The sequence below is a fragment of the Elaeis guineensis genome, chromosome 11, assembly GCF_000442705.2.
Source record: "Elaeis guineensis isolate ETL-2024a chromosome 11, EG11, whole genome shotgun sequence".
Classification (NCBI taxonomy): Eukaryota; Viridiplantae; Streptophyta; class Magnoliopsida; order Arecales; family Arecaceae; genus Elaeis; species Elaeis guineensis.
In genome coordinates this window covers 118,703,881-118,992,238 of record NC_026003.2, presented here as the reverse complement: position 1 = coordinate 118,992,238, position 288,358 = coordinate 118,703,881, and the positions used below count along the sequence as shown (strand labels likewise).

Sequence of the window (288,358 nt, the reverse complement as noted above, 5' to 3'; positions counted from 1 at the left end):
TAACAAATTCATCGATCTCAAATCCAATGATGCAAAATCAATGAAATAAAACCAATGATAAAATAACATATATAATGATGATCATGTACAGGGATTCTTACCTTTATCAGTGACTGATCCAAACACAGAAATCAATATTCTTCTTTGATTTATAAATTTTTCTAACAAGATATTCCACTCGATATCTTATGCAGACAATGATCTCTTCATAACCTTGATCAAACATAAAAATCACATATATAGAAATTATCGATAATTAATCCTAATACACAAATCGAGGATCTCTCTTAGGATTAATCAAAATTAGGATTTACCTAAGTATCTGGATCCTCCACTGATCCATAAGACTTCTAGAGAGAGAAAATCCATGAAGAGAGAGAAAATTCTAGAGAGAGAAAGTAGAGAGAGAAACTTTCGCATCCTTCCGATGATGCACTCATGATCGAGATCATCAGAGGTCCTATCAGGGTGACTCAATATGAATCAAGTGTTACAAATTTCGAATAGGATCAAACTTGGATCAGATCTACCGCACGAATTTCGGAGCAATCTCAAATCATCTTATTTTCATCTTCAAGTTTATTCTAGGGTTCATGATGCAATCAGAGAAGAAGAAAAGATCCTAGAGAGACAAAATCCGTAAAGAGAGAGAAAAGTCTAGAGAGAGAAAATGTAGAGAGAGAAGGTAAAGAGAGGAGAGAGAGAAAAGAGAGAGAAAGGAGAGAGAGAAAAATTCTCTCTCTTCTTCTACTTTTTATTTTATTTTATTTTTCTCTTTCTCTTTTTCCCCTTTTTTTTTCTTTTCTTTTTCTTTTTCTTTTTTCTTTTTTCTTTTTTCTTTTCTTTTCTTCTTCTTCTTCTTTTCTTCTTCTTCCCGCAGCCTCCTTTGGCTGAAACAGGGGAAGACCGTGAGGTCCCCCCCCGGTGGCTCGGGCTCCGACGGCTTGGCCGGAGATCCGACAACGGCCGACGATGGAGCAAGGAACGGCCGGCGGCAAGGTTCGGCCGGCGATGAGGTTCGACCGGTGGAAAAATTAGAAAATTTGAAAAATAAGGGACCGCCCCTTTTTTCTTGAATTTTCTCCGGTCATTGGCCGATCACTGGCGGCCATGACCTTCGAGAAACATAGGCAGAGAGGTGGGGGTCCAAACCTAGGGGTGCGGCACCATGGATAGCGGCGCTGGTGGCCGGAAAAGAGAGGGAGATGGCTCGACCGAACAGAGCAAAACAGGGTCTCCTTTTCTTCTCGATTTCTGGCAAAATCGGCCCGCCGGCAGCGAAGTTTGGGGCCAGAGGAGAAAGGGAAGAGCGAGAGAAAGAAAGGTCAGAGCCTTACCTGAGCTCCGGAGGCTTCTTTGACCTTCAATTTCCGGCGAACACGAGAAGAGGCTGCCACGGCTTCTAGGAGAAAAGGAAAGGAATCGGGCTCGAAGATCACCGGTGGAGGGTCTTGAGAGAGGGAGAGGCTTATTTATAGGGGATCCTAGAGTTCTAAAAGACCTAGAGTCCTTCTCCGATCGGGATTCATCGGAGAAAAAGACTCCCTTCGGGAGTCTCCTTCCGCCCCCCCCCCTTTTTTTTTTTATCTGGGTTATTACATTTTATCTACACCATAACATAAAAAATTATACTGGTTCAAATAATTATTTTTATAATTATTAAAAATAACATATTACTAGTGCAACTTACAAGGTTATCAAATCATTTTGTAAATTTTCTCCTATGTCGATTATCAGTATTCATATTATTCTCTCTGCATAGTATACTCTTGTGCTCACTGCAACAAGTCATGATTTTTAATTTTATATCGATATAAAAAAATTACTTAAAATATTAAACAGTATGCTAAGATAGTACTTACTCAATGAAATCTTCAATTTCTTCATAATTATTTAGAACATAGAAATGTACCTTGGATAGCTCATTCACGTCCATAAATTTATATCTCCTTCCACCAATGGATCGAACTGTCTGTTTAAATATAGACAGCGTCGGTTCATTATCATCCCATTTATGGTCTGCATTACAATCTATACGATTGAATCTTATTTTGATATTATCAAGATACATCGAGCAGAATGTGACACACTCCGTAGCTATGTATGCTTCCACTATAGATCCTTTAGGCCGTACTTTATTATGCACATACTTTTTTAGGGTACATAAGAATCTATAAATAAAAATAAATTTAAATTATAGAAATATATTTATATCTTATAATTGATATGATAAAGTACGTATAATTTCTTCACTTTTCAATAGGATATATCCATTGATAATATGCCGGTCCGGCCAAAAAAGCTTCCTTTGGAAGATGAATAATCAGGTACACTATAACATCAAAAAATAATGATGAAAATTTTTTTTCTAACTTACAAAGAATGAGCACGATATCCTTTTCAAACTTTTCAAGTAAGTTAATCTTCAATTTTCGACAACACAGTTCTCGAAAGAACACTCCCAACTCAATCAATGCAGTTTGAACATCACCATCCAAATAGTCACGCATGACTATAGAAAATAAGCGTTGCATCATTATATGGGAGTCATGACTTTTCATGCCAGAGATATTGCCATTGTTGTTGCCAACACACCGCGATACGTTTGAAGCATATGCGTCAGAAAATTTTATAATTTTGAACTATCCACAGAATTTTTTTTTTCTTCGTCAAACAGCGAATAACATATAGGTGACATAAAAAATCTATCACCTCAATGAACAAAATGTAACTTTGATCGAATTTTCATTTCTTGCAAATCAAGACGAGCTTTTGTATTATTTTTTATTTTTTTGAGATGTTCAATACTGTACCAATAATATTATCATAAATATTCTTCTCAATATGTATTACATCCAAATTATGACAAAATAGTAGCTACTTCCAATACGATAGTTTGAAAAAATGCTTTGCTTCGTCCAATTCAGCTCCGCTTCAGTATGCTTCCGCTTGCAAGTACCCAATATTTTCTCAAATTAGACGCTTCCAATGACTTCAAGTTGTTCTAAAATTTCTGCTTCACTTAACTCCTTAGGTGGCGGACGTCGATCGGACTTACCATTAAAGTATTAGTTATAACGGGTCCTCCAAGAATGATTACCAAGTAGAAACTGTCAATGATCTATGAAGCATATTTTTCACCCATGCTTTAAATATAAAGAGGATGTATTTTTGTTGTATATTGGACATGCCAGATATCCTTTGGTGTTCTATCCAGATAAGTTTTCATATATAAAAAAATCATTTATGATCCATAAAATCGAAACATGTAACTTAAAATTTTTTTGACTCACAGAATCATATGTCTGTACTTCATTTTCCAAAAGCTCCATCAGATCATCGATTAACGATCGTAGATATACATCAATTTTATTATCTGATACTTTCGGATCCAAAATCAACAGTGATATAAAAATAAATAGTTTTTTCATGCACTTTCAAAGTGACGCATTATATACAACTAGCATCACAGGCCACATACTGTAGGAAGTATTCAAATTGCCAAAGGAATTAAATCCATCTGTCGCTAGACCTAGCCGGATATTGTGTGAGTTACTCGTAAAGTGTGGATGTTTTGCATCGAAGTCTTTCCACATTATGGAGTCGATCGGATGGCTAAATATATTCTCCTTCAGAACCCACTGCTCATGATGTCATCTCATTTCTTGAGCTATCTTTGTGGATATGTACAACCTTTGGAGTCTTGAAATTAATGAAAAATACCTCAAAATCTTTTGAGATATTTTTTTTTCCTTTTCTGTTATTGATTTTGTACCTAGGCTCACTGTATTTTGGATATTCAATTGCATGTTCGTTATCTTTATAAAATAATATATAGTCATTTTTGCAGGCATGTATAGGAATATAGTCAAGTCTCAATTTTTGCATGTATATTTTTACTTCAGAATACGATTTTGAAAGTCTCTCTTCATCGGAAAGAGCTGCTTTAATCAATATCAAATTTTGGTCAAATGACTTCTGACTCCATCGATTCATGATTTCAATATAAAGTAATTTTATCAAAAACTCTAACTTAGAGAACTTTGCACAATTTGGATAGAGTGGCTCTCGTGCATCCTTTACAAGCTTTGCAAACTATTCAGAAGTCCCTTCTATCTCAAGCCAGATATTGTGTTCATGATCAGAATTACCTTTAGATGCACTAGTACTCACACGTACGTTTGAACAAACATCCTAATGTAAATCATCCAATAGTTCTCCTATACCATCATGTTCGACAGGTTCAGCAGCATCACTATCATCTTCAGTATCATCATCGTCACGCATAATTTCATTCGGATTACCCTCCTCATGTCATATTCAGTAAGTATACTTCTTATCCATACCATAACGTAGCAGATGCTCCTCAATAAGTATTATATGACGATATATCATATTGACACATCTCTTGCATTGACACTTTATCTGACTAGTACTGTCAGCCTTATACCGTGCAAACTCAATAAAATCTCAAATATCTTTTCGATATTTAGGCAAAAAAAATATCTCTAGCATTCATCTAATTTTTATTGATATCCATCTAACAACAAACATGAAAATCATTAACAACAAAAAAATTTTCAGTAGTATTCATCTGAACCAGATCTCGATCCAAATTTTAGATCGAATCCTAACCCGAATTTCGGATCAAATTCTGATCCAGATCTGGACACGAATCATTTTATACAAAATAACATGCTTTAAAGAACACAGACTGAACAGTAATACAGAAAATCTCCTTCCACCAATTTAATGAAGCAAAAATGCATGATCCTATCCATTTCAAATCATTACTAACAGATGTGGTCCTATTTTTTTTTAAAAAATAATAATCTTATTATTATTAGTCGATATTTTATTTTATTATTATGAAAATTTTGACAGCATCTCCCCATAGTTCTCCAAGTATACGATATGAATATGGTGCCTATATACCCTATCCATCATATATCCAAAGAACAGTGGACAGATAACTGCTGAGTACCACATAATAAAATAAAATATCAATTATTATTAATAATAAAATTATTATTTTTTAAAAAAATTCAAATACGAAACATCCAAGAGTCGATCTTGATCGAGATCAACTCTTGAATGAAAATCTACGGCTCAATGCAATTTAACTACCATCTTTGAACATACATTCAAAGATGGATTTCTAATTTATCAAAAAAGAGTAACTCTGTATTGAAATTTTTTCATCAAAAATTTCAGTAATTTTTTTTTAAAATAAAAATATTTTTTATATTTAATTATAATAAATAAAAATATACAAAATAGCACATAAAATAATTAAATTATAATAAGCAAAAGCAATGTGCATTGTGCTAGTGGAATAATAAAAAATTTATAAATTTTAACAGTAATACTAAAAAAATTATGCAATAAATATAAAATAAACTATAAGTAGTTGAGCATGCAAAATAATATTAATATAAAATAATAATACGAAATTCAATCTCGAAAGTTCGATAATTTTTTATTTTTTCTAAAATATTTTTATCTAAAAATAATAAATATTTTTTACCTAAAAATATTTTTTTTAATATTTTTTTCCTAAACGAGCTCCGGACTCGACCGCCCATGGGCCCCGCTCTTACGATGCCGGCGCCGTCAGCCACCCTGCACCATCCAGACTCGACCCCCGCAACCCCCGCTTCCACGATGCTACCACCGTCACCCACCCCTCGTGACCCACCCCCCACAGTGCCGCTGCCCTCTCCAACCCCCCGCGACCTGGATCCCAACTCGAATCCTGATCAGATCTCGATCTGGATCCCACTCGAATTGCGATCTCGACTCGAATCCCGACCTCGATCCAATTCGGATTGTAATCCAAATTTTATTTTTATTAATCAAATAATAAAATATTTGATTAATATATTATTTTTTTTATTTTTTCCCTCCTCATTTCTCTCTTCCCTTCCTCCCTCCCCGCCGTCACCCATGCCTCCCCGGTTGACCCCCTCCCTGGCCTTGTGTCACCTCCGACTGCCTACGGCCCCCTCCCTGCTCCCGTGTCACCCTCGACCGCCCCCCGACCCCATCCCCACCCCCTCCGGCCACCCACCCCCACCTCGACCGACTCCCTCCCCGGCCCCGTGTCGCCCCCGACCGCCCATGGCCCCCTTCCCACCCCCGTGTCACCTTCGGCCACCCCCCGATCCCATCCCCACCCCCATGTCACCCCCGACCATCCACCCCCATCCTTGCAACCCCCTCCACCAGCCGACCCCCTCCCTGACCTCATGTCGCCCTCGGCTATGCCCACGGCCCCCTCTCTGCCCCTGTGTCACCCCCGGCCGCCCCCTGACCCCATCTCTGCCCCCGTGTCGCCCCCGACCACCCACCCCCACCCTGCAACCCCCTCCGTCGGCCGACCCCCTCCCCACCCCCATGTCACCCCCGACCGCCCACGATGCCTTCCCCGACCCCGTGTCGCCCCAGGCTGCCTCCAGACACCCTCCCCACCCCCATGTCACCCCCGGCCACCCACCTCAGCAACCCCCTCCACCCCTCGAAACCTCGGCCCTCGTGTCACCCCCGACCGCCCACCCCCACCCCCACAACCCCCTTTGCCCCTCGGTGGCCCGATCAACCAAAAAAAAAAAGAGTGGGGAAGAACCCCTACCTCTGGCAGACGGCAACGGCGGTGTCGAAGAAGGGGGGAAGAGCTCACCGACGGTGGAGATGCACTCACCGACGGGAAGAGAGGGGAGACCGCTCGGAGAGGGAGAGGGGAGAGGGAGATCTCGATCAGAGAGAGGAGAAGGGAGAGGGGAGAGGGAGGGGGGAAGGAAGAGGGTTTCATACGAAGGGACATCGAGTTAATGTCCAATTAATGCAAAACTATTAGCGACGAAAATTTTCGTTGCTAATACTATTATTAGCGATGAAAAATTATTTTCATCGTTAATAATTTTTGCTAAAAAAGTTTTCTACTAAAAAAAAATTTCTCTCAAAAAATTTTGCTCAAAAATAAATTATTAGTGACGAAAAAAAATTCATCATTAACATTGTTATTAGTGATGAAAATTTAGTTTCCATCGCTAATAAATATCGCTTAAAAATAATTTTTTTTCTCTAATATTTTTTTTCAAAAAAATCAAAAAAAATATTTTTTAAAATAATTTTATCGATAATTTTTTTATCACTAATAATTTTTTTTCATTAACAAATTTTTGGTTCATAAAAATTAATTAAAATAATATTTTTAAAATATGATTATCGATAAAAAATAAATTTACATTGTAAATATATTTTTTAAAAAAAATTATAAAAAAGTTAAAATCTATTTGCAATGAATATTCATTTTACATCGCTAATAATTAAATATCTTTACAATAATAATTTTATAAAAAATTAATTTTGAATTTTTTTCATCAAAAAAATTTTCCATCCAAAAAATTTAACAAAAAAATGACATTAAAAAAATATTCATGATGAAAAATAAAATTAATTTTCTTTAGTCTAAAAAATTTTTGATCTAAAAAATTTTTCAAAATAATTTCATCAAAAAATTAATTTTTTATTAATAAAAAATTTTATATAAATAGTTATTTTATGATTTTTTTTCTTTAAAAAATTTTTTTTCTTCAAAAAAAATTACGTACATAAAAAATATAATTACGATAAAAAGTTTAATTTATATCGCTAATAATTGTTATAAAACAGCTTTTCGGCTTCCATAATAGAATGGACAGTATGGAAGATCGATTGTTTTGAGATCTTCGATCTCCAAAGAACTCGTCTTCTTCTTGGAGTCCTCATTTCGGAAGTCAGAGTATGAGAATGTTACAGTGATTCTAAGATCGTGAGAGAAATTCATCAAGATTAAAATTTGAAAGATAGGATAGAGACAGGAAGTTAGAGATCCAGAAGCTCGTATATTGTATGCATGTGAGGATCGAGCTTGAGAAATTCGTCAAAAATTATGTCAACATCAAAGCTCGTATATTGCATGCATACTAGAATGCGCTGCTTAACTATATAGTTTCTGCATGAAAGGAGGCTCCTTTCATGAAGCTTAAGGCTGACACTTCATCAAAAAGATTCATTGATATCACTAGTAACAGTGACAGCGATGAACAGATGAATTTTACGTCACAAATAAACATATAGCTTATTCCGTTCAAAAGAATCTATTCATTCTAATCCGCGAATATCAGCCACTTTCATATGATTTTTTCATACAAAAAGTTCTATCTGGATCATAACTCATATTTGTTTCTTTATCATGTAAAAAGATAAAAGATGTATGCAGCTGTTATAAAAAATAGATGCAGTTACCTTACACAAAATTAAAAATTTAAATTTTATGATTTTTTTAAATTTTTGATTTTTTTACATATTGACAATGAAAATATTTTTATCATAAATAAAAATATTTATAATGAAAATAAAATTTTCATCATAAATACTCAATTATTTATGATAAAATTTTTTTATTGTAAATAATAAGTAATTTTTAATTTTTTTAAATTATTATTTTTTTTAAATATTGATGATGAAAATATTTTCATTGTAAATAATCCAGTATTTATGATGAAAATTTTATTTTCATTGTAAAAATTTTTAATTTATGACTAAATTTTTTTGCCACAAATAATAAGTAACTTTTAATTTTTTTTAAATTATTGATTTTTTAAAATATTAACGATGAAAATATTTTATCGTAAATAGTCGAGTATTTATGATAAAATTTTTATTTTCATCATAAAAATTATTTATTTATGATAAAAATTTTTTATCATAAATAATGAGCAACTTTTGATTTTTTTTAAATTTTTATTTTTTTTAACTATTGGCGATGAAAATTTTTTCGTCATAAATAATCAAGTATTTATGATGAATTTTTTTCTTCATAAAAAGTATTTATTTACGATGAAAATTTTTAATCACAAATAATGAGTAATTTTTAATTTTTTTAATTTTTTAATTTTTTTAACTATTGATGATGAAAATATTTTCATCGTAAACAATCAAATATTTATGATGAAAATTTTTTTCATCACAAATACTCGTTTATTTAAGATGAAATATTTTCATCGTAAATAATTTATAATTTTAAAATTTTTATTTTTTTTAATATTAACGATGAAAATATTTTCGTTGGAAATGATCTTATTACTAATGAAAAAATGATTTCCGTCGTAAATACGTAAATTATTTATGATAAAAATATTTTTATCATGAATATTTAAAAATTTAAAATAATAAATGATGTATTATTTATGATGAAAAGATTCATCATAAATAATACATATTTATGACGGATTAATTTTTTCATCGCTGATAGGAAATTATTTGTGATGAAAAATTATTTTCGTCGTAAATATTTCATTATTTGCGATCAATTTTATTTTTCATCATAAATATAATTAGTGATGATGAAAATATTTACGTCGCAAATAATTCTGTCATAAAAATATTTTTTTCTTATGGTGTATGTGTATCAATAAATCATAAGACATATATTAACGCTACAATGGGTTTGCATCAATAGGTTATTACGTACGTATCAGCACAACAAAAGGTTTACATTAGAAACAACAAAGAAAGGAAATAGAAATAGAGTAATAATTCAGCTTTTTCGGCTGACTTGCTGAAGATCTTGCCCTTGACTCCTTTCCTTTTTATCTTTATCTTTGAACTAATGGATGAGACTCCTTTGATTTTGCTTATCCATCAATGGTTGTTTCATGGAAGAGAGAAAGGGGATAGATCAATTTGAAAGGAGAGATGAAAAGACAAAAAACAATCAGAGAAGATGGAACTCAGTTAGCCAGACTACATCACAAGGTATACCTGAGCTCAGAGTCCCTCTACACCACCATCTAATTAAAGGCTGTGCTGATGTTCATGTGATGAAATATATGCACCGGAACATAAGCAATACCAACTTCCTCGCCTCATCCATCTCCTCCAACCATTTGCAGTAAACTGGCTTCAGGATTGTGTCGCAATGATAGCCACCTGGGAAGCATGTACTTGTCAATGACATTAATGTAATGTAGTGTTTGCACCAGAGCATAAGCAATATAAACTCCAAGCCGCATCCATCTCACTTCCGCATACCCTCCAACCATTTTCAGCATGCTAGCCCGAAAAATAGCATATAGGAGAACACAACAAGCTTCAGGATTGTGTCCCGATGATAGCCTACTAGGAAGCATGTACTTGCTAATAGAATGTGATGACTTGCATAATACCATATACAGTTCTAACCACAGTACCTGAAATTATATTTTTGGATAGATTCTGTCACCTTTCAGTTCAGTTGACATGAGCTTCTTCACAGATCAGCCATTAAAAAGTTTACAAAGGGTTGAAATACTCATGTGACAAATCAACAGTAATTTCTATCAGATTCAAGATGTTGATGCTGTCCATGCCTCTTTTCTACTTTCTGGGCATGGCTGATTGTCCAATAAATTTTTAATACAAAATTAAAGCTATTAGATTTTTCACAGAACATGCATTCAAAAGTTTACAAAGGGTCGAACAATTAATTTGACAAATAAACAATTATTTCATCAAATTCAAAATATTGATGCTTTCAATGCACTTCTTCAGTGAGGTTGATGGTCCACCACATTTTTAATGCAAAATTAAAGCTAATCTTGTGAACCATCATGTTGATCTTCTGGAGGCAGAAAACCAATTATCAACTTTAAGTTTGTCCAACTTTTCTACTACCAAGCTCTGAATTCTGGACATTGGACATAGGCACAGCCTAGAAACATTTCAGGCATCAGAATCTCCTAAATGTCTCTGTTATTCTCATGAAACTCCTTCCTCAGAACTATATCATAACATAAAGATTTTTTTTGAGAAAATCGTCACCACATACAATTTGTTCTTCACATCCTCATTTTTCCTAGTGCAATCATCAGATTCTGAAGAGTACCAGAATCAGATCTAGAAATGCCCATTGAACACCACATAATCCAACCTCGCGCACCAAAATCCATGGGACACATTAATCGTACATATAATGAGTACATAAATATAGGTAGCAAAACAGGATACTGATCCATTAGCAACTTCTTTACGCCCCTTCTAAACAAGCACCAGGATTTCACGCCACCTAGCAGTGCACATCCACGTCCAGATGTTCCATCAGACATTAGATGAGATCAAAGTTTCTTTTTAGTTAAAGAATCAGATACCATTACCATTCATTAAGTTGTGTAAGATCTGAAGTAAATTTCAGGCCCCTACATAACCTAACTCAGATACCATCCTCTGAGCAGCTCATGACAATCTGTAATCATCACACCCCTGTATACTGCCATCTGAAGCAATAGCCACTAATCTTTTATGCGATCCTTTACTTCAACATGTCCTGAATCACGTACTCTCCTTTAAGTAGCTTAAGATAATACACAATTATTTTGCTCCTGTACATTGCCATCTGAAGTGACAACAAAGACTAGTCTTATAGATATCAAAGGCCAAACTGAGCTAACTACTTAGTATTGTTTATTCATGCTATTTTTCATAATAAAGTAGAAAATGGTGTCACAATTTTATTAAGATTTCAAATACACATTCACTCTCTTCCTTATTGTATGCGTATATACATAGGCAAAATGGGATCAAGTTTAATTCAAATAATTTGCACTTATCTATTCGTTCATCATTTTCTGAAAGTATGTTAGATGTGCTACATACAACGACCAAATAGTTTCTGCACTTTATGATATTCTTTTTTATTTTTGTAGGAGAACTACTACTTCCTTTTCCTGTATTGTTACAACAGCTGCTTCCTTTCTCTCACTTATAAATATGCTTTTGCACCCTCATGCATTTCATAATATTATTAAAGTGCCATCAACTGCATCATGGAATTCACCTCCCTTTGCCATTTTAAAGAATAGTAAGAGGAACAAGATTTTATAATCTTTAAGGGATTATGAGAACAAGTTAAACAATAGGGCAATAATGTTGACCAACTTCCAGTCATCACAGACCTGTCTAGTCATCGTACCTGGACATGTCCCAGGTTTGAAATCCATTATTTTTGGTCAAACAACAACAACCCTTATCTTTTCCAAATGTTAGCCCCTTTCCCAAAAGTCAGAGCCCTGTTTATTTCAGAGTTTGTGCAGAACAATGAGAACGAAACTGGTTTCTTCCAGGTTATTTTGCATTGTGGCCCATTTTATCCCAGGCGCAAAAGGGGTATGTGTGAAAATAAAATGCCGCCTTTTCCTATCTAATCAGGACAAACCGGGATATGATCCAATCCCCTAAAATTCAATTCAAACTTTCATTTTGACTCCAATTCTGATCACAAACTAAACATTTCACTGGATATAACCATTCCAACTCCTACTCCAATCTTTTCGGATTCGATTCTAGTGGCAAACCAAACACCCTCTAAATAATAAGCCTTCCATTTTCTCAACACTCTACAAAGTCTGCAAAGCCTGTTCATTTTCTACAGAATTTGTACTTTAGGCTTTTAAATATTCATTTAGGTACCTAAAGGTAACTCTCTCTCGACATTTTTGAAATTGGTAGAGTTTACCGACTTAATGTGGTACTTGAAATTTGGAGGCCAACATGTGCATCTAGTTGGGACATCTTGATTTTTTTTTTTGATATAACCAGATGTTCATACAATTCTGATTGTGCGCAACCCATAAGATCCGCGTACACAAGAGACCTCAATGTCGATGGGCACAAGTCACCCAATTACTAGATCCCGCCTCCAAAATACTCCGCAACATAAGCCACAGTTCAGTTCACCGCATTATTGGTCACCCGAAACACATCAGATATATACCTCAACTGAAACGGGAAGAGCAGTCCAGAGTGACTTCTTGATAATTTATTTTTCAGCAACTCATCCCAACTTATAACAAATGAAAATTTAGTAACATCCATTAGTTTACTTCATTTCCACCCTGGTCCTTATTCATATATTTAATATTTAGTCATTATTCATTTAGGCCTTGGACTTCATGGCACTTTTTTCTTTAGTTTATGTTCAGCTCCACCAAGACGGTTGCTCTCCACTTCCGTCATTACTGTTGACTTTGTTTACCAACTTGATGAAATTTGGAAGGAGATTGAAGTGGAGAATGAGATGAAAAATTTTATGGAGAATATAGATCCAGGATTCTTTCTTTTCTTTTTTTTAGTACATAAGGTCATTTATGTGTGAGACTATCATATCCTACAAAAGTTCATACATCAATATATAAACCACTATAACAATATGAGCCCAACTATATATGAGCCCATATATGAACCCAACATACAATTAAACTAAAACTTACATAACTTAGAAATTAAAAAAAATAAATATTACATTTTAACACTCCCCTTTAATGGTTGTTCTTAAATGCCCATGAGATATCTAAAGTAGATGAATTTCTCTTTAGGTAATGTCTTAATGAAAATGTCCGCCACTTGGTCTTGAATCCTCACATACTTTACTTCAACTTCTTTTTTTTCTACCACATCTCTTATAAAATAATACTTAATTTTGATGTATTTGGTGCGGCTATTATAAATAAAATTTTTTGTCATAGAGATGATAGACTTATTGTCACAAAGTAATATAGTGGCTTCTTCTTGCTTCTCACCCATATTTTTTAGTATTCTTCTCAACCAAATTATTTGTTGTGCTGTCAAGGTAGTTGAGATATATTCGGCTTTCGTGGATAACAATACCACAATATCTTACTCCTTTGATGTCCAAGATATGACATCGGATCCAAAAAAAATGCATAGCCTAATGTGCTCTTCATATCATCAATGCTTCTGACCCAATCACTATCACAAAATTCAAATAACTTCATATAGTCATTTATGCTTCTTTCATACATGATGCCATAATCTTTGGTGTTTTTGATGTATCTCAAGACTCATTTTGCCATCCCAAAGTGGATCTTGCTTGGCTTTTGCATGAATGTAGAAAATAAACTGGATACAAACATTATGTTCGGTCTTGTAGTTGTGAGATACAATAAGCTTCCAACAATGCTTCTATATAGTGATGCATTGGCTTCACCACTTTCATCTTCTACAATGAACTTCTCATTTACCACTAAAGGTGTTGCCACAACATTGTAATTTTTCATTTTGAACTTCTTGAGAATGCTTTCTACATACTTCTTTTGAGAAATAAAAATACAATTTTTTCTTGGCTTGATTTCAATTCTCAAAAAGTAATGGAGTAAACCTATATAATTTATTTCATATCTTCTCATCATATCATTTTTGAAAGTCAAAATCATATTCTCATTGTTACCGGTAATGATCAAATCATCAACATAAAGAGAGACAATGAGAATGTCATTACTTTGCTTCTTCACATAAAGTGTTGGTTCACTTGGACTTTTTTTTAAAATCTTTTCCATTGAAGTAGGTATCAATTTGAGAATACCATGCTCGGGGTGCTTGCTTCAACCTATATAATGCTTTCTTCAACTTGTACACTTTGCTTTTTTAACCTTTGATGATGAAATTTTTAGGTTGTTCTATATAAATTTCTTCCTCCAATATCTTATTCAAGAATACTAATTTTACATCAAGTTGATGTAGTTTCCAACCTTTGTGTCCCATCATAGAATAAGAGTTCTAATTGTGTCATGTCGAGTAACCGATGTAAAAATTTTTTGATAATCAATCCTGGATAGTTGAAAATACTCTTTTACTATCAATCTTGCTTTGTATCTTTGAATGGACCCATCTAGATTGTATTTTGTCTTGTAGATCCATTTCAAGCCAATGACTTCTTTATCATTTAGTTTCTCCCCTAGCTCCCAAGTTTTGCTTTTCTTAATCACATCAATTTTTTTTTGCGTTGCCTTGTTCCACACTTCTTCATGTATAGCTTTTTCATAAGTTTTAGACTCAATCATGCAAAAGTTACAAGTGGCATAAATGTCACTTAGGCTTCTCATTCTTGTGGGAGTAGAATTTGGAGATGAGTTTGAGCTTGAAGTTGATGATGGACTTACACTTAGAGAAGTTTGTAGTGAACCTTCATCTTCATTTTCTTCATTTTGGACATCATGAATTTCTTCATCAAAAGTAACAATATTTTTTTCAACTTTCTTATCCTTCCAATCCCAAGTAGCCTTTTCATTGAAAAGAATATTTCTTTTTATGATCACCTTGTTGTGCTTCAAGCTAAAAAGTCTATAGTCTTTTGATTTAGAACTATAGACAACAAAAATATATTTTTCACTTACTTCATCAAGTTTGTGCCTTTTTTTCTTTGAAACATGTGCATAACATACACATCCAAAGACTTTAAAATGCTTCACCGAAGGTTTTCTATCGGACCAAGTTGCAAATGATGTTTTATTTTGGAGAGCTTTTGTTGGATATCTATTCATTAAGTATATCATCGTGTACACCGCTTCCATCCAAAAAAAATTTGAAAGGCCTTTATCTTTGAGTATAGATCTAGGCATCTCAAAAATAGTATAGTTCTTTCTTTCGACAATTCTATTTTATTCCGATGTATAGCTAACGGTCAATTGTCTTTGCAAACCAACATCTTCACAAAACTTCTCAAATTCATTTAAGTTATATTCACCATCTTTATCACTTCTTAGCACCTTGATGTAATGCTCACTTTGTCTTTCTACAAGATTTTTGAACTTCTTAAAAATGGTGAATACCTCAGACTTATACCTCATAAAGTACACCCATGTCATTCTTGAATAGTCATCAATGAAAGTAATGAAATAGATATTACCGGCATGAGAAGGAGTTTTCATAGGTCCATATATATCGATGTGAACAAGCTCCAATGGTGCTTTGGCTCTCCATACATGCTCTTTTAGAAATAACTCTCGGTGTTGTTTTCCAAGTGCACATCCTTCACAATTTTTTTTTATCTTGTATTACCGGTAGACCATACACCATATTGTTTTGATGTAGACTTCTCATGCTTTGAAAGTTCAAGTGCTCATATCTTTTATACCATAGCCATGACTCATCATTTATCTCCATCTTCCATGCAACATTCTTTGCATAGTGCAAAATAAGAGGAAAGCATCTATTTTTCTCCATGTTGATATTTGTCATAAATTGCTTTTTCTCTCCTGTATCATATATCTTACATTGATTGTCTTCGAAGTATACCATGTGCCCATGCTCAATCAATTGTCCAACACTTAGAAGATTTTGTATCAAGTCTGGAATAAGTAAAACATCATGGATGAACTTTCTCCTTTTCTTTGTGTCAATTGTAATTGTCCCTTTGCCTCTTGCTTGGACTAGTGCATCATTTTTTATCTTAACTTGTGAGATTGAAGAACTATCAATGCCAATAAAGATAGATTTATCTTCGGTTATGTGGTTGCTACATCCACTATCAAGATACCATACATCATTTTTTTGCTCCTTCGTAGTTTGACATGCATAGAATATGTTTTAACCGCCTTCATTATCTTCGAAGAAGTGTGCTTGCTCACTTTTTGGTACCTATAATCTTTTTGAATATGACCAATTTTTTTGCAATTATAACATTAGAGTTTCCTCTTAAACCAATAATCTTTTTCAATATGAAAAGACCTTTTACATATGTTACACCTAGGTTGAGTGCTCTCATCATTTTGACTTCTTGAAAAGTTATTTCTTCTCCTTCCTCTTCCTCTCATATTTTTTTCCTCTTCTTCTATTTTGATTTCCATCTCTAGATGACTCCCCTTTGACTTGTGCATAACTAAACGGTTCTCTTTGAAGACTTTTGTCAGACACTTTGAATTTAGATTGAAAAGCACTTTCTAATGATGATTCTTTGTGTCTAAACAATCTTTACTCATAAGCTTCAAGAGATCCCATCAACTCACGAACACTTAAAGTAGAAAGATCTTTAGATTCTTCAAAAATAGTAACTACGGTATTAAACTTTGGAGGCAAACTAGCCAAAATTTTCTCACATATTCTTTGCTCGATGACGGTTTCACCATAGCTCTTCATTTGATTAACAATCTCCATGATTTTGGAGAAGTAATTCTTCAACTTTTCATTTTCTTGCATTCTTAAATTATCTAACTTTCTTCTTAGAGTTTGAAGTTTGATAGTTCTCACCTTAGTATTCCCTTGAAATATTTTTTGTAAGATGTCCCATGCCTCCTTTGATTTGATGGCTCTAATGATTCTTGAGAATATCTTGTCAGACACCGCTTGTTGGATGAAGAAGAGGGCTTTGGCATCTTTCTTTTTGTAATTCTTCATTTGCTCCCTTTATTGGTTAGTTAAAGTGGATGGCTCTTCATATCCACTTTCCATCAAATCCCAAATCTCTTGTGAAATGAAGAGGATTTTCATCTTGATGCTATAATGATCATAGTTTTCTCCATCAAAAATAGGAATAGAAAGTTGATTAATACTCATACCTATATTGCTTAAATTTGTCATGGAGATCTTCTTGAATGATACTCTCTTTCTCACTTGTTGTCTTTAAACTCAAATCTTATTGATCTTTCTTGCTTTGATACAACTTTTGCTGGCTTTGTTTATCAACTAGATGAAATTTGGGAGGAGATTGAAATGAAAAATGAGATAAAAAATTTTTAGGGAGAATATAGATTTAGAATTCTTTTTTTCTATTTTCTTAGTACATAAAGCCTCTTATGTGTGAGACTACCACATCCTACAAAAATTCATAAATCAATACATAAATCACTATGATAATATGAGATCAACTATATATGAGCATGTATATGAATCCAACATATAATTAAATCAAAATTTACGCTAACTTAGAAACTTCTTCTGCTTCCATCTTCACCATCTCCCCTTCAGCGCCATCCACCAGCGTACACTGGTCCCTTCCCTCCTCCGAGCCAATACGCGCACGCATACACACAGAAGGAGGGAGAGGGAGAGATGTTGCCGTGTCCCGTGCAATCAGTATTCCATATGATTCTATCCGGAACCAAACCAGGCTATCGATTCTTTCCCCGGGCAGCAGGTCCTCTCATTACAAAAACCGAGAAGAGGAAAGGAAATAGGGGAAATCATTAAAGTCCCAACATAAATGGTCATAATAATTCCAGAAAAATCCAACTACCAATCCAGCTCGACATGAATGAAGCAACTTGGAACCAGCCAAAATAGTTAACAGCAAACCAAACTAAAAGGTAAGCTACAGCCTACAGAGGCTGTCAAGCAAAAGAAGTCAATTCCCGAACCAACACCCTCCTTCCCCGGTGAGACCAGACCACACAATTAAAGTCTTGGACCTCACCAGAGAGAAAGGGTCACGGCTGGTGCGCTCTTGACTCCCCTGGCTCCACCACCTCTCCTCTTCTACCACTCTCTGTATCCCAACTGAAACTTCTAAGCTTCTGGTCGTGTCTCTTCTTATTACATAGACTGCTACATTCATTGTTCTCATGGAAGTTCTATTTCCTGCCCTAAGCTGGTGATCACCCAAGCCCTTCCGTGCCACACTCTAAAGACCAGAATGCCCTTCTGAAATAACTAGAATATATTTAAAGTCCACAAGCGAAGATTTGACAAAACCCACGAGTCTTAATTAATAAGAAAATATGCCAAACTGACCAGAATTGCTCCAGTTAGGGGTTTTGTCAAAGCCTCCCTTGTCCCTGAACCCCACACCGGCCCCACCCAACCAAAGAAAAAAGGAAGAAATATCACTAAAATGCTAAGCTTTTGTGATCAGCAAAAAGAACTAAAGGGCATATATTGGCAATTTAAAGCGCGGAACGGCAGGGATCAGGTGATTCGAGCCAATTTAATCCTTCTTATAACTATTGCTACAGCGAGGCGATGACGGGCTCGGCCTGGCACCGAGAGCGGTGCTGATCTGCTGCACAGCACTGCAGAGATGATTGTTGATGGCGGTGACGCTCGACAGCTGAAGCTTCGCAGACGGGACCGCGCTCGCCAGCACCTGCATGGCGACCGTAAGGAGGCATCCGGTGGCAGACCCATCGCCACCGCAGCTGGTGGCGGTGCCATCGACGTCAGTGGAAGGAGAGGGGAACGCATCGGTGACACCGGAAAAGGTGGGTGGGTCGGCGGGGGAGATGATGAAGCCGGTGGGGAGGAGGGGGATGAAGGATGAGTCCTCGCCGCTCATCGCAACTTGGACAGCATCGACATCGACGGTGGCGTACACCACAAGACTGCCGCCGGAAGGATGCGTGCTGCTTTCTTGCAGCAGGAGCTCCACGTTCTGAGATGAGTTGCTTGCAGCCTGCAATCCACGCAAATGCGTGCATACAACAATGCAGGAAGTTTAGATTAATATAATCTAAAATGAAAGTTTGACCATTAACATGAAAGGTGTACGAGTGTATGGTGTGGGCCAGAGAAAGACAGAGAGAGAACATGACAATGGCCTCGACAGCATAACAGAAGGCAGGTAAATTTATCATCGGTTTCACTTAAAAAAAAAAAAAAATTATGAGTTTATATATATTGTCGTCTCAATATACATTTTCCTTTTAACCCCAATTTCTGCAACTGTACTTTAACTTTTCTTCTCAGCACTCCGTATAATAAAATTCAGAACAAGTAACTTCAGAAACATTTCAAGAAAAAGAAGAATAAAATTGTGGCAAAAGAATATGATATTTTCATGGGCTATGAAAAGATTGTAAAGTGTTGGAACTAACATTGATGAAACTTTAATCAATTATACGCACACAAGGAATGTTAAAAACTTGAGATATCAAAGAAAAAGGGGAAAAAAAAAGAAAACGTATGGGGCATATGAAAAATGAAAAAAAAGTGAAAAACATCAAGCTTTGTTTTTTTTTTTTTTTTTTTTAATTTTTGAGGATCAATTTTTATGCTTCTTAGGAACTTGAATTTTTATGGTTGACACTTTCATTGACGATATTGTCACCCTCATTTTCTGGAATAGAGCTTAGGTAATTGTCTTAATTTATGTCCTAAGAAGCCTACTTTGTTTGCAAAATAACTAAGTTACAATGACAGTATTGTGTTGTCTGAGGAATATGCAAACTCACATTTATGCGCAGAAGAGAGACACAATTTCTTGGATGTGAGCCATTTGCAATGTGAGCCACCTCATGGAATGAGTTTCCATTGGAAAGAGCCTCAAGCTGCAATGCAAACCCATGCCTAGCTTAATACTTACAAATATAATAGTAAATGATTTAAATTGAAAGTAAACGAGGGAGATTATAATCTTATACCTGACACCTGCACCGCTCATCCGTCAAAAGTTCAAAGACTTGTTGATGTGGAAATGGAAGCCACGTTGTGGAAACTGCACTAAGAATTACTCCATTTGGTTGGCCCGGTTCTGTGTTCTTCCTAGTGGTCACCCTAATTGTGTCATCAGAAGAATCAGACAGCGCTGTCCAGGATTGGACTTCAGAGGCACTGATGCTAGCACAGAAGGTTCTTATCATTCTTTGTGACAGCTTCATCATATTCTTTCTTGCCTCCGGGGAGGGAATAACTGAGATGATCGATGACATCAATATGAGATTGGCACAATATAGTTTATCTTATAATACTAGAAGATTCACATATCAACTCATAATAAGATACATATTTAATCAAAGGTTGGGCCTTTAAGGATGAGTACCTCCAAGATCAGAGATGTTTTTTGCCATAAGGCTTGCGAGCCGCTCACATTGTCGCTGCAAGATTGAGACCCAGCGTGTTGCTCCAAATGCCATCCCACTGCTGACAAATTGATTGAAAACCTGATGCAATGGCTTATTCTCCACCTCCACATGTTCTATCCATATCACCTGCCCAATAAAGCTGAATAATTAAGCAGTGCTGCAGGAGAATCCTTCTGATATCTCTTATTCTTCATAATGTATTGCAGGAAGAAAATATCATTAGGGTTCTGTTACCAAAACAAATAGATAACATTAGGTTTGATATTCTTTGGTGGTTTTATTGTACTCTGATTTCACGTATAGCAAGCATATATAGCCAATTCTTCAGGTGAAAAGGAAAAAAAAATTAAAGGGTAAACATATGGTTCCAGCATGCTTAACTGTGGAGTTCTGATGGGATCTGGTGCATAGTGATATGTATCCTCAAAACATCATAAAAAAAATGTAACTAATACAAAATGGTGTAAAAAGGGATCAAAGATGAGGTAAACCTTGGTTCACGTTTCAGTTGTGTACAAATTTAATGGACTATAATGCTTTGAGTCGAAATTGATTTATACTGGTGGGTAGTTACTAGTTATAGGACAACTATGCTGTTCTTCCTTTTCAAACTTAAATTTTATGTGACACCACTGAGGAAATTTTGAACTGGTTTCTCTTTAAATGTTAATTAGAGAGCATTAACAACAATATATATGATTCACTTTTTTTTCCTACTTCTTCAACATCTAATAGATGTTCTCAGAAAAAAAAGGGTTATACTAGATACACCACACGTTTAATAGATGTTCTCAGAAAATTGACCCTTTCAATGCACAATATAAAAAAAGATGATTGCCAGTCCAGGTGAAAAGCTACCATACCAGTAAGTCGAACCATCTCTATTAAAAGTTAGTGGTATGACTTTGATTCCTTAAGATCAATCTAGCGCAGTCATAACCATAAATGAGAAACCCGATATTATTCTAGAGATTAAAGGCAGTCTTTGAAGTCAGCAGGTGATGTGTTTATAAACAATCGTTCTCCAGTTAATGTAACTTACATCATTCCACTCAATGAAACAAACATGGAAATACTCCCCGATGACTTTTAATATCAAAGATCATTGTTGATGATGTGTTTCCTTTGACATCAACTAAATCTAGTAATGTATACATGAACGTAACTGTGCTAGATTTAATTATTTATTTATTCTTTGTAGTGGTTAATTAGTTAGGGAAGAACACCTAGTTTCCATATAAATACTAGAAATTCACACCAAAGAGGTCGTCGAAAGAAAAATGTTCAGTAGCCAATTTATTTACAAAATAACAGAATTTATTTTTCAGACATTGCAATTGAATTTTCTTTTTCTATTAGACTAGTTTAACTATTCCTACAAATTTAAAACTTCAACAACCTGACAATAGTATATATACACTAACAAACTGCAGGCTTAGGCAACCAAAAGAAAAGCTTTTAATCATCTTTGATGCGAAGAATAATTTACTGAAAAAATTGCCTTCCCCCTTCAAAAAAATCATTATGCACTGCTGTTATGCCAGATTAAGCCAAGTCTCATATTTTATATGATCATATTGATACCTCTTAAATAGTTAGACATAACCATATCATGTTAATATCGAGATTTCATGAAAAAAAACCTGCCCGTATCCCTACATTTGCAACATTTCATGAATTTCTGCTAAGCATTGTTACATGCATTTCTACTTTATACTTGGTATAGAAATGCATCCACCAAAAGCATCGGTGTTGAATAACCACATAGTGCACGAAATAAAAGATGAGCTCCATATTGGGTTGAAATGAAGAGTTTGAATCCAACCAAGAGAAGACCTTGATATACAAGTCGGAACCTAATGTAAGTTAAAAGCTTGAATTGTTAAATTTTGAGCTCAATGATCCATACCATTCTATCAATCTCCCACTAATTATTCCTTGTGGGACTAAACCTTACATGTGATCCTAGATTCTCAACATTTTCCAACCAACGGAACTCTCCTAGAGTTCATTCCACTTCCACCCTCCATTCAAGCTTTGCCGCCAATTACTCTTGCATATATAGACGATGTGTTACTAGTCCAAGTCAAGAGTCTACACTCCAAGAGCCAAGTTTCAACCATAGTGCATTACCACTCAGCACCATAAGTCTTACCACCATAGCCCACTCTAAAGCAAAATTTCATTGTAGTCTCTTACTGCTTAAACCCAATAGTCATTTGCTATCTAAGAGCCATATTTCACTGCTTCCCTACAAGAGTCTGCTTTTTCAATAACCATTATTCTCAAGAGATCCCATGCCTTACTCTATCAAGTCCACTTGCTGCACCCACTCAGCATATTGTAACCACTACAACTTGGCTCTATCCGCTTCAATATTGTCGTTCTTCACAAGAGCCACCAATTCTTGCAACAACCAAGGATCAAGTCTAGAAAAGCTAGTTGAATGGTATTCATTTGGTTCATTCTTGCATAGGTATTTAGACCTCTCTAGTGCACTATCGACATAGGACTAAATTCATATCTGCACATGCTCTCACAAACTCCCTCCAATTTAAACACTAGCGTCCTTGTTGGACCAAGAATCCAACTTCAATCATGATCTGGTCATAAGCATCATGATTAGCTTATCGTCTAGTCCAAAATAAGGCCATTTTAAAATATCTCCTAGTAAGATTCACCATCTCGATATTAGACCCTATATATCAGTACCATGCTATTAGAATATCAGTACATGGTTCAGTGTTATACAAGATAACATATCCAGTGTTGACATGATATGAGATAGCATATCAGTATGAGATCGATACAATATGGTATGCCCCATACCCCTAATCTATATAATATAGATCATAAATTGATTCACTTCAATATATTTTATAACAACCAAAAATCACACCTAAAAAGAGTAGCTAGAAAGTGTTATTTAAGTTTATTTTTCTTATATAAGTATCTACCATGTTTCTAATATATTGTCCTCATTTAAGCCTTAGCATCCTTACTGAGGCTAAAGATTTTTGAATCCAATGACATCCAATCACATACACCATGATCAGTGCATAATGAGCGCCAAATAGGTCCGTGTTGCAATACTCCCAAATCTACAAAGGCTACAAAGGTTTTTCAAATACGTTTGGATTCTTTGGTTCCAGATAAGTGTTCAAGATTTCTCTAGTGCATAATTAATGACCAATATTAGACTAAATACATGCCTATATGGGTGAGTCCACTTACCATACCCACTCGGCATATTGGATCGTGAATCAGTGGCTTTGATGCCAGTTGTTGGGAAGAAATGAGGAATTTGAGTCTAAGAGAAGGCTTTGATGTACAAGTCAAAACCAATTCAGCCAAAAAGCTTAAGCCATTTGGTTTTGGACTCAATCACCTATATCAATCCACCAACGTCCCACTAATTATCCTATACAGGACAAAATCTCACATTATCAATCTCTACTTTCTAATATCAAAATCAAATATTTCATTGTTCATGACCACATTGACACGAGACTTTCAATTGATTATGTTCTTCACACATATTCTATATATCTCAAGCCTTAATTCTGCATAGTTTAAATAATCTTGTTTTGAGAGAATAAGTTTCTATGATCAACTATCAAAGGAAACAAGCTGGGAGGCATATATACCCGAGAGTACCCATTGGGCATATCTTGAATGACGCAGCCGGAGGGCCTTCTCCTGTACCGAGGGAAGGACGTATCAAGGCCATCATGGAATCCATCGACAGGGAAGTCAACAATCATCCATGTCCCCTCCTCTGAATTCTGTTGGCAATACCGGAAGAAGTAAGCCTCCCGTGCAGGCACCAAGGGAGAAAGGAATTGCAGCTCTGCTTGCATCTGCCCATAAGTACAAGATACAAGCACATAGAACAGATAATTAATTAGCACAGAAGGCTTTCCATTAAGTATAAATTCATGATGGCTGCAATGGCTGCTTACCAGATGAAGGGATCCATTGCCATGGGTAGAGATTCCAGGAGCTATAACCTGAACTGTTTTAGCCTTTGAAACAAGCGAAGGAAATAGTTCCATCCATTTGTTCTAAAAAACATCATGTAGCAGAGAAAATTAGACATCATATCACATGAGACTAAATATATTAAGGAAAAAAACAATTAAAAGAACACTTGTGGAGGTTTAACTCACAGCATCTAAGAAGGCATCCACCAATGTGATGCTATTCATTATAACTAATGCAGTATCCCTGGTAGCTTCAGTCCCAAAATCTCCATGGAGTTGCTTCAAATCCATAGGCCACGGAAACATCCTCGAGTGCTCTTCCAAGTCGAGGACCTCCATAGCATTGCTGCCATTTCGAACCCAGAGCGGCTCGTTGGTGTGGCACTTTCTAAGGAGTTGTTCAGCGGCAGTCATTGCTAGATCGAGCACCAATGGCTTGTCATGGTCCATGATGACTATGCCAGAGAAAGGCTGGTGGCCGTCAGAGATTGGAGGCTCGGGGATTATATCGGTGCAACTCACAATGGGGTGCTCGTTGAAATGCCCCGAGTACATGCCCATGTGGAGGTCCAGAGACGGTGGCAGGAGAGATGGAGCCGGCCCCAATGGCTGCGCTGCCCGGCTCCCATATCTTGATGTGATGCAAGATAGACGTTCCAACTGCAGTAAAAGTAAGCAAAACTTCACACTAATAATCACCCAATGCTACTACAGATGAACCATTCTATTATTAGAGCATGTTGGAAGAAACCTATTACAAGTGGTAAATTGAATTAATTAGTTTGTTCTTCTGAATCTTAAAGGCAAAAAAAAAAAAAAAAAAAAAATCAGCATTGCTTATTCTCTCTTTCTCTCTCTCTCTCTCTCTCACCGGTTTTAAGGTCAAATGGTAAGTTGGTGATAGATTAAACAAATTAATGAAGTTACAAAGAAGACATAAGTTGTGTACGTACTATAAGTGATGTTTATTAAAGTAAGAGATAAATAAAGAATTAACCCTCAGGTCAAAAACACATCAATGTCTAGAGACTAAATATCCGGTCAACTCCACCGTGCAGCTAGCCGGAGCACATGCACGAGCAAACGTAGTGCAGAACAAAATTCCAACATAGACAAAATGTCTTTTCGCACGCGTGCCAGTTGGCGCACCCCGACCACACATGCGCATGTCGTGAGGTTTGGGGTTAAGCCACACATGTTTTGGAACATCATAGGGTATTCCACACGTGGTAGCAGTGGGTGGGGGGCATACTAGGGTTTGGTATTACCTCCTCCTTGAGGCGGGCGTTCTCAATTCGGAGGTGCTGCTCGTCGAAGCACATCTCGCCGAGGATGGCCGGTCCGCCGCAGTTGGGGCAGACCACATTCCGGATCGCCGCCTGGAGCCGGAAGTTCTCGTTCTTCAGGCTCTCGTTCTCCGCCCGGAGTATCACATTGTCCTGCCGATCTTGTTGCGCCTTCGGTTTTGCACACCACCACCACAAACATATCCATCAGTGATTAAAATAATACCTTTTTTTTTTCTTTCTTTTTAAACTTCTCACGTGTGGGACGCACGAGTGCACGATTATTTTTAATATAAGAACAATAAAACGCTTGTGATAGAATAAAACTCTGCCAAGGGGTTGGTAAATTGCGTACCTTCATCTGGGTCCGGCGGTTTTGGAACCAGAATTTGACTTGGCGGGGTTTAAGGCCAAGTTCGTGGCTCAGTTTCAGCCGCTGCTTGTCGTCCGGATGCGGACATTCCTTAAATAATCTATTTTTAACGTCATTTCCAGATGTTTAAGAAAGCTTAGACATAACCACAGTACATCCTTTTCATTTTATTTAAATAAAGAAATAAAAAGCTTCTGAAATATATATGCGAGAAAGGGAAAAAAAAAAATTTCAGAGAATGAGGAAGAGAGGAGATGGATAAGGTGGTGAAAATCTCACGCTTCCATTTCTTGAATCTGGTGAGCGGTGTGACGGTGGTAGCGCTTCTTCTTCGCCGGCGGCTGCTGCTGTTCGTTATCTTGCTCCTCGCTGCAGCTCACTCCGTCTATGTGTCCGCTCCCGGAACCACTCTCCATCTCCTCTTCCTTCCTCCCTCCTCGTCCCATCACCATCCCCTCCTCCTCCTTCTGCACCACACCAAGAATTAACTACCGAGCTTACACTCCTCCCTCGCCACGCCTTACCATTTTATAAGATTATCAAAGAAAAAAAAAAGAAGGAAGAGTATATACCAACCGGGACTATAGCGGATAAGGCGTGGAAGGGCATGTTGCTCATAAAGCCGAAGCTAGGGTTTTGGATCGGCGATGAGAAGAGCGAATCGGAGGAGACGACGTTCGCTCCCATCGACGACAAAACCTGGCAATCTCCGTACATCCTTACTTTCCTCCCTCCAGATCCCAACTCCTTGCCTCCTCTTCCCCACTCTAAAATAACACTGGAAAGAAAAAAAAAAAAAAAAATTGAGATGATCCAAAATATCAATCGCTTCTTATACTATAGCGGTATTCCTCCCATGGCCGCCGCAGCATCCGAGACTCGGACTAAATCAGAGAAAAGAATATACAGAAGATCAAAGCTCGTGAAATAAGTGAAAAGAGATCAGAAAAGGAGAAGGGAGATCTGGGAGCTGCTGTCAAGAGAGAGAAGAAAATAGAAGCAGAGAAGGAAGAGAAAAAAAGGGGGGTCGGGGAAAGAGAGAGAAAGGATACAGTGAATGGAAAATAAATACCCTGTCGGTGTTTTTGGGAAAATGGGAGGGAGGGGAAGCCCTTCTTCTTATCTTCTTCTCTCCCACGGTTTTTTCTTTTTTATAATTCTTCTCTCTCACGGTTGTTGCTTGCTTTCTGTCTTCCAGACCGGCCTTTTGGTTCCTTTTTCTTTCTTCTCTCCCTGTCACACCCTTCTATATCTCCTCCTCTCAAAGGCAAAGGCTTGCCCCCCTCTCTCTCTCTCTCTCTCTCTCTCTATTTTTCTCCTTTCTCTCTCACCTTGCCATCACATTTACTACGTTATTACTAGTTTTTACGGTACGGGGTAAATGCGACTTTAACGGGCGGGGCCGGAAACCGATCACCCGGCAGAGAATCAGCGCCCAAGACGAACCGCCACGTGCCAGTAGCAGGGGACGTTTTCTCTGCTGACCACCATCACCATTCACCGCCACCAGCCGCGTCCGAAGTCAAACCCCCGCGTCCGCGTCGCTTCCAACTTTGCTGCCAAAGACTTTCTTCCCGTGGTCTATATCTAATCCACCAAATGCCACGCCGCTAGGCTCACCCGAGGCCGTTGAATAAAATTTTTATGATCGGACCGATCATAAAATAATTATATTTAAATATATTTTAAAAATATATATAAAAAAATAAATAAATGACTGCACGTACTTATGTATATATATTAAAATATTAAAAAAATAAATAAATAAATTTAAAAATATTTAATCATTTTAGATAAATATCATATAATGATTTTTTTTATGGATATTTTAATATATGTGTATGGTAGACGATGACAGTTTCATCATAATTTTTTTTATGATCGATCTAATAATAAAAAAAATTTTGAAACTACAATGCTAGAAGAGAGAAAGCCTGTTGATTGAATGGACAGGATTTGTTTGACTGGAATAAGCGCACCGATTCATAAATCGAGGGTGGAGGAAAGGGAGAGTATCGTCTAATATAAACGGGTTAATTGATTTCAAAGTCAGCTTCAGATTCCCATGTAACCGACTGGTACACGTATGTATGCATGTGTGTGTATGTGTGTGGGTGTGTGTGTGTGTGTATTTTAATGAAATGTATGGTCATAGTCTTCAGATCTATGACCGTTGAAAAATTAACTGATTAGCTGCTAAGTTTACCATCATGATCACGTAGAATAACTCTTCTTTTCTCAAACTTGGAGAAACACAATCTTGAGATGCAAAGACACTCTCCATCAAAAAGAAAAACAAAAAAAAAAGAGGCAAAATTCAAATAAAAGCAATTGAAATCAACGTCAAGCCTGGCTCAATAAACTTATTAGAACTAAACCTATTTCGATCATACAATATTAAAAGTTATGGGATGTTAGAAATGAACTTGCTTCTAGTGCAACAAAAGTTACTATATCAAAATTCAATAGTTGAATTACGTTTAAGAAACATATTTGATAGACCATTTTATAGGACAACCTCAAGGAGATAGTTTTTAATGTATCATATTGAGCTTTTTTTTTTTTTTTTGCTTGATAAAATAGTTAACCTGTCTTATAATTGTTTATCAATATTATATTTATTTGGTGTGTGAATAATGTTATTTTTTTTAACCCAATTGATGTTGTGCTGATGAGAAAATAGGATCTGTTAGTTACTTGATTAAACATATCATAAAACGGTCCATCTAGCAATGCTGTGTATTGAGATATACGCCACACTAAATAATTACGTCGTAACTGCATGTGAATGATTTTTCTTGGGTTCAAATTTTTCAATACAAAAAAATTGATAAGATTTAATTCTTTTTACCTACATAAATAGTCAAAATGTTGGAAGCAAGAAGCCTAAAGAGAATGGTAAGGACTTAAATTATAAAAATGAGCACTTTTTCTGAAGCATACTTATATCCCATATACATATTAATGTGATTGAAAATTTTGAATAAAAGAAAATGAAATATATGAAACCTAACAAAAGAGATGACCTTAATCGTCCATTTGTTCCATCTTAGGGTTGTCAAGGATTGGGGTGGCATAATTGGCCTGAAGACTAGGCCCAGAAAAATTTGGGCCAAGCTTGATCTCAGGGTCAGAAGGTAGGCCCTTTCATCAGACTTGAGCCTAAGAAGTTTAATCCAGCCTTAGGCTTAGGATTCTAAAATTCTAAGAGAAATTATTTGTACACCACGTGCGCTACAGTAAAATTGACGTGGAGTACATCATCCAATCATATAAGATCATATAGCATAATTAATAATGAGACAAATATTTAATGTCGCTCAGCTTTTTTTTTTTGTCAGATTTTTGTTGACGAAAATATCTTTTCCTTCTATAGAATAAAGAAATAATAGTATTATTAATTCATAATATCTTGTATGATTTTTTGTGAATATATATAACATTTTGAACAATATATACGACTTCATGTATCTTTATATAATACTTTATTGATTATTATGACTTTCTGATGTCTTATATAACTTCCTATGAATATATATGATATCCTGAATAATATATATGACAGAACTATGAATATATATGATATTCTGAATAATATATATAATTTTTTGATGCTTATATGACTTTCTGAATAATATATATATAATATTTTGAATAATATTTATGACTTTCTGTGAATATATATGACATCTTGAATAATATATATGACTTCTTGTATATTTATATGACATCCTGTTGATTATTATAATTAAAAGAAAGTCATATAAGATATTAAAAAGCTATAATAACCAATAGGATATCATATAAAAGTACAAGAAGTCATATATATTATTCAGAATATCATATATATGAAGCGAAAATTTAGTGCAGGGGCAAAATGGTAATTTTAAAACTTTTTCAAAATTACTATTTTACAGCGAAATTATTAATTAATACTAATTAACCCTACACTAGGATCTAAATATGATACAACAGCATGCATTTAAATTTGAAATTCAAATTTGAATCAGTAAACGTTTTACAGTACTGTGTTCAGAACACATCACCTTTTGCGGGTAGTCGATCACCGCAATCTGATCACCGTCGGAGGGCTCTGATCGTCACGTCACAGCCACACAAATATCTAGCCTCTGCGGATCGTCCACACGAAGCTTCCGTCTGATCAGTTCCTCACGAATGCTAGTTCGTGATTTCACTCTTTTGATGGCAGATGTTGATCGAACTCCTTCGATCGATGTGTGCCGACTTCTCAGACGTTTCGGATCATCTGCACAGTTGCTTGAGAGGCTGATGGATCTCTCCCTAAAATTTGGTGGACTCACGACACTCGTGGCACACCAATCTCACTTCCCGAACCCTAGGTAGAAATCCTAGGGTACACACCAAAAACCCTGCGCCCAATTTTCTCTCTTTTCTTTCTTTTTCTCTCGGAAGGTTTTGGACCTTCACCTTGCGCAGAAGCCTTCCTCACGCCCCAAAGTTTCTCTCCTAAAATTTCTACGCACGTCCCACCTTTCTCCTCTTTTTAAAACAACGTCGAACGTGTCTTATCTGCGTGAGAGGATAAAGACAAGAGGTTACACATTTGAATTCAAATCAAATTTGAATTCAAACGAAAACCAACTTATCCCTATCCTTTTGGGCGTGAGAAGAGAAGGGGTGTGGCTCTTTATGCGTGGAAAATGTTTCACGAGAAACCTTTTCTCGTGTAAGTAATGTGGCGTACAAAATGGATAAGGATGAAAGGGCTAGTGATAAGTTATCCATTCAAATTCAAACATGCTTTGAATTTGAATGGCTAACTAATTATTTTATCCATCCATATGGTGCACAAATGAGGGCGTGGGGAAGGGTTTTGCGTGAGAAAAATTTCATGAGAAGTTTCTTCTCGTGAATTCAAATGGGTGCAAGGAAGTTGGGTGTCGCAGAAAATTTAAAATAAGGTGGTTTGATTCAAATTGAGCCAACCTAGTTTAAAATAGGTTAAGCACAATTAGACCAGATTAAACCCAACATAATTAGGCTTAATTAGGCTCAATAAAATCCTAATCAAATCAGAAATTAACTAAACCTAACCCCTGATCAAATCAGGGACTAAACCACCTTAGCGATTAGGTCAACATTTAACCTAATCGGGTCAATCCAAACTGAATCCAATTCAATTGGACTTGATCCAAAAATAATTACTCAATCAAATTGAGTTAATTAGTGATTAAATCACTAATTAAACCTCTCATAAATATTGAGTTCAAATCCAATGGGCAATCAGGCATCAGAGACCATCGATATGAAACCCTGATCAAAGAGTTCAAATTTCAAATTCAAAATTTGAAATTCAAAATTTTGACCCCGGTACCCAAAATGTGTGGAACTCATGATTAGAGAATCCTAATTCTCAATCATAGAGTCTCAGATAGATAAGACTCATAATTAGCCATCAGATCAGAAAGGAACCTCTAATGTGTGTGACCCCGCAGGTTCGAACCTAAACCGGTAGCACAGGAACCAATTTCTGTACTAATCGAAGTGACCATCTAGCAATGATACCCGATGATCGGATAGGTCGAATAATCACAATCGCAACATTCAGAACCTACGTGAATATGGTTACCGTATAATTCATCCCTTTTGACCCCTGTGTTTAGGACGACTCAGGGTTAAACTGTCAACCCTGATGATATCATCCGAATCGTGCTCAACTCAATTAGTCCTGTGACTCCTCACTAGGACTACCCTGGCCAAGGTTTTGCTAAATTGAAACACAACTGTACACAGCTCCTAAACTGGAGTGGTCAATCCCATCTTGACACACGCACCGACAAGTCAAGTACTTGACTACACCCAGCAACCTTCCGTCACTGAATTAGAAATTCAGGTAGTCCAGTGCCTAAGTATAGTGAGTTGCTTGCAAGTCACCGTGGTGGTCTCAGGTCGGAGGGACATTTATACCCATATCCCATCGGAGCAAATCTTGACAGCAGAAATAGCTCCGGAGTTGGTCACGTTCAGTGCAGATGTACCATTACATCTCACCTGTATGCCATACCAGTGTCTCCACACTCTTTGGTTATGAGGACAACCAACCCATATGGCACACAACGACCTATGCTCGATAAACGTTGTCGTCCTTGGTAACAACGTATCATTTGGTCGCGAACATGTTTAAGGACTAAGCGACAAATCTTCTTTTGTCGAGTCTAAATAGTCCTAAGGACTTCACCACAACACAGGAGTTCATTAGAAGATGAAACATTTGTGATGAAAAAATACCAAAATAACTTTTATTTATTTATAATTCATGTACTAATACAAAAAGGAGCACAACCGTCAACAGGCTGACGATTGACTTTGGGACACTATTCCCAACAATATATTCATAAAAATAATATATATTATTTGAGATATCATATATATTGACAAGATATAAGATATCAAAAAGTCATATATATTATTTAGGATATCATATAAAGACACAGAAAGTTATATATATTGTTTAAAATATCATATATATTCATAAGAAGTCATATATATTATTCAAGATGTCATATATATTCACAAAAAGTCATATAAGGTATTAGGAAGCCATATATATTATTTATGATGTCATATAAAAATACAAGAAGTCATATAAAATATTTAAAAATTATATATATTATTCAAGATATTATATAAAAATACAGAAAGTCATATAAGGCATCAGAAAGTCAGAATAACCAACAGATATCATATAAAGACATGAGAAGTCATATATACTATTCAGGATGTCATATATATTTACAAAAAATTATATAAAATATCAAAAAGTAATAATAATGTTCTTTCTTTATTCTATTGAGAAAAATAATATTTTGTCAGAAAAGATCTGATCAAAAAAAAATTGAGAGATATTAAATATCTATCTTATTAATAATTATACTACGTGATCCAATATGATTGAATAATACGCTCCATGTCAATTTTGCTGCATCACACGTGGTTCATAAAGAATTACTCAAACTCTAATTAGGCATGCGTCTGGGTTTGGCCTCTCGCATCAAAATTCACAACCATGGGCTCATTGCACTTGGAATGTTTCAACAGGTGTGATGCTAGTGGTTTCGGCCCCAGAGTGGGTTGTACTTGGTATATCTCTACTAGATCGGGCTCAAGCATGACCTTGATAGTCTTGTTAGTCTCGGGCTGGCTTGGGCGGACCTCGAACCAAGTCCTATCAGGCCCAATTACACAATGCTCCAAAAGAATGGACTTCTTTGTGATTGTACACTATATTCATAAGAAGAGTAATTCTTTGTACACCTTATGTAATATAGAAAAAATTCATACGAAAATTTTCTCTTCACTTTCTCTCTCTACTTTCTCTCTCATGATTGACTTTCTCTCTCTAAAAAGGTCTATGAATCCTGTACCGAGTCATGCCTTCATCTTTTAAGGGCTCATATTGACTCTAACAAGATGATCCAAAGTTGCTTTTATATCCGTGCTGTATGTCAACCTCATTTGATCATATCAAGTATCTTTCAAATTCATTATTAATGAACTCTATTGATTGATCTTGATCTAATCTGTGCTTCACAATTTTTTGATCAAGTCACTTAAATCTGACCCTCAGATCAGAGATCCTGAATTATCCTGGTATCTGGATGGTCCGACACATCCGATTAACAGTCCTCTTTTCTTATGATTTAATCTTATTATATTCATGAAATAAAAATTGATGATGATTTAATATTTTAAATAGGATTAGCTGATTCTTCCATCGAAGTCTGAAGATCTAAGATGAATGAGGTAAGTGGATCTTACGCTTCTTATTTATTTTTAAATCTTCATGATTTTCATGCATATGATCTCTTATTGATGAAGTCATATTTTTCATAAAATAGAGATCAGTATATGTGCATGAAAAAGCATGTTTTATTATAAGCATTGATTGCATGAATGTATTTTATAAAAAGTTGCATGATTATGAAGCATGAAATTTTATTATTTTTTATCTATGTATATGTATGTTTTAAGAAAAAAATATAATGATTTTAAAAAGACTCTCAGATGGCTATGAATGAATCTCTTCGGAAAGGTCGACATCCGGAGCTAACATCCACATGAAACATGGCCCTGCTAGCGAATATAAAGTTGGCACATGAATTAAGAACTCTGTCGATTAAAAAATATGACCCTGTCACGGATATAATAGTGACCTTAGCACGAACATCTGTGAGCAATATTTTTGAAACATGACACAAATACGTGACAGAAATGATTTATGATTTATGATTGTGAAATATACATGATTTATGCATGCATGATGAGTTTATAACTTATTTTATTATACGCTCTATGAAATATTTATTTTTACAATAATTATTATTTACGAAATGATGCATTATCATAAAAAACTTATGCTTGATCCGATAAGGAAGCGTAAGTTCTACTTACTGGGCTAGTGTAGCTCATAATCCTTTTGTTTTCTTTTTGTTTGAACAGAGGAATAAGGTTAGGATCGATAAAAGAAATCCAGACTTGAAGATTTGCATAGCAAGCTTGAAAATTTGGTAGCAGAAGTTTAGTTTATTTTATAATCACTGATTTATAGTTATTTATGAATGTTGAGATTCAGGTTGGTACTTGCTTTTGGATTTAGATGCTCTGAACCAATATTGGTTCAATTATTTGATGAATAATGGAACTGAATTTTTTTATCTGTTGAATTTTAGATGATTATGATGGGTTGGCTTCGTGTTATCGTGGGCTCCATCCTTCGGTAGCATGATCGTGTTATGTCCCGGATTTGGGACGTGACATTTTATGGTATCAGAGCTTAGGTTATAATCATTGAAAATTATGATATAAATGATATAAATGATTAGGATATGATAGAATAATATCAGAGCTTAGGTTTAAGATCATTGAGATTATAAAGTGATATCAAAACTTTATGTATGATCAATAGGATGTGACCGAGTGGAGTATAATGGATAATATCAGAGCTTAAAATTATGATCATTAAGGACGTGATAGAATGATATAGAGTTTAGATTATGATCACTAGAGAATATGACTTAAGTAGTATTTGAGCTTAAGGTTATCATTATTTGGGATTGTGACTTTAGTAATATTTGAACTTGAGGCTAAGATCATGAGGAACATGATAGATATAAAAAAAAAGATTCAATAATTTGATTTCAAATCAATAGGTATTATGATGAAATTTATGTATAAGTGGCATATGATGTCTATAATAGAATTGACGAGTTATATCTTAGATTTCAATTAGCAAGGTTGACCTGAGTACGAGAAGTGTTGACCCTAAAATGAAGTGGGAGGTATTGATATGTTATATTAGGTATATTCGATGACATTGGAATGCTAAACCTATATGGATAAAGGACATGATAACTTTGCTGATTTTGATGTTAATTTCTTTGCAAAGAAAGGCTGGTTTGAAAGTTGTCTAAATAATTGTAAGGTAAATCGAAGATTAACTCAAATTAATTCTAAACATATTGGATTCTTGTGGAGTGGTGAAGCTTATGTAATAAGTTCAAACATAGAAGGTGGATGAAGATTTAATTTTGATGTGCTATGCCTAAGAGATAGTAATGACAAGGAAACTATAAATTTTACCCTAAATTTTATGTGAAATCTGAAAGTTGGATCTATCTTTGATTGATTTAATATATAAAGATATTTTTATTTTTGATAGACTTAGATAATTTGGTAAGTTGAGATCAGAGTGCGTAGCAAAAGCATGGTGGTCTGAATTGATTAAAAATATTAATCCTTTAAATCAAAAGATATTATGAAATACGTTAGTTGTAACTAAGGAAAGATTTTACTGATAATAAAAGGATGCTAGAGAAAAAAAAATATATATCTGATCAAGGAAAGACTCAAGGCAGCACAGGATAGACAGAAGAGTTGGTCAGATAGAAAAAGAAGAGAATTAAAATTTTAAGTCGGTGATCATAATTTTCTAAAAATGTCACCTACAAAAAGTGTCATGAGGTTTGGGAGACATGGCAAGCTGAGTCCACGATATATTGAACTTTTTAAAATTTTAAATTGAATAAGAGATATTGCTTACGAACTAGCTTTACCACCTGATTTATCCAAAGTGCACAATGTCTTTCATATTTCACTACTGAGAAAGTTTGTACCTGATCCAAATAATGTGATAAAGTATGAGCCATTGTAAGTTCATGAAGATTTAACCTATGAAGAATTTCTCCTTCGAATTATTGACCGAAAAGAGCAAGTTCTAAGATGGTGCATCATTTCGTATGTGAAGATTCATTGGAGTACTCATGAAGAGAGAGAGGCTACATGGGAGCTTGAAGATGATATGAAGACGAGATATCCACACTTATTTGAAAATGAAGGTATGTTAAATTTCGAGGATAAAATTTTTTTAAGGAGGATAGAATGTGATAACCCGGCCCGTTGGGCCTAAAGCCCACTGAGCCCATCTAGGAAAAAAAAAAGAGGGAGAAGAAGACTCCCGATCGGAGTCTTCTTCTTCCCCGATCCCGATCAAAATCAGAGTCCCAGGGCCATTAAAGGACCCTAGGATGAGCCCTATAAGAACCTCCTCCTTTCCTCTGAGAGGACATAACAATCACCGACGATCGTCAGAGTTCCTCTCCGATTTTTTCGATTGAAGCCGCGGTCCCTCGACTCGTGCTTGCCGCGATTTTTCGCTGGTGGGGTCATCGAAGGCTGAGGTAAGTCCTTCTTCCTCTTCTTCTCTTCTCTCTCTTCTTTTCCGTACCGGTGGGCACGTCTGCCGGTGACAGGAGTCGTCGAATTTCATCGGAGAAGAAAAGCCCTGTTCGGCCTCTCCCTTTCCCTGATTTTTAAGGCACCGACGGTCACCGCCGACCGCCGGCTCTGGCCTCTCCAAGCTCGGGAGAATCACCCCTTGCCACCAGCCACCGTCGGGCGAGGTATGGCCGTGATCGGCTGGTCAAAGACAAGGGGACCTTTAGGTCCCCTATTTCGGCCAAAGAAGGCCACAGGAAAAAGAAAAGGAAAAAAAAAAAAAAGAAAAAGAAAAGAAAAGAAAAAATATATATATATATAATAATAATAATAATAATAAAGAAAAAGAAAAGAAATATATATATATAATAATAATAAAATAATAATACACATGAGAGAAAGTTTCTCTCATCTCTCTCTTAAGTCTTTCTCTCTTTAGAATTGAACTTCCTCTCTCTAGATTTTTTCTCCATTTTCTCTCTCTAGATTTTTTCTCTATTTTCTCTCTTTAGATCTTTTATCACTTTTTATGGATTTTATCTCTCTTGGGTCACTCTCTCTCTGATTGCATCATAGATCCTAGGATAAACTTGAGATGAAAATATGATGACCTGAAATTGCTTCGAAATTCGTGCAAAATTGGATCCCGATCCGATCCTTATTCGAAATTGATAACATCAATAATGGTTAATCTATATTAAGTCATCCTGATATGATTTTTGATGATCTCAATCATGATTACCACTTTTGAAGGATACGAAGATTCTCTCTCCACTTTCTCTCTCTACTTTCTCTCTCATGATTGACTTTCTCTCTCTAAGAAGGTCTATGAATCCTGTACCGAGTCATGCCTTCATCTTTTAGGGGCTCATATTGACTCTAACAAGATGATCCAAAGTTGCTTTGATATCCATGCTGTATGTCAACCTCATTTGATCATATCAAGTATCTTTCAAATTCATTATTAATGAACTCTATTGATTGATCTTGATCTAATCTGTGCTTCACAATTTTTTGATCAAGTCACTTGAATCTGACCCTCAGATCAGAGATTCTGAATTATCCTGGTATCTGAATGGTCCGACACATCCGATCAACAGTCCTCTTTCCTTATGATTTAATCTTATTATATTCATAGAATAGAAATTGACGATGATTTGATATTTTAAATAGGATTAGCTGATTCTTCTAACGAAGTCTGAAGATCTAAGATGAATGAGGTAAGTAGATCTTACACTCCTTATTTATTTTTAAATCTTCATGATTTTCATGCATATGATCTCTTATTGATGAAGTCATATTTTTCATAAAATAGATATCAGCATATGTGATATGAAAAGGCATGTTTTATTATGAGCATTGATTGCATGAATATATTTTATAAAAAGTTGCATGATTATGAAGCATAAAATTTTATTATTTTTCATCTATGTATATGTATGTTTTAAGAAAAAGATATAATGATTTCAAAAAGACTTTCAGATGGCTATGAATGAATTCTTTCGGGAAGGTTGACATCCGGAGCTAGCATCCACACAAAACATGGCCCTGCCAGCGGGTATAAAGTTGGCACATGAATTAAGAACTCTGTCGATTAAGAAATATGGCCCTGTCACGGGTATAATAGTGACCTTAGCACGAACATCTGTGAGCAATATTTTTGAAATATGACAAAATACGTGACAGAAATGATTTATGATTCATGATTGTGAAATATAGATGATTTATGCATGCATGATGAGCTTATAACTTATTTTATTATACGCTCTATAAAATATTTATTTTTACAATAATTATTATTTGCTAAATGATGCATTATAATAGAAAATTTATGCTTGATCCGATAAGGAAGCGCAAGTTCTACTTACTGGACTAGTGTAGCTTATAATCTTTTTGTTTTCTTTTTGTTTGAATAGAGGAATAAGGTTAGGATCAGCAAAAGAAATTCAAACTTGAAGATCTACATAGCAAGCTTGAAAATTTGATAGCAGAAGTTTAGTTTATTTTATAATCACGGATTTATAGTTATTTATGAATGTTGAGATTCGGATTGATACTTACTTTTGGATTTAGATGCTCTGAACCGATATTGATTCAATTATTTGATGAATAATGGAACTGAATTTTTTATCTGTTGAATTTTAGATGATTATGATGGATTGGCTTCATATTATCGTGGGCTCCATCCCTCGGTAGTATGACCGTGTTATGTTCCGAATTTGGAGCGTGACACGTGGTGCATAAAGAATTACTCAAACTCTAATTAGGCATGAATCTGGGTTTGGCCTCTCGCATCAAAATTCACCACCATGGGCTCATTGCACTTGGAATGTTTCAACAGGTGTGATGCTAGTGGTTTCGGCCCCAGCATGGGTTGTACTTGGTATATCTTTACTAGATCGGGCTCAAGCATGACCTTGATAGTCTTGTTAGTCCCGAGCTGGCTTGGGCGGATCTCGAACCAAGTCCTATCAGGCCCATTTACACAATGCTCCAAAAGAATGGACTTCTTTGTGATTGTACCCTATATTCATAAGAAGAGTAATTCTCTGTACACCTTATGTAATGTAGAAAAAATTCACCGCCCTATCTGATTAGGCCACATAGCAATCATTTTTCAATACGTATTTAATATCTATAATTTTATTTTTTTATTTGAAATTTTGAATGACGAAAATATCTCTCTTCTTTTGAAAAAATTATGACATCATGTGGCCGTATTATAATATCCTGCAATCAAATACGACTTTCTGTTTATAATTTAGCCACAGAATGTCATAAGGAAGGGAGGAGTATTTTTGTCACTTAAAAATTTCATAAATTTTCAATGAGACGGCTGTAAGTGATTGTCTGCGATGTAACAGACCATCCAAGCTTGCCCTGCAATTACAACAACAAGAACAAAAATGCATCACCTCTATCGATCTCTCTCTAGACTCTTTAGGCGCATCTTGCACAAGCAGTCATCATAGCCTCTCCAAGCCTCCGATCGCCTCCTCGAGGCCCCCACTCCTATCCGAGATCAAGCAAGTAAGGCATGCCTCGGCCCCATGTTTGGAACGCTATCCGACATATTCTCTCGATCCGAGCGCTCTGCATGCCGAGATCCAAATCCCGTACTTCTAATTAATTAATTAGTTGTTTAATACCTAATTATACTTAATTAATATAATTTAAATAAAAAATTAACTTTTAGTGACGGCATTAGTTGTCACTAATGCCGTCACTAATACTCAAATAGAAGGCGGGCTGGCACACAGGAACTGAGGCGTGGGTTGGCACACAGAGACTGACGCACGAGGAGATGACTCAGGGATGGAAAGCCAGCTCGGGGATGCGGCTGCGAAGACGAGGGCACGGTGATGGGGCCATGGGAAGGCGGCGAGGGTCGAGGCCACGGGGTTGGGCCGATGGGGTAGGGGCCGCAAGGTCAGGGCTGCGGGTGGGGGCGATGGGGCAAGGGCCGCAGGGTCGAGCTGAAGGGGTCGGGGCAATAGGGTCGGGGCGGCGGGACGTCGGAACGCAAGGAGGGTGGAACTGCCGTGCAGGTCGAGGCTGCAAGGTTGGGCCGACGGGGCAGGGACGACAAGGTTGGGGGCCGTGAGCTAGGGGCGGCGGGGCAGGGGCTGCGGGGTCGAGGCAGCGAGGTCGAGGCCGGCGGCCGCTAGTGTGGCCAAAGCGCGGGCTCGAGACTGCAGGACGCCAGAGTGTAGGGAGAGGGGAACTATTGAGAAGGAGGCACCGAGGAGGGGGAAACCACTAGGAAGGAGGTGCCGACGAGGGTGGGAAACCATGCGGGCTCGGGGCCGCGGGATGTTGGAGCGTAAAGAGGGGAGAACCGCTGGGAAGGAGGCACCGAGAAGGGGGGAACTACTGAGAAGGAGGAGGCGCCGGTGAGGGGAGAATCGCGGGAAAAGGAGGAGATGAGGCATGGGACAGAAAAAAAATTTTCTCCTGCAAACTGGGGGGGTGTATTTTAGGGACTATTAACGATGGCAAAGTTATCCATCATTAATACCATCAGTAAAAGTATTAGCAACGGCACTTCCGTCGCTAAAGTTAAGTTGCTATTTAATACTTTTATCAAAAAAATATTTTTTATAATTTTTTAAATAATTTTTTTTTTAAATTATTAGCGATGGCAAAGCTTACCATCTCTAATACCATCGGTAAAAGTATTAGCGACGGCAATCTCTCGTCGCTAAAAATTAACCGCCATCGCTAATATTTTTATCAGAAAAAATATTTTTTTCATAATTTTTAAATGAATTTTTTTCAAAATTATCAGCGACGATAAATTTTTTTTATCTCTAATAGCCATCGATAATTAATTAATTTAATTATAATTATAATCAAAAAAATTTTAAAATTTTAAAATTATTAGCAGCAGTTTTTGCCGTCACTAATAGTAGTTTTCCGTCGCTAATGACTATTAGTAATGGTTAATCTTTTGGATCATCTTTTTAGTAGTAAAAGATTATTATTAGTGACAGCTTAATTTTTTGTCGCTAATACCGTCGTTAATATTTTAAATTCTTGTAATGCTTCTTTATGACTTCTGAAAAAAAATTATGACTTCCTGTGTACAAGAAGTCATAAGTTGACCGCAGGATGTCATAATATGCCATAAGTCGTCATAATTTTTTCAAAATATGAAGAATATTTTTGTCATTCAAAATTTTAAACAAAAAAATAGAACAGTAGATGTTAAATGTACTATTAAATAAGTTTTGAAAAATGGTGGCTACAAGTTCTAAAGTGGTTGAATAGTGTGCTCCACATCTTTTTTATTGCACCACATACAATGCACAAAGACTTTCTCTTCATAAGAATGATCGATGATGGCAAGTACATTTTTGATAAATTTCAAAATGCCAAACATTGGTTTTTGCCGATGTATGACACATGTGATTAGTTTCTTACATTACATCAAAAACCCATATTGACCTTTTCTTTTAAGCTAGCTATACTGAAAAAAAGAATCAAGCCGGCTGATAAATAATGCTATTTATAGTCGCAGGAAAAAAGTGCTGCTTATACACTACCAAAATCTACTGTGATTTATTCCTATATTATAGTTGAAGATGCCTTTTTCAGATTTGTACCTGAGTTCTTATTTAAGATATACCTACAAACTAACAAGTTGGCGGTGTTGATAATTAACCTAGATCACTTCAACTTTGCAGAGGCATTTGATGGTCTAAATGCATGGGATTATCAAGATGATCTTAGATCATTGGTGATTCTTGCCCCAAGATAATTTAATCTCTAATAATTTAAGATCACTAAACACTAGCAGTGATTATAGATCCTCACATATCTATAGATAACCTTTTTAGCATTCTATGAAAATTCTAGGCCACAGGCTATAATGCTAAAACTACTCCTTATACATTCTATAAAATATATTTATTAATAAAATAAAATATATTACAATAAGTTCATATATATTACATAAAATATGTTTATTAATCCTATAAAAATATATTAATAATTAAAATAGAATTAAAAAAATTCATATTATAAATATATATTATAATAATATGTATTTTATTATACTTTAAAATTTAATTGAATAATGATTTAATTAATAATTTGTTATAATATAATATATAGCATAAATATAATGTTTTTATTATCAATATGATATTATACTAATTTTTCATACTGGATAGAGGGGCATTTTATTCCTAAATTTCAGCCCAAGATCACTTCTCCACTGTGACCTTGGATACCAGACTTTAAAAAATTGGTTTTCCATCACTAAGTTGGGATAGTGATTTGAGAAGCAAGAGTTATTTAAAATTTTATCATGTAAGATCATCATAGTATATGATCAAATATAGTAATCTCAACACCTTTGTCCACATCATCTTTAATCTTACAATGAACACCCCATACTAAACACCCCTTACATGTATAAATCCCAAACGAAGAGCACGGTTTGGGCTGGCTCTATCTTAGATGGAAGTAGGATAGGATGGAATAGATGGTACTGGATCGTCCCTCTTAGTTTTCATTTTCTTTGGAGGTTAATTATGCTTTTGATCCTTCAAGTTAGATCAGATTTTTCTTATGTCCCTAAACTTCAAAAAGTTTATATTTGGTCCCTATTTTTCTCAATTGTTTTAACCCTCAGGTTTTAAGCACTCTCTCTCACGGAAGTCCCTGTTGGCATTAACTGATCATTCCAGTTTGTGGCCAAAATTATTTAGATAAGTAATTATGGAGCCAATCAGTGATGATATGGTATATAGATAATGATTTGACACATAGTTGATGATATATCACATGCTATAGATTTTTCTACCAGTCATCGAATGCCACATCACACCCATATCTACATAATCACTCATATAAAAATATTTATAAAATTTAAACAACCAAAAATATATTTTATGATACATGGATGATGATGCAATATATAGTGATAATGCGGTATTGATATTTTTTAATAGAAAATTCCTCAGCATATGCTAAATCAATACACATATGCCATATTATCACCCATATATCAGATCATCAAAACAAAAATTTTCATATATTATACTACATCATCACCTATATACCATTTCATTATTATAATCACTTCTCTAAACAATTTCTATCATATAATCGGCTACATAATCATTGACTAATGCCAATAGGAACTTCTGATGAAAGAGTGCTTAGAATTTAGAGAAAAGATCATATTAAAAAGCTAAGAAAGAATAGAAATCAAATTTGAGCTTTTTGAAGTTTAGAGACCTAAACTTAAAAGACAACGCATAATTCATCCTACCTTTTTTTTTTTTAACAAAGGGGACCCTACTCATAACGTTTAAAGAACGAGGCCACGAAGCAAACTGATGTATCGATTTATCTCGCTTGAGGTCGATCCCATCTAAAAAATGAACAAAATCCTGCTTACTCGGCATAATATACTAAAAACAAAAGAAACATGCCCGATTTTACCCCCCATTTCCCCGCTCAACGACCGTTGTCCTCAATGCATCTCTCTTAACTGCATTTTTTTTACCAAAAAAAAAAAAGAAAAGCAATTGTTGTCGCTATCGAAGGATCTCTCCGCCCGTGTCCTTTATTTTCTCTCCCCTCATCACTCATCTCCACCAGCCGTCACCAATCCCATCTTCATCGGACGGGTTGGAGAGCATTTAAAAATTATTTAGCGATACATTCATACAATATTGATCGATATCTCTGGATATTTAGATTTATAATGGCCAAAATAAGAAGGATCAATAATTTGAAACTATATCCTGATGCTAGAACAGTTGAATAAGTCGTGTACGCAGTCCTACCAGAACGAATCATATATGCAGTCCTGGAAGACATCTGCCTCAACGACAGTAAAAGTCAAAGTCGAAGTCGAAGCTGCGGCCCGCACACCCGAGATGAGCGACCGCGTTCACCTAGATACAAATTCTCCGCATTTTAAAGAAATAAACCAAGTTGCCCAATGTACTATACAATCAGGCCCTGATTAGCATTTCTTGCAAATAAGAGACTACTGTTTCTGCCATTCTGCCAAAAAGACTGCACCTATCATGAGAACGTTACAACCCTCGAACAACTTAGAGTTTCTGGAATATACATCAAAACCATTTAAAAATGGTACATTTCTTTCTGAATATGTACAACTTGTCAGGTAAATACTTCGGAGAGCATCTTTTTAAACACCATCTCCACTGACGAGGGATCTACGTCAAAACCAAAACTCTCTCCTCCATACTGCAGATACAGGTACTCCTTTGAAGACAGCGGAGGGGGCAGAAGTTGAGACATCCCCGTTAGATCCGAGGTCGGTGGCGAAGGTACATTCTTCTTATTCACCGAGTAGTACACATCGGCTAGAAGAAGCCAAATAAGGTCAGAATCGATGTGGGCAAGCCCCGATAACGCCTTTATAGAAGCATCACGGAGACCTGTCACACTGCTGTAAGCAACCCCAACTACAAGGCCACTAACCTTCTTGAGGACCGTTCCTAATGCTGAGGCACTCCTTTTATTTAAAGATATCTTAGCAATCATATCTAAAACTGCTGCCTGGATTTTCTGATTGGAGATCTCAGCCATTGGCTCTTCTGATGACCCAGAACTGCATCTATATGGGAGAAGTAAAGGAGTTTCATCTTTTGCTTGCATGGGTTTTCTCCGAAACGGCGAAGACATCAGCAGTTTCCAAATGATGGGTCCATCACTATGGAATCGGCGAACAAAGAAATCCCCACCAGCTATTTCAACTGCTTCACTCATTACATTTGTGCATCTCCTGATGACAGCCTGAAGACGGCAACAGATTCTGGTTGTAATAAATCTTGCAGGAAGAAGAACGGAAGAAACATCTAACAGATCAGCTGTATATATGGCATTTGAGGAACAATAAACAAGCATACGGGAGATTTCCATCATTCGCCATCAAATATTAGCTCATGCATTACAAAGAGGAAACAAAAGCTCCAATAGCACAAACATCCTGTAGAAAGAAGTGATTGTTTGATGTTTAAACATAAAAATATGGGAGCCCAAATATCTCAATTTAGTTTCACAGCTTGCCTCAATCATCAATCCTATATACCACTACGTCTAGGTTTTATCTCAATTACAATTTATTTCTTCCGTCCATGTTACAGCTTGTAATACCTGTTATCCAGTCCCATGAGAGTTGAGACACCTGAATAGCCTGTTCTTCTCCCTTCCCAAATTCTTCTCACAGAATTTTAAACAATAATTATAATTTCGAATATAGTTTTAAAAAGGGAATTTTGCAGGAAACATCCACTATTCTCATTTTCACAAGAAAGAATCACCTTTTATCTTCTCTGGAAACACAGTCCATTTTGGACTTTACCGGACCATCAGACTCCTACATACATGACAACTAATAACATTTTCCATGTGCACCACCCAGTATTGCATGCATATGTAACAATACGTTCACGTCCATTGGGTTAGATGCATGCATTCATTTGAGGGTAAGAACAGACCATTCTTTAAAAATAAATAATAAAAGCAACCTATATTGATAAAATAGCAATCAATTGTATTTTTCTGCAAAATTACCTTTTATAAGTTATCATCTATGTTTTCTAATTTCTATCTCTTATATTCTTTATATTTCTTAACAATCTTTTAATATTCTCTATTATATTCTATCTATTTCTTTACAATCTTTTAACAATTTCTAAAGGAGTCAAACTGCTGCTACCATATATGATGAACCTGTAGTTTCCAAACAATATAATATGCTATAACTGCTATCAATATCTTGCTTTAATTTCTTTGTATTTTATGATTTTAACCTTTTTCTTTTTCTTTTTTTCTGAGGGGGTTCCAAGCAAACAAAATTACTGCAACTGTATTCTAGAAATTCTTGTCCCAGCCAAAACCAAAAACATAACCAAGTTTCAAAATTTGCAAACATGATACAAATGTTTCATAAACATTTATCTTCAGTCTTGATGAAGGCAATCATGTAAATGTTTAACAGAATCTACTTCACACTATGGCAGTGGGAGTTTCAATGAATTATGACGTTGGCAACTACAAGTGGACAAGGCTGAAAAACTACATTAACAAAGTGAATTCTTAGTCAATGAACTAGAAAAAAAGGTTAATTACAGCAAAAAAAGTTCAAGGCGACAGAATAATTACTGATTGGGAGCAAGAGATATGGGAATGCTTAATGAACTGCAGAAGAGTATTTTTCACACATTGCAAAAAATGACTGGACCAAGCTCTATAGGATTTAGAGCCAAGGGCCAAACCCACAGATAGAAAGTTGATGCAAGACAGAGCAACAAAGAATTAACTAAAGAAGGGCTAAAAGTAAACATATGATAAGTCAAAAGAATTAATTCAGGTTAAAATTGTTAGGTGTTAAATAAAAGACATTATATCAGTACAAAAGCACATTATATTCCGAGTCTTCCTCAATCATGCCACCTTCCCTACGAACAAAAAAATTAATAATATCATTATTATTTACCAGTGTATTTCAAGTGTTCACTAATCATGCAATCTTCCATATAAGCAACATATCCAAAATACTCTTTATTGATTAATAGTCTGCCAATTATGTTATTATGAATTTGCGGTGTATTTTAAATGTTCCAAATCTTCCATAAGAACAACATATGACCTATTGAGATTATGATCTTCTACATGAGCGACAAATCCAAAATACTCCTTATTCATTAATAGTCTACTTCAAGAAAAGATGGGATCAAGGTGGATGATAAATCTGAAAGAACCAATTGTCTAACAGTCATATAGTGCTGAGAGAACTTTTTTAAGGAATTTAAAGAAAAGTGCAAGAACGAGCACATTCTATCCAGCTATGCAAGTGTGTAAATAACCCCAGATCTCTCAAAACAATAAAAGTGTGTACTGCTTTAGACAAACAAAACCGGACAAACTATGACACGTCAGCAAAAGATGGACGCTTATGAAATAGAAATTAAAGTGCAATGTTTTTTATTGAGCATATTCGCAACAATAAAGTACAAGAAAACTCACCACTGATATCTTATTTTTAAGGCAAAGAATGAAGTAAGGCCAGATCTTGTTCATTGCTGGAAGCAATCTGTTTTCATCAACTTCTTCATCTGCAGCATCAATAGTGTCTTGAAGGTCATTTAATAACAATAATTGCATTGCTTCTTCAATAGTTGCTTTTGTTTGTTTCTCATGCTTATAAGCTTCCTCCACTTTCGCAAGGGATATAGTAACATCCTGCAGCACCAATAATAACAATCAGTAACTCAAATACTAAAGCAACAAATTGCTAAAATCTAAATAGAGAAAAAAATGATAAAGATGTATCGTTCAAACAATGTGACATAAGGTATGAGCTTGTCAGAAAGCAATTAATAAAAATGTTTGTATTTTGCACAAGAAAAAGATGTTTCGGATTACAACAAGAGACATCATTACATTATATATAGTTCAACTATTCCATAAATTTTATCTTACAATCACTAACCCACATTACAATACAACTCTTACCACTGAGATAAGTTCATCATATTAATCTTTAGGGAAAAATTACAGTTTGATCCCTCAACTTAGCCCGAGTTCCACTCCGACCACCTTAAAAATTTTTAATTGGGTCCACCTGCATCCTCCAACACCACCTGTGGGCACCACTGCAAGCTCACTGCTATCCCCCTCAGCAAGTTCCTAATAGCCACCACTTCTCTGGCCATTGCCTATGCCTCAGCTCCTCCTCACCACTTGATACCTTGTACCACTCAATTACGTCCATTCCACCCAATCCATCTTCCTTTTCCCGAGCTTAGAGCCCTCGTCATCAACCATTGACTTTGCTTGCTAGGCCATCGAGTACCCACTGGTTGTTCAAGCAAATTTGCTTTCCATCATGTGCCATGAGATTTGAAAGCATGCCAGAGAGATGGTGGCACCGAACCTACTCTTGTTGTTGTAGTGGTCATAGTAGTTTGTTGTGATGCTCATAACATGTTTGATGAAGTTACTGGAAGAAAGCTTGATTAACATGGTTTTTGTTCAGAATGTATTTCATCGTTTTCAGTATATAAAAATTTGTCTATCATGACACCGTAATAAGATTGTTCTTTTTAACATTCCCAATTCTTTTTCCTCAATTCTATTACAATTATTATCTTGTATTTGGAGAGGTTTCATGCCTTAACTACGGTTTTTTTGCTTCTAAAATAAGCTCTAGTCTACACAAATATACCATAAATTATAGTTCATGAATCCTTGTACGATGAATTTGGTTGCTTTCACCAAGTGGGCAGGAATAAAGACCTTTCAGTAGCAACAGCTTTTGTTTTCAATTTCATCATCGTTCAATGTGCTATATCTAGGCACATACTTTTATTTGCTTTCTATTAATATTTGCCATCAATTATTGTTGCTGCAATCTTATTACATTTCTGTTCAGATGCACAGCTTTAGACCATAACCTATAGCATGTATTGTATATCATTAGTTCTAACAGACAATTTCAAACATCCCATGTCCTATTTACTTCTCAAATTCTGTTATGTTCGTAATTCAATGTACCAACCATTTTGAGTTTAATTTAGTGTTTGTACCAACCTTCCTGTCTCTCCACCAGCATTGCCAAGGGAGTGGGCATAGAGGGTGCAGCCTTGGAGGGGGTAGGCCTTGAGCTCGGAGGAGTAGATGAAAGTGTTGGGGATGACAGCGACAAAGCATCTGTGAGAGGGCAGTGTCGTGGAGGCCATGGAGGGCACGGGTGCGGATGGGGGTGATCCAAAAAATGGCAATGGGTCCAGGATAGGGGTGCAAATAGGTCGGGTCGGATTGGGTCATGAGTGATTGGGTTAGGTCAAGTCTACAACTAAAATTTTCGAACCAATGGACCATTCAAGCCGGGTTGGGATCATGTATAACCTAGCCCCAACCCCAAAAATTCAGGATTGGATTGGGTCTGGGTGAAACATAGCCAACTATATTTTAATTATCACATAACCAACTACTAATAACCACAAAAAAGATAATAAACAGTATTGCTCTCAAAATAAATTAGCATATAAAAATAATTTTAAACCCATCTTTATGTTACAGACATTGCTCATACAAGTCTTAAATCACAACCTAAAGACTAATAGAATTGGGTCCTAATGATGTACAGGGTTCGGACCAGATCAGGTTATAAAGTCGAAGATCCAAAATTTACCCAAAAATCAAATGGGTTGGATCGGATCCGAATTCAGTAAACCTAAATTTAAGCTAAAATATTAAATAGATCCAATTTTAGAATTTGATTTGAGCCCATGGGCCTTTTAAAATGGGTCAGATCAGATCTAAGCAGGTTGGATCGGGTCATGGTCAACCTGACCCATTTGCAGCCTTAGGGTAGAGTCGAGGAGGTTGACTAGGAGCACTGGAGCTTAAAGTTGAAGAAGGGGTGATTGTGGAAGCCGGCACAAAGGATGGTAGTGTGGATCACGAGGAGGTGGCAGATGGTCTAACATTGCTTGATCTGGCAGGCGGCATGTTCAAGGAGGGGTGGTTGGGATGTGGGGGTGGGCGAAGGTGGCTGAGAAAAATGGTGGTAGCAGAGGCAGCAGTGGTAAAGGTGAATGTTGCGATGGACATGGTTGGGGGAGGTTTTTTTTTTTTTTTGCTTTTTCCATTTTGGTCATGTGATTTTGGTTCTCTTGTGCCAAGGGTATTTTGGTCCTAAAAAGTCAGAAAAATATCACATGATAGACACATGACACAATTCCTATAGACCATGTTAATAGAAATGGAAGGACAACGGTGGTTCAAACGAGTAACTTGAGGGACCCAATTAAAAAAAAATTTAACTAGAGCGGGTCTAAGTGGAATTTGGGTAAAGTCAAGGTAGGGAAACTACAATTTTCTCTAATCTTTATCACTTGTCCCAAATTTTAAACAGCATCTCACACTTCTTAGACATGCATTAACAAGGAAATATTTAGAGCAAGGTATCCTGAACCAGTACCGCCGGCCGTTTCGGCCAGCCGGCGGTATGGTTTCATATCGTACCGAACCGACGACCCGAACCGGAAGAAAAAAAGAGAGAAATTGAGAGAAACAGAGAGAGAAAGAGGAAGAAAAAAAAGAGGGGAAGGAGCCAATGGGGCAGCCGGACGGCCTCCGACTGGCCGCTGTGGCCGTCGGAGGCGTGCAGTCCACGCGTGCGACGCCGCAGGCGTGAAACAGGGGCAACGCCCTTGTTTCGCAATTTTTTTTAAAAAACATGGTTTTAAGTGAAGTCGGCAAACGATTTGCCGGCTTTACGATTTTCGTTTTTTTAAAAAAAAAATTCTTAAGTCGGCAACCCAGTTGCCGACTTCATAAGTTTAAAATAAAAAAAAAAATCAAAATAGATGTCTGTTTCGAAAAAGGAGGCGGAGCCGCAGAGGGGCTCCGCCCACTCGACCGTCCTCAGACCGTCGGCGTCGGCTCACCGACCCCCGAGAGCCTCGCAACGGAGGCACCGTCTATCTAGTAGGTTCTCCGCCCCCCTCCGAGCGCTCTCTCTCTTTTTTGCTCTCTTGAAAGCCCTATCGGGCAATACGGCACTCGAAAGCCCTCCGACGGCCGCAGCCGACCTCTGGCAGCTCCCACCTCCCTCCCTCCCCTCCCTCTCTTTCTCACTTTTCGTTCTTTTTTCCTCGGTACCGCCGATGTACCGATTTTACCGACCGAATCGTGCCAGTTCCCCACCGGTCCGATACGAGATGGGGTGTACCGGCCGGTTCGGCATGGTATGGCAAACTTTGATTTAAAGTCTGTATGACTTAAGTCAACAAGCAACATTCAGTTAGCAACTCTGGAGTCTGCAATGCACAAACCAATAAACCATAATGAGGTTAATAACTGAAACACAAATGGTTGGCTGAACCCAATCCAAATTCAAGACCACTTTAGAGGTTTCAATCAGTTTTTGACAATTTTAGTCACTTCTGGACAGAACTGACAATAAAGTATATCATTCCATCTTAGCTAAATTTATTCATTTTTCAATTTTTTAGTCAGCAAGATAATTATTTCAAAGAAAATGCAAAAAAAAGCTCACTATTTCCGGTTCAATTTTCGCATATTCAAGGATTTTAGAAGGGAACAAGATTTTCTCTACATGCAAGACTTCCTCCCAACTAAAACCGAAAAATGAAGCAGGAGAAAAACATTAGGGCTGAAAATGGTTCGATCGATTCGATTTTAAGTGATTTTTTTAAAATCGAACCGACATTTTGATTTAAGAGGTTCTTAAAAGTAACTATTTGACTAAACACAATCGGTTTCTCCGGTTCAGTTTTATATCGGGTCAGTTTGTTTATGTAGCTTTTTCAAATATTTGAACGGTTTGAACGATTTTCGATTTAAGCGGGTTGGCCAATTTGATTTCTATTTTTTGTTCCTTTATTATGATGCATAATCAAGTCAAATTTGATCTAAATTGAATTGAAATAGGGCCAAATCAATATTTTAGATTCTTAATTCATATAAAGTACATAGCCCAACTTTGAATATGCATGTAATATAAGTGTATATATAAATATATGAAGCATGTAATATAGGTGTATATATAAATATATAAAATGACGGTATTTTAATTTTGGTTTATCGGTTCGGTTCGGTTTCAGTGCATCACATAAATCAATAAACCAATAACCAAACCGAAATATTTGTTTATCTATTTTATTCAACCGAACCGAACCAATTAAACCGCCAAATCGCTATATTTGGTTCGGTTCGGTTCGGATCGGACGGTTTAGACGGTTTAATCGAAATTTTTTACACCCCTAGAAAACATATCCAGTTAGAAAGGATTCCCCAGGCTCATGTCTTAAAGGTCCATAATATGATTTCTCAGCGACCACTTACCATAATATCTCATCATCCCCATCTGACCCTCTACTTATTTGCATGAAGTAACAATGAATTTGTACACACTTAAAGTAAAGAAGCAAAACCACTCTATTCTATAAGTTGATGTGCCATGCCTGTAAACTCACTCAAACCTCAACTTTCCCCAAAATGCAATGGCTTGTATCTTTTAAGACAAAAGGATAATTCACCAGCAATAGATAACACCATGTTAACCAGAATATCTATAGCTCTAGACAACAGAGTTTGCTAAACAAACGGAGGAAGCATGGCTTGATGGAACAGCTAGTCCCTTATGTTTCTCTGAATTGTGCCTATTAAAAGGTTTCCTCTTTGTTTGACCACCACTATACAACCTTGTGTCCCTATAGGCTCTGGATTACATCTGATGAGTAATCAAAAATATCAGACAAAATTAATCACAGTGCTGAACACTGCAGACACCATGAGTCAACTTGTAAATAGGATCTTAAAAATGCAAGCATACATTAATTGAATAAAAGTTTTACAGGTCATATTTTGTAGCATGGAACCTTATGCATATAGAAGCTTAGCCCCAGGTTGCAGTAATGATAGTTAAAGAAACATATACTATATACTGCAAGTGGAAAAGAATCTATTAAGAAATGAAATAAATGACACTTTATTTACACATGAGCATCGTTGGAGGCATACAAATTTCATCCAATTTTACTGTGAAGAAGATATTTTGCACCGATCAAATTTAAGTTAGCTAAAGAGAAAATCCTCGAGAAAATACCTCCACAATATCCAGTGCCACCAGACAAGCTAGCTCTTTCTGCGAAGAAAGAAGTGGGGTCGCAGCTTTTAAGCATGATCCAACAAGCGATCCAACTGTTCGTCTGTATCTTTTCATCTCATTCAGCTTATAGAGCAATTCCTCCCAGTATTCCACACCGAGACAGACATTCACCTTATCTGATTCCATCACAAGGTAAAACTAAGAAGGCACTAATAAAAAAAGCTGTAAACTTGGAACACGATGAAAGTAAGAAAGCTAAGATAAATGGCATCTTTGAAGTAGTAACGAAAAGAGAAGTGTTAAAGACTGTACAGCCAGCACTTGAAAGAAACATCATGATATTATGGCATAAAATGAACAAAATAGGTATGGGAAAATACAACAAGGTCCCAGAACCATAACACAAAAGTGAAACCACCTGATGAATGCAACTGGATGCAACTAAAAAATAGGACCATGTCAAAGAAGTAAACAGATCATGCGAAAGAAAAAACTTTAACAGTAACAATGCACAACTAGATGCAAATAAAAAGTAGGAACTTGTCAACCAAGACCATGATTAATTTATGAGAAGGAAATCTATAATGCGCCCAAGGTGAAATGGCGGTACCTTACATGCAGTACTAAATTCAGTGATGGTGACTGCAACATGAAAAACTAAATCATCAGATGTGATCTACAAGGCCTACAATATCTGTTAAAAAAATCATGTGTTTTCAATGCATCTTGGCTATGCATCAAAGGGTCCCTAACTAGCAGTTCTAATGGCACAATATGGTCTTTTCATTTTGCACTGGCTTAGTGTTTTTGCAAAGGAACCACAAGATAATATAATCTTTTAGGCATTTTACATCATGACAATGATATCCAACAGTTTAGGGATTTATTTTGCAACCCACAGTTTGAATTTGGTGGTGGGTTGAAGACATCTATTTGCACCTTGGATATATTATAAACACCCCCAAATATACACACCTTGTGAAGAGAATAATAATATAACAGCAAAGATATGAGGCTAAAGGAGAAACTATTATGATGATATAGACATGTGCACAAAAACTCAACAAGGCCTAAATACTTGTGTTGTTGCTGAGCAGATGATGAACTCGTTTAAGGACCACGAAGGACTCATCAAGCTAACATCAAGTAGACTAGATATGGAGCTTGTTTGCAAGGTTTCATTAAATAAATTAAATGTAACATATCACCACTCATCTTCAAGTTCAACTAGCCTTTTCAACATCTTTGGTTCCTGCTAATTTTATATACTGGAACTATTAGACCATACAGATGCTGTACTTATCCAATATGTTTCTATGTTGTACAACAAAATTTTCACTAGATAAGTCAGCTACTATAACATTTTATTTTAGCTGTTAAATCATGAAAAATGTTAGGCATTAACTTCAAATAACGTAGATGACCTTTATGATTACTTCCTTTTATCAATCTATGAATTATTACAATTTTTTACAATATTATTAACACATGGTTTCATGTACTGAATGAAAATTTTTAGACTTTGAAGACAATATTTTAAACCTCAACCAAACATTGCCACAAAGATATTCCAAGGAAAGCAGCCATGCAAAGTAATTCTTTCCAAAAGATCACCATGAATAATGGTTCCACTTCCCATGTATCTAGGTTAGATGCTCCTACAAATTCAGAACCTTCACGAACCAACAAACTTATATTAAAATGAACTGATCTTCACATTAAGAAAGGAATATATGAACTGATCTCATCCAGTTAACTTGGATGATTGAATACCAAAAAGAGTGCACAACTGATTTCCCTAAATAATTAACAGTTAAATATCAAGAGCATCAAAGTTAGAGACGAAGAACACATTTTTCTAATTGGATTTCCACATGCATTGGGTCAAAGGGCATGCCTATGTGCATTGGTTGGGCTATCATGAAATTTCTTTTTCCCCAAATAATAAAGCTTAACTTTGTCAAGGTTATTATTTCAACTGAAGATAATCTAAACTAGACTCCACATTATTTAGACATGAAAAATGCAGCTTTGTTTGACAAAATGAACAGAAATCAACTCAACTGAACACCACTTTGAAAACAGTATTTCATTAACTAAAAGGTTGTCTTACTTTATCTATCACATTTAAATTGGATGTTTCCCTTTTTTTTCTTTTTGAATATGCCTTGATCAGATAGGATGGAAAATCCAACCGATGTCACCCTCCCAGGGGCACATCCGTAGGTCCCTATATACTGGGACTGTCCCTCTCACAGGGCATATATCCTCTCTCCTCCCCCCCCCCCCCCCCCCTCCCCCCTCCCCCCTTCTCCTCCTTCCCCCTTTTCTCAACTTTCTGTTATGGTACTTCGTTTAGATAAAAATCAAAAAAAATAAAAAAAATAAAGATGTTATCCCCATTTATTTTTTGATTTTGGAAGAGTTTTTAGAGTGACTAGAGGCCGCCCTTTTGAAGTGTTCATAATCTTTGCGCATGCACACAACATTGGCTTCTGACAGATTGCAGTCACATCTCTGGTGTAGGCAAACACTATAAGCCCTATGCACCTGGAGGAGCAGCCTAACCACCCAGGCCACAGCTCAAAACTCACTGTTAATATATTGTCTATTAGCTGATCTTGTTTATTTGTAAATAAATCCTAGGAAAAGCCTAAAGTTACTACTTTAGGGAGAACCACAACGTTGCAAACAGAACAAAAATCACCCTCAGCATGGTTTTAGGAAACAGGGTTTTCCCATTCATCTATGTGATCTTGATGTTATCGATAATATTCCACATTGAGCACTATTCTATGTAATCAGGTATCTGTCCCCACCCTCCAGTCCCCCCCCACCCCCAACCCAAAAAAAAAAAAAACTCAATATAATGAAGTAATATTCTATATAATCAAGAAAAAAGAATTTTTCCCTTTGCTCCCCCTCCTCTCCTCTCCTCATATGGGCTCAAAAGGAGTAGATTCTGCCCTTGATCCTCTTTGCTCACTTAAGATGATAACTTTCACACATAGTTACATAATGACCAGATGAGTTGGTCTTGATGGGGTAAAAAAGTTGGAAATTTGGTGGAAGCAAAGATATAGGCAAGTTGAAGTTTGTCCTAGGAGTTGAAGAAGCTCATTCCTAGATCCATTTGTGTATCATGTGACAGGTCTTCCAATAGAAATTAGAATTCTAGGTTTCTATAATAGCTCACAGCGAATCAGGTGGAACTTCTGAAAACCAATGAAGCAGTCAAATAAATAGCATAGGGCAAACTACTCATCCCACCTTTGCAATTCCATTTGACATATGGTCTCTGTTATTAGCCATTTCATGCATGCCTCTACTTACTACTTAGAACATTTCAAGAAAAGCACTCAAAGCAAATAATTTACACAAGCAGAATGATCATCCAGTGTTGTTAATGGAGATCCGATATAGGCTAATGAACCTTGACAAGAGGCAAACAGTAGTTTGACAGACTAAGAAGCACATGCTGTAACAAGGTAGACTGTCAAAGCTGGATCTCGAGCAATGGCTCCTATTTATGTGATCCCATATGGTGGAAGCCACTTCTGTTTGAATTTCAAACTCAACGGTCCTGATATGCAATTCTATGCCCCACAGTTCATGCCCTATCATCATTTTTTCACTTTTTATTCCCTTCCCCTGCTCCTTCATCAAGGCTTCTCACAGATATTGTTTAATTATATTCTTTATTTGCTTTTCCATTTTATCTTTTGCAGACAGTCTGCCAATCTGAATTCCAAAGATGGGTGTGTTTCAAGTCACATTTTAAGTCTTCATTAGATTCTAACAACAAACCCCATTGTAAGCCCTTAACAACTGAAGCACTGCATAGTTGCATATTGCCATCATGCTACACAAGATGGACAACGACCTATATAATTTAATATGTTCAGTTAATGCCCACTTTACAAATCATGGCACATATTCACCCTTCAATAATTCTTTAAGTTAAGTATTTCCCACATAGTCAAGATTGAGACAAAATAAACACAAAATTCTCCATACAGAAGCATATGGCAAACTCAAATATCATATTTTCCTTCTGGAAAAATTATATCATATGACCATAGGAAAAGCTATTAATTTTTTTTTAACAAATAAAAGCATACTCACTCAGCTGTATAATTCACAATTATAATGAAGCAAGCATTTGAAGGACATAGCCAACAAAATACAAATTTCTGTATTATTTGTGTAACCCACTATAACAAGATAAAATTACAAATTCAAGCTGAATTAGAAATTAAAATAAGAACATTTACAAAAGTATAAAATAAATATGCACCACATCATACTAAATATATTTCATCAATAAGTTTTATTTTAATTTATTAACTTGCAAACAATAATTAAGAACTATCCATCAAAATTTTAAAACTCATAATTTAAATAAAAATTACAATTTACTAAATTATGCTTGGGCTTCTCGTCACATTCAAATCCTCCACAACAGTGCATTTACATCAAATGCAAGCGTAAGAGAAAGTCTTCCTTAAATGTAGGGAAAGAAATTACCTGATGCCACAGAACCATCATGTGGTTCTCTATTTTCTATGCGTTCCTCTTTGATCATTTTTTGCAGGACAAGAACCTCAGGATTGACATGTGATCTAAATGACTCTGCCTCACCAGGCAACTTACAAGCCTCACGCCTTGATGCCTTGGTGATCTCAGCCACCGCCTAAAGTAAAAGAATTTTAATAAGCAATGCTGGAAGATAGACAAATCATAGTCAAACAGATATTGCACTGTACAAAGTTTAGTAACACACTGTAATGTAGCAAAACTAGTCCAAACATAACTCTATTACATTGACATGCAACATGCATATGCGTAACACAGGTAAAAATCCAAGTAATTCTAATTGGGGCAAGAAGATGCAGCTGAAAACAATAGCTATGTGAAAACCTTAAGTACAAACAAGACCAAGATTTCCTCATTAATCACTCAAAATTCATTTGTGGAGGAATGCTTATGGCGAGTTGTGCACCAGGTAACTTTTGACATTCTCACACATCAATGCATCTGAGGATGTGGAAATAAGTTTGGTATTAAAAGCTATCTTACAAAAGATTAGAATTATGAAGGCCAAAACCACAAGTTACATCATGGTACTAGATTGCAAATGCTAGACGGAAAATGAATTCCATGAAAAGATTCTTAGTGGCATTGTTTGTTTTGTATACAAGGGGACCAAACTGGAGGGCAAGCTAATATTCAGACAAAAGTAGAATTAGTAATTTGCTTCAGAAATAGAACCTATGTCAGGGGCTTGATTGTACATGCATGCATGCAAATACAGACATACACAAGCACACACACATGCACATTGACAAATGCATGCCAGGTCTACAGTGAATCAGGTCTTGACCAAACCAAACCCAACCCACCTATATCCCGACCCAACCTGAAAACCCAACCCGATAACCCAAACTCTACCCAACCCGGTTGTCTTCAGGTCCAACTTGATCTAACTCGGCAACGACGGCAGCAGAGGGAGAGGGGTGGCAGCGATGGCAGAGAGCAGTAGAGGGAAGGAGGCAGGACAGATGGGTGGGAGAAGAGGAGGTGGAGAAAAAGGCTGAGATAAGCTAGGAGGTCAGTTGTGGCAGCGGAGATGGAGAGAAAGCCTGGAGGCAACAGCGCAGAAAGGGCAAGGAGGGGATGAGGTGGCAGTTGAGAGAGCTTGGGGAGTGGAGGAAATGGTGGAGATGGAATGAGGTAGTCAGTGTCGGCAGTGGTGGTGAGGACGGTAGAAGGAAATTGGCTATGAAAGGGGAGAGGAGGGTTAGAGAAGGCATTGAGTAAGAGGGTGGGCAGGAAGGAGACAGAGGAGAGGGCTGAGAGCGGACGGCTTTCTCCACACATCTCATGTCCCATCGGACTTGTGGGTCAGGTCAGGTAATCACAAGAAGCCGACATGCATGCGAACCCACATATCCGTTCAAGAAAACATAGTGCATGGAATTGACAGATGACTTCATTAAAGCAGCCTCATAGAATAGACACTCCCATACCCTTTGTAGACATGAGATTCATCTAACCAACTAAATCACAGGTTCCTTAATTCACAGAAATCCATGAACAGATAAGTCTCAAAAGCATTCATCATTTTTGCTACTTTCTTGTACTTTCTCAGTTGAGCCTCTTTATGTCAAATTAAAACCTAGCAGGGTTATTTAACTGTAGCTGTAAGATGACAATTTTTCTTTGTTGGAAACAATCACCAAAAGGGAGAGATTATAACATAGGGTAATTGTCTGGTTAACAGGTTGAATGCTGAATGCAAATGAGCTCTCAAACAGTTAGCAAAGAGAGAAGGAAGAAAAGGCATCATGTGATTGCCAAAGTGAGGTTTTGATTGCTTAGTCCAACAGAAAACCACCAATTCAACATCTCGCGACATGGAAAATCTTAGGATCACAAGAACTCAATCGAACTATATCACATATTGTATATCGCCTGTGATTGTTAAAATGGTTACTTTCAATACCTTCAATCAGTCAAATAAACAGAATGTCAGAATAGATCATGAAACGAATCTGGATCTCAGTGCCATCAAAGCGGATAGACTCAAGGCAGGGTTAGAAAAATGAATGCTCTGATATTAAGATATTTTAATGAGAACAAAGTGGCAATACGGTTGCAGTGCAGTGGTCAACCAGTAGATGAGGACATAGTACAAACAAATACATGCATCTTCAAATACAAGAGACTTGAACCAGCTTAATTGGACAAAGAATACATATATATTGCCAATTAAATCCCAAACATTCGAAAAAATGATAAATCCCCTCAATAAGCAATATAAAAGCATATATTAGCATTTCATGTAAATTGTTCTAAAAAAATAGAACTATATGAAATTGGATGCTATAGCTTCCAACAATAAGTATCATAAGCCGAAGAATGAAAATTGGGAAACTCAGCTAATTTAACCATTTCCAATAACATCAAATTCCTAATGCTAGCATGAGATCTGAAAATGAAAGAGATTTTACCAGAACCATTTAATCTACTTAATGAAGCAAATAGCACATATCAAGATTCAATATCAAAATTAGAAGAAATATCTGAAAGGGGAGAGGTCTGAGGAAACCAGTGAAGCATTTTTTCTGTTCTCTTTTTGTCTTTTTTATGAGAAATTGGCCTTTTTTTTGTCTTCTACATCATGAATTCTTTTGCTAATATAAAGTTGAGAGCAATGGAGTTCCACAAAAATATGAGCACGTCCATGTTTTCAAATAAATAAAAATCCATCAAACAGGAGGCTTGTCTGAAGAGTCCAGCGACTACTATAAGATACAAAATTGTTACTACAAGATTGCTGCCAAAGGCAAGAGGTCCGCAATCTCGATATCAGGTACCATATTGGTATCTTACCAGTTCGGTACGGTATAATACACATCATATACCGCAATAGCTCTCTAACCATTTTTTCTCAATCTTTGTCTGATATGCCTCAATATAGGTCGGCACACACATCGGTACCAATTAGTATGGCTCGATACAGGGCAGTACAGCTGAGTACAGACAATACCGGGCTAATACCGACTTGAAGCTATGTTTCATACTGGTTTCCTCCCAGTATGGTACGATACGCTCCATACCAGATAGTACGGGATGATACGACAAACCATCAACAAGATAGATATAAGAAATCAAGTTTCACAGCAAAATATCTGCATTCAAACACCCAAAAATACTAAAAAATACCAGTACTTTCAAGATTGTTTTTTGGGGAAACAATGGAGGAACAGATAAAATATATGATTGACAACCCAAATGATGACAGAATTCTAGACACATTTCCTACAGGGAAATCTTATAAAGTATATTAAACGTACTAGTGTAGAGTGTTACTTATCAGTGTTATTTTTCAGCTCTTACATTATTATCAGGATGAGCATCTGGTACAGACGTGTTACTCATCAGTGTCTTCTGTGTACCCCTCACAAAACACAAACATCCGTGTCCAAGTATGTATGTTTAAATCATTCCAAGTTTGTTATCTAGGAGAGATGGTGAGAAGTACCATGCACTTATTAAGTAGTCAACAAAGATTAGTTTGAGATATAGTGGAAGTATGACTTATATTTCCCAGTGGTCCTGTACTTTGACTGGTCTTATGATAATAGTGACATCTAAACTGATAATGATGCATAAAGCCTTAAACTTTTATTTTTTTACAAAAACACAAATTAAAAAAATATTAGTCTAAAACTTCTGAAAATCTAATTGAGGAGGTAGAAACCACATATATGCATGCATATATGTGTATCTAGATGCATCCTTTAATAGCATGTCTACGGTATGTTGATGCACAATTCCCTTGCGCACAAGCACCATGCTGTCACATCTGCAATTTGCATGTTAGTTGTTTACCATAGGGACATCCATGTACTAGTCAATCACATCATTGATAAACACTAAACAGTGCTGCACAAGGTGAGGAATAGGGTAGAGATATTAAATAGCAAAATGGTTGAAAACTAAATGGAAAGAATGACGGGAAATTTTAACTCTTTACATCTACCTCCTTTGACCATACAAATAAGGAGATGCAGTTGAGGATATCCAAAATTCTCCAAACATGGCGCATGATTAATTTATGCATAATGGCACTCACGTGGTCCAGAATTAATCATCATATTAATCGATATGCTTCTTTGTTTAACTAGAATGAATAATGTAAAAGAAAGCAAAATTTGATTATTTAGAAGCAAATGAGTACAACCTTTAGAAATGGAATGGTTAAATTTGGGTGTTGGTGCCTACCAAGAACCTCCAGTTCTGATGAAACAGCTCGCATCTGCGGGTAATTTACAACAACAATTAAACAAGCCAAGAAAATAGACATGAACATCTGTGTGCAAGCATCTTTATTTCACATGGCATGAAAAGGAAATAAAATGCAACAGAACAATAAAGACATTCATGGCAATTGCCACAGTTCAAGACCTAATCCAATCAAACACATGAAATGAACCTAGACAAATAGCATGTAAATCATAACTGTATACGTACATGCAAACGTATGCAAGAATTTTTTTTAGGCCAGTATTAAAGTGCCCATACTTTCTACAATATACCTATGAAATATACTTGCAGCCACCCATATTTGATATAATATACCTAGTTACCTACAGCAAAGTACAAACTTTAGCTGCCCTATGCCAGTACCTTAAAAAGCATCATACGGAACCACACAAGCATACCATCAATTCTAGCCTACATCATTGTGTATCAAATTGTATCATTATGTATTAAAACAATGAACATCAGTACCGACCTATGTGTGACTGTACAAGGTTGTACCCTAATTTCAATTTAAACATTGCCCAACCATCATAAACAAACTTGTTTTATTCAAGATGCTCTAGATCTCCTTCAGATTGATTTTTTTGCCTTTGGTTATTTCATTCCTCCAATAATAAAACCCAATCTAAAAAATAGACAGGCCAAGAACCATAAAAATGGTTCCACATTGAAACACAAAAACAAAAAAGGTTAAACTTCCTCGACTTCTAACAATATATGAACTTTCCATAGTACAGGCAAACCCATATAAAACACAGTGTTACCATGCAATCAACTACAACGTCTGGTTTCACATATAAAAAGCTATTGGAAACTACTCAAAATTAACTTTTGTTGTCAAGGTGTACATATAGTTGTTTTTTATCAATTCGTATGACCAAGTATTCAGAATTATGCTATGAAAATGTCAAATGGTAATTGGTATTAGTAATTTATGATCGTGAATTCTTGCTTTTTATTAACTAGGTGGTGATTAGATTTGACTTGAAACATTTTAGACCCTAGTATGAGAGAACATTGGTAATTATATTGGAAAACAATGGATTCCAATTGCATAAAACAGGGTATATGAGTACGCCAGTAGCAAATCTTGTTATAGACTTATGTAACATGCCAATCTGTGACAAGTGTCGGCAATATTACTCATACAATGCCAACTCCAGACAAGCAAGGGCATAATATGTAATACTTTAATTCTTGAATTAATGATAGCAAGCCCATAGCACTAGTACAAGTATCCCAAAGTGTCTGATACTTCCAACTTCCAAAACTACCTAATGCAACAACAAGTCCATACGAGGATATATGTCGCAAGGTTCGCCGGCTCGGTACCAGACCCTGTACCGGTAACGTCCTACCACAATGTCGATGCATGGTATGGTACAAGATGGTAAGGCATACCCAATTTCGGTATGGTACGAGACTGTGTATCAGTTCAATACCGATATGGTACTAATTTATATGGCAAACCTTGATATGTGGCATTGACATCATCATCCAAGGCTTTTCCCCTCATAATGGTATTTTGAGCAACTCAAAGTTGATAAGGCTCCAACAAAGGAGTGGCAGATCTTTAAGAATTGTTGTAAAATTACTAGACAAAGCAACTTTGGGCAACAAGGGGGACTGCCATAAAATCTAAAAGGCTTGCTAAATATTAAGTTCATAAAGTAATGGAGCAACCCTCCTAGAATTTTCTGGAGCGAAAATTTTAGATAACATGAAAGATGACAAGGTCTAATATGGGGAAATATATTCATCCCTACAACACAATTATTAGCCCAACCAAGGTTCGCCGTCTCGATACCGACGGCCGTTTCGACCAGCCGATGGTACGGTTTGGTATCGTTCCGTACCGAACCGACAGCGAACCGACGAAGGCATCAGACCCGAACCGAGAGAAGAAAAAGAGAAAAAGAGAGAAAGAAAGAGAAATAGAGAGGAAGAAAGAAAATGAGGGAGGGGAAGGAGGGGGCGGGGCCGTCGGACGGCCTCCGACTGGCCACCGTGGCTGTCGGACGGCGCAGTCCACTCGCACAGCACCACGGACGTGAAATAGGAGCGACGTTCCTGTTCACGATTTTTTTAAAAAACCGAAACTTAAGTGAAGCCAGCAAATAGTTTGCCAACTTCAATGATTTTAATTTTTTTTAAAAACCTTTTAAACAGTAAAGCCGGCAAAAGATTTGCCGGCTTCATTGTGGATCTTCATTTTTAAAAAAGGGAGTCACGTGAATAGAGATGACAGCCCCTATTCCGCGACCGCGACGCCACCCGCGTCGCTTCCGGCACCCCCCTCCCCTGGCCTCGACAAAGCCCGCATCCGCGACCACGATGCCTCCCGCTCCCATCTCTGATGATCTCTCCCCTTCTCTCTCTCTCTTTCTCACTCATTTCAAAGCCCTATCGGGCGAACCGACGAGCCATGGATACTTTTGCAGCCCTCTGGTGACCACAGTGGGCCACTGCCAACTTCAGCGGCTCCCGCCACCCTCCCTCTCCTCTCTCTCTCTTTCTCACTTTCCCTCTCTTTCCCTCCCTCCTCTGTCGATATACCGTTTGAACCGGCCGAGTTGTGCCGATTTCCCATCGGTCCGGCTCGGTACGAGGTGTACCAGCCGGTTCGGCACGGTGCAGCATTCCATGAGCCCAATATTCAAATTTTCTAAAAATCCCATATTAAAAAACATATACATAAACAAACAAGTATTATTAACAAATTTTACTTGTTTGGCTAGACAGTGCTCACATTTGAAAAAAATTGCATCCATGATATGGTATCACAGTCATCCAAAAAAAAAAAAGTTTGTGTCCATAACTAGATATGTTCAGTTTAAATCAGTCTCAAGTGGCCCCTGAAATAGTTGATTGAGAATCTATACTTGCATTAGAAAGTCCTTTAGCCAGGAGACTAAAAATTCTATGCCAACTGTTGATACTTCTGATGGAAGTAAGCAGGATGGTCCATTCCCAGAGTACCACATGTGTTAATGGCGTATTGCATCCATCCAAGGAAACAAAAGTGCTCGTGCATTCGTGTTCTGTCTTAGGTTGCAGGCATACACTTAATGCATACACCTATTTTAAGGATTGGTGTAATTTGTTTTCAGTCACTGCAATCTTTTTGGCCCTAAAGTTGGAACATCTGTCTCCATTAAAATAATCCAAGATGGTCAGGAAAAAAATGAGGAAAAACACTAAACATTGTTTCAGGCACATGGAAATGAATAAATAAAGTGGCATATTGACAAATAGCAAGAAATAAAGGTACTGATCATTTGTACGAAATGTTATACCGGCTCCTCCAATAATGGCAAAATATCATGAGCAGCTCCAATGTAGGAAAGCATAGCAGCAATTACATCAGGAACATGGGGATTGAGATCCAAATGACGCAGCTGTCGACAAAGAGAGTCAACAATATAGTCTGCATTTGCCACAACTAAATGCCCTACCTGTTACAAAAACAAATACCATGTATCAGAATCCTTAAAAAGTTAATTTCAAAGATAAATTACAGCTGTACTCACTGTAGGATAGCTACAAGACGCAGCAAGAGCTCTTAAGACAGCATCTGATGCATTTCTTATCTGGTTGTTTGAGCAGATCAAATTTTGAAGCAATAAATAAATAGAAGAGTGCATAAATCCACTGCACACAAAATCTTTTCCAAGAACTATACTGAAAACGCCTATCCCATCTATGATAACCTGAAAAACAGGGAAAAAAAAAAAGAATAATATTCAATATGGAACAAAATGCAACACACATCCTCTTAATAAAACAACCCTACAGGACAAGAAACAATAATCAAAGTCATGTGCTTAAGATGGTAGCGATATATTTCCTGATGAAGCATTGTTGCATCACGAAAAAAATGCAATGAGACATCTGTTTCTATTTCATGTTCTAGCAGAGGTGACTTCTGATCTATTGGAAGATCCCAAACTTCAGGAGACATATACTCATGTAAAATGCTACCAACACAATGCATCACATGATCTCTGGTATCCTTTTCCTGTCGAACCTTCCAAGCTGATCCATCATTTCTAAATCCACTAGGCTGATCATTATTGCATGTAAATTCCACTCCTTGTGCCTCTTCTATTTCTGCTCCCTTCTTCATGAACAGTTTAGAATTCAAACTAACTGATTGGTCTGATAACCCATATATCATTTCATTTAGCATACAACCTGCGATGCTTGTCTGACGCAGTAACTTTCGTGAACCACTTCGAGAATGCCAGCTTTGCCAACTTTCTTTATTATATGCCCTTATTCGAAGATCTGAAATCAACTTATGGAAATAATCTAGCAGTATATCCATGAGCACTGAAAGAGATACATCACTCCTGTGCCCTAACAATAAGACAGGGAACTAATTATTAGAGCCAAAAAAAGTCATGAGCATAGCCAAAATGCTACCTTCACTAGACTTGCTTGTAAGAGAGAAGAAAAGGGAAAAATGCAACTGATTAAAGTAAAGCACAGAAAATATGTATGTATGTATGTATGTATGTATATGAAGAGAACAAATCTAAACAGCTAAGAGTACCTGCAGTCATGGATAGTCCTACAAGTCTGAGTATTCCAGCAAGAGCAACATACAATCTGTGATTACCAATATGTAAAAACCAAGGAGGCATATGAGGAAATTCATAACTGCAGTTTACATTTTCTGCCATATTCTGAAAATCGTTATCTTGCACCAGAGAGATCTTAGAGTTGCTAGAAGTAGAAGGATGGTCAATACTGTGACTTGAACCACTCATGAGAATGCCAGCTTTTAACTCAGCAACTGATAGCAGGTATCCAACTGACAGTGGCTTTGACGAGATGATCTTATCAACAGAACCAGCAAATTGTAAATTATGGCTCAAGGAGAGGCTCAAACAATCAAGGAAACGTGAAGCTTTGATCTGCTAATTCCAATTAAAATAGGGTATTAGCAACTTGTTTTCAGTCCAAGAAACATGAGTCTGATAGCTAAATCTGCATTTTGGATAAGATCAGAAAAGATGAAGTAGTGTTAAAGAGAAATATTTCCTTCCTCTTCATGAAAGACATCAGCAACATTCACACTGAAAGTATGACCCACTTATCAAACTAATCAAAAGCAACTAAATGATATGGGTGGACAAAATGATGTGGCATAGGCACACTAAATTGATGACAAATATGACAGGCTAAAACAGGAATAGAAGGCTAGCTAATGAATGAACTAACCCATGTTAGGTACTAGTGTTAGACAATGACACCACAAAGAAAATTATAGGAGTCTTATGAACCTAATCACATTAATATTTTTTTTAGGCCGTATGCTGAAATCATGCAACCACATTTCAGAAAATCTGATGTTTTCTTTTAGTGTTTCGCGAACCAACTAGTTTACTTTGTCATAACTCATAAGAGGCACATAACACATTTAAGAAGCACAAAAATAAAATTTTGGAACATAAATATCTCAAAATATGGTTCATGTGGATTTATAAATCAATGGATCAACATGTTCCTTTCCCTGGTCAACCATACCCATGGTCACCTTTTAAGTCAAAGTTAATCATCACATCCAGACAATAAAATCATACCATATTGCAATTAATGCTGCCACCTTGTCATCGTGACTTTCTCACGAAGCCACCCTGTTGTCAATCTTCCATAATCATGTCCTAGGTCTATGTTTTCCATGATGTTTTAGCAAATGGCCACCTAGATGCCCCCTTAAGGTTTTGCATCATGCTGAGCATAGAAATGAGACCAACTTGTCAATTAGTATTAGATGTTGCCAAGTTGGTGCTTCCTATTAACTTACTGATTTTTAGACATGTCATGCCTCTTTTTTTTGTGGACTATAACTACGTTGTAGATTTCTTTTTATTTCTCTTAGTTTTTCTATTTTTTTCTTTTGGGCCTCGCTGGTCTATAAGCATCTTCCTAGGCACCTAAAATCTAAAGATGTTTCTCAATAAAGATGTTTCAACCTATATATCAAGTACCCAAATTGGAGATTTCAAAAGACTTAAATAGATGACTGTCAACATGCACACACAGATTTCCTTGGGGAGCAAGATGCATTAACTGCATGCCAGATTTTTGGTTTATGAAGGATGCTATCCTTCGGATGAACTTTCAGAATAACAAGGGCTCAAAACAATTCATGCATCTAAACAAAACACAACTAGAGTAGAAGTGTCGAGTAGAGAGGGAAAAAAGGTTATGATGCTGAATCCCAGAAAGTTTCAAAATTAAAAATAAATTCCCAAAGTCATGACTTTTGCATCAGTTTGGTAAGTCAACAAATCAACTCCTTCCCACACACAGGACCACTAAAAATAGGGGTTGAATATGCATGCAAATCTTTCAGACAATATGAGGATTGAAAGTGGGGACTTACAACTAGGGCTGAAACTAGATCGGATATGGATCGGATACCGATATATCCATATCTATATTTTGTTGAGTTTGACGAATACAAATACGGTTATGGATATTATTCGGATGCAAAAATTCATATCCATATTTGTTTTAAACGGATAGGGATACAATTCGGATACTAGAAGTATGGATATAATTATGGATATAGGTTGGATAATAAACTTTATGACTATAAAATCAAATATATTATTAAATAAATGATAAATCAAGTTAATAGATGTTTCTATGATTCTATACTTATATTAAAAATTAATAAGTGTTATATAAAATTATACAAGATTACAGGTAAATTTGGATATTCGGATACAGATCGGATAGTTGTCTATCCACATCCCTATCCATTTTTCTTTGACAGATATGGATATTAATTAGATCCTCAAATTTTTGTCTATAATTCAAATATGAAAATGAATCCGGACGGATATTATCCATACTACTATCAGCCCTACTTATGACAATAATTTCAGCCATTGTGTTATTCAAAATATATAAAAAAAAATTAATATCAAAAACAGCAAACTTCATTTAGACTCAATATGCCCCAAGACTTCCTTGTATCCATATTCTTCATGATTTGTTTTTACTGATGTATAGTTATTATATTTCAGTTTTCTCATATTTGAAGACCAAAGTCTTGAACCGATATGTTTTGATTAGAGTCCTCGCCAAAACATGCTCTAAAGCAAGAATTTAAATTGTAAATATAAAAGTGCTATGTCTATGACAAGTGAGCACAATTTTTTGGTGCAACACAAGTTTCAAAAAATAATCCTAATCACACTTGATTCATCTTTTCATTTTCAAAAAAGTTTCAGATGATCAAGATGTGCCAATAATTATCTGTTAGCATACTCGGCAATTCATGGCTAAACCCTCCAGGACAGAAAACAATGCTTCAATTGTCGCTCCATTCAGCCAGACAAATAAAAACCGTAGACTTCGAGTTGCATCAGCATCATGCTCAAATGATACAAGAATTTTGAAAAAATTTATCATAATGCAACAAAAACAACATTGAGAACTTTAAGGAGAGAAAATATTCAGATATCCATGATCCAAAACAACAATTTCATGGTGTACATGAGACAAGATGAAAGATTATGACCATACTAGCAGAAATTACTCCTTCAATGGATAGAACATGCTAATAAATAATCAACACTTACAGGAGAACAAAGAAGGTGATTTGTTACAAGCTCGGGACCTGCATAATACATTAGAGCAAGTAGTCTCTGGGCATGTGACAATGCAACTGTCTCCTCACTTCCAAGAATCACTCGTGGAAGCCTTTCAGTGAGGCTGTTTTAAGAAAAAGAATTAGGTCTATTCCAGCTGCAATTAACTGCAACCTCACAACCTAATGAAAGCACATACCTAGTAAATATCTCGGAAATCTCATTTTCTGTCAAAAATTTCTCACCAACCATGAACAAAGATTCAAGGGACTCTTGTGCAGCTACAGATACAACAACTGAATCATCACAAACCAGCACACATAAACACTCCTGCGATTATTATAGCCAAATACAAGAATTAACTCGAAATCAGTGCCAGTACATCTGAACTACAAATGCACTTGACAGGAAACAATCTTAGAAGTGGTAACCTAACAATACACAAGTCAGCTAGACCACGACTTAAATGTTATAAATGACAATTTACATTGCTGTTTTAATATCCCATGCAGCAGGAAAAAACTGTACAAGCAAAAAGGAAAAGCTGAACAAGAAATGATAAAGAAAAAAGAACACAAAATGAATAAGTTAATGTAGTGTAACCAATATGCAACTGCTAATCTGAACTGTAGGTTCCTTGTCATGACATATCCAAGTTGGATAAAAATATTGTTACACTCTTAAATAGTCAACCAGTTATTTTACATCGTAGGAGTCTTATGTTTTCTTAATCAGTATTCATCATGCACCACAAGAGTTCCGTAGGTAGGGCAGCTAACAGATTCAAATTAATCACAGCTAAACAAAATACTATGTCAGGTTGCATTACAAGTTCAACACATTCAGATTTGACACATCAACAAACAATCAAAAATTTTTTAGTTCCGTATAATAAGAAGTAATGAGAAATTATCTCATCTCCTCTCTCATCAGTAATAAAGGCTTATAGATATAGACAAAAATGGAAATGAGAACCCAAATCATGAAAACATAAGATGGCACAAGCAATCAATGCGGTATAAACAGAAAACATAATTAAGTGTAACTGGCTATAGTGAAACATGTAAATTTCCAACGAGGTGGGCCTGCAAAAATGTTTAGTCATAAGCCCTTGTACACTCATCATCAGGAGGCCAAGTATATGAATGCACATGCAGTTTTAATTTATGAGGAGAACAAGACCCAAATTGCTAATGAAAGTAATTATTAAAAGAAGCTTATATTGAATGCATGCATCAGAGTATTAAAGAAATGAGGCCTTGGCTAAAATTGGTATCTAACAATTTACTGCTTTGTAATATTAATGCATTTCATATAGATTGCATAGAACGGATGCATTGGGGACATGATAAAAGTGCATCATGATTGTTGCAACCATATTAAGTTTATAAGGAAAACATTAGGGGAAAGAAAGGTAGTCAATGTTGGATTTGTTGAAATGTAGATCACATACTGATAATACTTAAGCACATATGGGGAACAAGTTGTGCCAGCAGAGAACAAAGCGATGAAGAACTTAATATCTTACCATAACATGTTACAGAGACTAAACGGCCACATTTACAAAGAAGGATCAAGTCTTTTTAGGGTTGAAGCAAGGGTTCTAAAAATCTTAGATGGAAGTTGTGAAGATGGATTTATAAGCCCATAAAAGATAGGAGCATATGCTAACCGGCCACTAAAGCCATAATGGAGCTACCAGTGAAGAAAAGTTCCATCTCGAATAGACAGGAATACAGATTGTTGATTTTGATTTTTTTTTTTTAATGTTTAAAACACTTAATATATTTAAGAAATAAAGTAACATGATTACAAATTACACCTAACCTAATAAACCTTTTACGTACAATGTAGAGCCAGCAACTTATATCTAATTGGCCATTTATGATCAATGCATATTGCTAACAAAAATTTTTCAAGAATTGTACTACAGTAAAGAAAGATACGAGCATAAAGCTTGACCAAATTATTCTAAAAAACCAAAAGCAGGATTGCCATCAGTAAAATTAATTCACCGAAACATGCTGATTCAGAAAGAGCAATAACTAAAAGGAAAGATAAAAATCTGTTTTATTTCTAAACAAATTGCAAAATAACCATGAAATCAAAATGAGACAGAGTTCTGGAACGCACTAAAAGCATTAACTTGCTCTTCCTCAGGGTGTAACTGCAATTTGACAATAGCCCTGCTATACCATCCACGAGCGCCTTCCTGACTTTCTCTGCAGGGTGAACAGAAAGCTGAAAAACAACAGAGAATATTCTCAGGGGAACATATTGAAGATAAGATGATGTATTTGTTCGGAGCTTTAAAGGTATTACAGTAATGCAATGAATGGCCTGGAAGGATAGAAACATACATGAGGAAACGTAGCAGACAACAGTTTATCAACATTTGCAGAAGTTTCATCAATCCACTCCTTTGTGCGATGTACATATAAAGATCTTGAACCATGCCCATAATGATCACTCTTCTCCTTAAGTTCATCTTTGGAAGAAACGACCGTGATTGATTGATTAGATGATTCGCCAGCTATATTTTTTGATTGATTTTGAGAACTGACAGGTAAATGACGAAGGACCTCCAGGACAGATTGGGTGGATCTACTTTCCTTAAGGCAGAACCCAGAAATATCATTTATCGACATCTCAAGGCCACAGAGATTTGCCTCATCATTTAAAACTATCATCAGGAACTCAGTTAACCCACAAACGGCATGCTCAATGCTGGCTGTACTTCCAGCAGCACCACTTATCATGCTCTTGGATATATACAAAGCTTTTGCAAAGCGACTGACAATGCCAGGTAGAAAAAAGGCAAGTGCATCAGCAGTGCCAACCTAAAGGAATATCAAAAGGACAATAAAAATGTTATCTATTACAATCAAATGGATAATAAAAATGTTATTTATTTAATTTAAAAAGAAACAATGAAGATGGAAGATATATCCAACAATTATGAGCTTGAGAGCTATAATAATATAGGAGCCTCCAAATCAGATTAACCGTGCATTTATACAATACTTATTCTGATAAGATGCTACTGGCACTTTGTCCTGATGACGTAATTACCATGTAGATTTTCAACCAAATTGAATTGGAAATAATGAAATGCTTACACCAGGAACTAAATTGTGAAAACATCTCAAACTATCTACGAAATGTCCAGTATACTGCATAACATGATCATATCATCAGTATACTGAAACATTAAGCATTTTACTTCTAATGAATTTGCTGAATCAAGATTTCTCAACTGGATGTCATTTATTTTCATATTTCAGCACATCAGAATTTGTTAAACATCCCGTTTATCTCAAAGTCATCAGGTTACAATTTTATGCTGCATTCATCCATCAATCAACAGAAAGATTTCAATTTCTTTTGACAGGACCACGTCGCTAACTTTCTAAAAGCACTTGAAAATGTATTAACAAGTTCTTTATGGGCATGTCATGTGTTTCATCTGTCCCTCCACCCTCCCCGCCCCCCACCCAAAACCCAAAACAAAAAAATCCTTTTCATAATGCACTTACATAACTTAACAGGCTTAATTGGTTTCAATAGGGTAGGATCTAACTCTAGTCAACCTAAATCCATGGAGTATGGGTTGTGTTCGTGACCGATGTACTAAATCAAACTATAGATAATCCATTTCCGCTTACAAAATATATCTATCTCATGTTTGGTACTGCAAGGTTTCACTCTGCAAGGACTCCAAATCATTCTATATTGCATTTATACTTGCAAAATACATGCTCTTATTAATGCATACTCAATATTTTAATGGTAATGAAGGAGGTGGTCAAAATAAGCATAAGAGAGAACCTAGTTTTTCTAGCTTCTCCTAAAAGAAGCTTGTTAATTTCTACTTACACAGGAATCATTTTTTTATTGGCAATTTTCTTTTGTTCCCTTGACACAAACCCTTTTTCCTTCGTTCCCTTGACACAATTCCCTTTTCCTTTCTTTAAAATTCGTAAGAGTGCTTTTCAAGCAATGACATAGTCACCCAAAAAAGTCTAATAGCTTGTGAAGCGCTACATATTCATAAGAATATTTGACAACAAATGCTACAGGCAGACCATGAAATCATGCAGATAATTTTTTTCATAGTAACTTCATGTTAGCTATTTAGGAGACGCACTTGAGCATTATCTTATGTCAATCATATCTGCATTAATTACATTCCATGAAAGAGATAATCAAAGTCAATTTCATGAGAATTATTATGAATATATTTAAAGCAAGATGCAGTATCACGTATAGAACTACTTTTGTTATCAGTTACAGCAAACCTTGAATCACATAAACCTTGTTATATATGAGGGATCTAAGATTAAAAATTAAGCTGTCAAGGACACATAAGCTTAACAACTACTACAACAATATTTAAACCTGGATATGACAATGAAAAGCAATGCTTGACTAATAGACTACTAAAAGAAAGAGATGCAACCTTCCAACATATGTACATGACCAATATGTCAATTGTAATATTACTCCATCCAGTTAGCAGCCCCATGTAATTGAAGGAATAGACAGAAGAGGTAATAAAAGTAACAACAGAGAACTGCAGGAGGAGGAAATAAGTCATAAAGCTTCTGTAAACCTATATGCTTGTAAAAATAGATTATTGGCACCGTAATCATTCTCTTCTCAAAATATCTCAGAACCAGTTAGCAAGATTGATCAGGAACACAAGTAATAAATCAATAACTGGAAGTTAGCCTTAATAATATCAACGTGAATGCTAGAATAGTTGTGAACATCAGACAGTAGTTGTATTATCATTCAGAAAAATGCTAGAATCTAGAGTTGAAGGTGGCTGGTGGCTGGTGGCCAGCTACAGACATGAATAAGCAGCAACCTTTCTAAAAGTGTGTCATAGATACTGTATACATGTATAGGACATTAATATTAAGGATATAAACTTACCTTTGCAACAAGTACACGAAGTGTAAAAAATGCTTCCTTCCGGAGACTTGCACTTCCATGATGTCCCCTTGAGGCCTCGAGTTCTGCAGTCTTTACACAGCAAAATCAATCAAAAAGGGAATTTTAACTAGAAGGCACAAATAGAAATGAAGAATATCTAAAAATTAAAAAGAAAAACAGGTGAAAAAAAAGGCCACACTGAAAAGTTGCACCACAATTTAAGTTTCCAACCTGAAGAAGAAGTGACAGCCAGTGCCCCACCGCAGCAGAAGCATTTTGAGACCGTAGAAATGCAAGCAAGCATTCTTCAGGTTCCAAAAAGTAACTCACGGAAGTAGCATGCTCAGTTTGCAGAGTACTAAAGGATATAATGGTGGGCAAGTAAACCATTTGCTTGCATAAGCATGAGCTATTAGAGCAGGGTAGTAACCTGAGAAGCATTGACCTAAAGCATTTAATAATTCCTTCACGAAATTCTTCAGATGCCTCAGAAGGTGAAAGCAAAGCCCCAGAAGTTAACTTCTTCAGCACCACAACCATCTGAAATTGATGTCCTCATAATATAGTCTCAAGAACTAAAGCCCATGAAAGCAATGAGAAGATAAATTTCCATCAAAAACTAGAAGAAGACAGCAGAATATGCACATATCATTTTCAAGGATTTTTTTTTTTTTTTCTGAATGCCACAATTAGAACCCATGATGAAGTACTAAAGGTCACAAATGCCAGGTAAGAAAAGGAGTGGTGAATTCCAGATGGGGATACAAGAGAGAGAGAGAGAGAGAGAGAGAGAGAGAGAGAGAGAGAGAGAGAGAGAGATTCTTATAGATGATTATATGACATAAACAACTAATTTATTTCATAATAAGGGTATATTTTTGGCACTACTGCATTTACAAGCAAAGTGGTAGCCAAAAACCGAGCTTTCCAGGAAAGTGCGCCCACAACTGCATGACCGAAAAGTGAAAACTAGAAGTTTGGGATTATTAGCATACTCACTTCAGTTACTCATACCAAAGAAATGCATGCGCAAAGGCTCTGAGAGTAGAGACAGTCCACAAGTAACTAATATATTGGCCAACAAGGAAGCTTAACCCAAAGTGTTCCCTACCCTCAGGAAAAAGAAAGGCCCTACTCCAATCAGCAAACTTCCTAGAAACCTTTCCACATCTAGGTCCTAATCATGCATCATAGGTTTCTTCAAGTTCAAAAGGGTATCCATTTACTAAGCTGATAAAATAATTTCACAACTATGAAACCAATCAGTCGATGCTTTTACCAATTTTCAAAAATACAACCCATCAGTTCATACTTTTATCCATCCAACTTCCAAATGCACCAGTAGATGAAAGTAAATACTTAGCAAACTCCGAGATCAATGTCAAAAAAGTACATGATCATTGGCATTACCATAAACCCTAGGTTCAATCCCCAATGATGACTTCAAAAGCTACAATAAAACCCTCTCCCCTTTGAAATATTATATACTGAATCTCTAAATCAACCGATATGCTCCAATTTATCACTTTATTACATCACTGGCTTGAGTTAACATTTTCCTCATTAAGTCCATCATAAGTTCTCAGAGATGCAAACCCCCAGATAATGTTAAGAAGTCCTATCACAGGTTGAGGTCATATCAAGATTCTGCATACCATTAGCCAAAAACTTACTACAGCCTCATCACTTAGAATCACACTTAACCATTACACCAAGTTTGGAAATGCAAAATGTTTATCACCACTATAAACAAAAAAATAATAATAAAACAGGACCACCAAACAGTAAAGATTAAAACCTTCTTTCACAAGGTCAAATCATATCAAGATTCTGTGCACCAATTTAGTGAATTACATAATACGGTCTCGACACTTGAACTTGCACCTAAGAATTCTCGCTCAGGTTTAGAAACACACGAGTGTTTATCGCCATTATAAAATAAGGAGTGGGGAAATACTGAACAAAGAAAACATCATATCTCGAACCACTTGGGAAAAAAAAAGGAAAGGAAAGAAAAGCAAAGAAAAAGATACGGAGCATGCACCTGATTCACAGACCCCAGATGGCATTTCTTTAGAAGTTCCTCAAGGCATGTCAGAACACCTTCCGCCACACTATCACTGATCTCAAGACCTCTCAATGGTGCACCGCCGTTCCCCAAACTCCCATATGAATCAGCGTTCTGCTCCTTTCTACACTCCACCGCCGCATCCAGCAAAAGAAGAAGAGGAAACAATGTATAGCTGGGAAAAAGAAAAGACAACAATCAGATGCTAAAATCGATCAAGAACGAGTCTCCAACTTTGAAATCGTGGACCCAGGCCCTAGAATTAGCTACTACCGCAGATATTACTGAGAAGAGGGAGTAGAAAGAGAAGACTTAGATGTCAAAATAGATCTAGAACGAGTCTTGAATTCTTGGACTCAAACCGTATATATAGCCAGTTTACAAAGACATTACTGAGAAAACAGAGTAGAAAGAGACGACTCGGATGTCAAAACCGATCAAGAACAACTCGAGTCTTTAACTTCAAAATCTGCACTCAAAACGTAGAAATAGCTACTTTGCAGAAAATAGAGCGGACAAAGAAACCTCAGATGTGGAAATCGATCGAGAACGAACATTTTAAAGTGAGAACCTTCAATTCAGAGCACCTGGAAATGGCTGACTGACAAGGACGAAAGATTCTTGGAATGGTAGCCAAGCGGAGGCATCGAGGGGTTCTGGGAGGAAGAAGAGAGAGAGCTTACTCGAGACAAGGCTGCAAGGCGTCGGGGGGCACGTGATGGAGGAAGTCGATCATCTCCGGGAGGAAGGAGGCGTTCTTCTTGGGGTTCCGGACGAGCTCGAGGAGATCGACGCAGTAGGGCTTGAGGCGAGAGAAGACTCTCTCTAGGGTTTCGTCGCCGGGGATTCCACCCTCCTCTCGGAGTCCTGCCATGCCGACTCCTTCCTTCTTCTCCCTCTGGGGCTCGGGCCTTCCGGATTTTGGGAGTAAGAGATGGTACAAGGTTTATACGGAGTACGGTTTTTGGAGCAGGAGCGCGAGAGCGGCCGAAGGCCCGAAGGTGCGGGAGGAGATCGAACCCAGTTTCTTTGGTGGTGGATTGGGTTCGTGTTTGTTCACTGAGACACGGACCCTTAAGGCAAGCGGGCCGCTCATGGCCGTCTCTTTAGTGCAGAGTGCACAAAGCCTAAGCGAAAACGGGCAAGCGGGTCCCCTGCTGGGAATGAAATGAATGTGGATGGCCCAATTTAAATTTTGTTTTGGGCTCAGAGATTATGGACCAATAAGGGTCACTTGTAAGGCCCAAAATGATTAAAGCGGATCTGATTAGCCCAATCAAAACAATATAGAGAAATTCTTTATACACTACAGACGATATAGAAAATCCAACATAGAGCATACTATTTTATCCGATTGATCCACATAATCATCATTTTTCAACACACATTTAATGTTTGCAGGCTATTTTTTTCGTTTAAAAATTTATATGACGAAAATATTCCTATCCTTTGGAAAAAATTATGACATTCTATAGTATATTATAGTCTAGGATATCATAACATAGATGGGGCATTTTTGTACAACCATTTTTCAATGTATATTTAATGTCTGCAGCTTTACTTTTTTGTTTGAAAATTTTGAATGACGAAATTACACCTGTTCTTTGGAAAAAATTATAACATCTTATTCATATTATGACATATTGCATTATATTATGACATCGTCGGAACAAAAATTATGACTTCTGGATATAGGATGTCATAATATGGACATAAGATGTCATAATTTTTTCAAAGAACAGAAACATTTTCGTCATATAAAATTTTTAAATGAAAAAATCGACCTAAATATGTATTGAAAAGTGGTGACTACCTAGATCAATCGAACAAGATGGTATGCTCCACATCGGATTTTCTATACCGGCGGCGGTGCACAAAGAATTTCCCCAAGTTATATAAGGGATTTGGAGGAGACAACCTCCCTAATTTCCAGCAGATATTCCTACCACGTATGTTTTTTTCTTTTAAAAAAAATTGTATTCCACCCTTGAATTATGGATTATAAGTTTATAACAAAGTGATTAGAATTTTTATATGGATGTTTTGCAATCTTTTCTACAAATGTATCCGACTTTTTTCAAATTGTGAATTTGTGGATCTAAATCTGCAGATAAGCATAAGTGTTGTCTTGTTTCGCAGCAAGCCTCAAAAATGAGAGGATTGATTTCAAATAAGGAAAAAAATGTGGCTAATAATGGAGATAGAGTAAGTGTATTTTAAGGTCTTGTATGAGTGGTTAAAGTTGATATCTCACATATTATTTTTTTATTTTTTTGATGATAACGATGAAACTACCACCAATCAATCCATGTGAGCAATGTAAGAACCATACATGCCATACACTAAAGACTTATTTGGTTCGTGGGAATAGAAGGGAGGTAAGTATGGTTAATAGAAAAATGAAGGAATCTCTATTATTTAGTTAAAGTTTTCAAAAAAATAAAAATAAAAAAGTAATATTTTTATGAAAATAAATTTTTTATATTTTATGGAAAAAAAATGATTCAGAATATGAGTTTTGGGCTTTCTCATGAGAAAAAAATTGATTTTTTTTTTATAAAATAAATTTTTTTTATTGAAGATATAATCTAAATTTTATACAGCTTTTCTAAGAAAGCAAACGGTCAACCAACATATGAAACTCTAGAACGTATTGCTTTTCTATGCTTAACCAAATATATCAAAACTACTTTTTAGGCATCATATTTTTAGATATTAATTTTTTTCCGAAAAAAATTCAAATAGAAAATTTTCTTCTCATGAACAAAATAAGCTTTAAAAAAAAAAAAAAAAACTGTTAAACATCAAATAGTCTACAACTATTAGTTGATAACTTTCTTTTCTTTACATGCCAATTTCCGTAAATGATATTTTCAGAGTTTCCAACATTGGCAATATGCATCATATACAAGTGTTTGCAAAAGCAAAAATTGTCGCAAGAAATCGATGATTTGCAGGATCTTCAATGTTATCAAATTATTCTTCACCCTTCAAAAAAAAAAAAAAATAGCTTCCGGCCTTATTAGCTTGGTAAATTCAAGTATTCTGTCTCCAAACCCTTTCGAGGTATTGATCTAATCCCAATATTAGTGTTATTTTGCTGTTCACGAGTAGAAAACCAAAGATGCAAGAAATACCCAACCAAACCCAAAAAGAAAAGAAGATACCTTCTTGAAATTAATTATAATGTTTTTTTTTTAAATATATTTTATGATTGCCTTTGATGTTTAACTAAAGGGATTTTGAAAATCTTTTTAAATTTTATAGGCACTTTTGATCCATGAGAAATGAGATAGCTTGGTTCAAGATCATTTTGTTTCATAAAAAATGGTGTTCAATTACCTTTTTCTAACCTAATCTTTTTTTTGGTAAACCAGATGTCAATGGATACATCCATATAAGCCAGAAAATAAAGTATTTAAAAGCTAAATAGAAAGATCAGCAGAAGAAACTCATGATATCAATCCCATATGGTAATACCTACCATTTGATTTGTGAATATTGTAATTAGACTGACGCATGCATGTATCCATGTTAGGGCTAAGCCGGATCTCATTATGTTAAGATTTGTGTTGAAACTACTTAACCCAACTAATCTTGATGGGTCAAAGCAAGGATTAACAACCCAATTCGTCTCTAGCAATACTATATCAAATCAAAGGAAGATCTCATCCAGATCTGTCTTTGCAACGACAAACCAAGGCTCTCACATCCCACCTACGAGCACTTGGGACTGCTTAGCATCCCACAATACAATTTTAAGTCAAGTTAATTTTATTTTTTTTTCCTTCTTACTTGCAATTATTGTTACACCTTACTTGAGATTTAAACCTTTGTAATTCAATGAATTAAATTTGTCCAGCAAATACTGTTTGAGGGGGATTCAACACGACTTGGAGGCTTTCTTTAGCATATGGAAAGAGTTTGATATATCCCAGTGAAAAGTGACTACCATTTTCACTGTGGAAAGACAAGAATCTAGAGTCATGCCCATGTCAATAGATCAGTGGAGTAAAGTGGCTATATGTAAAGCTCCTGTACCTTCTTTTAAAGCGAATGCTCCCTTTCTTACCAAAAAAAAAGGGAGTACAGTGACTCCCATGCTAGAGAAGAAAAACCCAGATGGTGATAACGGAATTTTCACGCAAGGTTCTTTTTGGGAAAGGTTTAATTAACACAAGGTTCAAGAGGTCCTCCTTGTGGTATCATAATGACTTCTTTGACAATTTTGAAGGCCTTGCCACCCCTTGCCCCCATGCATAGAATGCACACGTAACGTAATGATCATCATCTCTGCATTATTTGTTATTATGGATATTTTACAATGAGAATGCCGAGTGTAATATATTTATCTTTTTTGTATTGTTCAAGTAAATAGAATAAGGTTATAGAATTGAAATCTCTATGCTAGATTGCCATTTCATGCGAGCAACTTTGATCTGATTAATAATAGTTTAGGCGGAAAATAGCAAACAACAATTATTATACTAATCATTGTTTCTTCTCCACATATTTCTAATCCAGCCAAATAATAATAGTTATTTCTATAATAATGATGATTGATGATAAGAAAAAGAGTCCATTTTAAGAATTTTTTTTATGAGAGAGGACAGGAGACCCTCCCGCACTATAGTTGTCCAAATTCGGATAATTGGGGTTGCAAGTTCGAGCAATCTAATTCAGAATCTCATTGCTAAGCCTTAGTTTCATATTATTTTTTATATAAAAAAGAAGGAATGATGAAAGCATCACGGATTACTTAAAAAAGAGAAAAAAGAAAAAAAAAATCCCCAAAGACCAGGGGCTTGAGAAACATCCCTCTTCCAAGCAAAGAAGGAGATTATCTCAAAGCACTTAATAGTTCACAATAATTTCTATACCAAACATACTTAGTTCTGTACAGGTGGAAGTGGAATTGATTCAGAAGCTTAGGTTTCATGGTTTCAAAACAGGATTTGATCCAGAAATGGCCTGAAGCAACTCTTGGTTCAGATGTTCAGGCTTCATGGTTTCGATGCAAGGTTCAACTTCATATCGAATTAACCCGCCGAATGAACTCTATACCATTCTGCTTATCTTAAGCCAATTTCAGAGTTTCGTTCTACTTATAGCAGATTGGTTGCTATGGCGGTCTATCTGATTCGAATTTCCACCAATCTGTTAGTTTTGAAAAAAATCAAGAACTCTGTTTCTTCCTCCTCCAATTCAGCCGTTGTACATAATTCCATTTCAATAAATTTTGGGTGGCTAAGCTTCTCTTTTCATTAAACAAAAAATCCCTGTATATTTAAATAGAAGAAGAGAATGCTAACTGATGGTGGTGGAGTTTGGTGCAGCTCCAAAAAGACTACGGTGATGCGCCATGGATCAAATGATTCCAAAGAACATTTAGCTTTGACTTCCCGGAGGCATTTCAACTAGCAAAAAATGGGGGGGGGGGGGGAGACTATGGAGATTCTCTTTTGCTTCTTTCCCGGCTCCTTTTTCTTTCCTTTTCCCTCTCTCTCTCTTTTTTTTGTTTATGGGAATGGGAGATAGCAAGTTGCTACCCCCTGTTTATTAATTAAAATAGTGCAGGGGATGGTTGCAAGATGCAAAGAAAGTGGAAAAAAACTATTAGCTGCTGTTAGGAGCTGCCAAGGATTTAAGTCTTCCCCAGAGGTTCTAATGCTTAGTTTCATTCTTCAAAGAACAGACGTGGCCCCAACTCGGAAATGACTAAAGAATCTTTTGCATAACAATGTAAACGGATCCTTTCCTGTTCAGAAATAGACAGGCATTTCTTTGCCGGTTCCGTGTCCCATACTGCCGGTATTCTGCAACATTGCTGTCTTTTTCTCTCTTAATCACAGGCTTTACTAATGGATGCGCATTTTTTTGTTGTGAGAGAGCTCGTGCTTCGTGTGGATTCCAAATTAGGTTGCGTCCATGCAAATGGGAATAAAAAAATTTCCACTGACTATGATGCCAGCCAACCTTCATCAACTTCCAAATCACGCATGCATTATTTTAACAATCTTGAGCATGATTATAAGTCCAACATCTTACCAAATTTTGGATCGTTTTGATCTTTAGCACAAACATTTTAAACAAGAAATAACTTGAGAAGAAGCAGGTTTATGGGTGAATTGGCAGATGAGATTTAATATTCTAGCAGTGCTTGAAATATATTAATTCACGGCACCCATATTTACAATAGCTAATGTATGACGATCTTTAAGTATATGACCATGGTAGTTAGTATATTAAATCGATCGTATTGGTAGGCATGGAATTACATAATTCATGATACAACGATTCCATTATTTTTATGGGTTGCATTTTCTCCGTAATTATACTTTAATATATGCGTCAGCTTTCTCCGGGGAGGAAAAGAAAATAAAAGAACAATGATTCAAAGCTGACGGCAAGGTGACAAAAAGCAAGTATGATATGTAGTAGGAGCAACATCTTCTTTGTATTGAAACTCTAATTTTATCACCTTTGACTCTTGAAAGGTTAGGAAGCCGTCCAATACCCACGGCCTTTCATGACATACACGTTTTGTTCTGCGACCTAACCTACTTTTTAATCCATGACAGCGTATTAGGATACTTTCAAGTCATGGAGATCTAAAGGGGAGGTGGAAGAGGGTCCCTTTTGAAAATAGCAGGACACAGGATCTCCCTCCATCTCGGTCCAGGGACTCATCAGGCACTCCTGGTTGTCATCGCTCGCACCCCACAAGCCAAGCTCTTTCTCCAAGTATTCCAACCAAATTGTGCTCCCTTCTTCTCTGCTAGATTCCTCATGCAAGCTTGTTGGATTCCCATGAACTCCAAGCTCCTCCATGGCCCCCACCCCTGGGCTAAACAATCCGGCATCGCCGTCCTCGATCATGTCCCAGAGCTCCAGTTCGATAGGTACATCCGGTATCTCCAAAGGATCCTTCTCAGCCTCCCTCATGTCGGTGTCGTTAAGCGCTTGTACTCCTCTACCACCGCCACTGGTACGGCCATTCGTTGCCAAGGAATGCGACGGAGATGAGCATGGCGATACCTTCAAAGAATTTGGCTCTAATTGCAGCTCCCACATGTTCTTGTCCTCGGTGTCGGTTTTTTGTGGCGAGCTAGGGAGAGCATCTTCTAGCATAAGCCAGATGTCCATGCTGGGCTCAATGGGAATCTCAATCTTATCCTCCGATGAATTGGTAGAATCTACACTTGGATTGGTGTGCTCGCTGTCGCTCTTGCCTTCGCCTCGATCGGAGCTCGAGTTGGTAGTGGTGGAGGAAGGCGAGCTTGGTGTCTCTTCGAGCTTGTCGGTCTTCTGGCTTTGGTCTCTAGACAAGAGCCTCTTCTTCAAGTGCGTGTTCCACACATTCTTGATCTCATTGTCAGTTCTTCCCGGCAGACAAGATGCTATTTTCGACCATCTGAAAGCAACATTGAATCAAGTTAGGCCTTTGAAAGCAAAATGAGAGGCCTAGATGCGAAGTACTATTCAGAAAGCAATTTAATTCATGGTTACTTAAACATAGGGCAAACTAAACTGGGTTAAGGTTAACCTCATACTTGTTTCCAAGCAATCCATGTAGCTTAATTATGGTTTCCTCTTCTTCCTGGGTGAAGTTTCCACGCTTTATGTCAGGCCGAAGGTAGTTAATCCACCTCAGACGGCAACTCTTCCCACATCGCAGCAAACCTTTCAAAGCTCAAAGCAAAGACTAGTGTCAATTCTCCTCATGTTACTGTTCCATTGTCTATCACACTTACATTCATCTAAGAAGATTTAATCAAATACTAGACACTCATCCTTATCATTGCATGCATAGAAAATTAATATTGTTCAACTCAGTAGAAATGGAGGGGAAGAGACACCTGCTTTTTTGGGAAGAGCACGCCAATTCCCATGCCCATACTTCTGAATGTAGGACATGAGTCTTATATCCTCCTCTGGTGTCCATGAACCCTTGTTCAGGCCAACCTTCTCGCAGCATGGCGCTCGACCTCGACCCATCTCTCTCTCTCGTCTGCAGCTTCCCTAGTTGCAAACAAAGACTGAGCAAGTATATATATAGAGATGGGGGAGGTGATATGCTGACAAGAGCTGTCTCACCAGTAGTCAGTCCCTACACTATAGATTCCCTCCTTACCAAACCTTTATTAAACAGAGATACATGAAAGGGTCATCTAGGTGAAGACTTTGTGTATTTTTTTTCTTTTTTTTTTTTCTTTTTTGATGTAAGACTCTGTAACTTTGATTTAAAACATTCTACCCTATTTTAAAGCCACCTTTGAACAAATGCTGCTGGATGCATAGAACTCAATGGATGGAAATGTCATCATCACCCCTTTCCACGGGGCAGGAATAGGAACATGATCGGTAAATGGCTCCAGTTGATTCTGGAGCAGTCCAATCAGGAACGGGTGGCCGTTGGGCACAGGCGCACGACTCTACGGTGGAGGCTGTGGTGGTGGTGGCGTAACCAGGCCCTGGGAGCACTAATATGTGGGCCCACATTTATGCCGTCTGATGGCTATTGGGTGGCTGATAGAGACCCCATACTATTTGTCCCCTCTTGCATTGATTATGTAATATTACTGCTTAATTATATCATTCATTTGTCATATAATTAAAATAATGACTACATAAAGCATGGCTTTTGTGGCTGTAGGGAGGAGGGAGATGGAGTGTTGGATAAAGCTATGAATTGTAGAAGGCTAACTAATCTTCTTTAGATGATCCGTCCACATCCATCTTAGGAAATTGTTATCAGGCTTGAGGAACCAGGCATTTGGAGGTTGGGCCTCAATTAGGAGACATTACTCCCTATGGCCGAGCATGCCACCAATTACAACCATGCATCCTATAGATCCTATTCATTAAGCACGCATCTTAATGCATCACTATAGGAACGAGTGGTTGTTAGTTGTAGCGTGCATAGCCACATTGTGCATGCAGTGTAGAGAATAATTTCTCCTCAATTAGGTTTATATTGAGTGGTTTGAGTTGAACTTTTGGCATTTATCCCAAGCTAAGTCTAAATTATAAAATCTTATGGGCCTCCCATCTAATATGCAAATGGCTGCTGATTTTGCGCTTGTCTAGCATCCTCCATTTTGTTGGGTGGCACTAGAATATTTTCTACAAAAGAAGTTGAAAATAAAGCTTCAAGATGTATTTTTTCTTTCTTTATTATTTTTTGACAAAAGATTGAGTCAAAGTATTCACTGCTTAGAGTTATATTCTAATTTTATATTTTTCTGAAACTCCTCTTCTGTTGCAGATTCATAATTTTTCATAGAAGAAAATAATCGCAATCACCTGCTTCACATTCTTCTTGCCATGCCAAAGTTGTGGCGAACCATCGCCGGCCAGCATTTACACTTGATCATGTTCCAAATTGACGATTCTAATATAAAATAGCACAAAAAGGTTAATTTTTGATTTAAAAATGGATTTAGGTGGAACCTTGATAAGAATAAATTGTATTAAACGTTAGAAAGCTCAAGAAAGCATCCAAAATTAAGAGACAGAGCAAGAAACAACTCGTTTATAGCATCAAAAATTGAATCTCTAAATAGCAATGATCAACCACTAACCTTCAAATCTAAGCATGTGTGTGTACTTGGTGGCTTCTGAAGGAATACCCAGATAGAAATTGACGAAGGAAAACAATTAGATTTTGTAACTTTGTTTTCATGCAGACCAACTTGTCCTTGCCTTCATGGACTTAGCTACGGTACTCCTGGTTTGGTCCTTGCAGCTGATGCATTGATATGCTTAGAACCACAGCAAACTAAGCAAAATGAAAAACAAGAAAAGGAAAAAAAAAAAAATCTTTCGATCTAAGTTTTGGTTTCGGTCATGCGTCCCATGAAATCTTTGGTATCTTTTTAAAATGAGTCTTTTTTCCGCTGAGCAGTTGACCAAACACTGTCCGTAAACTCTAGCAGGGACTGTAGAAATTCTTTTGTGCCAAGTTTCAATTCTGGTCACATGTCCTATAAAATCTTTGGTGTCCTTCGAACCAGGTCTTTTTTTCAAAAAAAAAAAAGCCGAGGGAAGCATTTGACCAAACAAGTACTGCCATGCACAAGACTGTGACCTCAGCGACCTCAGCTCTTGGTGCAATGTTTTAGGTCACCAACCCCTCAAAATTTCACATCATCTTAGAAAAGAAGAAATCTGCACTTTAGCCAATCGGCATCCCCTCAACAACCCTTACCCTTAACCCTTCAAACTTCGACTTAAATACTGTATCTCCATCGTCGTCTTTGAGTTGGAGTAATAATCAACATTTAATGCCCTATTATCTTACCAATACCCAACTTTGGACATCTTGATTGGTCCATGGAATTCTACGTTACCATCTTGGGGGACTTTCGATGGTCTGAATCGTTTTGGGTCTAAAATATGACCTTCTTTAGGTTACCAGCCATGGGTGGTCACTGACATTTTAGCTACCCCTTTTGTCTTTGTTGTGCTTGGTCACTGGGAAAAAGACAGCAATAAAGGACTTGTATTTGGTCCAACCCAACCCAATTTTTTTTCTTTTTTTTTGACCTTTTTTTTTTTCCATCGAATCAAATTTATTAAACCAATCTAGTTAAAATAAATCTGCATGAAAATATGATGCCGAGTTTTTTTTTTTTTTTTTTTTTTAACAAGTAGAATCAGATTTATTGCACCAATTTAATAAAAAAATACATCAATGTGTAAAGATGACGCCGAGTTTAAGATGAAGAGAAGAAGCCGGAGTAGCGAAGATAATGTCAATGTAGACTTTGCACATTTGGGAGTGATGAGCATATTATTTCAACAAGAGATCATATTTTCTACTTTACAGAATCTTGAGGATGGGAAGAACCCATTCCCCCTATGGTTTGTTCTCTGACCGGGCATATTAAGTCTTTAGTCTTTTCTTTTTTTTTTTTTTGATAAGACATTAATTCTTTAGTCTCGTGTCCTTATTTATGTATTCTTGAGAGTGGTTAACCCATCTCTTTAGTCTCCATCAGAAGTGCCAAACACAGGCCGCTTTCCCCTAGAGGTGAGTTATTATGGACCACAGGGCTTGTTTAGGTTTGAAGCTCACTGCTATTTGCCATTGGTGTGCTTCACCACGTGGCAGGGAAAATAAGGCTTTTATTTTCAGCATAAAAAATGCAAGATAGCTAATAACTTTTCTCTCTCCAAAAAAAAAAAAAAGGAAAAAAAAATAGCTCGTAAGTTGAAATTTTGTCATGCACCGCTTCAAATCAAGTGTTACATGTGATATTGGAGTATAACCACCAAACAATTCATTCTTACAGGGCTAGTTGAGACATCATCATGCTTCAAAATTTGGATTTTATCATACATAATTCTAGTGGTCTCACTTCTCTACCAACAACCAGAGGTTCCAAGTTTGACTCTTGAGCTGGTTTAAAAATCAGAACCTACGTTAATCATATTAATAGAGATAGATCTCTCTCTTTCAACAAAAAAAAAAATTATGTTGATTTTATTTTAAAAAAATTATGTTAACATGAATACGTAGACATGAGCATTGACATTATCCTAGCAATATATGTCTTGAAGTTCAGCTATACATTGACGAGGTCAAATAATATTTTTTTGATGATTCTTTGTGAAATGGGTGCACCTTATAGCAATGGCACTTTTAGCAAATCTGTAATGCGTAGAGATAATTAGACATAATTATATAAACCAAATGAGCTGTCCAAGTCACACGCTCACATAATGTCTAATGCTTAACTAATGGACAACTTAGGAAATAATGCTCAAACCTATTAATTAAAAAAATAAAATAAAAAAAAAACTCCAAACTTCTCATAAATGGCTAGAACAGCGAGAGTCACAAGAGGTCCAAGCCGCTAGTGATCTAAAAGACTAGATAACTCTTTCAAACCACTTGCAATCATATATAAGTTAGATTACTCATCCATGACAAGTTATTGATATAGCCTTATTACCTTTATTCCGATGAAAATCACCAAAGCAATTATTTGGATGAGGACGAGAAAAAGTTTCCAAGCAAGTTTCTCCAAATTGAATTCTTTGTGGGGAGAAAGGTTTCTTAATCTCGGGCTTTTGCAAAGCAACAGAGGGATAAAATTATACAGGTAATGCTTTGATACAACATCAATTTGTTAATTACAATTTTCTAATCTCTCTTTTAAAATCTTGAATACATATTTAGTAATTTCTTAATTATCAAAATTCATGTTTTAAAGTGTTAATTGATATTGGCTCTTTGTAAATTTTCTAATACCTTAGTTTTTGAATTTGATAATGTCGACCAAGATATCAGAATAAACCTGAGACCTTATTTTCTTTCTCCTTTTTTTAATGCACTATCTCATTTTTTTATTTTTATGTTTATTTTTGTTGAGGAGGAGATCTGGTTTATTTTGGTATCATCCCTCCACCAAAATGGCCGTGATCTCACAGTGGGGGAGGGAAAGAGTCATTTAACTACCTAAAGAAAAAAGTATCATTTTCTTTTATTTTTAACGCTCCACATAAACTATCAGTATTGCATCTCCATCTTTTATTGGTAAGCTAGGCCCATAATTCTTTAAACTTAAATCAACGACGCTAACGTAGTAGGTTGGCCAAACAAATCATCGAAAATTATTAGTATATTTTTTTATTATTTTTTTACATAAATTATAGAAATATTTTTTTCAATTTTAATTCAATTTCACTTATATATCTTCAACTTTTAAAATGACTAAACTAGTCCTTCAAATTTTTAAGATATTTCAAAATGAAATGTTAGCGAAATGATATCACATAACCATCACATGATATCATCATCTTATAAAATTACCAAACTATTCTTTCTTCCCCTCCTCTCCCCTCCTTTGATTGCTCCCCTCCTCCTCTGCCGTCACCAATGTCCCTCCTTCTGTCACTTCTTTCTTCCCCCTCCTCTCCTCCCTCACCCCTTTTCCTTATCATCATTTTCCTTTAAGTCCACCCATGAGCCCTTTTATTCGTTCATATCTTTGCTGGCAAGTCTTCCTTCCCCTCCTTCCTTTCTTCCTCACCCACTTCTCCCTATCTTACTCTTTCTCCTCTTCCAAACCCATTCACGAGCTTTCTCCTTCTATAGCAGCTCCCTCCACCTTGGCTCTTTTCTTGTTAATGATCTCTTTTTCTCCCTTCCTCCCTTTCCTCCTTATCTCCTTATCTTCCTCGTCCTCTTCTACCTCCTATCTCACTGACGAGCCCTCCCCTCCATAGCGGCTCTCTCCACCTCCACCTATCTCTCTTATTCCTCCTTATTCACTTCTCCTCCTCCAAGATCACTCATAAGTCCTTTCCCTCTATGATGGTCTCTCCACCTCGACATCTTCTCATTGATAATCCGTTCTTCCCTTCCATCTAACTCTCTTTTCTTTCTTATCATCCTCCTCCTCCAAGCCCTTTTATAAGCCCCCTCCCTCCATCTCTGCTCCTTTCTCATCAGCGACCCATCCTTCCCTTCCTCCTCATCCTCTTCTCCTCCCCATCCTCCTTGTCCAATCCCACACATCTGTTGGAATTCTGAGTTTGGTGCATGCATATGTGTTTCAAAATTTTTATTTTCTAAACACCGCAGTGGAGAATAAGATTAAAATATTTTTAATCTGATTTTGCATGCATAAAAATATAAAACCACATGGATTTATTTCATATACTGAAATTGGTATATGCTGAAATTCAGGTTGTGATCAAATCACATACCTGTTTCGCAATTTCTTTCTTCAAAACTGGATCTGAAAGAGAAGAGGCTCTCTGTTAGCCGCACAAGTATCCGGCCTCTACGAGTATCCACTCATGATCAGCTTGGAACAATCCTCTATAATCTGAATTTTGATTCTTCAAAATTCAGCCTGCTGAATCTGAACGAAGTTTGGATCGCGATCAACACTTAATCTTTCTCCTTAATCTTCTTTTTTTCCTCTTCTCTAGAGTTTCTCCTTGCTATGTGCTGCTACCAGATGATAGAAACTAGCAAGAAAGAGGCATCCAAACTCTTCTGGGTGTAGAACTCCTTGGATGTGCGTCCCAAGGAAGGGGTGTATAGAACACCCAAGAGAAGAGAAAGAGAAAGGAAGAGAGGGCGTGAGGAGAGCCTTTGGGTGTGAGGGACTGCTGATTTTGATGCTCTAAGGATCTTAGGAGATGTTCTTTTAAATAGACATAAGAATTGAATCCTATTCAATCTCATAATACAAGTCCTACTTGCATTAGGATTTCTATTAACCTAAGTTATCCAACTTACATTATGAAGCCCGTTAGGCGCCAACTATTGGAGCCCTTGCATTCATAATTAGACACCCTCTTTTGCATCCAAAAGACACCCCATATGAAAATCAAAGGCCCTCTAATTAATGGACACGTCTAAATTGATCAAATCAAAGTAGCGCCCCATAATAACTATCAAGAAAATTCATAAGGAACTTGCACCCTTAATTTATGTGATCCATAACCTTAGACACCCAACAATTAGAGTCTCATGAATCTTATTCATGTAGGTAATTAGCAGGTAATTAAGTTAGAATTAACTTATCAAATAAGTAATCCTAACGAAAAGAGGAATTGGGTCCAACCATGTGTTAGCAAGGTTACCATGAACCCAATGGGTTTCTCTAAACTCAATTGACACTTCATAAGCTCAATTTCTTATTCCAGACCTAATCCCTTTATTATGTGACCTCATAAGTTTAATTCTATCTATAGTGAGATATACAATGATCTCTATCATTGCATCATTGAAATTCTTTTCAATGGGTCGGAATAATTTCACTCTAACTCAACAAGGATTGTCGATTCGGAACAACTCTAGTGAGCTCTCACAATCCACCAGTGACATCTAACAGTATATAGTGACAATCCAGTAGAACTGAAATGAACCTTTAAGTATAGTTAATGTGTGATTTAGTCCCTCTATCGTGAGTCCCGACTAGATGGCAGGTCATGGATAAATCGTCAAACCTCAATATCAGTCATATGATAGATTGATTAGCTCAAGTCCAGTTATGACTTCTATGAAAACTCTTTTCCATCAATCACACTGCTGTGGTCATAAACTCTTGAACTTAGCCTCTCAAATCTTATAGGACTACTCCTCTCTATCAAGATCAATAGATCCTATCTTGATGCATACTCCACTCCTACAGTGGATCAACTGTCGCCAACATCCATTACAAGAGCTCATTAAGATCCATGTTTATATATCAATCAAACTCCAGCAGCTTTACTGTGAGTAGCAGTACTATCTCAAGTCAAAGGATCAGTCACACATCTACAGCATCGAGACAATCATTGATGATTGAATAGAAATTCAAGTGATCTCTCATATGGTCACGCTCAGTATCAATTATTTTCTAACAACTATCTGTGCTTGTCGTTCTATGTCTCTACACAGTAGATTAGAGACCCATCTATCCCGAAAAAAGTGATTTGTGCGTCAGTCTATCCGAATTTATCATCGCCTTCATGATGATTCTATGATCGAGAGCCTTTAGGAATTAAATATATGTCTCTAATTTTCAATACTTTGAGAACATATATCAAAACTAATTTCATGGACGATTCAAGGACACATTACACTTGAAAGAAAAAGAACTTGCCCCTTTTATTGATCATATCAATATATTAAGTATAAAATTATACCCTAGATATATTATAATGTGTCAGCCATATTGGCTTCTAGGACATACATCTAATAATCTCTCACTTGGACTAAAGCCAATTGGCCATACAACTGAGTCCAACCTTTTCAAGGTGGACTTCTATTTTCGATTGGCTCAACGGCTTAGTCAGTGGGTCTGCTACATTATCCGCAGAGTCTACTCTTTATACCTCGACATGAGGTAGACACGTATATCAATGCTCTATGTGTTCGGACTTCTGGTGAGATCTTGGCTTCTTAGCAAGACCAATGGTGCCATTGTCTTTACAGTACTGTGTCATGACATGACATCCAGTTCTACAACTAACATTAAAATCAAAATTTATCCTATACATCTATAGCACACTCAGCCTCCATTGATCAATTACTCAGAATCCTTCTAGTAAATCGAACAAGAATACACTCTCGAATCGCAAATCAGAATCACTTCTAAAGACCAAAAACAGATCCTTAGTCCTTCTTAAGTACTTAAGGTCACAGCTATCCAGTGCTCCTCATCTGGATTCGACTGATACCTGCTCGTGATACTCACAACAAGGGCAATATTAGGTTGAGTACATAGTATGACATATATGAGACTTCCTATTGTTGAAGCATGAGGAATCCTACTCATGCGCTGAATCTCCTCAGATGTAGTCAGACACATCGTCTTGGAGAGACGAATACCATACCTAAGAGGTAAAAGATCTCTCTTTGAGTTTTTCATGCTGAACCTCTTCAGCACATTTTCTATGTATAACTTTTGTGACAGACCAAGCATCCATTTAGATCTATCCTTATAGATCTTTATTTTGAGAATATAGGATGTTTCCCCTAGATCTTTCATGGAGAATTTTTTGGATAACCATCTTTTGATCGTGGTCAGAATAAAAATATCATTCTCAATGAGGAGAATATCATCCACGTACAGTACGAAAAAGGTGATTACACTCCTACTAACTCTCTTGTATACACAAGGTTCCTCTTTATTTTTGATGAAATCAAACGATTTGATTGCCTCATCAAAATGGTGGTTCCAACTTCAAGAAACCTACTTTAATCTGTATATGGACCTTTGCAGCTTACAGACTCTGTGATCATAATTATCGGATGTGAAACCCATAGGCTACTCCATATAGATATCTTCCTCAAGATATCCTTTTAGAAAGGTAGTTTTCACATCCATCTGCCAGATTTCATAATCATAATAAGCTACAACAGCAAGCAAAGTGCGGATGAATTTCAGCATGACTACGGATGAGAAAGTTTTCTGATAGTCAATGCCCTCACACTGACTATAACCTTTAGCCACAAGCATAGCTTTATAGGTCTCTACCTTACTATCGGCATCTATCTTCCTTTTGTAGATCCATTTACATCCAATAGGTACAATACCTTCAGGTGGATCCATTAAAGTCCAGACTTTGTTCGAGTGTATCGAGTCAATTTCTGACTTCATAGCATCTAACCATTTCTCGAAATCGATGTCAGACATCATCTCATCAAAGGTATTGGAATCAACACCATGACTCCTATCTTCCATAAGGAACATTTTTTTTACTTCCTCCGTAAGCATATTCATGTACCTTTCAGGAGGTCGGAAGATACTGCTAGATCTATGAGGTAGCAAAAGAACATCAACTACTGGCTCATGGACTACGGGTTCCTGAGGATCTATAGCTCTAGACTCTTCAGAGATCTTCTCTTCGAGTTTCATTAACCTCCCACTGCCGCCATACTGGATAAACTATTTTTTCAGGAACATAGCATTTCGACTCACAATCATATTGTGATCTTGTGGAAAGTAGAAGTAGTATCCTATGAATTCTTTTAGGTACCCTATAAAGCGAGCTATAATAGATCTATCCTCCAACTTTTTCGCCATCTGTCTCTTGACATAGGTCGGACATTCCCAAATCTTAAGATAATCCAGACTCGACTTCTTACCGAACTATATCTCATACGGTGTGGTAGGAACGGATTTTGAAGGAACACTATTCAACAAGTGAATGACAGTTAACAAAGTATGTCCCCAAAGAAATAAGGGTAGATTAATGAAGCTCATCATTGGCCTGACCATATCCAATAGGGTCCTGTTCCTCCTTTTAGATATCTCGTTGAGCTGAGATATTCCAGGAGAGGTCCACTGAGAGACTATGTCGTTGTCCTTAAGATATCTCAGAAATTTTCGACTAAGGTATTCACCTCCTCGATCAGATCAAAGAACCTTAATAGGTTTGCCTGTCTACTTTTCTACTTCATGCCTAAATTTTTTAAACTTTTTAAAGGCCTCAAACTTGTGTTTCATTAGATACACATATCCGTACCTAGACCAATCATCAGTAAAGGTAATGAAGTAGGTGTAACCACTCCTGACCTGCATATCAAGTGGCCTACACACGTCGGTGTGTATCAGGGCAAGTAGCTCTGTGGCCCTTTCTTCATATCCTACAAAGGGTAACTTGACCATTTTTTTCTCGAAGATAGGATTCACAAGTTAGATACAATTCTGGATTAAGAAAGCTAAGGATCCCTTTCTTTTCTAGTCTGTTTTTCCTATCATCTCCAATATGGCCTAGTTTATAGTGCCACAAGTACTTCTGGTTAATCTCATCTCTAGGTCTCTTTTGATCTACGGCATTCACTATTTGCTCATTTAGGTTTACATTCGCATCAATATGCAAGTAATAAAGACTGTCAATTGAAAGACCTCATGCAATCAATTTATTTCATAAATAAATGAAATAAAAGTCTTTATTGAAACTAATTTCAAAACTTAACTATGTTAGCATAGATACGAAAATTAAGTTCCAACTAGCTACAGGAATATAATAATAGTCTTTTAAATCTAATCTAACACCAGATGGTAATCGAAGAGGGTAAGTGCCAATGGCCTCTGCAGTAATTTTTGCTCCATTGCCAATCCGAAGGATTATGTCACCTTCCCTCAACCTCCTACTTTCTATCAGACCCTGCATAGAGGTGCTTATATGAACACTTGAGCCAAAGTCTAATACTCAACTAGAAGAAATAGTAATGTTAGACTTAATTACGAGCATACCTTCAGAAGGTTTGTCATCCTTTTTGGTCTTTAGGCTCTCCAGATATTTAGGATAGTTCTTCCTCTAGTGGCCTTCAACATGACAATGGAAACACTTTCTCCTTGCTTCAGCCATCTTAGGACCATCCTTCTTTGACTTGCTCTCTCTCTTCTGCTTCTTTGCGGATTTAGCTTTCTTCTTTCCAACAGACTTTCTCTTGGAAGAAGAAGTCCGCTCTACAGTGAGAACAGTGCCCCTTGAACTCTTCAAGGCACCCTCTGTTGTGACTAACATGTTGATAAGTTCGAAAATAGTGCAATCAAATTTGTTCATATAAAAATTCATGATGAATTGACTATATGAACTAGTAAGGGATTGAAAGATCAGATCCATCTACAATTTCTTTTGCATATCAAGCCCAAGCTTCTCAAGCTCCTCAATATCCTTGATTACTGTCATACAGTACTCATGGACAGACTGCCTCTTGTGCATCTTGAGGTTGAAGAGTTTATTGGACACTTCGAAGTGCGCTGTATGACTTTGCTCACCATACAACTCTTGCAGGTGAGTGATCATAGCCCGGACAGTAGGCATATGCTCGTTCTAGCTTTATAACTTATTTGATATGGATGCCAACACATAATACTTGACCCGACTGTCTTCATCCATCCACTTCTCAAAAGCAGCTCTCTGTTCAGCAGTAGAATGGTTTAGTAATACAACGAAATCCTGATCGAGAATATGGCTTAACTTTTTTGAGGTCAGAACAATCCTGAGATTTTTGAGCCCGTCTTTGTAATTATTACCGATCAAATGATTGGTTTCAAAGATGCGAGCTAGAGGGTTTGAGGCTGACACAATAGTTTAACTACAAGAGTAGAGATTCAAGTTAGACTTTTGTACTTAATATTTTAATTTACTTCTAGAGACTTTAAGAAATAAATAATGACTCTCATTAATATTTTAGATCCCTCCACTCCTCTGGAAAGAAACGAAAACCCTAACATGACAAAAGATTCCTAGTGGGTGCTGTGGTCCCATCGATGACATGTACCTCACTTAACAATTATTGATAACATGCACACCGATGCGTAGGCAACTCCTTATCCAGATGCTTCACTAGGCATGTTGCAGCCACTTGATTTCTAAGTCATGTAGATTCACCTAACAGTTATTGCCCATACTTCTTAGTTAAGTCCGATCCACCGTTCATAAGCAGGTGCAAGACCGTTATTAGGTTCCTCACCTAATAGTTATTGGGCCCAACCCCATCCTTATCTTAGAGCAACTCTTTGCTAATAAAGTGATTGCATATTCCCGATGTAACTGAATCACTGTGACCAGCCGAGAACAATCAACATCGATAATATACCCACAATCTACAACAGTGGAAGACCTATGGATTTAATATTTATGAAGAGGTTTGAATTTAGGTCTCATCTAATTAGATATCGTATGACCGATCTAAGTGGCATGGGCTAAATCAGATTGCTAAGCAACCTAATTCAAGTCCCAATTTTTCGAATTGATCAGGTAAGTGGAGATCGGTGGGGGTCCCCCCGTTGCCTTCTTAAAATACTAATAGATTGATCAGGTCGGCTAACGGAACCAATTAAATAACCACATCTCATTAACTTGCCTTAGACACCAATAGGTCGATTGATCAGAATTGGTTAGCTCAAACGAATCGGGCTTAAACTAACGAGCCAAATTAGATCTTTAGGTTAATCGATTCTATATATGGGACTCAATCGATTTGATCAACAATAATTGTATAATCATTAACTTAATTGATCTAACTCAATTCAACACTTGACTCGGTTTGACTAATTACTTAATCAAATTAGATCCATATGACTCAAATAAAAAATTTTAAATGTAATCCTATTACATGACTTAATTTATGATTTTTTCATGATAAAAACTCTCATGCACAAACATAAATTTCAGATTCTAAAATCATTGCATGAAAGTAAGTTTTAGAATATGAAAATAATTTTCAAATTTTAGCATACAGATATATATCATATATATGCATGTAAAATCAGATCTAAACAAAATTTCAGATCTTAGCATGATGTCATATATCTCATATATTAATCATGGATCAGATTAAAGATAAATTTATGATTTAAAAATATAATCATATATTACATATATGCATCAAAATTCAGATCATAAAAAAATTTTAGATTTTATGCATGCATCTATGTATCACATGAACATGAACTAGAACTCTTTCTAAATCAAAATTCAGATCTATGTATGTAATTACATATCATCTATATATTGTAATATTAAATCTAAAATTAAATTTTAAATTTGAAGATCCATCTATACATATTATGTATCAAGAAAAAATTAATTTTGAAATATTTTCAAAAACATATATATCAAAATTCAGCATATGAAAACCTGTGGCTCTGATACCACTGTTGAAATTCTGGATTTGGTGCATGCATATATATTTCAAAACTTTTATTTTCTAAATACCACAATGAAGAATAAAATTAAAATATTTTTAATCTAAATTTTATATGTATAAAAATATAAAATCATATGGATCTATTTCATATGCTGAAATTGATATATGCTGAAATTCAGATTGTGATAAAATCACATACCTGTTTCGTAATTTTTTTCTTCAAAACTGAATCTGAAAGAGAAGAGACTCTCTGTTAGCCACACAAGTGTCCAGTCTCTACGAGTATCCACTCAGGATCAGCTTGAAAAAGTTCTCTATAATCTAAATTTTGATTCTCCAAAATTTAGCCTGTTGAATCTGAATAAGGTCTGAATCACGATCAACACTTGATTTTTCTCCTTGATCTTCTTCTTCTCCTCTTCTCTAGAGTTTCTTTTTGCTATGTGTTGCTACCAGATGCTAGAAACCAGTAAAAAAGAGGTATCCAAACTCCTCTGGACGTGAAACTCCTTGGGATGTGCGTCCCAAAGAAGGGGTGTATAGAACACCCAAGAGAAGAGAAAGAGAGAGAAAGAGAGGGCGTAGGGAGAGCTTTTGGGTGTGAGAGGCTACTGGTTTTGATGCTCTAAGAATCTTAGAGGAGATCCCTTTAAATAGGCATAAGGATTGAATCCTATTCAATCTCATAATACAAGTCCTATTTACATTAGGATTCCTATTAACTTAAGTTATCCAACTTATATTAAGAAGCCCATTAGGCGCCAACTATTGGAGCACTTGCACCCATAATTAGACATTCTCTTTTACACCCAGGAGATATCCCATATGAAAATCAAAGATCCTCTAATTAATAGACACGCCCAAATTGATCAAATCAAAGTGGCACCCCATAATAACTATCAAGGAGATTCATAAGTGATTTGCACCCTTAATTTATATAATCTATAACCTTAGACACCTAACAATTGGAGTCTCATGAATCTTATTCATGTAGGTAATTAGCAGGTAATTAAGTTAGAATTAACTTATGAAATAAGTAATCCTAATGGAAAGAGAAATTTGGTCCAACCATGTGCTAGCAAGGTTACCATGAACCCAATAAATTTTTCTAAACCCAATTGACACTTCTTAAGCTCAATTTCTTATTTTAGACCTAATCTCTTTGTTGTGTGATCTCATAGATTCAATTCTATCTGATAGTGGACATACAATGATCTCTATCATCGTATCATTAAAACTATTTTCAATGGGTCAGAATAATTCTACTCTAACTCAACAAGGATTGTCGATCCGAAACAATCCTAGTGAACTCTCACAATCCACCAATGACACCTAGCAGTATGTAGTGGCAACCCAGTAGAACTGAAATGAACATCTAGGTGTAGTTAACGTATGATTTACTCCCTGTATCATGAGTCCTGACTAGATGGTAGGTCATGGATAAATCGTCAAACCTCAACATCAGTCATATGATAGATTAATTGGCTCAAGTCCAGTTGTGACTTCTATGAAATTTTTTTTTCATCAATCACACTGCTGTGGCCACAAACTTTTGGATTTAGCCTCTCAAATCTCATAGGACTACTCATCTCTATCAAGGTCGATAGATCCTATCTTGATACGCACCTCACTCCTACAGTAGACCAACTATCACCAATGTCCACTACAAGGGCTCATTGAGATCCATATTTATGTGTCAATCAAACTCTAGCAGCCTCATTGCGAATAGCAGTACCATCTCGAGTTAAAGGACTAGTTACACAACTACAGCATCGAGACAATCACTGACGATTGAATAGAAATCCAAATGATCTCTCGTATGATCACACTCAGTGCCAGTTGTTCTCTAATAACCATCCGCACTTGTCACCCTGTGTTTCTACATAGTAGATTAGAGATCCATCTATCTCGAAAGAAGTAATTTATGCGTCAGTCTATCCGGATCTATCATCGTCTTCATGATGATCCTATGATCGGGAGCTTTTAAGAATAAATACATATCTTTAATTCTCAACACGTTGAGAATATGTATCGAAACTAATTTCATGGACGATTCAAAGATACATTACACTTGAAAAAAAAAGAACATGTCCCTTTTATTGATCATATCAATATATTAAGTATAAAATTATGTTCTAGATATATTACAATGTATCAGCCATATTGGCTTCTAAGACATACATCTAATACCATCAAGTCTTAGTCCCGTCCCCTCTCTATGTTGACCTCCATGATCTCGCTCTCTCCCTCTATAGCGGCTGCCTTTATCTTTTTTTCTTCCTCACCGATGATCCTTTTTGTATGAGTAAAGGATATTTTCATGCATTAAAATAACAAATTTACACCTTTTTTTAGTAAGTGAAGGATAGAACTATCTTAGAATATCTTGAAAACTTAAATAATTAATGTGATATTTTTTAAAATCGAAAAAATATATATGAAATTGAATTAAAGTTAAGAGGATATTTTTGTAATTTATTATATTTTATTTTGTAATACAAAATTAAAGATTACGATATTCTAATGAAAGATATGCCACTAGCATCCACTCTAATAAGATGAGTAAGATCATGAGAAAAAGTTTCATTTCACCTGCTTCATACTAGTGAAATTGGATAGATGATTTGCTGCTTGCTTGGTATAGTGATATGAAAAGTTTAAGAACCGAAGAGCAAGTAGACTTAGCATTTCGAAGTGCTAGATGTGTCCAAGCTATTGATCCATATCACCACAATCATTGAGTTTCTCTCTAAAAGAATTCCTTTATGTTGGAAGGTTGTAGACTTGTAGTTGTTGATTTTAGCCCAAACCAAATAGCCATAAATTCAGCAATGGATACTGAAGGAACTATTAGTATGTTTTAGATACTTGTCAATGACAGAACTATGAACAAGGAACGAGCCAAGGCCATGCAATTAGTTAGGTACCTTGGTTAGGCTTACACTTTTTTTTGATAAGTGAATGATAGAATTATTTTGAAATATCTTAAAAATTTAAATAATTAGTTTGACACTTTTTAAAATAAAAAAAATGTATATGAAATTGAATTAAATTGAGAAGATGTTTTTGTAATTCATCATATTTTCTTTTGTAACACAGAATGAAAGATTACGATATTCTAATAAAAGATATGCCACTAGCATCCATTCTAATAAGATGAGTAAGATCAGGAGGAAAAGTTTCATTTCAACTGCTTCATACTAGTGAAATTGGATAGATGATTTGCTACTTGGTTGGCGCAGAATATAGTGATATAAAAAGTTTAAGAATCGAAGAGCAAGTATACTTAGCATTTGGTAGAGCCCGATGTGTCCAAGCTACTGATCCATATCACCACAATCATTGAGTCTCTCTAGAAGAATTCCTTCACGTTGGAAGGTTGTAGTTGCTGATTTTAGCTCAAACCAATCAGCCATAAATTCAGCAATGGGTGCTGAAGGAACTATTAGTACGTTTTAGATGCTCGTCAATGACAGAACCATGAACAAGGAACGAGCCAAGGCCACACAATTAGTTCAGATACTAGCCCTTACTTGTCCTAAGCCGTCCGGCACTCCAAATTAGGTTCTTGTAGATTGGGCTACGGCTAAGCCCTTGCTTGTATCTGAACCGCCCCATACTCCTCTTCTTCTTCTTCTTCTTTTGTGATAACAAAAAGTCAAGGAACTTCATTGCAATCTTTTGAAGAGTACAACTCCTGAACATGCACGCCTGATTAGGTTCTACTGTATAATAAATGCCTTCCGGCCCATCACCTAGAATCTGATGCTTACTTAGTAACAATACATGTTCATTTTTAAAAAAAAAAAAAAAAGAAAGAAAATTCCATTTAATACCAAAGATTTAAATTAACGGCTATTATAATGTTGTAATTGTTGTTTTTGGGTCCCTCCCATTACTATAGTAGTGAACAAATATATAATTTCTGTTATCTACATTATACTGTTTCTATAATTATGAATCTATGACGTTTTTTTTTTTTTTTGCGTAAAAATTAAATTTTGCATAAATTTTCCATCTAAAAGAGTCCCTGCCACCTTAAAAAATTTAAAGATATTAATTAAACAATGATGTGAAAAATAACAATTTTTATCCTTCAATTATTGCCCATTATGTTTTCATTAATTAGTGTTTTTCTAACAATTATCATTTCAATACTAGAAAGTCGAAACCATACGATGTGGAAACAAAAACAGTCAGATTATGACCATGATCGGTTACAATGTCGATGGGGTCCGCTATAATGGAATAATGCCTGTTGAGTCATTACACATCCCTCAAGAGTCAATTCCAAACTAACAAGAACACTCGTGTAAGGAATTTTGCTTGCCTCTTTTCACACTCTTCTGACCTGCCCTGGAGCAATCTTTTTGTGCATTGGGAAATCTTGGCATATCATTAAAAGTTTTATGCTTAGGCAATCATATGCTTAGTTCATGCTTTTCCAGAGTCAAGAAAGTTTTATATCAGTGGCATTGACAAAAGAAGAGGAAAAAAAATTTAAAAAACAAAAGAAGATCATCAAGAGGTCATAAATTTTAATAAATAGTCGAAAAATTTCAGCATACCAAACACAAAAATCTTAAGCCTTCCACATCACAGAGGCATAATTTAGTTGGCCAACCGCAAGGCGTCTCAAAATAATAATAAGTTGAGACCTGCAACTTGAATATCATACCATAATAAATCAATCACAAGACAAATTTTATAGAATTAAGAAAGATTAGTGAGCATGAGTCTTAGTCGAAGTTCAGCTGCCACAATAGCGACATATTATATGGAAACATGCTCATATGTTTACTAAGCACAGGACAAAAATTGTCGTGACGCTTAACTTGGGTTCAGGTTCTTAATCTATATTTGGAACTTTAATATAAACCCTTGCAATTAATGAAGGGGTAGAGAAAATTATTTCCTTCGCTCGTTTGCATTTTGATATCAAGGGTATTATTATGATTAGACTAATAACCGTTTTCATGATTTAAACAAAGACTATGAATTCTCTGGAGCTAAACTTGAAAATAACAGGGTGCGAATTGACTACTACTTGCTTCCCCTAAAGCATTTTGATATGAAAGCAGCATAGACTCTTTGAAACAGTAGAGTGGTTGTCATTTATCCAAATATCACTTTCTTGTACAGGACCAAACAATCACTAATCATTGTACGAACACATTATTAGGTCACAAAAACCAAAGAGAGGAACAGAAATGGGAAATGCATTACCTACAAAAACTTGGAAAATGAATCATTTGAGTTGGAAAAGGTGGATCAAACAAGAGTTTGAGTTGTCCTTTATTTTCTCCCCAAGTAATAAGTTTTCTTCCTGATTTAAGCCCAAGCCTATGATATCATGCAGTCTTCAAGAACCCATTAGAATAACGTGGGAATTAAAGAGCAGGATATCAAGAACCCAGATTACTTTGTTTCACAAAACAGCCTCGGCATCCATTTAAGACACGTTTCTCTAGTTTAGCCTACGCTTCTCTTTACCTGGGCATCCATTTCGGGCTATAGTCTACTAATCGACGCATGTTTGCTGCTACTGCTAACCACCATGAGATATGTCATTTGTGAAAAAGTTGTTTTAAGACAGGCTATGAGTCACCAACCAAAGACTTGCTTTTCAGATAAATGGGGACAGTCTTGTTGAGAAGAGGAGGAGATCAAGGCACCAATATTAACTTTAGTTGGTGAAGGAAGGGCATCAAATTTTGAGAAAAAGGGAGACATGCAATAGCTGATCTCTGATGTCATTTCTGGATCCCTATCAAAACCCCAAACAGAAAGCAGTGCCCATGACATAATGGTGACCCCCAAGAACATTGGGCTCACAACTTAAATGGTAGAATAATAATAATCTTTCTAAAAACTTATGAGACACAAGATTAGAGGGGAAAGAGAAGGTTCCTTCGTTGGAGCAGGCTTCTCGGCCATAGGGGAAAAAAAAAAAAAGGAGAAGTTTATAATTGTAGTTGGTGTTCAGGTGTTTATTAGATCTATCACTTCAAACTTTCAATGCTGTGCTCCCATTTTTTCTTCAGTGCAGGTGTCATTGGTTTAGGTAGATTTGGACTGATTAGTCCATCATTTCCATCATTGTGGGTGTTTGGTAGGGTGCACATCTTACTTCAGTTTGTCGATTGTATGACGTGCTAGTGGTGTAAGCACAACGTAAGGCTAGGAGCACCAATCTAAAAGCATGTGTTTGTTGTAATCTCTTTCTTTGGCCTTTCCACGTAGTTAACTTTAAGGTGAAGCATGAATTGTTATTGTCAAAAAGATTCTCTCTTTCACCATTCTCATGGTGATAGGGAATGGCCAACAAGAGGGCATTATGACCTCATCTTATGATTGAGCCCTATTAGGTCTGATTGGGTGTTGGGGCTTGCTGCTGGTGGGTCAGGTAAGGCCCCAAGGATTGTGATTCTTTGAGTCCAGAAGGAAAATAATTGTCTCATGCCATGCGAATCATGGTGTTGATAAAAATGATATTGATGTGCACGAGCAAAAGTATGGATGGCTGCAATGAAATAATTAGAGCAAGCATGATGTGTACTCCCACTTCTACTTGATGTACATATATTGTTTTGTCTCTCTCTATATTGTATTTTAATTTTTCAAAAAAATATATTTGCATGCACATACATACATATATAAATCATGACAAAATGATAGTGCACCACCATCACCAATGCAAGAGAAACTGTGGATGAAGGCCAATGTGTTTTTCAGGCATATACAAGAGTTTGAAGCTAAAGGTAAAAGCTGCTAGCACAACTAGACATGTCTTACAAACAAAAACTATGCAAGATGCAACAAAATGAAAGTATCACCCAAGCATAGATTTCCAAAATGCAATACTATTTCAACTATTATGCGAAATAAATCTTGCTATTCATTTTGCAGAATACTCTTTATGAGATGAACCATAGGCATCTTGCTTAATATGTGCACCTATGTGCACTTAACATGGGCCCATTATAAGTAATTGTATTTTATCGGAAAAAAGTAAAAATAGATTTGTTGTTGTTAAAGTGCTAACACACATTCTACTCTTAATCTTAGATGAGATAAATATAATTCACATGGTCTTGCAGTCTATATATACACATAATTGAATCTCATTTTTCAAAAAAAAAAAAAAAAAATTTTTGCATACATACCCTTCTAAATATTGTAATTTGTGTGAATATTCTTCAAAAATTAGTATTTACATGTATATCCTTATAAAATACATATTTTGCATGTTTATCCTTCTTTTTTCTTTTCTTTTGCATATGTACCTATGCTGAAATTAACTGTTTCTAATTTAAATGACTAAAATACCCTTAATGGTTAGGGATATAAAAAAAATATTTATAAGAGTATACATATAAATAGTAGTTTTGTGAGGGTATTTATTCAATTTCACATATTTAGGAGTATTTACATGTAAAAAATTTTAATTTTATTTTGATCGATTTCAACTTATTTAAATACTTAGATTATTTTCATACTTGCTCTTTAATATTTTTTATGAAAATATTGCTTAGGAAAAAACATAGTATATCCTCTCATTCTTGCACATGTCAAGATTTTACACACTAGTTAGCTAGGATTATAAAAAAATAGAAACTAAACTCAAAAGACTTTGGCTTGTTTTATAGCTTGCTTGACCATATATGCAAGGGCTAAGTTAAGCTTTGGTGAAGCTCAAACAAACACCTAGCTCATCAGAACAAATTGATCATGAATTTGTTGATACCAGTTGCAAACTTGTAATTATAGTTATTATTTATGAGCCACCATAGAAATTTATTTAAAAATATCAAAAGTACTTTAGGATGGGGGGCTTGTTGCAGCCAAAATCTGAGTTTGAGAAATTTGACAAGCTCCAAGTTGGAGAAATCTGACAAGCTTTGAGCTAGAAAAATTAAATGACTTAATGGATGATGAATAATGGGTTGTGGTTGGAATTAGACAGATTTACTAAAAGTCTTTATTCAAATTCAGCCACAATCTTCCTTATTAGCTAGTTAGGAAAGATCCAAATTTTTTTGGCTCAAGTGTCTATATTGGCAATCTTCTTATCTTCCTAGTGACTTGGTTTTGATTGCTGAATTAAAAAGTAAACTTGTTATTAGTTTCAGAAAATTAAAGTTCCAAAGAAAATTGGCTTAAGATATCTCATGTAAGGCATGGCCTTCTACCACATAACCATAGAGGTTGTTGGCGAGTCTAAAGGGTTATAAAGTCCTTAAATGATTTTACTTGAAGGTCATTAATGTTGTTCTTCCATATATGAGCACAATAATAGCAAAGAAGCGTGATCATTATAATATATAATGTGCCTTTAAGAGATTCTAATCTTATTCTATATTTTAATATACCCTCTTATATACATTTATAATAATAAATATTATAAGTTTATTTTCAATGAAATAAAGTATAACAATTATTATAAATAAAAAAAAATAAAATAGAATAATCTCGTAATTAGTGAAAGAACTTCTAAAACTCTCTTTGCTATCTAATCGTCGAACCTATCCTTTTTTCTAAGCAAAATTTTCACAAAAAAATTAAAAAGTAAGTGCGAGAATAAATATTTCCTATTGTGTGCTTACTCATTAAGGATATTTTAGTTATTTAAATTAGAAATCATTAAATTTTTAATGACATTAGATGGTGTAGGTATATATGCAAGAAAAAAAGAAAAAAAAGGCATATATATAAAATAAGTTTTTAAAAAGGATATATACATGAATATCAATTTTAGGAGGATATTCACGTGAATTACAATATTTATGAGGGTATGTATAAAAAAAAAAAAAAAATACCCTCACGAATAGAACTAAGATTAATAGGAGGGGTGGCAATTGGGTAAGATCAAACTATATACAAATTAATTTGGATGCAGAATAGATAAAAAATCTGTCAATCCAAACCTGATCAATTTTTAAAAAGATCAAAAATCTAAATCTATACTTGACTATTTTATTAAACAAATAGTCTAATCCAATCTACAGCAGGTTTAAATAAGTTAGATAGGTTAAACAGTTAAACATTGCCATCTTTAAATGTTGCACATTTTTCTTCATCTCAATCTTTCCTTATTTTTTTTTCTGAAAAAATCGAGAAAAAGTGATGTCTGTAAGCTGTTCTTGCTTGTATGCCCGTGTACATTGAACCTATTATTCGAATCACAGTCAAAAGAACAATGATCTTTAGATAGCAGACCTATATTGTAGGATGTAAAATCTTACAGATCTTTTTGTCTTGAACACGACCTCAAGAGAAAGGAGGTCCCAACTACCAACTGCTGTGCAAGCGCAGCCAGGTTTACCAACCTATCAAATTACAGTGTTAACCTGTTTAGGTGGGCCTCGTCGTTCACATGCATCAGGATGATCCAAGCAGGCCGAACAATAATTGTTGACGCCTACCAAACTGGCACTTTTTTTTTGGTTCCAAACTGGCTTTTTTTTTTTTTTTGGCTTCCAAATCTTTATTTCACAGCCTTTTTTACTTAACCATGTCGTGTGCCACGACGCTGTTTTGAGAAGACTTTGTAATTTTTGTTTTTTCGACAGTACTGTGTCTGTTTTGGATTGTATGGTTGCTCGAGCTTGAGCTTCCCACCTTTCCCTTCTTCTCCTCCCTCACCTTTTTCCCATCTCTGTCTCCTTTCTTCCTACTTTGCCTTCAGCTGTTCTACATTTATCAACGAAATATTGTGGTTGATCGCTGCTTTCCACTGTTCTGCTCAAAAAAGAGAAAAAAAAAATACTTTCCCTTGTACTTTATCATTAATGCCTTATATATTTGATCATCAACAAGCACCATTTTTAACAAAAGAGGACACCGATGTACCTCTACGGTCTTTACTCGTGTATGGTGAGTTACAAATGCTGATGTTAACCTGATCTTGCAGCCTAAGCTCATTCCCTGGCTAAGTGCTCAAAATACCATACACATATATTATTAGGACTGACATGGGATCAGATATAGATCGGATATCAATATATCTATATTTATATTTATTTTATCTGACAGATACAATCGGATAAAAAATTTATATCTATATTTGTTTTAAACAAATACGGATATGAGAAGTGTGGATATAAATAAGGATATAAGTTGAATAATTAAAATTCATAATCACAAAATCAAAGCTATTATTGAATTGATGATAAATCAAATCCGTAACATGTTAATATGATAGTATATTTTTCTTAAAATATATATTTTATAAAATTAAATAGAATTGTAAGTAGAATCAGATATTTGGATGCGAATCGGATAGTCGTCTATCCATATCCATTTTTCTTTAGCAATATGAATTTGGATATAAATATTAGTTGAATACTCTAATTTTTATCTATATGTAAATAGATTTAAATATAAAAATAAATTCAAATAGTTATTATCCCATTCATTTTCATTCTTACGTCATGGAGCGAGTTCTCGTTTCTACGTAAATACTGGGGCCATGTAAAGCTGCAGGCCTTCTTTAGGGTTAAAAAGAGATATTTTCCTGCATTTTGTAGAGTTACGAGTACCTTTCTATATTTTAAATTTATGTAGTATAAATCTTATATGTTCCATAGATGCAAAATCCAACAAATTTACAAGTAGAAACTCACATGAATCCTTTTAAGCATGCAAATGCAATCGTTACAATATGTGCATCAAAACAGCATCTAGAGGTGTAGCTGAGACATTATGATATGCAATTGCCGGGAGACGTAATTGGAATCAGTCCATTGGCTGGACCTTGGACCAGCTTGAACAATGCAGAAAATGCAAGTCCAGCATTGGCGTTATTCAAAATGCATGAAGATATTCACAACTTAGTACAAAATGAAGGGGGCATTTATTTTTAACCTGTACCAACATACCACCAAGCTAGCAATCCATGGTGCTACGTTGTTGAGAACTGAAGCATCAAAAGATTACCCGACCCGACAACAGTGTTGATCAAATAAAATGTCTTATAACGATCAGCAAACTACTAGTTTTTTTTTTTTTGGGGTACAAGAGAGGGGCAAAGCCCAATGACAAAAAAAAAAAAAAAATGCTGAAAATAAACTAGTGCCTAAGAAATGGAGTGCCAGCAAAATCAGTGAGAACAACATGATGGATAGACCGCGGAAGCAGAGACGTTGAGCCAAACTACTGATGACAGTGAAGACTTGCAAGACGGTCCACCGGCTGGTTAGCTTCAAGTAGAATGTGAGAGACTTTGAAGGCATCCAATATCGAACAGCATTGAATAATATCAGACAATAGAGGCAGGATGGGAGTGTTGTTCATGTGAAAATATCGTTTGTTTTAGTGCGTCTTAATCCAATTTATGACATTCGAAAAAGTCACCCTCCAGCTATTTGCGTGTGTAGCTAAGAGAATAAACTGTTGTGGTCATGGCATGCCAGCAAACTACTACTTGAGATGTCGGCCCAAGGGAAGGCTGAGCAACAGTCTTGGGGGTGGGTTCCTACCGGCAGACAGGCAAATGGGTTGGGACCTGGCCAAGAATTTTGTGTAAGGTCCACTTGACAACACATCTCCACCTACACAATATTAGGCCCCTGGGCCAGTCCCTACACGTCATGTCAGCAGGCAAGATTGAACCCTTTTGTTTCCAGTATTAAAAAAAAAAGGAAAAGAAACAAAAAGAAGTAAATAATCAGAATTCTGGTAATCAGAATTCTACCCAGAATTCTGATTCTTTACTTCCTCTCATTCTATAAAGCATACCTGATAATGCTAGGGCAGAGTGTCAGCTGTTAGTAATAATTATCCCTTTGCTAATTACATTATTATTCTTGTAGGTTCTAAGATTATTTGTGAAAGTTCCTTTTAAAGGTACTAGTGGGCGATTTGTTTGGATGGGTATTTGCATTAATACAATTTAAACCTTTTTTTTTGCTACTCAAAAAGAAAGCAAGGAGATGGAATTAAAAGTGTTACTAACGAGAGACGAGAGTATATATCTATCCTAATTTTTGAGTGTTATTAACAGATGAAATTCATGTCTTGCTGGGTGTAAATATAATAGATCAATCATATATCATGCATGGATTAATATATTTTGAAACTTTCTGTAGTAATTTAAGACAATGGTTGGAGCACTGTCTATTAAATGGTGGCAACCACCCAAAGTGCCATAATAAATGTAAAAAAAAGGAAAAATCGAAGCCAACTAGAGAAATTATCATCCAGTGACATTTCAAGTAGGGCAATGATATACCATTCAGCATTTGATTTGAGACCGAATTACGATTCTAAGAATTTACTACTATGTTTTTAATGTTGACATTAGCTTCTATTTAAATAGATATAATACTTAAAATAAAATGCCTAAGAAGAAAAGATGCTTCCATTTCTTAATTCTATAGCTTTTATGTTGTTGCCGAGAGAAGTTCATAAATGAAGGCAGCAAATATCAAACTTTACAAGGACCCTGCTTCACCATGTAAGGTGTCTGATTTGTCTTTTTTTTTTGAGAGGAGTTTGTTTTGACAACAGCAGATTTACGCATCATAGTCTCATAGAGCAGCAGCCTTGGCAATACAAACTTCCTCAAAAAAAAAAAAAAAAAAAAAGGAAAAAAAAGAAAAAGAAAAATGGCAATACAATCTCCAGAGTTTTCTTTTGCTTCTTTTTAGCTTAGGTTTTTCGTGATCTATTTTATAATAATTCAAGGGAAAAGAATCAGTTCCACTGAAAACTAAGCCTCGAATCTGTCCCATCCCTCACCAGCCTAATCAAATCCATCCTGAACAAAACTAAACGGTGGGTTGGCTGATGTTTCCTCTCCAGCTTTCAAATGGAAAATGAAAAATTTACTCACTTTTCATATCCTGGCTGGACCAAGATTGCTACTTGGCACTTTCAGTAATTGGTAGGTTTTATGTACATTTGGAAGTGAAAAAGATCTGAAACCATGTTTCTGAAGCAGGAAGGAGAGATCTGTATGAAACACATGAGAAACTAGTTAACTATAAAGAAAACAATCGAAAAACCTGTTGGCAACGTCCATATTTTTCATGCATCTCCTGATGCTTGACCTGCTACTGTTATAATTTGAAAAGTAGAATCTAGCATTCTAAACTATTATGCACTATAGAAGTCATCCATGGAAACACTGTTGAAAACCCAGCAGCAAAGCCTCCTTTAAATATGCACAGCCGGAGGCTCATGGATTCAGGTCCTTGCGTTCACAGTCGCAATTACTCACAGGACTTCAAACAGAGGAGATTTCATGTGAATGGTTTATTTCCTCTAGTCAAAAATATGCCTGAATTCCTCGAAATATTGCACAGCACAAGGTCAGGGTTCAAGTCTTGAAGTGCTGTTATCCCTCACACTCACATTGATGCAGCATTCTTCAGCCACAAATCTGTCATGTGGAGACTTCAAATAATTGGTTCTTCTGATGAAGCTGCCATATCTAAATGATGCTTGGGCTTTCAATAATGTTTCTTTACCCATGCCCTCATGGAATCTTTCTATCTTCTGTGCCAATGAACACTTCACCAGTATAAGATTGATGTGGCTTAAGTTTCTTCAGTACACAAATCTAAATTAGAGACAAAACTGTGATCATGGTTTCAGAGTGTTTGCCATACCTTCTATAAAAAAAGATCCACAAAAATTTCTTGGACATTTTAAATAAATTGCACATTCACTGAAATGCAAATATTACCGGCAACAAGGCATTTAATTTGGAATGCAGCATTCAATGATGCAGCTTTTGCAAGATAAGAAGCTTGCTAGACGTCCTTCTGGATATAAGAAGGTAACTTTTAATGGCATATTTCAGATTTAGGAACAGAAAAACTATCAGAAGTCACTTGGTGATGTCAACCAAGGGTGCTATCATATGCACATCTGTAGAAAAAATCATTTCCATAAAAGATATGAAAAGAATAGAAGTATCTCCATTTTATGCTTCAAACTTACATGACATGTGACCTACATTTTCTCACAACAAATGAACTTGTCTGGAGTTAAAATAAAGAGTTTACTTTTGATATTCATTTTGGGGGAGGGGAAGGGAGACGATACAAAAATGACCAAATTTCTCACATGACCACCTGTAATTTGAATGATTTCATAGTTCTAAGGGTACGAACACCAATTGATGCTGCAATACTAAATGAGCCACCAATATAACATCAACATATCAAGAGGCTAGGCAGAAGTAGGAAAAGAATTTTCTGGCTATATCACAGGTAAATCCCCCATGGTCACAGCAATGTTTGAGAAAAAGAGGCCCCCACTGGACTAAACGACACACACTAACAGAGTACATTAATGTGAGAGCTTAAGAATTTAATTAGGTGTGATATTAGTTTTACAACATTATTTCTACCAACTATTCTACGAGAAGAAGAAGAAGAAACAAACAGCCACTAACATCCATAGCTCTCATCGGAGAAAAGTTTAACAAACTCTAAATTTCCCCCCCGCTGACCTGGACCTGTCAATTAAGCTCTAAAATTCTGCAAAGAATTCCAACCACATTGTAAATATTTCACACCAACTAACAGTTTTCTATAGTTCTCTTCGTTTCAGATTATTTTTAACTCTCACAAACTGCAAAACTAAAGCAACAAATCACAAGATGCGATCTTTTCAAATGGAAATCTGAAAGAATTAGTAAAAAAATTGCCTTTCGCCTCCCTATGTACATTAAAAGAACAATTCAACATCAATGCCCATCCTCATTGATTTCGCCCGCTCCAATTCTCATTCAACACCATCCAACTCCATTTACATGCGTATGTAAAGAGGAAAAGCGAAACAGAGCAACAGGGATCTAGAGGTGACGGAACGGAGGCCTACCGGAAGTGTAGGAAGTCGAAGGATCAAGCCCAGGAATTGTCGAAGGCGGCGGAGGTGATGGCCTGGGAGAACTCCTGGAAGCTGATCCGGCCGTCGCCGTCGGTATCGGCCTCCTTGATCATGCCGGTGAGCTCCCTGGCAGTAAGGGCGTGGCCGAGCCTTGCCATGGAGTGGGCGAGCTCGGCGGCGGTGATGAAGCCGTTGCCGTCCCGGTCGAACATCTTGAACAGCTGCCGGAGCTGCTCCTCCGTGTAAGGGGACTTGGCCTGGAGAAGCTCCGGTGCGACGAGAGCCACGAACTCGGAGAACTCCACGAGGCCATTGTTATTGGTGTCCGCCTTCTGGATCAAAGCCTCCAGCTGATCGGGGCTGGGCTTGAGACCCAGAGACCGCAGAAGGGAGCCGAGCTCCAGCTGGGTGAGGCTGCCGTCGTTGTTCCGGTCGAACGACCGGAAGATCTCCCGGAGCTCCGCCAGCTGCTCGTCGTCCAGCTTCACCGTCCCCTCCTTGCCACCGTCTCCGCCGCTCATCTTGGATGGTATTCGGATTCGATCTCCTCCGATTCCTGCACTCAGATCGCGTCTCAGAGGAGCCGGATCTGACGAATTCTTCTCATTTCTATCACGCTGTTGAATTCCTGGTTTTGTCTCATTCCATCGGAATCGATTCCTGGATTTTTTTCCTTCAAGAAATCGATCCAAGTTGCTTCTGCAACCTAACAAGATTGGATCTTTGAATCTGGGATAAGATTAGATGATCGAAATCCAGTGGATTTCGTCCGAATTTGGAGTGGATCCGGACGCTGACGGGGTCCCCTCGGATCCCGATATCTCTCCTCTGCTTTCGGGACTCGGTGACCCTTTTTGGCGGATCTGGAGGGGGAGGCCGAGGTCTGAAGCGCCTCGAGGAGGCGGAGGGATCGGATCCAAGGGAAGGAGAAGAAGAACGCGCGTAAGGGTGAGAGGTTTGGTTTGGGATTCGGCCTCCTTTCCCTTTCGATGATGCAATCGGTCGGCATCAAACTCCTCAACCGTGGAACAAGCAAAAAGATGAAGAAAAATAGGAAAGAAACCGTCCTTAACCGTCGGCGGCAGGGCACGTTGCCACCACCCCGTTCTGGTGAACTCCGAGATATCCGAGGCCCTCGGGCTCTGCTAACCTGCGCTGGCCGGCGATTCGGCTGCTATCCACCGTCCGATCTGGGTGGGCACCGCTGATTTTAAAATGAGCTTGATGGACCGTAATCCTCGATGGTAGCTGCTCGCTGTCAATCTCAAATAGGAAAGATCAAACTGGGACAAAGCGAAATTCTTCTTGAACAACCTGTGCGCGCGTTCTGCACCCGCGCGGTGCACAAAGAATTGCTCACACCAAAAAAAAAAAAACCGGAGATCAACATAGACTTGACTCAGATACCAATTGCACCATCAAGCTCGAATTCAAATCCGGATCATCACTGTAAAAATAATAATAATAATAATAATAAAATTAATAATTAAATCAAAATAAAATAAATAAATATAATATTTTAAAATATTTAATTAATAATATATATTATAAAAAATATAATATTATTAAAAAATTATATATTCAATTAAACTCGCAAACTTTTGAACCAAGTATTGCTGTTGGAGCGTGACTTGAAACATTATTTATATTATTTGAGCTCAACTCAAGCTCTACAATAATTAGATCAAGCTTGAGCAGCCACCGAGCTGCTTAATTAGTTTGCACAGGCAACCAATTGAATCAAAGGTGGTAAAAACTATGCTAACATTTCTTGGATATTAAAGTGGACAAATATGTTAGATGGAGAGATTCTGAGGTTCACTATAGCATTCAGTGTGAGCATATTGAAAATTAACATTTTGATATAACGCAAAGTATGTTTTTTATGCTCATACTCCAATTCCGTTGAAATTTTTGGGAAAAAATGGTACCAACCGAATTACATCTGAGGGGAAGAATAATTTGCTGTTTATATTACATTAAAGATTTAGCATATATAGGGTGTAGAGAGTGGAAATGCCAGAAGGGATTACAGGCCTACAAAATTATGTGCAAAAAAGTGTGAGAAAGAGATTGTTGCAACTAGGTCAAACTTGCATAATTGATAAGGAACTAGTTTAATTGATAAAGTTATTTGAGTGTTGTATACAAGTAGGTTGGATTTATGCCACATTCACCCCAATGTCAGCCACTTTCTTTTGATCTTGCTTCTAAACTAAGCCAAAAAAAAAGGTTTGTCCACCTCCTCAATTTCACTCAACCTCTACGATTCAAATATTATCAAGTTGTGTAGAGGATAGGGTCTAAAAAACAAAAACATTGTATGGCATAGGTAATAGCATGATGAGAAAAGGGCATGCGCAGAAAATTCTAAATGATGAGAATGAGTTATTCTACCTACTGATTTAGCGCAAGCAAAATTAATACTCCATCATTGCAATCGCCATAGGCTTGATTTCATATCAAAATACAGTGGGATTTCTGACCTATTTTGGCCCTGTGCTGATGTTGGATCCAGTACCTTGCATGTATCTACTTTCTTTTCTTTTTTTTTTTTTTAAGAAAAATGCTATTAGCACTCATGGCCTCCCTGATTTTTGTTGGAATTAACTGAGTAATATACTGCATATATTGTGCAAGCAGCGTACTTTATTACATTAAGAAAAGCTCATGTTAAGATGCTGCTTGGCATCACTTTCATCTTTTTTTTTTTTTTTTTTTCATTTGAAAATAAAAAATTAATTTTATTTTTTTAAAAATAAATATGTTTAACATAGTTACTTATTTTTTTAAATAAATATAGTGATGGTGGTGATGATGATGATAGTTGAAACAAAGATAATAGAGATAGTGGAGATGTTAATGACATATTTGGTAATAATATAATAAAATTGACGACAACAATAACATCAGTGTGATGGAAGAAATAGTAGCTGTGAGGTGGCAATAATGGCTTCAATGGTGAGGATATCGCCAACATGACCAAAGCAATGATATGACAATAGTGGCATAGTGGAGAACGCACAACAATTATGGTAGTGGCAATGGTAATGGTGGTGGTATGTGGGAATCAGTCTAATTTAAGCTCGTCTAGATCAAAGTCAGTAAGGCCAGCCAAAGTCGGCCCGAATAAAAAAAAAAAAGAAGGAATGAGATCATGATCGGAATAAGGGATCGTGATCCTGATCTCTGCCTAAGTTCCCATCCTTGGGATAAGGCCACGCAATTGTGGTCTGTGCGGGCATGCGGGCTAGTGGAAACGGCTAGCGGCCATTGAGGGCTATTGTAGCCGACGAATAGTTGGCATTAGGCTGATATTATCTCATCTGAAATTCATTGATTTAAACTCCTTCAATCAATTAACCACTGAAATCTCTTGATGCTTCCTCATCATTTCTTCCTCAACTCTGGTAGTCGCCATGTCTCCATGATCGAGTGCCATCACCTGGGACCCTTTCTCTCTCTCAAAATCTCGATTTTGTCCTGTTTTCTCTATTTTGGTATCACCACTATATATCTTGCCCGAAATTGCCACGTCCAGCCAAACTTTAGCATCTCCCTTGCCCGTTGGTGAGCTCTCCACCCTCGTGCCATCCATTTGGTTGAGAATGTTGCCAAGAGGGCAGCTAGGAGCATTACCACTTTTTTTTTCTTTCTCCTCTATTTTTTTCTAGGCATAACTGATGTTGTGATCACTGCCATCACCGCCTACTACTGGAGACTTGTGGTCGTGCCTGCCACGCCGTTGCAGCCACCAAGCGTCTCTCTCTCCTTCTTCTCTCCGCTTCCTTATCTTTCTCTTCCTTTCTCTTCATTTACTTCACATTTCCTTCATTATTTATTTATTTATTTAATTTTCATAAATTTTTTTTTCTCTCTCTTTACTTGTTAATCTCCCTTCTTTGATCTGTACACTAGGCACTATGATAACTGATGGAGCAAATCCCTGCTTTGATGGAACCACATCGAGTTTCTTTTTACTTCCTAGTCCTATTGATTGACAAAGAATGTGCCTAATTTTTTATTTTTTTTTAATTAATGAATTAGATCTAACCTAGAGATTTTAATTCGCTCAGGTGGAAATTTAGATCCTGATAGCAAGGAGATGTGATCATGACTAAATCCTTTACATTCAAGTAATCATGAACTCCATCTAAATATCTATATTGGATAATTGTTAAATTTAAGGACTAGTTGAGACCCTGGATGTTAGACTAGATTCGATGGTCTGGAAAAGAATCTACTATGAGACAATCAAGATATTCGATGCCTTATAGAAATCTAATAAGGTACTTAATTATCTTAGGTTCCGATCAATTTTTCTGGTTGGTGAACTTTCACAAAATTTTAGGATAAAACTAGTAAGTTACCTCCATCCTTGGTGTATTTTATCATGCATACGATCTGATTTGAAAAATTATTGCGATGATATTTTGTTTAAATTAACTATCTTATATACTCTATATAAAAATATTTGTAAAATATTAGATCAAATTTACATGATATACTTGGACATGAATTGTATTTCATTACATCAAAAAAAAATGTTACTTGTCGATTTTTCTGCTCTTTAGTTCAATTGTGATCATACGAATTCAGAATCTAGCCTCCTTCGGAGCCTCCAGTGGGACAATCACAGACACATGCCAGCTAACGATATATTGTAGTTAGGAGCTAATTTTATTTTGAACCTATCCAAGCAGAACTGATCACAGGCATATACTGATAGAAGCATATTTATCTATATGATATCAAAATTAGTTTTTCTTTCAGACCTCCAGTAGGGTGATTACTGGCAAATGATCAATAGACAGCATGTTATAGTCATGATCTAATCTCTTGTAGGGCTAGCCATGGGTTGATCGTAGCCATAGTTAGGGGATTAGGAGAGTGGCGGTGGATGGTCAACCTTTGCATGTTTGAAAAATTTATTTCGATCAAATATATATTTTAAATCTATGTTAATTAATATGACATGTTTCTATAATTGAGCTAAAAGTTTTAGTAATTTACTAAACCCATAAAATTCACTTTCTTTTGCTATTTTTTTTCAAAACTAGAAGAGCATACGGGGCTTGGGACGGAATGGTGAAAATCGTAGGACTTTAGATGTAATTTGTTTAGTTTGATTTTTAAATAAATAGTGATTTATCCTTACTGATCTTTATGAATCATTTTTATTAAATAAATATATTAAAAATTTATTTTTATTACTACTATCTAAGATTGATATGAATATATATAAATAAGAAAGCAGACCTTGCAGCCATCTATGGCATGTCCGACTTTTTCATCGAGTTGGGATATGACAAGAATCAGCGACGTGGTGTCGATTGTCATAAAGGTTGCATGTCATAAAGGTTGCAAGGGTGGCAATGATAGTGATAATAATGATAGTGGCAACAGCAATGGCAAAGACAGCGACAAATAGGGTGAAGATAGTATTGTGGGTGGTGATAATTTTATAAATTTTTTATTTCTAAAAATATTAGAATAAAGATTTTTATTTTATTATTTTAAATAATAAAATTAGCTTAAAATAAAGATAAAGATATATATTTTATCATGATTTATGTAATTTTATTTTAAAACTAAAAAATAAGAAATAAAAGCCATGCGGAACAGGTATCTAATTTATATATTTCTTATGTTTATACAATATATTTTTATAACGGTATTCTTTGGTTAGATTGGCAACGCTGTGGCAGCCGTTCGAATGAAACTTATAATGAAAGTGACATAACGGCCCATCAATGTTAAAAAAGAAAAAAGAGTTATATGGCGACCGTGGTTACCGCTGAAACGGTGCAATGGGACTCTTTATAGCCATTGGCAACGAGTGCTCGGAAATGAGAGAGAGAGAGAGAGAGAGAGAGAGAGAGAGGGTGATGTATGATTGATTGCAAGAACACAACCGATCTTTCGCAGCGGGAGGCAGCAGTAGCCGCTGCCTGGTCTCCAGACGAAGTCTTCAACCAATCCAAACGCCAAGCAAAAGCGAGACATAATCATATGCACATGGGGTCTGTTTGTTAGAATGTTCAAATGGATCTGCCATGCTGGGTTTGATTCACATCCACGGCTCATGAATGAATCGAGGCCCCTCCACGACGACAACAAGCATGATTGACCTACTCAAACCTTAGCTTTTTTTCCCTGGTAAATTTTTGATAGAGTTTTTCCTTGGTAATTAATTAAGGCACTAGCTATTTTCTATTGCCCAGCGAAACTCCAAGGTCCAGAGGAGATGGGAATCAGACTCACCAAAGAGTAGAGAGAAACAGCAAGACCAAGCATAACTATTTAACCTTCATGTTAGCAACATGCTCTCATGGCAACAGCATATTATTACCAATGATCATTTCTTAAGGACAGCCTTTCTTTTTCATTTTTTTTGCTGAGGTGAATAATTTTTTCACTCGTTGGAGTTTAGGTGGGGCTGATATTTTGATCAACTTTCTTCCACCAAAAGGGGAAAAACATAGTACGCTCAAACCGCACCATAAAATAGGTCATTTATCAAGGATACTGATACACACGGAATGTGCACTTGGCCAATATCCAGTAACCAGCGCTTATCAAAAGAAAAAAGAAAAAAAAAATGGTAAAAGACTTTTAAAAAAAAATTAATATAATATATAAAAAGAAAGTTCAGATTGGTGATTTTTTGACACGCTGTATTCTGAATATTTTGCATAATTTGTTATAATTTAATAAGAAAGATCAGATTGGTGATCTTTTGACAAGTGATATTCTGAGTATTTGACAAGTGATGTTTTGAGTGTTTAGCATTATTTATTATAATTTAATAAAAAAATTTATATTAATTATTTAAAAAATATTTATTAATTATTTTTAATATTAGATTAATTAATTAGTTTCAATTATTATTTTGTTTAATTTTAACAAAATATATATATATATTTTTTTTTGTTACCCTATGCATCGCAAGGGTTTTACTATCTAGTATAGGGTAAAGTCAATGATCAAATTCAAGACCTTTTGAATCACATGTATTAAACTTTTGAAATGAAGTTAGGAAGATGGTTTATAGAGCTGTCAAAGTAAGCCAGTCCAGCCTACAAGAGCCTAAAATTTAATGGGCTAGGCTGGGCCAAAAAATGGGACAGCATGTAGCTGGCCTAGCCCAACCCTTTAAGGGCCATGGGCTAGGCCGAGCCAGCCTATCAAAATTTTTAAAAAAATATATAATGATTATAGGTAATGAATGTAGATAATTGCTTTATTTCTGTACATTGATATATTTGCTTTGTGCAGCAGTTGGATTATATTTGAGTTGTCTACATCTTTCCTTTTATATAGAAGGTCCTACAGCTTAATTGGAATGGAGTTTATGATGAGATAATTTGGCATTGTAGCCAAACTATATACTGCTAATTATGTCATCCATCCATGATTGGTCATATTTGAAGCTATTCTAAGTGTATAGAAATTACAAATTCAAATTCAAAGGTGACGGCACGGACGACGAGGAGGAGGAGAGAGAGGAGGGGAGGCAAAGATCGGGCGTGAGAGGGCATCGCCACGGCCAGACCTGAGACTCTGGAGCTTTGAATGGGTGTGAGATGAGACCGAGAGCTCAAGAGAGAGAGAGACCCTAAGGGATAAAAGTGGCACCGACGACAGAGAGAAGGAGAGGGAGGGGAGGCAATGATCAGGCGTGGGAGGACATCGCCGCAGCCAAATCTGAGAGTCCGAAGCTGTGAGACAAGACCAAGAGATCGAGAGAGGGAGAGACCTCAAGAGATTAAGGTGGCGCCAGCGATGAGGATGAGGATGAGGGGGAGGAGGGGAGGTGGAGATCGGGTGTGGAAGGGCATCGCCGCGTGCCGTGGCCGGATTTGAGAGCCTAGATGGAGCTTGGAGGGGGTGTGCACGTGAGACGAGATTGAGAGACAAGAGCTCAAGAGAGACCAAGAGATTAAGATTTAATAGATCATGGATTAGGATTCGTGGGATGGACCTCTGGACTTAGGAGTTAGGACCTGATGCATGATGTTGGTGGTTTCATTAACCCAATTGGGCTAGCTTGGCCCAACCCACTTCATCTCTTGGTCTGAGATGGGGCTGGCCAAATAGTCCGATTGTTATTTGGACTTGTAATATGATAGTCCAGTCCATATCATTTTTAGGATTGGGCCGGTCTAACCCTATGGGCCAAGCCCATTTAGACATCTTTATTGGTTTATTTGATTTTAGGAGTGATGCTCGGCAATGCCCACATAGGTGCATAAAAATTTCCATCTATTATTGGGCACTAAGATATGGGTGTGACTCACACAAGTTGATGTTATACATCGAGATTTATAATAATGAATCGTCGGGCCAAGTGAGCTTGAAGAATTTCTAGTGCAATTGACAGGTGCAGTGATATTTCATAATATTTTTCATATTCTAATAATGTTATCCAAGCAAACTTCAAGTTGTTGTAGCAACCTATGTACTGGCGCCTCTTGCACCAAGACAAGCTCTATCATTCCTAAGCAGGAGGATACGAACACTTTAGAAGGTGCAATTGATACCTACCCTTGAAAGAATCATTATAGACAAGTTTCAATTGCGGCCATCCAAATTAGATGTTGCATATTGAAAGTGAATTGAGGTATTTTTCTTAAGAACACATTTTTCCCTTTTCATCTTTTGTTATTTTTTATTTTTCAGGAAGCTTAAACTCAGTTAGTGGAACACCCTTTTACTAAGGTTAGAGAATTTGTTGATTTTATTTATCTATCATTGAGATTAACTTGTTAGAAATTAGGAAAAATATTTTATAAATTCACCATACGTTTTTTCACCATTGTGTACACTTCTCAAATTTTTTAATACTTTCCAAAACACATCACTATATGACACCACCATTCTTTTATGCTATCCTCTAAATAAAGAAGCCGTGAATAAAAAGTAGAATTGCAGAACGCACCATATGAGAATATCTAAACTGGCGCTTAGCTGGATGGTTGGCACCACCCAAGTCTGGAGGTCAGAGGTCATGGATGTATTTCTATTTTAAATCTCTGCTATTTAGGACAATGGCATGGAGAACAATATAGATAAATTAAGGAGATTTTGACGCCCTGTTAATTTATTGACCGAACTTTAACATTTAAGTTCTGTTGGCCCAAAATGTCACTCTCGGTCCATTAAAATTAGATGTTTAACTTTAAATCTCTCGTGAGATAAAAATACCCTCACTTTTAATACAGTAACTATCCCATCTAAATCTCCTCCCCAAAATTCCTTTCTTATTTCTTTCCTCTCCGCTGACTGCTCGAGAGGCACTGCTTTATCACGCACGAAGAACATCTCCAATCTACTCACAGTACCTATCCAAAAATACTCTGCACACAATTATAATCATGTTCTTTTTTTTTTTTTGACGAATAAAGAGGGTGAACAGGGGGCAACCAGAGGCGACAGGGAGCTGGGGGCCAAAGTGCAATGCGGTTGGCTAGAGGGCAACGCGAACGGCTGATGGGTGGTGCAGATGGCCAAGGGGCAGCACCACGGGCCGTAAGGGTTCACCGTGTGGTGCCAGAGGTGCGATGGGAGGTGGCGTGCGTGGAGAAGCCCGAGGCAGCTGGAGGGGTGGTGCGGGTGGCCAGGGGGCAGCACCAGGAGCCGCAAGGGTTCGCCGTGTGGTGCCAGAGGTGCGATGGGAGGTGGCGTATGTGGAGAAGCCCGAGGCAGCTGCGGGTGGGGAGGGAGGGAAGAGCCTATGGCATGCGGGGAAAGGAGACAGAAAGGAAAAATAAAATAATAAAAATAATAAAAATAAAATAATAAAAATAAAAATAAGTATTAAACAACAATAATAATATTTTATTTATTTATTTATATTTTTAAAATATTTCTAGTGAGCCACCCTTTCAAATAAATATTTATATATTATTTATTTATTTATATTTATATTTATATTTTTTAAAATTAATAATTTATTAATAAATAATTCTTTCTAAAAATAGTTTTTAAAATTCTTTCTAAAAATATTTTTTGAAATAACTAAAACAAAAAAAAAGATAAAATAAAATAAATTATTTAAAAATATTTAAAAATAAATTATTTTTTATAATGAAAATAATTAGATTTTTTATAATGAAAATAATTAGATTTTTAAAATAATGATAAAATATTATTTTTAAAAAAATAATTTTAAAAAATATGCGGGGAGCACTAGTGAGTGGTGGCCTATGCTTTTAAAAATTATTTTTTAGAATTAATATTTTTTATTACAGTTTTTATGATAATTCTTGTTTAGTCAATTGGATGAAGAGTTGATGCAACATAGGAGAGGCATAAATATACCAGACATCTTAGTCCAAGATGAGTTGGAGTTTGCTTGCGTAGCTCTGTGTTGAACATCCATAACCTCCCTCCAATACCAAAGTCTGAGTCTGCTCCCTCGATGATTTTAATAATAAATAAAAATTATTTTTTTTAAATTATTTTTAAAAATAAAAATAAAATATTTTTAAAATAATAAAATAATATTTTTAAAATTTCAGTTCAATAATAATAAAGTGATATTTTTATTAATCAAATAATATTTTTATTAATTAAATTATAATAATTTATTATTAATTAAATAATAATAATTTATTATTAATTATATAATTATATTTTATTATTCATAAAATAATAATAACATGATGCACAGTTAAATTAACATGATATAAAGTAAATGAACACCGTACATAGTTAAATAAATAATATACATAATTAACTAAATACGAGATATAGTTAAATAAATACTGTACACAGTTAAATTAACACTGCATACAGTTAATTTAATGCTACACACAGTGAAATTAACACTGCATATAGTTAAATGAACCCTACATATAGTTAATAACTAACTGCGTACAGTATTAAATTAACTGTATGCAATATCAAATTAACTGAGTGCAGAATTCATTTAGTTATGTGCAGTGTTAAATTAACTGTGTGCAGTATTAAATTAACTATATACCGTATTCAATTAACTGTATACAATGTTCATTTACTATATATCGTGTTAATTTAATTGTGTACCATGTTTAGTTAATGATGTACTGTTGTTGGGTAGACGTCTGGCCAGGATACCACCTCCCCGAATCTTTTCGATACCGTGCGATGCAGCAGGAAGAAAAAAAAATAAAACAAAAATAATCAAATACGCAGATCAACCAAAAAAGGGCTCACCTCCACGGGGCATGCAAACTTCACTATTAGAAAAAGAAATATTACAAGAGGAGATCTCATCCTCGACTCCCATACACCCAATTTCTCCTTTGCAGGAAGTTTTCCCTCATAAAAGTTCTCTCTCTAAGAAGATCTCCTGAACTCCTAAAGTGACCGCTATCCACTGTTCAAGAGCCCTGCTCTTGCTTCTCTCAGCATCTCAGCCTCTCTCTCTCTCCATGGGCTCTTTTCTTTGGTTTCTGCACGAAGTCGTCCGCACCACCACGTCCCACGCAGTTCTCTATTGAGCATCACGGCCTTTTAAAGGCCTTAAACCTGATTAGATTAGGTTAAAGACTCCTAATCAAGCCCAAATAAGCCCACGGATTGTCAGATCATCACCGTAATCAACCCACACCGTCAGATCACGCACCGGTCCATGGAACAGTACCATGGACCGCGAGAAATGCATGCTAATTGCCCATAAGATCCATGCGGTGGGTTGTGCATGGCCCGATCCACGATGGACCGAGCAACAGGCTCCTAAGGGTGTGCGTGGGCCTAGGCTGGCCCGCACCCTGCGCACCCGACCTGCGTGCTGCCACACGCAACCACGCCGCCGCTGCTCCGTCGTCCTACCGCCGGCGGTCCTCCGCCGCATCGAGTTCCATGCCGACTTCAATCGCGCGTATCTTCTCCGTCCGAACTCTATTTGGGGTGATCTTTATCTCATTGGATTTTATTTTTCATCACGGATCTCACTGTGGGTTCAATATGGATCAAATCTCGAGGTATCAAATCTTAACAATCTCCACCTCAACTCGATATTTGACCTCCTCCTGACTCTGAGAGCTTCTATATCTCCTCACCCCCATGCCCTGGGACAATCACCTGCTGATCATGGATGGACAAACATGGAAGTCGAACCAGTCCGCTCGATCTCATCTTTGTCGTATGCTGTGCTTCTCCTGACCTGAGACCTACTCGGAGCATCATCCTGCGGTAATAGGAATCTTACCTTGCGATGTTGCTTCTCATCCTCTCGAGTCTCCTATCTCGTGTTCGATTCACCTCTACCTGGAGCTCCACCTTGCTCTGGGCTCCACTTGGCTCCAGAAGCTCCACCTCACACTGGGCTCCTCGTCAGATAATAATGTCCTTTCCTCCCCTTCTTCCCCTTCAGAACAATCCTATCACTATGTAGCACCTTCAGGATTCCTCCACCAGCTACCATCCTGTAGCCTCCCGAATTCAGTCTGCTTAGTGAGATAAGATTCTGTCTGAAATCGGGTATGTATCGGACCTCCCCCAATCTCCTCACTGCACCATCATGTGTCTTCCAGCTGACCGTCCTGATGCCTCTGATCGCATAGCTCGATCCATCCGGTAGATAAACTATACCCTCACTATTCTTCAAAGAGTCAAACTGTTCCTCTCTATAACATACATGATACGTGCATGCAGAATCTAAAATTCACTGCTGGAAAGAAGTAGATATCTTGTCAGATATCTTCAGGACATCTCCCTCTGAATTGCTACTGGCCGTCACTATAGCAGCCATCGTCCGATCTTTGAGTTGAGAGCAATCTCTAGCTAGATACCCCAACTCATCACACCGGTAACATCTGGTTTTGCTCAAGTCCCTCCTGGACTTGGACCGCCTTCGTCGTGATCTCCTGTCGCTCCGTCTAGTGCCTCCTGCTCCTCCAAAAACTATCAAAGCTGAGCTACCACCACCTGAGCTTGAAGCTGGATTCTCCCTCCTAAGAACCTCATTCTGGAGTATCGCCGCGGTGATCCGTCTATCTTGATGATGCTCTTCTCCACTAGAAGAGCAGTCACCAAGGACTCATACGAAGGGAGAAGTGATGCTAGCAAAATCAGCATCCTGATCTTCTCCTCAACATTCTCACCAACATTGAGGAGGTCGGTGAGGATCTTTTGGAAGTGACTTAAATGCTCCTGCACATTCTGTCCCTCAGTCATCCACAGCTGATAAAATTGCCTCCAGAGGAAAAGAGTGTTGGTGAGAAACTTCGCAATATATAACTCCTCGAGCTTCGACAACAACACCGTTGGGAAAGTCTCGCTAAGCATATGGATCACCACCTCATCCGCTAGATACATGCGGATGGTACTCACTGTCTGCATCTGTAGCCGTCTCCAATCCTACACCTCCATAGTGGTCGGCTTCTCCTCGTACAAGAGAGCATCAATCAATCCTTGTTGGATGAGCACATCCTTCACCCTTGCCTACCACAAGAAAAAATTGCTCTTTCCATCAAACTTGTTGATCTCCATCTTGATTGATCATGTCTTCTCTATCTTCAGTCTTGCTCACCACCGCTGCAATCTGCGTTCTTGTACTGCCTCGCTCTGATACTATTTGTTGGGTGGATGTCTGGCCAAAACATCACCTTCTAGGACCTTTTCGATACCGCGCGATGCAGCAGGAAGAAAGAAAAAATAAAACAAAAATAGTCAAATACGTGGATCAGCCAAAAAAGAGCTCGCCTCCATGGGGCATGCAAACTTCACTATGAGAAAAAAAAATATTACAAGAGGAGATCTCACCCTCAATCCTCGTACACTAATTTCTCCCTTATAGAAAATTTTTTCTCACAAAAGCTCTCTTTAAAAAGATCTCCTAAACCCCTGAAGTGACCGCTGTCCGCTATCCAAGAGCCCTCCTCTTGCTTCTCTCAGCGTTTCAACCTCTCTCTCTCCACGGGCTCTTTTCTCTAGTTTCCGCACAAAGCCGTCCGCGCCACCACGTCCCACGCAGTTCTCTATTGAGCATCAGGGCCTTTTAAAGGCCTTAAACCAGTTTAAATTAGATTAAAGACTCCTAATCAAGCCCAAATAAGCCCACAGACCGTCGAATCATCACCGCAGTCAACCCACATCGTTTGATCACGCACCAGTCCATGAAATAGTGCCATGGACCATGAGAAACGTGTAAGAAATGCCCAAGCGGTCCATATAGTGGGCTATGCACCGTCCGGTCCATGGTGGATCGGGCAACAGGCTCCCAGGGGTGCGCGTGGGCCTGGGCCGGCCCGCACGCCTGGGCCCGCGCTGCGCCCCACACGCCTGGACTTAGGCCGGCCCTCATGCCCTGCATGCCTGGGCCGTGCCCTGTGCACCCGACCCGTGCGCTGCAGTGCCTGGGCCGCACGCAACCGCACCGCTGCTGCTCCATCAGCCCACTGCCGATGGTCCTCCGTCGCACCAAGTTTCGTATCGACTTTAATCACGCGTATCTTCTTCGTTCAAACTCTATTTGGGATGATCTTAGTCTCGTTGGACTTCATTTTTCATCGCGGATCTCGCTGTGAGCTCAATGTGGATCGAATCTTGAGATATTAAATTTTAACAATCATGTTAAGTTAATTATATATAGTATTCATTTAACTATATACCGTATTCAATTAACTGTATACTGTGTTAATTTAATTATATATCATGTTTAGTTAACTATGTACCATGTTAATTTAACTGTGTATAGTATTTATTTACTATATAACATATTAATTAAACTGTATATCATAGTTATTTAACTATATACTATGTTAATTTAACGACCATTTCATTTGGTGAATAAGTAACAATGAAGAATAATTTAAATTTTATAATATTTTATTTTTTAAAAAATTGGTTGCAAATTTGGTCACTAAATCATCGCTAAAATCGATTACAAAATTGATTACTAAATTTATTAAAATATTTTTTTAATAAATCAGTTGCAAAAATAATCGTTAATTATTTTTAATTTTTTTTATTAATAAAATAGATCATAAAATCGATCGCTAACTATTTTTAAATTTTTTAATTAATTTATCGATCATAATATCGATCGCTAATTTTGTTAAAATATTTTTTTATTAATAAAATCAATCATAAAATTGGTAGATAATTATTTTTGAATTTTAAAAAAAAAATTGATTATAAAATCAGTCGTAATATATTTTTTATAATATTTTAATTTTTAAAATTGATTGCAAAATCAATCAAATTTTTATTTTATATTTTATGTTATATTATTTTTATTTTTTATATATTTTATTTTGATTATTGAAATAATTTTTTATTTTTTATTATTTTTATATATTTTTTATTTTTATTATATATTATATATATATATATTTTATTTTTTATTATATTATTTTTTTATTATTTAAAATAAAATTTTGCGTGGTCCATGGAAAGGCGTGGACCAAAGGGCATTTTCGGTCCATTTTTCGCGGCTCATAGTCCTCTTTGTGGACCGACGAAGGCCGATGCCGGTGACAATGGGGAGCACTATGAGGGGAGGCCGTCGCGGGCGGTCACCGAGGAGGAGAGGAGGGCCATCGTGGGTGGGGAGGGGAGGAAGGGCCGTCGTGGGCGGTCGTCGGGAGGGAGAGAAGAGGGGTTTCGAGCACCGAGGAGGAGGGGGGGCCATCCTGTCACTGGCCAGTGAGGAGAGGCCGTCGTGGGTGGTCATCGGGGATCGGGGTGGGCAGGCCGAAGAGGGAAAGATGGGGTTCGGGCGCGCCACCTACTGGGAGCCTTCTTCACCTTATCTCTTTTTCTTTTTCTTTTTGATGGAATTTGGGGTTTGAAAGGATATTTTGGATATTATTTAAAATCATTTCGTATCAAAATTGTTGGGTCACGATAAATAGGAACCGAGAGTTATAGTTTTGGCCAACGAAAAATTTTTGTTATAGCGGCACCAATTAAGAGATCGGTAATTAAATACCCATTAAATTAAATTGTTGGAAAAAACTCTGACTACTCCAAAGTTTGGTGAGAAATATTTAGCCATCAAAATCTAAGTGTCAGATAGCTTTCCAAACAATTATTTTATTGAGGCAATGTGATCCACGCATCCATCTCCATTAGATAGCAGTTGATATAGGTTATCACATCACCTACAATAACCATAGAGAACGTTCAATAACCATAGAGAACGTTGTCCCACCACCATCCCTTGAGGGAGTAGTTTGAAGTTTGAGAGAGATCTAGTCCTCCACTGCTATGTCGATCACCATCGGTTGTTCTTCCTCTTCACTACACTGTGCTAACCAATAACTCTTGCTAGTGAGAAATCCATAAAATCATTCTAGTGGGAATTCATCTTCAAAGACTAGTCTAGTTGCCATGCCGCTGCAGCCTCTACCATCAGCTCCCTCATCAACTTCACGAGTCTTTACCCCTCTCAACCTTCGAGGCCTTTGATCTCTGGGCCCATCTTGTTGTCTTTTCCTTCCTCCTCTAAAGCCTCTATCTTTTCGTGCTGTTTGCTAGCCCTAAGCAAAGATTAAGTTCTTCCATATGAGAAACTAGCATCAGAGGAATATAAATTTGTCATTTATTTTCTATCTCAATAAGGACTCAATAAAGATTCAATTCACTAAAATTTTATATTTTTATTTGATAAAAATATTTGATTGTGCTGGATATCGAAGATTTTTTGTGATGATTTTTTAACTTCTTTTGTTCAGATTTTTTCTTTGGTTGGATCTTCTCAAGATTTCTTTGTAATATATTATATGATTTTCCTTTGATTTAGTTGAATCTAATATCTATTGTTGTAAAAAAAAAAAAAAAAATTTTTTTGATCAAATTTGATCTTAAATGAAGTGTAGTGAGGTTGTTTGCTTATGTTATGCAGGTTTCTTAGATTCATCATTTTAATTTATTTTTTATCATTAAGTATTTTTTGAATTGTTTTTTTGATAATTAATGATTCTTTTATTTTTTTGATGAGTTTTTGTTGTATGGAAAAAAAAAAAGAAAAAAAGATATTCCTTATTTTTTCTTTATTGATTTTTGTTTGATTTCTTTAGAAACACGGGATCAATTGTAGGAGAGCCGAAAAGTAACTAACAGGGATAACTTTCCGAGTAATGGAATAGTATTATACCACAGAATATTCATTTACTCGCTCGCATGGTATAATTATAGTCCCCGATGTGTATACGGCGATCGCACCAGAGATCCGATGAACCTCACGTCACATTATGTAAGCGGGTCCCATGTATATTCAAGTTCCATTCTGCATGGTAAAGTAATGACAGCGATTATATATTTTTTTTTATTTTTTTTTGAGTACACGATAACATGATTTATTATGATATCGAACACGTCATCACAGTCATCCACCCATCGATCAATGGCTTTCTTCGAAGCCCAAGAAATCATTACGTCGTTCGCATCCTCTCCTCTCCTGATCCAACCAAACTTTTTGTTCCAACCAAACTTTTTGTTGACAGAACCCAATCAAACTCTCCGATCCACTCTGATGTTCATGGAAATTAGCACCCATTCCCCCGGAATAAATCTCGATTATAATGATAACTAGTGATTAATTAAATAACCAAACCCAAAATTCCAGCTAAGAAAAACTCGCCCTTTTGGAAACCCTACCTTTTGCGTTCCCAGAGACCGAATCCACGAGATGAGCTACCCGTTTTATTCCATTTTATCCTATATAAGGAAAGGAATGCTACAGAGGAATTTTATTTCCCTTCGCCACTAAGAGACGAACCGAGCACCAGCCCCTTTTCCTCTCTTCCTCTCTCTCGCTTTCTCCCGGGGTATAACAGCATGCAGAGGCAATCGCTCGGGGCGCCGGGGGCCAAGCTCCAAGTGAACGGGAACGGTGGCGGAGGAGAGAGGGAAGAGAGGCGGAAGAGCGCCGCCGGAGTCGCGGCGGCGGCGGTGGCGGTGGAGGAGGATATCAAGGTGGAGAAGCTGATCCGATCGAGCTCGAGGATGGAGAGATCCATCCACCTCATCCCGCTCCTCACCGTTCTCTGCTTGCTCCTCCTCTACCTCATCTCCCACGATCCCACCCCGAAAGGTTCCGTTCAGCTCAACCCACCGATGAGATCTCTTTTGTTTTGTTCTCTCTATTTGCCCGTTTTTCTCACCGCTTTTGCCTCTTTCTTTCCAGAATTGGAAATACTCGGCGGTGACGCCCATCTTCTGTTCCAGAACGGTACAATGCCGAGTTCTAGAACCTTCGGGTCGGCATTTTTTTTTTTTGGGCTAAATTTTTTTAGATTCTTTGTCGTTTTTTGTAGCGGGATCGGCGACGGAGATCGGGCGAAATATCGGGACGGGCGGCATAACGGCGATTCGGAGCCATCGGGGACTGAAGGAGGCGAGGAAAATCCGGCACCGGAAGCTAGGGAAGTTGTTCTTGGAACAGCCCGGCGATGGCCTCGCACGTGCAAGCGGCGGTCGGCCGGGGCTTCGCACGTGAATGTCCCTGGCTTCGCTTTATGGTGTAGGCGTCGGTTGGATTGTTTGGTACTGGGTGGTGGATTAATTCATTGTCCATATGAATTTTTTGCTTTTATTATGAAAAAGAAAAAAAATATATACCGCCTAGGAGGCGCGAATTCCCCCATTTTTTCCCCTTTTATATATATATATATATATATATATATATATATATATATATATATATATATATATATATATATAGTTTAAATAATATTGATTTTAGACTTTTTAGTTCCGTTAGGGTCTTGCTTGGTAATATGTGCTGCAGGCATTGCAGCATTTATGACTTCTGGTTGACAGAAATTGCAGGGGACAAAGGTTGGTGAAGGTGCCACTCGTTTTTTTTTCCCTCAAATAATAATAATAATAATAATAATAATAATAATAATAATAATAATAATAATAATAATAATAATAATAATGATGATGATGATAAAGGGGCCACTCGTTCGGTTGGAGGTTTCAAACGAAGATGGATTGAAGTGATACTTCTACAGGGGTAAATTTGAATAAGTTTTTTATTTTTTATGAAAGAATTTATATGAGATATAGGTTTTTGATTTTTCTTTGAATAAATTTTTTATTTTTTATGAAAGAAACTATATGAGATATAGGTTTTTGATTTTTCTTTCATGAAAAGAGAATTGAGATTTTTTTTCTAAAATTATTTATAAATAAAATAATTTTTTATAAAAATATAATATATATTTTATATAATTTTTTAAGAATATAGATGATCATCTGAATGCGTTAAAATTTATTTTTTCAGATATTATATTTTTAAAAATAATTTTTATTTTATTTTATTTTTTATACGACTCAAAGGGCATGTACGAGAGTCAGCAGCCAGATCCGAAGTGCCGCCGAAGCAATCTATGGCTTGATGGTGATGGATTTGGTCGGCTGGTAGGTTGAAAAAAACTAGAATAATAATGGAGGGAAGCACGGTTCAAAGATAGCTAATAGTTGTCTTGACGAATCTTTTGTCCGTGATTTTTATACTTTTACCCGTGTTTTTGAAAGTTTGATTCATGATACGTGCACCGGAAAACTTTGGCTTTCAATAAATATAAATTTAACTTATTTTGTGACCTTGTTGGTGGTACTCCGCGTCTTTTTTTTTAGATTTTTTTACTCTAGGACTTTAAAGATGGATTATCTGCAAAATGCCGTGGGAAGTGGCTCAAATCAGGAGGAAGTCACTTGTGAATCTAAGCCGTATACTTCACAGAACCCGCACATTGATTGGTTAAGAAAAAGGATGCATTTTGTTCTCTCTTTCTTTTTTAATTATTAGACGGACTAGATCTAATATAAATCTAGATTGATTTTTTTTTTTTTTGATCTAACCTATCTAATAATTTTTTTCTCTCTCACTTGGATTCTCAACCTGAAATCTATAGCAATTGTTCACATGCAGCCTTTCTTTGCAAGTAAGATGGTATGCTGAAAGCATGATATTACTAAAGACCGTCGCAGCCACATCAGTTCTAGTGTCATTAAGAAATTTCATAATTTCAGATCCAATGTCCTCTGACTTTACTACAAGGGAATTTAATTTTGCCCTCTCTTGGTGCCTTGGTGGTCGCCACCTCAAGAAAACCACTTTCACGTCAGTGTTCGCTTTTGCTACGACAATTAGATAAATGAATGGGCCAGCATTTTATATTTTATTCCGAATAAGACATGGTCCCTTTTTCTTTTTTATTTGGTAGAAAGTATTTTTTTTTATAAGAAAAAAAAATCATTTTCAAGACGTGGTCCCTTCGTCTTGTCATAAAATAGGCAACTTCTTAAGTTTAAAAACAGAAAATGAAACAATGGAGAGGGAAGAAAATAAACCAAGACCAAGAGCAAGTGGTTGATAGTTAAGAAATTTTTTCCAATTGAGTGATATAGTGGTGGATCACTAATTCTAGATCTACTACTTCCATCTACTGTAAAATACTGTATATATTTGGATAGCTGCGGTAGACAGTCGTTAAATAATACACACGTCATCTATAACTAATGAATATCTTGTTTGATGGCCATTCATGTCTTAATGACAGTCATTCATGGCTTCATAATAGTACAATATCGTGCACATCATGTATGATCTATGCTTTTTAACAAAAAAAAAAAATTATTTGTTGGGATATACCGACTGACCCCATATGCCAACTTATCCTCGGACCGGTCTGACCGACGACCGATGGATAACTCCGACCGACGCCCGACTCTACCGATCGGACTGATCGACGACTGCCTATAGTAGCTGCCGACATTGTCCGACTGAAGGAGTGTCGGCTGAACCGACCCATGCTGTTTCCGACCGATCGAGCGACCAAACCCTATTACCGACTCATTGTCGGGGGTGGCAGCCGACGTCCGACCTAAGCAAGACACCTGACCAGCCGACGGTGCCTCCGGATCATCACCCGATATCCCACAACCAAATACCGACGTATGGTCGGTCGGCTTCCTCAAACGTCGTACGACTACTGAGGGCCGCCGTCCTGACAAAGGCATGCGGCATAGCTGCCCTGGGACATTGTCCTGTGGAGGACATGGGTTCGTTCTGACAACCTGCGGCGATTTGACAGCCCACGGTGACTCTGACAGCCTCCGGCGATTTGACAACTCCTTCCATTGTCTGCGCCATTAATGACGGCGCCATGCCGCGCTCTACTATAAAATGGAGAAGGCAACAGCGCTAGAGGAGGTCCCTTCGAAACCCTCGGGCTTACTCTCTCTCTCTCTCTTTCTCGCTGAGCTCCTTGATTATTTTTTACTGTTGCCTAGTCTCCTCTCTGACTTAACCGTTGGAGGGTCCCCACCGAAGGCATCTCCGGTCAGTGTGGACTTTCCCTTGCAGGTGCTCGTTCCAGGCGACCAGGGGATTGGCCGCAACAGGTTTGGTGCGTCAGGTTGGGGGGATCACGACCTCCACAGAACTCGAAACATCCTTTCGAAATGACAAGAACCAGAGCTCAGCGATCGAGGGCTATCGGGTCGGCGAAGCGCTCTTCCCGTCGGAAAGAGACCCCTCCTCCACCTTCCATGGCGGAGCCCAACTCTCCGCATCTGGTGGTAACTACGGAGGCGCAAATCGCGGCGATCGTGCGGCAAATGACCGTTCTGACGGATGCAGTCAAAAGCCTCCAATAGCAACCGACTCAGTTGCCGCAACCGTCGGCGGAACAACCGGCGGCGCACCCTATGCCGTCCAGAAGCAGCCGCCGACACCTGCGTCAGCTCCCGTCTCCCCTTCAAGAGCAGCCACCTCAGCACTCCCATCGAGAAGGAGCGAGGCGGCCACGGCGTGACCCTCATCGGTCTCGACATCCCTCTCCTTCCCAGCTGGAGTGGGCAAGGAAGGGGAAGCGGCCGAGGACACTGTCCGCCTCATCCTCACATTCTTCGGGAGGTTCGACTCCTGGGGTTTCTCAACACCAGTGGTTGGACGACTACGAACGCAGGTTCGAAGAAATCGACTGTCGGCTCGCTCAACTCCAGGTGGATGGCCAAAAGTCTTCGAACGACGTCGACTTCCGGACCACCCAACCTCTCTCCCGACTCATCCTCGACGAGCCAATCCCTAGTCGGTTCAAGATGCCTCACGTGGAGCCTTACGACGGCTCCACCGACCCAATTGACCATCTGGAGAGCTACAAGGCTCTCATGACGATCCAAGGGGCAACCGATGCCCTTCTCTGCATCGGCTTCCCTGCCACACTCCGCAGAGCTGCCAGGGCCTGGTACTCCGGCCTCCATTCGAAAAGTATCCACTCCTTCGGGCAGCTCGAACATTCTTTCTTGGCCTATTTCAGCACCAACCGAAAGTCACCGCGAACCTCAGACAGTCTTTTCTCCCTCAAGCAGGGAGAAAATGATACTCTACGACACTTTGTGGCCCGGTTCAACGCGGCCACACTTGAGGTCCGGGACCTCAACGAAGACATGGCTATCTCAGCCATGAAGAGGGGACTAAGGGGGTCTCGATTCACCTATTCCTTGGACAAGACCCTCCCCCGGACGTATGCCAAATTGCTGGAGCGCGTGTACAAATATATGCGCGCGGACGAAGGAGCTTTCGATCGGCACCTGACCGAGGGCACGGGTCAGAAGAAGAAGCGGAAGAAAAATCGAGCTCCTGTTAAACCCAGCGAGCCCCACCGATAGACGGATCTCATCCCGACAACGGAGTCTGAGACCGACGCATCGCAGGTATGACTCCAACACCCCTCTTCCCACTCCTCGTGCGCAGATCCTGATAGAGATCGAAGGAGCAGAGAATCTACGACGGCCTCGGCCTCTGAAGGCAAAAGGCCCCGACCAACACGGCTCGATCGTCGATCACCGAATCAACGGCTCGATCACCGATCGTCGAACCGACGGCCTCGGCCTCTAAAGGCAAAAGGCCCCGACCAACATGGCTCGATCGTCGATCGTCGAATCAATGGCTCGATCATCGATCGTCGATCACCGAACCAACGGCTCGATCGCCGACCAACACGACTCGATCGCTGATCGCCGAACCGACGACCTCTGCCTCTGAAGGCAAAAGGCCCCGACCAACATGGCTCGATCGTCGATCGCCGAATCAACGGCTCGATCACCGATCGTCGAACCGATGGCCTCGACCTCTGAAGGCAAAATACTCCGACCAATACGGCTCGATCACCGATCGCTGAATCAATGGCTCGATCATCGATCGCCGAACCGACAACCTCGGCCTCTGAAGGCAAAAGGCCCCGACCAACACGGCTCGATCGCCAATCGTCGAATCAACGGCTCAATCACCAATCGCCGAACCGACAGCCTCGGCCTCTGAAGGCAAAAGGCCCCGACCAACATGGCTCCATCATCGATCGCCGAATCAACAGCTCGATCGTCGAATCAATGACTCGATCACCGATCGTCGAACCGACGGCCTCGGCCTCTGAAGGCAAAAGGCCCCGACCAACATGGCTCGATCGTCGATCGCCGAATCAATGGCTCGATCACCGATCGTCGATCGTCGAACCAACGGCTCGATTGCCGACCAACACGGCTCTATCGCCGATCGACGAATCAACGGCTCAATCACCGATCGCCGAACCGACGGCCTCGGCCTCTGAAGGCAAAAGGCCCCGACCAACACGGCTCGATCGTCGATCGTCGAATCAATGGCTCGATCACTGATCGCCGAACTGATGGCCTCGGCCTCTGAAGGCAAAAGGCCCCAACCAACACGGCTCGATTATCAATCGCCGAATCAATGGCTCGATCACCGATCGCCGAACCGACGGCCTCGATCTCTGAAGGCAAAAGGCCTCGACCAACACGGCTCGATCATCGATCGTCGAATCAATGGCTCGATCATCGATCGCCAAACCGACGGCCTCGATCTCTGAAGGCAAAATGCCCCGACCAACACGACTCGATCGTCGATCGCCGAATCAACGGCTCGATCATCGATCGCCGAACCGACGGCCTCAGCCTCTGAAGGCAAAAGGCCCCGACCAACACGGCTCGATCGCCGATCGCCGAATCAATGGCTCGATCACCGATCGCCGAACCGACGGCCTCGGCCTCTGAAGGCAAAAGGCCCCGACCAACACGGCTCGATCATCGATCGCCGAATCAATGGCTCGATCATCGATCGTCGATCGCCGAACCAACGGCTCGATTGCTGACCAACACGGCTCGATCGTCGATCGCCGAATCAATGGCTCAATCACCGATCGCCGAACTGACGGCCTCGGTCTCTGAAGGTAAAAAGGCCTCGACCAACATGGCTCGATCGTCGAATCTACGGCTCGATCGTCGATTGCCGAATCTATGCCGCGACGTACCCGCCCGACCAAGGTCTGGGAAACGGGTATTCGACTTGCGACATGCCGATCCGATCACGACCGATCGAAGGATATTCGACTTGCCACCGTCTATCATACGACTCGACATGCTACGTCAACGGATATTCGACTTGCGACATACCGATCCGGTCACGATCGATCGAAGGATATTCGGCTTGCCATCGTTTATCATACGTCCCGACGTGCACACCCGATCCAGGGGCCAGACAATGGATATTCGACTTGCCATCGTTATCCTATCTAAATACGTCGGACGCTACTCGACCATCAGACTCTACGGAATGATCGTGTCGACGAGCAACGTTCGGAGGTTGGCCGACCTCCAACCCGACATGCATGCTCAACCTGCAGTCGGGACGACCGACATCGGATCGTTCGTTGATGCGATCGCCAGAGTCGGGGCAAGACATGACGGAAAACCACTCTTTTTACCCGAAGCTGTCGCCCACGTGTTCAAGCGAGCCAACACGACATCGGACTCAGGAGTGGGGGGGGGCAACAGTTGGGATATACCGACTGACCCTCATACGCCGACTTACCCTCAGATCGATCTGACCGAGACCGACGGATAACTCCGACCGACGCCCGACTCTACCGACCGCACTGATCGACGACTGCCGATAGTAGCTTCCGACATTGTCCGACTGAAGGAGTGTCGGCTAAACCGACCCATGCTGTTCCCGACCGATCGAGCGGCCGAACCCCTATTACCGACTCACTGTCGAGGGTGGCAGCAGACGTCCGACCTAAGCAAGACACCTGACCAGTCGACGGTGCCTCCGGGTCATCACCCGACATCCCACAACCAAATACCGACGTATGGTCGGTCGGCTTCCTCAAACGTCGTACGACTACTGAGGGCCGCCGTTCTGACAAAGACATGCGGCATAGCTGCTCTGGGACATTGTCCTGCCGAGGACATGGGTTCGTTCTGACAACCCGCGGTGATTTGACAGTCCACGACGACTCTGACAGCCTCCGACGATTTGACAACTCCTTCCATTGTCTGCGCCATTAATGACGGCGTCATGCCGCGCTCTACTATAAAACGGGGAAGACAACAGCGCTGAAGGAGGTCCCTTCGAAACCCTTGGGCTTACTCTCCCTCTCTCTCTCTCTCGCTGAGCTCCTTGATTCTTTTCTACTGTTGTCTAGTCTCCTCTCTGACTTGACCGTCGGAGGGTCCCCGTCGGAGGCATCTCCGATCAGTGTAGACTTTCTCTTACAGGTGCTCGTTCCTGACGATCAGACGATGAAGAGATTGGCTGCAACACTTTTAAAGAGTATTTTTTGCACTTTATGCATTGGAATCATACCGCTAATCCAAGGGACATAAACACGGAGGCTGGCCATGGACCTCTCTCCATCCTCGTTAAAGAAGGGACTTTATCGTCAGGATTTTATATTTTGCCTTTCTATTTTGTGGGTGTTTCTTTTATATATCTTCTAAAGGGTTGTAATTCGTTTTGGACCTGCGGTTTGTTCCTTTGGGGATGAATTTTCCTTTAGTTCTTTGGAACCCTTGTACTAACAAAAAAAAAAAAAAAGAAGGGACTTTATCGTACATAAGTTCCCTCTTGTTTGGTAGTTGCATGCCATGACAGCGATGCTTTTTTTTTTTTTTGCAAATAGATCAGAACAAAGGGATGACATCGCTTAATGGAGCCACATTTTCTAGTCTAATTGATAAGAGATAAGGCATGTCCCACCCCCACGCGCAACCACCGCTACGAGTACTCGTTCTGAGTTAAAGGGGAAGGATATAAAAATGGAAAAGCTCCGAGTATATGACTGAGACGGTGAAGGATATAAAAATGGAAAAGCTCCGAGTATATGACTGAGACGGTGCCTTTAAGTGAAGTGGACATGGATTTCCGATAGCAACGTAATAAACAAAAACATCAGAGGATAAGGTGAGAATACACTGATATATGATTTGAAGGAATGCGTTTGGTTTCATGATATGAGGTTTTTAATGCTTACATTTGGATCTGTCAAATGTGCTGTATACTAAAGTTGTACTAGTTTTAGTCCTTGGAGGATTCATGGTCTGCTTAATGAGTTCATCATTTGCCGTCTAGGCATGTGGCCCTTTACACCCTCTGCAATCCCTAATTTTGACTTTTTAGGATCATTCATGAGAATGAATATTGGTGAGTTCATCACACCAATTAAGTTCTCAAAACAAGTATATCACACCACTTGGATGTAACCTGTGCTCAAACTAGCACCTACACCATTCACCACTAGATTTGGGCATGACCTGTATTATACAAGCTGTGTCTGCTGTTTTTTAAGTCCGAGTACACATGATTGTAACTCGACCATGTTTTTGAAGCCCTTCCAGTGAGCATGATTGAGACTTGAACATGATATCATCTCACACAGAGAATTGATAGAAGAACATACAAATTGCAAGAGCATGGGGACTGTACTTTTCTTTAAATAATTATATAAAGAGCACATTTGGCCATTTGGCAACTGCAACAAATATTTGTACAGCCTCCCAATAAATCCAGTACCAATATCTAATTAAGTTCATGGAAATCTATTTCTCGTAGATGATTACGACATAACTGTACTTAGTAGGCCCATATATTAAACAAATTTTATAGCTAGGACAATCCATGACAAGGGCATGAGGTCAATAGAGGGTCCATTACAGTCTTTACTAACAAATTTTATACCTAAACGCTTGAACATGTCTTCAACTTGACAATAATAGCAAAGAGCTACAAAAGTTCTTAAACAACATTATCTAACTAGAATACTGATTCTATGTTCACCACTGGGAACTGAATTCACAAACCCTGCCATTTTCTATTAAGCACAAAATTTCATAGGATCAATCCTTGGGCAGGTGGAGGCTTGTTAGAATGCTCACCTGATGCAGCTGGTGGGGTCTCAGAAAGACGAACCTTTGCAAAGTCATTCTCCAAATCCTCGTGTTCCTGCTCGGCAGCAACTTTCTCCTTCGTCTTAGATCCCACATCACTTGCAGCCTTGGCTACCCTGTTGAAGGCACCAGTCACCCATGATGCCCCAGTGAAAACATACCTGTTCTTCATGATGGCTGACCCAGCACTGCTGACCGTCTGCTCAGCGGCTGCAAAGGCCGACTTTGTCTTCTCAGAGACCTGAAACTTCTGATCCATTTCCCTGACCTTTTCATTGACAGCAGAAGTTCCCATGATGAATTTGTCGCTCAGGCCAATCTTCTTGTCAAAGGACGAGACTTTGGCACTCGCTGTAGTTGTGAACTGGTGTTTCTCATCAAAAGCCTTTGCTTTGTTCAGAGCATCTTTGCCTAGGATGAAGCCCTTAGCAAGCATGGAGCTGACAACATCTTCAGCCTTTTGAACAGCAGATCCAGCACCGCCAACAGCCTTGGCATCATTTGGCTGCAAAGGTTGAGAGTTATGGTTGAGTACATTACAGAATGCCCTAAGCATCTCAATATGGACCGATGAAAATATTGGAAGCATATGACATGTAGTCTACCAGAGGTGGAACTGAGGCAGAGGCAGGCAGTTGGTACTCTGGGGCCGGTGTAATGATGACTGACATATCAACTATCGTTGCACCCTATGCCACCAACAAAAAAGTTCAAAAAAAAAATTTAGAAGAGAAAAAAATTAAGAAGAAAACTGTGAGTCGTTAATTTGTTCAAATTTTTAGGACATCCATGTCGAAGAATGGACCTTCATCTTCCTTTATAAACAATGAAAAAAATTTGCCAGCTGAATTTTAGGCAAGACAGCTGGTGCCATTTAAAATGATGATCCACTCTATCTATTCTGATGCATCTAAACAAGAAAATTTAAATAGTGCTCCTTTCTTTTTCTTTTTGGTACCAATAATAAAGAAAAGCCAATATGCATGCCACATACGTATTAAATAAATCAAGTCAAGGTCGAGAGCAAATTCAGCAGCTACACACAGACAAACATAGATAGACTAGAATTCATTAAAGATAACAAACTATGAATTCAAGTCATCAGAAACAAATAACTCTGTAAAAATAGGTAACACATGGCACGATTTTTTTTCATTTCTCCACCAAGAAATCAGCTACAAACAGGCAAATGATAAGGGATTCATCATGTCCAACAAAAGGGCAATAATAAGAGATAAAAACTTCTGCATTAGAGTCTTCCCAAACATTTAACTATATGAATACAGGTAACACGTGACAGGATTTGTTTTAGTTTCTCCACCAAGAAAATGGCTACAAACAGGCAAATGTCAAGGAATTCATCACATCAAACATGAAGCGACGAGAACGCACCGAAAGAAGAAGTGCAGTCTCTGCTCCCTGTGGTTCTTTAAAGGTGACATAAGCAACCTGAGACCACTCATCACCACTGTAACAGGGACAGCAAAATTGATGTGCACACATCCAAGTAATGTCCAAGTGAAAAGTAAAAATAGAAGAATGACTGCAAATGCAAACACAGACCTTTGCATTTCAACATATTCAATGTCACCAGAAAAGGAAAAGAATTCCTTGATATCTTGCTCAGATGCACTTAAGGAAACATTGCTGACCTTTAGTGTCCTTACCTGTAACAATATCAAAAAAAAAAAACTGCGATCAGAAAATTTCCTTGTAAATGTTTATAGATGTATATTAACAGAAATTTGGAGCAGCAAAACCACAAAAATTTAATTTCAGGTTTCTTAGAAGCCAGAGCAACGATTGAATAAAAATAAAATCCTGGGACAAATGAATCTACATATGCCAAAGTCAACTTCATTCATGAATTCTTACAAGAGTCTCATAAAATATATAGCAATAAACAAGTACCCTCCAACATTCAGCTAGTCATGCCATTCATCTATACACATTGTTGCGGCCAATCCCCTCGTCGCCTGGTCGCCGGGAGCGAGCGCCTGCAAAAGATGTCCGCACTGACCGGAGGTGACTCCGGCGGGGACCCTCCGACGGTCAAGTCAGAGAGGAGACTAGGCAATAGTAGAAAAGAATCAAGGAGCTCAGCGATGAGAGAGAGAGAGACTGAGAGGGGGGAGTTCAGGGGTTTCGAAAGAACCTCCTCCAGCGCTGTTGCCTTCCCCGTTTTATAGTAGAGCGCAGCATGGCACCGTCATTAACGGCGCAAACAATGGGAGGAGTTGTCAAATCGCCGGAGGCTGTCAAATCGCCGTGGGTTGTCAGAACGAACCCATGTCCTCGGCAGGACAATGTCCCAGGACGGCTATGCCGCATGCCTTTGTCAGGACGGCGGTCCTCAGTAGTCGTACGGCGTTTGAGGAAGCCGACCGACCATACGTCGGCATTTGGTTGTGGGATGTCGGGTGATGATCCGGAGGCACCGTCGGCTGGTCAGGTGTCTTGCTTAAGTCGGACGTTGGCTGCCACCCCCGACAGTGAGTCGGTAATATAGGTTCGGCCGCTCGATCGGTCGGGAACAGCATGGGTCGGTTCGGCCGACACTCCTTCAGTCGGACAATGTCGGCAGCTACTATCGGCAGTCGTCGATCAGTGCGGTCGGTAGAGTCGGGCGTCGGTCGGAGTCATTCGTCGGGCGTCGGTCAGACCGGTCCGAGGGTAAATCAACGTATGGGGGTCAGTCGATATATCCCAACAGTTGCCCCCCCACTCCTGAGTCCGATGTTGTGTTGGCTCGCTTGAACACGTGGGCGACGGCTTCGGGCGAAAGGAGGGGTTTTCCGTCGTATCTTGCCCCGACTCTGGCGGTCGCATCAACGAACGATCCGATGTCGGTCGTCCCGACTGCAGGTCGAGCATGCACGTTGGGTCGAAGGTTGGCCAACTTCTAAACGTAGCATGACACGATCATCCCGTAGAGTCTGATAGTTAAGTAGCATCCGACGTATCCGATAGTCGAGTAACGTCCAACGTATTCGGATAGGATAGCGATGGCAAGTCGAATATCCGTTGTCCGACCCTTGGTCGTGCGTGCGCGTCAGGACGTATGATAAACGATGGCAAACCGAATATCCTTCGACCGATCGTGACCGGATCGGTATGTCGCAAGTCGAATATCCGTTGACGTAGCATGTCGAGTCGTATGATAGACGGTGGCAAGCCGAATATCCTTCGATCGATCGTGATCGGATCGGTATGTCACAAGTCGAATACCCGTTGCCCAGACCTTGGTCGGGCGGGTATGTCGCGATTGTCTTGGCGTTTTTCCCTTTCTTAGTCGAAGCTAAGTTGGCAAGTTAGCCAGCCGCGTTGGTTGAAGCCCTTTGCCTTCAGAGGTGGGGCCGTCGGTTCGACGATCGGTGATCGAGCCGTTGATTCGGCGATCGGCGATCGAGCCGTATTGGTCGGGGCCTTTTGCCTTCAGAGGCCGAGGCCGTCGGTTCGGCGATCGGTGATCGAGCCGTTGATTCGACGATCGGCAATCGAGCCATGTTGGTCGGGGCCTTTTGCCTTCAGAGGCCGAGGCCGTCGGTTCGGCGATCGGTGATCGAGCCGTGTTGGTCGAGGCCCTTTTTGCCTTCAGAGGCCGAGGCCGTCGGTTCGACGATCGGTGATCAAGCCATTGATTCGGCGATCGGCGATCGAGCCGTGTTGGTCGGGGCCTTTTGCCTTCAGAGGCCGAGACCGTCGGTTCGGTGACGATGATCGAGCCGTTGATTCGGCGATCGGCGATCGAGCCATGTTGGTCGGGGCCTTTTGCCTTCAGAGGCTGAGGCCGTCGGTTCGACGATCAGTGATCGAGCCGTTGATTCGACGATCGATGATCGAGCCGTTGGTCGAAGCCCTTTTGCCTTCAGAGGTCGAGGCCGTCGATTCGGCGATCGGTGACGAGCCGTTGATTCGGTGATCAGCGATCTAGCCGTGTTGGTCGAGGCCTTTTGCCTTCAGAGGCCGAGGCCATCGGTTCGGCGATCGGTGATCAAGCTGTTGATTCGGCGATCAACGATCGAGCCGTATTGGTCGGGGCCTTTTGCCTTCAGAGGCCGAGGCCGTCGGTTCGGCGATCGGTGATCAAGCCATTGATTCGGCGACCGACGATCGAGCCATTGATTCGGCGACCGACGATCGAGCCATGTTGGTCGGGGCCTTTTGCCTTCAGAGGCCGAGGTCGTCGGTTCGGCGATCGATGATCGAGCCGTTGATTCGGCGACCGACGATCGAGCCATTGATTCGACGATCGACGATCGAGCCATGTTGGTCGGGACCTTTTGCCTTCAGAGGCCGAGGCCGTCGGTTCGGCGATCGGTGATCGAGCCGTTGATTCGGCGACCGACGATCGAGCCATTGATTCGACGATCGAGCCATGTTGGTCGGGGCCTTTTGCCTTCAGAGGCCGAGGCTGTCGGTTCGGCGATCGGTGATCGAGCTTGTTGATTCGGCGATCGGCGATCGAGCCGTGTTGGTCGGGGCCTTTTGCCTTCAGAGGCCGAGGCCGTCGTAGATACTCCGCTCCTTCGATCTCTATCAGGATCTGTGCACGAGAAGCGGGGAGAGGAGTGTAGGAGTCATACCTGCGATGCGTCGGTCTCAGACTCCGTTGTCGGGACGAGACCTGTCTATCGGTGGGGCTCGCTGGGTTCAGCAGGAGCCCGATTTTTCTTCCGCTTCTCCTTCTGACCCGTGCCCTCGGTCAAGCGCCGGTCGAAAGCTCCTTCGTCCGCGCGCATGTATTTGTACGCGCGCCCCAGCAATTCGGCATACATCCGGAGGAGGGTCTTGTCCAAGGAATAGGTGAACCGAGACCCCCTTAGTTCCCTCTTCATGGCCGAGATAGCCATGTCTTCGTTGAGGTCCCGGACCTCAAGTGTGGCCGCGTTGAACCGGGCCACAAAGTGTCGGAGCGTCTCGTTTTCTCCCTGCTTGAGGGAAAAAAGACTGTCCGAGATTCGTAGGGGCTTCCGGCTAATGCTGAAATGGGCCACGAAAGCATGTTCGAGCTGATCAAAGGAGTGGATGCTTTCTGAGCGGAGGCCGGAGTACCAGGCCCTGGCAGCTCTGTGGAGTGTAGCGGGGAAGCCGACGCAAAGAAGGGCATCGGTTGCCCCTTGGATTGTTATGAGAGCCTTGTAGCTCTCCAGATGGTCAATTGGGTCGGTGGAGCCGTCGTAAGGCTCCACGTGAGGCATCTTGAACCGACTAGGGATCGGCTCGTCGAGGATAAGTCGGGAGAGAGGTTGGGTGGTCCGGAAGTCGACGTCGTTCGAAGACTTCTGGCCATCCACCTGGAGTTGAGCGAGCCGACGGTCGATTTCTTCGAACCTGCGTTCGTAGTCGTCCAACCGTCGGTGTTGAGAAACCTCAGGAGTCGAACCTCCCGAAGAATGTGAGGATGAGGCGGACGGTGTCCTCGGCCGCTTCCCTTTCCTTGCCCACTCCAGCTGGGAAGGAGAGGGACGCCGAGACCGGTGAGGGTCATGCCATGGCCGCCTCGCTCCTTCTCGGTGGGAGTGCTGAGGCGGCTGCTCTTGAGGAGGAGACGGGAGCTAACGCAGGCATCGGCGGCTGCTTCTGGACGGCATAGGGTGCATCGCCGGTTATTCCGCCAGCGGTTGCAGCAACTGAGTCGGTTGCTGTTGGAGGCTTTTGACTGCGTCCGTCAGAACGGTCATTTGCCGCACGATCGCCGCGATTTGCGCCTCCGTAGTTACCACCGGATGCGGAGAGCTGGGCTCCGCCATGGAAGGTGGAGGAGGGGCCTCTTTCCGACGGGAAGAGCGCCTTGCCGACCCAATAGCCCTCGATCGCTGAGCTCTAGTTCTTGTCATTTCGAAAGGATGTTTCGAGTTCTGTGGAGGTCGTGATCCCCCCTTCCTGGCGCGCCAAACCTGTTGTGGCCAATCCCCTCGTCGCCTGGTCGCCGGGAGCGAGCGCCTGCAAAAAAAGTCCGCACTGACCAGAGATGACTCCAGCGGAGACCCTCCGACGGTCAAGTCAGAGAGGAGACTAGGCAACAGTAGAAAAGAATCAAGGAGCTCAGCGATGAGAGAGAGAGAGCTTGAGAGAGGGGAGTTCAGGGGTTTCGAAAGAACCTCCTCCAACGCTGTTGCCTTCCCCGTTTTCTAGTAGAGCGCGGCATGGCGCCGTCATTAATGGCGCAGACAATGGGAGGAGTTGTCAAATCGCCGGGGGCTGTCAAATCGCTGTGGGTTGTCAGAATGAACCCATGTCCTCGGCAGGACAATGTCCCAGGGCGGCTATGCCGCATGCCTTTGTCAGGACGGCGGCCCTCAGTAGTCGTACGGTGTTTGAGGAAGCCGACCGACCATACGTCGGTATTTGGTTGTGGGATGTCGGGTGATGACTCGGAGGCACCGTCGGCTGGTCAGGTGTCTTGCTTAAGTCGGACGTCGGCTGCCACCCCCGACAGTGAGTCGGTAATATGGGTTCGGCCGCTCGATCGATCGGGAACAGCATGAGTCGGTTCGGCCGACACTCCTTCAGTCGGACAATATCGGCAGCTACTATCGGCAGTCGTCGATCAGTGCGGTCGGTAGAGTCGGGCGTCGGTCGGAGTCATCCGTTGGTCGTCGGTTAGACCGGTCCGAGGGTAAGTCGGCGTATGGGGGTCAGTCGGTATATCCCAACACACATATAAAGATGCTGTTTGGTTGTCAGGTTTTACAAGAACTGGTTTACGAAACCTAAAATGGATGAATTTACCAAAAGTGCTTGTTTGGTCATGATCCATACAACTTGGTTTGGTAAAAACTGGCAGGTCATAAAACCTGAATGTTAGCAATATGAAAAATAGGTCCCCCCCTGTTTTTCATAAACCCATTATTACAGAAGACCAGATTTTATGATTCTGTCAAAACCTCCCAGACAAACAAGCAGCCCCAATAGGAAGACTAATACATAAAGAACATGGTGGTTAGAAATCCTTAAACACTCTCAACAGAATAGTCATTTGCCCTGTTTTTCATAAACCCATTATTACAGGAAACCAAATTTTAAGATTCTGTCAAAACCTCCCAGACAAACAAGACCTGTTTTTCGTAAACCCATTATTACAGGAGACCAGATTTTATGATTCCGTCGAAACCTCCCAGACAAACAAACAGCCCCACTAGGAAGACTAATACATAGAGAACATGGTGGTTAGAAATCCTTAAACACTCTCAACAGAATAGTCATTTGCCTTGTTTTTCATAAACCCATTATTACAGGAAACTAGATTTTAAGATTCTGTCAAAACCTCCCATACAAACAAACAGGCCCAATAGGAAGACTAATACATAGAGAACATGGTGGTTAGAAATCCTTAAAGACTCTCAACAGAATAGTCATTTGCTGATGCAAAGCCAAATTCTGATGAAGTTACTTCTGAGTAACTTAAGCGTTGCCTGCAGTGTTCAGCATTCACTGCATCATAGAGATGAATAGAGTGTTTTATAAGATGATTATCAGACTTCCTAAATAGAAGGTGCCAAGATGTTAATAAACAGGATCAGTACTTCACACAAGAAGATGAAAGAAAACTCCACAAGAAGCACTTTAAGGGGAAAACAAAAGTGGCAGCTTCTGAAATAAAGTGACAAGACTGATTGATATGACCCATGCACAATCAAGATAGAATCTAATAGAGAAAAAGATGAGGCTGGAATTTGGACCTCCTAAAGCAAATAATTGAAGAAACAATACTCACAAACACAGCCCTGTATTTCTACAATAAGCAACATTATGATTTAATGGCAACAGATCACCAGAATGAAATTCAACCTTCCAAAAAAATATACTGATGGATTGAGGGGTATCAGTTTATCCAATCAATTGTGTGTTCTATTGTCGTATACTTCTTTCTACCTATGTATCACAGTTTGTTCCATCATTAGAAGGTTTAAGTACAGAAACAAATGGTTCAATAACTAAGGGGGGGGAAGTTCACTATAGTCAAATGAATCTACCTGTTGGAACTGTCTGACTATTCAGATGCAGTATGGGTCATTTTCTATTTCATGAAAACCTTAAGATGGCAAGGTTGTCAACTAAGTTGCAAAAGAAGTGGGGAGAGAAGGGGAAAAAATGACACACGTTGTTGATGAAAACGTAAATCAAATATGACATTATCTCATTATAATATGATGCAACCAATAGAAAGTAGTGACTGTTACTTATGGCTTTTCTAAATCTAATGTATAAATTAAATATGCTATCATCTTCCTATGACACAATACAACAAGAGGGATAGTTCTCTTTGTTTTTCTTATTCTAATCAATATATACTCTAGGATTTGCACATCATAATAAACAATAAGTGTCTCACAACTGAGACATGATGATCAATTCACTGTTCCTTTTTCAGCAACTCCAACTTCCAAACACCTGACATGATGATCAATTCGTTGTAATTTCTCCTCAAACAATGCCATAGATCTAAGAATTGAAGTAACGTGTAGTTCCTGAGGACATTCCATAATTAAGCCATTATGATCTCTAGGTTTAGGCAGTGACTAGTAGTGATTATGGGCATCCCTCTGGATGATCTCTAGGTTTAGTCTAAGATGCATAATTAATGCATATTTATCTCTTATATCTATCCTTTCTAGTATACATAGTTGTGTCTATTTTATACGACTAATTCTTTTTTTATATACTGGTTAGGGACTAAAAATAATTTTTCATCAAGGGACAAAGATCAAAGATTTGCATTAACAAGTCCTACATGATAAATTTTCTATGACAAAGGGACTGAAACTTAAATTTTTCACCGAGCGGCTCAATCACACCCATCCATCTCTCCACCTTAACATCCACAAGTACTGTTACATAAGTTGGGATCCCACATGACACCTTGCTCACACTAAGCTTGAGGCACAACGTATAATAGTTTTGTCAACAACACAACCTTCCAACTGGACTGTGTTGACCATCATAATTCTCCTCCAAAGTTAGAGCCCTTTAACAGAATGTATATTTTCATGCTTATATCTTTTTTTGGTAAACAATATGCTTATATCTTTGAAGCTGCTATCTTAAAGAGACTTGTGAAGTAAATCATTTGTCGGATTGAGGCTGCCAAAACCCATCATTGTCTCCCCTGCCTTTTATATCATGCCACATGTTACTTTTCAATTGCATGTTCTAAAATTTAGCAGTGCTTATCTCTTTCTGAAGTCCATAATGCTTATCTATCTTTCCATTCTCCCTCCAGTGAGAAGAAACATGGGAGAATGATAAAATCGTGAAATTCGTGATCCCTTGAACAACTCCATAGGAAGCAAACCAGTCAGCTCCTCACACACTTCACCAATCCAACAACTTCCCCCTTCTAATTTAAAGGGAGATTCTGAGGGTGTTATAACATGAGAACTAGTTTTCTCTCTGTTCTTTCCCCTTCTTTCTCTCTGAAGCTAAAAAAACTGAAATGAGAAATTGTTACTATGTTGGCTGATATGCTTGTGGTAGTTAGATGAGAGTATAAGTGTTTTTGACTTATAGAATCTAGCTCTTCTGGTAAAAATATATAGTCCGTAATTGGTAATGAAGGAATTACAATATTATGGTCATTTTGGAACTTTGTTTGACTTCTAAAATATTTAACTATAGAAAGTTATAGATGTGATGACTTTATAAGTGTATTTTGACTTACAGAATTCAGCTCTTTTAGTGAACATATAGGTTCTGATTGGTAATGAAAGGAATGGCAGTGTAATGGTCATTCATAAGACATAACTTCATTTGATACTTAATATTTACTTATATATCAATTATACTTACATTATGAGCGATCTTGATTACGTAAGAAAATTTTAAAGTAAATTCACATCTTTTTTATTACTTCTAATTATGTCTGTTAACTTAAAATTAACAGATCTCGGAGTCTGAAGTTTTTCTTTAAAATTAAGATGTCTATACCTCTGGAATATCTTCACCATTTTTACAAACTTTCTTACCCTTCAAATGGCATGCTTTGATTCAATTTTCAACAGCAGCATCCTTTTCCTTCCTGTGATGCACATAATTTTGAAGGTCTCGAGATGAATAGCCATCATACAACATGTCTTGCCTGTGACAGTAACCATGGTCTCAGAAAATATCTCACCCAATGAAACCACTGGATGTATATTTCAATGTCCCATGTTCATTACTACAGTCTTTCTTCACGATAATTAGACAAAGAGGAGAAATATACCAAGATGAATTCCTCATATGAATCAAGGAGTTTCTTATTTATTTTCCAAAGCAAGAACTTCTGCCTTTCACCGATTGACCGAATCCTGATTTCTTAACTTACTATGTAATAGTCTGACCCATGTCATGGTCTTAAATTTATCAAGAATGAAATGGTACCTTCTAACCATGGATTACAACCATACCCTTGTTGATATCTGGGAAACCATGGGCTATCACTTTGTACTTCATATGACTGTCAGCATACAAAGTAAGCAATTAAATATAAAGTCTTGCCAGAACATGTGGCCTAGCAAGATATTGCATAATAAGATAAATGTATAAAAACACACGGATATAGGCAGCAACCCAAATAAAAGTTTTCTTCACCAATCCTTAGAGCCCTGTTTTCTCAACACAAAATGAAAACTTTTCGATCCGGAAGCACAGCCCAAGATCCAATTATATCACTTACCTTGGATGAAGGGATGCATATGCTAAATCTAACATCATTCATAAAATTAACTGCAAGGATAGCTTTTGTCCATAACATTTTAAATCATTCTTCCATACCTGCCTAAACTAAGGGCTTAGTATTTGCTTTCAACTCCATATATCAAGTCGAAAAACACAAGTCCACAAATTCTATGCCAAAAAACCTATCTTCAACTCAAGAGATCAAGATGTAGAGGTATATTTGGCATCAGTGAAATTTTGAGCATGATTGAGTCTACCTTCCTAACCTAATCCATTGCTTCAAACAAACCACAAAGAAGTGAAATTCCAGTAGCTCATTACTAACCAGATTGTTTATATATATTTGTAATATACACAGCGCAACAGCATTGAAGATGCCTGATTAAACCGATTAATGACGTATTTATAGGTGGTACTCAACAAGTTTTTTCTTATAAATGCACCAAACGAGATTCAGTGAAAATTTTATATGCTAGATAATTGAGGAACAGTTGTCCCTTAAGTTTCTACAAAACATAGGTGACTAAAAATAAGTCTCCCGTTCTCCATATCAAGAGAAAAATTTTAAAGAGTAAGTCTCCTCTGTTCGCATAATCAGAAACATGTAGAAATAAGACTCAACTATAAGTGTGATTTAAAGAATAAGTTAATTTACATGACAAAAGAACCAATAATCATCTAATGCTGGTGGATAAAAGAGGTTAGAGGGAGGGAGGTGGAATGAGAAAGCTCATTAACCATAGTATTTTAACCAAGTAACTGCATGCTTGAACTTTTAGATGAGTGAATACTAAAACACATCCATATAACTCAGCCCAAGAAGCAGCATGATTTCTAAACTGCAGTACTCATGGCCACACCTGCACATATACAGCTCTGCCAACTGGAGCAAGAACTGCTTCTAATGCAATTCTTAAAATTTCAACGTTATATTTGAATCCATATCATAAACATGATAAAATTCCACAATTATTAACAATCGCAAACCACAAAATCTGGTCCCATAGATCACACGCTCCAGTTACTATAAACTTTCAGATTCCTGCATCGGACGTTAAAATCCTCCAGTAAAAGATAAAATCGGAAAAACATAGTCAACAAATCTGAGCCAGCCCCCAGAATTTCATACTCATCCCGTTCCGAATCAAATCAAATAGCCATTTATACTTTCATGAATCAAACAGATTCTCATACCAAATAATCACAACAGAGACAGACAATATTTCCTAAAAAAAGGATTAAAAAAAAATCAAGCAATGCCAAGAAGGAAGAAGACAAAAACAACAGCAGAATCCAAAACTCCACAAATATTCCTTTCCAAGCCAAAAGAAAACCGAAATCAAGGCGGGAGAACCAGTGCTCACCGACATGACTGTCGACTCTGAAACCCTAATCGCTTAGCGATGAAGGAAAAGAAAAGGATCGAGGTTTGAAGAGACGCGGAGATACCAATTCCTTTTTCCCCTTGTCGTGGATGGATGGATGAATCAGGGAGGTATTTATAGGTCGGTTGATTCGGCCGTGAGAGACGTGGCAGCGCCCGTCGAAGAGCCGTTTGAACTGCCGTCACGGCCCACGACACTGGGGCCAAACGGCTTACGGTGCTGACGTCTCGTGCCGTCTCGGAAACGGTCATCTTCTATTTTTTTATGCGTTCCACAATCCGGATGGTACTTACCTCGTTCGTTCGAACAGCCTCCCACCCCAGGGGAGAAATTATTGCCTGGACCAGGTCCAAGTGGACCACGGGAAATCTCAGAGTACATGCACGGCGGATAACGCGCGATCGGGGATCGGTGCAATGCAAAGGAAAAGGTGGCGTGTTATCCACCGTGGGATTTCTCGTCCCCAGTGGGAACCGTGAGTTGATTTATTTTTTGATTAGTGTCAGGTCAGGGGATTTTTTTTTTTGATTGATAATAGATAGTACTGAAATCGGACCAGATAGGCCGGGCCACACCCCAATCCGAATCCGGTTCAAATTTTTTAATCGGACTTTGGATCGGATTTAAATCCAAATTTTTTTAAAAATATATGGCCCAAACCCGATCCGAGAGCAAATTCGAATTCGATCCGAATCCGATTGGGTCGGCCCACATCCAAGTCCGAATCAAGTCTGATCCACGTCCAGGCCCGAATGAGCCCATTGTTCCGATCCGAATCAGGCCCGCTTCCAAGTCTGACTATCTGACCTATTTAAATGGCACCGAAAGGCTTCGCCAAATTAAAACAGAAGACGGAGATCTAACCTTGACTCCGATAAGATGTTGAACCTCAGGCTTCCAGCTGCCCAGCACGATGATGGTGGTCGTCGGTCGATGGACGAAACTGAGAAAGTCAGGAGAGAAGAGGAAGAGCCGAAGAAGATGGATTTAAGGGTTGAATGGGATTAAAAGGATGGAGGCCTCACCTTGGGCGATGGCAGTACGGCGACGACAGCACGGTGTTGAAGCAGCACGGCGACGATGATGGCAGCACGACAATAAACTTTAAAACCCTAAATTCGAAGGATCCTTATCCAAAATTCGGAGGATCTGTCGACGATGATGGCGATCGGTGGACAAAACACGGACCAGAGATGGAGTATCTTTATCCTAAATTCGATGAAAGATGACTTCAATCGACGACAGCGACGCCGACGAATGACTTCGACGGGGAAGAATTGAAGATGGAGAACTGGAGAAGAGAAGAGGAAGAGGGCGACGGGAACTGTCGAGGCGATGGGCTCAGCCGACAACCGCTCAGGGCTCCGCCGACAGCTGCTCAGGGTTCCAATCCGATTTTACGAAGGAATGGTCGAATGGAGAGAAGGGGGAGGGCTGCTGAGGCCTGAGGGTTTTTCATCTTTCCAATTCTCGAGCCTCTAATCGGGCTCTAATCGGGCTCAATTTCGAGCCCGGCCCGAAATTAAAATGGGTCCTGTTTTATTGACCCGAGCCCGGTCTGGATGATTGCAAGCCAAGCCCGAAATTCGATTCGAAGCCGGCACGACCCGATGGGTCTCAAGCTGACCAAAGCCCACTTTCAACCCTAACAATAGAAGGTTTCAGTTACAAACCACGGTAGATAAAACCATGCATAGACACCGATACAAAGCCCGAAAATAGTTTGATACAAAAGACAACTATAAACCCAGAGCTTTATTGGAGGTCAGGTTAGATTGCGAGCTTGAGCTTGCTTTGTTTACTAATAAAATGAGCCCGATCAATCTTGTCATCATTTTTTTTTTTAACATTAAAATAGACTGCTGAAACATGAAAATAGAAGTCTGTAAACAACTACAGTCTCAAGTGCATAATGCCATATCCATCAACATTTAGAAGACTGTCTAAGGATGGTTGAACTGGATGCCTCTCTCGATGACCGTTCAAAGTCTGGCTTGTGAGCTAATCAGCAACTTGCTTCCCTTCACGGAGGTTATGCATCATGGCGAACCTGGCCCATCTCTTTCCCATGTATTGGCTAATGTAAATTCTTTTGGCATATTAACAACTAGTTAATGTGATTCCAGGACCTTAGATGGCATGCCAATTATGATTCAACATCTCAATTTACAAAGCTATATATGTTGCTTGAAATGTGACGATTGAACTGCTGCTCCCAATACCTATGGTTTCGTCTAGCAAATTGGTTGCGATGAATCTGTGTTTATGCAAATTGGTTCAGACCCAACTATATTCAACATCAACTCATTATTTTAGCTCTTATAAAATTTCACATCTTAGCCACCTGCAACCACCTCCAACATGATCACACTCTTTTGAATCAAAATCCCAATTCTCAATCTTCTTGTATGATAAGAGAGAAGGTTTCCATGTTTGGATGCATTGGCCATCTAAAACCTGTTATCCATGTTCCTGTCTATTTGCTCAATCTTGGTGTTTGGGAACGATTCAGCTAGAGCCGAAGAATTGGAATTCAGAAAAGAAATTCAAAGACCCCGAAGAAACATATGGCAGGGTATACCTAGTGATGCACACTTGCTGCTTAAAGTGCTGAACCATTCCTGAACAAAAGGTAAAAAATTCATGAGTAATCCTCCTCGATTAAATCAATTTGCTGAAATTATCAAGAGAATCAGTTGGCTAAGACCAAAAAAAATGGGTTAAGCCCATTCCACAAGATGCAAGCTCAGCCTCTGCGCGCCCATCATAGTTTCTACAGCTGTTGGGATGTGGCATTGTCTACAATCGGGTATAAGCTTTCCGCTAGATATTGGACCTCACTTGTTGTTGAACGTGGAAACTTTCCACTAAATATTGGACTTCATTTGCTGCGGAACATTGAATCAGGTTTGCAACTAATTTTTAGCTAGCATAGTCCAGATAAATCATTGGCCAAGAATCCAATATAGGTACAAACATATATTAAGCTAAGCATATTTGTGTTCCCTTCTTAAGTCTGAAGAATAGGTCAAAAGGTTACTGCTTCTTACCACCCACCCATCAGAAACTCATCACGCGCACCAACAATTTTCTTCACCTCACCCTACTCTTCAAACAAGCTTTTCTTCTGTTCACCTCACAGACATACTTCACAGACATACTCAGCAAATAACAATATAGTCCATCTAACTCAAAAGCAGTCTCCAATCAAGAATCAGCCAAGTTACAAAAATGCTTGTTTACACTGCAAATGAAGATTGCTAGAGCCCTTCCACTATTGCTGCCTTGAATGCAAGGTCAGTTTTCTGTTCTCAACAACAATCTCTTATCATAATCATCTTCCTTTGCAATGATCAAAAATCTACTTTTTCAGAAAACAGCAACACCTGCATGAGCCAATGACAAAGAAATGGCATTTATGCACACTTTGCATTTCCTATATTTTTTCTATTGGTGGAAACAAGAATATCAGATCATATTAAATTTGACGGTAGAGTATCTTACATTTCATTTTGAAAGGGAAAGAAAATTATGGCATATCACCAATTGATGGGATCATGCCCATCCATCAAGATTCCCTACTTTTGTATCAATAAGTCCATTGCTTATGCTGGACATAGAAGAGGCTTTCATACACACTTTCCATCCCCTCTCCTGTTTCCATTGGTGGAAACAAGAATGGCAGATCAGATAAAATTTAAAAGTAGAGTTTATCTTCCATTTCATATTGAAAGGGGAAAAAAAATTTCAAGCATATCATCAATTGACAGGATCACGCCCATCCATCAAGATCCCCTACTTTCATATCAGTAAGTCCATTGCTTATGCTGGATCTGAAAGCATGAGTTGATGAAAACTGCCAATTAAAATGATATAAAGAAATTTGCAACAAAAATACATTATATTATTCTTGTAAGAGAACGTTGCTTCTTTTTCAAGAAACTATCCGCTTTGGATTTATTGGACCATTATACCCTGCAATGTGATGACACTTTTTCTAGATGTCCATCAGCCTACGTTATATGTGCAACTTGCAATGAATATATTAACTGCATGCATTCGTTTGATCCTAGGAGCATCATGGTCCAAAAGTCCAAATAGAACATTTTTACAAAATCATGATAGTAAGGGTGGCAGTAAAAGTGACTCATCTATACTACGTTAAGAAAATGGGAGTTTTAATTTGGAGCATTTCTTGCTAGACTCTATTTGCGGACTTTTTCCTCCAAAAAACCCTCCTTGAAATCCAAAAAATCTTCAACACAAATATTTGATGGATGGGAAGGATTACGAAAGTTAAATGAGAATTTAGACATGATCCTTTTGACCCCATCATCCTATCCTGGACATCCGGCTCAGATTTTGAAACCCTTCCAAATTTCTCTCTCCTCTCTTTCTATCTCCAGTCCCACAGATGACACGTCACCTCCCATTTTAGGGGAAAGATCCCTGAATCTCTCTTCCATTCGCCAAACACACACCTGCTTAGACTCTAAGATATCTGTCACATAGTCTCTCTCTCCCTACCCTTCCCACACCCTCCCATATATCAAATTTTTTTTCCAAAGATATCAATGATTTTGATATAGAAAATTTTAATATATTTTTTATTTTTTTAATTTATATTTTCCATTTTAAATTTTTTATTCATATAAAATCTTATATTTATTTTTTTCTATTTATTTTTATTTTATTTAATAGATGATTTTTTCCCCTAACCATGCATTATATGTGCCAATGTGCTAGTTTATGCTAATAAAACCAAATAGATTTTTTTTTTTTGGCAAAATCAATGAGAGGTTAAAGTCTAAGTACTTGTATAAGATTAGCATCCCTTCCTATAAAATATGTCAATAACAGAATTATAGTATTCTCTTTGCAAAGACAAACACATTAAGCTCACCAAATTTTCTCTTCAAAAATTTGATGATGATGTTTGATTTGAACATTACAAAGTTCCAAGAAGAAAATTCCTTTTAAAAAAATATAAACACTTTGTCATCGGTAAGTTCCTAGTATAATCATTGAGCCAATAGCAAGAATGATATGAACTCCAGAAATAGTGGTTAGTGTATCCATTATCCTACTTACCATCTATAAAAATTTAAATTGTAAATGCTTCAACCATCAAGTGCCAGAGTCAATTCCTATCTTTATGCCTAAATAAAATTAGATCATGACAGAGCTTTCTAGTGCAGCGTGGTTGTTTATACCATTTGGTTGTCTGCTAAATTATGATATTAATTGGAGAATAATAATAATCATGATCAATGAGCCTGATATCATCCATAAAAAGAGTCAACTTCATAAGATCCTCTGAGATCATTTCAGTCAAGGATGTCATTCTCCCATAATGCAAGTTAGACAAAAACAATTATACTAGTAATCTAAGCAAGCTATTTGGAGAGGAAAAGGAGAAAAAAGAGGGGGGATTTGAAGATCTCATAAAATCCCTAAATGATAAAATTTTAGCATTATGGTCTTAGCTACCTGATCCATTAGAGGCTATCTAGAGAGGAAAAGGAGAAAAGGGAGGGGGATTTGAAGATCTCATAAAATCCTTAAATGATAAAATGTTAGCATTACGGTCTTAGCTACCTGATCAATTAGGGTTAGTAACTAAGTCCTAAGTCATTGACCATGGTTACGGCCATGTTTTCTGATCTCGCCAATCACATTAGAATGCACAGTTCTTCATCATTCCAAACAGCCTTGCTTAATCATTTGAATAATGAACTTGATTTGCATATTATCTAAATTGATTTAATAATTTTCCACCTTTCCATCATTTTTTTTTTAAAATTTTACTTTATAGGCTTTTATCATCCATGGCAAAAAAGGCCAAAAAGAAGAAATTAGAGAGCCTCCATCTACTCCATCATTATCAACTCTTAATGCTGATGACAACAGTTGTGCCAATACTAACAACAATGGCAATCTCAATGCTGATAATGAAGGTGATCTCAGTGGTAATAACAATAGTGATCTAGATGCTGCTGACAATGGTGCTCATGCAGAATTGCCAAAACCGGTATCATGGAGGAATCATGCAAGAAAACAAAAGATGCCTTCAAAATCACCATTTAATTTGAGTGATCAACATCATGATATCACTCCCATCATATTTGAGTGCTCAATTTCATGATGTCACTCCCATTACCTGCTCTACACTATAGTACAACTAGCATGTACAGGCAGCATCTGGTCTCTAGCTTTGGTTATTCTATAAGCCAAACAGTCCGAGGGGCCACACAAAGCATGACATGGTAGAAAGGAAATTCCTTATTATATTTATTTATTCATTTATTTGGGCGGTCTTCCATTTGATGATGTAATGCTTGTATAGTTGGGGATGTTGTGCCCCAAAAGAAGTCCATGTTTCTCTTGTTATAGCTTCAAAAGTTCAAATGTTTGATTCTTTTAATTTATTAAGCCTAAAGATAACTTCGTCGACCCTCAATGAGCAGATATAGACCATTGCACCAACAGGACCTAATATGTGCCTTGTCAGGAAGAACTTGATTTCCAAATGAAAGTGAAAACAATGCAAGGTTAATGGACCTCCACAGCAATAACATAGGTAGGAATAGCCAATGTTGAGGGGCTGGATGTCAACGTAGTAGCATATCTAGTAGGCCACATGAAGAGTCTGGCTCTCAGAGGACCCAGGGACATTAGCTGGTCCAATAATTTTAGTGAAAAGTGAAAACAACAACAACTGATGTAAAATATCCAAGATCATGAGATCACTAAAGTTCTGAGAGGCCAAATTGCAGAAATTTAATTGTCAATATAATGCTAGCAGCAACAATAATTGCTTTTGCAGCAGTCAGAAACTAGATGCCACTACCGACCATTACAAAATTAGAATGTTCATAAGTCGGAAAATAAGTTGAACAGGGATAAGAACAAAAGATTTTAAGCTCTAAGAAATTAGATGATTTATAGTATTGTTCCACTAGAAAGTCTGATATGACTAGAACTATTCCTGTCCCTGTGTGATGACTGTGAATTAAGATGCCTCTATTCCTCAACTTAGTACCTGATTATTTTGTGGACAAGCTCTTAAAATTCACCACTAAATGTCTCTGGTTTGCTTGAATACGTGGTTCGCATTTCCATCTCTTCCTGTAAACTTGTGTTGATACCCACCTGGAAGACAGTTAATAAAATAATTTACTGGTTACTCATCGAATAAATCCAAACTTAGATGACCAAATGAACATGAAGGTCACCAAAATTTGAAAAAATTATGGAATGTCGAGTAGCACATGATCATAGCAATGTCAGATAACATCTTGAAAATTATTGTTCTAATTGTCCCATTTAACAACATATAGTGCAACATTAACATGACAAATCATAATCTCAATGTATACCATCTCAAAATTTCTACACTTGGAGTTTGGTATAATTTTAAGGTGGAGATCAAATGTTTTTGGATGCTATCTGAGCAAAGAGGGAAGCCCTATAGTGAAACTACCTTACATTTATGCCATGGCAAACAGTTAACAGAGCCACTAACACTTTTCCCAATAACATTTAGCAATTAAAAAATCAACTGATTATCGGTCACCAATAATTACTTCCTAAAACTCAAAGATTTTTCCTAGTAGCTGTTTTTGATATGCATGGGAAACCATGAGTTTCCATTGCCACACAAGCATGGCTTCAACAGAGGGAACAGTGATCCTGAAGGCCACCAGCAAGAGGACAACTCATTTTAGTTGTTTGTAAGAAAACATGCACCTTGCAGAACTGAGGTATGATCAATCAATTGGAATGGTAATCAGCATGCAGCAGAGATAACTCTTGTCAGCTATTAAAGGCAAACAACATCAGAAACATTCATGCAGAAGGAGACAACAGCAGCCTATTAGCCATGAAAACAATGATGCCAAAATTAGCAGGATTTGAATGATAATGCCAATTCCAGTACGTGGATCCTTCATGTGTTGGAAACAAAGTAATGACTTTTATTCTAAATTTAGAAGCCTATAAGTCTAGCCATATTCTTATATCTGCTCCCCTAGAAGTATCTTTAATCCGAACTTTCGGAAATACCACTGCTTTATGAAACTAGAAGCAAAAACATATTATTTAATTCTAAAGTTTCACATACATTAGCTCGTCACTGTTGATAGTTTTTGCCCCCATAGAAGAAGCTAGATGATATGGAACCATAGAGTTTCACATACGTCTGGAGTTTTAATTTAAAAAATACAACTCTCTCTTCAATTCTAGTTGGGAAAACAATCTAAGAAAAGGCATTTTACATGCGATCACTCTAAAAATATGTTATCTGAGTCTTCTACCAACTCAAGGTTCCACTATTTCGAATGACTTTGTTGGTGTCAAGCATCCAAATCATAGAAACCAAAGCTTCAAAAAAAAAAAAAGCCCCTCCACTTATTGAAAAGAAAACTTAGAAATCAGATACAACAAAAAATGATCTGGCCGTCAAAATCCTGTCAACTTTATTTCTTCATCAGGATTTGACAATTCATATTACAGCAATTGGTAAATAGTAAAATTAGCAATACAAAGTACAAACCATATAATAGATAAAAGATGAGTAGAAAAGGTGAACATTCCCCAAGCCAAAACACAAGGTAGCAAGAAAAGCACAAACCAAAAGCCCATTCAATTTTTCCACTATATATAGATAGATATGTATGGATATATGTATGTATGTGCGTGTGTACATGAATGGATGTACGTAGGTATGTATGCGCATGCACGCATGAATGAATTTATGTATGTATATATAGCAAGAAAACTTATCTCATCCCAATGGGTCTAATGGAATTCTCCTACCACTATCGCAAAGCTAAATTTTGATCCTTATTTTGTAATTGACAGAACATTCATCATGGAATCAGTCAGCAATAGGGTATGAAGTACCCGGTCTCGAAATAAGGTGGATTTGGGAGCGAGGGCGGGCAAACTTCCAACTGTCTTCGTCCAAGGATTTTACCTCCTTCTGAAGTGCGGCCATCAATTCCGATTTCAATGCTTCAATGCCCCAGCAAATGAATCAAATCAGAACAGCAATCGCAGAAATACAAAAAAAAAAAAAAAAATGCACTGAAAAAAAAAAATCAAGAAATGAGAGCACCCGCTCGCTTCAAGAATTGTGAACATAAAGAGGAAACAGGAAAATTCCTAAAGATAGGAGAAATAAAAGGAGAGATGTTGAACTAAGGCTGGCAGCAATCGGATTGGATGATTACCGACGAGGGCTTCCTCCTTGCGTTGGTCATGGGCGGACATGGGGTCGGTGGGGTAGTGGTAAGGGGAGGCATCGTCGCCGAACCCAACGTTTCCGCTAACACCACCGCCCTGACATCCGGCGCTCGTCGCCGACGCCGATGATCTCGCCGGAGAGCTCATGCGCAGCGACTGGAGAGCAAACCCGATCCCGGTGGAAAGATAGGGTTCTCGGCGTCCCTCGGTTAGTTTAAACGCTGGGAGCCTCTTGGGATCGCTGTGTACGGTTAATGATGACTGGGCAAACGGCATCCTGATGATGGACCCAAACTACGGGGCTCAAGCTACGGGCAGGTCGCAGATAGAAATACGGCAATCGCATGCCGAATTTCCAGATGAAGTGATGCAGACCGCAGCTACATCTAAACTATAAAACATCTAAATCCTTTAAGATATTTGTAATTAAAAGATTTTCTGTAATTAGTAGTAGCCTTCAGAATCACCACTCTCCAACTATTACATAATTATAACGTATTAAATATATATTACTTAATTTAACAAATATAATATAACAATATAGATTTATTATAATAATATATAATTAATATATTATCAAATAAATATTATAATATTATACTATTATGAGTATTATAATAATAATTTAATAATAGTTTAGTAATATCATTATTTTTCTATTAAGATTGTAAAAATAATATGATAATTACTATGCTATAATAAAAATATATTACAATAATAAATTTACTATTGTTCTATGACACAATATACTTTTTTAATTATTATTACTATTGTATTATAATGATTCTTATTATAATCTATATATAATATTCTAAATAATAATATTTATATTGATATTATAATAATGATAATCAATATAATATATAATATCATTAAATATATTACATAATAATAACATATATATTATAACTGCATTATATTATCATGTTTTATTAGGTAGTGGTGTTGCCAAAATCCCGCGCCCGAGGTCGAAGGCGATCCGGATAGGCGAGATGACGAGGTTGAGCAGAGATCGACTTCAAGGATCTACAAAAAATTTTGATTGGAGTATTTTCCTACAACGACGTTCAAATCAAAAAATAGCGAACAAAAAGATTGAGAGAATAATTTTTGAGAGCTCACTTTAGGGGTTTCCACACCTTCTATTTATAGAGGGAGAAGTGAAATTGTACATGCCCAAGAGACTAACCAATTTTTAATTATTACACATGGAGGTGATAATGATTATTTTCATTCGATACATAATTTGGATGCGGCGATATCCTTCTTTATTTGAGCTTTTCCAGAGCCACGAAGTTGGTGGACTTCTCCGATTGGAATTGCTATCTTATATACACCTTCTTGAGGTCGGCTCTAACTGACCTGAAAGTATCTCATCCATGGCCGAGATACGAATCCAAACACCCTGTTTAGGATCAAGTACCTAGCATCTTGTCAACGCCGAGGTCCAAAATGTCGTCTGCAAGGTGTTTTTGTAAACATGCTGATTGATTTCTGCAGTGGAATAGCGGGCCGTAATCAAGGTCCGAATTTCATGTTTTATCGTGGTCCGAATTTCAATGGTCATTGTCCGTAATCGGGGACATGATCAATCGAGGCCGGGGTGGTGATCTACAATAAGTGGAATAGCGGGCAAGAGGGAGAAGTGTGGCATGTTTGATGCCTAAGGACTGCCACCTGCTTTTGAATTAGTTATTGTTGGGTATAAAATCCCCCCCCCACCGAAGTTTGTAAATGACCGATCCTTCCAGGGCTCTTCCGGCTCCCGACCTTATGCGTGGCGCCTCTCCGAACCTCCTCGATCATCCGGACTTCTCCGATAATGAACTTCTGCATTCATCCATTGGGCCGCCCCGAAGGCCCTCTGGGACTCACTGTCTGCTAACCTTCTACAGCAACCAACCCCTTGAGTTTCTACCCCGAACTTCTTTCGGACTTCGCCAGCATCCGAGCTTCCCCGACAACGTGATTTCTACGGTAACCAGACTCCATCTGAGTTTCTACAGCGGTCGACCACCCCTCGGATCCTAATCGAGCTCCCACGAGAGCCGAACTTCTACTACGAGCGGTCTACTCCGAGCTCCTACCGCAGGCTGGCTATCCCAGACGTCTACTGTAAGCAAATTTCATTCAAGCCTCTACTATAAATAAATTTCTTTCGAACTTCCATTATAGGTAGACTTCAGCCGAGCTACTCCGTAGCTAGTGGATTCTGGACGAACTACTACGACGAGACACCACTCCGAGCTTCCACGACAACTGGTCCTCGCCCGAGCTCCTACAATGGATGGTCCCCTCTCGACCTCTCGCGAGAACAGGATCCCGTCCGAACTTCTCCAGCGGATGGATTCCGGACGAGCTTCTATAACGGACGAGCTCCAACAGCTGGGTCCCTGCGATAGCCGATTGCCTCCGATGTCTGCCGAGCCTCCCCAGCGCTATCCGAAGTCCATCGTCGACCGACCCCCTACCAGGCTCTCCATAAAATCGAACTTCTCCGATGGACGATCTTCGAATGAGCCTCCACATCAGATAAATCTCAGACGGACTTCTCCGGACTCCGCCAACAGAAAATCTCCATCCGAGCTCCTACGGCAGGCGACTCCCGCCTGAAACGTCAGCGACCTCAGAACATTCGAGCCTCTCCCAGAACAACGATGTGAAGAGCCATTCTGCTCCATCAAGCATCCCAGTCGAGCTTCAACTGACGGATCCGAACTCTCTGACAAGCCACGACAAGAGCCGCCACCCTGCTCCACTCTCTGCAACAGATTTCACGTAGCTCCACCACTCTCTGACAAGCCACGACAAGAGCCGCCACCCTGCTCCACTCTCTGCAACGGATTCCACGCAGCTCCACCACTCTCTGGCAAGTCACAACAACAGACACCACTCCATCCTCCGTAACAAGCTCCACGTGGCCCTGAACGACCCTTGACACCACTACTCTCTGTAACAAACTCCACACGGCCCTGAACGGTCCACTACCAGATGGTTACAGACGTTACTGTCGATCAGTTGCGCCCTCCATCTATAAATAAGGATCCCCAGATATGTTCTTCTCTAAGCTCTAAACTCTATCTCGAAACTCTGCAAAACTTTTCGCTCGAGCACTCCATTTCTGTTGAAGTATAGTACTGACTTGAGCGTCGGAGGGTCTTGCCGGAGCACCCCCAACTCCGGTTTAGACTTTCTTTGCAGGTCCCGGTGGCGGCCGCGGTCATCCCAGCTCTAGCTTCTCCGACTTCGACGGAATTCTGCACCAACAGAATTGGCGCTAGAGGAAGGGTTGTGTCTTCGCGTTACCCTTGTTCTTAAAGGAGTGCTCAACGGGACTGATTTCGATCATCTTCTCGGACATCCTCTTCTCCTCTCTCTACTAGATCTTCACCCGATGCCTCCCGCAAGGCATCCACCAGGCGATCCACGGCCAGATCTCAAGCTCCGATCTCACCCCCAATTTTTCAGGCCCCTCCCCCTCCTCCGACAACAGTGGTCGGCAGATCCATCCGACGCCGACCTAAAGATAGGGAGAATCGACTGAGAACCCTACCACAACCGACACCGTCGAGGAGGGAAGAACAATCTGGAAATCGGCCTCCAATTGGGATCGTCTGCACCATCTCTGGAGAGCCCCGAAAGGGAGCGGCCAGCAGATCGACCGGACCGTCCAAGCGGCAAAGAACTGAAGGACCCATAACCTTTACTGAAGAAGACGCCCGAGAGATCCAGTTCCCCCATAATGATGCGATTGTAGTTTCTTTAAATATTGCTGATTATGATGTACGCCGCATTCTTGTTGATAGTGGAAGCTCGGCTGATATTTTGTTTTACGATGCCTTCTCAAAAATGTCCATCCCTGACGGTCGTTTGGGGCCGATTAGCTCTCCTTTAGTAAGGTTTACCGATGATGCTATCCCGATGGAGGGAGTAATAATTTTGACTGTAGTTGCAGGTCGATATCCAAGATAATCCAGGGCTCTGATGGATTTTCTGATGGTGAAGGCGCCGTCAGCCTACAATGCAATCCTCGACCGACCTGGCCTCAACGCCCTCCGGGCTGTGGTATCAACCTACCATCTGAAATTGAAATTTTTCACTAACCAGGGGGTCGGAGAAGTCAAGGGAGATCAAGCTCTGGCAAGGCACTACTACAATATAGCCCTGCAAAGAAGTGGTCAGCCTGGCCCCTGTCCGATTGATAGATTGGACACCTGCGACGACCTGACAGAAGAACGGGCCGGGCCAATGGAAGATCTTGTCTCAATTCCTTTGAATGATGGGAACGAGGAACACATGGTGAAGATCGGCTCCAACTTGGGGAAAGAGGTGCGGACGCAGCTTATCAATTTTCTACAAAAGAATGCGGACGTTTTTGCTTGGATTCTGGCGGACATGCCGGAGATCGATGCTGAAGTTATGCAGCACCGTCTGGCCGTCGATCCCAAACACCGGCTGATGAAGGAAAAAGTTCGAAGTCATAACCCGGAGAGACAGGTGGCAATAGCCGAGGAGGTTGATAAACTCCTAAAGGTCGGGTTCATCAGAGAGGTCAACTATCCGAGCTAGATTTCCAATGTGGTCTTGGTTAAGAAGGTGAACGGCAAATGGAGGATGTGTATAAACTTTAAAAAACTGAATAAAATCTGTCCGAAGGACAGTTACCCTCTGCCCAGAATCGACCAACTAGTGATGCAACCTCGGGCCACGAGCTTCTCACCTTCATGGATGCGTTCTCCGACTACAATCAGATCAGGATAGTGCTAGAGGATGAAGAAAAAACCATTTTTATAACTAACCGTGGTCTTTATTGTTACAGGGTCATGCCTTTCGGCCTCAAAAATGCAGGGGCGACATATCAGCGGCTAGTGAATAAGATCTTCAAAGAGCAGATCGGCTGCAACATGGAGGTCTACGTGGATGACATGCTCGTAAAAAGTAGATCCTCGGTGAACCACGTCGCCGATCTTGAGGAGATCTTCAGCACCCTTCGAAAATACAAGATGAAGCTGAACCCAGCCAAATACGCTTTTGGAGTAACCTCAAGAAAATTCCTGAGCTTCATGGTATCAGGGCGCGAGATCGAGGCAAACCCGAAAAAGATTCGCGCCATCCAGGAGATGACCGTCCCGAGGTCGATAAAGGAGGTTCAGCACCTCACCGGAAAAGTAGCGGCTCTAAATCACTTCATCTCGAGATCGGCCGAGCGATGCTTACCTTTCTTTCAGACCCTCAAGCAGCCCAGAAACTTCTGTTGGACCGTTGGATGTCAGCAGGAATTTGAAGAGCTAAAGAACTACCTCAGCTCATCACCATTATTGGCAAAGCCTGAGTCTGGAGAGGAATTGTTCCTATATCTGATGGTTTCTCCTGTGGCCCTCGCTGCAGTTCTGATTAAGGAAGAAGCAAAAATTCAACGGTCGATCTACTACATAAGCCGAGTATTGAGAGACGCCGAAATCAGGTATACTAAGTTAAAGAAACTAACTTATGCCTTATTGATTGCAGCTCGAAGGCTCCGACCTTACTTTCAAGGACACACCATAACGCTGCTCACCGACCAGCCGATCAAGACGGTTCTGCATCGAGCGGATGCCTCCGGAAGAATCGCGAAATGGGCAGTCGAGCTCACGGAGTTCGACATCAACTATCGACCTCGGTCAGCGATCAAAATCCAGATATTAGCAGACTTCGTGGTGCAATGCACTATCCCGGAGGAGGCCGAACTTGGACAAGATGAAGCCGATAATCCAGGGCTCCGACCGAACTCCCCCGAAGAAAGAGCCGATCTCCCTGATGGTTCTTGGGCCCTCTACGTGGATGGTTCCTCCAATATGTTAGGCGCAGGTGCGGGCTTGATCTTGATCAATACAGATGGAATTGTCGTGGAGTATGCACTGCACTTCGAGTTTTTCGCAACAAATAACGGAGCAGAATATGAAGCTCTGATTGCAGGACTAAAGATCACCAAAGAATTAGAAGTAAATCGGCTTCAAGCCTACAGTGATTCTCAATTAGTAGTAGGACAGGTCAGTGAAAATTATGAGGCTCGGGAGGACAGTATGGCTAGATATCTCGAGAGGGTAAAGGAGATCATCCCTACCTTCGGCAGCTTCGACATCAGGCAGATCTCGAGATCGAAAAATGCCAGAGCCAACCTTCTCTCCAAGTTGGTACACTGGCTCCGACCGAACTGCCTAAGGAAGTATTCTTCGAGGTTCTGAAGCATCCAAGCACGGAAGAATTGCGGTCTATGATGGAGATCAGCTATGAACCCAGTTGGATCGACCCACTAGTTGCGTACCTCAAGGATGGGGTTCTTCCTCCTGATGCAAAAGTGGCTCGAAAGCTTAAGAACCAGGCCTCCCGATATATCCTCTACGAAGACAAGCTATACAAGAGGTCGTACTCCTTGCCCCTCTTGAAATGTCTCTGGCCTTCCACAAATGAAACTATAAATGTAACTGTCACTGTAATTATCGGTACCATCAGCAAACGCTAATCATAATATGGGTTTGAACGAAGCTGATTCATTGATGCAGGACCTAGTACCCCCAAAATTTGTATGCAAGATGAGCCTATAGGAGTGCCAATCAACCGAGCCACCAGGAAGCCAACTTCGCCTTGAGGGAGGTACATGAGGGAGTCTGTGGAAATCACCTGGGGGCCAGGTCCTTATCCCATAAGCTACTCCGACAAGATTATTACTGACCTACCATGTACCATGACTCCATCGAATATGTCCGAAGATGTGACCGGTGTCAGAGATATGCCAATGTACAAAGGCAACCTGCCTTCGAACTTACACCATTGAGTGCCCCATGGCCGTTCGCGCAATGGGAGATGGATATCCTCGGACCTTTTTCCATGGCATCGGGGCAGCGAAAGTTTCTCCTAGTGGCAATAGACTATTTCACCATGTGGGTCGAAGCTGAACCTTTGGTAAAAATCACGGAAGCTAAAGTGCATGACTTCGTCTGGAAGTCGATTGTCTGTAGGTTTGGCTTACCCAGAACCCTCATTACTGATAATGGGCGATAATTTGCTGGAGCAAAGTTTGTCAAATTTTGTGAGGACCTAAACATCTCCCACAACTTCACTTCGGTGGCCCATCCTCAAGCAAACGGCGAGGCCGAGGTGACTAACCGGACTCTGTTACAAGGCATCAAAGCGAGACTTGAAAAGGCAAAAGAAACTTGGGCTGACGAGCTCTATCATGTGTTATAAGCATACCGGACTACTCAGAGATTGTCCACGGGGGAGACCCCCTTTGCCTTAGCTTTCAGAACAGAAGCCGTGATCCCAATAGAACTCAAGCTTCCGTCAACACGAGTCGTGACGTTCGACGAACAGCGCAACCCACAGGATCTCAAGGCCAACCTCGACTTGTTAGAAAAAAGTGAGAGGCGGCTCAAGTTCGGATGGTGACTTACAAACAGAAAGTAACCCGCTACCACAACTCTCAGGTCAAAAGCAAGGTCTTCCGGGCGGGAGACCTGGTGCTACGGCGAGCCGCTGCCTCACAACCTCAGAATCAAAAAAAATTTGCCCCGAGCTAAGAAGGCCTGTACGAAGTCAAAGAGGTAGTCCGGCCTGGAACATACTATTTAAAAGAGTTCGGAGGAGCAGAGCTTCCACGACCATGGAACTCGAAAAATCTACAGATGTATTACCAATAGCTACGCCTTAAATAAAAGTTTCATACTTGCATATCTTTCTTTTAGCATGAGTTTATAACGACAGGAAATAGCTCTCCCACGCAATTGAAATTAAGCATGTTAGGAACAGGAGGAGAACCTCGTCCTAACACGAGCAAAGTCGAAGGCCCGATTTTCTAAAGATCGGATGGAGGGAGAGGCCCTTACAACGGCCCTTATGTGCCCCCACAGCCTTGTTAAGAACAGGAGGAGAACTTCATCCTAACACGAGCAAAGTCGAAGGCCCGATTTTCTAAAGATCGGATGGGGGGAGAGGCCCTTACAACGGCCCTTATGTGCCCCCACAGCCTTGTTAGGAACAGGAGGAGAACCTCATCCTAACACGAGCAAAATCGAAGGCCCAATTTGTTAAAGATCGGATGGAGGGAGAGGCCCTTACAACGGCCCTTATGTGCCCCCACAGCCTTGTTAGGAACAGAAGGAGAACCTCATCCTAACATGAGCAAAGTCGAAGGTCCGATTTCTTAAAGACCAGATGGAGGAGAGGCCCTTACAACGGCCCTTATGTGCCCCCACGGCCTTGTTAGGAACAGGAGGAGAACCTCGTCCTAACACAAGCTGAAATCGACTGTCGGGAATAAGGGGAGGACCTCATCCCGACGCAAGCAAAGACTCGGTTGATCGATAAGGAGGAAAGCTTCCCCAATGACTCCTCTACACTCTCACGACCGCGTCAAGAGCAGAGGGAAGACCCTCACTCGAATGCGAAAGAAAAAGGAGAGGATAAAAAAGAGAAAAGCCGACGAACTACTTCTGCAACAAGTAAAAACGAACTACATCAAAGACATAAGAAACTTCGTCTCAGTCGCAAAGAGGGAACCTGACATAGACCAAGGATAAATCGACCTCCTCAAAGCAACGAGAAGTTCGGACCCCCAAGCTCGAGCATCGGGAGAAAGTGCCAAACTCAAACAGCCTCGAAAGAGCCTACGGTCATAAATCGAAGGACAAATCGACACTGCAACGATCGAAAACCTCCAAACAGCATCGACATCGAACATGACGAAAGGCAAAAGGAGTTCGGTAAATAATCGATTAAAAAAGAATGGACGAGGTAATAAATAATTTTATTTTCATTTCATTGGTGAAGTATACATTACAAAGCCTTGAAGGCCAAAAAAAAAGAGAAGAAGAGAAGGAGACGAGGTAACGAAAAATTCTTTTCATTTCATTGGCGAAGTGCATGTTACAAAGTCTTAAAAAAAAAATAAACAAAATGAATAGCTCTAAAGGAGCTCGGCTTCATCAGACTTCAAACTCTCAGTTCCGACCATTGTCGAGAATTACTTCAGGTACCTGGCTTCTTCTTCCAGTCCCCCTTTTCGGATCAGCAATTACTCCAGCATTATCTTCGAAGTACATGTAGACGCCATCTCTTCCGTGCCATGGCCTCCGCTGCTTTCGAATCAGCAATTACTCCAGCATTATCTTCGAAGTACATGTAGATGCCATCTTTTTCGTGTCATGGCTTTCGCTGCCTCACGATGACGGCGAGCATGACCTTCTTTCTGAGGTCAGGTTCCCCCTCACAGTGACGGCGGGCATGACCTTTTTCCTGAGGTCAGGTTTTTCCTCGCGATGACGCGCACCAGGAAGCCCTCGCGGTCAAGGATGTGCTATAAGCGCGGGCTCTGGGCCATCAAGGCAAAATGCAGTCGGACCTGTCTCTTCTACCCTCGCCTTCTTCGCCAACACGAAAGTTGCAGTGTCTTCCCGTTCGTGGGCTTTTAGACTCTGGGCTAACATCTGAGCTGTGACCGCGCCCATTTACGCGATGAAAGAAGACCAGCACGGTCTATGAATGGGGGCACGGAAGCAAGGAAAGTTTTGAGGCTAACCCAAGCTGGTCTAAGGGAGGCGGGGGTACAGAGATGGAGACGACTCAACGGATGCTTGAGGCCAGGAAGGAAAGATCGAAAAAAACTCATGTACAAAGTGAGATCCCCGAAGGGGGGGAGGCAGGTTTAAATAGGCGATGGGGGTCGGTGCAATAAGTGACCATCTAGCAATGGTACCCGACGATCGGATAGGTCGAATAGTCGCAATCGCAACATTCAAAACCTACGTGAATATGGTTACCGTATAATTCATCCCTTTTGACCCCTGTGTTTAGGACGATTCAGGGTTAAACTGTCAACCCTGATGAGATCATCCGAATCGTGCTCAACTCAATTAGTCCTGTGACTCCTCACTAAGACTACCCTGACCAAGGTTTTGCTAAATTGAAACACGACTATATACAGCTCCTAAATTGGAGTGGTCAATCCCATCTTGACACACGCACCGACAAGTCAAGTACTTGACTACACCCAGTAACCTTCCGTCAATGAATTAGAAATTCAGGTAGTCCAGTGCCTAAGTGCAGTGAGTTGCTTGCAAGTCACCCTGGCGGTCTCAGGTCGGAGGGACATTTATACCCATATCCCATCGGAGCAAATCTTGACAGCAGAAATAGCTCCGGAGTCGGTCACATTCAGTGCAGATGTACCATTACATCTCACCTATATGCCATATCAATGTCTCCACACTCCTTGGTTATGAGGACAACCAACCCATATGGCACACAACGACCTATGCTCGATAAATATTATCATCCTTGGTAACAACGTATCATTTGGTCGCGAACAGATTTAAGGACTAAGCGACAAATCTTCCTTTGTCGAGTCTAAATAGTCCTAAGGACTTCACCACAACACAGGAGTTCATTAGAAGATGAAACATTAGTGATGAAAAAATGTCAAAATAATTTTTATTTATTTATAATTCATGTACTAATACAAAAGGAGCACAACCGTCAACAGGCTGACGATTGGCTTTGGGACACTATTCCCAACAATCTTCCACTTGGCCTAAAGCCAATCGATGTAGTATCTAATACCCATCTTCGACTTGTAGTCGTTGAACTCTTTCACCGCAATGGCTTTAGTGAATGGGTCAGCCAGGTTCTCCTTCCCATCGATCTTCTGATGGTCGACGTCACCTCAATCCACGATCTTCCGGATGAGATGGTAGCGGTGCAAAATATGCTTCGTCCATTGGTGTGCCTTCAGTTCCTTCGCCTGAGCAATGGCTCCAGAGCTGTCACAGTAGAGCAAAACTGGACCAACAAGGGAGGGTGCTACTCCGAGCTCGGTAATGAATTTTCTCAGCACACCGCTTCTTTGGTAGCATCTAATGCAGCAATATACTCTGCCTCGCATACTGAATCAGCCACAGTGTGCTGCTTGAAACTCTTCCAGCAGACAGCCCCACCATTAAGGGTAAAAATAAATCCTGACACACTCTTGGTGTCATCGCGATTAGATTGAAAACTAGAGTCTGTAAACCCTATAAGTCTCAAGTCCGATTCACCATATACAAGTCACTGGTCCTTAGTATTTCTTAAATACTTCAGGATGGTTTTAATAACCTTCCAGTGATTCTCCCCTGGATCAGATTGGTATCTACTCACTACCCCTAGTGAGTATGCCACATCTGATCCTGTACATGTCATGGCATACATGATAGATCCCACTGCTGAAGCATATGGAATCCTACCCATACGCTCTCTCTCTTGAGGTGTTGTCGGACAATCCCTTTTCGAGAGAGAAATTTCATGGCCTATCGGTAGATAGTCTTTCTTGGAATTCTCCATGCTAAACCTTTTCAGTATAGTATCAATATACGTGGACTGGGATAAGCCAAGCAACCTTTTGAATCTATCCCTATAGATCCTCATCCCTAGGATGTAGGAAGCTTCTCCCAGATCTTTCATGGAGAACTGTGACGACAGCCAAATCTTTATTCCTTGTAATACAGGGACATCATTTCCGATTAAGAGAATGTCATCCACATACAATACAAGAAATACTACTACTGGACCATTAGCCCACTTATAAATGCAGGGCTCTTCTCCGTTCTTAACGAAGCCATACGTTTTGATCGTCCTATCAAAACGTATGTTCCAACTCCGAGATGCCTACTTAAGTCCATAAATGGACCTTTGTAGCTTGCATACCTTAGACTCATCTGTGGATGTGAACCCTTCAGGTTGTATCATATACACCTCTTCGTCCAGCTCTTTGTTTAGGAAAGCTGTCTTCACATCCATCTGTCAGATTTCATAGTCTAGATGGACAGCTATCGCAAGCGTAATCCAAATGGATTTGAGTATTGCCACAGGAGAAAATGTCTCGTCATAGTCTATACCATAACGTTGACGATATCCCTTGGCAACTAGACGGGCTTTATAGGTCTCCACCTTTCCGTCTGCGCCTCTCATCCTCTTGAAGACCCACTTACATCCTATGGGTTTCACTCCTTCGGGTGAGTCAACCAATGTCCACACATCGTTGACCTTCATGGACTCCATTTCGGATTTCATAGCCTCTAGCCATTTCTCAGAGTCAGGTCTCTGCATTGCATCCATGTAGGTGATCGGATCCTCATCATTTTCATCAAGTTCGACAGGATCACCATCCCGGACCAAAAAACCATAGTATCTGTCCGGTTGATGTGGTACTCTACCAGACCGCCTTAAGGGTGCATAATCAATGGGCTCCAGATCTGATCTAATCAAATCCGGTTCAGATTCAGTAATATGTGCCGAATTTTTCACCTGTCGAACTTCGTCAAGTTCGACCTTAGAGGCAATAGATCCTTCACTAAGGAATTTCTTTTCTAAAAAGATTGCCTTAAGGCTGACAAACACCTTTTGCTCATCAGCAAGGTAGAAATAATACCCTTTGGTCTCTTTTGGGTACCCTATAAAATTACACTTGTTAGATCTAGGTCCAAGCTTGTCTGTAATTAAACGTTTAACATAAGCCGGATACCCCCAAATCCAAGGTGCGAGAGTACTGGCTTACGTCCTATCTATATCTCATATGGTGTTTTGGCTACAGACTTACTCGAAACTCTATTTAGAAGGTAACAAGTCGATTCGAGCGCATATCCTCAGAGGGAGATCGACAGACTAGCAAATCCCATCATGGATCGAACCATGTCCAATGAGGTCCGATTCCTCCTTTCAGACACACCATTATGCTGTGGTATTCCAGGAGGAGTCCACTGAGAGAGAATCCCATTCTCCCCTAGATACGTCAGAAACTCATTGGAAAGGTATTCACCTCCTCGATCAGATCGAAGAATTTTAATACACTTTCCAGTTTGTTTTTCTACCTCATTTCGAAATAGTTTAGACATTTCAAATGACTCTGACTTATGCTTCATTAAGTAGACATACCCATACCTTGATAAGTCGTCTGTGAAGGTTATGAAGTAGAAATATCCACCTCTTGCATTTGAGCTCATAGGTCTACATACATCAGAATGTACCAGATCCAAGAGTTCACTGGCTCGCTCACCTTTTCTAGTAAAAGGTGACTTGGTCATCTTTCCAAGAAGACAAGACTCACAGGTTGGAAGTGATTCACAATCACCAAGTTCAAGAATTTCTTCTTGAGCCAACCTGTTTATCCTGTTCTTATTGATATGACCTAGCCTACAGTGCCAAAGGTAGACTTCTGACACATTATCTATTCTAGGACGTTTACCGAAATTTTGAACCACATTAACAGGCTGTGATAGTAAGTAAATTCCATTATTTAATTGTCCAACAAATATTGTAACACCATTCAAAATGATATTGTAAATATTTTATTTTATTAAAAAATCATAACCGTACATGGCCAAAAGGCCTACAAAAATAATATTTAATAAAAAATTTGGACAATAGTGACATTCACTCAGAATTACATTACGAGAATTGATTACAAGACTCATGATTCCTAAAGCTAGAACTGGAACTTTGCTTCCATCTCCAACGTTCAGAAACCTCTCGCCTTCATCAAATCTCCTACTGACCTGCAGACCCTGCATCGAATTACAAATATGATAAGGACTTCCGGTATCCAATACCCAGGCAGTAGTATCACAAATGGAAAAGTTACAAGGAGTTATCATATAATTACCTTGCTTCTTCTTCGGCCTGTTCGGGTCCAGGGAGGCAATGTATTGAGGACAGTTCCTCTTCCAATGCCCCTGCTTCTTGCAAAAGAAGCACTCCGCCTGGCTCTGGTCGGGCTTGCGCTTCTTGGTCTGACCCTGTGCAACCGTCCCAGCATGAGGCTGCACCTTCTTGTTCTTCTTCTTCTTGTTCTTCTTCCCCTTCCCAAAGGATCGACGATGAGAAGAAGACCCTCTCACTACATTCACCGACTCTTTATGGAGCTGGTGATCCTTCTCAAAGTTCTGCAGCAACCCCAACAACCCGTGGTAGTTTACTGCAGGCTTTGTCATTCGAAAATGAGTAAGAAATGGGAGGAAGGACTTGGGCAAGGAATTAAGGATCGCATCCTTACCGAGCTGCTCGTGCAGAGAAAAACCCAATTTGCTCAGGCGCTCAATCATCTCGATCATGTACAGTACATGATCAGTGACTGAGGCCCCATCCTTCATCCGAGCATTGAAAATGGCACAACTAGTTTTGTGCCTTTCGACGTCGTCAGGCATGCCAAAGGAGTCATTCAATATTTGAAGCATCTCCTGTGGCTGGGTGTTCTCAAACCTGCGGCTGAACTCGTCATTCATTGCTGCCAGCATAATACATCGGACGGTGGTGCGGTCATTGAGTCACTTCTGGTAAGTATCTCGGATCGTCTTACTAGCGTTCGGAGCTGGCTCCTCAGGTGCTGGATCCGTTACTACATAAAGGATCCGCTCATGCTCAAGGACGATTTTCAATTTTTGATACCAGCTATCAAAATTAGGTCCCATGAGCTTGTCATTATCTAATAATGACCGGAGTGACAGGGTAGTGGCCATAGCTGTATAAAGGAAAACCAGACCTCTATTAGTACATAAATTAATACTAAAGACTTGGACTTTAGTCTAAAATTTTTTCCAATATTTTTACGAACTGGTAGCCTCAACCTCCAATTCGAGGAATTACTTTAATTCCTTAATGGGTACTAGAATCCACACAGACTACACACGAGCCCAACTTTGGTTGGTCAACCCATGTGCATCTATGGGTAGGTTCTTAACCAGTTGTTTCTCTAAACAACTTCTAGTAATTGATTTTGTCCCAGAACCTAATCAGTAGGCTTTGACCTCCACTGAAAAGATCTGGTTAGGTCCAACCATTAACATGACTTAATTTGGTGAATCAGACCAATAAATGATCAGGTCCGACTTTGGCTGGCCAACCTAACCACCATTAGAAAGACTCAACCAAATTATCATATTATGAATGATAATTCCATTAGCCAATGAGCACCAGGCCTTTGGGCCTCCAATGATCATTGAACTAATGGACTCATTATCACTCACTTAATGCGAGGCATTGACTTAGTTATCATTATAACTTAATCATTTTAGGGACCTAATAATTTTTGAGGATTTTATTAAAGGATAGTAGAGAAGAAATCATCCAGCCAATTTCAATCCTCCCACTGACTTCACTAAGTCAGATTAAAAAAAGATTTAATTAAAGCTGACATTAGGAGCACCTAAATCAGTCACACTGATTTACCTAATGACATAGGTGAGCTCTAATCACCAAGTGATCTAATCAAAATCTAACTTACCAGATTGGCCAGATAAGTGAGATCAGTGGTGGAGATTTGCCATTAACTCGTCAATGATCGAATCAATGCGAGTAGCTCCCGCTTAAGAACCACTGGTCAAAACTGTCGAACTTACCTTAGACATCAACCGGTCCATTAGTTTTAATTTTGATCAACTTAGTAAATAGGGCTCCACTGCGTAGCCATGAATTAAGTCCATCTTGGTCTAGTTAAAGACATGGACCCATTCAACTACAACTATTGAAGTTGAGTCTAGAGTATCCTTGACCTAATCTAATTCAACTTTTGATTAGATTTGACCAATTACTCCATTTAGTCTATTTTTTAAGCTAACCTTAGGTCTAACCCAATTATGGACCTAATTCATCTAACCCATTGACCCACAAGTTTATGCAATTGTCTTAGGTCTTAATTCACAATTCTAGACCTACTAGACAATACTTAATTCTTTTAATTAAGTACTTGGGCTGATGGGTCAGGGTTTGGCATTTCGAAAATAATTTTTAAATTTTGAAAGATTTTATTTTCTGTTCACCAAATGTGTTGACTCATTTCACAAATGGGTCAGCACATTTCATAAACAGCAATCCTATTACTCATTTCATAACAGAAAATAACTCAAAATAAATCATGAATTTTTTTTAGATCTAATCTAACACATTCATGATAAATTTTATAATTAAGTCCTTTCGCTGCTTCATCGGCATGGGATATAATTGCATCGGCACCCCTACTGCCATAGGAGACCCCATCGAATGGGATGAGAGGGCCTTTAAACCCTACTTTTCTCCTATGACCGGACGGCCATGGCAACCAACCCAATTAGATTACTTGCTACTTGGATCAAGTATATCTAAATATACCAATTTCAAAATTTAAATTTTAAATTTCAAATTTCAAATTTCAAATTTTAAATTTTAAATTTGAGATTTTAACCAAATTTTAAATTTTGAATTTTTAATCTTTGAATTTTAAATTTTTGAATTTTGAATTTCAAATTTTAAATTTCGAATTTCAAATTTGAAATTTAAAATTTTAAATAAATTTCAAATTTCAAAATTCAAAATTCAAATTTTAAAATTTAAATTTCAAATTTTAAATTTGAAACTTCTAACAAATTTTAAATTTTAAATTTTAAATTTTGAATTTCAAATTTCAAATTTTAAATTTCAAATTTAAACTTATAGATTACACCTTAATCTACGCATGCATATGTATATCATATTCTAGAACCATGCTTTGATACCATTTGAAGCGAGAAATCAGTGCAGGGGCAAAATGATAATTTTAAAACTTTTTCAAAATTACTATTTTATAGTAGAATTATTAATTAATCTCATTAATTAATACTAATTAACCCTACACTAGGATCTAAATATGATACAACAGCATGCATTTAAATTTGAAATTCAAATTTGAAACAGTAAATTTTTTACTGTACTGTGTTCAGAACACATCACCTTTTATGGGTAGTCGATCACCGCAATCTGATCACCGTCGGAGGGCTCTGATCATCACGTCGCAGCCATACTAGTGTCTGACCTCTGCGGATCATCCACACGAAGCTCCCGTCTGATCGGCTCTTCACGAATGCTAGTTCATGATTTCACCCTTTTGATGGCTGATGTTGATCGAACTCCTTCGATCGATGTGTGTCGACTCTTCGGATGCTCCGGATCATCTGTACGATTGGTTGAGAGGCTGATGGATCTCTTCCTGAAATTTGGTGGACTCACGACACTCGTGGTACACCAATCTCACTTCCCGAATCCTAGATAGAAACCCTAGGGTACACACCAAAAACCCTGCGCCCACTTCTCTCTCCTTTTTCTCTCCTCTCGGTAAATTTTGAACACTTCAAAATTTTTTTAGAACCTCCCCACGCCCCTTATCTCTTCTTTCTTTATTTTTCTCACGCCCCCTCCCTTTCTCATTTTATAAAATATCGCAAGAGATGTTGAAAGCGTGTGAGTGGATAAGAAGAGGTGATTGCTCACTTGAATTCAAATCAAATTTGAATTCAAGTGCCAACCAATCTTATCCTCATCCATTTGTGCGAGAAAGAAGAGATGGCGTGGCCTTTTTTTTTTTATGTGTGGAGACTTTCACAAGAAATCATTTCTCGTGTGGAACATGGAGGGCATAAAAGAGGATAAGCTGGCGCATGGTTATTTGGTTATCCATTCAAATTCAAAACCCCTTTGAATTTGGATGGGTAACAAATCAAGTTAATCCAAATAATTGGCGCACAGAAACATGGGCGTGAGAGAGCTTTGCATGAGAGAAAATTTACGAGAAAATTTCTTCTCATGAATTCAAATGGGCGCAAGGAAGTTGGGTGGCGCAGGAAATTTAAAACAATGTGGTTTGATTCAAATTGAGCCAACCTAATTAAAATAGGTTAAGCACAATTAGACCAGATTAAACCCAACACAATTAGGCTTAATTAGGCTCAATAAAATCTTAATCAAATCAGGAATTAACTAAACCTAACCCCTGATCAAATCAGGGACTAAGCCACCTTAGCGATTAGATCAACACTTAACCTAATCGGGTCAATCCAAACTGAATCCAATTCAATTGGACTTGATCTAAAAATAATTACTCAATCAAATTGAGTTAATTAGCGATCAAATCACTAATTAAACCTCTCATAAATATTGAGTCCAAATCCGATGGGCAATTAGGCATCAGAGACCATCGATATAAAACCCTGATCAAAGAGTTCAAATTTCAAATTCAAAATTTGAAATTCAAAATTTTGACCCCGGTACCCAAAATGTGTGGAACTCATGATCAGAGAATCTTAATTCTCAATCATAGAGTCTCAGACACATAAGACTCATAATCAGCCATCAGATCAGAAAGGAACCTTTAATGTGTGTGACCTCGCAGGTTCGAACCTAAGCCGGTAGCACAGGAACCAATTCATGTACTAATCGAAGTGACCATCTAGCAATGGTACCCGACGACCGGATAGGTCGAATAGTCGCAATCGCAACATTCAAAACCTACGTGAATATGGTTATCGTATAATTCATCCCTTTTGACCCCTGTGTTTAGGATGATTCAGGGTTAAACTGTCAACCCTGATGAGATCATCCGAATCATGCTCAACTCAATTAGTCCTGTGACTCCTCACTAGGACTACCCTGGTCAAGGTTTTGCTAAATTGAAACACGACTGTACACAGCTCCTAAACTAGAGTGGTCAATCCCATCTTGACACACGCACCGACAAGTCAAGTACTTGACTACACCCAGCAGCCTTCCGTCACTGAATTAAAAATTCAGGTAGTCCAGTGCCTAAGTGCAGTGAGTTGCTTGCAAGTCACCGTGACGGTCTCAGGTCGGAGGAACATTTATACCCATATCCCATCGGAGCAAATCTTGACAGCAGAAATAGCTCCGGAGTCGGTCACGTTCAGTGCAGATGTACCATTACATCTCACCTGTATGCCATACCAGTATTTCCACACTTCTTGGTTATGAGGACAACCAACCTATACGGCACACAATGACCTATGCTCGATAAACGTTGTCGTCCTTGGTAACAACGTATCATTTGGTCGCGAACAGGTTTAAGGACTAAGCGACAAATCCTCCTTTGTCGAGTCTAAATAGTCCTAAGGACTTTACCATAACACAGGAGTTCATTAGAAGATGAAATATTTGTGATGAAAAAATACTAAAATAACTTTTATTTATTTATAATTCATGTACTAATACAAAAGGAGCACAACCGTCAACAGGCTGACGATTGGCTTTGGGATACTATTCTCAACAATTTCTACGGTAACCAGACTCCATCCGAGTTTCTACGGCAGTCGACCGCCCCTCGGATCCTAATCGAGCTCCCATGAGAGCCAAACTTCTACTACGAGCGGTCTACTCCGAGCTCCTACCGCAAGCTGGCTATCCCAGACGTCTACTGTAAGCAAATTTCATTCAAGCCTCTACTATAAACAAATTTCTTCCGAACTTTCATTACAGGTAGACTTCAGCCGAGCTACTCCGTAGCTAGTGGATTCTGGACGAACTACTACGATGAGACACCACTTCGAGCTTCCACGACAACTAGTTCTCGCCCGAGCTCCTACAATGGATGGTCCCCTCTCGACCTCTCGCGAGAACAGGATCCCGTCTGAACTTCTCCAGCGGATGGATTCCGAATGAGCTTCTATAACGGACGAGCTCCAGCAGCTGGATCCCTGCGATAGCCGATCGTCTTCGATGTCTGCCGAGCCTCTCCAGCGCTATCCGAAGTCCATCGCCGATCGACCCCCTACCAGGCTCCCCATAAAATCGGACTTCTCCGACGGATGATCTTCAGATGAGCTTCCACATCAGATAAATCCCAGACGGACTTCCTCGGACTCCGCCAACAGAAAATCTCCATCCGAGCTCCTACGGCAGGCGACTCTCGCCTGAAACGTCAGCGACCTCGGAACATCCGAGCCTCTCCCAGAATGACGATGTGAAGAGCCATTCTGCTCCATCAGGTATCCCAGTCGAGCTTCAACCGACGGATCCGAACTCTCTGACAAGCCACGACAAGAGCCGCCACCCTGCTTCACTCTCTGCAATGGATTCCACGCAGCTCCACTACTCTCTGACAAGCCACGACAAGAGCCGCCACCCTGCTCCACTTTCTGCAACGGATTCCACGCAGCTCCACCACTCTCTGGCAAGTCACGACAACAGACACCACTCCACCCCCCGCAACAAGCTCTACGTGGCCCTGAACGACCCCTGACACCACTACTCTCCATAACAAACTCCACGCGGCCCTGAACGGTCCACTACCAGACGGTTACAGACGTCGCTGTCGATCAGTTGCGCCCTCCATCTATAAATAAGGACCTCCAGATATATTCTTCTCTAAGCTCTAAATTCTATCTCGAAACTCTGCAAAAATTTTCGTTCGAGCACTCCATTTCTATTGAAACAGAGTACTGACTTGAGCGTCGGAGGGTCTTGTCGGAGCACTCCCAACTCCGGTTTAGATTTTTTTTGTAGGTCCCGGCAGCGGCCGCGGTCATCCCAGCTCCAGCTTCTCCGACTTCGATGAAATTCTGCACCAATAGTTATGATCTGTAATTATGAAGCTATTTACAATAGCTACGAGAATGCTTACAACGGAGAACAATTAAACAACTACAAAAGCCCATTGGGAAGCCGAAAGAGGAGATGACAATCGAAGCTAAAGCATTAGAGCCACTAGACTATCTGGGCTAGCCACCGCCGAAAAACCCAAGTCTATAGTTCTAGATACTATCCTGCAGTGGAAGCATGGTGGACTTTGATAGTTCCCTACCATACCAAAAAGGTTGCTATTCATGAGGAGCCTATTCTCCAAGCTAGGGGGAGTTGATGCACGCTATAAATGTTCAACCCTATAGCTTGGCAATCCTGGCTCCAATTATAGTAGGTTGTATATTCTAGGACTCTCAAGCTTTAAGATGAAGAGTTGATAATACCTTTGCAGTTGAATGAGCCAAACTCTGAATCGGCAATAATAAGTCCATCGTCAATACAAATTTGATGATTTGATATTCACCATTGAAAGATAGTGGTCACAAGTTCATATTGAGAATCAAGAGGGTCCAATTGATGATGCCCAATCATCATCATGAGTGACCTTTTAGAAGGCTAGCCAATGAAGCAACCCAATCTAAGATGGATTTCATCGTGTCCGACAGCATGGCACCAATCTAGAAGGCTAAACCATAAAGAAACATATGATTTGTTTTACACCATTTAAATTGCTCATTTTTTATGTCCACATGATGTAAATGTAGGAGATAATCAAAATTTTTGATATATATTAAATAATAAATTTTAATAATCAATAGAAATTTTCAATACCAATCTAACGAAGAACATTGCATAAGCAATGTCTATGCATAGAGACTCCTTTTATCAAAAAATCATCCACATAATGATTGAAGAATTCTATATAAACTAAGCTACTTTAAACAATAAATTTTAATAATAATCAAGTAAAAAATTTTGTTATTATTATTGATATTTATATGTTGAACGAAGTACTCTGCATAGCAGCTATTGTATAAAAATTTTTATAATTAATATCAGCGTCATTGGTGCCACCCTGTGTAATATGTAGGATATAATTTTTTTAATTATTTTTGAAGTTTACGTAGATATGAATAATATGTTGGGCCGTCCACTATACGGTCCTATCCGGTACAAAAAAAAACCACCCATCAGGTCCGAGTGCTATCCATCAGGCTCATGGACCTGACAGACCACAGGTCAAGCCGGACATGGCCCGTCAGACCCCGGGCTTAAAGTCGTGTCAAGCCGAGTTTTGAGATAGACGAGCAGTTTTTAGTACGATCTGTTTAGACTGTGGCCCAATGGGTCTGGGTCGGACCACGTCAGACATGCAGTGCTCATATGTAAATTTTTGGCAAGCAGAGAATTTTATATAAATTTATATTAAATAATAAATAGTAATGATGACGTGCACATCAATACGGTATCTCTAATATTAATATTTATGGACAGAAAATTTTATGCTTGATGAACCTTGATGTTTGGATATAAATAAAATAGTGGGTTGTATAAAAAAAATGATTGGGAGAGACCGAGTGCCGATTTATCAAGGGGGAGAGAAGAGAGGAGAGAGAGAACTTACATTGGGAGGGCTGAAGCTGAAGGATAGAGAGGGGAGGAGGAGATGGTGCGGAAGGCAAAGGTAGAGTTTGATGAGAGGCCGCCGGACGACTTCGATCCAAGCAACCCGTACGGGGATCCGGTGGCGATGCTGGAATACAGGGAGCACCTGGTGAGGGAGAAGTGGATCCAAATCGAGACGGCCAAGATCATCCGCGACCGCCTCCGCTGGTGCTACCGCATCGAGGGCGTCAACCACCTTCAGAAGTGCCGCCACCTCGTCGAGCAGTATCTCGACGCCACTCGCGGCGTCGGCTGGGGCAAAGACGCCCGCCCCCCTGAGCTCCACGGTGCCCCCTTATCCCCTTTTTCCTTTCTCTTCTTCTTCGATCCTTTCTTTTATTTTCTTTTGTTTCCCTTATCAATTGAACTTCACGTGTTCTATAGGTCCCAAGAAGGAGGCTGATTAGTTCTGATTGTGGGCCTTGAGGTGAGCGACTGTCCTTCTCATGGATATTGATCCTATTTCTTCTTTCGTGGATTTTTTTTTATTTGTTTTCTATTTTTATCACTTATCTACTGGTTTTGTTTCGACAAATTTTGTTTAGGGTTTTTTTTTCCATTATAAAAACTCAATTTTGGGCGTCTAAAATTTATGTCGTCGGTGCTATTAAGTAGACATTATCGATACCCTAAACCCCGTCTCTCTCTTATTTTTCTTCATGTGACAAATTCTTGAAGTGTCAATTGATTTTTTTTTTTTTGATAAAACTTCCATTTTAGCTCCTCTCTGGACATACAAGGGGCTGTTAGTTTCTTTTGCTTTTAAGTGGAATAATTCTCCATCATCACATGCCATCGTCCCATGACCCTGTTATCATCTTGCATGGTAAGCACTCTTATATCGTTATTATTCTTACCACTAAATTTATTCTCTTGAGATCTCAACTTAATAGGCTAATCTCAGTCAGACTATGATTTCTAATTTCTATCTTTTTCTGCCAACAACTCACTTATGAACTGTTTGCCGAGGCACAAGATAAGTTCAGTAAAATAAAATGGTGATGATGGCAATAGGTCTGTATGATTCGTATAAACATAAACATCAGCACTCCTCATTAGCGCTGAATATGAGCAGCTTCTAATGTGAAATTTAGTCAGTTTCGTAACATGAGGTTCTTACAACTTAAGTTCAAAAGCACGTAATTCCCTAGAGTCCTGTCAAAAGTAATTTCCATCAAGCTGTACATGGTCAATTAGTCAATATTAATTCCTGGTCCATGCATACTGTGTAAGCGGCCTAAGTGGCCCATGGTGAATGCACATCTGATTGTGGATGGATTCTTATGACTTGCCATTTCTTTCTGTTGTAAAGTGCTGTTCATATCAAGCAAAGTAGCAAAGTAGTTCTATCACAACGGAGACTTCTAATCCCATTAAATTAAATCATAGGAAATGGATGTCATATATGCATATATGATAGGATTTTTGACATACTTGAACTTATATCTCAATGAAGCATCACATCCTATGATACCTGGACCCTTCAATGTAACCTGAACTACCTGCACCCATCACTTAAATACCGATATCAGTATGACACTGACATGGCTCTGTGAGGGAAAAATTATTAGATATTGGAAGGTTCCTATACTTAGACACGAACGAGCACCTACCACATGAACCTGAGTCTGTATAACATAGGTCACATCACATTTGTCATACATCAAATTTGTGCATCTAGCTTGGGACCCTTTTTTATGTTTTGCATGAACCCTACTTGGATGTGACCATGTTAGTTGACCAAATTTTATGAATCTGTGTAATATCATATATAAACGTGTTAAATATTATTTTACAATGGTTTAACCAATTAGTCTCCTATGCCAATGTGCTTGCATTTGGTTTTCCAAAAGTTTTGATACTGAGTAAATTCTCTTAATAATTTCTTTCATGAACATTAAATTCGTGACCACCTTTAGTGAAACTGAAATTATCAGCTCTTTCAGACCTGTCTGTTCTTTTGTTAGTTCCACTTCATTTTGCCTTTTCCATTGGCTATTCTCTTACACCTTGTTCTGTTTTAAACATCTCCCAAGAAGAAGCCACCAGAAGGTATGATTTTATATAACTGCCATCATAATGTTATAGTGGGCGATTATATTGGTTTTTTACACCTCTTTTATTTTCTGAGCTCATATAATGGTTATAATAGTTTCTATGATATTTACATTATGACCATTATAATGGATTATGTAGCATTTGTAATGGTTGTTATGTGACATTGTCATTGTTTCATGAATTTGAGATTAGTTTATCATAGTAATATTCTTACTTTATACAAGATTGATTTAACACAAAGCAGTTTATATTAATAATGCCATCAGTTTACTGTTACATGTGGAAGCTGATGAAGTTCTTTTTAACTAACTAACATCATTGTCTAAGCATTGTAATGGTCCAAAATTTTTCATGCCATGGCTTTTATGTAGCTAAAACAGAATTATTAGAATCATGAGAGAAGGGTTTGGGTCCTTTGTCAACTCTAGAACATGTGGTTCATAAAGGCCATGTTTGATGTGTTGACATCTATCTCTTTCAACCAACTCTTTGAGGATGGGAATCTTGATCTCAATTATTCTGAAAGGGATTTCACAGATATGATTTTTATTCTCTAAGAGTATGTTCTTTGGTCCACTCACCATATGATTGTCACTTTTAATTGTCCTGCAAATATCAGAAGGGGGAAAACTATATTTCGTTGTTGATTGTGAAATAACTTAGAACTTCATCACATTGCTTCCTTTCAACTTACACATTATACAAATGTTTTGCCATTCATACATTGAAAAATCACAAATATAAATATTTCCATCAGCCCAAGGAACAAATATCATCGAGTACCATCAGAGGTAACTTTTGTGAAAACATGGTGCACAAAGAATTACGTTGAGACATCAGACATGCATCAGCGCTTAGTTAGCCAGTGATTTGTAGTTGTTTCTGATAAGACAAGTTTTCTTATTATTATGGGCCATTACTTAAAATTGGTATCATTTTTCATATTCTTCCATGTCAGCTGGAGGCCTCATAAGTGTGGTCCATGCAGATGGCAATGTTGATTGATCAAACACTAATTAGGTTAAATGCTAGATTTGAACTATTTGGGAGAGCTTTGGTGGATTCTGATCAGGTTTAGTGCTTGATTTAAACTATGTGGAAAGCTTTAATGGATATAATTAGTTAAAGTGCTGGATTTGAACAATTTGGAATGGTTTGGTGGATGATTCCGGTTTTGTGCTTGATTTAAACTATTTGGAAAGCTTTAGTGGATATAATCAGCTAAAGTGCTGGATTTGAACAATTTGGAATGGTTTGGTGGATGATGCCCTAAAGTTAGTTGAGTGAAAATGTTGGTCTGGAAGCATTTATGTAGGAGTACAAGAGTGCAGTTGATGGTCCATGGTGATGACAAATCAAGCAACAACTTAGGACTAGAAAAGTGTGCTGTTTGTTATGGTGCTTGCTTGTTCTTCTGGTTATCTTCCTACTCAGAATTGTGTGTGTCTTTTGTGTCTTGGAGTGCTTGTAGAGTTGAAGATATTATATACCTAAGGCAGAATAGTTTTTACAATTTATTGGGCAATCCATCCACATGCAGCAATTTGGTTTCATGTCTTACCCCACTTTCTTTTATGTGGAAGGCTAAACAGATTAGAGCTTACAAAAGATCGTGCAAACAATGCTGTACAACTCCCTCTTAGAACACTGATTTATTCAAATGTGGATAGAGTTTGCAGATCTTAGCATTATTTTGTTCTACAAGGTTATGTCGTACATAAGGAAGAACCTGCTTGTTCGGTTTGTTATTAACCAGACATGAAGGTGGCATGTTAGCATTGTGCATCATCTTTTCCATATCTAATGTAGTCAATTCCTGGACTTCAATTTGACATGGAATTACGGGTTTGAGGTATATGAGATTCTCTGTGAGGATCCCTTTTGCTTGGGCTGGAGGTATTAGACTAACAAATGAGAAGGATGTCTCCCATAGAATTGAAGCAAGATGGTTGAAGTGAGAAATGCACCGTTAAAGTGCTTTATCATCAAGACTTTACATATTATGTGATATTGATAAGACCAGCTTTATTTTATCAGGATTTGAATGATTGAAGATGAGGAGGGCACATAAGCAGGAGCTTGCTAGAGGTAAAGATGTTGAGGCAGATGATAAACTTGGTGAAGGTTGGGAGTGTCACTGCTATGGATAAAGATTACTATTTTTAGGTTGCTTGTACGTTTTTAACATAGGCTTAGAGGTCTTTTGAGAAGGGTGGTTTCTTATATATGCCGGAACTTTGGGAAAAGTGGGTGTCCAGTGAAAACTTGATGGTAGTTGCAAAACAGCAAGAGTCATGGTTCATGCCAATGGAGGACTTAGCTGTGGATGTAGCAGTATCATTGATACTGAATGGATGGGTAAGGCTTGTGTATGCATACACACCATGTGGACACCTGACCATTATAATAAACATTGTATCTGACAGGTACCAATAGCCACTGCATAGATCTTGTACTTAGGTCTAAATGCCTTGACTGTCGAAGTTGCCCCATCCATGTAAGTGTACTCTCTTTGATGTATTTGTCTGTTACCAATGTATCTTAATACAATTTCTCATGATTGACTTTTTGCCTGTATCAGAACTCGTTGATTCCACTGCAGTAATTGTTATATTTTATTATCAGTTTTAATCAGAAAAATTTCTAACCTAGTATTTACTGTTGAAATGATAAGGGATATTAAGTGATCACTTGCCTCAAAATCACACACAAAGCAAGCTTGCATTGGCACATAAATGAGAAGATAATTCTTGTGGGTTTGTACTTGCAGGTGATGAGGTCTCTGGCTAAATTGAAAATGACATGGCTAAGTTTCCATTGCCTACTCATTGTTAGCTGGTTTGCTTTTATTCAAATTATCCGCCTGTGAGTCCCTCTGCGGATGTTGCTTCTTGATTTTTCAATAATGAATGTTATGGAGAATATAAAGTGTTCTCTTATGTACCTTTGTTCCCTGATGTTTAAAAATCAGCTGTTCTAATATGAAGGTTGCTTACTTGCTTTATACCTGTAACTCCATCTATGCTGGTATGTTTTAAGCTATTGGCCAGGTTCCTATTGCTTTGATGATGCCAGTCCCACTGTCATAGGAGTGAGAGCAGCAATTGATCGACCGAATCAGATGAATCAGGGGAATGGCATCCATCACCCAAGTTTGTGGAAGTGACACAGCTGATGCACAAAATATCAGGTGGATCTAATGACAACTGAATCCTGTACAAACAAACGGAATCCTTGTCAATTCATGGATTTTGGTTCCTTCTTTAGGGCCAAACACTGGCACCTCTATCTTGTGTTTTTTTTTTTTTTTTTTGATAGAGAAAAGGAGGCTAATCAAAACCTTACAGAGGATGTTCCTTAAGCATCAGCTGCCAGCAACGGCGGCACCTCTTATCTTTATCCATATGGGTTCCAGAAGAAAATTGCCGCAGGTGCCACTGCATAGCCTGCTCGGTTACACGTCTGACCTGGTGCTGATGTCGTGTCGTATCCCGTGAACGGCCAAGTCCAATTAAATTGCACCAGTCTCCGGTCATTTTCCCCTCAAAAAAATTGCGCCCCAGTCCTGCCACATTGGATGGGTAAATGAGCAGGCGAGGCGGTGACCACAGACATTACGTGGCTCCAATTTGGTGCATACAGAAGACCAGAATAACGTGGACGAGATTAACTAATTGAGTGCACGTCCAATTAACTCTTTATCTTAGTCATCGCGATCTTTGTTGGGGGTACTATTGTTTTATTATTCTTTTGTCCGAATATCTGATCTTTCAGTGGATTCAATTACTTAGGGGTCATCGCCAGATTTTCATATAACGTATCCACAACATGTGATCGCCTTCTCTTCATTAGATCTCTGTTAACACCGCTACAGTATAGCATGTGTGACGCGTTAGGAGAAATAGTGCATGCTTTTATTTTCTGAAAAAAAGATTATGCTTTTCTCTGTCAAGCAAATCTAACATCCGTGATTGCAACTGAAAAGGAAAATTTGGATATCTAATTCTATCAAACATATGACTAAAGGAAACATGGATTAACCATCTGAGATTACAAACTAGCTGTAACTAATAGAATATCCAATAAAAAACATATTACAAAATGGCTCATGACCTGTTTTGCAAAACATACGCTGAGTAGGAAATCTATTTGCCCGCATTTTCGTGAGACTTTAGCCACGCAAAACTTGTTACAACAAATAATGGAAAAATAACACTCTGCATGTGTTCATCTGTCAATTGCTGTCACTTTCATTGCGGAAAAAAGTTTAGAATTCTAAAACCTAGCCCAGTAGAAAAGCCCAAGCAGCCCTTAGGTTCCTATCACCTCCACTATATATAGAAAGTGTCATCAACCAAGCCTTCCGTGGAACAGCACTTGGCAACAAAAGGGTGGCTCAGGAGCTCCCCCACCGTCCCTCTCTTCCTCCAGTCCTTCTCCAAGCACCTTCCCAAAAAGCTCCGGAACTCCGGCGACGCAGCATCCGGCACCGCCGGTGGGCCGCCAAAGCAAACGACGAATATCAATGTGGCCCAATCTGGTCGTTCCCCTGCCTCCACAAGTGGAAACCGGCCCACAAAGCACTCCAGCAGCACCACCCCCAGGGCCCAAACATCACCAGCGAATCCTCCCCCATCCCCGAACCCCTCCGAGTCGAACCGTTCTGGGCTCATATACGCGCATGTGCCCGCGCAGGCATCATCGCCACCACCGGCTGCGGGCCCCACTGCCGCTGCCGCTGCCACCACCCGGCTCGCCCCGAAGTCGGCAATCTTCACCTCTCCATGGCTGCCGATTAAAAGGTTTGAGGGCTTGATGTCACGGTGCACGACACCCATCCCGTGGAGGTAGCGTAGGCCCTCCAGCACCCGCCTTGCCACCCCGGCGATAAGCCCCTCAGGTAGCCTCCGGCGGGCTCGGAGAACGTCGTGGAGGGAGCCGCCGGCCATGTACTCCATGACAAGGCAGAGATGATCGTCACCGCTTCCCTCGAGCACGCCGTGGCAGAGGACCACTAATGGAGAGTCGACGCGCGTCAGGATGTCGGCCTCCCGGGCTGCTTGGCGCCGGGCGTCGGCGGCGTTGGGGCCGAAGCGAAGGACCTTGAGGGCGAAGAGGGAGGAGGTGCGGAGGTGGCGGACCTTGTAGACGGTGCCGCTGCTGCCATGGCCGAGGACCGAGAGCTTCTCGAGGTCCGAGAGGCGGTCTACGGTCCCGGGGGAGTCGGGAAAGTGGTAGGGGAATTCTGGCATCGCCACCGGTGGGGGTGGCAAGGGAAGCTTCAGTGCTTGTTGGTGCCTCCTCTCTCTCACCATTACCATCTCTCTCTCTCTCTCTCGCCTCCCCTTCCTGTTTGGGTGCACGGGGCGCAGAAATATAGCAGCTAGAAGCAAGGAGAAAGCGCACGTGCGGAAGAGGAGGAGCGTCGGGTGGCGACACGTGCGAGGGAGATCCGAGGTTGGTGGGGCGGGCGAGCGCTGGGTGGTGACGTAAGCGGAGATCTTGGCTGAGGGCCTTCTTGTCGTTATCTTTGTTACCAATACGACAACGTGGGTGTCGCAGGATTAGAGGTCCGTTAGCAACATCGCACTTCAAATCGATTAGTGCCACGTACCAATTCTGGAAGGTTGGAAGATCACGTTCCCCTACTTATAAGCCTCTTCTATGAAATATGGTTCATTCCCTCCCCCCAACAATCGAAGTGTACTAATTTTAAATCTTCTACCATTTACTCTTGAATAAATACACCTTTGAATGGTTTCGAGCCTGCCAACAAGAAAACACATTTAGTTAGCGAAAATCCTAATTTTATTTCAGTTGTTATGAAAAATAAATTTTTTTTATTCTTCTAAATTCAATCTCTATCCTCCGCTAGTATTTAAATTCCACTTCAATATAAATTTTGATCAAGAATCTAATACATCAAACGAAATGACCATCCCTATTTCAATTCCAATCTATTTTAATTTTAATTCCGATCACAAAATACGTCCTCAACATGCATATGCATTGAACTTCCCTGATAAAACCCTTAAATCTGACAATCAATGAGACGCATACAGCATGAAATAATGTTAAATTACCCATAAAAATGATGTTGAAACTCTAATTTTGCACCTAAAATTTGTCTCAAGAGGGTTTAAACATTTGGCTGCATCTTTTAAATGAATGATTCAACCATAAATAAGTGCCGATTGGTTTAATAACTGAAAGGTTTCCTTCCAGACAGATTACATGAGATGATGAAGATGACTGTCTCGGTAGAGTTGAAACACCCACAGCTTTTCATTGCAGGGGGGATCCCAACACATACAGGCCGATGAACTTTAGTCAATCATAATGGGACTGTCATGACTCTGGCCTCCTGCACCATCAACCAATGGACATGGGATTTCCCCCCGGAGGATTCGCACTTGAAACTTCATATTCTTATGATCTATCAGTTCAAAGACACAACCATCCCCAATCTTCAGATTGTTGTCGATAGCAAAATTCTTCCACCCTCGGTCAAATCGCTTCAAGGAACCATCCCCACAATATCTCATCTCCCAAGTCCTCCTCCCGCAAGAGAGGAACACAGAAACAGATTCAGATGGAAGTAATGAACAGAACCTCCTTGGAACGCCCTATATAACAAAGGACTGTGTCAAACTGAAGTGCATCAAAACTAGTGGAAAAAGGTGCTTAGAAAGTGCCTACGTAGTTGTCAAAGCATAACCAAACCTTATCGGCTTATCCCATAAACTTTTTTTTAATATTTTTATATACACAGTAACGAATTCAGGATTCAGGGCCTAAGAAATTGTGCGATGTTATGGAACAACGAATATATGAAAAAAATTTAGCCAGAAACTGAGAAGTAAGGATAACTTGAAAAGGATGAGAGATGAAGATAAAAGTGCAGCAAGAGAAGAAAACAGGTCAGAGCAACAGAAACAAAATGATAGCAGTGAAAAATATGAATCACCAGAAACAGAAATAAATGCAGCAAAAACATTCAGGGCGCATTTGCTTGCACCTCTCATTTTCCAAAAACAGAAAATTAATGTCCAAATGTACTTCTGTTGACCTTGTTTCTTTCTTCTTCTTTTTGCTTCTTAAAGTCAGTGTCAAAATTTTAGAAGATTCAAGTAAAAGAAACTTTTTTTCCAATTTAAAGAAGATAAAAGTAGAAACAAAATACAAAAGGGCAACAAGTCAAAAATGGAAATACAATCACAAGGGACCCTGATTGCTCGTTCAAACTTTGCAACATTCATTGTTAATGAATTATCTGTGAAATTCTCAGAAAATTTTTCAAAAGAAGTTCACAAAATACAGCAAACAACATGGTGATAAGAATGCAAACACAATCAAAATGGGCCCTGATAGTTCATTTGAACTTTGCAACAGTCATTGTTTATGAATTATCTGTAAAATTCTCAGAAAATGTTTCAAAAGAAGTTCACAAAATACAGCAAACAACATGATCAACTAAAAGATCTCAAAGTACATATATACATCCAAAGCCGATGATAGACACTTTAGTCTAAGGAACCATACTATTGATTACGGTCTAAGAAACCTAAAAATATCTAACAAACAAGAATCATGTTATACCAAGAAATCTTTTAGTTCATCAAATGATCCAAAAATACAGTTTTGTTGGCCTGATGCACTGTTTTGAAGTGATCCATGGTTTAGAAACACCCAAACCACTTGAATTTTGGTTCTTATATATATTGCAGTCAAGGGCTCATGACTCGACACGTAAAATATTATCCGTTTTGGCCTACGGCCCATAGCCCGAGGTATGGACCATTTTGAGCCTCACGATTTTGCCCCTTAAAAGGCACCTCATGTGGAAAGAATGGTCCCTTCTTTTGGAATTCGGTATGATGCTGGTGTATGCAGATTTCAAAACCCTATTTGAATAAAAACACAGTGGAGTAATAGATCAAACCTCCTTTTAATCGAAGCATGCATACATATGATCAAATCACCTAAAGATCTAGTACATATGCTGAAAATAATACTTGCTGATTTTAATCTGAAAATAAAATCATATGATCGGACCACATATCTGTTTTGCTTTTTCTTTCTTCAACCTTAGATCTAGAAGAACAATAGATTCAACTTTAGCCATGCAAACACCCAGCCTCTATGGATATCCATGCAGGAACAAAATAGATTGATCCTCTTGATTTCTTCACATGCAATTGATCAACTCTTGATCAGCCTTTGGACCTCTAGATCAACTCCTTGATCCGCCTTTGCTCCTTCCTTGAATCTTCTTTGATGCATTTCAGCCACCAACCAAAAAGAGGAAAAAGGAGGAGACGCCCAACCAGATTTGGGCGTGTAGAAGCTTAGACGCCCAAGCTTTGGGCGTTGGAGAAAGAGAGGGAGAGAGGGGAGGCGTGGAGACTCCTTATGGACTGATTGCTTGGGGCTTGATTGCTCCTAAAGGTCAACGGGTGCTCTCCTTATATAGGCTTTTAATTTGAGTCCAAACCAAACTCCAAATCTTTATTTAAAGAAGATTCCTAATCTTATTAGGACTCCTTCTTTTAAAGCCTTAAAACTTATCACTTGTCCTTATCAAATAAGGAAAGGGGAGGGCATGATGTCCACACGCCACAAGGGATGGGGCATGCGGCCCATCCAAGCCATCCAATGGCCCTCATTCAAATCTGATTTGATGGAGCCACCATCCCTCTAATTCATCCATATTTTGTGTACCCAATTTAATCAAATTAAATTGCACAATAAAGGTTTGATCCAAAGCATGTTGGTGCCCAATAATTGAGCCCCTTAAACTCAATTCCAAATCCAATTTGGATTAGGTTTATCGCATGCAACTCAACTTGATTTAATCCTTATCAAATAAGAAATCCAAGTTCGAAGAGGAATGGGTTTAACCACTTTCTTAAATCCAATAGGATTTTTCTAAATCCTAATCCAATTAGAACTTCTCAAGTCTAATTGGTCAATCCAAATTAGTTTTCTTGTTTGTGTGACCCCATAAATTCAATTTTGAATGACAGTGAGATATACCATGATCTCTATCATGATATCATTGAAACTATTTTCAATGAATCAGAGCGATTCCACTCTAACTCAATAAGAATTGTTGATTTAGAATAATCCTAGTAAGCTCTCACAATCCACCAGTGACACATAGCAATATGTAGTGGCAATCCAACAGAATAGAATAACGAACCTCAAAGTGTAGTTTCCGTATGATCAAGTCCCTCTATCGTGAGTCCTGACTTGATAGCAGGTTATAGATAAATCGCCAAATTATGATTGATTCGATTAGCACAAATCCAATTGTCATTCTCATAGAAACTCTTTTCTATCAATCACAGTGCTGTGACCACAAACTTACAGACTCAGCTTCTCAAATCCCATAGACTTCTCCTTTTTATTAAGGTCGATAGATCCCATCTAGATACTCACTCTACTCCGATAATGGACCATCGCCAACGTATACCATAAAGACTCGTATGGTTAGAGCCAATATTTTTGTGCAGTCAAACTCCAGCAACCTCACTGTGAGCAACCGTGGCACCGTAGGTCGAAGGACTACTCACACAACTACAGCATCGAGATGATCACTGACGATTGAGTAGAAATCCACATGATCTCTCGTATGGTCACGCTCAGTATTAGTTTTCTAACAACTACCCGCACTTATCGCTCAGTATTTCTATACTGCAGACCAGAGATTCATCTATTCCGAAGGAAGCGATCTGTGCATCGATCTATTCGGATCGATCACCGTCCTTATGATGATACTATGATCGGAAGCAATTTAGCAATTAATTATACATGCCTCTAATTCTCAACAGCATAAGAATATGTATTTTAAGCATTAATTCCTCAGATAATTCAAGGACACATCACACTTGAATGAAAAATAAATACTACCCATTTATTGATAAAATCAATATTTTGAGTACAAATTTGTGTCTTAGAAAAATACAATGTGTCAACCATATTAACTTCTAGGATATACATCTAACACCTTCCTATATAAGCTAAAGTCCCTCTTGACTCCAATCAATGTGGGACTAATGATACCCTTTCTTCTACATCACAACATTGCCCTCCTCAATCAAGAGAGAATCTAGTTTATATAGAAAGAGACCATCCTTCCCACATGAGGTGCCTTTTAACGGGCAAAATCATGAGACCCAAAAATGATCCATATAGCCCCCGGACTATGGACCGTAGGCCAAAGCAGACAATACTTCATGTGCCGAGCCATGAGCTCTTGACTGCAATATTGGTGCTAGAAAGAAGGCATCACCCTCAATGGATTGTGGGGCTCCTTTCGCCTAAACACCACTCTGTGAGAGTACATAGATATGGTCTGTGAAGTACACAGATTCTCCTTTGACTGGAGGAGCTATGTTATAGTGTAGAAGAAAGGACATCATTAGTCCCATATTGATTGGAGTCAAGGAAGAATCTAACTTATATACGAAGGGACCATCTTTCCTATGTGAGGTACCTTTTAAAGAACAACCGTGAGACCCAAAAACAGCCTATATAGCCCTCGGATTATGGGCCGTAGACTAAAGCGGACAATACCTCATGTGCTGAGCTATGAGCCTTTGACTGCAACAGTATAATTTAAGTTCTGTAGTTATAATGGATGGTGCAGATAAAGACCTCTGAATTGCATGAATATTTTGCTTCTAGGTATCTAAGACAAAGTGCTCTCTATGCGCGCGCGCACGCAGATATACACACTACATTAAGGAGTGTAATTTAATCTCTGGGCATCAAGTCTCGGCAACAATGCAAAATCAGTTAGTTCACATGGAAAACTTTATCATATAAGGTAGGTTTGGAATGCCCTTTTGATCTCTCTTAGACTTCCTCTTTGTCTACTTTACCTATTCAGCCAAACTGTTTGCTATTATAGATAATATTTAGATTTTAATTTTATTTTATTGTCAATATATTTTCATATTTACACAGATATATGCAAGTTTTTTTTTTTTTTTTTTTGATGAAGATATATGCAAATATGTAAATATTCCGATGCAAACAGACACACACATACATATGGACATACATATATTCATGCACGGGCATGTGCTTATACAGCAAGCACTACTTGCAACCTAACACTGCAGATGTCAACACCACACCAATTAAACTACAAGCAACAAAATTTGTATAGCTTTCTGTTTTCTCACGTCTTCACTGTCTATGCTCACTCTCATAAATGAAAAAAACACAAGTGCAAACTATAATATCACTATAATCATTGCAATAAGTAGTTCATTGCAGTCGTTCAGATCAAACTTGGAATAGATGAAAGATGTTTCATGTAAGCATCTCATACAGTAATCTAGGCTTCAAGAGTACCAAAATGTAAACATATTTCCTAACCATTTCTAAGAAAAGTGCAGGTTAAATAAATAAAAACATGAACATAAGACGCAGGGCAAAAAGGATTTGGTCTCATCACAAATTATGGATGTGGAATAGATAGAATTACCAGTTGAAATGGGGACTGAGTTTGAGATTTTGAAACAATGCATGTGAAATATGGATTTCCTGAAAGTGGAACAACTTCATCTTGCTCTTCAGGTATGATAGGCTCTGTTTGTATCGGTTGAGGGGCATGAGATCCAACACTACTTTCCCCATTCTTACCATTGTTAGCTACTGGATATTGATCTGCACAACCATATTCGAGAATGAGTCAACACGAGATAAGATTTGCAAATCAGGTAGGGTAGCCAAATAAGCAAGCTGCTCCTTGGCAGCTAATTTTCAGTTTGAAGTTCTGCTTCAATCAGGCTTCTCTCTTAGTAAGCGAGCCAAGCTAGTGGTTGGCTTGGCTTGCTCAAGTTCAGCTCAATTTTTAGTTATTATATGTTAGAAAATATTTATTTATTATTTATTTATTTATTAAAAATTAATATTATTTATGTAATAAAAGGATGCTGTTCAACTATAAAATTCAAATATGATTCATTGAAAGCAGATCAAAATATACCCCATGGAACCTCACGTTCTCACCAACCTCCTAAAAAGATATTTGCAAACAGATTTGAGTTCAGCTTGAAATTAACTGAGCTGGTTCCAGCTTGGCTAAATTACAAATGAGCCAAGCTAGAGCTAGGCCCAGCTTGCATTAAAAAACTTTACGAAGTAGTCATAATATCAGAAAGGACACTGTTAGTTACAGAGTTGACAGATCAGAAAGTTCGTTCTGAATACTAAGAAGGTAGGGAAGCACATACTTGCATGGTTGCATGATTCTTGAGAAAGACATTGCTCTTCCAGAGGAATCCTGCAATGTCTTTGCTGACCATTGGAACCACTTATTGAATGATCCATCTGATGAACGCATTTAGAAGATCAAATATAGATAAGTTATATTGATGAAAGGATAATGCATTCTCAGAGACAAAACTAAAATATATATCTACAGGATTAATATAAGTGTAACTTAAATAACTTTACAAGCTTGCATTTTACAGAAAAAGTGGATCTAAATATTAATTGCCTGATTGACTGTGTTTTTCTCTGTATATTTACAGTTAGACTGAAGAATTCCCCGTGATTTAATCCACAATATCCACAATTCCATAGCATGAATGAAAAGTATAATATAAGTACAGATACATTAAATTGTAGCACCTTCATTTGCAAAAGATATGTTTCTACCTTGATATATTGGATTTCTAAAATTGGTAAAGCCACACTCCTTTAAGAAACCCATTTCAGCTTACACATAAAGCTGTCACAAGATGGCGAAAAACCAAAAGTATTAACTTCCAATTATTCTCTCAAAAAACATCAAGCATCTAAAAATATGTTGGCATTTACATGCCAGAAAAAATCAGAGACCTTAACTGTTAGATATAAGAAGAAAAGCAGATAGTCAATGTGGAGATTTTAGATCACTAGAAAGCAACATTAGAGTTAGAAAAAAAAACAAAAAAGGGAAAGAAAAAGAAACATTAGATTTTCTTTCATGTGAGCTTTTCCAAAGTGACATGTAAAAGAGATAGAATACAAGGAGCAAAAATGGAAGGAGATTTTTTGCAAAGAACTGTCACCTGCAAGTGTATTGAATTAGAGACTATGCAATATGCTCCAACATCTTAGGCACAAACTATGAGGATAGTGCTATTGAGCATGAAAGCTTACAACTAATATAAGTCAGAGAAAAAGGAGACCAAATATGGTGCATAAACAGTCATTAGGAATATGAAACAATGGAAAAAACTTTTCATGTGTATCTCTAATGAAATTTATAAAATAGGTCCAGTATTATTCTTTATTACATAGGTGTATCAGTCCCACAATTTATCTCAAAACAGCAACATATTTCAATTTAGTAGACTTCTTTAAACATATGAACGAATTTCCCACAAAAGCCTCACACATTAGAGTTTAAAGAAATCAATTAGAACGACGAAATTTGCTGCCCGGACAACAACACATGCACAAAGACATGCATCCTCGCCAACTCTCTCTCCCCCATGAAAAGTATGCTAGCAGATTCCTCAAATGTTTATTTTAGTACTTCAGGGGACAACTTAGAAAATGAAAAGAAGTCACGCTCCTTTTCTTTTTCTAAACAAAAAAGAATTACATATCAAAAGAAAGGCCATACAATCAGAAGCCCTCTTCTTTAGTCTCAGTATTTCTTTCAAAAGCTTCATTCACATTTTTTTCAAAAACCATTGTCTTCCTCTATCCTCCTTTCTTCCTTTCTCTTTGTCCTCCCCCCTCATAATTATCTCCACCCAAAACATTGAATGAGAACAACAATAATCTCATGCGCTCCCATACCTAGGTGGAATCCTACAAAAATCCATGCGTCTGCTTCAACCACACCATGCGCCATTTAAAAAAAAACAATGGAAGCAAATCTTGAACTCAAATATGTATTATACTTACCCATTTAATGCATTCTCTTGAGCTATAAAACTATAAACAAACCAACTAAAAACAGGAACAAATTGGGGAAAAAGAATAGCAGATGTTTTTTTTTTTCTTCCCTCTTTTTCCTTGATAATCTCTCAGAGGAGAGACACCAGCATCAAGATAAAACAACCACGTTAATGAAAAAGAATCGGTAGAGTTTAGAAAATTGGTGAGAGGCGTTCGAGCTCTCACCATGACACTCGAGAGGAAGCGCAGAGCAGCAAGCCGGCAGTGGAAGACAACTGGAAATATTTATGACGCTGCTGCGCGTCAGTCGTTTTTACAGTCGGAGTGTCAGTCTGTTTTTACTGGCTGGTGGAATGAATCATGTGGCGTCAACAAGGATGAGCAGCTACGACCGTCCGATGAAGGACTCGTGCACATTAATCATGATGATTCGATTGGCTCCCGATTGTACATTATAGTTGTTTCGAGTCTCTTATTTCAAATTTTTGTTCGGTTAAAATTTTATTATTTTATTAAAAATAAGATATAATTAATATAATTTAATTTTTTATCTAAAATAAATTATAATTAATTTTTATTAAAAATCTAAAATAAATTATTTCGTGATCCAGAATAACTAATTCAAGGTAGATGAGAATAAGATATAGTTAATATATAATTAATATAAATTGATCGAAATTAGTATTTTTGTGGGGGCCATCACCATTTTATCTAGTGTTTGAAGAAATAAAATAGAATAAATTATTATTTCATCTAGAATAAGGGCAATCAAACACTATCCAAGAGTTCAAGGAAAAGGTTAATCCAACTTTGGCCGAGAACCGACAAGCTTAGTTTCAGGTCGGATCATTTGGGAGACATCGATTTCCAGGCTAGATCTCGCATTTGGGTCGCATCTGAGCACTTGGCCACTCCATCGTAAGCCAAAAAAAACAGAAAAGAAAGAAAAAAAAAACTCCATAACAGGTACAAGCACAAGATTTACTATTGGAAGGATTGAGTTTAATTGAAAAAAATATCTAATTAAAGGTCCAGGAATTTATTCCGTAGTATATTCTTGATTATTCTTTGGCATATTCTTGTTATTCCCTATCTATATTTGGGTCTACATATTTGTATTTATAGGTCTTTGTACACATTTTTGATTTAGAGTGAAGAAAAATAAAAATAAATATCTCCTTCTCTTTTTCATCATGGTATCAGAGCTTCCGGATTCTGATCCATTCTTTCTTCCTTCTCCTTCTTAAAAAAAAAAAAAACCTTCTTTTCCCTCCGCCCACCTCTGCCCTCGTTTTCCATTATTATTATTTTTTTTTCTCTCTTCACAGCAAACTGCTGCCACCTTTCTCTCGGGCGTCGCCTGCGAAACCCCTTCCGACCGAAACCCCGACGTCACCTTTCTTCCCGGTCGCCACCGCAGCCATCGCAGCTCTCTTTCTCACCGGCTGCCTCCGTCGAGCCTCCAACGAGCCCCTTCTTCCCGGCCGAAGCCCCTCCAAAGCCTCCGCATCCGCCGAGTCCATCCGCAACCATCGCCACCGCAGCCCCCTTTCTTTCCGACCGAAACCCCTTCGCCGGCATCCGCCGAGTCCATCCGAGCCCCTTCTTCCCAGCCGAAGCCCTTCCAAGTCCATCCGCAGCCATCGCCACCGCAGCCCCCTTCCTTCCCGGCCGAAACCCCTTCCTCCACCTCCCGGCCAACCTCCTCCTCGTCTCCCACCTCCGCTTTGGCGTGCCCGGCGTCGTGGCGGCCTCTGCTGCCTCCAACCTCTCCTCCTCTTCCTCCTCCTCCAGCTCCCGATGGCGTCGCCGGCGACGGCAGCAATCCCGTGCTTCACGGGATACATAATCGGTAAAAGCCACAGCTTCCTTTTTTAACCCTTTCTTTTATTTCATTTACCAAAAAAAAAATGGAGAACTTTTATGCCTAGATACTTAAGAAGCCTGTATTTATGGTGTGTCCGGTGATTCGTGTGTCTGGTGATTCATTGATAGTGTGTCAGTGATATTATCATTTTGTTTGTATGGCCAATCCAATTACTATGCAAGATCTTGAAGGTCTACTGGATCGCTTATTACAGTTGCCACTCGATCAAGGGGTTCGTCAAGAGATAGTGGATCGCTGAATGCTCTTCAAGTGGCTGTAAAACTTGATGGCCCAACGACATATTTACAATGGGAGAGGAGCACTCGTCTACTTGTACAAGGGCGAGGCTTGGAGGGATATCTCACCGGCACAAAGAAGAAACCTGCTAATAATGAGCAGGATATGGCTCAATGAAGAATGGAGAACTCTGTTGTTCTAGCATTTCTTCTAAATACCATGACACCAAATATGGCAAGAAGTGTGCAACTGCTGGAGACTGCACAGGAAGTCTGGGAGACGGTGGCCCAAATGTTCTCACAGAAGCAGAATTCTGCTCAAGCATTTGAGATCCGTTCTCAATTACGTCAGCTTCGTCAGGGAGATTTATCTATCACTGAATATGCCACCGAGTTGAAACGTCTTTGGTCCGAAGCTGATCATTATAGAACTTTTGCTCCATAATGCTCCATCAATGTTGATGGATTTCAGAAATATTTAGAAGAAGAACGGGTCCAGGACTTTCTATATGGTCTGAATCCAGAATATGAATCTGTCAGAGTTCAGCTCCTCGCCAGAGATATTTTACCTAATTTAGGTCAAGTCTTCTCTACTGTTTTAAGCGAGGAGACACGGTGACGAGTGACTTCTGACTCCAATAGTTCTATAAGATCAGCCCTTACTGTACAGCCATAGTAGATAGGTGAGAAGGTATGTTTTCATTGTAAAAAACCTGGGCACACTAAGGTATTTTGCTGGGATCTCCATGGCCGCCCAAATCAGCCTGGGCGTGGTAGTCGGGGCCGTGGTGGTGTCGTAGTGGTGGAAGAACTGGAGGACAGAATCATGTTCGTGGACCTGTCCAAGCCAATCTCTCTGAAGAGACCGAGGGTGCTGTACACAGCTTATCTACAACGGAGTATCAGACCTTCCGACGAATGATAGAAAAGTATGAATCATCTTCTAACACCACACCTTCTACTCTGGAACAGTCTAGCCACCAGGACGAATATCTTGATTCCTCTCTTTTTGCACACTCAGGTACTTCATATAAGTTATCACATGCATTTACTTGCGGGACATCCAACTCCTGGGTAATAGACTCAGGAGCATCCAGTCACATGACAGGGGCACCTAATAGTTTTATTTCATATTCACCATGTTCAGGACATGACAAGGTCAGAATAGCTGATGGATCTTTTACCCCTGTTTCAGGAAAAGGATCCATTGACTGTACTCCTAACTTAAGATTATCATCAGTATTGCATGTTCCATCCTTTCCTACAAATTTACTCTCTATCAGCTCTGTTACTAGAGATTTGAACTGCTCTGTCACTTTTTGGCCTTCACATTGTCTATTTCAGGAGCAGAAAACGGGAAAGATACTTAGGGGTGGTAGAATGCACAATGGACTCTATTATCTATCAACTGATGAGAAAAGTATGAGCTCTTCTTTGACGAGGTATGCATTGTCTACTGAAGGTGCCACTTCAGAACTTATGTTACATCATCGTAGGCTGGGTCACATTCATTTTTCTATTCTTAGTCGCTTATTTCCATCTTTATCAACTAAATGCAATAAAAATTTGTTAGTTTGTGATCATTGTGAATTGGCTAAACACACCAGAGCAGTATTTTCTATATCTGAAATTAGAAGTTCTCAACCTTTTGCTTTAATTCACTCTGATGTATGGGGACCATGTAGTACCAATACTCTCAAGGGCCATAGGTGGTTTGTTACCTTCATTGATTGTTTTAGTCGAGTAACTTGGGTCTATTTATTGAAGGAAAAGACAGGAGTTTTAAACTGTTTTAAAGAGTTTCATAAACTTGTAGGTACTCAGTTTGGTGTTGAAATTAAAATTCTACGTTCTGACAATGACACAGAATATATTAATCAGGAGTTCCATGCGTATCTTCAAACTCACAGAATTCTTCATCAAACCACTTGTGTTGATACTCCTGCTCAAAATGGAGTTGCCGAAAGAAAAAATTGGCACTTATTGGAAGTAGCCCGATCCTTACTTTTTACCATGCAAGTTCCTAAATTTTTGTGGGGTGAGGCTGTCTTGACCGCGGCTTACTTGATCAATCGTATGCCTCTAAGAACACTCGGGTTTAAATCCCCCATACAATGTTTGAAAGGGTCTACTGATTATGTAGTTACTCCTAGGATCTTTGGATGTGTTTGTTTTGCTCGTGATCATAGACCTTCAGTAGAAAAACTAGATCCACGAGCATTAAAATGTGTCTTTGTCGGTTACCCTGCTACTCAAAAGGGATACAAGTGCTATTATCCCCCTGAGCGACGAATGCTTGTTACTATGGATGTTATTTTTCGAGAAACTGAAGCTTATTATGGAAGTCGTCTATCTGATAATAAGACACCAGAATTACTTCTTCCGGGTGACTTTCTATACACACCAAATTCTGGTGCCCAAGGGGAATATCATAGTAATGATGTTCAGAGGGAGCCTAGTATTAAGAATGATGTTCAGAGGGAGCCTAGTATTGAGAAAGAAGAAGAGTCCAATGTGCATTCACCACCAATTGCCCAGGTATCTCACCGCTTGAAGCTTCTTCTCCAGAGTCTCCTAAAGGTAACAATATTTCTACTACTTCTTCCATTTCTAATCTTAATATTCCTATTGCAAAATGGAAGGGTACTCGCTCAATTGTTCCTCCTGCTCGTTACCGTTATGATATCACTAATTATGTTTCATATAAGAATGTGTCTCCATCTTATCAAAGCTTTATAGCTGCATTAGACTCTGTCTGTATTTCTAGTACCTGGCAAAAGGCTATGGTAGAACCTAAGTGGAAGGAAGCAATGTTAGAAGAGATGACTGCTTTATCCAAAAATCAGACGTGGGATCTGGTCACTCTGCCAGCTGGGAAGCATCCTGTAGGGTGTAAATGGGTGTACATTATAAAGCAGACTCCAGAAGGCAAGGTGGAAAGATACAAAGCTCGGCTAGTAGCAAAGGGATACACTCAAATATATGGAGTAGACTATGATGAAATCTTTGCTCCAGTGGCCAAGATGAACTCTGTTCGAACACTTATATCATGTGCTGCTAATTTTGGTTGGGAATTACATCAGTTAGATGTGAAGAATGCATTTCTTCATGGAGATCTTCAGGAGGAAGTATACATGCAGATACCACTAGGATTTGAGACTAGAGCAACAATTGAAAAAGTCTGTAAGCTAAAGCGCTCACTTTATGGTCTTAAACAGTCTCCTCGAATCTGGTTTGATCGATTCAGTCAGACTGTAAAAGGAATGGGATATAAACAGAGTAATGCAGATGATACTCTATTCTATAGACATCTCAAGAGAAAGAAAACTATACTCTTGGTTTATGTTGATGATATTGTAATAACAGGAGATGACCATCATGAGATTAAACAACTCAAAGAAAAACTAAAGCAAGCATTTGAGGTAAAAGATCTGGGTCCACTAAGATATTTTTTGGGCATAGAAGTTGGACGATCATCCAAAGGTATTTTTCTGTCACAACGAAAGTATGTACTAGATTTGCTTTCTGAGACTGGGATGTTGGGGTGTAAACCTGTGACAGATGGTGAAACTCCTGTTGATCGAGAAAGGTTCCAGCGGTTAGTTGGAAGGTTGATATATCTTTCACATACAAGACCCGACATAGCCTATGCTGTCAGTGTCATCAGTCAATACATGCATGATCCACGAGAATCACACATGAAGAGAGCTTTCAGAGTATTACGCTATCTGAAAGGATGTCCTGGTCGTGGTTTGTTGTTCTCACAACACAACACATTCCAGGTTGAGGGATTTACTGATGCAGATTGGGCTGGATCATTGGATGATAGACGATCTACTTCTGGGTATTGTACATATGTAGGGGGTAATTTAGTTACCTGAAGAAACAAGAAACAGTCAGTGGTGGCTAGATCATCAGCAGAAGCTGAATATAGAGCAATGGCTCTAGGCATATGTAAACTTCTTTGGCTTCAGAAGCTGCTTCAGGAATTATAACTTCTAAACAAATTTTCTCTTCGGTTGTATTGTGACAACAAAGCAACGATTGAGATTGTAAGCAATCCGATACAGCATAATCGTACCAAACACATCGAGATTGACCGTCATTTTATCAAAGAAAAGATTAATCAGGGCCAGATCTGCATTACCTATATTCGGTCTTCTGATCAGGTGGCAGACATTCTAACCAAAGGGCTTAGCTCATTGTCTTTTTCTGAATTGACTGACAAGATGGGGCTTCGAGATATCTTCGCCTCATCTTGAGGGGGAGTATTGGAAGGATTGAGCTTAATTGGAAAAAATATCTAATTAAAGGTCCAGGGATTTATTCCGTAGCATATTCTTGATTATTCTTTGACATATTCTTGTTATTCCCTATCTATATTTGGGTCTACATATTTGTATTTATAGGTCTTTGTACACACTTTTGATTTAGAGTGAAGAAAAATAAAAATAAATATCTCCTTCTCTTTTTCATCATTCACCGTGATATTGGGGATAGGTGCAATATACCATGGTACGTTCACTTTTTTTTTTACATAGATAAGGATCACACGACTCTAGTATAAGTCATCTCTAATCATATCACCAAATCCAATCTCCAGAATACTCAGCGATAAAAGAAACAACCCAACCTACCATACTGTTTGTCTCTCGAAAGATATAGCGGACAAACATATTGGTAGACTTTCGGATGGAAGCCCAAATATTATGGAATAATGGATGGGTCTCCAGCTGTCTCGTATCATCCCAGATCCAATCGATAACGACCATTGAGTCGCCTTCAATGCATATCCTCTCCGTTCGCAACTTTCGTCTAGTACAGATGATGCTCATCTAGACAGCTCAAAGATCCACACTTAAGACGGAGGGCTTAATAAGATACGAGCCCCCGCTGCTAATAATCTGACATCCGATCTCCGAATGACAAAGCCAGCACCATCCCTGCCATTCTTGACACAGCCGTCAAAATTGACCTTGACAAACCTCAAAGGTGGGGGCTCACAAAAAATGAAGATAATCCTTTGGTTCACTGTAGAAGCAGCATGAAAGTCCCAGGATTCGGAGGTGTCTAGGATGAGATAGCGGCATCAAAACGACAGTATTTCTTGATCAGACCAATAGCTCTCTCCAGCACTTGATGAGCAAGCGCCACCTCAATTTCGAAGACTAGACTGCTCTTAAAAAGTCAAATCTGATAGGCGACATATGCCATCCTCCCATCCCAGGTTCCCACCTGCCCTCCGATTGTACTCCGACAAATCAAATCCAAGAAGGGCTCCATCTAAGAGCCATCGGTTGCCTCCCAAGATTGGCCACCCATCCTCCTTCAAATCAGTCTCACTCTCAAACAGCGCAGGATAGCGTGCTCCATCAACTCCTCCAGACCTCAGATCGAATAGACAATCAGGAGGTCCATATCACTGTTCCTAAGCAGCATATGAGTCCAAAGCTGATTTCAAGCAACCTTCCAAATAAAGAGCCTCACTCTAGGACGAGCAGTCGCCCTCCAAATTCAAACAATCTTGATCCTCCTTTGTGGCATTATCCCACAAATCACGGAGAGATCCCTTATCGAGATCTTGAGGCAGCACAAACTGCCCTACGCCCTCACATCCTATGTCCTATGGATAGACATCAGGGTGACAAAAATTTGATCAACAAACGAACCGTCAAATAAACATGTAATGTCCTAAACTCTCCAAGCCCCATCATCAGTGGTAAACAAATCACAGACCTACAGATGGTCATCCATTTCCATACTAATATAAATCAACCATCTGAAAGGAAGAAAATTAGATATCCAAATATCCTAACTCACATCAATTGATGTTACATTCTCAATCAACCATTTGATCTAGGCAAGCACAGCAAGAGTTTTAAACACAGATCTCTTTTCAGATGAAAGAGTATCCATGAATAACCCAAATTTGAGACCTTTGACTCTACATTCCATATCGAACCTCCATCATCCTACTCTACAAATAATTATATTGAAAATAATATCTTGCAGTATATCCAATAATCACAACCTCTCTTCCGCCCAACCAACGGTGAGAGAATTCTAAAACCCCCACCCCTCTTCACTTTAAACGCTAATGTTCGTCAGGCATTACCTGGAGTTTGGTTTGTACGAAGTCTAGCATATACGACGAATTAAAATACTACCAAATAACTACAACAGATTTAAAAATTCAAAACACCGCATGACGTATTAAGTAGTGCACAACACGCCGTTTTCAAATCTAAAAGCCAGCCACGTACGGCACCAAGACAAAGATTCAATGAACCCACCATTATTCTACCAAAATTAAAAAAAGAACCAACTATCAGGCACTGCTGCTTGTGCTGGCCTGTGGCTGTGCTTATTTTGCTTCAGTGATCCACGCCGCCCCGATTTGTTACGGTTTTGTAATGGTTGTAGGTCCTCTCTAGTAGCTGACATAACCATCATACTGTGCATCACTTTTTTATTCGCAATATGGCTTCCACATCCTCACGGGAGAACGGGAAAAAAAAAAAATTCATAATCATAACCACCCAGCTTTACCTCAGCTACTTGAGATCGACTTTACGTATGCTACTTCGCCGGGATGCTTCTGACATGGTTCACTTTCATCTTCAATGAGACCCCGAGCATGCACCTTTATAAGGACCTCCTTCCCCCGAGAATACACTCTTCCCAATGCCAACTATCTTTACCAACCATCCCAACTATTGTCCCACCAGCCAAATCTACTTGCATAAATCATAGCACGAGGCACTGATCAACAAAATGGTGTATAAACTAAGTATTGATGAATGCAACTTCACGAAACATTAATAAAGCCAACAGTTCGCTGACAAAAGACAAGAGGCCACCACATGGGGTCATTTGAATCCAAAAATGAATCACTGGATGCTTGTCTATGATTCGTTATTTATCCTGCAAGCTCAAAGTCAAAGCCAAACAGTCCCAGTTGCCAAATTCAAGTGTTACCACAGGCTTAGACCACAGAGGGGATTCACACAGCACATTCCATATTGTCTTGGGAGTCCAAAAGAACTGCATAGGAATGATATCATCATTTCGGGTCGGAAGAAAGGAGCAGCATCTGTTCAGTAAGATGCTCCATATTCTGTGCATTGGCCCAGCCATTCTCTGGTCCTGACTGGATCTCCTTTGCTTCCAGTATGCTCAGCTCAGCCTCGGTCTCTTCCGTTAGAGGACTAGAAAGAAATTCTTCCCAAAATGAGTCAATGATGCCTGGAAGCATCGGATCGTCATCCAATGTATCAATGTTAGTATCAGCAGATACCTTTTCCGTCTCAATTGGAACTGCTGCGCCATCCATTCCTGCTGTAATGGGGTCGATATACAGAGTCTCGGGATCAGACATTGCAAAGTTCTCACTCAGAATGTCTACACTGTCATCAGGCATGACCCCTTCTAACCCAGGAAACTCGGGAATACTCATATCTGTTGGAGCAATGGCCTCTGGAACTGCAGATAAAATGTCATTGTTTGCAGCTGTATCCGTTGCACCTGCAGAAGCTTGTATCTCAGATACAGCTGAAGATGAGCCAACTGGTGAAAAACCAGAGCCCGATGGTACATAAGGAACCCCTGAATTAGGAGGGAGCTCTGCAAGGGTCACTCCAGAATTCTGACCTGAAGAACTACTGTCAAATGCTCCAGATGAGGAAGGAAAATTCTCTAGTAAAATATTATCAGATTTGCTTGAAGATTCTAGCCTAGGCTGAGAAGAGCCTGCTTTTAAAATCTGCCTTAGTATTGCCTTGGCTGCTTCATCTGTTAGAGGCTGATACTTGATTATCTGGCCATCTGGGGATGCACTATCACCACCCAAACTGCCTCGTTGCTTGCGGAACCTCCGTTTTTTGTTCCCCCCAGCTATGAGTCTGTTATTGTCATTCTTCTGCATCAACTGCGCTAAAAAGCCTGGGCTTTGCAAGGCCTTTGCCAAGAACGACATCATTTGTTGCTGGCGCCTTTCCATTCCTTCAAGGCGTTTGCCTAAGGTTCGTAACTGATGATCTGTGGACTGCTGCTGCTGCCTCAGCTTGACCAGTTCCTGCATGAGTACATTCTTGTCTCTCTTCAGCCTCTCAATTTCCTCCTCCAACCCAAACTTCCCCACCTCAACACAAGCTGAAAGTGAAGCATTCTCTGGTTGAGGCTGCTGTGTTTGACCATGCGCATGAGAGGGTTTTCTTCTATTAATGATCTTTAGTAGATCATTTCGACCTCTCAGAAATCCCTCATTAGCAAATTCCCATCGATCAGGATCTACTTTCCTGAAACCCTGCTCAAACAACCCGAATAATCACCGTATGAAAACAACTAATCAAACCAGTACAAATGTTTTCCAAAGAAACAAGCAGCTTTGCAATAGACAAAAGACATTAAAAAAAAAAAAAAAAAAAACAAGCGGGCGAGAGAGAGAGAGAGAGAGAGAGGGAACATTTGATTGGAAACTGAATATCAAATACTCAGTAAGCTAAGGGACCAACTGCTGACATAGCTAAACCCAGCAAGAAGCCAAGAAGAAAATGATGGAACAGTTGACTAACTTGATGGCGAGTTGTTTGAGAACGAGGGCTAATCAGATTGATTTTAAAAGTGTTTCCTTAGAAAACATGCTATCATAAAGAAATCTGCAAGCTGATCCACATTGATGGGATGAGGCATCCATACTGAGTTGTAACAATAACCAACAGGTGAACTCAAGATTAAGAGCTTGAGATGCTCCCAGTCTATTTCATGCAGGAATGATTCATTTCAAAGAGTAAGAAAGAATCCATGTAGAGTGGCCGGTATGCAAACTATTGACCAAGTTATGATGACTAATTCAAAAAATTGTGTCATGGAGTGGACCAGTAGCTGCTAATAATTCATCTATTGAACAGGAAGTACAGCTGGTCTCCTTGAATCATCAGGACCTGGTAAAAATAAGGCATCATTACCAAAGTAAAAGGCAATAAGTATTAAACCGTTCACATTATATATGGACCATTGACCTGTATTGCAGCAGCATATTACAATACAATACAGATTGATATCATAGACCAACATTTAGTTTATGTAAAGTGAGAAATGATCCTAAATTTACTTATCCAAGCTCGGCTCATTTAACTAAAACAAGCCAAAATCCAGAATAAAGTTGCTTTCCTCCTTTACAATATCCAGAGTTAATATTGAAAAAATGATCCTAAATTTACTTATCCAAGTTCAGCTCATTTAACTAAAACAAGCCAAAATCCAGAATAAAGTTGCTTTTTTCTTGTAAATCAAAAGCAAGTTTGAAAAATCAACATAAAATACTTAACCAATTGAATAGTGGAATGGTTGAAAAAGGTAAATATTCAACCAACTTCAAATAAACGGTTCATTTCCTCAATTTTCCCTAAAAAAATTGTTACTCTTTATCATCATGCTCAATCACAAGCAGGCAGCAGCTACATCATATACAGACAGATCGGTGATCGAAAACTGGAACTCTGCTGTTAAATCACAAACTAGAGAGGTTCCAAACTGAAAAATGTTAGCCTCTGTATTATTTATGTAAAACCTAAGTTTGATTTCGAATAAGACTCCTTAACAACTCTGAAAACTTGTGTTAGTCCAACTAGATTTATGTTGGGTGATTTATGTCACAAATTGACATAAAAAGTATCAATTAATATCTAAATTATCTAACTTTATTAGAAAATTGATACTTGTTATTATATTTTGCAGAAGAAGAGGTCATCAATAGAAAGAACAAGGAAAGAGGATTCCAACGGCGTAAATTTTACGCAAAACGGAGTTAAATTGATCCAGGAATTGAAGAATTAAGAAAGAAGACTCAATTGGGTCAAACCTGAGTCAAATCAGATCAAAATTGGTCAAAAATCAACTGATTTGGTGATCTGGTTAGCCGCCTGGTCCACAGCAACAGGCGCCTGGACCATGGACCCATCGGCGCACCATAAACCAGCCAATCAGCGAGTCTCGGCTCACCGCAACGCATCGCGAGCCCAATCCACGCGCGCGGTCCAGAGCTCATGAGGAGAGAGAAGAAGGTCCGAAGGGAAACCTGGTAACTTCACATCACTCGATGGTCCGATCTTCTCTGATCAAGATCCAACGCTCCACATTTTTGCGCCATCGGACGGCCACCATCGCAGCCGGTCAAGATCCAACCGTAATCAAGGCAATTGCAAGAATCAATAAACACTAGGACAACACGGGATCCTTCTGCAGCGCGATCCAACGGCAGCGCTTCACCCAGATCGTGATCCGACGGTCCAGAATCGCTCCCGGCTTGATTTATTAGATGAATTGGGTCCTTTAGATGAAGATCGGACGGCTGAAATAATTTTTAGGATTTCTTGATGGATTTAAGTGCTTTTTGAGCGAGATTTGAGCCCCTAAACCCCCCTAACAGCCCTCTAAAACCTCTTAGTCCCACATCTAAAGTTTTGAAAACCTTATAACCCCCAAATGCCTATAAAAAGCCCCCAAAGGCCCTTGTTTTAATGATTCTTTCCTTCCGATCAAGCTTGTAACCCTAGATAGTGGGGTTTTTAGCTTTCTTCTCAAGCCACGAGCTTTGAGGTTTTTGTAATAATTTTTTTTTTTATATAAAATCTTATTTTTATGCAATTTTATCTCTTTACATTATGCAATTTATTTTTCTTGCAATTAGGATAGTTTAATTTATGCAATTTAATTTTATGCAATTAGGTTAGTTTAATTTATGAAATTAGGATAGTTTATTTTTCTGCATTTAAATTTTGCAAGTAGATTTAGATCATGTCTAGCTAAGCATCCCTTCTAGGGTTTGCGATGAAGCTAGATCATGAGTAGGGGTTTTACATAGGGTTCTTTCTTTTTCTTAGGATTTCTTTTTCTTCCTCTTTTGCCAAGAATTTTTGATGAACTACAGTTGGGTCAGAGTCCCTTCATAGTTCATGCTTGATTCAGTGCATAGGAGGAGAAAACCCTAAGAAATCCTAGTTACTACTCCCCTGTGAAGAATCTTGATGGGTTATCGTTGGGCCTTAATCCCTTCATAATCTATGCTTGGAAAAGACAAGAGGAGTAGTCGTTAGGATCAATAAGAAAAATTCTAGGTAGAATTCCCTAATCTAGATCTAGTGGATTCAAAAACCCTAGATCCTTAATCTTATTGTCTTTAGCAAACAACTTTCGATTTTCGATTTTCGTTAAAGCTTGCTTGAGCATAGATTTGAAAATCGTTTTTAAACCAAGTCTCTGTGGGATCGACCCGTACTCGCTGGTCGTGCTACTCTGCACACTGTGCGCTTGCGGTTTTATTTACAAATTTTAAGATTTGCACATCAAGTTTTTGGCGCCGTTGCCGGGGATTCGGTGTTTTAAATTGTTTTCAAATATTTGTTCTTCGTGCTTTATAACTCTCTTTCTTTTTCCTTTAGGTTTCTAGATTTAGTTGGTGATTGCTGGAAAACTCAGGTACGCTTCTAATTTCTCTTTTATTATTTTAAGTTAATTACTTTTCCTTTTAGACCTAATCATTTGAATTTACTTAATCACAAAAAAAAAAAAAAAAAAAAAAATAAAACAAAACAAAAGACATTTCATAATCGTGAAGTAAAATATCAAAATAAAAAAAAAATTAAATTAAAATCTTTTACATTCTTGGTCATCTTGTTTATTTGCATTTGCATTTTCATAATTAATCTAAGGGCATCAACCCATTAACAAGATAAGGTGGGGATTTCATTACCCTTCCTTAGCCCAAAAACCATCTCCATCATATTGCATTACCTAGACCTTTAATCTTAAAATCAATTAGACGTCAACCTTAAGGAATTCGAGCTCAATAGGACAAGGAACCCTAAGAGTTCTACCAAGTTTGAGTTGTTTGATTAGTTGGTGTCTAGACAAGTCCCCGAGGGTGGTTTGTTAAATTGGTTCAGTTGCTGGCCTGGCCAACTCGTTTGGTGTCTAGAAAGGCAATGATGAGTGAACCTCCCACCTCTTATACTTACCTGGCTAACTAGTTGATCAATCTCCACTTGAAAGGCTTGAAGGGTCATCTTGGAACAGTTAGGAGCTGTCTAGATTTAGGTTAACCCTAGGATAGATTGAGTTTAATTTATTGTTTCACTTGTTTGAAAAATAAAAAAAAAATTATTAAAATTTAAACTAATTTGGTTACTTTTCTTTAGATTTAAGACTCCTTAGGATCTTTTCTTTAGAATTTTTTCTCTTTTCTTTCTTTTTCTTATACATAAAAATTTTATAAAAAAAAAATTGTATAAACATCGAGAACCGTACACCTCCTGTGTGGAGAAGAGTGTCGGGTCGTCTAGTTAGAATTGAGTCAATTCCTGTTGTTCCAATGGCTGAACTAATCCAACCCATGACCCTTAAGGATTTGTATTATCCAGTTGGCTCCATCCAACCATCTTGTATCAGGTTGCCACAACCCACAGCTAACAATTTTGAAATCAAACCTCAAATCATAAATATGCTTCCAAAATTCACAGGATTAGAGGATGCTTATATATTTATTAGAGAATTTGAGGAGGTATGTGCAACCATGAAACTGCAATTAACAGAGGATGAGGTCAAACTTAGATTAATCAACTTTGCCCTTAAGGATAATGCTAAGAAGTGGCTTTATAGTCTGCCAAACCATTCTATCACTACCTGGGAGGGCTTTGTGAGAACATTTTTGAAAAAGTATTTCTCCCATCATAAAATAGCTACGATTAGGAATGAAATAAATCAATTTTACCAACTAGCTGGTGAATCATTTTGGAAGTACTTTGATCGTTTCAAGAATCTTTTGACCCAATGCCCACACCATGGAATAGAAACTTGGAGACTATGCCAGATCATCTATGAGAGGTTAGATTCAAACTCAAGAACCATGCTAGAGTCCTTGTGCCAAGGCCAATTTATGGACAAAGAAACTACTGAAGCTTGGCAATTCTTAGAAGACCTAGCCGAGAAAAATTTACAGTGGGAAACAACTAGGGAACCTGATAAAGCTACACCTTCAAGAGGAGGAATGCATCAAATTCAACAAACCCTAGCATCAGAGGCCAAGATTGCAACCTTAACACGTAGATTGGAAGCCTTAGAATTACAGAGACCAGCCAATATAAATCAAATATCTGCACCCATGTGTAAAGGGTGCAATGTACCAGATCATGTCTTAGAAGAATGTTCCTACTCGAATGAGTGTGCACAGGTGAATGCCACCTATCAAGGACCATTGAACAATCCTTATGCACCCACATATAACTCAGGTTGGAGGAATCACCCGAATTTCTCATGGTCCCAGAATCCTAATGTAGGCATCCAAATTTCAATCAGCAAAATCTAAGGTCCAACCCAGTGATGAACAACCCGCCAGGCTTCCATGATAATGACAAGAAAATTACCTCTTTAGAGAAAAGCCTAGAAGCCATGATGAAGACACATACCAGCTTTATGCAAACCACGGGTCAACTCATAAATAATAACACCCAAGCTATAGCCCGTCTGGAAATGCAAGTAAGTCAGCTGGCTTCGACCATTAGTGAACGAGAACATGGTAGGTTACCTAGCCAACCTGAGCCAAATCTTAGGAACCAAAATGGTCCACGACCCCAACAAGGAAACCAAGTTAATGGTGTAAATGCCATTCATACCTTAAGATCGGGAAAACAAATAGACAATAAGAATCTTGATGGGTTATCGTTGGGCCTTAATCCCTTCATAATCTATGCTTGGGAAAGACAAGAGGAGTAATCGTTAGGATCAATAAGAAAAATTCTAGGTAGAATTCCCTAATCTAGATCTAGTGGATTCAAAAACCCTAGATCCTTAATCTTATTGTCTTTAGCAAACAACTTTCGATTTTCGATTTTCGTTAAAGCTCGCTTGAGCATAGATTTGAAAATCGTTTTTAAACCAAGTCTCTGTGGGATCGATCCGTACTCGCTGGTCGTGCTACTCTGCACACTGTGCGCTTGCGGTTTTATTTACAAATTTTAAGATTTGCACATCATTGGGGGTGCTACCAGATTGACTGGAAGACATCACACAAATAGTCTCCACCCACTCAGTCCTCTCTCTCTCAAACAAGAGATCATGTGGACCTTTTTGTGAGCGGTCTCTCTTCCAGACATTACCCAATAAGGACAATTCAGATTTCAAAGTGAGCAAATAGATTGAATTTTAAAGGTTTATGATACTTTCTTCATGGACAAAGAAAAATCCAACAAAACTTGAGGCTATATGACCATAGCAAATGAAAAATATGATATTATCTTTGCTTGTAGTTTTTATTTACTCGCTAAAAAAACAGGTTACAAATATATCCATATATATACACATATATTTGTATTATATCTTTAAGGTACTTGCACATGCTATATTACTATTACTTCAGTAATGCATCATCACATATAAAGAATATTAACAATATCTTAAATTAGCCACCATATGTTTTTGTGAAGATAAAATGAAAGAACTGGTAAACATGCTTCATGCTGTTTGTAATGTAAAAAAAATAAATTAATAATGATTATTCAAATTTAACTCCATGGACAGAAACAATTGAACCATGAACAATGAAGCTGTGTTCATTTATTTTATTCATTGACATACATAATAATTTTGTCAAATGATGTACAATTAACTTTAATAAAATTAAATGTATGGAATGAACTATTGAGGATAAGTATGGTATGAGAATACTAAGAGCTACAAAAACATCTCTTGAGTCCCTTTGGAAAATTTGTTTCCTCTTCCTTCTATTATATATCCAGACTCGAGGTATGAGCAGTGACTAAACAAGAGATTTCAAGCAAAACAAGACATTTACAAATGTAAGGAGAAAGAAACATAAGGATTAAAAAGAATGAAGAATGAACCGGACAGGAAAACAAAAAAGGGAGCACAAACAGGCATAATAATGAGGTTGGTTAAGGAGAGCAATTAGAAAAAGAAGTAGCTCCAACAAAAATCCAATGAAGGAACAGGAAGAAAAAGAAGAGGAGGGCTAAACAGGGATACTCAAGAGATCGGTTGGTTAAGAAGGGCAAAAAGAAAAAGAAGGTATCCAGTAAATATAAGAAAAATCAAACAAATTGTCTTTGTCTAATTCTCCAATATACTGGCTTCCAGATAAATCATGCACCACCAAAAAATAAAAAACCCACACATATACACTAAAACTAATTTAGCTGGTCTCTTTAATGTGCCAGGCAATGACACCACTATAAATGTCAGATAGTCACAACCCTCCACATGAGAAACATCCCCATCAGAAATCTACCAGTACCGACTCAAAATAAAAGACTAACAAACCTTTCAATAACCAAGAAGAGAGGGTCTGAATTACATGTTTGTACAAGTCTATCAAAATTGTACCTTTAGTTTCTAATTTTCAAAATTTCTTGTACTCTCATAGACTGATAAACTATATTCCCAAATTTCAAAATTTTTCTCCCACAATAATTACTTATGAAGAAATACCATCCTAGCTAATCCTGGATTCATATTTCTATTGTTCAAATATACGAGGAATTTTTTATAATTCTTATCGTTTTGCAGGGGTTCGAGGCATTTCTCATTCCAGATGTAGCAAATTTTCAGGATATTAATGACTCTCACTAGATGGCAAAATGAAAGGTTACGCACACCTCCTCCAAAGAACAAAATAAAGAAGGAAAAGATGACAACAATAATGGTTATGCAATATAGGTCGGAGTGGAGCCACCAACTTCCAATGTACAATTTTATATATACAAGGTTCAAACACTCAATTTCATTTTCAAATACAGTTACATTAACAGCTTTAGGCTTCCGTAGTTTAAGCTTCAATTTCAAAGTTTCAGTCCAAAAATATTTAAAGCAAAAAGAAACTAAGAAGAAAGTCAAAAAATAAAGAAAATAAACTAAATCATATTATTTTGGTACATTTGGGTGCTTCATTTTGGCAGTTTTGCACATAAACAGTCATAATTTTTTTTAAATAAAATAAAATATTTAAAAATAATTTAATTTGGCTGAATAAATTTCTAAAACTGCCCCATGTGTTGCATAAGTTTCAGACAGGATCCAGACTAGTCATTTTGGTTTTGGTGATATAGACAAACTACAACCAAATATTCATCAATGCAAAGAGAAGAATAAAAGCATTATAAAATGATGAATTAGATGGAGAAAATGAAAGAAGAGGAGTGAACATGGGACTCCCCTATTTATTCTTTCTAATAAAGTCATCTAACACCAATACAGATGCCCATCAGTTACACAGGTACAAGTCAATTTTACCAGTTCTGGCAGTATTTTGCTCATAGGAATAGAATGATTGTTCAATTATTTTACAAATTCTACCAGGGGCACATACTGTCAAACTTTACTTAGGAAATGTGATAATAATAAACACATGAAGCAAGATGCAGAAGATTTTAAATTAATGATGAAAAAGACGAAATCCCCTTCTGTGTATTGAGCATTCTATAATTTCTTCTTGATAACTGCTATATAGACAATTCAAGTTTGCAGATCTTTATTTATTTGGTATAACAGCAAAAATGGCTGGTAAAACCTCATGATTATGATATAAGAGGGCTATTTTGCACAAATAGCATAATGAGGTGCAAAGAAATTGGAAGAGAAAACTAATTCAATGTGTCAAGTGGTCTTGGAGATGAAACAAGAAGATTATATAAGAAATCAAACAGCTGGAGATACTGCAGGAGCACTGGCTAGTCATAGAACATCATAATGTTAATACCATTGGAGGACTGCTTCAGTTCACAGGTTATCACAGTAATTTATGTCAAACAGAAAACAAATTTATGAAAATTAACTTTTTTTTCAATTAAATTGAGCAATTTAGGTTTATTGAGAACTAAAATTAGAATGGCACTAAGATGTTATGGTTGGTCTATGGTTAGTTAGAAGATATGGTTTAAAACTCAATATGGATAAGGAAAATCAAATTTTAGTTTCAATAATTATCTAGGTTACATTTAAGAAGAATTACAGTTCATCTAGGTTGATCATAAGCTGATTCATAAAATCATTGAAATCAGTAAAAAAAAAAAAAAAAAAACTAAATTAATGAAATATTGGATTCCTAATAGAAAGGCTCTTGCCTCTTATGCCTCTCAATTCCATGGCATGGCAAATGGACTTTTCAATAAAACAAGCCTTTTTTCTAATGAAAATCACATCTTTTTCTTCCTGTTCTTGTTCATTGTCTCTTCCCCTCTTTATGTCTTATCCTCTTTTGCCTTCGATAGTTTATATTCCTTACCTCTCCTTTACCCTCTTCCTTTCTTCCTTCTTTTTCATTCGTCCCTGTCCTTCTCCTTTCCTTTCTTTTCCATCTTTTCTTTTTCTCTTCTGTAGTTGTTTCTTCTTTCAACAATTAGACATCAAATCATGAATATCTTTTTTCCCTCTATTTCATTATTTCTCTTCTTCTAAACTTCTTCTCTTTATGTAAGATTTCTTGATCAAAAATTCGTTATCAAATTGATTTTCTACAAATTCAGATTCAAATCATAAACAAGGTTCACTGACATTCCTAACACTCAACCATAACTCACAACTTAAACCCTAGATTCATCTTACCCCTCCAGACTTCAAGTTTAAGACCATGTTTCCTAGAAACCCTTCAAATCAATAACAGTCATCCTGTTTACATCGCAGAACATGAAGCAGTTTGATAAGTGCTCACCAGAAGTGCGGAAAGAGGAGTTCCCAGTAATTATAACCAAATTATAATATTCAACATTCCAATTCTTTTATGACTAGCAGAGGAAAAGAAGTATCCTTTGCAGCAATCTTTTTTCTCACAAGTAGTGAGGTTTCCAAAGTTAACAAAAACAGCTTTTAAGCTTACCACCTCTTCCCTTATTTTTATGTTGCGTTTTTCTCCAATCTATAATTATTTTTCATCTCCATATCTATAATGATCTCACCATCGACACTATTCATGTTCACCAATAACACCATCCACCCAGCCATATTCCGTGCATTCGTCTAGGAACCGCCTTCAATCCATATTTATTACCACACCCTTCAAGAAATTCAACAACCCAATTCTAATATCGTATAAAAGTTACCATCTTTATTTAAACCAATGAAAAAAAACCCACTATTTACATCGTCGAGACCAAATAAAATTATAGAAAAAAGACACTAGAAACAGGAAATCACGAATACGAATTGAAGAATCCAAAGAAGCCGATCGCAATCAAAAGAAAGAAAGAGGTAAAAACGGGGAAGAGATGGACGAAAGGCGTACATATGTGTTAAGCTGGCGGACGAAGCTGGAGAAGTTGTTGTGCTTAAAGTACTTGGGGAGGAGATCCCGGGCGAACTCTGGCGTGTTCCACACCACGAAGCTGTTATTCGCCGTTCCCCACGACACGATTGCGTCCGTCGCGGGATCGTCCACCATTTCGTACGTCTTGCTCAGGAACGGTGGCGGCGCGTTCCCGTTCAGGTTGGGCTTCGCGCTCGCCGCCACTGCCACCCTTTCCCCTCCGCCACCGCTACCACCGCCGTTGCCGTCCATCCCTCCTCCCCACTCCGATTTCGCAAACCTCACGGCAATCAGACCGCGGTCATCCGATCTTAGAACGAACGATCAAAAATTCGGGTTTTAGGAAACGAATTCATCTCAAAGTGAACAAAAACACGGATGGTGGAGCGGGCGAGGAGGAGCGGCGAACCGATTCGAGCCTTCAGGGCTTTTGAGAACCGGCGCTAAGAAAAACGATTTAAAAAACCGAGAAGAAGGTGCAAAAAGGCACCCCTTTTAGGGCGTGACGACGGCGACCGGTCTCGTGTGGACCTGGAAGTCAAATGCCCCTGGACTTTGCTGATTATATCGCAACCACCCTACTTTGCGGGTGCCAACTTCGATTCAGTTCGGACAAGAATTGATTGGCTAAAGAACGACGGCGAGGGGATGGTTTGGGATGAATCCGACGGCTGTTATAGACCGATGGAGAAGGCCATTGAAGTTTGACCGTGGCTGAAACTTCTTGACCCCCGGAACCTGAAAAAAAAGAAATTCTTCGATCTTTTTTGGTGAACAAACTACTTCGATCTTAAGTAGCGCTAATTCGATATTTCGAGACAAATTGTGGGTGAAAGCCCAATAATCCGGAGGGATGGACGGGCGGCAGGCCGTGGATGACCGTGGATGACAGGTGTCCGGCATCCACGTGCGTGAGAATTATTCATTAGAACAGTCCTACTCTCTTTCTATATATTATCATACAATAAAAAATTAGAATATTATTTAAAAAATAATTTTATATTTAAAATAACAAAAATTCTCAGCTAATGATTAAAATGAGTTTTTTTTTTTTTTCATTCATCAAGATTGGATAACTACAAATTTTTTTTTAATAATAAATAATATGATAATTTTTATTGAGCGATCCAAAATATAAGTGATGGGATAGTTTTATTTAATAATTTTTCGATTACAAAAGATTCAAACAAGAGGACATGTTGGATAGAAAATGGGACTTCCGATCTCACTTTATCTCAACTAAAATCACCATTTAACACAATTCATCCGTTTTTTATCAACACCAACCAACGAGGCCCATGTCATGCAAACCCTGTGAGTCAGCCAATAACATAATACCATCCACATGATAGCGGTGTGTGGAAATGGTGCTAGTGGTTGGGTAATGCCATGCAGCCTAGGACGACTACCAAGCCAATGTCCTGTACCATTGTATGATTGAGTTGGGCCTGTAGTATCTTACACTTTTGAAGCTACTCTTGCTTTGTTTTTATTTAATTGGATAAAATATAAATTTTTTAGTCTATTAGATATAGACGTTTGTTAGAAGCATATCATCAGAAAGATGAATCCAAATTTATATTCCCAATTATATAGCAAAGATGTTTATAGAGACATAAAACTCTAATAAGAGTTTACATTGAGATAAAATACAGAAATTATCGTAAAATTTTAACCCCAAATTCAAATAAAATTAATTTTTATTTTTAAATAAAAATTTCTAATTTTTGTATTTATTTCTGACAGAAGTGTGTCTATCTTATTTTCAGATGGTCCTCTGTCATCATGTTTTAGAAACCTTTGGCCATTAACCTTCCTCGCGTGTGTACTAAACAATTCTATGTGGTACTTGGTGGAATTCAACTCGATACACTGAAGATAAAAATTTAGCTTTGATGGTCCAAAAATGCGCATTTTGAAAGAGTGGATCTAACTTTTTAAACCCTTATCAGTTGTACAATATTGACAACTCAGTGAGCAACGGAATGTAACGGGAGCATGAGCTTCGCCATTAAATTGTCAAAGAAATTTTGAGAATGTTGGTATTGCCATTGCATTTTCAAGTAAACTTTGAGAACATGGAAGGCGATATAGGAGGTGCAGTTAGAATTAGATCTACGAATTGATTTGCATTAATTAGTCTTTTCTTCAAATCTATGAAAAATACAAGAAAATTCGCCAGGAGGAGCATTGTCCCCAGGTAGCATTTAGGATGACATGGCATGGTGCCACGGAAGTGCTATACCTAATGTGACATATACAGTTGGAGGTCTCTTTTCCAAAAGAAAATCACAAGTCTCATAGCTGAAGGGCATGTCAATTTTAAACCCTTGGACCTTATGACGAATTTTAGTGATGAAATAAAATATCATTACTAAAAATAAAATTTTTATAATAAATTATAATTTTATTATACAAAATTAATTTTTGTGATGAAATCTTTTTTTGTCACGAAAGATCTGAATTATTGCAACAAAATAATAAATTTATCACAAAAAATCCTCCTATTAATTTTTAATTTTTCGGACTTTAGCACCAAATGTATTTATGATAAAAACATATGTATTTGTGATAGCTTATTTGTCATTAAAAATTATCAACTTGTGACAAAAAAATTATCACAAATAAAATCTTTCATAATTTAGTTTTCTATCTATAACAATAAAATCACTGTTGTCATTTTAAATGAAATTGTTGTGGCAAAATATTTTGTCGTAAAAAATTTAAATCATTATTTAGTTTATTGTGATGAAAGTGTTGTGTTGCAAAAAGTCATTATATTTTTTTATATTTTTTTATGATAAAAATTTGTTTGTTGTAAAAAATTTAGATTTCCTACTTTTGTTCTCTCTTTTTTTTAAATATATTACGATGAAAATATTTTGTTGTAAATAGTTAATATATTTTTTATAACAAAGGCTTGATTGTTGCAAAAAAAAATTTGATTCCCTCCTATTGTTCCCTCTTTTTTTAATTATGAAGATAAAAATATTTATTATAAAAAATCAATATATTTTTTGTGACAAAGGCTTCTTTATGGCAAAAAATATTCTCTCCTTTTATTCTCTCTTTTTTTAAAAAAATTTATTGTGATGAAAATATTTTATTGTAAAAAGTCAATATATTTTTTGTGACAAAGACTTGATTGTTGCAAAAAACTTAGATTTCTTCCTTTTATTCCCTCTTTTTTAATTTATTATGATAAAAATATTTATTACAAAAAATCAATATATTTTTCTTATGACAAAGGCTTATTTGTTGTAAAAAAAAATTAGAATTCCTCCTTTTGTTCTCTCTCTTTTTTTAATTTTTTATGATAAAAAATATTTTATCATAAAAAAACTATTATATTTTTTTAATTTTTATTACAAATGGGTTATACAATACAGTATCATTTTATTTGCAAAGCATTAAAAGGATGTCATTATAAAAAAATTTAATTTTAAATATTTTAGGATAAAATATTTTGTCATAAAAAATCATTATATTTTTTTTTTGAAAAAATTATTTGCAAAAATAATTTAAAAAATAAATGTTAAAATAAGTACCATAAAAAGTTAAGAAAATTTTAGTATTGCTTTATGTAATATTTTTGAGGTATTTAAAATTATTTTTTAATATAATACTCTTTCTTCGTTAGATGTATATAATTTAATTCTTTAAATTTTTGGTACCAATTATATAGTGTGAAATAAATTTTATCAAAAAATCAAATGCTATAAAATTTTAATGGTTCAACTAAGATCACATTCATCAATTTATTATAGGCGTTGGAGGAACACACTCAATAAGAAATACAAGAAGCTAATGGCAAAATGTATAAATTCATGAGAAAAATCTTCACGTCCAGAAATTGGATTGAAAGATTGGCTTTCTGTATATGATCGGATAGAGGATGATGGCTTCAAGATAGTAACTTATATGATAAAATATATTTATATATTTTTTAAATTTTTATTTAATTTTTTTATTTATTATTATAGAAGCGATCATAAACAAATCTAAGTAATTATTCGCAACTCCCATACAGTGATGCTTCAGGCCCTAGGACCTTTCTTAGTCGACTTCGAGAAATGGTAATATAATATTTTTAATATTTTTATGCTTGTGAAATATTTAATGTATATTAAGATTAATGAATTATTTATTTTTTATTCTAACTTTATAAGGAGAATCAAGTGTGGTTGATCTTTTCAAATATACATACACAAAGAAGGATGGTCAAGAATTCGTTAATGAAATTGCTCCATCAAAATTTGTAAGTATAGGTACATTTTTTTTATATTTTTTATTTATGAAAAAAATTATCTTGCGGTCTAAATTATCTTTGAAAACTTTACAGGATGAACTGACTGAATTAGGATAACAACTTTCGGAGGAAAATATAGATCAAATGTCAGAAAATCAGATTTTGGTTTGTGTGCTTGGCAAGAAGTCGGAATATTTGAGAAGAATGGAAATGGCATAAAAGTTGGAAGTTTAAGTTCGTCTTACATATCAAGCTCACATGATAATGAGCTTATAGACCAACTTACTGCTACTGAGTCTCAACTAGAAAAAATCAATGAGAAAATTGTTGAAGCCAACAAGAAGATTATCACATACGAAAAAAAATGAAGATTTATGAAGATCGAATGAAGGAATTTCAGCAATTTATGAGAGAGATGTGGAATGGTCAGATTTAGCAGTCTATTTTTTTGATGGTAAAGTCACTTGTTTACTATCTTTTAGCTATAATAATTTGATTATTATAGTTGTTGATTGTTTGTGGTGGCGATTTGAAAATTAAAAGTTTATGTGGTTATTATGATGGTGGTTGGATAGTTATAAAATGGTTTTAATGATAGTGGTTGTAGTGGTTGTCGTTATTGTGTTTTTGAATAGATAGATGTATTAATATAGATATATATTGTGTTACTTGTGGCTACTTGGATGGTTATGGAATGGTTACGATAGTAGTAAATGTGATGGTAGTTGTCATTTATCGGTGTTTTTGAATAGATAGATATATTAGCATCGTTATATGTTGTAGTACTTATGGTTGTTTAGATAGTTATGAAATGGTTATGATGGTAATAGTTGTGGTATAGTGGTTGTCATTATTGTATTTTTGAATAGTTAGAACATATTATTTATGATTGCTTGGATAATTATAGAATGATTATGGTGGTAGTGGTTATGGTGATGGTTGTCATTATTATCTAGTTGTGGTTATTTAATGTTTGTAATAATTTCATACAAATTAACACAAAATATCTTATATGCATGCTTAAAGATTTTCTAATTTTGCATATATGCTTATGTTGTTCTAATTTTTTAGATTTATTTATTTTTCATATTGTAGGTTGTTGAAAAGAGAATTGACTTAGAGCTTTATGAAAGCTTGGTGGTTATTATAGTCGATAAGGAATTTGACTTACATTGGAGCTTTGTAAAAATTTTATTTATAATTTTGTGGTTGTTGATTAAGACTTGGACATTCCATAATTTTATGGGAGTTGTATGAGATCTATCATCTTGTTTATGAAGATGATGTAAGGAAGAACATGTTGGAATCTTATATGACTACGTATTTGAAGGATATTTGAATTATTATGTATAGATTAATTAATTTAAATTTTAATATATTTTTTTTCTTATTTCAAAAAAAAATAGTAGGTTAATTTTTTTATCACAACAAATTTTATCAGGTTAACTTTTTGTGACAATAAATTTTATTATTAATTTTTTTTAATGATAGGTTAACTTTTTGTGGACTATAAATTTTATCATTAGAATATATTTATCGACATATTAACTTTTTATGATAATAAATTTTGTCACTATAAATTATTTCTAAATTACAGATTAATTTTTTATGACAAAATATTTTGTTATTAAAATTACTTTTTTAATGATAAAATATTTTGTTGCTTAAAGTATATATCCTATTTTACTAAAAATTTTATTGTGATAAAAATATGTTGTTGCAATATTCAATTTTTAATGATAAAAATATTTTATTGCATAAAATTTATACTCAAGAAACTATTATGCCAAAATATTTTCTCACAAAGCTAGATTTTTAGTGACAAAAATTTTTTGTCACTTAATAATGCATCTGGAATAAAATTTTATCATGTTTAATGATAAAAATATTTTTTATCATAAAATTTTATATTTTTTTGTAACAAAATATTTATCGCTAGATGAGATTTTTTTTTATGACAAAATATTATTTTATTACTAAAAATATATTTTTTGTGACAAAATAAGTTTTGCTGCAAAAAATCCATCATAACTTATTACGCGGGGCTTTAGCAACAATTCTGTAACAAATTTTTTTTCATTGCAAAAATTTAAGTAATAAAAAATAAATTTTTTTATAATAAATTTTTTTTCTATAAATTTTTTTTTTTATATAGTGAACGGCAACAGAGAGCTCGATGCAGTCTAATTTGATCAACATAATATCCATTTATAATAACAAATGCATGAGAATGAATTAGATCGGGGAGCACTCATTCTCAGAAGCTCCATCTCCTCAGTATATATATATATATATATATATATATATATATATATATATATATATATATATATATATATATATATATATATATATATATATATATATATTGTTCCCTCTCTCCTTCCAATCTTTTTGGTGCAGGCCAGCAGCCCAAAGTTTCATTCTTCTATTTTCATGTAGTTTATAAACAAATGAACAAAAAATGAGAATTATTTCAAAACCATGCACGCTCCCACGCACCCCCCACCCTCCATCCCCCGGCAATAGAAGAAGAAGAAGAAGTAGTAGTACGGATCTTCAATGGTACATCACGTACGTTGTCCATCATAATGGCCATGAATGGATGCAGGGCTGTGTGATGTATACCGCATGCAGTCGCGTGCAACCGTTTATGGTGCGTGCGATACACCGTTGGATGCCATGCATCATGGACACCTTTGAGAATCTACGCTCAAAAAAAATCAATAGGGCAGTTGGCAGATGGCATTTTACGGATCGGTCATAATAACCCGGAGCTGGCTTATGACTTATCCTAGTGGCTTATGACTTATCCTAGTGGCATTTTACGGATCGGCCATAATATCATGGATGTCTTCGCCACCCTAGCTGGCTTATGACCCATCCCAGTGGATGCATTTATCCAATAATCTTCTAAATCAGTTATTTCAACGAACACACAAGCGTATCCAAAAAGTTAAAAAAAAAAAGAGAAAAAATTAAAAAAAAAAAATTGAAAAAATTGAAAAAAAACAACAACAACGTGGAGTAATTAAGATCAGAATCTTCCAAATCCATGATGCTCTAATTTCACAAATCTTTGCCGTCCGTTCGTTTGATTTGCTGAACCTAAGGAAACTGGGAGCGCCAAGGGTGGGAGATGAGGATTCTCGCAACACGTAAGGTGTTCCGGCGGAGTATCGCAACATCGGGATTCCTAATCCTCTATGATTTCGCTAATGTGCTCTCCAGGAAAAAGAGGGGAAAGAATCCGATCCGATCCCTCAACCCGCCGACGGAACCATCTCTCGTCGGGCCTCTTCCCGAATTCTTCTTCCATGTATCGAGGTACCAGCTCCAGTTCCATCTACTTTAGACGTGATTCATTCGAATTCCTTCTTTTTGCTGATCTTTTTCGCCCTAAAATTTAGGGTTTTGGGGATAAATTTCGAGCAATTCTCGAATTGAAATTAATTGGTTTTATCTGTGTTTGATGGGCCTTCTCCTATAGCTATAGACGTGATTCAGGTGAATTCCTTTTTTTCTTGATCTTTTCCGTCCTAAAAAAATAGTTTTTTTTTTTTTGGTGAGGATAAAAAAAGGTTTTTTGGGATACATTTCGAGCTATCCTTGGATTGGAATTAATGGGTTTTATCAATTCATCGTTTGTAGGCATATATTGGTGCGGAATCAAGATTTTTATTAGATATAGTTTTCCTTTGCTTATGGTTCTGGGTAGTAGGATTTTGGTGACTAGTGGATGCGTTTGGGTCAGAGCTATCTACATTAGCGCTTACTGCCACAAGGATTGAATTTTGGTATCCGAGTGTTTCGTTTCTGTCATTTGGTATGTACAATTCGATGATTCTTGTTTCTTGTTTTTTATTATTTTGCTCGCAAAATGATTTAACAGCAATGATGAGACAGCCTTCGATTTTGCTTCAGTTTTTCTGTTGGTTTTCTTGGGTTTCAGTATTGTTTAGTCATGTTTAAATCGCCTCTTTGTCTGAAAGAGCTTGATTATTCTTTTCTCGATTTCTTAATGAGTGTGGTGGAACCCTCTAAATGCTTGTATTTTAATTTTATTTTAACTTTTTATCTGTGTATTGGAAGCTTATATTGTGTGAGTTCACTCATGAGGGACTCACTTTTTTATAGGGAAATTTAATGCATCTGAGTTTCACTATAGTTCTGCAATTAGTTCGAAAAAGGAACCTGAAAAAATTGTTCCAAATTACTTATTATATTTTCTTTGATCGAGAAAAAACAATTTGTTTGGCAATCTGTACCTTCCTAATTTCAACTGACCTAATTGGGTTTGGGAAACAAGTTTCAAATTATAAAGGTTGCAACTATACAAAGATGGTACATGAATGTATCTTCTAACATGTTTCCTCTCAACAGAATGTGCATATCACTATTTTGAATTTTTGATTTTAGTGTAGGGGAAAATATTCTGGATTCAGGGAAAAATGCAAAAAATTAAGCAGAAGTATTAGAAGAATGCATAATAAATAAAATAAGGGAACAATGAAGATCAATTAGGTGTCTTAGATATGTATTTAGTTTTAATGTCAAACCTGGTCTTTAGCTCTCTTCATCTATATTCTTCGTATTTAGGGATTCTTCATAGTGTTGCTCAGTAGTTGCTTGGAATTGTGACCCATCATATAGGGTTGGCTTTGGATTTAGACTTAGATATAGTTGTCAAAATTTTCTAATTTTGATTGATCATATATTGATTTATTCAGTGGGAAGACTTCTTTAAAACAAAGCATATACACACAACTAGAGAAAAAATTTGGGGGTGGGGTGGTGGCCATGGGATGGAGATGTCTTTGGAAATCTACATCATTGTATATAATGAAGGATACAACATGATAGCAATCATTTTTAGTTTCAAGTCCAAGTTTAAGAGAAAAAGAGGGGATTGTAGATGTGGAGTAGGACAGTCAGAGGTGGTAGGTAATGAGGCAAGACTTACAAGGTAGCGAGGGGTAAAGTAGGGCAATGATGGTGGTGAAACGGTCAAGAGTGTTGAGGAGACTGGAGCACACAAGTTGCACAAGAGGGATGCAAATTGGAGGGATAGCAGAGGTCATGCTAGAAGGGAGATGAAATTAGGGTTTTCAATGGGGTTGGGTGGCTGTATTTGGAGCTGGAGGGGGTGAACTAGGTTAATAGAGCTTTTTCCCTCCTTCAGGGCCTGTCGGGGGGGCGGGGGGGCAGGGGGCGGTGGTGTTGGGGGTAGGACCCTCTTTCTTCAATTTACATCATCACATACTTGAATCCCAGATATGATAACTTCTTTGATTTATTTTCCTTTGAAATCTAATTGGGTAATCTGATGGATCCTAACTGTTGTATCCAAATTCCAAAAAAAGAAGGATCAGGTACCTGTATTAGTTTATTGGTTCTCACTGTCACTCTTAAGTATAAATTTGGGCATGCCTTATTGATAGCATGAGAGTGGCACAAAGAAAAGCTTGTGGCTAATGAACATCAAATGTTATTGGTCAATCAATATTCCATGAGATTAAGTGATTATATTCTCTGAGAAGCTTGTTAATAATTTATGAATTTAGTGAATTAGGAATAACTTGTGAACGATTAGCCTGATCAGAACTATTTCAAAAAAAATCATCTGGCCAATGATAAATTATGATTTAAATAAAGTTTATTTGAATAAATTGGAGATTACTGTGGCTACATTTGGTGGTGTGCTTTTGTTTCCATAAGTATGTGCGCATTTATTTAGTAAATTTTCTATGTTCTAATATTGCATTTAGTGTAACATTTTCTACAAAGATATCTAACATGAACAAGCGCATTGCTTCTATTAGGGAATTGGAATTGGACATTATAATATTGTCTGATTATCACAGGCTGCCAGAGCACAAATTTGATAAAAAAAGATGAGTGATGACAGCATGCCTGATGAATCAGATGTGGCGTAAATGGACCCACGAGTGTACATGCATATTCTTCAAATATCTTGTGCTGCAGAGGATCAGTAGTGAAACTTCCCATGTTAGACCCAAGAGCTGGACATCGTCCAACTATTGTTTATAGGCCCATACGGCCATCTGATCTTGAAGTTCTTGAGCAGATCCATGCTGCTTTATTTCCTGTAAGGTGTGCATCGTAACTTTGTTATGCATATGCTTCAGATATGATTTGTGTAAAGCCTTGTGGAGATACTGCCTGTTTAGACTTTTCATGATGAATCACGGAAGAAATTTATATCTGCAGGTATGAGAGAGAATTCTTTTTCAATGTGGTCAATGGCCACGGCATTATCTCATGGGCTGCTGTTGACATCAGCAGGCCTGATGGTCGAAATGATGAACTAATTGGATTTGTCACTATGCGTATTATGCCAGCAAAAGAAAGCGAGGTGTTTTATACTTGCAATTTTTTGAAATGCCATCACCTTAAAACTTCAAGTATAGCTAATAGTTTGCATTTGTACATTGGTCATGCAGATAGAGCATTTGCTCAGGTACAATGCTTCCAGAAATGATCAAATACTAGTTTATATATTGACACTTGGTGTAGTAGAGCGTTATAGAAATCTTGGCATAGGTTGTTACCTTCTCTGATGATTATGAGTTCGTGCATTACCTTTATGCTTCATTTAATTGAACATCTTCTTATCATTTTTGCAGCTACTTCACTGGTTCAGGAGGTAATTAAATATTCTTCAAGCATTCCTAACTGCAGAGCAGTATATTTGCATGTTATTGCTTACAACCAGCCAGCCATCAATTTCTATAAGAAGATGCTATTTAAGCTTGTAAGAAGATTGCCAAAGTTCTACTACATTCAGGGCCAGCATTATGACTCATATTTGTTTGTGTACTACGTAAATGGGGGTCAATCTCCCTGCTCTCCACTGTAAGTGTTTTTCTTTACTTTAAAGGGACAGTATCATCCTAAATATATGCAATATAATGTCATTTGTATTATTATGTCATCTTGTTTGGAGATTTGAAAAATGCATTTGACACTTTATCTGTTAACATGCTTCGAAGAATTAGTCCCATGCATAATCTCATTTCTTGCAGGAGTGGTTGTTTATTTTACTCCATACTTTTTTTTACTCCACATTTTGATTGTTTCCCTATCCCAGTTCTTATGCTCCAAGTGAGAAAAAGTGAAAAGTATGATGTTTATCTCCAGAAATCTTTCTTTTCTTTTGATCATTATTCAGCTGCAAGGGTTAGATGATGTAAATTCAAAATTATAGAATGTCTAATATTATCTGGAAATTTGGCATTTAAAAGAAGTGCGTAAATTGTAAAAGTTTTATTCAGTCTTTTAGGTAGACTTGAGATATTTTATCCAGTAGTGGTTTGACTCCTGAAAGACTGAATGTCGGAGTTGTTTTGGCTTTTGAACGTTCAGTCCTTGACGTTTAGCAGAAAGATTTAGAATCCTCAAAATCAATCATGATTGTTTACATTTAACAGCCTGTTGCTATAGAATGTAGAAAAGTGTTCTGCAAACCATTGGACTATAGACTTAGACATCTTAGGCACTGGTCAGCAAACTACAATTTATGATCTAAAGGAATACAACCACCATTAGTAGTTTATTCAGGTTCAGTTGCCTTTTTCTCTTTGTAATGTTGGTCCCTTCCAAACTTCTCCCATAGATATCTGTGAAGAAAGTCATTGTCACCCTGTTTATTCTTACATGACCTTTGCATCAATTGATAAAATGTTATCTCCTTAGTTCTTTTTATCTGACTATGACGACTCTATTGTTTATCCTTCTCATAAAATATGAGAACAAGCTCTTCATATCTATTGGTAAACCAATTATTGCCTTTTTCCCTCCCCCCGAACCCCCCACCCACCAAATGCCAAAAAAAAAAGAAAAACAAAAAGCTTTTATCTTCCTCGGTAGTACTTTTAAGACTTTCTGAACTCTGAAGTATACTTCAGACATTCTGGGTGTGAGCTCTTGATTGAGATACATGTAGTGAGTTTTCTAATGGGTGATAATAAAAGGTGAGTTTTTTGCTATTAATGACAGAATATACCATTGTACTGCTTTCATATAATCTATATTAAACAATTTAGCTAATTATGAGGAAATGAATGAATGTCATATCTGTTTTCTTATGGACCTATTAATATGCTAGAATATTAAGGGATGAATTCAAAGGGAAAAATATCATATGTCCGCTACTATATTACCTATGAAGCCCTGCTGTATTTGTCATGGATCACTTCCATAGATTAAGAATCTCATTAAAATCAGTTACCTAGATAATATCTTAAAATGGGCACTGTAATCTTGTGTTTAGACAAGGGGATTTTTTTTAATGTTTATGAAGAAGGGATGGAATGTTCAGCATGGTAGTAACGAAGAACAAACCAGATTTTAATTTGCTGTGTCTGAAGAATAACCTTTCATATGTGGGCAGATGTAGAAACATGGAGGAATGAGGGAAATGGGATGCACATTAAGAAATTCCCATTAATTTCTGTATTCCACAGGACTGCAGCTTATAATTTTTACCGATGCATATGTCCGTGTCCCGACTTACAGCACTTCAGAAGCATCATGTTCACTTACCTCAACCATTGATGTTAGGTAACAGATCAAGAAGGACTATAGAGAACAACCAATACAATTGTTACCCTGAGAGGAATGTCTAACCTATGTCATGCAGGTCGACGATTTATAGTAGATGAGTACTTGCCCATAGCTAGCATTTTCAGAGTTATGTGGAACTTTAAAGTCATCTTTAAATTAAACATATCTACAAAACCATGTCTGAATTAGTCGAGTCGGCTTTATGGATCTCTATTTGGTCATGCCCTCTTTTTTTCTTTTTTTTTTCCTTTGTGACAAATGCAAGATCCTATATTGTTGGCATGATACATTGGTTTTCCTTCCTCATGACCATACTATTTCTATTGGTTTTCCATATCGCTATTGACAACTGTTGGAAGTCTTCGTGTCCCCTGAGACATCTCTCCCACCTATATATCCCGGTAATATCAACCTTTTTTGGTATTCTTGTCTCTACAACACAGCTTGCATGCCTAAGTCTTCTCTATTTTAACATTGAAGCCATGTAAAATTATTAATCCACTGTCTTATAACTACTGCAAGACTTAATGTCATGCTGGCCACAACACTCTAGAAACATGTGCCATAGTCGTTGCAGATAATCTTGTCCATTTTTTTTGCAGCCTATTTCTTGGACCCTAAAGATTTAAGAGAAAATAATCATTCAACATTCAATTATAATACATTTTGGAATTTACCCCCCTCTCCCCCCCCCCCCTCCCTTAATTTATGTTGCATTTGTAGTTCAAAATTTTACTTCATGTGGATACGAGCCTCGTATTCTTTCGTGGTTGTGCATATCCTGGCATATTTGACTATGCATTTATCCCACCATGACATCTACGCAAAGAATGTGCAGTGAAAGCAAACTCAATGACTTACCAAAACTTTTGTTACTTCCTCCTATATTTTCTTATCAATTTCCATATATTACTATTATTCATATCATGCTTTTTTCTATTGCCACTAAAACTCTTGTAGGACCTCTCGTTTCTTTAAATCTTCAATCGCTCTTTTATTTTTTTTCTTTTCCAAATCTAACCAAGAAACCTGGTAAATGAATTCTGCTTGGAATGTCCTATTGTTTTTTCATACTTCTTATATATATACTTCTTATACATATATATATATTAATGTTTGTAGTCTTATGTCAATCTATTTAGATGGTGGTAAACATATGGGACCTCAAAATACAGTTCTTCTAAATAAATTGCTCTTATAGAGTTTTCATTTATGTATATCTAAAGTCTAAAATTTCTGTTCCATTTTGCTGCAATTATACCATACATATTCTGTAGAATCAGTACTATATACCTTAGTGCTCCCAACGTGAACTGCAATTCTAGTTCTTATTGTCTTAGCTAGATATAAAATATTCTATTTATCTTCTGTTTAGTTTGAACTATTTTTATGGTACAACTATATAGCATCACAAGCCTTTAGCGTAGCTTTCTATGTCTTTGCAAGTCTACCATATTTTATTGTCATTATCAATTTTAATCTACATCCTTTCTTCAACATTTGCTCTTTGAACCTTGACATTTTGCCACCATCTCTTTCAATTTATGTAATCAATTTGACATTTGTACTCTTTGATATTTTCGACTATGTCCCTGGAAAAAATATTACTGATTACTGTTCCACTGTAGTCTCCCATATAATTTAGCTTCAAATTCAGCACAACTTTGTTGCAGCTTTTTCTAATTCAGTTACACCTTGACTTGTTTGAATGGTGAGCACCTGTGAGCACATGGAAGTTAGGGTCTTCAAACATATTGGAAAGCTACTTTTAATATAATAAAACTAAATGTGGAGAATGATGAAATTCCTATTTTGTTGTTTTTCGCTGTCCAAAGAGGGTGGTTGTATTTTAAGCTAATACCTTATCTGGATTTGAAAGTTGATAACAAAATAAAAATTTATGGCAATGGCCTGCATGAAGGACAGTCTTAATAACATATAATTGCAATAGAAGATTCTTTATTGGAGAATTAGAATGATGGTGGGGTGTGAGCTGGACATGACTTCCAAATAGAAATTCTCATTACCATTCATCAGCCACCCTGGCTTTCTTCATAGTGTGCGATGTAAACTGCAATCTGTCATAGTTTCATATGCATCTATTGGTATTCCAATTACCATCCTTTTGCCTCCTTTTGGAAGCCCTTTCCTCTTTGCCTCAATTGAACAATGGTACATGTGTAACCTCTGAGTGTGTACACCCATCACGCATGTCTCTTCTGAAGTTCTAGTTGACCAACTCCTGACAAATCCACTGTATTTTTCATTATTTCATCTTTAATTGAAACTGTATATTATTACTCCTAATGCTCCCAATGTGATTTATTTTCTACTTCTCCAATCACAAGTAACACCTAATAACTAGTCATTTTTCTTACATTATTTTTAGAGCAGACTTTTTTTTGTGGATTGTCATACGGCGCGTGCCTAACTACACTGGCCTTTTGGCTTAGCCTTCTATATTTTTCATGTCTTCTTTGTTGCTTGTTCTTTGATATTCTAAGGACAAAAGCCTTATCTTCATTAGTCGCCATTGAATCCTAGCATTTGCCATGTTTCTATATTTCTCTATATACAATGCAAATTTTTGGGGTTGGACTCTACCCAAGCTTTTGACACCGCTTTTATGTTATTTCTGGACTTTCCCTCTTGAAGAGTCGAAGTTGGGCTTTCTTTCTAGAGTGACTCCAAATCCTTTATATATATATATTTTTGAAACCAATGGACACTGTTCCTCTCTTTCTTCTTCCGTGTCACTTCACCATCCGACTCAATGTGCATTGTATGTGCAAGGTGCTAGTACATAATGATGATTATCTTCACACTCTTGAAGTGCTTCTGTTACCAACATCTTAGTACAACCCGCCAATTGTTTCATGTCCTACTTGGTTGAGCTTGCAGATCCTACTTTCCCTCTGACAAGTTGTTTTTAAAAGGGGCACATATGTACTTTACATTGTCTCAGCTTTGTCCCTTAATCTTCTTTTTTTTTTTTCAAAGAAAAACTGATTTCAGTTTGTGATAGAAGTTATCTATTTTCAGCATGTTCCTGAATGGTCATGGAACATCTCTTTGCTTAACACACATGTTTATTATCATTATATCATGAGACTCCTGTTTGTGTCCATGTGCGCACATGCTTTAGATATAAAAGAAGCTTTTGCAGTTACCGTTGGCCATGATAGAACTTCAAATGAAAATGTAACTTTTTTGTGGAAAAATGAAAATGTTACTTAAAACAAGGAAAAAAATTCCAATCATGAAATAAGAGTTGCTATTTGTTTTTTGCAGAAAATAAGTTTCCTCATTATGCCTGTGACATATTCTACTATTCTTTTCAAACTTTTCCTACATGATCATCTAGGTCACAACTTGTGAATTTTTACTTCTTCTTCTACTTCTGCTATAGAGTTGTTAGAATCAAGCTGTCTTCCTCCTTTTTTTCCCTTTTTCTGAGATTTAAGAGGGTTCTAAGAACTCACCCTTGACCCTATACATGCAGTACCCTCCCCTTCACTTGGGCTGAAACCCAGGTCCTCAGGCAGACTGAACCTAACATTCATGGAACCAGGGCACTGAGTAATAGGGATCCAGGAGGGTCAACATTCTTCGGAATTGAACCCCTGCCCCCTTGCCTTATGTGGCAAAGGGTGATACCATCCAAACTAAAGTTCAGTGGTATTAAGTTGTCTATCTTAACTCTGTCATCCCTTGACTCTGGAAATCCTCTTCTCCAACCTGATTTGCAATATGCGGATATTGATGAGTCCATATTCTTCTGAGAAACAAGCTTCCTACATAAGTCACAGTAAACCCCAAATTTCTTGCCTTCTTCTGATACTTAATGCATAAGGAATTAGGTTTTGATTCAGGTGTGTCAAGCGTGTTTTACCGGTTGCAATTTTCCATTGTTATTTTTCCTTACTGACCACCTTGAATGGTATGCCTTTTTTTTTTTTTGAAATGCAGAGAAATTATGGCAGCAGTGGCAGCATACTTTAGGGGTTTCTTTAGAATGCTATCTGCGAAACTGTGGAGGAATGGTGAAAAGAATCTCCCAAGATGGTCCAAGTGTAAAGAAACAAGCTCTCTTTTAGTTACTCAAAATAAGAGGTTCCTTGGTCCGGAGAATGCTAAATGTTAGTGTGGTGTATCAGCCTCAGGCCAAGCTTGCAACTCATTTGCCCGTCAAGAAGCTTGCGAGTTTTAACTTTTCCATTGATTATAACTGTTGTTGTATCTTTTCTTTCTATCCCAGTAAACAATCACACATCTGTAATTACATTAGTATCATATTTATTATCCTCTTACTGTAAAATAAACTTTCAGGTCTTATCAAGGCAAATTTTATTAACTAATCTCAGTATTTCTTCATCAAGATTCTTTTATGCATTTTTGCTATCTTGGTTAATTATTTTTTAAAAAAAATTAACACTCTTTACAAACAGTGTCAAGTTGAATTAATGGTAAAGCCACGTGGAAAGACGAAACTATCACCATCAGTGAGGACAGCAAAAGAAGCTATAGTGTAGGATAAAATTGACCATATTGGTGGTCAGCGAAGAAGAGTACATGTACACTGAAGCTGTGTTGGAAAAGAGGCTGATTTTTTTTTTTTTTTTAAATGTTTGGTATGGCATGGAAGGCGGCTGGAGAAGGGATCTATTTTTTGACTTTTCTCTTGCGTACAAACGATGCACTTTTAAATTCGCTTTCCCAAGATCGCGGTCTTGGAATGAAAACTAAAGGCCCTGCAGGTTCTTGCGAGAAAATTACCTCTTAGTTCTCCTGCTAACTTGCGTGACTGTTATGAAGGCTAGAGGGCGATAGCTGTTATGAAGGCTAGAGGGCGATAGATTTTTCTCATCGGCAAGGTGCGCCTGCCCTTCATGGACAACAACTAAAAGAGCAATTACCGTTGCGTGTTGTTTTAGTGGAATGCACAGCGAATGAGCGAGAAGAAACAAAAAAATTGTACTCATTATTGAAGATTTCTTGTTGTATCAGTTATAACTTCAAAAGTACTTAGTTCTTCCTTACTGGTAGAATCCCTAAGTGACACCCTTAACCAAAGTAACATTCTTTTTTTCAAACACGCCTTACTTCACTCTGAATTACCTCTCGAGATCTAACTCATATTCTCTATCTTGACTTTCGGGCATAAGCTCACCAATTAGGATGCGTGACTGACGCATCTGTTTTGCAACCCAATTTTATTGAAAGGCTATTTCCATCCTATCTCCTCTGAGAGGTTCAGTCTTTCCCCCTGCATCCCTAACTCATGATTATGATGGACATTTTCTCCATCCCGATCAATGTTAAAATTGAAAAAAAAAAAAAAAAAAACTGTAAGCATCCAAGAATTATTTGAGAATATCTGGCATGATGTTGATTTTTATAGCATCACTAGGTGAATTTTATAATTTTAGTCAACACCTGCCTACGTAGTTGGTTGCTGAGCCATCAAGGGATCATCAGAACGTGTCCACATAGTGGAACATCAGTGTAACACTTTATTTTAAATCCTACAGAACAATTCTTAGGTCAATAATCAAATATGTTCTTTGCGTCTACCAAGAGAAATGATATCCTAATCAAGCTGGAGAGTCTTACAATCAAACTAAATCCACAAGAATATATTCAGTTGGCAAGAATTTCCACTTTTAATTTCTTACAGTACCTACTCTTCCGAAAAGGAGGAAGTCTGCTATACTAATTATTGTGCGGACCTAAGAGCCAGCATCTGATAGCTTAATGTTTTACCGGAATTTGGAAGCCTTCTTGTCTCATTTAAAGTTTACAACTGATAAAGTCATTTAGCAAACCTGAATGACTCATCTGAGTATCTCTTCTTTATTTGAGAAACAAGGTGGTAATGCCATAACTAGCGTTTTGAGCCCCATACCTCCCCCCATGAGCAAGCTTTTAAGAGAAGGGGTTCCAACAATTGAACCCGAGCACTGTTGGCACATCACACTAACTCCTTTTATTTTTTTTTCTCTTTTTTTATTTTTATTTTGTTTGTCCAGCAGCTTTACATGCCTCTTTACCATGTTCAGTGGTGATCTACCTCATATCAATTGGTGGATATATTAACACCTTTTGAACACAACTCTTTGCAACCATCAATTACATGAAAATAAATAAACAAATAAATTGCATTTTACAAAAAAAATTGTCATCCTAGAATTACATTAGGGCCGTGGTAATAATGGAATGGGGAAGAATTTAGAATCAGAGTGCCCACAAAAAATACTCCTGATTATCCCACTCAAATTACATGATTAAATGCCATTCGCAACACAGACGGTGAAACAGCTTAGAGCTTGGATGGCTACCTACACTGCATTGCACTGGTTCACATCACTGCTGCCTCATTTTAACCAATCTATCCAAATGCAAGGAAGTGGATGAAGAACAGAATTTTTGTATATCCTTACACTCTTGAAGCTGTACATGTCAAAGGGACTGATCCTGTTAACCAATCCCCAAGCTTGGTGCAAAAAAGCCGACGCACAGAAATCCCTGAGTCTAGTACTTGATCACATGATGTCGTAGCCAAAGCTCGTACATTACCATGTGGAATGCATCATAACGAACTGGAGGTGAATGCCACTCAAAGTGTTTTTGAACCTGATAACATATTAAATATATATTCAGAAGAAACAAAGGGAAGACATCTAGCGCTTGTATTTGCTGTTGGGATCACAAGTTTAGAGTTTTTTTTTTTTTGGGGGGGGGGGGGGGTGGGGGGAGGAGGGGAACCAGAGGAATTCCAAATTACTGGTTGCCCATAATCTCATATTTTATCAATGGTTATGTTTTTAATGTAGTAGCATTCGAATCAAATTACTAGAAAATCACATTAGATACTTCTACATGCTATGTTTATTGTTCAACATAGGAAGAAATCTATAATGTTCCCCTAGTACATGTCCCACAAGAAATTAAACAATGAATAAATATCTGTCCAATTGCATGACAAATTTTATTGGGAAGAACTTCAGCTGGAACTTTTCTACAATGAGTCTCAGCTATTAGTGTCACATCAAAAATTAACATAGATGATTACCTGGGGTCTGTGCCCCTATGACAGTGATCTTGACCATCCAGGTGAGGATCTCCTCGTAGACTTTGGTACATGTGTCCATGTAGGTGCTTGGTTTTGGTTCTTAAGTTCCAAACAAACTTCAAACCATGAGCATGGATATTAGCAAGACTCATCATCCTAGACTTCTACATATTAGTTATAAACAGTGTTAATTTTTTTAAAACATGTTTATAGCTATGTTACTTTAAAAAAGAGAAAAGGTTTCATATCTTAATATTTTACTTCCAAATCCTTTTACAGACTTGCTCACCTCTCTACGCCAGTACACACCAGGGTCAACACCATATACCATAATACAGACAGAATGAGCCCTTGACCAGCATAGGTATGACACAGAATATGTTAGTCTTTGCCACAGGATATGATCAGTATTTGCTACAGATGGCTTAGGATACTAATGGGAATTTGTTACTTCTCATCTACCATGTATTATATCAAAGCACCATATCAAGTAGAATATAAAAGTCAGTATTTGATATACACATATTCTGCCTACTACAGGACCAATAAAAGACTAGAGCATGACACAGTGAAAAATGCAGACTTGCACTATAACAGTTATATATGAAATTAATTATTAAGTCAAACAATTTATGAATCTTGACTACCACTAATTATGCATAGCATATAGTAACTTACCTTAACTAAAGACTTATGTAGTGCAATAAATTCTTCATGAGATATGGCCTTGAGAATAGACTTCAGCTGGTAGACATCACTCTCCTTGAGAATGAGAGAGAACTTGTGCCAGTCAAGGATGTCATTGAATGGCAAGTCATAGTAATTAGATAAAATTACTGAAAAGAACGAGAAAAAGAGCACTCATCAGCAAAATGCAACAGAAAGTAGGAAATCTAAGAATAGTAGTATACTTTAAAACATAGTACTTTCAAGAGAGCTAGTAATTTGTCATAAATGATAAAACTTTCCCACAATTCTATGACAAAACTTTCCTTGACAATATATATATATATATTACCACCCAGAAGACATTTAAAGATGAGGCTCTAACCAGGAATACATCCATAGTGAATGGAGTCAGCTATTCGAGCACTATTAACCTGGGAGCCACCTGGACAAATGCAGAACTTAGTCTTGTAAAAACGCTTTTGATATACCAACTCTCCTATAGCTCTGCTTATGCGATTATTGCTGATAGCAAGCTCTGTGTCATTCTCCCATACACGTGCTAAAATAACTCTTATCTTAGAATTCCGATGTCCAGCCCAAAATCCAAGTACTGTCCTGATGATCACTTAAAAAATGATTTATTAGAGAAGAAATTGTGCCAAGACATGGTCCAAAATTACACATTATCGGAAGGCACAAAACAGAATAATCAAAAGACATAACAAGATTCCATTCAACCACATTTATATCATGGAAGCTATGCAATAAGAGGTGGCTCATTTCACAAAAAAAACAAAAGTATAAAATAAATAAATAAATAAAAACTTCATATTATAGAAGAAAACAATGAACAGATTAACCAAAAAAATATGTGATGGCACTGTCTGAAATTATAAGTGCATCCTCACAAGTCACATACATGATGAACTAAAAGATGCAAGACCATTGACCATCCTAATCATACTTACATAATGGAAGCTATAAATCAGAGATATTTCATCTCTGAAAAATGATTTCAGATTGCTAGACAAAAAGACATTCAGCTTCATGGATCAATATAGTCTTCTGTAGAACTAGGTCAGAATATTTTTCAGATTATGGACATTAAACTGGCACCGAGCCGTAAATTTAAAAGTTATAGTATAGAGTAATTTTCAGTTGAAATAATCAGCTGCCATACATGCATTATCTGGAAACAAAATACAGGCAATCCGTAAGGAGAAATATGTTCTCAATGTTAGAGATACCAGTGTTCACTTACCATCATTTCCTTCTTTTTGAATTATGTTTTTAACATGAAGTTCCTGTGGAGAGCAACCATCAATCATCAATGCATCATAGAAATGATAGAATCACATGATAACGCTTGTGGGATTAGCAATAAGCAAAAGAGTGACAGGCAATTGATCGATTTTACATAAAAATTGTTAAATCAAATACAGAGATTCTTTTATGAACTGCTCACATGATTTAGATTATAAGATGTTATCCCGCTGAAAATCAATTAAACATTTAGAGATACACATCATCGATATAACAGAATTACTATTGTGTATGGAAGGTCTCAAATAAATGTCTCTATGCTAGAGCAACAAGGAAAACAATTAAGAAATATTGTAACCTGTTCTCAATATCATTTCCTCCTGCTGGAAGGGCAAATGGCTGCAGTACTTGAGGAAGAGCTACATCCTTGTGCGGGATATATCCAACATCATAACTTGGTGAACAGACAACTCGGATGGAATTCTTTATAAGAAATGGAAGCCCTTCAAATGCCCTCACACCAACATCATGGCAGGTAACAAGGAAGTGATCTGCACCCAATGTCCTATTCCAATAAGGGTATTTGCTTATCAAGCCTTCAACATAATTCTGAACTATCATTGTCATATTCTCATATGATATGCCCTGCACAATCGAAAGTATATTACATTCAAAAAGATGTCAACACTTCAATCAAATAGCAATTCAAAAAGAAGAAACAAAAATAAGAGAAGAAAAGATTAAGAAACAAAAATAGAGAAGAACGAGACAACCATGGTCAATGCTGCATCTGGCCAGTCCACCAATCCTATCAACCGGCCACTAGTATTTTTGATCTTTTAGTCTTGTGGGGTATGGAGTACATAGCATTCTCTTGATTTATGTTAGACCAAGTTTGGGCTTAAAAGGAGATTGAGAAGATGTACTATAATAGTTTTTGCTGAAACAAATTCTGCTTCTTCCCACTCTTTTCCCCTTTTCACCATATTTTTTTTCACTTTTAGAAGATCATTCTTTAACCCAAAGCCTAAGGAGTTGTCTCCAAAGCATGTTTCACTTGAAGAGCAGAGAATGTACAGTAGCGACCATACCATAGCCTCCAAAAATTAAAGAACTTATGAGCCATATATGGAAAAGCTTAAAATATTGTGTATTATGCATGTGCCAATCAAAGTCTGACTTGCTGCACATTGCCATGCTGATACTTGGGATGCATCAGTATTAAAAGATACTTAAGTCAATAAAAAGATTTGCAAGTTGCATCCTATAATGTTTGCAAAGCATTTCTGTCCTGATCATGCCTTCTCCAACTATTTGGGATCATCTTCATAAATCCTTAATTTTCAAAGCATTTCTGCCCTGATCATGCCTGAATAATTCCATTATTTCCATCTCTTGGAGAAGCTGTGCATTTTTTTCACAAAAATGAGCCCATGGAACTGGCTGGATAATTTCTTCAACTCAAATCGCTTATAGTCATAAAAACAATATCATTTTAGTAGGAAGTGTTAAGAAAGAATTCGAGAACACTTGAAGTGCAATCTGCAGGGAGTTCAATTGTGTATGATTCTCTATAAGCAAACCAGTATTATGTAGCGTAATTATCATATTCCACTGATGTGATGGCTAAGAGCTTCCTTGAGATTTCATATACACTGGAAGCATCAATGAGTGAGACTGCCTTCCCGTTGAAATGAGCTATTACAGCCAACTTATCTTTTGTCACCGGGTGATAGTCTACACTCCACAACTTGCTCAGACATCTCGATCCAAGTCTCACCAAAACTCAATCTCCACCACCTGACATGACAACTTCTGTTCGGTGGGCCAAGCATTGCTCATGTCCTGATCAAATTCCTCCTTCAAGACTGCTTCACTATCCTAGCACATTAATGAAACACCAACCAAACAGCAATAACTCATAACCCCCTCCCTCATCATCTTGGCTGGAACTCCCAAAGTTTTTGACTTTTCTTGAAGCAGATAACGACTAGAAACTCTTATCGAATCAAATACATCTGACAACATGTGCGTGAGCAATTTGACTATTTAGGCATATATGTGTATATGTAACTAAATGCAAACCCGAGAAAAAGGAAAAAAGAAAGAATGATGAAATCCATCATTTATTACATAAGATTTCAAGATTTAGAAACCGCGAATATGGCCAAAATTAGAACAAAAAGAAGAAAAGAGGGAAATTTCAAGAACTCTACCTTCCCTCTCATCTTGTGAGGGGAAATCGGGATGAAGAAGAGGTGCGCCTGATCAGGATCATCGGTGCGGAACCGGCTCTCCCGGATGTTCTGGAAGAAGTACCCCTCGCTAGCGTACTTCCCCGTGAGCTTCCTCGGCGTCTGGTAGTAGGTGTTGGGATCCCCCTCCGGGTATATAAAGACCTTAAATTTCCTCTCCATCTCGGCGTAGTTCCTCCGAAACACCTCCGGCGAGTGGTAGACCGTCGGCGACGAGGGGAGATCCGAGGGTTCCCCAACGCCGGGATCTCCGTCGAAGGAGACACCAGGGGAGGATCTGGAGGAAGAGGAGAGGTGGGAGGGGTATCGGGGGGAAGAGCGGAGGGATCGGAGTGAGAAGAAGGCGAAGGAGATCAGAGTTAGGGCGGCGAGCGTGAGGAGGGAGCGCTGGATAGAGCAGGCGGGCAGGGAAGAGGGCTTTCCCGCCATTCTCGCCGGAAAATCTCGTCGGACGGAGTTTTTCCGGCGGGAGGGATCGGCCGGAACGGGAGTGGGGAGCTGGGGAAAGTCTGGGGAGAGTACGAAGGGAGGGCTGATGGATGCGCAATTGACTCTATTCCCTGCGACCGTCCGCACGAACTCTTTCTAAGGTAATAAAAAAATGCTCTGCGGGTAAAAAGATGCCAACATCGTTAAATGTTAAATAAGAATCTTAACGACCTTATAAATTCCTAATGGCGATTCTGAGCCTCTTATCATGTTATATCCAAAGCCCACATGCAGGATGACCGTTGTTTAATAATTACTCAAGTGTAACAGCTGTCATATAATAGGAAAATTAGCATCATCAATTATCTTCAATGTTATTTGAATCAATAAATTTTAAGTTTATATTTTTTGTGGTTGAAAAGAATCCTTTCTTTTATTAATTATAAAAGCTCCAATTCCCCACATATTTTGGTTGATAATGATGTTTAAGTGCGAAGGTTGACAGGCAATGGTCGACCGTGCAAGCATTTTGAAGACTTGTAGGGAGAAGGCGGTGGAGACTTGTACCCTCTTTTTTTTTTTTTTTTTTTTTTTTTTTTTTTTTTTCTTTTTCTTTTCTTTTCTTTTCTTTTCTTTTAACAAATCTAGAAGAATACTGTGCATTTACATAGAGATCAAATCTTATTAAACATGGTCGTACAACAAAGAATAAACAAGAAAAGAATTCTTCGAAATTACAGAAGTGGATTCAGCTTCCGTCTACAAATGCACTCTGTATGATAAAAGATGGGTAAGGAAACAAAAATCAGATCATACAAAATGCGGTCCGTCGGAACAATCCTGCTTCATCCATTACGAAGGCGGTGGGGACTTGTAAGAACATGCCTGCTCTTTTCTGAAGACTTGAGAAGGGAGGGCTGCCTCCTGAGCCAAGGGACTCGGTCTTGGGTCTATGTGGTTCGCGAGTATTATTTTTATTTATTTTTATTTTATTTTATTTTTTGATAACCGGATTCACTAGCATTATTGTATATAGGCCGTGTTTGGTAGGCTGACAATTTAATATGATAATTATCTAATATATTTTTTGTATGATAATTCATATTATCTTGGCAACTCAAATTATCTTTAAGACAATCTGAATTGCCTTGAAGAGAGGTGGTTGAATAAAATAATCTATAAAAAAAATCACATTTAATCCATTGCCCTCCCCCTCATCCTCTATATGCATCTCGAGCCCGCGGTTCTTCCATCTTCTTTTGTCTGCCTATGACTGTTATCCCCTATCACCCCCTTCGTGGCTCCTTCATACATATTTCCACCAACTCCACAGTTCCACACATGCCCGCCCCCTCCCCACCCCTCGATGCCCGAGGTTTCTCACGACTCTCAACCCATCATTTCTCCACATCATTACCATATCCGCATCACTGTCGTTACTGCTCATCAAAAAAAAAACATCAAAACAAAATTATTAAGAATATTTTAAAATTTTAAGTTTATATTACTGATAATTTGATTGTCATACCAAATATGTCAATTAAGATTTTCAATAATTTTATTATAATATTATTTATATGTATCAAATATAATAATCAATATTATTGATAATTTAATGATGATAATCTATTTTTAAAATATTTCATATCATCTTCTAAAATTATGTGATAATGCACCAAATACAATCACAAGGATATATCAAATGGGGATGGGTCGCCTACTACAATGTTCAATGTTGTCGTTGCATCCCGTTCATTAACTCATGACATTGGTTGGTCTTTTAATCTCGCTTGCATTCTGAAAGTTTTTTTTTTGAAAAAAAGGGGTCGTCCGCCAATCTGATGGTCGTGATATGTTTCCAAGCTATGATGGAACAAGAAAACTGTCCAAACAATGAAAATGTGACCATGAACCGGCAAAGGAGTGATTTCACAGGTACATAGATAAATCAGAACTGTAGGCTTCATGGTACCAACATTTTTAAAAGATTGGATTTGTTTAAATGGTCTTTTGTAATTTTTGAGGGGAAAAAAAAAAATATAGAGGACTATATTAAATATTGCGGCTATTTTTTCTTATCAAAATTTATTACTAGCATTAATTGGTGATTACATGATAAAAACTATTTAAATAGATAATTACATGACCGATTGATGATGATCCGATATATAAAAATTTTTATTTTAATGATAAAATATATGAATGATGAAATGACGTATGGGAGATGAGATGGTACATGCTATGAATTTTTTTGCTTAAAAATATCTAATCACCAAATACCATATCATTATCCAAGTACATAAATTATATTTTTAATTCTCTAAATTGCACATATGTTTTTATATGATATATAAGTAATGACATGATATTAGATAATTAGAAATTTTTGAATAGAAACTTTTACAACATATGATGGATCATCACCTATATGTCATATTATCATTCATATATCACAACATCAAAATAAAAATTTTCATCTGATATGCTACGTCATCACTCACATATCATGATATCACTAATCGGCCATGCAATCATCTATCTAAGTGGTTTCTACCATATAATTGACCATATAATTATCGAATAAGGCTAACATAAACTTCTAGTGTGATAAAGTTATCGGTTATGAAAGATAATATTAAAATAATTGAAAAAAAAAGATCAAATTTTAACTTTTAAAGTTTTGACATTTATTAAAAATCTGTTGTAAACTTAAGATTATAAGTGTAATCAATTCAATTTAATACATAGTGCAGTAACTCTACTTTTTCACTTTTCCCTTTCCTACAGAGGCACATCATACAATTAAGGTCACATTTTGTAAAGAACAACAACTTAGGACTCATTTGATTGGCGTATGATAAATTACAGGATAATCTAATAATTTTTAAAAATTATTTATTTAAAAAATAATTATAAAAAAAATAATTTTTATTATTATTGGTTGATGAAAAAATTACTTCGAAAAATGATACTAGAAAGAGAATACAACATTTGGTTGGAGGTAAATCTATATAGGAATATGATCAAATTTATAAATATATTCTTTAATATAGAATAATTTTTTAATACTAGAATTGCATTGTCATTTTCAATTAGTTTTTATATAATGACTATAATCATATAGCCCTTTACATAATGTCATTTCTATCTTAATTTTTTTGCAAAAGCTCTCTATTGAATATATTTGAAAAGATATCAATCAAATTCAGTGATTACATATGCAGCTTTATTAGAGATATTTTTATCGAGTATGGATTACCATCACTTTTGAATTTATCAAATATCAATCTCCCATGATATTTGTTTTATATTCTCTCTCTGAAAAATAAGCATGGAGCCCATCATTTTTTTTACCATCTCTCTCTTTCTTTTTTTTTTATATCAAATATTTGTTTTATATTCATTCTTTCATGCCAGATTACTCCCAACCAAATGGATCCTAATAGAAATGGAATAAATGCTGGTACTTAATGTTCTTGTAGGGGAAGAAATGGAAATTTGAAGCCTCAACATGTGCAATTGTTCTAGGAGATAGAGGTAATATGAGAAATTCTTTGTGCATCGCAGGTAGTTTAGAAAATCCAACGTAAAGTGCACTATTTTATCCCATTGGTCTACGTAGCCATCACTTTTCAACGCATATTTAATGCCTATAATTTTACTTTTTCATTTAAAATTTTGAATGATGAAAATGTCCCTGTTCTTCAAAAAAATTATGACATCCTGCATCCAGAAAGTCATAATTTTTATCCGTAAAATGTCATAATATAATGCAGAATGTCATAATATACACAGGATATCACAATTTTTTTCAAACAATAAAGATATTTTCATCATTTAAATTTTTTTTAAAAAAAATAAAGCTACAGTCATTAAATGCACGTTGGAAAGTGGTCGGACAAAAATATCCCTTCCATATTGTAACATCCTGAGCTAAATTATGATTTCGTATGTATACGAAAACATAATATGCCACAGTATGTCATAACTTTTTTACACAGGATGTCATAATACGATGCAGGATGTCATAATATGCCATAAGATGTCATAATTTTTTTTAAAGAGCAGGGATATTTTTGTCATCAAAAATTTTTAAGTAAAAAAAAGAACTATAGACATTAAATGCATGTTGAAAAATGATGACTATATGTACCAATCGAATAAGATAGTGCACTCAATGTCGAATTTTCTGCACCATGCGCGGTGCACAAAAAATTTCACGAGGTACTAAACAATTTGGGCCGCCATTCCAATTGCCAAATCTCTGATGAAGTCATCCTGAAGTCACAGACTAAGAGAAGTACTAGACGGAAATGGTGCTGTGTCTATTCCAGTTGATTAAGACCAGGGTGGTCTTCTTCCGTTTTCATACTGAGGTAGCAAAGTTGGAGAAGTAAACTCTTAAGTAATAATGTGTGGCTTGTCGGAAAGCTTCTCGATCGGTTGGGTAAGTAATGTTGAATGGTCTAACCAATACTTTGTCATCAATAAGAGGCCGATGGATGTAATACATGAGGTAAGATGAAAAGCAAGTAAGATACAGGTCCAAGGAACATTATTTTCTTATAACACCTCACATTGACCATTTGTTTGAGATGATGTGAGAAAGACCATGGCACATGGACCTAAAGAGGCACATGATCAAAGGGGTCTACAATGACCAATAATACAATATATATCCCTAACTGCTTAGATTAGCTGCTACGAAATAGGGCAACTGTTAAATTATACAATAATGACACCCATCTAGGGCATCTAATTGATGCCATGTTCTTCCTTTGTGATATGGATATGCTTCTAGTTCCTCGACTAAAAGAAAAGAAGAGGAAAGAAAATGAAAAGCCAAGAAAATCGAAGTAAAGTTGTACTATTTTTGGCTAAGCTGGACTAGCTAACGCGGCATCAGGGATGCCACAAGAAAATTCTTAAGAATAAATGTTATATATGCACACTTGTCATGCAATTTTTTAGATACTTTCAAGAAGATGACTAATATTGAGAAAAGAATATGTTGATCAGTTTAAGGAGAAGCAAGGTCCTTTAAATTTGATGTTAAGAAACAGGTTCTTACCCATGGTTAGAACCAATATACAGTTGCTACTTTTATTGGATATAATTAAATTGGCTCCCACTGTCACCAAACTCCTGTTTATCCCATCTTCCATTTTCTGTCTGATGGGTAATATAATTTATGCCCGTGCATCTATTTTCCATAAATTTTCACCTAAAGGCTCAAACATAACATTAACAAGCTTGCCACCAGTTTATTAGCATGTTTAAGATATGTTATATAGATATATAGTCATTTTTGTTTGTTAATCAACATGGAAAAAAATTATGCTACCTCGAAAAAAAAGACCGGATAATGACTGCATCATGAAGACAAAATAATCTGAAAAGATAATCATATATCAAAAGAATTTTCTAACTAGATAGTCAGATGTCAGAGAGAATATGCACTGCAAAAAAGTCTTCATCTATTACCTTTTTCCCTTCACTGGCAGGTACCTGAGGAGTTCAAACTCCTATGGTCGTGTTAACCGCCGTCCCATGCATCCATGGTTCTACCTACCTCTACCAATTCATGAGCTACCCATAAGAAGATTGAAAAATGTGCTGCAATGTGTTTTGCAAAGAAAAATAGCCGTGTTCATATTCTATGTGATGTCTAATGAATTGGTAATTTATTAGAATTCGTTTTCTTCTCCTTGCGTGTGACGTTTTAAGGAATTTGTTCATCTACCCCTTAAAAACACTTGACCCATATTAAAAACACAGAAAAAACACTAGCACTTAATTCTCATGCAGGATCTCGGTGGAAGACGTCCATCTATATGGGGTTTTCTCTGTGAGATAAGGAGCAGACAGTAGATTGATTTCCAATGTTAAATGAAGAGCACCGTGGCATAATAATGGACCGAAAAATCTCCAGCCTACCCTAAGGTGAATTCTTTGTTCAGCAATTTTGAAAATGGAAGGCAGTTTCAAATGATAGACCCACTATTATTGTTTTCGGTCATTCGTCAAGCCAATGATAGGATGACAGTCTCTGAGGATTATCGTTGACAAACTCCCCTCAGAAATGAGGTTGGCAGTCGTCTATGTTCTGCCAGTCCAAATGTTTTAAACCTAACCATAATTTATTTTTCATCATATGTTGAATTCGTTAGTTCATGAACATATTAAGAAAAACACCATTTTATGGTCTTCAATCATGTCATGGATGGTCTAAATTGATCAGTCTTTCTTACTATCTGAGGTGGCCATGGACCAGTAAGCAAAATGGCGTGGAGGTTGGCTGCCTCTACTATTATAAACATTGTTGGGTGAAGAGCTAAACAAATTATAAAAGGCAATGATAATTTGCATATTAGCGACTTCAAGAAAGGATTAGGCTGATTATGAGAGCATCTGATTTCTTTTTCTACGTTTTATACATTCACTCGCTCTGCAAATGTCCAGATGATCACCTCCCAAAGATCAAGGAGCTTGAATATTGACAGAGCGAGGATGGAACTGAAGGTGAAGGGTTGGTCATATATATCAACAAGTTGGTAACTTGGCAGGCATACTCCTTATTAGCCAGGGCTATTTGATAGCCACTAAGAAAATGAGTTAACACCATCAGATAACTGGTAAATTCATGGAGACATTCCTGTTTTCAGGTTTTGTGAAGACCAAGTAGTCTTTTTTCAAAGGGACACTGAGTTCAATACACCCAAAAAAGGGAGAAGAAATACTTTCTTGTCATTGTAACACTTTTGAGCAACTAAATAACAAACCCAATTCAAACTGAATTTGTACTCTTTGTTTGTAATAGAACTGAAGGTGGCGGGGTACTGGCCGTATCAACAAGTTGGCAACTTGGCAGGAATATTTGATAGCCGCTGAGAAAATAAGTCAAGACCACCAAATAACAGGTAAGTTTCATGGATACGTTGTTACTGTTTTCAGGTTTTGTGAAAATCAAGTAGCCCTTTTTCAAAGGGGAACTGAGTTCAATAATACACCAAAAGAAGAAACACTTTTGAGCAACTAAATAACAAACCCAATTCAAACTGAATTTAGTGCTCTTTGTTTGTAATAGAACTGAAGGTAGAGGGGTGGTTATATCAACAAGTTGGCTACTTGGCAGGAATATTCTTTATTAGGGCTATTTGATAACCACTAAGAAAATAAGTTAACACCATCAGATAACAGGTGAGTTTCACGGAGACGTTGTTACTGTTTTCAGGTTTTGGGAAAACTTAGTCTGGGAACTGAGTTCAATACACCAAAAGAAGGGAGAAGAAACACTTTCTTATCATTGTGACACTTTTGAGCAACTAAATAACAAATTCAATGCAACCGAATTAGTACTCTTTGTTTGTAATAGAACTAAAGATGGAAGGGTAGTCGTATCAATAAGTTGGCAACTTGGCAGGAATACTTCTTATTAGGTCTATTTGGCAGCAACTAAGAAAATGAGTTAACACTACCAGAACATAGGTTATAAGTGTTAGGATTTGACGCTTTGAGATTTAGCTCACATTGAGCCCACAGCAAGGTTTGCGGCGAAAAATGAAGTCCAAGGAGATCAAGATCATCCCAAACGGAGCTCGGATGGAAGAGATACGAGCTTTTAAAATCGGCACGAGATACGAGGCGGTGGAGGACCACCGGCGGCCGGCAGCGGAACGGCGGAGAGGCGGCGGCGCGCGGCCCAGGCGGGGGCAACGCGCGGGATGCGCGACCCAGACATGCGGCCAAGGCGGGCGGGTGGCCCAGCCGGGCGCATGGCCCAGGAGAGCGCGCGGCCCAGCCCGTGCGCGGGCCCGCATGCGCAGGCCGGCCCTGGCCCAAGCACCCTGCCTAGGCTTGTACCCTGATCCACCGTGGACCGGGCGGTCCACGGGTGAGCCTGTGGACCGCATGGGCGTTTCCTACGTGTTTCTCGCAGTCCACGGCACTATTCCATGGATCGGAGTGCGATCGGAGGGCGTGGGTGACTCCCGATCTTGATCCAACGGCTTGGGACTTGATTTGGGTTGATTAAGGAGTCCTAAACCAAATCTAAATTATGTTTAACCCTTTAAAAGGGCCTGTAACGCACAGAGGAAAACAGGTGATTGGTTTTTTTTGTAGAGGAAGCCGTGCGGAACCCGAGAAGAGAAGGAGAGAGAGGCGTGAGGCCGCTGTGAGAGAAGGAGCAGGGCTCCTGGACAGCGGACGTCGGTCACTTCAGGGATTCAGGGGGTCTTCCAAGAGAGAGAGAGAGTTTTTGAGAGAGGAACTTCTAGAGAGAGAATTGGGTGTACAAGGGTTGAGGGTGAGGTCTCCTCTTGTAAAATTTTCTTTTTCATAGTGAAGTTTGCATGTCCTGTGGAGACGAGCCCTTTTATGGCTGATCCACGTATTTTGATTGTTTTATTTTATTTCTTCTTTCTTCCTGCTGCATCGTATGGTACTGAAAAAGTCTTGGGAGGTGGTGTCCTGGCCAGACATCCACCCAACAAGTGGTATCAGAGTCAGGTTGATACAATGACGCAGATTGCAGCAGTGGTGAGCAAGACTGAAGATGGAGAAGATAGGAACAATCAAGATAGAGATCAACAAGTTCGATGGTAAGAGTAATTTTTCCTTGTGGCAGACAAGGGTGAAGGATGTGGTCATCCAACAGGGGTTGATCGATGCTCTCTTGTGCGATGAGAAGCCGACCACCATGGAGGTGCGAGATCGAAAACGACTACAGATGCAGGCGGTGAGTACCATCCGTATGTACCTGACGGATGAGGTGGTGATCCATGTACTGAGCGAGACTTCTCCGACGGTGCTGTGGTCGAAGCTCGAGGAGTTGTACATGGCAAAGTCTCTCACCAACACTCTTTTCCTCTGGAGGCAGTTCTACCAACTGCAGATGACTGAGGGACAGAGCATGCAGGAGCATCTGAACCACTTCCAGAAGATCCTCATCGACCTCCTCAGCATTGGTGAGAATGTTGAGGAGAAGTTCAGGGCGCTGATTTTGCTAGCATCGCTTCCACCTTCGTACGAGTCCTTGGTGACTGCTCCTCTAGTGGGGAAGAGCACCATCAAGATGAACGAGATCACCGCGGCGATACTCCAGAATGAGGTTCTCAGGAGGGAGAACCCAGTTTCGAGCTCAGGTGGCGGTAGCTCAGCTTTGGTGGCTTCTGGAGGAGCAGGAGATGGTAGACAGAGCGATAGGAGATCGCAACGAGGGCGGTCCAATCTAGGAGGGACTTGAGCAAAACCAGGTGTTACCGGTGTGAAGAGTTGGGGCATCTAGCCAGAGATTGCCCTCAACTCAAAAATCGGACAGTGGCTGCTGTAGCGACGGCCAGCAGCGATTCAGATGGAGATGTTCTGGAGATATTTGATAAGGTATTTACTTCTTTCCAGCAGTGGATATTAGATTCTGCATGCCCCTATCATGTATGTTGCAGAGAGGAGCAGTTTGACTCCCTGGAGAACAGTGAGGGCACTGTATATCTGCCAGATGGATCGAGCTGTGCGATCAAAGGTATTGGGACGGTCAGCTGGAGGACACATGATGGTGCAGTGAGGAGATTGAAGGAGGTCTGATACATACCCAATTTCAGATGGAATCTTATCTCACTTAGCAGACTGGATTCGAGAGGCTACAGGATGGTAGCTGATGGAGGAATCCTGAGGGTGCTACGCGGTGATAAGATTATGCTGGAGGGGAAGAAGGAGAGCAGAGGACATTATTACCTGACGGGGAGCCCAGTGCGAAGTGGAGCTTCGGGAGCCAGACGGAGTCCAGAGCGAGGTAGAGCTCCACGAGGCGGATCGGGCATGAGACAGGAGACTCGGGAGGACGAGAGGCGACGTCGTAAGGTAAGATTCCTATTGTCGCAGGATGATGCTCCGAGCAGGTCTCAGGTCAGGAGGAGCACAGCATACGATGGAGATGGAATCGAGCAGCCTGGCTCGACTCCCATATTTGCCCATCCATGATCAGCAGGCGATTGCCCCAGGGCATGGGATCGAGGATATTCAGAAGCTCTTGAAGTTTGGAGAAGGCCGAATATCGAGTCGAGGTGGAGATTGTTAGGATTTGATACCTCGAGATTCAGTCCACATTGAGCCCACAACAAGGTTCGCGACAAAAAACAGAGTCCAACGAAATCAAGATCACCCCAAATGGAGCTCGGATGGAGGAGATATAAGCTTTTGAAGTCGGCATGAGATTCGAGACAGCGGAGGACCGCCGGCAGCCGACGACGGGCCAGTGGAGCTGTAGCGGCGCGGCCATAGGCGGCGGCGCGCGGCCCATGCAGGGCCAACGCGCGGGACGTGCGGCCCAGGCGCGCAGCCCAGCCCGTACACGGGTGCGGCCCAGCCCCACGTGCGCGGGCCGGCCCGGGCCTAGGCGCCCTGTCTGGGCCTGTACCCCGATCCACCGTGAATCGGGCGGTCCATAGATGGGTCTGTGGACCGCGTGGGCATTTCTCACGTGTTTCTCGCAGTCCACGGTACTATTCCGTGGATCGAAGCGCGATCGGAGGGCGTGCATGACTCTCAATTTTGATCCAACGGTTTGGGACTTGATTTGGGTTGATTAAGGAGTCCTAAACCTAATCTAAATCATGTTTAACCCTTTAAAAGGGCCTATGATGTATAGAGGAAAACAAGTGATTGGTTTTTTGCAGAGAAAGCTGTGCGGAACTCGAGAAGAGAAGGAGAGAGAGGCGTGAGGCTGCTATGAGAGAAGGAGCAGGGCTCCTGGACAGCGGATGCCGGTCACTTCAGGAGTTCAGGGGGTCTTCTAAGAGAGAGAAAGTTTTTGAGAGGAAAATTTCTAAAGAGAGAAAATTCGGTGTACAAGGATTGAGAGTAAGGTCTCCTCTTGTAAAATTTTTTTTTTTCATAGTGAAATTTACATGCCCCGTGGAGGCGAGTCCTTTTGTGGCTGATCCACGTATTTTGATTGTTTTGTTTTATTTCTTCTTTCTTCCTGCTGCATCGCGTGGTACTGAAAAGGTTTTGGAAGATGGTATCTTGGCCAGACATCCACCCAACAATAAGTTTCACAAAAATGTTGTTACTGTTTAATTTCAGGTTTTGTGAAAAACCAAGTAGTCTTTTTTCAAAGTGAATTGAGTTCAATACACTAAAAGAAGGGAGAAGAAATACATTTTATCATTGTAATACTTTGAGCAACTAAATTACAAACGCAATTGAAACTGAATTAGTACTTTTTGTTTGTATCGTTTCTGCAGGCTAAATCCATGTGCATCCATGAGATTAGGTATTGCTGTCACTAAATAACTCTAAACGTAGAATCCTAATATGTGTTAATTAACTCCATAGGTGTGGTGTTTACCCATGGGTTATGATGATGGCAGTGCAAAGTTAACAAGCAAGGGGAACTTGCCCAGTCAAATCCAAATTGATTTACAAATTTATTTTCAACAAATCGTATGTCCTTGATCTAATTTTATAGCCAATGTTAATGTCACTATCATGCCATGTTAGGCTACATCCATGTGGCTCTTACACTTAAAAAAAATTGCTAATAAGATTACTTAGAGCAGCCTCCACATATTATTAGGCCTCAGTACTCATTTTGGGAGAATTAGGGCACCACTTGGTCCAACCAATCACAGCCTAGATTTATCTTTTAACCCAAAAAAAAGAAAAAAAAAAAGGGGTGTAACTTACCCTAACTCAATGCTAAATTTCTTGATTATCTCAACAATGGTAATATATCTACACTAGAAATTTAATTGATGCAACTAATTTAAAAAAAAAAAGAACAATGGAAATATGATGTAATTAGAGTGGGAAAATCCCCTCTTGCTTGTAGTTGACAAAATGTGGCCTAGCCGACCTGCCATGACTGTATGCCACTTGTCAGACCTCAAACCTAACCCATCCCATATTTTCTTGTTTACGTGCCCTTCCCTCATACCTCAAAAAGGGCGAAGGCTGCCTTATAGTACAAGGGACAAAAACCCGGATTTCCTAAAAACCCCATCGGTCACCCCACCATCTTTAAAACATATATTATGAGAGCAAAATAACTACATGCAGAATATGGTACGTGGATGCATGTGATATATAAATATATAATCACAAGCTTTCTCGACCGTCTATGCTCGGAAATGGCAAAGATAACAACTAAAGCATCGTATGGATGGATGGTCGGCGAAGGGCAAGTAAAATCCATGGGTTAAAAGTACACCTATCACATTTGGAAGAGACAGACCAGGGTCAGCCCAAAACCCTATAAAACCAGCACATCACCTGGCCAATCCTCCCACCGAATTAACCTTCTCTCTTATTCCTCTCAGTCTAAGGTTGACGACGTTGGTTTTTAATCTCATCCCCAAAGCAAGCAGGAGACACTTGTGCAGCCTCTTTTAACTTTGGCTTTGGTTTAATTGCAGGAAATAATATGGGGAGGTCTCCTTGCTGTGATGAGGTCGGTGTGAAGAAAGGCCCATGGACGCCGGAGGAGGACAAGAAGCTGGTGGAGTACATTCAGAAGCATGGCCATGGGAGCTGGAGGAACCTACCGAAGAATGCAGGGTTGAATCGGTGCGGGAAGAGCTGCCGCCTCCGGTGGACGAACTACCTCCGACCGGGTATTAAGAGGGGGAAGTTCTCGGAGGATGAAGAACGGTTCATTATCCACCTCCATTCGGTCCTTGGAAACAAGTAATCGCCAACTTCCCTTTTGTTTAGCTTATATTTTATACGATTAGCTTCGACTGATATAGTTCTTCACTTTTAGAAGCTATGCCTTGCCATCCTATCCGTTATCACCTCAATGAATATAAAAACGATAATTATTGATTATATATTAGCTCTGAAGTTAAACAATATTAGAATAGAAAAATCCATATCTGTTACCTCCCCAACTAATATAGAAAAGATAACTATTATTAGCTCTGAAGTGAAAAAAATATTAGAATGGAAAAATCCATAAGATGATGAACTATTGTTTCAAGAACGACGAAACAATTAATAGTTCAGAATTCTTGATGAATTAGTATTTGTACGCAGGTTTAAAATGAGAAGAATGAAAATTTTCATAATTCTTTTTAGAGAAATCTTCTTTTCCGAAGTTAAATAATTATGCCTCTACCTCGGCTAAATTTTGCAGGTGGTCGACGATAGCCACCCAGCTGCCTGGGAGGACGGATAATGAAATCAAGAACTATTGGAACACCCATCTCAGAAAGAAGCTCCTCCTCATGGGTATCGACCCGGTAACCCATCGGCCTAGAACTGATTTGGATCTCCTTGCAAGCCTTCCTAATTTTCTTGCTGCTGCTAAGAACCTTGGCAACTTGACCAGCCCTTTAGATAATGTTCTTAGGCTGCAGGCAGATGCTGCAAACTTAGCCAGGCTCCAAATCCTGCAAAGCCTTTTTCAGCTCGTAGGTAATAATTCGCCACCTTATATGGACTCGAGGAGTAGTCTTTTGGGTTCAGCCTCCCTTCAAAACTACAATCTTGGCGACCTCCTCCAAATGAACCGCCAGCTCGAGGGACTGATCATGAACGGCTTCCTCGGCCTTCCTCAGAATCCAATCCAAATGACCTCGGGCTTCTCAGATTTAGGCAATCCACAGTTACCCAATAATCTTCAGGCTTACCCTGAATCAAGCGTTCCCCTCAAGGAACAAGAAATGGTGGCACAAATCCATGGTTCTTGCTCGACCACCGAGCATGCAATGGATGGTAATGATGAAAGCACTAATCCACTGTTATTCAGTTCCTCTGCCATTCCAACTGCCGATTCCACCCCTTCATTGGTCTCAGCTTCTCCAGAGAATGCCTCAACCGATCAAATGCAGGACCCAATCAACTCAAACGCCTCAACTCCATTGGAGGATTGGGAAGGACTAGATCTAGGTGGCTTGGACAATGACATCAGCTGGAAAAACATTCTAGAGTAAGTTATCTACTGTCCCTTTTTCTTGTAAAGCTATAATATTAAATAGCTTTTAGTTACCTTAATTTGTCTAAGTATATGTATGTCCACATATTCTTTCGCTCTTGCAGCCAAATATCAGGGTCGAATGCATCATAAATAGAGGGTCCAAGCATGAGGAGGCATTTTTTGTGCATAGAAAGCTATACAATGGTTTCATGAAATTGTTATACTTGCAAAAGACTGATGATTCAATGTATACAAATAGAAGGCTTGTGTAAAACCTTAATTGGATTTTCTTTGTACCAATACCCCATTTTTTAGTTTTGTTATACAGTTTATATTTTGTTGCTTTCTCTTATATCTAGCCTATTGTGTCATGCAAATTGAGAAGATCCACATCCAAAAAAAAACAAGAAAGAAGTGTTGATGAAAAGTATCTGATGAAACGGTTTATAATTACTTGAAAATAAGTTAGTTGGAGTAGGAGGTGGCTTGTAACATGAAAAAAGAGAAAGTGAAAGGGATAGTTTTCTGCATTTGAAGGCTTGGAAATGATGAGTTGAATGGCTTGGAACCTTGTTAGTTTTTAGGCTCATCTTGCAATAAAGGCATCTTCCAATGTAACATCAGCTAGGTGAGAAAAAAATAAGCTGAAGAGGTATATCCTTCTAATTGATGATATTTTTCCTCTGCGCTTTTGAAACAAATGTCACATTATTAGTTACTAAGCAGGTAGCAACCATTCCTTTGGCTACAAGCCATTGACCGTAGCAAAAGCCAAACAGCTTATAGGTCCTGATCTCTGTCCCTGCGAGCAGACGCAAGTTGATCGCTAGTCTTAGCAGCGATTTGTTCTCGTGCACTTTGAAATAATACAGGTGCTCTTTTTCAAAGAGAAATGATCAAATTAATAATGAGATAACTTTTTTCTTTCCAACGAGAATTTTCTACCATAAAGCGTGGTAACATCAGATGAAATTGCCATCTTGGCATTGGTCTATTGAGTGAGGAAAGCATAGTGTTCAAAAGCACCAAAATTTCCAATCAGATGAGCCAACCTTGCCTTCCAAGGTATGGCATGATATTTAGTAGGTAAGCCCTGGGCCTATGGAAGAGAACTAATTTACCTGCCCCCAAAGAATATGTTGCATTCCGACCTAAAAGCTTCATTTCATTGCATCATTGAGTGTAATGGAAAAGAAAGCAATAAGGTTGGTACATATTTATGCCAAGATTATTTTATTAATGGAGGGGGGTTTAGACCAAAATCACATAGAACTAGTGCCACTAGAATTTCAATCAGCCTGAGAACCATGCTAATTTTACCAGTTTATATCAAGGTGTTAACTAGGATAACATGTGTTACCAATTACCATCGATCCAAAGAACATTCTTAACTAACAGAGATTGAACACTTAATCAATAGGATTATTTGGGATAAGTTATGGACCTCCATCGAACATTCTTAACTAACAGAGATTGAACACTACATCAATAGGATTATTTGGGTAAGTTATGGACGTTCTGTTGTTACAGAGTTGTTATTGGCCGATGGTATTGGTTGCTTGTACTCCAAAGTCCCGGCTGCCGGTTCGAACACCAACCAAAAATAAAAAATAAAAAAGCTTAACCAATACGATTACTTTATAAAAAATGTCATATTGCCACTCAAGAAAATGACAAAAAATACCATGAGCATTATTTTTTTTTTTAAAAAAAATCTTTTAAAGATAACTTTTGTTAAGGCTTAATTATGTAAAAAAAATACTGATTTTTTTAAAAAATTTTAATTTCATTTCGAATTTTTATTTAGTGCAATCAATCATCCATCTTTCAAATTAATTCAGTTTAAATCTTGACAGTAACTTTCATTGATCTGTGACAAAATTGTCACGTTATGTCATACAACCTACTTATATAACCTCCTTTTAAATGTTTCAAAGCTTTGTTATATGACAACTCCACCACGGCAAGGCAACAAAAATTGCAGACAGAGTTCGAATTAGACCAATTTAAAAATTGGATGGTCTAATTGTTTTAAATAAAAATTTAAAATGAAATTAAAAAAATTCAAAAAGAATTAAAATTTTTTATATAATTAAACTTTTTTTATTACTTTCAATCATAGCGTCAAGGTAACACGTTCCCTTGCACAGTTAAAAATCCAGATAGGTGAATCAGTTGGGCGCGAGGTCAAAGGGATTAGGTATTCATTAGCCATCCAACTGCAAGGTAAGAGCAGGTTTTACCGGAAAAAAAAAAAAGAAAGGTTAGAGCAGGTTTTTTTGTTTGTGCAGGATTAGTTAATATAGGTAGAGCCATGTTGACTTGAAAAATGTTCTTCGTTAAGTTTCAATTGATGTAGAAGACAGCCTTGAGGAATTCAAGAACGGTTCCCATAAATTACAGGAACTGCGGATCTTGTCCAAGAAAGTAGCGTTAGAAGCCGCTTGAGACAAACACTAGATGCTAACGTTCATAATATTGTACTCAACGGCTTCAAAGGTAGAATGTCCTGCTGGATCGGATATCTATAGTTGTCAACAAACCTTTTCAAGAATCTCCATGAAGGATTTCCTCATGGATAAACAAATTAAAAAGTTGCGTTTGTTGGTGGTAAGTTGAATTGAATCAGTCACATAGTTAATTAAATTAAAGATAAAATGTTTCCTTTTGAGAGGTAAACTTCTCAGAGGATGTCTTTGATGTTTTCGCTGTCTATTTTTCAGAACTTATTTGTGGGGAGTCTGTTCTTCAGAAAATTCAAACCATGCTTCTTTGCGATAAAAAGAAAAGAAAGAAACACAGAAACCAAAACAATGTCTAATATTAAATCCAGAATAATAAAAAACATGAATGAACTACAAGTGAAATGGCTCTCTTTTTGGGCAATAGAGCAGCCAGGTTGAGTAAAGGATGGATGTAATTAGGCAAGTATGTTGAGCAACCAAATTGCTCTAATATTTGATTTTGGTTAGCTCCATTGTGTCTTTTCAAATCGAATGGAATGGATACCAAATCATATCAATATAGAATGTTAGAACAGACCTTGATAAATCAAGGTCCTTAGGGCACTCAAACGGATGAAGAATGAAAACATTCAAAAAAATAGAGAGAAAAAAGAATGCAGCACACGCATAAATAGTTCGTCCAGAAGCCTATGTCCACAGGATAGAAAAGAGATTCCACTAGAATCAAAATGATGGAATACAAGAATCATGTTGCCTCTCGATGAAACCCTGATCCCAACACACCTCATCTCCCATACTTGTAATGTGGCAAAAAAGGATGGACATCAAGATCAAGTGTCAAGGGTGGGCTTCGAGATTGGACCGATGGGTTCCAAACCTCCACAACCACTACAAACCTCACAAAAGGTTCCCCATCAGCATTTCTTCCTCCAAATTTGTCCAATTGAATCATGAAGCTCCGTGGATCAAAGAATTCAAAGCACACTTAAAAAAGAAGAAAAGACAAGCAAAAGAATTTCATGTACTTGGATTTGCCAAGAAGACCTCAAGATAACCAACCAAAATGCCCTGGTTTAGGATAATTTGCGGCGTAGACTTAAATAAGGCCGCTAATCCTATTCAAGTCCACTATCTGCTTGTTTTACTTTTTCTCTCTCTTTCTACAAGTTGTTGCCAAGATTTCACTTCTCTTCCATCATTAAATTATATTTTTCTCTTTTTTTTGGTTGCGGATAAAGGTGTACTTTTAATTTTATTGCAATGACTAGACTACAACACATGCAATATATATGAATGTGCGCTGAAAAAGCGAATTTGAGACGATCAAAATCAGAGGAGGAGGAAATAAAAAAAAATGAGAAAGATAGATGAAAGGGCATGTTATGTAATATTTGATTTCAGAAGAAATTTTAAATTAATTATATGGTTTTGGTAGGAAAAGTTTAATGATTAAAGCATTGTTTTTGAACCTGTCTGTTAAAATCAGTAATCCCACATCAAAAGATTTAATGCAAGGTGCATTGAACACTTTCTCAACTAACAAACCCTACAGTAATGTGTGGGTTTTTAGGCTGCTTATCACAATTCACACATGCATGCGCATGCTTGGCTTGATAGGTCATAACAAATGTGAGTCACGTTGGGCACACTTTCCTAAATAGAATACCATTTAAGGATAGTGATAAAACCCCTTTTGAACTCTAAAAAGGTAAAATATCTTGTTTGGCTTACCCCTAATTGTGGGTGTATCTAACTAAGATTGGAAAATCTGAATCTAGGAGAAGATAAGATCTAAAGCTATAGATGTTATCCTTGTAGGATATGCCTTACATTGTGTAAATACGTTCTCAGAAGTCCGTAAAATTTCCAACAGGACCATCATAGAGGTTAGAGATGCAAACATTCTTCGACAGTATCTTTCTTGAAGAAGTAGAATACCTACTTCTAAAAATTCAAACTCATCCAACCCTAATAACTTGGAAACCCAAGTAATTGGACCATCCAAGAAGAGAGAATGTTTGAACCCAGTTCAGAGAGAAACCCAAAGACTTCAGATAAGACTTCTTTGCGTTTCTCATTGAAAGTGAATCTTCATTTTATGATAAGGCTGTCCTTTCCCACTGATCCTTTCTGGGGTAAAAAAGCCATCAATAGTGAGTCTAAATCAATACGATAAAGGTCAGAAATACCTTCACCTCAAAAGTCGTACCAAGGCGAGAGAAGCAGAACCAAAATGTCATGGGTGACCCAGGGGAACCTAAATTGCTGACCTGGCATGAATATGTGGAATCACTTGATCACAAGCGCCCACGGAGCTTTTGTCATTGGTGTCCAAATGATGGTGGAAAGATCACTACCATCGTCCTCAAAGGGAAGATTTTGTTTTCAGAAGCCTTCTTTTGCACTTTTTTGAGTTCTAGCAAGGTAACAAGCCACAAGCTTCTGTTAGTAAACGCCCAAGAACACCAATTATATCTCTTTATTATGAATTACCAAGTGGATGGGCAATCATGATCATGCGACATAGCTAGCTGTCCTGATCAAAACTTAAATAGCTATTATGAGTTTAAGAGGGATCCAAACCAGAAGCTACATGGAGGCAGGTCCCATATCAACACGGTCATAGAGTTTATCACACGACACGTAGCTGTTGGCAAACCATAAAATAGCTATTCCATCGTAATCAAAAACAGAATCCTGCGATCCTTTGCTTCGGCCTACAAACCTACAAAATCCAAAGGCTAATGCGCAGCATATAGACCGAAAAACTTTGGACAGATATAATGGCTCTACAAAATGTTATTTGGAAAGATAAAGGAAGAAAGTCCTTTGGGGTACGTCCAGGATGAGAAACTGAGAGAGGAATGGCCAGAAAGTTCACAATTTTCACCAGATGACTAATGACTCACAAATTCTCAGTTACAAGTGATCTAGAAAACAAAATAGACTTGCATTGGCCTTTCATGTGTAACAAATAGATATCCATGAGTATATTCAGATATTCCTCAACAGACAGCACACAGTACATTAGAAGATGAATATGTATGTTTAACCAGGAAGTAGGGAAAAAAAAACATGTGGATACTTGGCTAAATGAAGACCGATGAAGAAAAAAAGGTAAATTCCATTCACCTGTAATGCAATATAAGCCATAACAAAAGAAAGAACCAGCAGCATTTTAACTATTTCTCTCAACGATTTATTTGCTACTCCTAGTTTATCTTAACCCAGAACCCATTTTCACATCACAAACATAATCCAATTTACCAGTGTTTGTGGTGATGTACAAACCATAAATATCAATATGCACAATGAGTAAGTAACATTGTAACATTCCCTATTGTACGTCTACCAATAAAATTGATGCTGCCAGATTATCAAGGAGAAAAAGAGTACGTATACTCTTAACAATTTGGTAGACTTGAGTTTGCCCCACACTTTCAGAATGTTCTCATTCTTGTTTTGCTGAATACCAACGGTCATACTTACACTGGCTAGAAATTATGATATTCCACGTAACATAGCAAGACCTTTAATCACTTATGCTTGAGATATTAAGTTCGACCAAAGGACAAAAGATGAGCCAACATAATTAGCATTTCATGCTTATGTCAGCATTTGTAACGACTTCAACTTCACATCAAGGGCTGATACATTGAAATAACAAATCTGAGTATCCAAGGCCTAATAAACATATACTGAAAAATAAATGCTCTTAAGGTCCTGCTGTACTTCATTGCAAGAAGATAACCAGCTAATCTTTCTAGACTCATCATGTAAGCTAGCAAGAGTGGCACCACCTCTGCACATTGAAAGCCAGAAGTCTTAATTCTTTTGGACAATTCTAGACAAGATCAATACTACTTCAGGTTTATCGGGTGCTGCTAAATATTTAAAATCATATATATCGCATGAGGTGTAATCAGGAATTCTGGACGAGAATAACAGCAGAATGGAAACAATAGCCTCATTTCTTGCATACTTTTTTGTGCTTACAAATGTAAGGACAAACGATCAAGTAGTTATTTCTCTACTTTGGTCAGAATTAAGTGATGGCAGTCATGAAGATTAAGCAATTCAGGCCACCCGATATTAACCATGCTATTGAAGAAGCCTCCAGACCTGCTAGAGTTAACATTAGATTGATCCCATTGTAAACCTACATGGTTGCAAGTTTTAACCTTGAGATTCCCCAAGAGAATTGAGGTTGTCCATGGCTATACATGCATGTGCAATGAGATTGTAGATAAAATAAGTCAGGGCCAGCTAAACTGCAAAATACTTCTCATATAAAGGCTCCTTCTCTCATACATCTTCTTGTTAGCAGTCAAGCAGGGTACAAGGTTTACAAATTGCAAGCCACAAAGCATTTAAAGTATATTAAATTCTCATATACCTCCTTCCCTCCCTCAAGGAAGAGAATTTAGGCTATTTCATAATTATATTTGTTTAAGGTCTCAAGGTTGTAGACAACATTATCCATGAAACTTCCAAAAAAAACACTATGAAACATGGAAGTGAGAACAAATTTCTGCTTTCAGTTTTTTTATCATTCTATATTTTTTCTTAAAGAGGTTTTCAAGTAAATCAATCATGCTATGTATAGGTGGATGTTACCATCATTACCCCACAAAAAAAAAAGGGGGGGGGGGGGGGGGGGAGGAGAAAAGAAAAGCTGACCACTAAAAGCAACTCCTACGTCAGCAGTTCAAGATAAGATTTAACATAAGGTATTACTTTGGACATTGACGAGGCAAGCTTTAAAGTCATTCTTGGTCAAAATGCATCTGTGACTTGCATAAGCAAACAAATATGCACACTAGTCAATCATTACCAACTCCTGTATCAGTGAATTACAGGTTAAAAAGTAAAAACCAATGAAGTAGTAACTCACTGAAGACTACCATGCATGGTGTAGAATGCTGTCAATGCCTTATAATACTTCATAGCCCATCCTATTACTGCACACATTATAAACTAAATTTGTTCCTTTATGCAAGAGAAAAAAAACCTACTATAACACATGATACTTGAAATGTTGACAACAATGAATTTATTTACGCTCGCTGATCGTGCATTCATCAAGATTGTGACAGCAGTAATGGCCAGAAGGCCATCCACCAAGGAAAAGAAAATTTTGGCTAAGAATATGCCACCAGCCATCCACCTCCAACTAAAAGTTTCATCACGATCATTAAGACGTAAAGTCCAGATTCTTTAGACCATTTTAACATGCAGGGGTCTCATCCAAAAAATGAACCTTCCTTCCAAGCTAACCCAAAAAAAAAAACCTCCTCCATCTAAGAATCAACAATGCAAGAAACAGAAAAGGATTTATAAAAGTTTCGTAAATTAAAGCAGTCGATTTCTCATAATCTAATTTGATTGCATTCCCAAACCCCAAATCAAGTGACTGTTTTAACTTGATAATTCCCTCAGCTTCTTGACACTATATATTGGACAATTCACCTCATGCACAATCCATCAACCCCTCCCCATTCATCACTTTTTTTGGTAAGGTGGCTATTTCCAACAGCCTAGCCTAAATACATCCACTGGAGTCAGAGTACAGGAGATCAAAAAGCTGCCTAGGAACAGATGAGGTGAAGTCCTAGAGGATAGAGCCTGCAAGATTAGCAACATAAGAGGCTATCCAGTCCACAGCACTGTTGGCCTCTCATGGATGTAAGTGGCCTAAAGGAAACAAGGGTTGAACTGATCCTCTAAATATTATAGGGAAAAAGATGAGCACCATCAATCTAGGTCACTGGTGTGGTTATCCAACTAATCACAGTTCCAGAGTCCAACATGATGTTGGTTGTTTACAGTTTCAGAGTCCAACATGATGTCAATTGTTCTCAGCATATAATGACTAAGGATCGCCAACTCGGAACCGGATCTTATGCCAGCCGATCGGCAATACGAGTCAGTATGCCTCCGTACCAAACCATACCAAGTCCGAACTGACACGGAAACAAGGGATGAACTAAAGAAAGAGAGAGAGAGAGGGGGGAGGAGGAGGGAGCGAGAGGGAGACGCTGACAGTAGCAACCGAAGGACCATGGAGACCCTTGGAGGGCCGTCGAGGCCTCTCGGGCTCCACGATCCTCCATGAGAAGAAATAAAAGCAGAAAAAGATAGAGAGAGAGAAAGAAAGAGAAGAGAAGTGAGAGGAAGATGTCGGAGAGGCCACCGGGTAACCACCATGGCCATCAGATAGCCCAAATCAGTCCCATAGTCGCCCCAAAGGCCTCGGCAAGCCACTGCCAGTCTTTTCCTCTCCTTCCCTCCCTTCTTCTCTCTCTCTTCTTCTCTTTACTTTTCTCTCGCTCCATTTTTGCTGACGTTCCAAATCAAGCATCCGAACCGCACCAGTTAGCCGCCAATACAGTTCGGCACACCCCCAACCGCCGAGTTCAAGATGGCTCGGTGAACCAAATTAATGGCATAAATAAGGATTTCTATTCCCCTCTCAACTCTGCCAGTTTTGATAAATCAAGCATTTAGCAGATCATTTCTACTCAGCAGATAATAGTTGCTGTCTTATCAGTGTCCAGAATCAGAATGTTTCGAAGAGAAGTTAATATGTATTAATATACAAAATCAGGTTTGTCACATCTTAATTTTGACATATCATTTAAACTACACCTCATTGTTATCGAAATGATTTAAGTCACCATACATTGCATTGTGACATATGTTCGATGGTGAGATGAAGATGTGGATTAAAATCCTAGGATTCTCTCTCAATCAAAACTACCTGGTGTTTGTCACTAATCCTTAAGTCTAGGTCCTCTTCGAGTTTTTGCCTTTTTGGATGTTGGATTTCCTTCTCATCCATGTGTTTGGCATTGAGAAGAAGACCATGGTTGCAAGACGTAACCTAAACCGGGTATAGAATACGAATGGAAATACTTATCAATGACCCTAGAGATTTCTACCTAGCAGAAATGCTTGAGATGACCTTCCATCTACTGCAGACAGAAACTGTTAGATTGATCTTATGGTCCATACACACTGCTGATCACATCTTCCTCCTAAATCTTTTCTTTTGGCCACCTTTTCTTTTTTTTTTTTTTTCCAACCAGAAAGAGACTGAAAATCTTTGCAGTTTTCTGCTCAATCTACATCCATCAACGATGAGTTAAATTGCTTCCCATGTTTGCCTCCGATGAAAAGCCCTTTCTATTATACCAATAATTCCTCCATCAACACTCATTATTTCCCTCTCTCATGAACAGTGTTATAATAGGCACTCGCCCACCTCCCTAGGCAGGCAGCTAGCAAATATTTTGGCTGGCTGCCTAGACACAGCTGCTTAAAACTGTAGAATTGTCCCCTTATTTTTGCCTCCTCACTTCTCTGTTCCAGCAACCAACCCCAGTGGTAGAGGCCACCATGGACCTAGGCTGCTGCCAGAGACAGATCACCGGCCACCCATGGTTCCAGCAGCAGCAGCGAGCACTAGAGGTGATGGCAGCAGCCGTCAGCTGTGCCAAAGAGGTTTTTTTTGTTTTTCTTTCCTATTCTTTTTCTTCCTTATTCCTCATCCTTTTTCCTCTTTTTTGTGCAAGTCTTCTTCCTAATCATGCCATTTTCTATATTGATGATGGATTCCCTGTTCTCCATCTGCTCTCCCCTTTTTCGGCTTTTTCTCCCTGTTTTCCTTGCTTTATCAAATGCCTTCTCTTGCTGCATTGCTTCTGGCTGGTCTTTCCTTCTTTTATTTGCTTTAATCTGCAGTGCTGCCAGATGGACAGCTGCTTGCTTGCTGCCTGCATATGTGAGTGCAAGTCCTGCTGCACTGCTGGTTGCATAAGCAGCACGCTGTTGCTGTCTTCTCTCTTCTTCTATGTATCGAAAAAGGATGCCTCATTTAATGAATGGGTGTATCTAAAGATGCACTATGTATAAAAGGATAGGCATGCATTTTGAAGCTTTGTGGGACTTTCCTCCCAAGATGGCTGCCTAAATGCCTAGGCATATGCCTAGGTGATAGAGGGGGTCCACCATCAAGCCCCACCTAGGTTTTTTCACAACCTTGCTCATGAACAAAATGGAGAACAAGTAGAAGCCCAAATTTTACCAGGCAGAGCCAAACCAAGATCTCAAATACCATGAAATGTGAATGCCATGAAATCTATTTCATCCTTGCCAGGCTCTTGCTCCACTTACCACTCCTGGCTACCAAGCTCACAATTCTTTAACATATATGAATTCCTTCTCTACCGTCCTCCACAAACTCTTCAAATATTTATGAGATGGCAAGTGATCATCAAGATTTTTTTTTTTTTTTTAAAAAAATCCTGCCTTTTGATTTTTAAAATCATCGCCGACATAAAAAGCATGGTTCACAAAATGAACACGGGATCCATTGTTCTCAGCTTCCCAACCTTGAGACTCTTAAATAAGCACTGCAGCAAAAGTTTTATTGCACATTCTACCAGAGCTTTGGAAACCACAACACAGATCAACAGGGATGCGAATTGTGTTACCAGACACATGTGGAACTTAATGAACACCATATGATGCAGAAAGTCAAAATCAAGCTACAATCTTCAATCAAATTAGCACTTATCAAACTCATATAACCAAAAACTCCATAGTCCATATTGACAAAGCAGTTTTTCCTCCATAAGAAGCTTCCCACCCCCACTGCTGACCCCAACCAAAAAAAAAACCACAAAAAGGAAAAGAAAAGGCCTATAATATTGTATATAACCATACAACAAATATAAAACACAAACACAGACGTGTGATCTACAGTAGCAAAACTGTTATACAAGAGTGGGTAGGTTAGCTACCAAGATGAATGCAATCAATTATGTCTCTCCTAGAATCAGCTTAGCAAGCTCTTATCTTGTTCTAGGATTTGTTGTATTTCTGGGGCATGCAGCTGCAGCAAGGTCCCCCCCAACACAAACACACCCACCCACAAAAAAAAAAAAAAAAAAGCGATCATTTTCTTATTTATATCCATTCTATTGTTTTTTTTTCCTTTCTGTTTGGGCTCCGGTATCCCACCTAGCCTAATATCCCCTTTCATGAAACAAATTGGGCCAGGCCAAACTAATAAAGAAACAAGTTTATTCAACAAAAAAAAAAAGAGAGGAGAGGGAGGGATTCGAAACCTCAAAAGCATTATTCAGAACTGTACCAGTTTTCACAACCAGAACTATCAGCCTGTCAGCCATCTCTCCTAGAGCTAGTCTCCATTTTAGTTCCTACGAATAGGATATTACCATATGAAGTATCTATAGAAACACCCCAGATACGAATCGACGTTTCGATGTATGTATCTGTTTACCATTACAAGAAGTTATGCAAGAATAGAAAAACAGTATTAAACAAGTATGATATACATTTAACTTGCAACAAATTACTACCTCCCCACACCCAACAACCTAGGAAACTTCTTTAGAATAGATTATTTGAGAATTTAATCAGCAACAAAAAACTGATTTCTTTGTTGTCCCACAAAAAAAGAGGATGAAAGCTAAAAATGTTTTGGTGTTAAATTGGTCCATCAGCTCCTTACAGATAACATCTCTTACTCATCAGTGGAGCTAAAATCATTCCAAAAGGTTAGGAAACAAAGTAAAGAAAAACAGAACCAAACATTTTCAACCAAAACTCATCAAGATGTTAGTAGATAATCAGAATGTCATTGATTACAGTTAAAACACATTGCCTGGACCTGTAAAGATAATTAAAGGAAAAGAGAAGCTAAAAAAAAAACAGCTCAGGCATAAACTTTAGAAAATTGATGCTACAGCCCTCCAAGACTAAGAAGATCAAGCACAATAGAGAAATAAAAACAAGGGACACAAAATTGCAAGCCACCATAAAACACACCAACTCCAACAAATGAAAAGCAGTTAGTTTTGGAAAATAAACAAGTGTGAACTCCCTTGATCATTTTGAAGATACTATTTCTTTAGGGAGGTATTTACTCATAATACAACTGATGATGCAAGGTAACAAATTTCCATCATCTCCTCCAACGGGTAATAAATAAAAATCGTGCAACTTGTACCTTCCAACATAGTAGGTATTGATATTTGACAACAAACATGGTAAGATGAAGAACTGCATGGCTGAAGAATATCACTATTGAGGTTTTAGTTTGAACTTTTCTTTTTCTTTTTGAAGTACTGGATTCTATCAAAGCATAAAATTCATGACACAACACTATAGACCTCAACACTTCATTTTGCAAAGCCAAGGTAATCACTTTGACAAAGCATGGCAAGTCTTGCAAGAGTTATCAAGTGAAATTTCACTTCGAGATAGGGTCTCATTGATTGATTAAACAAAAAAAGGTAGATCAACCACTCATTAAAGCCAAAATTAATTAAAACATACATTATAAATCAAAGTTCGCTATCTCGATACCAAAACTTATACCAGTACCATTCTATTATAGTGTCGGTATGGTACGAGATGGCATACCAAATGCCAGTACAATTCGAGATAGCATCCCGATACAGTATGTTATGCACCATACCGGGTGCTATGGGATGGTATGGCAAACCATGTTATAAATAATGTTGCACTAACTACAAGTGTTATTGTTTTGAGAATTTTAGGGTTTCCCATGCTGGATTACTTTCTAGGGCCTTAACAAATCTTGGATCTCAATAAACCAAAATCAACATTTTGCCTTGCACATAAGCCCTTCTGCATTAACCAAAAATGTATTCCAGATTCACTAATGATATCAAGAACAGATTATCTTGAACAATAGTCAAGTGACTTCAATCATATGCATTATTTCTTCAATGTCATCCTCAACCACTCTAAATAACAGCATTTAAAAAACCCATCTCATGACTAACAGGTAATTTCTTTTATCGCCATCATCGTAACATAAATTAAGGTTCTTAGTCCAAGATGAGAAACAACTTCTTACCTTCAAGACCACAGTTCGGATTTACCATCAATTGTAAGTGTTTCTCAAAAATCACCCATCAATTTTTACCTCGGCAAAAAAGAACAGTTGCAAAAAATAAAATAAAACAAAAATAAGCCCCAATTTCTAAATTTCTCCCGACATTGGGATTATCTGGCCAATCACAAATGCTGAGAAGGCCGTATAAATTCCACAAATAAGCACAGCATTTAAAGAAGTACAGACAAGAGCAAAAAAATTAAAGCAAGAAGCCTATATCATTTTTTTCTTTTCCTGGGCATAATAAACTTGCATTGTAGTACATCTATAATAATATATAAAAAGAAGGACCAGGTTGGTGACCTTTTGACAAGTGACATTCTGAGTGTTTAGCATTATTATTATAATTTAATAAAAAGGATCAAATTGATGACCTTTTGACAAGTGGCATTCTGAGTGTTTGACAAATGGCATTCTGAGTGTTTAGCATTATTTATTACAATTTAATAAAAAAATATTCTGAGTGTTTAGCATTATTTATTACAATTTAATAAAAGAATTTATATTAATCATTAGGAGAAAGAATTATTTATTAATTATTTTTAATATTAGACCAATTAATTAGTTTCAATTATTATTCTGTTTAGCTTTAACAAAAAATATAATTTTTCTTTCATATACTCTCCTCCTTTTTTTTGTTACCCCGTGCATCGCACGGGTTTTAATATCTAGTATTTATTTATATTTATGTCCTATGGCATAAGCACTAGGTCATAATTTATTTAGTAAGTTGGTCTAACTTTGTATTATTATTATTTCTTTCCTCTTGCAGAATTTTATTTTAATTCTTCAATACCAAAGCAGGGTTGCAAAAGTAATTGGCGCTAATCCAAATAAACTCTGAAGCAGAGTTAAAAGAAAAGAAAGAAAAAAGAAGCATCCACTGTTGAAATTACAAGTTAGAACAGCATAGACTTGTGGGTTAATTAGGACAACAGACATTTATGACGTGATTGGATGACTACCATAAAGAGAGATAATATTCTACTTTAAAAAGTTGATATCCATAAATCAACAGCATCAAGGACAATAACAGATTTAGACATTTTAACAGCACACTTAACAATTTGCTCTACCGAAAACACCTGCCTGCCCAAGAACACTCTATCATCATTGTAATTCAACCTTAAGTAATTGTTATAAGAGTTCCCAGCTCAATATTGAATCATTTGCATCTTATAATTCAAGTTTAAACATGTGCTTTTTAGTAATTTAAAGAAACATTATTAATACCAAAAGCTGTAGATTGAAAATGTATTAACAGAAGCCTCATGTGACATTGCTGTTAAATGAAAAATGATTAGAGATGGCACTGCATCCATGCAAACATCAAATGCTAAACAAGCTCACCTCTAATGACACTAGTTCTCCCATCATCTTATTGACAGACAAGCCCCAAAAGGGTGGAGGCTGACGTAACTCAAGTCAGGTACACTTGTAGGTCAGTGAAAAGGTATGGTTATATTTGCTTTTAGAGGTGGGTGTGTTAAGCTTTCCCTATGTGATATCTAGATGACAAAAAACATGTGACCCTACATCCTGAAAACATAACTAAGGCAAAATCATTACTTTTCCTAATTGACACTTAAACGATGGGAAATATCATATAAGAATCTAAAGAAGCAATACTAACTACCACAGAAAAACACTTAATTGATGGTGGATCCTGATAATTTGTGAATGTTATGCATTTATATTAAAAACCTAGATCATTGTTGATTTCTTTTATGAGTACAAAATGATAAAACATATTTTTCAATGACTGAGGTGATAGAAAATGTACGAGAATTTGTTTGTACACATCAAAATGTCAGGAACCCCAGTTCTTCCAAAATTCTGATCATGAAAGTTGAAAACTAACAACTAATTTGATTTGTGTCAATGAAAGTGAAATGTAACCCCTCTTAAAATCTCACAAAACATTTTTAAAAAAAATGCTATCAAATTTATGTTTGATATTAAAACAAATCACAAGTAGCAAGCTGGTATCTTGAGGTTCTAATGGCACCTAAACAAGCCACTTCCATATTTTGTATTAAGATTTATATAGCCTGAACAATCTTTCTTCCCCCTAGAATCCATCACAATTTCTTGTCAGGTGACCTGCACCCACATAACATCATCCACTAAATGAGCAATTTCAATCATCATAATCAGAGGGATATCCAGAGAGCACTGTCAACATTGTGGAGAATTCTTGAGCTTTGTTCCAAATTCTTCAAGAATAACCATGTAGAAATTTACCTTCATGCCCTGAAACATAACCTGCTAAAGAGAAAGAAGGAACAGCTGATGCTCTTTAGCATTTGAGGGCATCTCTTCTAAATCAATTATTCAAAATTTGATAGAACTTCATCTAAACTTGTCTAGGATTGCAACCTCCCATCCCTACCATGTTCAAGCATCCAAAAGCATCAGCATCTAAACAACCTAAAAATAAATGGACCCGTTTGACATTGAGCTGTATCCATATCTACCACCTATCTACAATATTTTATTTTTCAGCCTGAAAATATTTACCTAAAAACATTGAAGAAGGCCTTTCCATGCATAATACCTAAAAACAATGTCATTTTATTCCCGCTAACATGTAATCTCTTGCCACACTACATGAAGATAACTCATAAGAGGTTTACTTCTTATAAGAAGCCTTGTGAACGGGAAAATAAGGTTTAGGAGCTACAACAAACAATGTGAATGAGGATCCCAGGGCTGCCGATTTTGATGTTGTTTGCTTTTAACCAATGCTTCTTCCTTTGTGCGAAAAGCAAAATTAAATCCTAATATTCTATATAGCTGTTCTGAACATTGCACCCGATGTAGCCGGCGAGATATCATCTACCTACTAAGCACTTAGGAACACGCATCAAATAACAGCACACTTTTAGGCTTTTAGCTGAAATGTATGAAGTCGCTGAGGCAGTGGCTTATAATTGTCGGTTGGCAGAAATGTTCTATGAAAAATCTCCATCTCAATTACTGGACCTTTTGATAAGCCATTTGTTATCAATCCCACCACATATTCCACTTAGCTTCTACTTGCAAATTAGACCTTTCTTCACTTGTTAGCAGCTATCGTAACCAAGTGAGGATGTCACAACTAAAGAGCCAAGTAGCAGGAATTTGTGTGTTCCTTCATTCATACAAGTGAAACATCTAGATTCATTGGTCTCCACAGAAACCTCGAAATTATTTGTCTCATACAAATTTTATGATTGATACAAGCAAATCCATATTTTTTTTAAAGGACCATGGTGGTGAGCCACAGGTGGTATTTAGATCTAAAGCAATAAAGCTGTGGCCCTAAATGCTCAAATTCAGAATCTCACTATCCTCTGAATCCAATTTTATAATTAGAAACTATGATTAATCCATGTCCCAATCTCCCAATGTGCTAATCTTGTTGATTGATCACCCTTAAGACAGTGTAGTTTGATTAATAGAGACACCGTGATAAACCCTCAGCACATATCTCGTATGTGAGTTAATAGGGAAAAAAGGGAGTCTTAATATTACTTGACTGGTTTTTCCAATCAAGTCATTAATATGTTTACCTTTTACTGGACCTAGATGACCTCCCTTTAAATGATTCTACTGCCAGGTCAGCACATCAAGCTAGCCACACATTGTTCTTGCAAGCCATCCTAATCAAATAGCTTGTTCTTGCAATTTCTTCTCCAGGCCCTTAAATATACATCGATGTTTTGATAAATGATTCTTCAAAATTGCATTAAAAAAATTCTGTAAGCAAGCAAAAGATAAGCCAAAATGCTCTTATACAAATTTGACATATGAAATCGATATTTGTGGTCATATTTGAATAGCTTTCTAGCACGAACAAGGACCCAAGATGCTTGGATCATGAAAATTTTTGGTCCCAAACTATGACAGAAATCCGCTTATCTTCTCAAATACTCTTGTGCTCTCTTTTTTCCTTGATGTCCAATGCAAAATCTAACTAACCTTATAGGCCTTCCAAATAAGTTGACTGATTACAGGACAACAAAGGAAGAGGAAGGCGGGAGGGAAAAATCATTAGGATGGCAGCAGTAATAAAAGATTTAACAAGATTTACCAATTTGACAGACTTGACTTTCAAATAAAAGCTAAGATCAGAAGGCAAGATGCATATAGTCAAACACAAAAAGGATGAGATCAATTTCATGCTTCCCACCTATGTTTCTTAAACACGTAGTGCATGAATCTTAATCTAAACAAGTAATCCAGCATAATGCCACAATTGTCAAAATAAATTTATTCCAAGATAGCCACGAAGAACAATAACAAACGACAAAAAGAATTGCAAGTAAAGGAGAAGCGACAAGAATCATTAATTCAAAATGCCATCATGGTAAAAATTGGGGCACAAGATTTCGGCATTCATGACAGACATTCCTAAAATTCTAAGTATTCAGACGAGGAAATTAAAGAAACAAAAGCTACCTAATGATTACCACAAAAGGAAGGATGTACATTTTTTGTGTGAGATACCAAATGAACCCATCCAGAAGTCAGAAACCACAAACTGCCCAACCTACTTATTCAACCAAATACGACCAACAACATTCACATTGCTCTGATCATCTGAAATTTGCAGAAGAGTGCAAAGAGTACCTTTTTGAGTGCTCAACAAAAACAAGATTACTGCAAACTTCTGGATGTCAGCCCACATTCTCCACTTCTCCGGCAGTCCCCAGATGATCACTGACCAAAATCTCTCTTTCATTGTCAACATCATTCGAAGCTGGATTTGATCCATCCTCTTTCTTTTTATTAACAATATTCCAAAAGAACTCTGTCAAAACTGTTTCATATGACGGCATTTTAGCATACCCGGGAAAGTAGTTAATGTCGATTATGAGATACCGGTTCCCAACCTTCACATCCCTGATCACATCGAAATTGAAAAGGTGTAGCCCCATCACCCGTCTCAGCCCCCGGGCGATCTCGGTGAGGAATCTCAGCGGCGGCATCTCCGCCTCCTCCAGGTGCATCGTCTCGTAGTACTCCTCCTCGGTCCGGTCTAGAGCTGTCACGTTGGACACCTGGGAGAAGGATATTGAGCCCTGGGTGCACTCCAGCTTCTCCTCGGAGACGTCTGGGAGGGACTTCCTCTTGACGCATTTGACGTAGTCTCCGACGACGTACACCTTGAAGATGACCCCACCATGGTTGACGAATTCTTGGAGAACCAGAGGCGGCTTAAGCTTAAGGAGGCCGTCGCGGTGGTAGATCAGCGACATCTTGTGGGATTTGGCGCTACCGTCGGCGACGAGGGGCTTGGCGATGACCGGGAAGTGGAGGGCGCCGACGACGCCGGAGTTGGAGAGGGCGCCGGAGTCGTAGATCACGACCTGGCTGGGGATCCCAAAGGTCTCCCGATCCTGGGGGATCTCGAGCTCGGAGACGACCTGGAGCATGGAAATGCGGTTGTGGAGGCGCTCGATGGCGTGAGGGGGTCGATGACGGGGACGTCCGGATGCCGCGCGGAAAATTCCTCGAGCTGGGCCTTCCAGTCGTCGCCATAGAGCTTGTGGAGGACGCAATCGAAGGGGCCCTGATCCGAGAGGGAGTGGGCGGGGTCGATAGGGACGAGATCGATGCCCCGATCGGCGGCGAGGCCCACGAGCGAGGGCTGGATGAAGCTCTGCTGCTTCTTGGGGGCGAGGGCGTACCCTATCAAGAACCTTCGCCGAGGGGGATCCCCCATGGCGAGTAGCTCAGGATCGACGGGAGCCGCGCGAATTCCTCCTCGGTCTCCGATGGCCTGCGAGAGAAGACGGCATTTTTAATGCAGGAATCGAGGGACTAGGGATTTTGAGCATTGAAAGCTAGGGTTTACCGGGAAAGAAACATGAAGGGAAGGGGGAGAAATTAGGGTTTGATCGCTCTTTTCCCTCGCTCTCGCACTCTCTCTCCCTCCTTCTCTCTCTCTCGCTCTCTCTCTAAGAGGCGGATGAAAGAGAGCGACGAGCGGGCGATCCGCCTAAGGGAAGACGAGAGAGAAGAACGGTGGTTTCTTGATAACTCATTATGCAACCGGTCCCATCACTCGCCTCAAGTTTGCACCTCATCATGCACCCGGCAGGAATCCCACCTATTCTGGACCGGCCTAACGAAACATTTAAGTAACTTAAATTAGAAATTCTTTGTGCGCCACGGACGGCGAAGAAAATCCGACATACATGTTGCCATCTTTGACCTACATAACCATCACTTTTTAATATATAATTATTATTTATAATTTTATTTTTTTATTAAAAATTTTAAATAATAAAAATATTTTTATTTTTTAAAAAAAATTATAACATCTTATGTGACATTCTGTATATACGAAATTATAATTTGACGCATAAGATATCATAATTTGATGTATGATATCATAATATATCATAGGATATCATAATTTTTTTTAAAAAGCAGAAGCATTTCCATCTTTTAAAATTTTTAAATAAAAATAAAATTGCAGATATTAAATATATATTAAAAAATAATTGAATAAAAATATTCCTTCCATATTGAACATCCTGAACCATATTATGACATCTTGCATGCAGAAAGATATAATTTGATATAGAATATTATAATTTTTTAAGTTATATTATGATGTCCTACATACAATAAATCAAAATTTGATGTGAAATATCATAATATGCCATAGAATGTCATAATTTTTTTTAAAAATGAAGAATATTTTCGTCATTCAAAATTTCAAATGAAAAAATAAAACTGTAAGCATTAAATGTGTATTAAAAAGCGGTAGCTACGTGGACCAATTGGATAAAAATGATATACTCCATCGGATTTTCTACACCACCTACGATGCATAAAAATTTTTTCTAACTTACAAAAACCCCTTTGGTCTATCTTTATTATACTTGCATGCAATAATTTATAAAGCCCACGCAAATCGATGAAATCATTTATCTTATAATTTGATGAAAAAGTGAAGGCACATATTTTCTTATTTATTTTAATATTTTTTGAATTTTTTATATTATATTTGGATTTTATTTAAGATTAATGGTTTGACTAACATTTTATTAAATTATAGATTAGAGCATTGAATGAAAATAAGTCTTAATGCTCATTTGAATGATTGGATGCAAAATCTCATAAAATTTATAGATTAAGCCAACACAATCATGAGAAAGTTTTGTGCATCGCGTGCAGTGTAATAAAATTGACGTAGGATACACCATCTAATTATCTTAGAATACGTAGTATACTAATTAATAATGAAAAAGATATTTAATGCTGCCTACCTTTTTCTTTCTCTAATTTTCAGTGACAAAATATCCTTTCCTCAGTAGAACAAAGGAGGAACAGTATTATTACTTCCTAATATTTTATATAATTTTTTATGAATATATATAATATCCTGAACCATATAATATATATGACTTTTTGTATATTTATAACATCTTGAATAATATATATAGCTTCCTACAAACACATATGACATCCTGAATAATATATATGACTTTCTGTGAACATATATGACATCATGAACAATATATATAACTTTCTAATGCCTTATATGATTTTTTGTAAATATGTATAACATCCTGAATAATATATATAATTTTTTATAAATATATATGACATCCTGAACAATATATAACATCCTACACAATATATTATTCAAGATGTCATATATATTCACAGAAAATTATCTAAAGCATTAGGAAGCCATATATGTTGTTTAAAATATTATATATATTATTTAATATATCATATATATTCATAGAAAGTCATATAAGGTATTAAGAAGTCATATATATTGTTCTAGATGTTATATATATTTATAGAAAGTCATATATATTGTTCAAGATGTCATATATATCCACAAGAGGTCATATAAGGCATTAGGAAGCTATAACTATTGTTCAGGATGTCATAAAGATATAGAAAAATATATATATCATTTAGAACGTCATATATATTCATAAGAAGTAATAATACTATTCTTTTTTTGTTCTATGGAGAGAAAGATATTTCATCATTGAAAATTGAAGAAAGAAAAAAATTGAGCGGTATTAAATATTTGTCCCATCTAAGTACGTCATGTGCTCTAATATTATTAGATGGTACACTCCTATTGCACCACTCGCGGTACATAAATAATTACTCTATAACCATTAGAAGCTTGGATTATATGCTAAGCTAGGTCTATATTTGTAAGTATCCAAAACTACCATTTGAGCGAGCCGATTCGAATTCTATACAGCAAAAAAAAAATCTTAGATTTTTTCCCTCCATCTAGAATTCAGACCGGCCCACTCAAAAAGTTTGTTAGGTATTTGTAAAGGTAAGTATAATCCAATCTAATTTAGCTGGTTATATTGGCTCAATCCATGAATCCTATAGAATTTTAGACCAATCATCCAAATAAATCCTCAAAATTAAATATAGATTTTTAAACTATTAAATATAAGTATAACTTACCTTCAATCCCAAATTTTTTTTTATAATTTATTCAAATCTTGAACCCACATTCTCCTTGCAAAAATAAAATTTAGCACCTAACTCTAATCTAGTTTAGTTTTGGGAGAAGTCAAATCTATTCTAAAGTACATCATGTTATGCATGGAGTGGATGCCTGAGCAATTTGAAATCAAATCGACAATTCAATTTCATATAATCCACCGGCTAACTCTATTTAAATAGGATATGAAATATATATTTATAATAAGTATCAAATTGTCCATTAGAATAGTTTTCAAAAAATAAACTTCAAACTAAAATATTATCAATGTTGGTGGATGTCTGATCAGAACACCATCTCTTATGATCTTTTCGATACCGCACGAAGCAGCAGAAAGAAAAAAAAATCAAAATACATGAATCAGCCAAAAAGAGCTCGCCCCTATGAGACATGCAAACTTTACTATGAGAAAAAAAATATTACAAGAGAAGATCTCACCCTTAATCCTCGTGCATCCAATTTTTCTCTTACAGAAAGTTCTGCTTCACAAAAGCTCTCTCTTGGAAGACCCCCCCGAACCTCTAAAGTGACTGCTGTTTGCTGTCCAGGAGCCTTCTGCTCTTTCTCTCCACAGCATCACGGTCTCTCTCTCTTCACGGGCTCAGGCTCTTCATTGTTGAAGCTCGTGTGCACTGCACAGGACCACCAGTCAAACCACACAAGGCCACACGCCCCACTGTTCACTGTACAGGCCTTTTTATAGGCTTAAACACTCAATTAGGAAGTGATTAGGAGCTCTAAATAAAGTCAAATAACCTTCCCAGTCGTTAGATCAAGACCACAAGCTACCAATGCTCCCCGATCGTGCATCGGTCCACATAATAGTTTCATAGACCGTACGAAATACGTGGGAGATGCCCACACGATCCATGGGCGTTCCGTGGACGGCATGAAACGCGTGGGAAATGCCCATGTGATCCACGTGCCCGATCGTGGACCTCTCAGTCCACAGTGGACCGGACCAGGCTGGGGCTCCCGACGCCGTGCTCCCGGGCCTGGGCCTGCCCGTGCATGGGCCAGGGCCGCGCCTCGTGCACCCGGGCCTGGGCCGGCTTGCACGCTCCATGCGCCTGGGCCTGAGCCGTGCCCCGCCTCACGCGGCAGCGCCGCCACCGCTCCGCCGGCCGTCGGTGGTCCTCCACCGCTCTGGATTCCGTGTCGACTTCTTTCGCACGTATCTTGACCATTCGGATTTCGTTTAAGATGATCTTGATCTCGTTGGACTTCGTTTTTCATCGCGAATCTCGATGTGGGCTCAATATGGACCGAATCTTGAAGTATCAAATCCTAACAATTAAGATCCAACTTCATCTAATGCCACCTATGTTGTATTTTGACAAATATTATGCTAACATAGAATTCCCATAAAAAAGGTTACACAGTTGTGACCGCAGATACGAAGAACTTTGACTGTCCAAGTAGACCCCATCCATCTGATAAAGAAAATTTTGCATATTTAAGACTTATTTGGGTAAATGAATCCAAAATGTCATAAAAAAATGTGTTTGGATCAATACAACCACTTAAATGATGATGGACTAAGTCTATCTTTATAAATATCTGGAGAACTAATGTACTGGATCAGTTCAAATTATATTGGTTCAAATCTATAATTACTATAGGATTTTGGGTCTAGCTATCTAAGCAAATCCTTAGGATGGCGTTTGATATGAGACGATCAATACAAGATCAGAGATGATGTAAGCGGAGGTGATGAGATTATGTTATTTGATTGCATCATGATAATCATATATGATAGTAATTCTAAATTATCTATCTCCTCAAATCACCATCCAACTCAATGATGGGATACCCATCATTGAGATTTGGAATTCAAGATCACTGTCAAATAGCGATCTTGGATCAAAATTTGAAGGCAAAAATACCCCCCCTCCACCCAGCATAGCAGAAAAAAATACATCAATATATCATTAATATATTATATTAATATTATATTGAATCATATATTATATTTCTGATATATAATATAATAATAATCATATTGTTGTTACATTATGATTCAATGATAATTTTAAATTAGAATAAAATATCTTTTATACTTTATATCTATGTAATGTGATTATTTAATATACTACTTCTATCCATCCTATTTTTCTAATTCAAAATAAATATTAGTATTAGTAAATAATATATTATAAATAAAAATAAAAATATTAATTCTATGATAATCATTAAATTTTTTGTAGTATTAATAATTAAAAAATTAATGAATATTTTTTATAAAATATATTAATATTTTATTATAATATATTTTATATTATTAATAAATATATTTTTATGAAAAATATAAGAGATGATTTGAATATGATATGGTTAATGATTTTGAATTCTCATTTAATTGCACATGGATATCTAGAGGCCTTCAATTATTTGATCATGACCCATCAGATACGATAATATTTGATCATTGAGGATTAGATCATCTCAGAATTAAGAGTATTAATGATCTATAATCTCATTTGGATCATGAAATGTCATCCGGAGGAAAAACAATCGGTAGGTGTTAAATGTCTCCCTTGGTGGTGCCCGGAAACGGGGGGCGCATCGCTTCCGACTTAGCCAGTGGTGCTCTCGTGGAATGCGGCGAGCAGCCACGTGGCGTATCTGGAGATGCACTCTCGCTGGTTCCCAGCCGGAGGCCCGGAGCACAAAGAAACGGACGGTCAAATCTTATAGTTATAATAACGCGGACGGCGTCCGCGTGATCTTAGATCGGGGCCCACTGGATCGCGCGTGGAATCTCCGGCGGGGTTGGGTGTCAGGTGTCAGGGGGCGCACCAGATGCCAGCCTTGTTGGGTTGGGTGTCATGGGGTTGAGATGACTCCTGGCAAGTGGTAGAACCGACACATGGCACGTGGATAACTGGCGGCGGGTTTTTGGATGAACGGGAGAGAGACCACGTGTGCTCTGATGGGCCGAATTAGATGCTTGGGACTGCAGCAATACGCGAGCGACTTCACATGTGCGCAGACAGCTTGCACACGTGCTGGCTCAAGATGGCGCGTAGATAACGATTGCGAGCATCTTCGGCCAAAATCAGCAGATCGGGATGTTATAACCACTCGCTATATTTTGTAGTTCCTGATGCTATATATTTATAGCAATTATTATAAACGGTCTATATATTTATAGCACATTGACCGGATAACATCCACCCAAATCTATTTGATTTTCCAGATCCATCCAAATAGATAAAAATCTAAACATCTAATTAATATATTTATCAAAAATATATATATATATATATATATAAATAGAGATATAAATAAATAACTATTCAATCCATATTTGATAATTTTATTAATTTTATTTAATTTTATGTAATATTCATAAACTTCTAAAACAATATGTTACCATATTAATATACTATTATTTAATTTATCATTAATTTAATAATATTTTTGATCTTATGATCATAAAATTTAATTATCCAGCTTATATTTATATCCCTACTTCTAGCATCCGATTTATATCTATATTTATTTAAAATAAATATGGATGTAAATTTTTGTATTCAACTAATATTTGTATTTACCAGATAGTATGTGTGTGTGTATATATGTGAGTAAATGAGTATTCGATTCATATTCGATCCAATTTTGACCCAAGGTAACTAGTATTTATCCAATCCAATAACAATTATTTTGATATATGATGGAATATAATAGTTTTGGATTTTTTTTTTCAAAAATAAAATCTTAAACCATTAGCCACGGATCCTAGGCATGAGTAATTAAAGATACGGATATCATGAAAGCAATTGTTTTCATCATAAATATTAAAAATTTATTCCTTGAGTGAAAAAGGAAAGCTCTATTTGTTCATCAATCTCGATTGAGCGTAGCCAGGGTAGAATAGTCGGTTATCATCCCTTGTTAGTTTAATCACAAATTATTGTTATTTGAGATATTGGAAGGCTAAAATAAAAAGGTCTACCTCAATCCGTAAATAGGGATAATTTATGTATAACTTCAGCAATATTTTGGGTGTGATATATATAAAAAAAAAAAAAAACTGTTTAAGTTGTGGTCTTATAAGTAATACTGTGTTGAGCTCTAATCATTATATGAGGATCATGTGACCATGTTGTATAGGAAGTATTTTACACCAATGGATATGCAATCAAGTGTAGCAATGAATCTCTTCTATATTCTTAATATCTTTTTTTTTTTATAAGTTTAGCTGATTTCAAATTTAAGCATGATTCTTATAAAATTAGTTTACATGCCATGCATCAGTGAGTTATAAAAATTCATGTTGCCGTGGTGTTTTACTTTGCAAAATAATTAAAAGACAAGATTTATAAAAAAATATTTTTGTCATATTCAATACACGGTATCTTCATCATAATTACTGCATAATAATAAAATAAGCATATTATTGTAAACAATTTTATCATAATATCTTGGTTTCATAATTAAAATATATGAACATGAATAATTTTTTGAATTCTATTGATTTTTTTTGCGGTATATACCTAGTCATGGCAGATTTTTCTGTAAAATTATTGCCTTGCAATTTTCTATATAAATCCCTAAAAGTTTCCTCATGGATTTTACTTATTGATTTTTAGATAGAAGACTGAGTTTTTTTTCAAAAAATAAAATAATATATATTTAACAGTCGCCAATAATTTTGACTACGAACCTACGAATAAATCATAATTCAAATAAATATGTATCAAACATTTAAAATTCATATCATTTTTTTTTCAAAATCAATAATTTGATATTTTTAATAATCAAAAATAAATATTATCGACATTGTTTGTTGTCTAATAATATGATGGGTCAATGCATTAGGTTGAACAAAACTAGCAATCTACATCCTACACTAAGTGCAACATATCAACAGCGAACAATTTAAGATGACATGAGAAGGAATAATAATTTGAGGAGAAATCATTGATTAGATCAGAACCAACAAAATATAGATAAAAAAATAAAAAAATAATATATTTTTATGATTGGATTTATTCATTATTGGGTCTGTGGATCTTATCCAACTAATAATTTCATCAATTTTGGATGGGCCGCATGATGAATCGGGCTTGCAAAAACTAATTTATTCTGCATCATGGACTGGCATCACCGGCCACAGCTCTATCCTTTCCGATCATAGATTTAACAATAATATAGTGGTCATGGTTTCCACGGAGGACGGACTGACGCTCCGTACCGCTGTGACATGAAAAGCCTGAGAATTTGCGTCATCCTGCACTGCTGCCTCCTTTCCATTTGACAAAATACTCATAAAAGCTCGAGCACTATATGGTAGCTCCATATAAAACGGTTGTTTCCATTGAAATGGTACGTATGACAAGACTCACGAGGATGGAATCATCCAATGGTGGAAGAGTAGATAACCAATTTAGAATTTCATAAAAACTCACTTGTTGTCACTTGCATACATGGATATGACCAAGATAATGCCATCATGCCGGATGCTGACATCACAACATGCATGAGTTGGAAGTTGAAGGATGCAATGAGCAATTCTTTGATCCAGCCATCATTGGGAAAATCATCTCAAAAGAAGGCTCCCACAGTGTTATAACATGTTGACAGCCATACCAATTGTTCTGGGACACCTTTGTTGTGTCATAATTATTTTTGCATAATAATTAGCATTGGTTATTATTTAAGTTTATCATTAGAATTTGTTCTATTTGTATATGTATGTCCATTAAATATATGTAGGAACAATTTAGGATTTAAAAAATATAATATTTTGATGATGAACCTCCAAAATATCAGCATATTTTACAAAATTTTGAATTTATTTTTATTATTTAACGAGGGCCATTTTGATACAATACTAAATGATACCCATAAATAGATTTTTATTTTACGATAAATAGTGTTATCGATCATTTTCAATTTAGATTAGAGCTAACTTGTTTGAACCAATCACTCCCATGGATAATTATTCTCATTCTCTTCTTTTTAAATAAAAATAAATAATATGAATATTTTATATGTGCTTCGTATCATTATTATTTTTGTTATTCTTAAAATTTGAGATTATATTTTGGATGGTTACTCCCATTTGCCTTGGCACGGCGATCTAGTTTGCCATCTACATGTTATACGTGGATACCTTATATTTATGCTGCATTTATTTTTATCATTGTTTGACCAAAGCCTTATTGAATTGCACCTAAAGTAGGATCCACTGAAATTATCATCGTTAAACTACGGATCATCATTTATAGATGCGAAGGAGAACCAATTATATAGAAAAATGGGGTGCCAAATTGGAAGGACAACATACTTCACTAACCCCTTGGACCCGTGCTTCTCCCAAAAAGTTGTTGGCAGTTTTCTTTTCTTTTAATCTTGTGACAAGAGATAGACATTTACTTTTCCTGTTCCAAACGCTAGTTGTGTCGAAACGATTCAATATCTTTTACATCACAACTTTAAAATATATTTTTTGGAACAGAAATTAGATTCTAAGATTAAAATAGAAGTCGTGAGTCTTTTTTTAAAAAAAGGCGTAGGATACTTGACTCGATTACATTAATTTATGGGGTTGTCTTTTTCGAGGAGGAAAAAAAAAAAGAACCCAAGAACGGGGGCTTTGGTTGTGATGCACATGAGAAAGAGAACCGTGATTAGAATTATGTCTCGAATATTATTGATATCATTGACGAGCCGTCAGAAAGTTCAACTCCAGATTCTCGTGCGTGCGATGCGTCCTACGCTGAAAGCGACATGGATTTATCACGTGAGGTCTTCGACAAAGTTGGAGTTTAGGTTCAAACTGCTGCCGTAAAATTTGAAATGAAAGAACCAATTCTTATGGGGAAGGTTCATAAGATCAAGAAACGCCAAAACAAATTATGACATGATTCTTTAATATCACTTCATAGCAATTAATGGTGGTTTAATAATTTAAAAAAGTCTTATAACTATGCACTCTAGTAAATAATATCATGATGAAAATAGGACAAATGGAGTAAAATACAGAAGGAAAAAAGTATGGTTTAATTATTCTATTGTTAATAAATTTATTTTTTTAAAAATAGAATAAATAAGTAAGGGGAAGAAAAGGTGAAATATTTAATGTTGCCATTTTACAAAAAAATATGTATTATGGTGCTTAAATGAGTGTTTGATCAAAAATACATAGCATAAGTAGATTAAAAAGTTTTCAGTCCTTCTTTGTTCCACATCGAACACACTTTAACAGATTGAATTTGATACTATGGGATTACAAAATATCCATGCTACATGCATTTTATGACATCTGCTATCATAGTTGAAGTGACACAATACAAGTCATTTGGTTAAAATAGAAAGTGAGATGCAATAATAGTGTAGAAAAGCCCACTATACCTTATAATTGCATTCAATATGATCTTTTGGGAGTTATTATGCTACTTATTGCACCAAAGAGCCATATTGGTCTCTCAGCATTGCTGAAGATTAATCAGTCCAAAGTTTTTTCGACTTCCAAAAAGACCACAGAAACCTTACTAAAAGATCCAAATCTTCCATAATATAAATTATTTGATGAGCAGTGCAATTATTTAATGCTATAAGATAGGTGCTTCTATAATAGATTCAAGGTTATAATGCATTGAGAACAATCAACCAGAAAGTCAAAGTAGATTAGGTTGAAGGACTTATGAACGTAGCCATAAATAAAATAGATAATATGTAGGATAAGAACCAATGGACATTATCATTTTGATTTGGTTACTCTTATCTTATAGCACTACAGTTTAATAAATGTATATTAATTTACATATCTTATGCCTGTTTGGATAGTAGAGCCAGCTGGTGTTTGCACTAGAAACAAATTTAAAAACTTTCTTCGTAAAGAATGATCTGGACAATGGCTGCTGGCAAGAGCCTCTTTCATTAACCCAAGATCTCAAACTCAACAAGAACATTATTCTATTATAACAAGCCTCTAATAAAATTATTACTATCTGTTATAATGATTAAAGCAACAGCCGTTATTATTTTAGAATGTAGCATTTTAAAACTCTATTATTAACATAGTTATTCTTATTATAACAATGATTATAATAGTGCTATGACTAGTTATAATGACAAAATAATGGTGTAATTTTTTAATTATTCTCACTAGACAAAAAGTACTATTTCTTATGATCTTACAATCTCTTTCGAAGCAAAATTAATACAAAATTTTTGATTTAAAAATATTTTATTTTTAAGGAGGGTATAAAGTGAAAATAGTAGGCATAATTCATGCTATAACAGCTTATAATAACTATCATAATGGTTATAATATTTGCTAATTTAAATCTTGATCTTAACAGAAAAATAAATGAATGAGTGAATGATTAAACTAAAGAAGATGGTAACTGTTGCCACAAGGCTCTATATCGAGGAGGAGTAGTTGAGGTTGGTGCATATTCGAGAAGTAACTCAGTGGTGGGCGGTAATCCAAAAATGGTTGGATGCTCTCTGGATCTGAATAAAAATTCAATCATTGGAGATTTTTTGGTGAAGGATCCTTTGATGTTTAAATTAATTAGAATTTTAGAAACAGTAAGAGAGTATTAGTAAGAGGGTGCCTTTCTTGTGTGTTCAAGAATTTATCAAAAAATTCTCT

At 38.1% G+C, this 288,358-nt stretch overlaps 15 protein-coding genes and 1 non-coding gene across 31 annotated transcripts; 4 read left to right on the top strand and 12 right to left on the bottom strand.

Annotated features, from left to right (window-relative positions):
* Positions 1-17,999: 17,999 nt before the first annotated feature.
* Positions 18,000-27,480, bottom strand: LOC105053824 (homeobox-leucine zipper protein ROC3). Of its 2 annotated transcripts, XM_073245911.1 has the most exons (12): positions 27,324-27,480; positions 26,828-27,029; positions 26,531-26,718; positions 26,234-26,351; positions 25,861-26,049; positions 24,779-25,252; positions 24,572-24,673; positions 24,257-24,469; positions 20,567-20,735; positions 20,169-20,437; positions 19,980-20,075; positions 18,000-19,201 (listed from the first exon to the last, which is right to left on the bottom strand). In XM_073245911.1, exons 2-12 carry the CDS (start codon positions 26,966-26,968, stop codon positions 18,737-18,739), a joined length of 2,424 nt encoding a protein of 807 aa, XP_073102012.1. In that variant the 5' UTR covers positions 26,969-27,029; positions 27,324-27,480; the 3' UTR covers positions 18,000-18,736. The 2 variants fall into 2 exon arrangements, with proteins under 2 accessions (XP_073102012.1, XP_029123145.2); XM_029267312.2 differs by lacking the exon at positions 27,324-27,480 and having other exon boundaries at positions 26,828-27,317.
* A 16,739-nt stretch (positions 27,481-44,219) lies between these two features.
* On the bottom strand, positions 44,220-77,562 carry LOC105053825 (uncharacterized). 6 transcript variants are annotated; one of them, XM_073245473.1, is made up of 17 exons: positions 77,273-77,552; positions 76,566-76,764; positions 74,753-75,061; positions 74,522-74,611; positions 71,944-72,423; positions 71,717-71,824; positions 69,783-69,913; positions 69,575-69,707; positions 66,529-66,895; positions 65,825-66,332; positions 65,504-65,687; positions 65,270-65,428; positions 61,891-61,965; positions 57,669-57,834; positions 53,139-53,317; positions 47,525-47,740; positions 44,220-45,289 (listed from the first exon to the last, which is right to left on the bottom strand). In XM_073245473.1, the coding sequence occupies exons 1-17, from the start codon at positions 77,461-77,463 to the stop codon at positions 44,651-44,653; spliced, it is 4,134 nt and encodes a 1,377-aa protein (XP_073101574.1). In that variant the 5' UTR covers positions 77,464-77,552; the 3' UTR covers positions 44,220-44,650. The 6 variants fall into 6 exon arrangements, with proteins under 6 accessions (XP_073101574.1, XP_073101575.1, XP_073101576.1 ...); XM_073245474.1 differs by having other exon boundaries at positions 66,529-66,892; positions 77,273-77,550; XM_073245476.1 differs by having other exon boundaries at positions 45,075-45,323; positions 77,273-77,562.
* Positions 77,563-82,901: 5,339 nt separating this feature from the next.
* On the bottom strand, positions 82,902-84,783 carry LOC105053827 (myb-related protein Zm1-like). The gene is made up of 3 exons (XM_010935128.4): positions 84,449-84,783; positions 84,143-84,272; positions 82,902-84,003 (listed from the first exon to the last, which is right to left on the bottom strand). Exons 1-3 carry the CDS (start codon positions 84,585-84,587, stop codon positions 83,175-83,177), a joined length of 1,098 nt encoding a protein of 365 aa, XP_010933430.1. The 5' UTR covers positions 84,588-84,783; the 3' UTR covers positions 82,902-83,174.
* A 25,609-nt stretch (positions 84,784-110,392) lies between these two features.
* Positions 110,393-113,768, bottom strand: LOC105053828 (probable calcium-binding protein CML18). Of its 2 annotated transcripts, none has more exons than XM_073246084.1 (2): positions 112,540-113,768; positions 110,393-111,207 (listed from the first exon to the last, which is right to left on the bottom strand). In XM_073246084.1, exon 1 carries the CDS (start codon positions 113,067-113,069, stop codon positions 112,563-112,565), a length of 507 nt encoding a protein of 168 aa, XP_073102185.1. In that variant the 5' UTR covers positions 113,070-113,768; the 3' UTR covers positions 110,393-111,207; positions 112,540-112,562. The 2 variants fall into 2 exon arrangements, with proteins under 2 accessions (XP_073102185.1, XP_010933432.1); XM_010935130.4 differs by lacking the exon at positions 110,393-111,207 and adding an exon at positions 111,273-111,476.
* A 16,367-nt stretch (positions 113,769-130,135) lies between these two features.
* On the top strand, positions 130,136-131,120 carry LOC105053829 (uncharacterized). Its single transcript, XM_010935133.4, has 3 exons — positions 130,136-130,576; positions 130,670-130,714; positions 130,800-131,120. The coding sequence occupies exons 1-3, from the start codon at positions 130,321-130,323 to the stop codon at positions 130,979-130,981; spliced, it is 483 nt and encodes a 160-aa protein (XP_010933435.1). The 5' UTR covers positions 130,136-130,320; the 3' UTR covers positions 130,982-131,120.
* An 8,320-nt stretch (positions 131,121-139,440) lies between these two features.
* On the bottom strand, positions 139,441-151,905 carry LOC105053830 (binding partner of ACD11 1). Its single transcript, XM_010935134.4, has 5 exons — positions 151,767-151,905; positions 141,304-141,407; positions 141,133-141,208; positions 140,346-140,429; positions 139,441-140,245 (listed from the first exon to the last, which is right to left on the bottom strand). Exons 1-5 carry the CDS (start codon positions 151,770-151,772, stop codon positions 139,682-139,684), a joined length of 834 nt encoding a protein of 277 aa, XP_010933436.1. The 5' UTR covers positions 151,773-151,905; the 3' UTR covers positions 139,441-139,681.
* Positions 151,906-154,945: 3,040 nt separating this feature from the next.
* Positions 154,946-161,324, bottom strand: LOC105053831 (uncharacterized). 2 transcript variants are annotated; one of them, XM_010935135.4, is made up of 4 exons: positions 161,021-161,324; positions 160,692-160,802; positions 158,830-158,939; positions 154,946-155,173 (listed from the first exon to the last, which is right to left on the bottom strand). In XM_010935135.4, the coding sequence occupies exons 1-3, from the start codon at positions 161,307-161,309 to the stop codon at positions 158,866-158,868; spliced, it is 474 nt and encodes a 157-aa protein (XP_010933437.2). In that variant the 5' UTR covers positions 161,310-161,324; the 3' UTR covers positions 154,946-155,173; positions 158,830-158,865. The 2 variants fall into 2 exon arrangements, with proteins under 2 accessions (XP_010933437.2, XP_010933438.2); XM_010935136.4 differs by lacking the exon at positions 154,946-155,173 and adding an exon at positions 155,244-155,620.
* Positions 161,325-182,921: 21,597 nt separating this feature from the next.
* Positions 182,922-188,082, top strand: LOC105053832 (NADH dehydrogenase [ubiquinone] 1 beta subcomplex subunit 10-B). Of its 2 annotated transcripts, XR_012135520.1 has the most exons (4): positions 182,922-183,307; positions 183,405-183,447; positions 183,741-183,846; positions 187,849-188,082. XR_012135520.1 is itself a non-coding variant. In XM_010935137.4 (3 exons), exons 1-2 carry the CDS (start codon positions 183,022-183,024, stop codon positions 183,425-183,427), a joined length of 309 nt encoding a protein of 102 aa, XP_010933439.1. In that variant the 5' UTR covers positions 182,924-183,021; the 3' UTR covers positions 183,428-183,447; positions 187,849-188,082. The 2 variants fall into 2 exon arrangements, 1 of the variants encoding a protein (XP_010933439.1); XM_010935137.4 differs by lacking the exon at positions 183,741-183,846 and having other exon boundaries at positions 182,924-183,307.
* Positions 188,083-189,101: 1,019 nt separating this feature from the next.
* LOC105054311 (mitogen-activated protein kinase kinase 10) lies at positions 189,102-190,401 on the bottom strand. The gene has a single exon (XM_010935809.4). It carries the CDS (start codon positions 190,397-190,399, stop codon positions 189,410-189,412), a length of 990 nt encoding a protein of 329 aa, XP_010934111.1. The 5' UTR covers positions 190,400-190,401; the 3' UTR covers positions 189,102-189,409.
* A 322-nt stretch (positions 190,402-190,723) lies between these two features.
* On the bottom strand, positions 190,724-199,348 carry LOC105053834 (B3 domain-containing protein Os04g0386900). 3 transcript variants are annotated; one of them, XR_012135519.1, is made up of 5 exons: positions 199,215-199,348; positions 197,327-197,423; positions 196,576-196,757; positions 191,313-191,704; positions 190,724-190,844 (listed from the first exon to the last, which is right to left on the bottom strand). XR_012135519.1 is itself a non-coding variant. In XM_073246137.1 (4 exons), exons 2-4 carry the CDS (start codon positions 197,421-197,423, stop codon positions 191,405-191,407), a joined length of 579 nt encoding a protein of 192 aa, XP_073102238.1. In that variant the 5' UTR covers positions 197,754-199,192; the 3' UTR covers positions 191,157-191,404. The 3 variants fall into 3 exon arrangements, 2 of the variants coding, with proteins under 2 accessions (XP_073102238.1, XP_010933441.1); XM_073246137.1 differs by lacking the exons at positions 190,724-190,844; positions 199,215-199,348 and adding an exon at positions 197,754-199,192 and having other exon boundaries at positions 191,157-191,704; XM_010935139.4 differs by lacking the exon at positions 190,724-190,844 and having other exon boundaries at positions 191,158-191,704.
* Positions 199,349-207,276: 7,928 nt separating this feature from the next.
* On the bottom strand, positions 207,277-219,871 carry LOC105053833 (heat stress transcription factor A-1). Its single transcript, XM_010935138.4, has 2 exons — positions 219,382-219,871; positions 207,277-209,397 (listed from the first exon to the last, which is right to left on the bottom strand). Exons 1-2 carry the CDS (start codon positions 219,652-219,654, stop codon positions 208,156-208,158), a joined length of 1,515 nt encoding a protein of 504 aa, XP_010933440.1. The 5' UTR covers positions 219,655-219,871; the 3' UTR covers positions 207,277-208,155.
* On the bottom strand, positions 213,832-213,938 carry LOC140852716 (small nucleolar RNA R71). The gene has a single exon (XR_012135618.1). It is a non-coding gene; the product is annotated as a small nucleolar RNA R71 (small nucleolar RNA).
* Positions 219,872-226,821: 6,950 nt separating the features above from the next.
* On the top strand, positions 226,822-236,595 carry LOC105053835 (histone acetyltransferase MCC1). Of its 4 annotated transcripts, XR_012135318.1 has the most exons (9): positions 226,875-226,978; positions 227,062-227,158; positions 227,303-227,477; positions 229,516-229,765; positions 229,883-230,027; positions 230,116-230,215; positions 230,299-230,527; positions 235,740-236,109; positions 236,207-236,342. XR_012135318.1 is itself a non-coding variant. In XM_010935142.3 (6 exons), the coding sequence occupies exons 2-6, from the start codon at positions 229,659-229,661 to the stop codon at positions 236,379-236,381; spliced, it is 756 nt and encodes a 251-aa protein (XP_010933444.1). In that variant the 5' UTR covers positions 226,823-226,978; positions 229,474-229,658; the 3' UTR covers positions 236,382-236,595. The 4 variants fall into 4 exon arrangements, 1 of the variants encoding a protein (XP_010933444.1); XR_833516.4 differs by lacking the exons at positions 227,062-227,158; positions 227,303-227,477 and having other exon boundaries at positions 226,822-226,978; XR_833515.4 differs by lacking the exons at positions 227,062-227,158; positions 227,303-227,477 and having other exon boundaries at positions 226,822-226,978; positions 229,474-229,765.
* A 1,709-nt stretch (positions 236,596-238,304) lies between these two features.
* LOC105053836 (probable glycosyltransferase At5g03795) lies at positions 238,305-244,075 on the bottom strand. Of its 2 annotated transcripts, none has more exons than XM_010935144.4 (5): positions 243,458-244,067; positions 241,600-241,886; positions 240,361-240,593; positions 239,988-240,145; positions 238,305-238,870 (listed from the first exon to the last, which is right to left on the bottom strand). In XM_010935144.4, exons 1-5 carry the CDS (start codon positions 243,923-243,925, stop codon positions 238,769-238,771), a joined length of 1,248 nt encoding a protein of 415 aa, XP_010933446.1. In that variant the 5' UTR covers positions 243,926-244,067; the 3' UTR covers positions 238,305-238,768. The 2 variants fall into 2 exon arrangements, with proteins under 2 accessions (XP_010933446.1, XP_073102098.1); XM_073245997.1 differs by lacking the exon at positions 238,305-238,870 and adding an exon at positions 239,108-239,425 and having other exon boundaries at positions 243,458-244,075.
* A 12,274-nt stretch (positions 244,076-256,349) lies between these two features.
* Positions 256,350-258,175, top strand: LOC105053837 (transcription factor MYB41-like). Its single transcript, XM_010935146.3, has 3 exons — positions 256,350-256,612; positions 257,061-257,855; positions 257,966-258,175. The coding sequence occupies exons 1-3, from the start codon at positions 256,350-256,352 to the stop codon at positions 257,991-257,993; spliced, it is 1,086 nt and encodes a 361-aa protein (XP_010933448.1). The 3' UTR covers positions 257,994-258,175.
* A 5,642-nt stretch (positions 258,176-263,817) lies between these two features.
* LOC105053838 (inositol-tetrakisphosphate 1-kinase 5) lies at positions 263,818-277,342 on the bottom strand. The gene is given in 4 exon segments (XM_073245587.1): positions 263,818-264,110; positions 275,874-276,717; positions 276,720-277,026; positions 277,102-277,342. Coding segments are annotated over 2 exon segments (1,047 nt in total). The 5' UTR covers positions 276,970-277,026; positions 277,102-277,342; the 3' UTR covers positions 263,818-264,110; positions 275,874-275,920.
* Positions 277,343-288,358: the final 11,016 nt, after the last annotated feature.

Coding starts and splice junctions, on each gene's coding strand:
- LOC105053824 (XM_073245911.1), bottom strand. CDS start 26,968: ATGTACGGAGATTGCCAGGTTTTGTCGTCGATGGGAGCGAACGTCGTC. Junction 26,719..26,827: donor CCTTATCCGCTATAGTCCCG/GTTGGTATATAC, acceptor GGTGTGGTGCAG/AAGGAGGAGGAGGGGATGGT. Junction 24,470..24,571: donor GCAATGGATCCCTTCATCTG/GTAAGCAGCCAT, acceptor ACTTATGGGCAG/ATGCAAGCAGAGCTGCAATT.
- LOC105053825 (XM_073245473.1), bottom strand. CDS start 77,463: ATGGCAGGACTCCGAGAGGAGGGTGGAATCCCCGGCGACGAAACCCTA. Junction 69,914..71,716: donor AGAGCAAGTTAATGCTTTTA/GTGCGTTCCAGA, acceptor TAATAATCGCAG/GAGTGTTTATGTGTGCTGGT. Junction 45,290..47,524: donor TTAAAAATAAGATATCAGTG/GTGAGTTTTCTT, acceptor TGCCGTCTTCAG/GCTGTCATCAGGAGATGCAC.
- LOC105053827 (XM_010935128.4), bottom strand. CDS start 84,587: ATGGGTCGAGGTCGAGCGCCATGCTGCGAGAAGGTTGGCCTGAACAAG. Junction 84,273..84,448: donor TGCTCTTCCCAAAAAAGCAG/GTGTCTCTTCCC, acceptor GAGCTTTGAAAG/GTTTGCTGCGATGTGGGAAG. Junction 84,004..84,142: donor CATGGATTGCTTGGAAACAA/GTATGAGGTTAA, acceptor TGTTGCTTTCAG/ATGGTCGAAAATAGCATCTT.
- LOC105053828 (XM_073246084.1), bottom strand. CDS start 113,069: ATGAGCGGCGGAGACGGTGGCAAGGAGGGGACGGTGAAGCTGGACGAC.
- LOC105053829 (XM_010935133.4), top strand. CDS start 130,321: ATGCAGAGGCAATCGCTCGGGGCGCCGGGGGCCAAGCTCCAAGTGAAC. Junction 130,577..130,669: donor CCACGATCCCACCCCGAAAG/GTTCCGTTCAGC, acceptor CTTTCTTTCCAG/AATTGGAAATACTCGGCGGT. Junction 130,715..130,799: donor CCATCTTCTGTTCCAGAACG/GTACAATGCCGA, acceptor CGTTTTTTGTAG/CGGGATCGGCGACGGAGATC.
- LOC105053830 (XM_010935134.4), bottom strand. Junction 141,209..141,303: donor GAATATGTTGAAATGCAAAG/GTCTGTGTTTGC, acceptor TCCCTGTTACAG/TGGTGATGAGTGGTCTCAGG. Junction 140,246..140,345: donor CTGCCTCAGTTCCACCTCTG/GTAGACTACATG, acceptor CAACCTTTGCAG/CCAAATGATGCCAAGGCTGT.
- LOC105053831 (XM_010935135.4), bottom strand. CDS start 161,309: ATGCCGTTTGCCCAGTCATCATTAACCGTACACAGCGATCCCAAGAGG. Junction 160,803..161,020: donor CAAGGAGGAAGCCCTCGTCG/GTAATCATCCAA, acceptor GGGGCATTGAAG/CATTGAAATCGGAATTGATG. Junction 158,940..160,691: donor CCACCTTATTTCGAGACCGG/GTACTTCATACC, acceptor ACTGTCTTCCAG/GTGGGTATCAACACAAGTTT.
- LOC105053832 (XM_010935137.4), top strand. CDS start 183,022: ATGGTGCGGAAGGCAAAGGTAGAGTTTGATGAGAGGCCGCCGGACGAC. Junction 183,308..183,404: donor CCGCCCCCCTGAGCTCCACG/GTGCCCCCTTAT, acceptor CGTGTTCTATAG/GTCCCAAGAAGGAGGCTGAT.
- LOC105054311 (XM_010935809.4), bottom strand. CDS start 190,399: ATGGTAATGGTGAGAGAGAGGAGGCACCAACAAGCACTGAAGCTTCCC.
- LOC105053834 (XM_010935139.4), bottom strand. Junction 196,758..197,326: donor AGAATCATGCAACCATGCAA/GTATGTGCTTCC, acceptor ATGGTTGTGCAG/ATCAATATCCAGTAGCTAAC. Junction 191,705..196,575: donor CTCAGTCCCCATTTCAACTG/GTAATTCTATCT, acceptor TTTGTTATATAG/GGCGTTCCAAGGAGGTTCTG.
- LOC105053833 (XM_010935138.4), bottom strand. CDS start 219,654: ATGGACGGCAACGGCGGTGGTAGCGGTGGCGGAGGGGAAAGGGTGGCA. Junction 209,398..219,381: donor TCCGCCAGCTTAACACATAT/GTACGCCTTTCG, acceptor TTGTTTGAGCAG/GGTTTCAGGAAAGTAGATCC.
- LOC105053835 (XM_010935142.3), top strand. CDS start 229,659: ATGTTAGACCCAAGAGCTGGACATCGTCCAACTATTGTTTATAGGCCC. Junction 229,766..229,882: donor GCTGCTTTATTTCCTGTAAG/GTGTGCATCGTA, acceptor TTATATCTGCAG/GTATGAGAGAGAATTCTTTT. Junction 230,528..236,206: donor CAATCTCCCTGCTCTCCACT/GTAAGTGTTTTT, acceptor TTTGAAATGCAG/AGAAATTATGGCAGCAGTGG.
- LOC105053836 (XM_073245997.1), bottom strand. CDS start 243,925: ATGGCGGGAAAGCCCTCTTCCCTGCCCGCCTGCTCTATCCAGCGCTCC. Junction 240,594..241,599: donor GGAAATGATATTGAGAACAG/GTTACAATATTT, acceptor AGTGATCATCAG/GACAGTACTTGGATTTTGGG. Junction 240,146..240,360: donor TCACTATGGATGTATTCCTG/GTTAGAGCCTCA, acceptor CGTTCTTTTCAG/TAATTTTATCTAATTACTAT.
- LOC105053837 (XM_010935146.3), top strand. CDS start 256,350: ATGGGGAGGTCTCCTTGCTGTGATGAGGTCGGTGTGAAGAAAGGCCCA. Junction 256,613..257,060: donor CATTCGGTCCTTGGAAACAA/GTAATCGCCAAC, acceptor TAAATTTTGCAG/GTGGTCGACGATAGCCACCC. Junction 257,856..257,965: donor AGCTGGAAAAACATTCTAGA/GTAAGTTATCTA, acceptor TCGCTCTTGCAG/CCAAATATCAGGGTCGAATG.